Below are 209,513 nucleotides of genomic sequence, written 5' to 3'. Positions count from 1 at the left end.
AGTTCTACTACGGCAACAGAGTTGTGACTAACTTTCTGACTTCAAGGAGATAAAGGTTTCTTTGACCTACAAATCTAGGCAATTTGTGAGCCAGTCCAAGAAAACAGCAGGGTAATCAATCTGCAAACTCCAAGATGGAAACCAAACGAAGCAGATATATATGTGGAAAACTATATTTAATGGATACAAGTCAATAAAATTAGCAAGCCCGACATAGGCCGTGTTTCGCCCCACTGGGCTGCATCGGATCTAATAAATAGCTGTATGATCATATAGTCTCCACTTGAGTATCTATCTGTTGAACTCGCAATTTGACAGATGGCACTTCATGAAAACAAATCTTTCAGAAGCCGTGAACCGACATATGCCAATGGGATCATCATCATGTTGAAGAGTATTGGTGATAATGGTGATCCTTGAGGTACTCTGGAGGCTGCTTTCCACGGTGGTGATATGTTTGAGTTTGATTTTACTTGGTATGTTCTGGTGGTTAGAAAGCCCTTGATTCAATTAAGTACATTGCCATCAATCCCAAAGTGGCCAAGGAGTCTCAGTAGTATGTTGTGGTTTATCACGTCGAATGCCCTCGACATGTCAAATTGCAGCAGCACTTACCGACACCTATTTTGTAGGCAGTAATGGCTCCTCTGCTGACCCTGTGCTTATCAGTTAGCAGCAATGTGGTTGTGCTAACTGATTAGTGCTGGAATACCCACTCTCCATAGGTGCCCGGTATAAGAGGCTTGGGGAGGCTATGAGGCATATTTTCAAAGCACTTTGGGAGGCTAAGTTCCATAGGTTTCTATGGAACTTTGGGAGGCTAAGTGCTTTGAAAATGAGCATCCAAGCCTCCCCAGCCACAGCAGGATGGATCAGCTGCCTCTATAGAAATGCTAAATAGTATTAGTAGTAGTTCTTCTGCGAGTCCTGCTGCTCTGGGGGGTTTAAATAGCAGCAGCAGCTGCAGTGAAAGCTGTCTCTAGTCTTGTGTATAACCAGTTGTAATTTGATTATCTTACTGCTGGGAGAGCAGAGCAGGGGGGTTGGCTGGAGGTGTCCTGGGTTGCCAGGGAGATATTTAACTAGGATCATGAATTCCTGTACATGAGCAGTTCACACCAAAGAGACTTGCACTGACCCCTGAAATTTTAAAAGTGCTAAAAATAAGTTGTAAAAGTATTTGCATTAAATCTAATTGCAGAATTTAGGTGCTAGGAAGTGGGATTGGTATGCTAGAAGCCAATAAGTTGCAAGAAGCCAATAAGTTGCAAGATCCGAGACAACATGGTTTTACCAGAGGGAAATCGTGCCAAACGAATCTCATTGAATTCTTTGATTGGGTAACTGGAGAACTGAATCATCGACGTGCTATAGACGTAATCTACTTAGATTTTAGCAAAGCTTTTGACACGGTTCCCCACAGGAGGCTCTTAAATAAACTAGATGGGCTGAAGATAGGTCCCGAAGTGGTGAACTGGATTAGGAACTGGTTGACGGACAGACGACAGAGGGTGGTGGTAAATGGAGTTCGCTCGGAGGAGGGAAAGGTGAGTAGTGGAATGCCTCAGGGATCGGAGCTGGGGCCGATTCTGTTCAATATATTTGTGAGTGACATTGCAGAAGGGTTAGAAGGTAAAGTTTGCCTATTTGCGGATGATACTAAGATTTGCAACAGAGTGGACGCCCGGGAGGGAGTGGAAAGCATGAAAAGGGATCTGAGGAAGCTAGAAGAATGGTCTGAGGTTTGGCAATTAAAATTCAATGCGAAGAAATGCAAAGTGATGCATTTAGGGAGCAGAAACCCACGAGAGACTTATGTGTTAGGCGGGGAGAGTCTGATAGGTACTGAGGGGGAGAGGGATCTTGGAGTGATAGTATCCGAGGATCTGAAGGCGACGAAACAGTGTGACAAGGCGGTGGCCGTAGCGAGAAGGTTGCTAGGCTGTATAGAGAGAGGTGTGATCAGCAGAAGAAAGGAAGTGTTGATGCCCCTGTACAAGTCGTTGGTGAGGCCCCACCTGGAGTATTGTGTTCAGTTTTGGAGGCCGTACCTCGCAAAGGATGTTAAAAAAATGGAAGTGGTGCAAAGAAAAGCTACGAGAATGGTATTGGATTTGCGTTCCAAGACGTATGAGCAGAGACTTGCTGACCTGAACATGTATACCCTGGAGGAAAGGAGGAACAGGGGTGATATGATACAGACGTTCATATACTTGAAAGGTATTAATCCGCAAAAAAATCTTTTCCGGAGATGGGAAGGCAGTAGAATGAGAGGACATGAAATGAGATTGAAGGGGGGCAGACTCAAAAAAGATGTCAGGAAGTATTTTTTCACGGAGAGGGTGGTGGATGCTTGGAATGCCCTCCCACGGGAGGTGGTGGAGATGAAAACGGTAACGGAATTCAAACATGCGTGGGATGTGCATAAAGGAATCCTGTGCAGTAGGAATGGATCCTCAGAAGCTTAGCCAAAATTGGGTGGCGGAGCAGGTGGAGGAAGAGAGGTTGGTAGTTGGGAGGCGAGGATAGTGGAGGGCAGACTTATACGGTCTGTGCCAGAGCCGGAGATGGGAGGCGGGACTGGTGGTTGGGAGGTGGGAAATACTGCTGGGCAGACTTGTACGGTCTGTGCCCTGAAAAAGGCAGGTACAAATCAAGGTAAGGTATACACATATGAGTTTATCTTGTTGGGCAGACTGGATGGACCATGCAGGTCTTTTTCTGCCGTCATCTACTATGTTACTATGTTGCTATGTACTCAAATTTGCTCAAGCCATATGAAAATTAGTCCATTTTTGGGAGGTTCTCATTTGCATATTTATGGGTAAAAATTGTTGGAAATGTTTACAGCCTTAATGTTAGGGCATGGCTCTGATCAAAAATGTAAACTTTGATCCAAAAACGAAAGGGTTTAGCTAGTGTTTTTGACTAAAAATTCCCATTAGAATGTCTGTATGTTAATCTGCATTCAAATAGAGCTCTCTGATTGGATGAGCAGCTCCTGTTAGAAAATCTGCCCGGGAACAGAGAGGAGAGGACAGAATCAATGGGTGGGTGGGCGTGGATGGCTGGAGGGGGGGCAGGGGAGAGGAGAGAATCAATGGGTGGGTATGGATGGGGAGGGGGGGCAGGAGAGCGAGGACAAGAAATGAAGAAAGGCAGAAAGTAAAGAAATAAATGGAAAGAAAGCCCTGGAAACGGAGTTAAGAGGACAGATAGCAGCAGAATCGGAAACTGGGCCAGCATGATCAGAAAAACAAAGTCACCAGACAACAAAGGTAGAAAAGATAATTTTATTTTCATTATAGTGTTTGGAATATGTCCACTTTGAGAATCAGGTGCTCAACATTAAATGTTTATATTTATTTACTTATGTATGGTATTTTATCCCACATTAAACATGAATTAGGATGTTTTGTGGCTCTACGTGAGAATTGTGATATTATGATCCTTGTTTCATATTGTTGACGGTCTGCATTTTCCGTATGGGTGATATATTGGTGTATTAGGTTCTGCCCAGTGTAATATTTATGGTACAGTAAGGTTCTGAGTGTGTTTTTGCACAAAGTTGTGCATAGTGTTTTGTAGTTGAGCGATTGTGGTTAGTATATGCTTTGAGCAACCACTTTATTGTTTGACATATGATACATATCTAAATTTAATAAAAGGTATTAATTGTGACTTTTATTTTTATTTATTTTTTCTGTGTGTTATCAGACAATTATGGATTTAAGCTCCACCCCTGGCCCCACCCCTAACTACGCCCCCTTTAGCCTCCCCAAACAGTTGGGCCACCGACCGCCTATGCCACTCTCAGACCGCAGACACACCCCTCCATGCAGGTCACACCAATTAAGAACTTACCGCAGCTTAGTAAAAGGACCCATATGTTAACTACTTCATGGGCAGAAGCCAATGCGGGTGCTAGAGGCTATTAGCGCCATACTAGCACCTGTGTTTGCTATCGCCCCATGATCAGAGGCCCTGAGCGCATGAAACAATGCGCTCGCGGGCTCTGAACACAACTAGCATGCAAATGCATGCTAAACAGGGCTTTTAGTGCAAGTAGCATGCAAATGCATGCTAAACATATTCCTCCCCAATGGTGCACTGTCCGCAGCAAACCCTACACCAGCTCAGAGCTGGCATTAGGGTTTGCAGACCAATGGGGAGGAATGGTGAGCCCTGTCCAGCATACATTTGCATGATAGTAGGCTTCCCATTCCCTCCCAATGTAGTCCCCTAGCTGGAAAAGGAGCCCCAACCCCCCCCCCCCCCCCCCCCCCCCCCCCCGGGACTTCCAGCTCCCGTGTCGCTGGCTTGGGATGGGGGTACTAGGCCACCAGAGCCATGCTGTTCGGGGTCTGGTGGTGTCGCAGACCTCCAGCCCCTGTGTTTGACAGGTCTGGGATTTTGACAGCCCAGACCTGTCAAACAAGTGTGGGAGGATTGTACCTGAGAGCATACTCAGGCACAATCCTCCCACACTTTACCTATGAACAGAGATAATAGCATGCATAAATTTGCAGGCTATTATCTCTGATCATAGGGGTGGTAAAGCCCCGCACTTTTCCAGCGCTATTTTTAGAGCATTGTTTGGAACAGCACGGGGGTTTTTGATAATCTGGGCATCAGTGAATATGGTACTCGGTATTTGTATCTTTATTAAGCACAGGCCAGTGACCTTGAACTGTAGTCCTCCAGTGCCACCTACAGGCATGGATTAAATTTCCACTACAGCTATGCATGAGGTATATTTGCAAACATTAGATTCAAGAACAGGATTTATTTGTATAATTTGCTATCCTGAAACCAAGATCTATTGGTAGCCCTTGAGAATTGAGGACCCTTGATTATACCTTTGAGTAGTGATAGTAAGGAGTAAGCAGTACACTGTCTATTTTTCCAAACAGGCTTTCACTTGTGTGGTACATTCCATTTCTCTGTCAATCAATCGGGCCCTTGCAGAGAGGCGAGGTATCTTTCTATAGAATTTTCAACCAACTGCATTTAGCTTGTTTTCAGTTAATATATTTATTTGAGGGATGGGTTTGGAGTTATGTAGAAATATATGGTAGCATTTTGGAGATGCAGTTTCTGTGTGGTCATCTCTAATAAGAGTGGTGTCTAGGAAATTGATTTACACTGTAGTGGTGGAGTAATCAGAGCTGAGCTTTACGGTGGATGAGAACTGTTAAATTCCTTCCAGAATGAACTCACCAGTCAATATTTTAAAGCAACTATCTAGATAGCAGCATCTGCTACCCAGCTAAGCGCAGCCAGGGGCGTAGCTAGACCTTGGCGGGAGGGGGGTCCAGAGCCCCAGGTGGGGAGGCACAGTTTAGCCTGCCCACCAGCCACTTTGGACCCCCCCCCCCCCCCGCTGCCGACCCCCACCCGCCGCCACCAGGTACCTTTGCTGGCAGGGGTCCCCAACCCCCACCAGCTGAAGTCTTCGCTGATGATCTGTTTCTGACATCCTGACTTCTGCGTGCATGTCCTGTATGTAGCTCCATGCAGGACATGCACGCAGGAGTCAGAAACAGATACCAGCAAAGGCACCGGAGTCGACCGGCGCTGAAGAAGACTTCGGCTGGAGGGTGTTGTGGACCTCCGCCAGCAAAGGTACCTGGCGACGGCAACGGTATATATATATATATATATATATATATATATATATATACACACAAATGAATATGCTAATATGCCCCACCCCATCCTTTGCCCCCCCCCCCAAATGAAACAGTCAAACTACGCCTATGACCACCATGGCTGGTATTTTAAAAAGATATTGACCACAGTGGATGAATATTGACACTTCAGATTTTACCTGTTAGCTGCTTTGTGTACTGTGCTGTGAGGTCCCAGTACTATGAGGTACCCAGTATATGTCTGAATGCCCCATTGATATGGTTTGTAGGTGGGGTTTGCTTAAGCAGTTGCGCCTAATGGAGATGGTTCCTCTGTGTTTGTCTGTCTGTCTGTCTGTTAGTCTGCCTGTCTGTACACATCTGTTTGCATATCTGCAAACAAATAAATAAAGAAGGATGAATTGTCAGGAGGAAACAGCAAGTGACAGGGAGAGAATGCCCAAGCATCCAAACAAGAGGAGCAATGAAGAGAGAAGAATACAAAAAGTGGCCCAACCCCCACCAGCACAGGATGCGGCCCAGAGCCACTGCCATGGTAAAAAGAGTGCCAACAGGGACCCAACCCCCACCAGGACAGGTGAAAAGAGTGCTGACAACAGTGATCCTTATGCACTTCCTGATATCAGGTTCCATGAAATCCAGAATCAAAAGAGAATACTTTTTTTTGGAAGATCTTTGTGAAAATTTTAGGAACTCTGGCAAATTGATCTCTGTTTTGCGCCAATATCTTAAAGACAGGACTCCCCTTAAATTGGCCCACAGACTTAGATGGGAGCATGAATTTGGCACCCGATATGGGGAGCATCAATGGAAGACAATGGAGGCTGCTTTGCCTCGCTTATCCAGGGCAGTTCAATTCCAAGGAAAATGGAGTCAAAGTTATGTCTAGGTGGTACCCTACTTCTGTTTGATTACATCATATGTTTCCTGCTCTCCTTTCCCAGTGCTGGAGGATCTATGGGTCATATGTGGTGGACTTGACCTAGGGTGCAAGCGTATTGGAAAGCAGTGCAATATAGACTCCAAACTTAGCTAGGAGTCTCAATCTCATGGGTCCTGGGAATAATTTTGCTCAATAAGGCAGTCCCAGGTTTATTTCGGCACCAGAGGTGCTTAGTTCAACATTGCCTCAATGCTGCCTGGCTTACCTTGGCAACTGCCTGGAAATCAGCAGCTCTGCCTCTTGTTTATAAATGGCTTACTAAGCTCTAGTAAATTTCTAACATGGAAAAAATTACGGCTCTAAAAATGGCTAAGTCTTTGGATAAATGGTAATGTATATGGAGACCTTTTGTCAATGTATATGATTTTATAGGATGGACTTTTATTTCTTGTGTTCCACGACCTTCTTGCATTCACATTTTGCTGCAAATATATCTTGGGGGGAGGGTACGTGTAGGGTGTTATCAAAGTTTGGGGGACTTTATACAACCTTAAAGGCTTGGATTCATATTATATTCCTGTTTGAGTTTTTTGCATTTCATAATGATGTATAGATTATTTGATAACACATCTTTGGGACTGTTATTTTGTATTGCTTAGTTTGCATTTTGATTTATACAGAAAACTAGTCACAGTAATGGAAATAGAAACTGAAATGCAAGATATCAGAGATGTACGTTTCCTAAAGTTGACATATTACAATTAATACATTCAGAAACAATTGCCTGATCTTTGCTTTGGTCCCAAGGTCTCTTTTCTGCTTTTCTCTATTTTTTCTTAACTTTTATCCCAGGTCTCTTGTCCTTTTGACAACAGACCCTGGGATAAGAGTCTTAGGCAGGAGTGACGGGGTGGTCGCAGAGGGCCCTGTGCTCCTAGGGACCCCATGGCCCCAGCACATTTATCCCACTGTCTCGGAACCTCTCCCCCTCATACCCACACTCCATAACCACTGCATGCAAGTCAGGGCTGGTTCAACCCAGTTAGCGCAGTAAGCATGGTGGGGGACACCATCCTTTGGAGAGCAGCAGAAGTGGAAGGAGAGCACCAGCACCGACTGTTGTTCAGGTCCCCCTGCCACTGCCCGTCAGGCTTGGGCAGTGGACCGACCTCTCCTTCTGTCTGTTGCTGCCTTAATATGAGGCTATGTCTGCCGGTACCTCTGTGGGCCCGCCAGTGGTCGACCACAGCAGCACTCAAGTTATCAACACTTCTAGTCCCTGTGCTCTTAGCTCCTGAAGGCAAGGCCCTGCTCGTCCCGCCCTCCTAATAACTTGAGTGTTGCTGAGATCATCCACTGGCGGGCCCATGAAGATGAAACAGAGTAGAGACTGTCAGCAGTGGCAGCAGCAGTAACCTAAAATTAAGGGCTGCAGCGGTGGTAGTAACCGCAAAATTAAGGGCAGCAGGACTTCAGGATGAGAGGTTGGCCCAGGCTCTCGTTGGAGGAAAGCATGCGTCAAAGTGGGCGGGAGCCACGGGGCCAAGCAGGGCCTTTGGGAGCTAATAGTAAATGGGTTCCAAGGTGCTCCTGCTTCTTTTTTACTTTGATTTCTGTGGTGACTGGTGGATATGCAGGGGCATGAACATATGGCATCAACAGGAGAGGACCAAAATGAACAGTATATTTATGTTTGTGAGGGAAAAGTCTCAACTTTACGGCAACAACTTTAAACTATTATGTTGCACGTACAAAAAGTCATCATAGACTCAAAAACCCTCGTATAATATTTTGTAGTGATTTTTCAAAACTGTAGAAATTCATATATTGAAAAGTCAATTGAAAATAATATATAAATATATGTGAGCTGTAACTCTATCAATTCTCAATGACTCAATTGCACTTATCTTGCGACTCCAGCTTGCCAAATGATTCCAACGGTCCCGTTTCGTTCATCATCGTCAGGGAACCATGCAGCAAAAAGTTTTAAAATCGCTAGAGCAAAAATAGAAACAATGTTAAAGATAATATATTGTGCATCTGAATCCTTTACGCAAACATCATAAAATCATGTCCGTATATTGTTACCTAATTGCTGGAGAAAACTCAAACAAACATCACTGGCGTCACTGCATCTAATGTGATTTAAAGAAATTCCTTATCCAATCAGAAAGTGACACACCAAAAATGACGTAAGCCCGTCAACCGTCTCCATGATTGACAGGCACCTGTATCAGCTGATAATGACGTTCAAAAAAACGCCGCCCAATGTATAATAGAGTTTAAACCTCGAGGTTCCAGTGTATTCAATCTGTGGATCCATCTTTGTTCTGTTTGTAATAACATCTTACTGCGATCTCCTCCACGAATGTGCGCACTGACATGGTCTATGACCCAACATTTAAATTCAATGAAACTATGATTAAGGGCTCTACAATGAGCCACCAATGGTGCTCCTGGCTTCAATGACGTGATACAAGATTTGTGTTCACTTAATCTACGGAACTTCTGCTTTGGGAGTGGGCTCCCAAGAATGGGATGCCCTACTCATAAAATTTAAGACGGCCCTCAAATTAGAACTCAACAGTGCGGCACTAATCGAATATTGCAAGAATGAATGCATCCCTCGGGGGTTAAGAATGCAAAAAGCACCACAAGCATTTATGACTGATGAATGTTTTGTTAACAAATGGAACATGATCTTAAACAAATGTTCCTTGGATCTGATGGTCCTTATCATTGAAAAGAGTAAAGAAGTGTTAGAAAAAGAAAAGGCAGCCTTAGATGCTGATCTCTGTAAATTGAAAGAGAAGTGTCCTTTGACAGAATTTGACAAACAACACGATAAATTGAAAGAAAATTTGGGAGCCTTTTGGGAAAACATCAGAGCACTCAAACTTAAGAAATTTGAAAGGGATGCTAGAGACTATGCTGACAATAGAGTTTATGCCTGGATGTGGAAAGATGTTCAGTCAACTAACAGAGTGGATAATGCACGGGCAGAATCACTAGATAATGTCCTGAGTGATAGTACTTCATCTGGAAGTGATCGTGGCGATTTTTTTAGGCGGGCGCCAGTACAGAGGGAGAGGAAGAGGGGCCCGCAGAAGAAAAGCAGGAGGCAGTGATGCACCGCATCCACAAACCAGACCTCAGCGACAATTTCACCAATTTCCACAGTGGTAACCAATTTATCCAAATGAGAGTTATCGACCACAGAACTCAGTTTATTGGAAAAAGGTTTGTCTTTCATACCGATGAGGAAATTTGATTCCTTCCAGTTCCGTATTGATTTGGAAAGATTCATTAGACAATTACAGCTTAGAATACATTTTGCAGACAAAGACCAGCATCCAGACAATTCCAGGATAAATGTTAAATCCTCTTGGACCCCTCCTGAACCACTGGATCCGATTGTGAGGATTTTCAGAGATGTATTGCTGAGAGAAATTACTTTGGCAACTAGTTCACAGAGGTGGATGAATGACAACTTGTCTAAGGATGAAAGAAATGCGATTCGGAGTTTGACAGCTGATGAATCGATTATTATCAAAAAGGCTGACAAAGGGGGCGCCATTGTGGTGTTAGATAAAGAATCATATGTAGAAGAAGTAAGAACTCAGCTATCAGCTGCGGACGTCTATCTAAAGATAGACAGCAATCCGACTACTGAACTGCAAGATATCATAAAAGTGGTTACTATGGAAGGACTTGAACACACTCCTCTACTTAACGAAAAAAGAATTTTCATTTCTTAATATGAAACATCCTAGAACTCCGGTTCTTTATATCCTTCCCAAAATACACAAGAGTTTGGAACGACCTCCGGGACATCCGATCCTGTCTTTGAAAGGATCTTTATTGGAGCCCCTTTCCATTTTTGTCTATTATTTTTTGAAACCTTTTGTGATGTTAACCCCTTCTTTTCTCAAAGATACCACACATTTGCTCAACATTCTGGATGAGGTATCGCTAGAACCTGATATGAATATCCATATGGCAACTTTGGATGTGAAATCATTATACACGTCCATACCGCAAAATGAAGCTATACAAGTGATAAAATCTACTTTAGAATCACGCTCCAGACCGTTTGACATTCCTACTGACTTTTTGGTTGAAATTGCAGAATTGGCTTTAACAAAAAAAATTTTCTTATTCCAGCAAGATTATTTCCAACAAATTTCAGGAGTGGCAATGGGGGCATCATTTGCCCCCTCAGTGGCCAACCTATATATGGCCCGTTTTGAAGAAACTTGGCTTTCAGATCATCAGTGGAAAGATTCAGTGTTGTTATGGAAGCGTTTTATAGACGACGTGTTCTTATTATGGAAAGGTGACAGCATTTCATTAAGTCAGTTTGTGACATGGTTAAATGGTCTAAAACCAGCTTTGCAATTTACGAGCGAGAGTTCTACAACTTGCATACATTTTTTTGACGTGAACCTAGAACTTAAATCTGGCGTTTTTTCCACAACTGTTTTCAAAACACTGACTGACAGAAATACCATTTTACAATATGACAGTTGTCATCCTCGTTCATTAAGAAATAGTTTGCCATTTTCTCAGTTTTTACGTTATAGGAGGATATGCTCTAAAGTTGATCAGTTTAAACAACAGGCTAAATGTTTGGCTCATTCATTACATCAACGTGGGTATCCCACTACTGTGCTAAAAAGACCTTATACCAGAGCGAAATATAAAGATAGATCTCTTTTATTGTCCAATACTTCTGGGCTAGTCCAGGATAACAAAGATCGTAAAGAAACATTTGTAATCCGATACCAGCAGGGTGGGGAAGAGGTGGCTAACATTATCCGTAGGAATTGGGATATTCTTCAGGCGCACGAAGTATTTAAAGACTCTGATCTGCAAATTGCTTTTTCAAGAGAACGTAATTTGAAAGAACTACTTTGCCCTGCTGACATCTCAAGGGCAACAGTGACAGAAGGAATACATAAGAAATGTGGAGCATGCACATTCTGTGATATGATGATTGAGTGTGACAGCTACACTAAACCAGTGAACAGTAGAACGTACAAGCTCCGACATGTTACCACGTGTAAATCTGACCATGTGGGTTATGTACTTAAGTGCCCGTGTGATAAATTGTATGTTGGCAAAACTGATAGATTTCTGCACCGTAGATTAAGTGAACACAAATCTTGTATCACGTCATTGAAGCCAGGAGCACCATTGGTGGCTCATTGTAGAGCCCTTAATCATAGTTTCATTGAATTTAAATGTTGGGTCATAGACCATGTCAGTGCGCACATTCGTGGAGGAGATCGCAGTAAGATGTTATTACAAACAGAACAAAGATGGATCCACAGATTGAATACACTGGAACCTCGAGGTTTAAACTCTATTATACATTGGGCGGCGTTTTTTTTGAACGTCATTATCAGCTGATACAGGTGCCTGTTAATCATGGAGACGGTTGACGGGCTTACGTCATTTTTGGTGATTCACTTTCTGATTGGATAAGGAATTTCTTTAAATCACATTAGATGCAGTGACGCCAGTGATGTTTGTTTGAGTTTTCTACGGCAATTAGGTAACAATATACAGACATGATTTTATGATGTTTGCGTAAAGGATTCAAATGCACAATATATTATCTTTAACATTGTTTCTATTTTTGCTCTAGCGATTTTAAAACTTTTTGCTGCATGGTTCCCTGACGAAGATGAACGAAATGGGACCGTTGGAATCATTTGGCAAGCTGGAGTCGCAAGATAAGTGCAACTGAGTCATTGAGAATTGATAGAGTTACAGCTCACATATATTTATATATTATTTTCAATTGACTTTTCAATATATGAATTTCTACAGTTTTGAAAAATCACTACAAAATATTATATGAGGGTTTTTGAATCTATGATGACTTTTTGTACGTGCAACATAATAGTTTAAAGTTGTTGCCGTAAAGTTGAGACTTTTCCCTCGCAAACATAAATATACTGTTCATTTTGGTCTTTTTGAGATTATCAATTTTGGTGAACAGTATCGATCGTTGATTGGATTGCCATCAACAGGAGAGGAGCCAGGACCTTGACTAGAGTGGAGGATGCATGTTATGTAAAATCTTTTTTATTGAAAATTTCGCATAGACAGACCAATTAAAAATTGCCTGAAAACTGTATTATCACAGCATCTCATATATGAGAAACAGAAAGAACAGACATTTATAAGATTTTTTCCCCAAACAATTTCTTTTGTTATTTATTTTCTCTCCCTGTCCTTGACCAACCTGACATTGGCACATACAGTATTTATATTGCTTTTTCAACAATCAAGAATGTACTATCTTATGGCAAAAGTTGTTGGACTCATACTCCCCTACCCTCTAACTGACCTGCCCGACTGTCCCGCTAAGTCTAACCCAGTCACCGCCCTTCTATGAATCTTAAAGAGCAGAGGTATCTTAACCCTGCTTTCCAATCAATGCTAGTTTGATGGCCAGCACTAGGGTTTATCAGTGAAATATAAATTAACATATGCATCTAGTTTCTCCTATATAAGCACGCAAATATGGAACGAATTACCTAAATCAATAAAAACAACACACGACATAAATAATTTCTGTAAATTATTGAAAACTAACCTATTAAATAAAGCATACTACAATAATCCATCCTAAATACCAGTTAACAAAATTTACACCGAATATTCACAAAACGTAATTCTGTACTTCCCGATTGTCCATACTAATTTAACAAGATTGAAGTTTAATATTCCTGATTGTTCAAGTTAATCTATCACGATTGAAGTTAATCCAATACCTTTTATTTCTGATTACGAAAATGTACTTTCTTTATGTGTATACCTAATCCTTAGTCTCCTTCACCTTAAATATGTATTTCTCTTCCGGAATTGGTGATCACCATTACGGAAAAATGTAAGCCACATTGAGCCTGCAAATAAATAGGTGGGATACAAATGCTACAAATAGATAAATCAGTGTCATTATAAGAGGTGCACGAGGTAGGTTGATTTTTTGTTTCTGCTGCTTTTTAACATTCCTAATTAATCTGAATAATTTTCTGATTATTTTCATTGTTTAATACTAAGTTTCCTATGATAGCATTGTGCTTATATGAATTAGTTTTTCTGTACAAGTTTTGCTTGATTTGTATTAATTAATGCTGGCCACAACTGGCAAGATTTGCATAGGGGATCCTGTACATTCCTGCTTCCAGCACATCTTCTGAGAAGACATCTTCTGTTGCAGGAAGGATTGTGGAAGACAGGAGAGCTAGACTGAATCCTGAGATTGTTGATGACTTATTCATCCACAGATTAAAAATCATAACAGTGTTTATATGGCATATTTCTCCCCTGCTAGGACATACAGAACAGGTTGTATTTTGTACCCCTAGACATTTTAACAGGGTGGGTTAGGATTTCTAGGGGTAGTAGAAGTCAGCTATTGTTGGGGTTAGATGGGTAGAGAATGGTGGTGGTGGGGTTATTATAGCTGCTCGTTGTTATTATTGTTTTCTATTTGTGATTTATAAACAAGTTGCACAGCATATTGTTCCTTTTTAATAAAAAGATTTAAATATAAAATCATACGTGTTCAAGGCTTCTGCAGATAAGGACAGAGCCCACGGGGATGGGATGGGGATGGAGACAGAACCTGTGGAGTGGGGACAGAGAAAGAACCCACGGGGACGGAGTGGGGACAAACTTTGTCCCCGTGTCATTCTCTACTCCAGATGGGTATTCATCAATACCACTCTTGTACTTGCATGGTACTCCGTATACATGGATATGAATCTAAAAGACCATTAAGCTCTTTTACGAAATGGCTGCAAGAAATAAAGACAAAAAAAGACATGATTTCTGAACTTGGAATAAAATTCCCTGGAGTTTATGTAAAAAAAAATGAGAATATACAAATTCTGATGATCTTTAATCATACATCATAACCTTTATCACTTTTCCCTCTCAATGGGAGTCTTCCAACTTCATTGCTGTAAGTGTGTTTTCAATCACTAGGGACAGGCAGGTTCCCTGGAGTCCTAAAGAGCTTGCCTTTCCCTCACTATTGAACATGTGATAGTGAAACAGCACCACCCACTGGCAGGACTGTAGGTGGAGGACTTCCGCTCAGCTTAGAGGGAACAGTGGCCTACATTCTCAATATTTCCTCATCTCCAACGTCCTTAATAAAAATAAGACAACACAACATTGGCTACAAGATTATTTTAATGGCATCAATACATCCACAAAGCCACAATAAATTTGCTAGGGGCCACCTGCAATAAGTAGAGGCCATCTTCATTTCAGTTGTGTACCTTTCATTCAGCCTTCCTTTCACTCCAAAAACAAAACAAAACAAAAAAACATAATAATTGCACTGATCATTGTACATAAAAGTACAAAGTGTTCCCTTTCACATGTTCATGTATTCTGTTAATACACAAGGTAGACATTTGGATCTGGCTTACTGACACAGTCAGAGTTTTCCTTTTGGAATGTAGTTTTACAAAACATCATTAAGATTCTTTAAAAAAATTATGCTTCTAATACTTTTTTACAGAAATATTTTGGCTCACTATTGGCTTTATTCTTTTTAATTTACAGTAAGTCGAGCATATATTTAAGGAATGTGTAAGGCATTTATGTCAGTTGAGTATGGTAGTTCATTTCCCAAATTCATCAAACCGATGTTCCCTCTTTCATTCCATTATCTTCTCCCTGGAACAGAAAAGTACATTTAATTACATTAATTACTAATCACATTATCTTACTAACTACACTGGTGTTTCTGGTAACATAGATATACCATATAGAAGGTAGCTTAACATGTGAGTCTGGCAGCATGCACTATTCTATAAAGAGCGTACATACCCTTTACAGAATACTAGTAAAAGAGGCCTGTTTCAGAGCAAATGAAACGGGCGCTAGCAAGGTTTTCGTCGCCAACACCCCCTCCCTCCCTGGCCAACCCCTCCGTTGTTCTGCCATTGCTCCGCCCCCATCATGACGTTTGACGCGAGGGCGGGGCCCGGAGCGATTTCCCACCCCCTCCCGCCTCCCTCCCTGCCAACCCCTTCGTTGTTCTGCCATTGCTCCGCCCTCGAGGGCAGGGCCCAGAGCGATTTTGGTGGCTTCACCACCACGAACCTTCGAACCTTTTTGAAGGAAGTCAGGGCTTGGCTTCACTGACGTCAGTGTCCTCAGAACGTTGAGGGTGAGTTTTATTATAGTAGATTAGCTCTTATCACTGATCTTTTCCGGCACCCATTTTTCAGCCCCATTTATAGAATCCCCCCCCCCCCTCATGGGCCTTATTCTATAAAGGTTAAGCTCCTAAATTTATGAGCATTATTTATGCTCATAAATTTACGCTCATAAATTTAGGAGCATAATGTATGCTCCGAAATGTATGCTAAGCCTATAAGCATAACAGGCCCTACATTAGGAGCATAGATTACGCTTATAATTTAGAAGCGTAAATTTAGGAGTGCAACCTTTATAGAATAAGGCCCTATGGGACTTATTCTATAAAGGCTATGCTCCTAAATTTATTTTCCTAAATTTATGAGCGTAATTTATGCTCCTAAATTACAAGCATACTCTATGCTCCAAAATAGATTATGCTCGTAATTTAAGAGCATAATTTATGCTCATAAATTAGGAGCATACATTTTAGGAACGTAAATTTAGGAGCATAACCTTTATACAATAAGGCCCTATGTGTGTAAGTTCAATCTGCTGTCTGAGCAGGCACTCAAGGGTAGGGTTTAGGAAGAGTTGACACTTATGTGCATACTTCTGAATTTCTAAAAATGCACAGGCATTTTACTTCAGAAAAAATCTGCACTCCAAATATTAGATGCCTATAGTTTTCCTGGGATAATTTTCAAAGTGAAAGTGTACACATACTCTCACTCTGAAAATCCGACAGAGTATGCATACTGAAAACTATGCACATACTTGCCACTTTAGTGAAATTCCGGCATATGCATGCATAGATTTGCTCCATTTTTTCATATGGTGCATGTTTACAGAACATAGTAACATAGTAGATGACGGCAGAAAAAGACCTGCACAGTCCATCCAGTCTGCCCAAGATAAACTCATGTGTATACCTTACCTTGATTTGTACCTGTCTTTCTCAGGGCACAGACCGTATAAGTCTGCCCAGCAGTTTTTCCTGCCTCCCAACCACCTGTCCCGCCTTCCATCACCGGCTCTGGCACAGACCGTATAAAAGGTCTTTGTGAGTGTCTCCCACTAACTGGCATATGCAAATTGCCCCTAGCTCCTCAACAGTTTCCTCCTACTCTGAGCCACCACTTGACCTGTGATGAAGCAGAATCCAAAAGAACTTCCCACGTGATTCTCAACTGGCCAATCTGGTCCCTCCTACCCATCACCTCTCTAAAATCAGCACCTAGGATTACAAAGGGTCTTACATTCACTGGCAGGAGAGACACACAAAAGCCCTCCTGCTGACTGGCACTGACTACCAATATTTCAGTACTACACAAGTGCTAACGTGTTGGTAGGAGGTACCAGTCAGCAGCCAGGTTGGCAAAGCTCTTGCATACCCCCTGTTGGGGAACAGAGTAACACTCCAAAATGCTAAGGTGTCCTTTTACTAAGCTGCGGTATGCAGTAGCGCGTACTTACCACAGCTTAAAATGGTGTATAGCAGGGCATCCTGTGGTAATTTTTGAATGTGTGCATGCAAACTGTGCACTATAATATTTTAAAAATATTTTTGCAGAGGGGGTGTGTCTAGAGGCAGAGAGTGGACATGTCTATGCTAATCAGGTAGCACAGCTGTATTGCCGTGTGCTGATTAGCATGTGAGCTCTTACGTCATACAAAATAGGTGGCGGTAAGGGCTCACACATTAACCTTTTTTTTTTTATGGCCACACAGTAATGGCAAAATTAGCACATGGCCATTAATTCAAAAAATAGAAACTCAGCCATTTTCCAGTTGCAGTAAAAATGGCCTTAGCATGCGGGGAAAGAACTGCATAAGGGCTCGCTAAGGCCACTTTTTACCACAGCTTAGTAAAAGGACCCCTAAGATTGTATCTGAGATAATAGAGGGTTAATAGGCCCTTTTACAAAAGGACATTAAGCCCTTAAAGCATGGTTATCACATGTAAAGGATACCGCAAAAATGTGTTAAAGTGTTTTGTGATATTTTGCCTGGTTGTAAATACATGCTAATCTGCATGTTAGTGATTTTTAAAACATTTTTGGGGAGAAGGCATGTCAAGGGCAGAGAGTGGGCATGGAAGCATCAACCAGCTAGCGTGTTATACCTAACATGCATTAACTGGATAACGCAGAGTACCTAACGTACCTAAACAGGAGGCGGTTAAGTGCTCTCGTGTTAACTCTATGCAGGCTTCGCATGCTAATGACAACATTAGTGCAATAAAATATATTTTAAAAATCCCTTAAAGTACTACACTGAATCTAGGTTTAGCGTGTGTTAAAATCCCGCATTACCACACGTTAAGCCCACTAGGCTACTCCTCCACTCCACTTCCCATGTCATTTTAAATGAATGCATACCCCTCGTAAATACTGATTCCATAGAAAGGGTGGGCAAGGTTAACCTTCCCAGGCAATCATTTTGGCATTACTTAAAATTACAAGCTGGCTATCCAAAAAAGAAAAAAAAAAGAGGAAGAAAGAAAGAAAGAAAGCTTATGAATGGGCTGGATGCAGGCTTGCAACCTGGGAAACATCAGCTCAATTCGTTTTTTCTAGTCTACACTAACATTGCAAGGTCTAGGGTTGACAACTCTGAAAGAAACTCTCAGATGTCAAATACTGGACCATATGTCCCTCTATATGATATGGCTATTGACCTATCTTCAGGACTCTACTGGGTTGCAGTAAGACCCAGCAACTCCACAAAATGAGGGTCAATTAATTAAAGTTCTGAGCTTCCTAGATTTAAAAAAATTGTAAAGGATTAAAACATAGTGGAAATACCGTTTCTTGAAGTTGATTTTTCAAGGTCTTAACGGTTTCCCTCTCCTTAGCCAGCTGCTCTTGGGTCACCTTTAGAAGTTGCTGTAGTTTGGTTGCAGCATGACCCAAATCTCTCGTTAGCTTCTTTTCTTTTTCAAGCCTCTCCTTCAAAATAATACAAATAATTACCCTCAGGATTCACAATAAATTCACTTTTCGAAGAATGTCTACAAATCTGCATTTTGAAATCTGATTTCGGATTAAATACCAGGCAAATGTGCCAGGGGTTAATTCATAGACTAACCCAGGAGTGGGCAACCTCAGTCCTCCAGGGCTGCAACCCAGTTAGGTTTTCAGGATTTCCCCAATGAATATACATATTCACTATATATGATGACTGAATATTTCCAAATATTCCACACATTTTATTAAAGATTGATGTCAAGACTCTTGAGGCTTGTTAACTTAGTCTCAATATCTTGGAGTATAACCTTGGCACACCAGACACACCTGAAGTCTCTATTATTTTATGAAGTTTCTTTTATTGCATAAAGACAGGTAATTTACTCACAGTCAGATGTTCAGAAGTATCAGAGGACAGAACAATTGAATAACATATGAAATCTATCCCACATAACACATAACAAATATAAAAAGCACACAAATTACTTATCATGATCTATACTCTGCAGATTCACTCTGGTAATCAGCAGATGCCAAATATCAATGTTTCTATATCAGGTGATTATCTTCTCAATTGGAACAAGTTCTTTAACAATCTGAACGTGCATAAGTTCATTCTCCAAAAAGTTCCAAATATGAATTACTATTGTCCTTATTGAACTACAGATATCACCATAAATCATCATAACTTTTCTTGCAATCAACTTTACATCCAGAGATTGCTGCATGAGATCTATTTGCCTGCACTGCCTCCACTGTATGCAAATAGATCTCATGCATATTCATTGGGAAAATCCTGAAATCCTGACTGGGTTGTGGCCCTTGAAGACTGAGGTTGCCCACCCCTGAACTAACTCGATCTCAGGGCTGAATAGAAAGGAAGTGCAAAGACAACAGAGCAAGCAGCAAAAACATTTTTGGTTAACATATGTAGAAAATTGCATATTGGCCTTTGAACAACAGAAAAAGAACAGCAATAAGTGGAGTGTTTGAACTGATAACCTGGCCCAGTGCTTCACAGTGGGGTTCATAAAACCTACCAGAGGATATCTGATTGAAAAGTTTTTTTAAAAATTCTCCTCAACACACCAAACATCCTCTTCACTGAATTGTTATCTCTGATTCACCTGTATTTTCTGGCAGTGACATGTTTCCTATTCAGACCAGAAGAAGCTAATCAAGAAAGTGGCGAGTCAGTGGGCTCCTCCATTTTAATTCCCTGTGAGAACCTATTCTATAATGGCATCTGGTGCCTAGATGTTAGAAAATACTACTGTAACACGGTATTGGCATGCCTTACATTTAGGCATGTGCAGTCACACCAGCCACAGACCTGGCTAACATGCAATAAGGGTGTCTGTAGAGTACGAGACCGATATTCAGACCACGGGAGGTAGCCGGGTTGCCTTCCACGGTTGGCGCTGAGCCTGGATATTCGATGCTGGGCCATTTCCAGTGATCAGCATTGAACAGCTGGGTGTTTTTTGGCTGGTTTAACCAGCCAAGCCAATATTTAGCGCTGGCCAGTTACGTTTAAACTGGCCAAAGATCAGATATCCGCTAAACGCTAACCGGCAATATTCAGCGGGAAATAACCGGCGACCTTCCGCTGAATATTACCGGATAGCCAGTTAAGTGCCATTTAATTGGCCAGGAGCCATTCCTGGCCAGTTAAATGGTTTTAATTATTGTGTGGACTGTGTGTAACTTGGAGTCAGGCTCATCTCCTGCCCATGTCCCACCCATGTACCCGCCCCCTTGCAGTTGCGTGCTACTGCACACACGTGCCCTCCTAGAATAGCATTTAAGGTGCTTACAACATAAATTTTACTTTTCTTTGCAAAAGGGGCACATGCACATGTTATAGAATTGCCCTTGAAATGTATTAAGTTAGTCCAATAACGACTATTATCTTGCATTGTTTTGTTATTCATTGAACTTCACTGAGATATAGTCCATTGGACTAACATAGTTACCATACTACTTTGTCAATACTCAACCAAAACTTCAGTTTGGAAGTTGCAACTCATCACAAAATAGCAGGCGTGAACTCAGCAGGGGACAGCACTGGAAACCAGTCTTCCATTTACCCACAGAGACAGGATATATTTCCTCACATTGCCCTCTCCAAATGTTTCAGCCCTGTAGTTATAGTACATGGTTACATGTAACTGAAATAGGAGAATCCCAGTCTCATGTCTTTTCAATCCTTGTCTTTTAATGCAGACCCTTAAAAAGGATGCCCAATGTGACTCTCATTTTAGCAGTGTGGAAGCCATTAGAAACTGACTCAATGCCACCAATACCTGTCAACATAGGCCACAAAGCGGTCTTCAAGCAACAAAGCCCACAGGCTAGGGATATGCACAGGGCAAACATTTTCATTTTGCTTGGGCTTTTTACTAGATTTTTTGCTTTCTGTACGTTTGTTAGAATGTAAATTAATTGACTTAACATGCATTAAATTGCTTTAGCAAGTGCTAATTTTTTTTAAGGTGCCAACGAATCAAATGTGTACTAATGAATGCACAATCTTACCACAGGACACGACACTATTGGTCTGTGACACCCCAAGCAAAAGTTGAATATGGGGCCCGTGAAATAAGACAGCCAGACAAAGGGATATAAATGAAAACAAGTGTTTATTTAATTGAATCCTGAGGCCTGTTACATCACAGGACCAGGAACAAAAGATAGAACGCCTCTGTAGCTCAATAAGCAGTCTTAATCAGGTCTGTGGCTGGTAGGACGACCTTGCCCCAAACACAGCCTGTGAGTCTTTTTTGGTTTCTCTCCAGCCAGATCTCAGAGCAAGGCTTGTCAGTGTCAAATAAGAAGCAAAATGACACGTCTGTGGCCGTGACCACCCTCAGACTTACCTCATTTCTGGGGGCCAGCAGCTGTGCTGGCTTCTGCTTGTCTCTGTGTCTGTCTCTGTCTTAGTTTCTCTCTGGCTCTGTGTGCTGATTGCCTTACTGGACCTCACCTGTGTGGGCTATGCCTCTTCCAAGATGGCTGCCGCCTCCTCTACGCCAGTATCCAAGATGGCTCCTGCTTGTCCTTCCTGTGGGCTCACTTCCTCTGTGTGTCAAGCCTCTGTTTGGAGGCAAGGAACTTCCTGCTTCTGTCCTGCTGGTGGTGACTCATCAGTGAGCTCCTTTATAAGGAAGGCCTGTGCTTGCAGTCAGGGCCTTCGCATGGTGTCATTGTCTGGTGTCATGCCCAGAGGCCTACAGGTTAGTCAGTGTGTTGCTGCGCTGCTTCTAAGCCTGTCTTCTGTGTGGGCTTCTTGCTCTTCTGTTTTGTACCTGTGGGCTGCTTGCCCTTCTGTGTGGGCTTCTTGCTCTTCTGTTTAGTACCTGTGGGCTGCTTGCCCTTCTGTGTGGGCTGGTGCCCTTCTGTTCCCAGTACCTGGCTGCTAGCCCTTCTGCCTTTAGTCTGTGTTTGGAGCCTGCTGTTCAGCCCTGGTTTCCCCGTTTGTGTTTGCAGCCTGCCCTACTCCCTGCTTATATATTCTGTGTGCACATCCTGAACCTTGTATACCCTGTGTGCACATCCTGTACCTTGTATATCCTGTGTGCACATCCTGGTCCCTGCTTGTTCGTCCTGAGTCCTGGTTTTGGCTAGCTAGGGTTATCCGGCTTTCCGCTCTGCCTAGCTGCCATCTTCCCTGTGTGTACATCCCTTGTATATCCTGTGTGCACATCCTGGTCCTTGCTTGTTCATCCTGAGTCCTGGTTTTGGCTAGCTAGTGTTATCCGGCTTTCCGCTCTGCCTAGCTACCTTCTGTCCTGTGTGTCTACCTTGTACCTTGCTTGTATATCCTGTGTGCTTATCCGGATCCCTGCTTATGTATCCTGATTCCTGTATCTGTCTAGCTAGCGTGTATCTTCTGGGGGATTTATCCTGTTACCTGCCTCGACCTAGCTAGTGGGTTTGCCCTGTGGGTATTCCCTGTCTCCCCTTTTTCCCTGCTTGCATGTCTGCCCTAGTCCCTGCTCCTGATAAGCTTCTGTCTAGTCTGTCCAGTGTGTCTGGCTTAGCGGCTGCATGCAGCGCTTAGTGCAGTCTAGTATAGTTTGTTCCCTCGTGTTTCCTAGACCCGGGGCGGGTCCTCTGGATTCCAGTTCCACCTTGTCCTGCAAGCCCTGCCGGCCGCCTGCACGCTGGAGCTCAACTCCAGCGGAACGGTGGCTAAGTGCAGGTGAAGAGGTTCCAGTTGCCTGCTCCCAATCCAGAGGTCCAGTCCGGCCCTTCCGTGTGTTCCGCTCCAGGGTGGTCTTGCCTGCCTCTGCCGCTCCTCAGCAGGGGTCCAAGGACTCACTATTTCCAGTTCCACCTCGAAGACCTGACAGTATGCCAAGGCCCTCGAGAACATGACACAAAAGCAGCTTACCTCAGCCAGGTCACAATTCTTAACCATAGGTGATGGTGGCATACACTGGGGCTTCAATTCCTTCTTCTCTCTGGGCCTGCTTAACCTCAGTCAGGCCCTGTCTTATATACTTCCTGGATTAGGCTCCACCCATCCTCCTGGCTCACTTTCTCCCAGGTGGGACTAGTGCTTTTAAAGTGACTCAGGCTGTCTAAGGGAGTGTTCTTAAGAGTGAAGGGAAGGGAAGGGTTCTATAAACCTCACATGGTCTAAGCAAGTTCCAACAACAAACCTTAAATCTTTTGGGGAAATTTCTTTTACAAGCTGTGGCCATGCATTCAAGTGAACTCAAAAGTATGACTTTATCCAAGGTTCCAGATTCTGAATGAATTTTCACGCCAACAAGTATTCAGCCTGAATGTCTTTGCAACGAGAAGAGATAGGGTGGGCAGCCAGCAAAACTTTGTTTCATGTCATTTCCTGTACTGTTTATGGGTTTATTTGGGTTTTTGTGACCATTTTGCCATTACAGGAGCAATGTTGTTAAGAGCAGTCTGTCTTTCCCCCTAGTTCTGAAAACTTGAATGTCTGATTTTACACTTAGCACACAAAATTATATGCGCAAGTTATACAACAGTGTCTCAGCTGTGCACGTAACTTAAATAACTGACAATAACAACCAATTATTGGCTATAATTGATGTTGACACCCCCCCCCCCCGGGCGCATCACCTCCACCTCCCCAAGCGCACCGCTCTTACCTCCAGGGGGTGCAGTCACTCGGCTGTTGGTTCCGCCGGTTCCCTGCCCCGGAAACAAGAAGTAATGTTAGAGGGAGCAGGGAACCGGCAGAGCCGACAGTTGCGCGGCTGCTCCCTTCACCCCCCTTGCAGCGTGCACCCGGGGCGGACTGCCCCCACCTCCTGGCTCTTGGTACGCCAGTGGCACACACCACATCCTAACCAACAACTGCTCACTTAGCACAGATTTTCTTAGCACCTCCTAAATAGGAGGCGCTAAGGCTAGATTCTGTATATGGTGCCACAAAAAAAAAAATCAGCGCTGAAAAAAGCACTATTCTATAAGCCACACTTAAAGTTAGGTGCGGTTTACAGAATAGGGTTTATGCCTGGCAATCAGAACTAACTTTAGGAGAAAACCATTTGCACCAACTGAAACATGGTGCAAATGTATGCACCTACATTAGGTGTGTATCCCTGTTAATCTATAACAATGCATGTAAATTTTAGGGATGCCCCTGTTCCACCCATGACCCTCCCATTTCTGTGCCCCCTTTTCAAATCACATGTAAATTTTAGGCACCAGATCCCATGCCTAAATCTGAACATGCAAAGTTCAATTAAATTTAATTAGTGCCAATAATTGCATCTTAATTTGCTTGTTATCTAATTAAATTGGGAGCATGCCTAAGTTTGAGTGTGTAATTTTTGGTGACTTTTACAGAAATAGGGGGTAAGTGCATCCGTGTTAACCCCTGGATTCTATTTATCGTGCATAGTGTTCACTGTTGAAATCCAAGCATATCCTATAACAATGCGCATACTTAATTGGCTTAACAAGCTAATCAGCACTAATTGGCAATAATTAGAATTTAAGTGCACAACTCCCTAAGTGTATTGTGTAATGCAGAGTGCCTAAACTCTAATATGAGCAATCCAAAATTTACACTGGTATACAATATGGCCTTCTGCGTCTAAATCTATGTGCTGGTATTTTTTCATTGGTGTAAATGGATGTGTGTGGTTCTAGGCACTGAGATATCAACTAACCATACTCTATATACCACGTCTAAATCTAGGCGCTGCTTATAGAATACACTTAGGCGGAAATTTGTTCTGTGCTGATTTTTCAGGTGCCTTAATATAGAATCTGGCCCTAATTATGACCAAGGTACTGAACATTAACATGGAACCAGCAAAAGAAGTGCTGGGCACATTAAATTTGCACTTTCCATATATTAATTTATTGGGTTAATGCGTGGTAACTGCAAACTCTAATGTACTTTAGTAAAAGGGCCCCAAAACGTCATTTTAGCATTGCTCATTTTTGTTTCTTACTGACATATGTCCACACGGGGTATGCCGTTGACACTTCCCATGTTGCTGCAAACAACAGCCCATCCCTAGGAAGAGAAACTTATGAAAAAAGGCAAGCAAAACTCCCTTTGCCCATTCTTAGCTTCAGAATTACCTTAAGCTGTAAAGCCTCTTCTGTATCAGAACCAGCAGAGTCTCCTCCAGCTCTCAACTTCTCCAATTCAACTTGTAAACTGAATATCAATTTCTGGGACTTGTTTTAATTTTGTGTAAAATGGAGGAAAACAGAGATTTATTTTCAGGTACATGGACAACTTTCTTACAAGATTATGTCTAAGGTCAGTAAAGGACTTTTTTTTCCCTCTTCTTTTACAATTGTTTCAATCTTGTATGCTATTACTTTTTTTTTTTAGGACGCATCCCTGTGTCAGTAATAGCTAAACTAGCTTCAACATAATTTATACATTCTGGGCCCTGTTTACTAAGCTGCGCTGTAGGCAGGCACACTTTTTAGTGCACAGTATAAAGTGTGTGGACCTACAGCACCTAAACAGGGCCTGATTTCTTTTATATTTTCTTACAATAATTGTAATCCTCTTATTTATTTTTCAATACCAAATAGCATTGTTGGTTTTATCTACCAAGCAAACTGACAGGAAGTTAAACAATACAATTAAACTGGTACAGTTCTAAACAAATGTATAATCACCCAAAGAATTAGAATAAATTATGAACCAGATATTCAAAAAAAGCTGAACTCCTAAATTTGTGTTCTATGTCCAGCCAGACTTAGAAGCCTGATTTCAGCTGAAAATTCATCTCAATTTAGGAGCTTAAAAGTTATGCTCATAAATGAAGGCCTGCCATTCATTTGGCTATATTTACGAGTCTAATTTATGAGTTTAGGGCCTTATTCTATAAAATTTATGCTACTAAATTTATGCTCCTAAATTATGAGCGTAAATGGAGAAGCATAAATTATACTCATAAATTTAGAAGTATAAATTTAGGAGCAGCCCTTAGGGATCCTTTTACAAAGAAGCGCTAGCATTTTTAGCATGCATAAGTTTTAGCACGCGCTCAACGCTAGAGACACCCATACATTCCTATGGGTGTCCCTAGCATTTAGCGTGTGCTTATTTTTAGTGCGCACTAAAAATGGTAGTGCACCTTTGTAAAAGGATTGCATGGTAATGAAAAGGAGGGCAAGCTCTTAACTTCTTTTCCCTGCCCTGTTGCCACCCACTTTTTATGCTTCTAAACTTAGGGGTCCTTTTACTAAGCCACGCTACAAAGTGGCCAGTGCTTTTGTTAGCTCATGGGTTTCTGGCACACTGTGGCCACTTTTAGCATGGCTGTAAAATGGCCACAATTTTGTTTGTCAAGCCAGAAAAGGCGAGAAAGTACTTCCACAACGAAAAACACAAGCAGTCTGAAGAGTGGAAGAAAAGGTTTCCAGACCTGACAGAAGTCCAATATCTTCAACGTGAAAGTTTATTCTCCAAAAAAGTAACATACATCGTTCAGACCCAACACAGGCCGTGATTCGGCAGAGTGCCTTCTGCATTTGCTGACCTTCGTGGTTATCTGTTTACACTGTGGTTATTCTCCATAATATTTTTTGCATTCCATCAAGTTTATGACCCCTTCTACTAAGCTGTATAAGGTGCTAATGTGTGCCTAAAGCAGCAAAAATGTGTCCCTTTGCATATCTGTAGTCCACATAAAGAGGGGAGAATAAAAAAAGAAAGAGAAAAAAAAATAAACACAAGAAGGGGAAACTACTGCCTCACCCCCCCCCCCCCTCACTATTTTGGAGCCAATCACTTATTAACCGTACTCCCTACCTATTACTTCTTCTCATGGGTCAAAACAAATTTCTCCAGATGTGTCGTATCAACAACAACAACAAAACTTCTTATTCTGAAAGGACATCATACATCTACAAGGAAACCTAAAAAAAACAGGTAGCTCTCAAAGTCAAAACTTGAGTTTCAACAAAAAAATTGTTTCCTACACTCCTGAGTGGGGCCAGCCATATCCAGAAAAATGTGTATAGATATGATCACAAAACAGTTCTTTCTTAACTTTAAAGTATGCTTTCAAAATCAATATAACTTATATGGACAAACTTGAACGCAGAAATAGCAGAGAGAAAGATATACAGAAAAGTTGCTCACATATCTTTACCCATGTACATATAAAGTAGCTAAATAATTAGCCCATTATGAATCTACCAGACATTCAACAGGCTTTTTTCTAGCCTCTAGTCTTTGGAATTCCATACCTCATCCGGTGCATAGTTTGCTTACTTTTAAATCCTTTAAGAAAGCTTTCTATTTCAAACAGGGTGTCCTTCCCTCCTAATGCAGTAACCTGCAGTGGAATAGCAACTTGCCCCCCCCCCCTCCAATTTTTTCCCTTCTCTCCTCCCCTCCTCCCTAGTTTTGTTAGATATGAATGACTCTCTTATCCACGTCTTCTTTCCCATTACTCAATGGCGTTCCTTTCTACTCTATGTTTTTAGCCTGTGCACTGCCTTGACCTCATTGGAAAGACAGTATACAAAGATGTTAATAAACTATAAACTAAAAATATCTGCATAAAAGTATATGGATAACTTATATTTATTTATTTACATATGCATATCTTTATACATCACCAAATCACTGATATCAATCCACCTATCCTCTAGAAGAAATAAACGATAGGGGAGATACAAGGCAAACATCCAGATATCCAGGAGCTCTTAAAAATGCAATTCATCTAAACGGCAGCTGGAAAAGCCATACAGTTAAATGAACCCAGAAACATATAAAACAGGTTACCTCTTCAAATTCTTCTGCTAACTTCTGCCTCAATGCTTGCTCATCCTCCAGATTTGTTTCGGTTTGCACCAGCTGGGATTCCAACTGCATAAACATAAGCACATCAACAGTGTCATGACAGATGCCAAGTTGTAATCAGGTACCTAGAAATTCATCAGAGTGTAGAAAGCTCATAATGCACCAAAATAAAAACGTAATGTTTTAGAACTCTGCAGCCGACAGGAAATAAAAAGCAGGTGTTAAGAGCTTGAAAAAATGTTTTTCAGTATATCAGAATCTCTTGCAAAGAGAAGAGAGATGTTAGACCAAAACAGACACGTCACAAAATTCTTCAGCCAAAATCACAGCATCCTATCATTGGGCGGCTTTTGTTCTTTTGGGAAGGTAGAGAAAGGGGAGAGGTTGGCTCAGAGCTTTCCACCTGCCTTCTTTTATGCCTCCAGTTCTTGGGCTGCAGTGCCATGACCCATCATGTCTCACTGAATCTGGAATTTTCGCTCATTTTATATCCCTTCCTAACTCACTTACCCAATCAAGTTTCATGGTGTGTATTTTCACTGTGCGTAGGCCAGGGGTGGAGTACTGGCATATATGGGCATACCTGCAGAAAGTATGCGCGAACATTTACACCGGTCTTCGAGCTGGTGTAAATGCTAGTGCCTACATCTACTGGAATTCATTCACTTTGACTTTATAATATAAATGCGTAAAAATGTGCATTAATTAGGTACCTGGGTGCCAGGTAGACACCCACTTAGGCAATCTATGTATCTTTATAAAATACTAGTGGAAGCAGTAGAAATTGCACCTTGACTGCAGATGCTCTTGACAAGGTGAGCACACTTGTACATAAAACGGCCAATACTCAACGCTATTTAACCGGCCAGGAAAAGCTCCTGGCCGGCTAAATAGCACTTAGCTGGCTAAGCGCTAATATTGAGCATGGGTTAGCCAGTTATTTCTGCTGAATATTAGCATTTAACGCATAGGGCCCAATTCTATATATGGCGCCTAAGATTAACGCATGGTAGGTAATCATGCCTAAGTGTATTCTAAATACCGTGAGTAAATCTACACGCGGTATTTAGAATACACTTAGGTGTAGTTCATGCACGTAAATCTATGCGCATTCACTTATGCCAACGAAAAGCTGGCATAAATCCCTGCGCGTAGATTTACATGCACTGGCCCATATTTTATAACAATGCACATAGATTTTGGAACACCCACAAAATGCCTATTTCCAAGCACCTAAGTATGCCGCTTTTTGGCTGCACACGTCAGAATTTAGGTGCAGTACATTACAGAATATGCTTAGCAATGTACGCATGTGAATTCTAATTTTTGCCAATTAGTGCTCATTGTTTGTTAAGAGCTGTTCACAACGCTTAACAGCTTGTTAAAACAATTAATCTATGTGCGTAGTTATAGAATATGCCTAGATTTAAGCGCGGAACCGCATGTAACTCTAGGCACACTATTCAGAATCTGGGGGATAGTGGCTAACCGGGTGATAGTCGTGAATATTCAGCGCTTCGCCAGTTAAGCTTAGCAGCCAAATCGGACCACCTAAACAGCAGGCCTATCTTTGGCAACTATTAACGAAGGGGGTCTTTTACTAAGATGAGCTAGCGTTTTTAGCTAGCGCTAGAAACCAGCTGGTGCTAAATGCTGAGACATCCGTTATATTCCTATGGGCATTTCAGAGTTTAGCGCCAGCTAATTTCTAGCACAAGCGAAATGCGCACCTTAGTAAAAAAAAACCCTTAACCAGTCAGGGCTGAATATTGACTCGGCTGGTTAAGGGAGTCTTTTACTAAGGTGCGCGTTTAGCTTGTACATCCAGAACTCCATGTCTAGAACCATGCTGCTCAGCACCATAGACTAACAATAACCCCAGAAATCTGAATTAACCTTGGCTCACCTCTGACCTAAGAGTTTAAAATTCCAATAGTATGAGTTAAGCTTTCAGGGCCCTAACACACCTCCTTGTAATAAAAAGTAATAGAGCTGGTCCAACCATAAAATAAACCTAGACAGAATTGGGCACCAGAATGGAGGGGGGAGCAAAATGGCCAGGTGGAACAGTATGGCTGTTGAAAATCCCCATGCCCTACCAGCCAAAAAGGGAAGTGAATCTGCCAGTGGAATAGCAAGAGCTTGTTCTGTGGTTCCCCACCACTTTTCCTCCTCTTCCTAAAGACTGGCATCATTAGCATACTTAAAACATTAGTTGATGGCCCAGTACATGACTCCACAACCACATGATTAGAAACATGCTCACAGTACCAACCTTAAGGAGGAGGAGAATGAACAGGAAGTAAGTCTGTGTGGCAGTGGTCAGTATTCAACCCATTTAAATGGGATTTGCATGGAGATATGCCAGTTTTATACTCTTTGTGCAAGTTAAAAATCTTATTCAACTGTGACTAAATTCCTCTCACAACAAAAGCTGCTTAAAATACAACTAGAAAAGTGTGCTAAGCTTAGTGCTCTTTGGCTGTAAGACAGCAAATCATGCATTTTAAGCTCAAGTAGCCGGTTTTTGTAAAAGACATCCTCATAATTGCACAATCAACAAATGATGAGTATTAAAATTAATTTTCCTTTTGTCCAGTCTATTTTCATAAACTGTTACTTTAAATGTATCATTGACAGTCTGCTAAAAAAAAGATTTACCATTTATAGCATATATTATAGCCATTTCAACATAGGGTGCAATAATTAACATATATGAATACTACAAATGAAACACTGTCCCTTTAAAGAGCAATCTCCTTCCATGTCATGTCAATAAGTGCTTATGCAATTTTGGGAAGTCAGTTTGCTTGAGGGTTAGTATTTTCATTCTGCCGGTCTTGATTAAATAGGTTTGAAAGTTCAGCATGCACACACAGCACAAAACTGGTTAAAAGGGCACATCGTTAGATACAATGAGAAAGGACATCGCTGTGAGACAAAGAAAATGTGTTAAGGCATGTCCACATGCACAAATTGTCTCACCACCCTAAGCTTGCCCGGCTCTCTCTCAGTTCGGTCAGTCTGTGACCCAACTGCTTCTCCATCATGTACATGGTTCTTCATCTCACCCAACTGCTGCCTGACCTGAAACAGGGACCAGTAAGTCTTGCTCAATGTACAAAATGGTTTTGGGATATATCCAAATCTTCAGTGAAAGAGATGGTGTACAACATTTTACGCAGTGGTATCACAGAACAAGAGGTAAAGAAACAAAACATTCAGCAGTTCAGCTAATTATTAGAAACCACACAATTGCTTTCAGGTTTCTGTATAAGCTACAGCTCGGCATCACATCATGGGCTGGAGAGAACAGGCACAGAAACCCTTCTGTTCAAGGAAACACAGAAGATTGGTCACAGAAAATCAAATGTGACTTACATAATTAACAGAATTAGTTATATATGGTGTCTGTGATTTAAGTAGTCTGATCAGAAGTCCGCAGACAACCATAAAACAAATTAAAAAGTGAAAGTAAATAAATGAATTTTAGGTCCATATTCAAAATCACTTATGTGGTCAGTATTGATTACCAGCTCCCTAACCCCCCAAATTCTATATATGGCACCTTGAGTTGTGCGTGCTAATTTGGCCACATGGCCTAATTACATGCACAACTTGAGTAATGAGCCACAGTGCCGATAATTGGTACTTAACTAATTAGCAGCACTAATTGGCTTAAATTAGAATTTACACACACAACGTTCTAGATGTATTCTACAACACGGTGGGTATAAATTCTAATGCGCACAGTGGAAAGGGGGCGTGGCTATGGGTGGGTCGTGGGCATTTCAAAACCTTATGCACACTATTATAGAATACACGTGATCTGTGCCTAACTTAGTCACAGATATTTAGGCTTGGTTTTGGTGGCCTAAATGGGTGTGCCTACATTTTAGGCATAAGCATGGTGTGTGAGCATATTCTGTAAATTACACCTAACTTTAGCCATAGTTTATATAATCACGTTGTGTGGTTTTTCAGCAACGATCTTTAATTTGCCATTTATAGAATTTACCCCTAAGTGCATTCTTAAAAAATGTTCCCCTAGGAAACAGAAACATTCTGTCTGTATCAGATACTATGGGCCCAATATATTTTTTTAAAAACTGAGCTTCTAAATTTGTGCCCAATCTCATTCAAAGTTATAAGTCTAAGGACCCTGTTTGCTAAGCTTCACCAGCGTTTTAAGCGCATTATACTAAGAATGTTGGCTCCTCCTATATCCCAGTGACTTCATTTTGTGCGTTGTTCACTTGGACCTTTTTTTTTTTTTTTTCAAAAATAGACCAAAAAAAAAATAAACAAATAGAGGACAAAAACATCTAGCAAACAGTCATTAAAAAAAGAGAGACTTTTTCTGTTTTGAAAATGGTTATATTCCCAACTTGAATTTTGGACGTTTTTAACATGGCCCTTTTTGAAACAATGTGTATCTTGCAGTAACCTTAGGAAACAGTCTAAAAGATATGCAGATAAAGAGAGGTCACATAAACTTTTACTGCTTTCTGGGCAGGCTGCAGATTGGGGGTAAAACAGCGTGCATACATCTGAAAACCCAAATATATGCACACTCTGTACTCTTCCAACCTAGATAAGGCCAGGGAAACACTTCTGTTTAACCTGGCTACAAGCCTACATCTACAGTTAGCCACTGTTCCCTCACTCTTTAACATGGCACCAATATTTATGCGCAGATGTGTAAATTTATGGAATACTAGCACTTACATGGGTAGGCGTTAGGGTGTTTGAAGAGAGGATTTCTCACAATTCTTTCTTTATAATCTGCCAGTTTTGATTTGTTTTGGAAGTGGAAGAAAGCCCATGCAAGCCTGTAAGCACCAGTGCAAAGAAATAAATGTGCACGAGTCCGAGCAAACCTAAAAGTGAAAGCACACATTGGTGCCTGTTTGCTGCGCTTAAATATAAACCTTCTAAGTTAAAAAAATTTTTTGAACAGCTTATATTTAAAGGCACAGAAAACGGGTTTGCCTGGCGCATGCACATAAGAGCTGAGCTTACTGCAAAATTCTTCTGCACATGCGCCAAGCATATAATTTGAATAGCATTTCCTTTGAGTATTGAGAGCTTGTTTTCTGCACTGTTCCGGCAGTATGGTCTCTGCTCTGCTGTCTCTAGTGCAGGAATTCTGAGCATCGGCCTATCAGCACTATTCTATAAATGTGTGAAAATCGGTGCGTAAATGGAAGGGGATGTTTACAGGGGAGGAGCATGAGTGGTACCTGAGCAGGTCCACAATTTATGCACATAAAGAATACTGTAAGTTACACGCTAAACTGCCACATTTTGGTGCCCCCACTTATACCTGCTATTGACATGACACAAGTGAGAATGTAGGCATGTTGATGCCAACTTACGCTATTTTATAATGGAATCTTGGTGCTCAGATTCAGTTATAGAATTAGCCATCAGCGTGCGTCAAATAGGCATCTAAATTTTGGTGCCCAGTTATAGAACTACCCCCTATGGGCCAGATTCTATATATGGTGCCTAGATTATGTGCAGAAATACGCGTGTAACTTAATTGGTGTAACAAGGTAATCATAATTTTTAACAGCACTAAACAAGCAATAATGAGCATTCATTGGAAATTATCATAATTTATGTGAGGAGATCGCTAAGCATATTCTATAAAGAACTGTGCCTAAATTGCAAAGCGCGCAGTTCAAAATAAATGTCCGTATCTTAAAATGGGTGTGTTTATGAGTGTATATATGGGCATTTTGTGGGTGTTCCAAAATTTCAGTGCATAATTACAGAATACAGGTCAGTGTGCCTAAATCTACACTAATGGATTTATACCAGGTTTTCATTGGCGTAAATGGGCACACGTAGATTTAGGGGCTATGGTATCGACTAAGCATATTCTATACACCGCACCTAAATCTTATAGAATACGTTTAGTTCCATGCGGATTTTTTAGGTGCCATATGTAAAATCCAGGGATATGAGGGTAATTCTATAATGCTAACATTTACACACCAGTTAAATAAATGTTCAGAATATTAGCATATGTGCACATTTTTGTCTAGATTCTATATATGGTGCCTGAAAATTCGGCACAGAAAAAAAAATACACCTAGGCATATTCTCTAAAGTACACCTACATTTTATAGAAGAGGCTTAATTTTCAGTGTGGTATGTAGAATATTACAAACCACTACTGCCTCTCCACATGACCAAATTTAGTTGCGGCTATTTATGCCATGTGTTGCTTGGCGTAAAGCCTGATGCCTAAATTAGACACAGAGCAGGTGTATTCTTTAACAAAGTGCAAAGATTTTAGAAACGCCCATACCATGCACATGGCCACACCCCCTTTTCAACTATAAGACTTAGAATTTAAGCGTACCACATTCCAGAATATACTTAGTGAGTTGTGAGTGTAAATCTTAATTAATGCCAATTAGTGCTGATAATTGCTTGTTAACATCCAACTGACAGCACTGATTAGCTAGTTAACCAATTAAGTTACGCACACTGTTATAGAATATGCTTCGATTTCTGCGTGGAAATTAAGGTGAGATATATAGAATCTCCCAGGATTTGTGCATACATGCCAGACATGTGCCTTTGTACTATTCTGTAAATTTGTGCCCATCTGCGCTAGTTAGTATTTTACAGGTGGATGTGCACATGGGCAAATGCTGGCAGAGCTCGGGTGTGGCCCACATTTATGTTTAAATCATCTTTAAAAACATCAAAAAATAGTCAAACAACCAAGCCAGCGTCCAAGCGCTCAGCAGAAACCATGAAGAAACACTACATTCAATTTTGTGCTATTATTTGAGGAATCTCTCCCAAACCCTGTTCCTCTGCCCCCCTCCCCCCAAGAACTCCCCAAAAGAGCTTACTCTTTCCCTTCCTTTTGAACCTTCACCCAACCCCCTGAAACCTTGTAACAAAGAATACTATCTAGTCAATATTCAGCTGAATTAGACTACCACCCCAGGGGGGGCCTGCAGGGGGTTGGGATACTTAATGGGCATCTTGCTCCTTTGGGGGAAGGGGATCGGAATGGGGGGGGGGGTCAGAAAGAAGGAAGTTATGGATTCTGCGGGGTCAGTAGAGGGAGGGATGGAGGAGGCCCATTGATCTTCGGGGGGGGGGGGAGGGTTCTGGAGGGAAGGAAGACTATGGTTGCTTCAGGCAGGTACCCAGAAGTAAAGCAGGTACCGGCTGATATTCAGTGCTTGCACCTGAATAGCTATGTAGGCAAAGTGCTGTCCTATATGCCCACTTAGATAGGCAGGCATCAGCAATAGAATACTGTCAGCACCCACATAACTGCCAGCTCCTCTCCGACTCCACCCCCTTAACACTCCTGTGCAGCCCAGTTCCAAAATGGCCAGTTAGTGCCCATATTCAATGGCACTGCCCAGTTAAGTGACACTGAATATAGGAAGATTGCCGGCCCTGAGCAATTTAAGCAGGCGCGAGCCTCTCCTGCTGCTTAAATTGCTTTGAATATCGACCCCTATAAGTTACGTGGACACCAACGACACTTAGGCACACATATTTATGCCAGGCTGGCATAACTGTTCACACCCCAAAGCACATATGCGCATTTATACTCAGTTACACTAGTATTCTATACAGGAAAGTAGTGTTAGCAAATTATGCATTTGCCAACATCCAGTGAATACATACTTTCCTTATTAATATATTCTCAAAATATATACAGATAGCACTGGACCATTTAAATCACTAAGGGGGGAAGTTATCAACATGGTCTGCCGTCAAGATATGTTTTTTTTACTGTTAACCCCAGCTATCAGTAACTAGGTCTCTCTGCATAAAATGGGATCTGTGTTAAAATAGCACAAGTCAGTGGTAAAATAACATGTCTTAACCGTAGTCCACATTGATAAATATGCCCCTAAAGGGGGTAATTCTATAAAAAAAAAAAAAAGGGTGCTAACAGTTTCATGCCGACTGTGGGTGTAACTGATTAGAAAACTAGCATATACACATTTTCTGGAAATACACATACATGCACTGGACAAATGGGATTTCACATGGGCAGAGCCTGCATGGGATGGTCACTTATACGCATAGGGCTCAGTTCAGTGAATGGTACTCAAAATTTGGCGCCAAAAAAAAAAATCAACACGGAACGGTATTCTATAATGGGCATTCTGGGATCACCAGATCGGCGCCCTTTATAGAAAAACCGGGATCCATCCCCAGGAGGATTTCTGCCAACTGAAATCTGGTGTAAATCCTGGCACGTAAGGTAGGCGCGGATCCGCAGTATTCAGTAATACTACGTGCATCTAAAGTACATAAGTAATGCCACACTGGGAAAAGACCAAGGGTCCATCGAGCCCAGCATCCTGTCCATGACAGCGACCAGCCTGTGCCCCTTCTATGGCCATGAATTGCATGCTATAAGATCTTTATAGAATAGCATTTAGCCAGGTGTACGTGCAAATCAAAAATGATGCCAATTAACACCAATAATTGATTGTTAGCACCTAATTATTAGCGCAAATTGGCTTGTTAGCCAATTTAGTTGCATGTGCTTTTCAGGATAGCGTATAATTTTGCCCCCAGAAATTTGCATGTCATTTATAGGATCTGGCCTATAAGTTATAGAATACCATAAGCCGCACACATATCTCCAGCAATTAGATGCATGCATTTATACCAGCTGGAGTAAGTGCTTACACCTAACCTCAGAAGTATTTATATATATGTTTATTAAGATTTGCTTAATCACTTTGTGTTTTGGATGCACGCATGATCCAGTTTTCAGCGCACCTGTAAAAAATCCCTTTTTTTTAAAGAATTTTGGACAAAAATTGGCGCACATCCATTTTGGGTCTGACTCCTTACTGCCACCCATTGACTTAGCGTAAGGTCTCACGTGTTAACCGAGAGTAATGGTCTACGTGCATAGAATGCCTTTTACTGCCCGGTTAGTGCTGTGCGCTGAAAAATAAAAATTATTTTCTGGCGCGCGTAATGGACGTGCATAAAAACTGAAATTATCGCCCGGGCCACGCGGCAGCCGGGCGGTTATTCCACATTGACGCGCGTTGGGCAGTTTAGTAAAAGGGCCCCTTAAAAACGCAAAACAGGCAGACACTCAGAATAAGAACACCATTTGTATATATAGGAAAGTCAACAGTCATAACAAGAAATAATCACCCTATTAATTAAAAAGAGAGAATGCTATTACACTCTCCATCAGAAGGAAATCAGAGGCAAACTAGACAAAAGCTAAAGTTAAAAAAAATGGGTTTTAAGAAGTACTTTAAATTTCTTTAATGATGTTTCTGAATGGATATACAACAGAAGGTTATTCCACAAGAAGGGTGCTACAGAACAGAAGGCACTCTTCTGAATGGCCTCGTAGTAAGCCTGTTTAGAATTGGGTAAAATAAGTCAGATATACCTGATTATACCAGTATTTTATAAAGCAGGGGTTCTCAACCCAGTCCTCACGACACACCCAACAAGTCTTTTCTTCAAGATACCCACAATGAATATGACTGAGATAAATTTGAGTGTACTGCCTCCACTGAATGCAAATTTATTTCATGCATGATCATCTTTGGTAGCCTGAAAACCTGACTGGCTGGGTGTGTCCTGAGGACTGGGTTGAGAACTCCTACTATAAAGGAAAGTGGAAAGGAGTAGCCTAGTGGTTAGTGCCGTGGACTTTGATCCTGGGGAACTCAGTTTGATTCCCACTGCAGCTCCTTGTGACTCTGGGCAAGTCACTTAACCCTCCATTGCCCCTGGTACAAAATAAGTACCTTTGAATGTAGTTGCAAAAACCTCAGAAAGGCGGTATATCAAGTCCCATTTCCCTTTCCCTTTTATAGAATCTGCACCAATAAGGTGCCTTATTATTGAATTCCCTTCCATACAGTCAGATAATATCTATAAATCAAATTGGGAAACTGCAGAAGTGGAAGATTGTGATCCACTATGTAACAGAAAACAATACAAGGGAGTAGTGTGACCAGCAAGACACCATCAGAAACAACAGGAAGACGTCCGACACGGCACCATGTTTCGGCCAAGTGCCTGCCTCAGGGGCCTTTATGTAGGAAAAGTACCTTGCTCTCTAATGTAACTTCCTGGCGAAGAGAGGGCTGTGTTCTAGGAAAGGCCAAGGCTCCAAGACAGCCCTGTTTCATTTGCTGCGGTGCTGCTATGGAGGCAAAAAGAGTGATACGGAAAGAGGACCTCCGCTGATGAAGCGATAGTGAAATGGGCTCCCGTTGGGATTGTCCTAATATAAGATAAGTATCTCTCTACCCCACTCAGTGATTGAAATACAAGGGTTTTCAATTGGATCCGTTCAGGAAATGAAAGTTTTATGAAAGATTTTGAAGAAAAATAAAATTAACATGGACGTTTTTTATAGCCAATGATTGAATGCAGCTGAGCTGAGAGTGCCATAATATGAAGCTCCCATTAATGTTATTCAAGCTCTAGCAATAACTGAGGCTCTTTTCCTTCCGTTATATTAAAATGTAAAAAAACTTAGTGAGAGTTTTCTGAACAGATACTTTTAGGATTAATCACTATTTTTGAGACATTTAGCAGATAATATCTATAAAATTGTGATCTGGGATGGAGCGGAACAGATCCATTTAGTGTGATGCTTGGCCTGAATAGCAGGCCTTAACTAAATGGATAGTGCTGTCATAGACACTATTCTATATATATATGTTCAGCACCTCTACCTATACGGATAGTGGTACTGAATATATGTATTAAGTTAAGCCCTGGTGCCGGCACTGGACTTAGTATGGTCACCACGCCAGCTGAAAATTTGCCACATCTGGACATTCAAGAACTTAAAAAACACAAAAATAATAAAACAGAAGCAGATAAAAGATTACTTCAGAATAGGAATGCACCCATACCCTGTTTCAGTAAAAAAGCCTGCCTTAAGGGTCTGCTGATGTACAAAAGTGGAAACCCAATTCTTCTCTTATCACAGAGTAGAACCTAGAACCTTTTCCCATGCTATAGTCAAAAAAAAAAAGCGATGAGGTGATTTCATCTATTGGACCATTGATAGGTTCTATTCTGTAATAAGAGAAGAAATAGTTTTCCATTTTTGTACATTAGCAGACCCCTGAAGCAGACTTTTATGCAGAAACATGGTCTCACGTTGGGTCTTAGCTGCCTTATCAATTAAAATATCTTATGACTCCATCAGTGTACGAGTGTTTGTTGGAAGACCCATCTACAATCCTACTGTTCTTTGTTTCTCCTGTGACAATCCATTAGTCGTTGTGTGTTGTTCCTCCACCCTGGTGATGACTTTGCTGTGTACATTGTACAACCAATAATCATTCCAGCATGTACAGATAAAGTGAAAGTTACCAATGCAAGCTCTTTGCTTTGCTTCTGTGCCTCAGTTTTGGCTGCATCCAGCTGTTCTTGTGATTCTGATAAAAGCTGTCGCAACTTAAAAACAAAATATACAGATGGGTCAATTATGGGAATACACACATACTGCAAGCAACATGCTAAGAATGTAAAAATGTGCAGATTTAAACCTACTGATTTCAAATTCTCTCCCAATTTACATGAAAGAATGAAGGACCCATGCAATAGCCTTTAATGTGCAGATTAAAGGGGTCTGAAAAGATGTTAGCATAAGCATGCAAAAATGTGCATGTCCCCAATACAAAGGAGTGGTTACCAAGCTCACACTAAATATTGTGGTATGTTCACCTGCTGCATTATTTGACATGAATGCAATGTTATTTAATACCTGCTAGTTCTAGGGGTTACCTTTCTAATATGAGCATGTTTTTTTTAGCGAGGCAAGTCAAGTAGTGGTCTTTTCACTAAGCTGCGATAAGCACTTGTCACGTTTGTGACCGTTTCCTTGTCTGTGCTCACCTCGCCCTCTGGTGGCCAGAACCGGTGGCTGCTATAAACTGTCACCCGTTCCAGACTTCAGCCTAGTCCGGCCTGGATCTTCCGGGCTGCCAGACCTGCTTCTCTTGTTTGTGCCTGAACAGCACCCGTAGCTGCCTTGTGATTCCTGCAATGAACTTCAGCAGCTGATGGGCTTTATTAATCACCTGGAAACTTCTGTGTTTGCCTTTGCATCGTCTAAGGTCCCTGGTTTGTTGGTGCTTTGTTGCACTTCTGCCTAGTCTGGTTTCTTGTTTGAGTTTCTTGTCCGGTTCTAGTTAGTCTGTGTGTAGTTTAGCTTAGGTTTATTGCTTATTTCTTAGTCTTGTTTCTGGTCTAGTTTCTGTTTGTCTGTGTCTCTTGCTTAGTGGCTGCTCTGCAGCTTTCAGGCTTGACTCTTGTCTGTCAGTGTTTATACCCTGTTTCAGTGGCTTCCTGGCAGCTTTCAGTTCCTGTCCTTTAGATTGTCCATTTCCTGCCTTGTGTAGTATTGTCTGTCTGTGAGTCCTAGCCCAGTTTCCTGCCTTGCTGCCCATGTATATTCCTTTCCCCTCTGACCCTCAGTTCCTGTTCAGCCTAGTTGGTATCCAGTTCCTGCCCTGTTCGGTAAGTCCTGCCGGCCGCCTGCACCCAGGGGCTCAACTCCTGAGGAACGGCGGTCAAGTGCAGGTGAAGTCTAGCTGTTTCTGTCAGAGTTCTGCCTTGTCTCTGATGTGGGGTGGTTTTGCCTGCCACTGCCGCTCCTCGGCAGTGGTCCAAGGGCTCACGAACCTAGTTTCTGCCTTGAAAACCTAACAACACTAAAGCATGCTTCCTGCAGCTTAAAAGGCCTTACCGTGGAATGTGCTGAGGTGCACCATGGTAATTCTGCATGCACAAACCATGCGCTAAAAAATCATTTACATTTTTTCACAGAGGGGGGCATGTCTGGGGGGTGGAAAGTTGGAGTTTCTGTGCTAATCATTTAGCGCATCTGCATTGCCACACGCTAACACATGAGCCCTTACCACCTACAAAATAGGTGTTGGTAAGGGCTCATGAGCTAATTTTTTGTTAATGGTTCCGCGCTAATGGTAATATTAGCACAAAGAAAATGAAGGGAAAGTTTCCAAAACTAGGAACATCCAAAAATTACAAACACTTGGAAACTATAACACAGGTAAACTGTTATGCATTTGTAAATCTGAGGAAAAACCTCAAGAAGCTCCTTCCCCCCCCTAAATAAGCGGGTAAAAGGGCTAGGGCTTCTTCATCATCGGAAAAAACCTCCAAAACTTTAATTTCAAAAGCACAAATCACATTTTATATTTTTTTTCAGTATGTCTTTAAGCTTGCAGATGTTTGAAAAATATCTACTAAAAACTCGAGAAGGTACTTAGCTTCTCTTAGGCTCCTCCGTGATTAGAACTGTGGTTAACGTTGGCCTCCATTTCGCCACAGCTTTTTAATCTGGGAAGGAGATGATGATCTTCTTGACCAATTTAATATCTATTTAAATGGATGTCATCCTAACATCAAGTTCACGAAGAATTCGGACTGGCAAGAAATTACATATTTAGATGTCAAAGTGTTGAAGAGAGCCAATCAATTTCATACGTCAGTATTTAAAAAGGCGACTGATAGGAATACGCTTCTCCACTACTCAAGTTGTCATCCAAGAGCCTAAAAGATAACTTACCATTTTCCCAGTTTTTGCGATACCGTAGAATTTGCTCAGAAGATAGAGTGTTTCAAAATCAAGCAAAACAGTTGCAGTTAAGACTGGAGGAGAGAGGCTACCCTAAGCAAGTGGTTAAAAATGCCTCTAGAAGAGCTAGATATAATAATAGAGAGCTTCTCCTGCAGCCTCAAGCAAGGGTGAATATGGATGAGGGATTAGTGTTTATGTATGTGTTAAAATATACATCTCAATCCTCACTGGTCGCGAGAATTATCCGTAGGCACTGGAATATCATACAGACAATACCATTGTTCGCAGAATCGAAACTTCGATTTGCATATAGTAGGGGAGCTAACTTAAAAGAACTTCTATGCTCGACAAAGACTAGAGACAGATTGAATGAAGTCACAGCCTTTGAGGGACATAAGAGATGTGGTAGATGTTCAATGTGTCCCTTGATGAATGAAACAAAGGAATTTTGTAATCCCAGTACAGGATATAAATATACCTTATATATTAATACAACATGCAGATCGAGGGCGTAATTTATTGTATCATCTGCCCCTGCCAGAAGTTATATATCGCTCAAACCTCTAGGCAGTTATTTGTGAGGTTAACTGAGCATAAAAGTGTTATTACTACAAAGAAAGCTACATCTCTGCTGGCGGTGCATTGCACTGAATTAACACACACTTTTGCGTCTTTGAAAGTTGTAGTGTTACAACAGATTAATGATTTCTACAATGAAGAAGATTTGTGACGGAGATTACTAAGAAAAGAACAACAATGGATTTTCAGACTTAATACAATGTTTCCGGATTGAATGGCAAAATAGAGTGGATTCACTTTTTCTAAAAAGACTTTTTCTAAAAAGATTTTTCTAAAAAATACTTTTTTCAATGGACTGTTGTTGGTTACAGATTTGAATTTACGGGATTGTCCTTGGTTGATAGTTCTCCATATATATTTTTTCATACATTTTCTCCATATATATTTTTTCATACATGTTCTCCATGTATTTTTGGCAGAATCATTAGACCGAGGGTTCTGAAGCAGCTGTGGCGAAACGGAGGCCAATGTTAACCATGGTTCTAATCACTGAGGAGCCTAAGAGAAGCTAAGTACCTTCTTGAGTTTTTAGTAGATATTTTTCAAACATCTGCAAGCTTAAAGACATACTGAAAAAAAAATATAAAATGTGATTCGTGCTGGAAATTAAAGTTTTGGAGGTTTTTCCGACGATGAAGAAGCCCTAGCCCGTTCACCCGCTTATTTAGGGGGGAAGGAGCTTCTTGAGGTTTTTCCTCAGATTTACAAATGCATAACAGTTTACCTGTATTATAGTTTCCAAGTGTTTGTAATTTTTGAAGATTAGCACAAAACCATTAATTTGAAAAATAGAAAATTGGCCATTTTCCAGCTGCACTAATAATGATCTTAGCACGTGGGAAAGAACCATATAAGGGCGCGCAAAGGCCACTTTTTAGCACAGCTTCGTAAAAGGACATCGTCGTGTGATTGTTGAGCATGACCTTAAGAAGGCTCAACTGCCTAGAAGCAGAGGGATTCAAAGTGAAACCAGCATAGACTCTTAGGGAAACATCTAACCTTTTTTTGCCAAAAAACCGCAAACAACCCCCCCCCCCCCCCACACACACACACACACACATTCACACACACATAGAGCCAAAACGTTTGAACAAATTCTAACATATATACCCATATTCATACCACAAATAGAGGCTTTCTCAAAGAAAATAGAGACACACCAGAGTCTCTTCATGCATTAATTACTTCATACCTCACAGTATAAAAGGCACAGAGGATTCACACTGTGTTGAAACACACAGAGAAACTTCTTCCTTCTCTCCTGGGTCCACCTGGACACATCAGGAAATACACGAATCTTCTCTCCCAAAAAGTAACTGAGGCGGTTTGACATAAATATAATCTAAGTAAAGCTTCCTTATCTTGAAGAAATAGAAAAGAGAAGATTCGTATATATCCTGATGTTTCCAATCTAATCTGAAAGCAGCCTCGAGGCTGATGGTATGTGGTGTCTTAATCATGATTAATGTTAGCTAAGCGTTGAAAGTTAACTATACTCAGTCCATAGAACCACTTCCCAGGTCTCATTTTCAGGATTACCGTATTTTTCGGACTATAACATGCACTTTTCCCCCCGAATTTGTGAGGAAAATGTGGGTGCGTCTTATAGTCCAAATGTAGAGTACCTGTTCGCTGATGTAACTTCCTTTCCGTGAGGGCAGGACACGCTGAGAGGGAAGGGAAGCGACGAGGAGGCAAGCCAGCCTGCCTGCCTGCTGTTTTTACTTACTGCTGGTTCGCCGTGACTTCGGGTATGTTAATTAAAGATTTCAAGGCAGGGAGCACAGTTGCATGAATGGAAAGTCGGGGAGCTGAGGGCGGACAGGCAGGTGGGCGGGTAGGCGGGGGTTTGAACGAATCGCTGGACATGGGGAGGGGAGGAGAATTGCTGGACATGGATGGAGAGGGCAGGGGAGAGAGGAAAATTGTTGGACATGGATGGCAGGAGAGGACAAATTCCACTGCAGAGCCACACAGGTTGTGCAAAACTGCTGTCCCCATACAAGAGTGTTGCACAACCTGTGGTCCTCCAGCAGATCTCTGCCACACTTTTTGCCTCAATATTTTTTTCCTATTTTCCTCCTCTAAAACCTAGGTGCGTCTTATGGTCCGGTGCGTCTTATAGTCTGAAAAATACGGTAATCTAATGTATACAAATTAGCCTGGCTCCAAAAATAAATATATATGCAAGTCATGAATATTCTCCTTGGATATCCTGAAAACCAGTCCTAGCTCAAGATGCCAAGGACTGAGTTTTGGAAAATCTGGTTAAAGGACTTCCATTGCATTCAGCCCTCAGACAAAGCTCTACAATTTTTGTACATGCACAGCAACAGCACAGGCAGCAAGGTGGGTGAGGTTTCCAAGCTCCAACAACCAAAAACAAAGGAAGTACAGAATGGCAACAAACTAAGCAACTCCAAGATGGATATCCTGCTCCTTAAACTCCAGTGGAGTCCCCCTCCAGCTCTTGTGGTGACTTGAGAGTCCTATGTGGTCCTATCCTCACAGATAACAGATGTCATAGGTTTCCTAAGCACAATGTGGAGTAGTAGTCTTGTGGTTAGTGCAGCAAACTTTGATGCAGCGGAACTGGGATTGATTCCCACTGAAGCTCCTTGAGACTCTGGGCAAATCACTTAACCCTCCATTGCCCCAGGTAGAAATAAGTACCTGCATATACTATGTAAACTGCTTTGAATGTAGCTACAAAAACCACAGAAAGGCAGTACATCAAGTCCCATTCCCTTTTCCTTCCCTTTCACAATTCACATACACAGTGTCTGGAAAAAAAAAACAGGACCCCCAACATTTTCCCAAATTACCCAAAAACGTCCTACTGCAGCAGAAACTTCTGCCTGAAAGTCGAGACATTTCCGAGTTCTTTATTTTTCAACAGACTGGAGCTCCAGCAAGTCAAGCTCGCAAAACAGCTGAGCTCCTAATTAATGAAACCCCAGAACTGTTTGAGTCAACAGCTCAATGGCGTTGAAGACTTTGTGAATGTGTCAAGTTTGAAGGAGGTCATTTTGAACACAAATTATAGGAGGTCATTTTGAACACAAATTATAAACCTTGTGACTCTGGGCAAGTCACTTAACCCTCCATTGCCCCATGTAAGCCGCATTGAGCCTGCCATGAGTGGGAAAGCGCGGGGTACAAATGTAAAAAAAAAAAAAACTAAGAAAAAACCCATTACACTAAATGTTTAAGCAATTGCAAAGTATTTTGAAACTATGTAAGGGGTCCTGTTTTTTCTGGATACCGTGTAGATTTCTCTGTCAGTGACAGATGTGTTCATTACTAACTGTGAAAGAATAACATAACATATGTGCTCACACAATTTGCACACCACACTTACAATTTCAACCTCTTTGGAGTAATTCTGGCATTCAGAACTAGCAGAATTCATCTGAGTTTCCAGCTGGGCCTCCATAAGGGAAATGTATTCTTTAAACTAAAAACGGAAAAATGTCATTGTGCAACTGAAACAATACAGAAAAATTTTTCAGGCTGTTTATTTAAAAATCACTCCAAAACATGCCCTCACTGAATAACAAATGTAGTTTTATCCCAGAAATGGACTTTCATAAAACTGTCCATCCTATACATGTAATGCCATTTTGTATCATTCTTGGAGACTGGGTTGAGGCAGGGTCTGGAACTATTTACAAATGCGTGTGTAATTTTAGTCATAAAAAGTATGCATGAGCAACAGTACATATATACAGATAATTTTAATGGGAGAAAAGTGAAAGTATTCGTACACATAAAAACCTAGAAAATGACAACAGATATAGACTATCCCCCCCATATTCAAAACTATTTAACCAGCCAGGAGCTGTTTCTGGCCGGTTAAATAGTGTTTAAGCGCCTAACCATGGATATTCAGCAGGAGATAACTGGCTATCTCCCGCTGAATATCCCAGTTAGCAACTAGCTGCTAAACAGCTATATCGCACGACATAGCCGGCTGAGTGGTCAAAACAGGCCTCTTAAATAGTAGGCCTATCTTTGACCACTAAAAGTTAACTGGTTAGTGCTGAATATCGGCATAGCCGGCTAACCTTTTAGTGGCCAAAATAAACCTGGATATTTTTAATGCCAGTTGCCAAATACCGCCCAGCACTGAATATCTGGGTTTAACATCGGTGGCAGACAGCAAATGCGCTGCCTGCCACCGGCTGAATATTGGGCCCTATATGGATTATCAAGTCTGCCCATCCACACCAACTACTAAGCTCTACAATCTCTTCCTCTCCCTCAGAGATCCTTTGTGCTGGTCCCATGCTTTCTTGAATTCAGATACAGTTCTTATTTCCACTACCTCTGCTGAGAGGCTTTTCCATGCATCCATCACCCTGTCCATAAAGAAGTATTTGCTCAGGTCACTCCTAACCCTGCACTTTTTAGCATTAAATCTTAACCAAATTCTAGATCCATTCTCATGTTAGCCAAACCTTCCAAGGTGTCTACCCCTATTGCAGGTTTTGGTATCATCTACAAAGAGGCAAGCCTTTTCCAACAGCCCTTCTGCAATATCACTTACAAAAATGTTAAAAAGAGATGGACCGAGGCCCAATCCTTGTGGCACACCACTGGTAGCCACGTATAAAATTGCCCTCTCATATACATGCATGAAAGGAGGTGCTATGAAAGCAAAACACCTACTTTTATGCCATACATGTATAAGCATTCCCAGGGGCAGAGAATGGATGATACTGGTACGCGATGAACTTATGTGTGTACCTTTAAAAAATAAATAAAATGCACACATAAACACTGATTCTTATTGGCAAAAACTCAGAAAGATAGTCCTGTCTCAGAGCAGGAATAACTTTGTGCAGCAACTATTTCTACTTTGAAAGTCCTGCAAAGTCCATGGAGTGAAAAGTACATGCACACTTTCACCAGTATGAGCAGTTAAAAAATTATCTGCCACATACCCATGAGATCAAACAGCAATTTTAATTATGGCTATGTACATGGAAAGATTAAGTAGACATGCCTGTTCTGTGGTTTGGAGATCAGACTTTAACTTCTCAACTGTTTCTTCCAGAAATTTCACCTCCAGATGGGACTATGAAAATAAACATTGCAAGAGAAATCATTCAGCGAACGTGAAACCACTTTGAATCCAAAACACTCCCCATTTAAAAGACAGTATCAGAATCCTTTAGAGCTGGTGATAGCCTGTATATTCTTGGATCAATTAAAAGCCAGTTCCACATGGATGGTGAAATCCTACGTTATGGCTTCCTGAACAATTTCATGCACTAGAAACAGGTTTCCCTTCCAGGGATGGAAGAAGGGCTTTGAAATGCGATAGTAGCAATGAATGTAGAAAACACTAGGATGTTAACAAGGATATTTAACAAAATATGTGGGGAGGGGATCTTTTGGTATAACTATCAAAAAATGAGGGATTGGGACAGGTATGGTCAGCCTGGGAAAATGTAATTAGTTCTAATTATGGGAGGGGTTTGATTGTTAGAAGAATGGCCAAGGCAGCAAAAATTTAAGATGCCCTTTTAATAAAGGCCATTAAGCCCTTAACATGTAATTACCACACACAGGTAACCATAGAAATACATTAAAGCATTTTGCAGAATTTTGCTTGTTTGCACATGCTAACCTTATAAAAGATATTTTTAGGAGGGGGCGTATCACGGGCAGACAGTGGGCCTGGAAGTGTTAACCAGCTAGCGCATTATACTTTATGCGCACTAACTGGATACAGAGTTAAAGAAGGAGCACTCAGCACCTCCTAAACAGGAGGCATTAAGTGCTCTCGTGTTAACTCTATGCATGAACTGCGTGTTAATGATAACATTAGCACATGACATGCAATAAAATCTGGGCTTAGCAAAAGGTAAAATCCTTCATTAACATGCATTAAGCCCAGAGTCTAGTGCATTTTATTAAAATAGCCCCTAACTTTATAATTCTACAGATAGTTTTCTTGCTTGTAAATGGCAGATTTCAACTGCTTAACCGCATTGCTGTGCTTGATAGGGTAACATCGCTATGCCATTGAAACTGAGTTTGAAAAGTCGTATTGTTCCTGATTGTATTCTGTATTGTTCCATGATGCAACTGTACCTTCAGAACTGTGTGCAGTTTTGGTTGCTACATCTCAAAAAACAATATAGCTGAATTAGAAAAGGTACAGAGAAGGGCAACCAACATGGTAAATGGGATGAACACTTACGAGGAAAGGCTAAGAGGTTTGAGCTCCTTAGCTTGAAAACAGACAGCTGACCAGAGATATGATAGAGGTCTATAAAATGCTGAGAACAGTTGGATAGGTAAAGTGAATTGGTTGTTTAATCTTTCAAAAAGTACAAAGACTAAGGGACATGCTATGAAGTTACTAAGTATGCCACTTAAATTGGAAAAGAAATATTTTTTCCCTCAGTGCACAATTAAGTTCTGGAATTCATTGCTAGAGAATATGGTAAAAGCAATTAGTGCAGCCAGGTTTAAAAAAGGTTTGGACACGTTCCTGGAGGAAAGGTCCATAAACTGTTATTGACAAGAGAGATCTGGGGGAAGTCACTGCTAATCCCTGAGGGTAAGCAGCATGGAACCTATCTCTTGGGATATGTCAAGTATTTGTGACCTGAACTGGCCACTGTCAGAAACAGGATACTGGGTTTAATGGACCTTTGGTTTGACCCAGTATGGCAATTCTTATGTTCTTAGTTTTCTGGTCACTTCATAAAATGTGTTAAAATCATTCAATTGAGCATTTTAACTTATTTATTTTCATATTTGTATGCCATCCCTCCCAAGCAGCTACGGACTGGTGAACAATTAAAGCAACAAGTAATATGTGACCTACACAGATAATCACTAACTAAAAAGACACCAGTGAGTGACACCAACAAGCAATGACCTTGACATGGAAGCCCACATTTTGCCCGATAATGCACATTCTCAGATTTCATGCTGTGTGTATTTCAGAAGCAAAGCCAGAAGGCAAAGTTTTGATGAGCCCACAGGAAAATGGATGAGCATGAAATGTCCTCTCTGCCTTCCGCCCCCCCTCCTCCCACTCTCTATCCACTCCCTTCCCCTTTGGCCCCCAATCCCAACTCAGCCTCTGAACCAGCAGGGATTCCCATACCACGTCAGGTGAAGACCTCCTCCAATTGTGCCCAGCTCAGCTAGCCTAGCTCAGCTGTCAGTGGCGAAAATCCTGAGCTGATGACACTGGCACGCTGCACATGCTCAGTTTTTGTCTATATGTGAAAACTGAGCAAGTATGCCACAGTGTGAGGCATTAGCAGTTCAGGAACGTAGGACCAGGACAGGTAGCTGAGCTGGGCAACAGGGAGTTCTGGGCACCTTTGAAGGACAGCTGGCGTGGCATGGGAATCTCCACCAGCTACCACATTGGCCTAACCATGGCTATGCCACTGGTGCATTGTCTTACTGCACTCTTGATATTATATTAATTAACTTCATGCCTTGGACCACAATTTACACAAAGATGGCTAAATGTTCTTTCCCATACCTTCTGCAGTTCTTCCTCGGCTGTAGATAATTTAGAATTCCAAACTTGTTCCTCCTCCTCTACGCTCTTCTGGAGATCTTTTAGCATGCCTTCCTAAAATCCACAAAACAAAGTCATGTTAGTAACATAGTAACATAGTAGATGACGGCAGAGAAAGACCTGCACGGTCCATCCAGTCTGGCCAAGAAATGTGCCACTTTTTTGTGAATTCCTTACCTTGATTTATACCTGTCTTTTTCAGGGCACAGACCATACAAGTCTGCCCAGCACTATCCCTGCCTCCCACCATCGGCTCTGGCACAGACCGTATAAGTCTGCCCAGCACTATCCCCGCCTCCCAACCACCAGCCCTGCCTCCCACTACCGGCTCTGTTATCCAATCTCGGCTAGAGAGATCTAGATTCAAGAATTTTAAAATCCCATCATACAGGAATAGTTTACAGTCAGCTACTCTCAGGGGTGGATTAATCCTTTGGTAGGCCCCCACTGTAATACTGATACATTTTAAATTCCCACAAACAGGGCCCCATATGGTTCTGTCTGCACATGAAATCTGGCAGCAGAGAAAATGGTAAAAAATAAGTATAGCTTACCAAACTCCTGAAGATTTAGAGGACAATGAACAGGGAGTGGGGAAAACAGACAGACCCTTTATTCTTCCCCTCCCTCCCTCCCTCCCTCCCTCACACACAACTCCTCTTTCTGCCAGCAGCTGACTTAGCAATTAAAAAAAAAATCTGCCCACTTTCCTTTATAGAACAGATTCCTACAAGGTGCCTTCCGGCGGATGGGGGGAGGGTAATTCTCAAAAGACTGTCTAAAGGTAGACACAGGAATGCTGAGCATTGAACGCAGATCCTATAACGGCAATTGACACACACAACTGCTGTTTTAGCAAGTTTGCAGTTATGCACCTAATCCTAGGCATCAGCATTTATGCCGACCAAACGGTTGGCGTAACTTTAGATATGCTATAACCTGCACACATAAATGTCACACATGCCCCTGACCTCCCCATACCCCCCAAAACAAAGTGGAGGAACGATCAATCCCTAAGTGCATGAGCAACAGAGAAACCGGGGAGTAGGGTAGATTGGCTCTTCCAATGAACTGAGGGAGATGATGGTTCAAAAAGGTGATCTTTATTGGAACCAACTCAACACAGCTGCTGTGTTTTGGCGTCAAAACGCCTGCTTCAGGAGTTTCGTGATGTTTGTTGTTCAGAGAGAGGCAAATTTTGAGATCACATATAAATGAAGTAGATCCAAAGTCCATGGAAACAAATAAAAACTTCTGTCAGCTAAACGTCTCCCTCGGTTCATCTACCCTACCCTACTCCTCGGTTCCTCCCCATACCCCTCCCAGGTCCACGACCCCTTGTAGTTGCATGCTCTGGAATTTGCATCTCAATTTATAGAATACCAACCAGGGGCAGTTATGCTCCTAACTGCTAATGACTGCCAATTAACACCAATTATTGCCAATAATTGGTTGTTAATAACAATTAGCAGCTTGTTAGCTAATTACGTTATGTGCACACCTGCCCTTATTCTATAATTTGTGCATGCAAGTTTGTGTGCTAGTTGCAAATTTGGGCATGCAACTTTATAGAATTAGAGGCAGGTGCCTATTCTAGGCTTCCGGTTATAGAGTTGCCCTGCAAATGGAATTATGAACATACTTCTACCTGCATAGAGTCTGGACAACTTTTTTTAATGTGTAGAAATGACTTAAATTGATCCTCTAGTGGGGAACTTTTAAAAACATGCATGCACAGGGGTAGTTTGAACCGGGTCCGAACCAAGCTATAGCTGTGCCCTTTCTGGCTTGACCACTAATGCCCCAGCCTCACCCACTTCAGCACAACCAATGAGAGAAGATGGTGAGCTGGGATTAATTCTATATTTTTGCCCAGTGCAGCCAAGCTGCTCACACAGCCCTTGGTATGGCACTGGTTTTTACACACAGCCAGAACTGCAGGTATTTTGTACTTGGAAACACTGCACTACCTTTGCACCAGAAAGCAGCACTGTAAAAAAAGAACATGGATTTCAAAATAAAATTCCTATGAGTTGCTTGCTGGCCTCCCATCTTTGTGCTCTGAATAAATGCAGAGCCAAGTTTAAGGAGTGGAGGGGGAGGAGGGCCTTCAGGAATACTGGGAATCAGAGAGCTTATAATAGGTACCATTTTTGGACTTCTCATAAGCACCCCAGTGTAAAATTATTTCACATGCACATTTTTACCTGCTCAAAGTGTGGGCAGTTTCATAACAAGGCATTTCTGCACGTAAGCCATTGTTTTATGTGCACAAGTGGCTTTGAAAATTATCCCCTTAGCTTTTATGAGATTTTAAAATGTTAGGAGATTAACCTGGCTGAATAAAGGTTAAAAAAAAAAACTTCAGTAGCCAGAAAGCCAAAAATAAAACTGGCAGTGTTGAATCATTGCTTTAAGCTTCACATAAAAAAAAACAGTTACACTTTTCACATGGGAACTGCGTAATGTATGTTTAAGAAATAGTAAATAAACAGGATTGCATAAAACACAGATGATGGAAAATATTAAAAGGATGCATTTTGGATAAGAGTTTTAAAAGAAAAACAGTTGTGGAAGTCAACTGTTCTTACATGAGGAATTATCTCCACTGCAAGGACTATATTCTACATTCAACATTTGTCTGATGAGAGACTAGCATCTCTAAAATGTACTGAATAATGTGCAAATCCACAGTGAACACACCGTTTCAGCCAGAATGGTCCTGTACTGATCACATTCAGCTTGTAAAGTGCTCTGCACTTCCTCTGCTTCTTTTAGTCTTAATGACAAATCCTGCACAGATGAAACAAGCAGAAACCAGCATTAAACAATCGCAGGAAAAAATATCTGAGATATAATACACAGTTTGGAAAAGAAACTTTGTATGTGGAAGGTTATTCTCTTTCATTTCTTACTACAAAGTAAGGCTTAGCTTGTCTATCTATTCTCCTTCTCCTTATCTCTGGCTTTATCCTTGCTTCCCCGTCACTAAGGGTGCTTGTCCCGTGCTTCCCTGATTCCAGTTACCAAATTTTGTCCTCCTCAACATCCACTGGCAGGTTCTTCCATACATCCACTACCCAGTCTTATGGAATGGTTACTAGGAATGATTACTGCTTAAACAAATGACCGACTATCTAATGCTTGGACTACTGAAATCCTGACCTCGATGAATAAGTGAAGGATTCCCCCTGAAGCAGAGCAGCTGGCTCGAAACATGATCATGTCAGGTATTGAGAGAGTGGATCTTTGGATTGGAGATAAGTAACAAAAAAAATGAATATAGAGAAAGCTGTTCTGAAGAAGTTCTTTTGTTTATTTTATTTATTAGGATTTATTTACTGCCTTCTTGAAGGAATTCACTCAAGGCATTTTGTGGATGGACTTTGATTAATGGTGGCGTTCCTACTTTAGGAGCCCTTTTACTAAGCTGCAGTAAAATGGGGCCTGCGCTAGCATAGGTGCCTGTTTTTGACATGCGCTGAGGCCCCCTTTTACCGCAGCGGTTAAAAGGCTGTCCATTTTTTATGAAAAGAAATGGCTGTGCAGTAAGTGAACCACTTACTGCACAGCCATTTTGGTGGGGAGCCCTTACTGCCACCCACTGAGATGGCGGTAGGGGCTCCCACGCTAACTCGCTGGTTAAGTTCCAGTGCTACAAAAATTTTAAAAAATCCTGTAGTGTTGGAAATGGCGGGCTGGGGGTGGGAACCACCGCCGGGCTCCTGCAGTAGTTCAAGACTGGCATGTGGCAAACCTGTTGCTATGCACCAACCTTTGAGTAAAGGGTCCCCTTAGTTGCCAGCCAGGGCTTAGCAACCCCCTCCTCCAAACAACGGGGTGTGCAGAGCAAGCGCGCGGCTTTCAGCTCTGCCAGTCCCCTACCCCAGAACAGGAAGTTGATGTCAGAGAGGCAGGGAACCGGCAGAGCCGACAGCCGTGCACCTGCTATGCTTACACCCTTGCTGCCTGCACCCGGGGCGAACCGCCCCCTTCGCCCTGCCCTTGGTACGCTAGAGTTGATTAATGCATGCTCAATATGGAATATGAGTTTTGAGACTCGACCAATGATAAAAATACTAAAAAGGCAATTATATAAGCTGGAGTCTTAAATCTACGTTACAGAATGGTAGCACTTATGTGCATGATTGGTAGTAATAAGTGGAAGTTACAGGCGTTTTTCTGAAACTGACACATGTAAGTTGCTTAGGACTGGATTCAGTAAATGGTGCTGAAAATTTGGCACCCAAAAACGTGATTCTATAAAGGGTGTGCACAATTTATAGAATCATGCTTAGTACAGACTCTGTGCCAAACGTTTGCATTCCATGCCTGGTAAAACCAGGTGTAAATTCTTGCACCGAATTTGGGCACGCTCAGGCTGTATCCTGTAAATCCACACACAACTTTCTGGAACTCCCCCCTTTTCAGATACGCATCATAAACAATTACCGAGGTGGAAACAGCGAGCGATGCCCCCCCCCCCCAAAAAAAAAAAACAGATGCAAATAAGTTGCTCGCAAAATCAGCGAGCAGCTTGGTAGGAAGGAAGCCAATCAGTCAGCTGAACATGCACAGAATAGCAAATCACTCAGCGTGGCTGCTATGCACATGCTCAGAGCAGCATGTGCTACGTCGGCTTTCATACATGCATACAAGTTGTGTGTATGAAAGCAGTGTAGCTTTTTTTTTTCTCAAACTTACCAGCGGCACAAGTGCTTTTCACAGGAAGCTCTACAAAGCAATGATGGCAGCAAGCCTGATTTCTGGAGAGATGTGCTCTCCCCCTTCCCGGAAGCATGGAGCTGTCTCCTGTGCCCGAAACTGGTGCCCTTCCTCAGCAGGAATGAGCTGCCCAAGATAATCACAGATCTGCACCACGAGGAGTTGACTACACCGCAAAGAAGCGGCCGTCATGCAATGACGGCTCCTGACCACCCATAAAAATGTCATCCTAAAGATGGGTAGTCCTTTCTCTGCATCACTTGGAAAATGGCTGTGCATCATTCGGAATGCACATTTGAATAGTAATTAGCTCAGTAAAATAAATTAAAACAACTTTGCATACAATTCTCGCTGGCTGCTACTGTGACAGAAAAAAAGCCCGCAGAACCTCTCTGTGCATGTCTTGTTGAACTCTATGCTCGCTAAACCGGCTAGAACCAGTAAAAAAAGCACATTGCTGGCTCGGTAAGTTTTGCGCATCTGGGCCTTAAAGAATACTATTAGTTGTGTATGTTGCATGTTCCACTTAGCCCCGTCAACTTCTTGTTGTGCCTTCACTCCTTAAGGTCCGCTCACACATTGCAAGAACTGCTTCATTTTCAGTCGTTTCACCTACCCTAATGGAATGACATCCCTCTATACCTAAGCACTTAGCTTTCAAATTTAAGGCCATTCTCAAAGCCCACTTTTTTTCATAAGCATTGCCTTCTGCTCCCCAATGTTTATAATTCTCCTTTCCCCACGACCCCCTACAGCAACTGTTTTCTGCAAAATTATGTCTAGTCTCTGTTTTCACTCCCCCCCCCCCCACCTTATGTTCTTTCCACCCACTTTTTCATTTTAATTGACTCTTCTCTCTCTTGGGTTTTTATTAGCTCCCCCATATAATTTACATTTTTACCGTTTGTTTCTATTTCACATTTCTAATCCTTCACTGAATTCAATTTGGTGAACTGCTTAGATATTCTTCTTATTATTTGTGGTATATTAAATAAAGCTGAACTGTGAACTACAAACTACATTAGCCATTGTTGGCCCACTTAACTTTTAATATGTCAAAACAGCTTTGAACTAGTATTCTGTACTACTACTACTACAAATCATTTCTATACGGCTTAGGCATGCCCAGAGTCCTCTCCTGACCGCTTAAATCACTTTCAGCCACCTAAGTGGGGATATTCAGCAGCACTTAACCAGAGAGTGCAACTGAATATCCCCTGAGACCGCCCAACTAAAAAGTGAACAGGTGAGGGGCGGTGCTGGGGGTGGCACTAGGGAGAAGCCCCAAGTTATGCAGGTGCCACTTAGCTATGAGGGTGCCAGTTCTGAATATTGGGCCAGCACCCGCATAACTTTTTTTTTCTTTAACAAAAAAAAAAAGCCCAGAACCCCCTCCCCCAACAATGTCACCTCTTTTCCTCACCCCTCCACCCAAATCGCATCAAGATAACTCCCCCCCCCCCCCCCAGAACACACCCTGCACCCCAAGCCGTGCAGGTAGGCCCCCGAGCCTAACTGTACCCCTGGTAGTCCAGCGGGGTCATTGTGGGCAGAAATGCGGTCCCCTCACCCCTGCCCCTTGTGGCACCAGTCTAAAATGGCTGCCACGACCTCTCGCTGTACTTTATTAAGCGAAGTTTACAGAATAGCGTTAAGCACGTTTTTTTGGCAATATATATAGAATTCCCTCCTATATGTAGGTTTTGTGTGAAATTTGTTTTTGTGTTTTTGAATTTATAAGCACTTATTTTCACCTTTAGGAACTTTTTGGTAACCTTTACAAAATAGGAATTAAAAAGGTACACTAGCCACATTTTATTTAGGCACCCTGTTATACAATACAGTATTCCCCTTTGCAATCTCCCATACTAATCTGAAGGCAGGAAGATCAGTGGATGTCAGACTCGCCCAAAGGTCTTCCCAATTGGAGATCTGCCATTAAATGGAAGGAGCCAGAGAACCACAGCTGCTTCAGAACAGAAGCTTTTTCAGAAATTTGGGCAAAGGAAAATTATTGGCTATACACAGTGCATAATCTGTAGACAAAAAAGGAAACTGAACTGTGGAGCCGAGGGGGGGGGAGGGGGCAGGAGCAACAGGAGAAGAGGGCTGGATTAGAGAGTGGAGTGACTGTTCCCTGGTCCAATCCAAGCTCAACCCTTCCCCTCCTCTTCCCTATAGGCAAACAGGAAGGAAGGAAGGAAGGAAGGAAGGGAGGACCCCCCCCCCCCCCCCCCCCCCCGCTGCTCTGAAAGAAGTGGAAGAACTATTAAGCCCGAGGTTATACCAGATTAATGAATGTTGCTAATTGAACAGATTTGTTTTAATAAATGTGCTCATATCTAAAGGACAAGGGTAAATATAGGAAAAAATTCATAGAGGGAAACATGGAAAAAGTTTGTTAATACACTTTGCAAAGCCAAAAGTAAAATCTAAAGCTAACTGATTTGTCCGAGTGTCTCACAGTAATACAGTTTGACCAGCACACTGCACATAATGGGATCTATGAAACTGAGGTAGTGACCAGATTAAATTCTGGCTGTAGCAGTAAATCATATTCAGTGCTGTTTAGCAGCTGAATATTGCCATTATCTGGATAATCCTTAAACCCTCTCTCACATCACCTGCCGAAACCCGGAAGGCAAATATACGGATAGTACTGAGCCATTTACCAATTTAAACAGCCCAATATTATCACTATATTTTCTGAAAAGACAGAGTTTAAGGATTATGTGTTGGCCTCCTAACAGCTGACACATAATTCCCCATGAATATTGGCCCTCATGTTGTTGAATGTTACTTACAGAAGTCTCTGTTTTAGTGTTCTGCTGGTTTAGTGTTTTCAAGATCTTTTCTCCGAACTCCTGCAACCACTCACTGTATACCTGGGATTAAAACATGCAAATAAGCGCATTGTCATTAAAATTGCAGAGCTGACTATCGACAAATGAAAGGGCTTGAAATGCCAAGCAAGCCACGGCTCCCACAGGAAGGCCCAAAGACCAACCCACCAGTTTCCCATGGGTCAGAGCTAATAGATACACAGGATGAATGAATATCTTTCATGGTATCAAGATGCACTGCCCAGTGTTCAGTGCCCAGTAATTTAGCAGTGGTGATATTCAGACCACTAACCACTTAAGTAAGCGGCTAAAGTTAAGACAGCATAAAGGCTGTCCTAACTTTAGCTGTGGAGCTAACTGAGCCTGGTCTGAATACTGGCTGTGCTCAGTTAACTTCTAGGTAGCAGCAAGAGGGGCTTTGGGTGCCCCCCATCCTGATCCCCCTTCCTCCCCCCTGAAGATAATGATCAACCCGGCTCGATCCCCCTCCAAAAGGCAATAATCAGCTCATCATGATTCCCCTCCTTCTCCCCCCCCCCCAAAGGAAATAAGTTGCCCGGCCCGAACCTCCAACCCCACCAGTTCCCCAGGCGTACCTGAAATCTCCCTAGTGGTCTAGGAAGTCCCAAGAGCAGGAGTGATGGCACTTGCTCCTGCCCTTCGCAGGTCTGGGCTCAAAATGGACGCTGCAACCCCTAGCAGCATTCTTGCAGTACTACTGAACTGCCACTACAGGTCGCTGAAGCTATTTTGAAAGGGCAGCTGTGACGGGAAGGAGCGGGGGTGGGGACTCAGGTCAAGCTGATCATTGCCTTTGGGTGGAGGGGGGATCAGGATGAGCTGATCATTGCTTTGAGGGGAAGAAGAAGAATCGGTTCAAGTCAATCATTGCCTTCAGGAGGGAGTGGGATCGGAGGTGCTGAGGCACCTGATTATCCTTATGTGGGTTCCAGCCAATATTCAGCCAGGGAACTCATTAAGAGTCTTATGCAGATCCCAGCTGAATATTGGCCAGGACCCACATAAGATCAAGCAGCTAGCACCTGGGACGGCCCAACCATTTGGCCACCTGAGGTGGGGGCCTCAGGCGGCACTCTTCAAGAGCAGCACTCTTCAGGGGCGGCATTTCCCCACTCTTTGGGGAGCAACCATCCCATTTGCGGCATTTACCTGTTTCATTACATTCCAAACCCAGCAGCGATTCCCATACACTACCCTGCCACTGGCACCCACCTCTTCCCTTTACTGCAGCTGCCTCTCTGATGTAATTTCCTGTTTCGTGAGAGGCTCAGGCAGCCGCAGAGGCGGGTGCCGGTTGCAGAGCAGCGTATGGGAATCGCTGCCACTGCCGGGTTTGGAATGTGACAAAACAGGTAAGCGCATCTCAGCCCGGGGGATGCGCAATCTCAGCCTGGGGGGGGGGGCAGCATCTTAGCTCTACCTTAAGCGGCATCTTGCCTTAGGCAGGCACTGGCTAACACATTTAAAATTAGTCAGGATATTCAATGCTGGTGCCTGAAAATGGCCCAGCATTGAATACCTGCAGCAGTCAGTGTTTAAATAAAACAGACCGCTATGGACTGAGTACTGACTGGATGAACTCTAATATTGTCATGAAACAGCATGATGATGCGATGTATTCCACCAATTCTATATGAGAAATTATCCATTTGGTTAACAGAGACTAGGGCTGCTTCACACACACTTTGTGAAAAAGAGCTGTAATACATGATTTTTACTGTACCTCTTGTGGTATCACTGTGACCTGTGGAAAGAGAGACTGTAACATTTCCTTAGTTTGTGTCTCCACTGCATTCAACTGATGAGCTGCTTCTTCCTGCAGAAAGAAAAACGATTCAAAATCATGCTATTGTACCTTACAGTGTGTTGCTAGCAGTCAATATACGGCCTGATATGGATAAGTGCCCTATCCGAGCCTTATACATAACTTTTCAGATTGACTTGATACAATCTGGATAGCTCCGCCTAACTCTGCGGATAATTGGCAAAATTCATTTGCAATTCAGATAGCTATATGGATAAAGTTAGGTCAGAAAAAAGAGCATCCTAATTTAAACCACACAGCTATCCGGATAGCCGCTAAAGATGGCCACTGTTGCCCTCATTCTCTACAAGGTCACCTAAATTTGAACACCATCCCCTGGATTCCATAAACGGCGACTACAGTTCCATGCGCAAATTGGCACACATAGCCGATTTTTGCGTGGAACTGAATTGGGTAACCAGCCAATCAGTGCCGATAATTGGATCCTAACAAGTAATTATCGGTACCAATTGGCACTAATTAGTGTTTATGGGCATCGCTCAATAAGCATATTCTATAAAGCAATGTGCATAAATTGGACTGCATGGATCTCAAAAGGGGGCGTGGCCACAGGAGGGGCATGGGTGGATCATAGGCATTCCAAAAATTTATGCGCAGTTATAGACTATGCCCGATCCGTGCATAAATTATTCAAGTGCTTCTACACCAGGTTTCAGTTGGCGAAAATGGCCACTACTAAATTTAGTCGCAGGGAAGGGCGCTACGCATTTTCTATAAATGGCACCTAACTTTAGGCAAGGTTTATAGAATAGCACTGTGCATTTAGTTGTGACGCTGATTTTTTTAGGCACCATATATAAAATCTAGTCCCATATACATGCTTAAATTTAGAGAATACTGCCATTCTCACAGGTAAGAGTAGACGTATGCACATAAAAGGCAGTAGTGTGCCTAACCACTATTCTGTATTTATGCATTCAAATGGCTTAGCACGTAAATGTTGGGTAGATTTCTACGGTCTGTGCCCTCAAAAAGGCAAGAAGAGCTCAAAACTCAGTGTGGATATGTTGGGCAGACTGGATGGACCATGTAAGTCTTTGTCTGTCATTCTATATATGGCACCAAATGTTAGACATTAAGGGATCCTTTTACTAAGGTGCGGCAAAAAACGGCCTGCGGTAGTGTGGGCACATGTATTTGGCGTGCGCCGGGCCAGTTTTTACTGTGTCTGGGAAAAAGGGCTCTTTTTTCAATGGGCCAGGAAAAGGGCCTGCGATAAAACTGAAACCAGCGCACGCACCTATTTACAACCTGAGCCCTTTATGCCACCCATTGATCTAGCGTTAAGGGTTCATGTGCTACATGCGCGGTGACCCGTCGGCATGCACCACCTGCCAATTAATGCCGGAAACGCCACGCGCGGCAGGAAATAAAAATAATAATTTTAAAGGGAATGATGGTTTGAATATGAAAGAATGAACAGGATGAATGAATCACGTGTGAAATATTGGGAAAGCGAGCACGAGCACACCACACCCCAAAGGAAAGTATAACATGGAGTAGGTCATATGTATTTCGATTTTCTCTAGCACTTTCATCTTTAAGACTGAACCATATAAGATCAGCGCCTCAGTTATAGTGTGGTGTTTAACTTATTTGATATGCAGCCTGGGTAAGAACAAGTTACCTAATTAATTATACACATTTGATTGTAACATTTATGTATGAATATATGGTTAAATTACTTATTTGAAAGGGTTTAATAAGCCTGTCAATATTTAAAAAGGTCCAGGTTGACCTAGATGTATGTACATACACTATATAAAAAGGTGGAACATTTAATGTGCTATGATGGTTCCCTTGTGACACTACCGCATATTCCTTTTGGGATATAATGGTTGGAATGGGTATGGACTGAGCACATTAATACACAATTTAAAATTTTACTTTTCGGATCTCTGTATAGAGATGATAGTGATGATTTTTGTAAATTTATTTTGAGATTTATTAGTGAGTTAAAATTTAATGCCAAGAAGTTCAGAGTGATGCATTTGGGGTGTAGAAAACCAAAAGAGAGATACCGAATAGGAGGGGAGAGATTAGCAAGCTCGACTCAGGAGAGAGACCTTGGGGTGTTGGTGTCGGAGGATATGAAGGTGAAGAAACAATGTGACAAGGCAACGGCTGTGACTAGAAGGATGCTAGGCTGCACAGAGAGGGGTATAACCAGCAGAAGAAAGGAGGTGTTGATGCCCCCTCTACAAGTCATTGGTGAGGCCCCACTTGGAGTATTGTGTTCAGTTTTGGAGGCCGTATCTGGCTAAAGATGTAAAAAGACTGGAAGCAGTGCAAAGAAAAGCTACGAAAATGGTATGGGATTTGCGCTGCAAACCGTACGAGGAGAGACTTGCCGACCTGAACATGTATACCTTGGAGGAAAGGAGAAACAGGGGTGACATGATACAGACGTTCAAACATTTGAAAGTATCAATCCGCATACAAACCTTTTCTGGAGACAGGAAGGTGGTAGAACTAGAGAACATGAATTGAGGGTGCAGGGAGGCAGACTCAGGAGTAATGTCAGGAAGTATTTTTTCATGGAGAGGGTGGTGGATACGTGGAATGCCCTCCCGCGGGAGTTGGTGGAGATGAAAACGGTAATGGAATTCAAACATGCGTGGAATAACCACAAAGGAATCTTGTTTAGAAGGAATGGATCTATGGAATCTTAGCGGACATTGGGTGGCAACGCCAGTATTTGGAGAATTAAACCGGTGCAGGGCAGACTTCTACGGTCTGTGCCCTGAGAAAGGCAGGGGCAAAATCAAACTCGGATACACATACAAAGTATTACATACCATGTAAAATGAGTTTATCTTGTTGGGCAGACTGGATGGACCATTCAGGTCTTTATCTGCCATCATTTACTATGTTACTATGTTAGATCGTATTCTGTAACGATCCATGTGTAAATCTTAATGTGCGTAAATTTTGGGGGTGTGGTTAGGGGCATTCCGGGGGCGTTCCATTATAGAATTCAGCTGAACCACCCCTAATTTAGGCGCTGGCATTTACACCAGCTTTTAGCTGCACCCTTTATAGAATAGCGCTCAGCTCGTAAAGTTTTTGGTGCTGATTTTTAGGCACCACGTATAAAATTTACCCCTTTGTGCATACATGCCACATTTAAGAGCAACCATTTATACCAGCCACAGACCTGGAGTAAATGTGGGCCTGCATTTAAGCACCCCTTTACACCTGTATTCCTTAAGGATGCTTACATGCATAGAATAGGCTTGCAGCCCATGGAAATTTGGGGCCCCTTTTACCAAGCTGCTGCAAAAGGGGCCTGTGCTGGTGTCAGCACGTGTTTTTCACGTGCACCGAGGCTCCCTTTTACCATAGTGGGTAAAAGGGAAGTCTCTCTTTCTTGCAGGAAATGGCCATGCAGCAAGTAAAGCACTTGCCGCATTGCCATTTTGGGGGCGGAGCTCTTATCGCCACCCATTGAGGTGGCAGTAAGGGCTCTTGCATTAACCCAGCAGTAATCAGGCAGCGCGCGGCACTGCCCGATTACCGCCGGGTACACTCCAGCGCTACAGATATGACAGCACGCTAGGGGTGGGTAGTACCGCCAGGTTGCTGCGGTAGCCCAGCAGTACTTCCTGTTTAGCGAGCGGTAAGCCCGTGTTGGGCTTACTGACGCTTTGTAATAGGGGCCTTTGGTGCCTAAAGTTTGGCAACCTGTTACAGAATTGCCTCCTTACTGTAAAGTTCACCACTGAATATGTATACTCAGCACCTCTGCTTTTGCGGATAGCAGCACTGAAGATATCTGGACAATTTATATGCCTTGACTCAATACATTTTGCAGACATGAGTTTCACAAACAAAACAGCACACCTGAATTTTCGTGAAGGAAGTCAATTTCTCCTCACATGATTTCTCAGCTAAACGCAATGCCTCCATAGCTTGCCAATTTTTTTCACGAAGATCCTGTTGAAAATAAGGGATTTTCTTTTCATGAAAAACATAGGGATCATTGAGAAAATAAAGAAAGTGGCTGTCATCAGGGTATGTGTGAGTGTGTGTGTGAGTGTGAATGTGTGCAAGTGTAAGTGTATGAGTGTGTGCATGTGTGGTTGTTATCTACTAGGGCATATAGGAAGTAAATTGGACATCTATGTCGGGAGGTTAACAATTTTCTAGCTATTTCATAAAAGGCCTGCTGAAAGCGAATCCACTCCAAAAATGCTCCAATACATTTCTGTAAAAGAAACAGTTCCAACAGCTGTACCCTTCAGCCCCTGATTAACTGTAACATTGTAATTAAGGAACTGTATCTTTTAAACTGCCCTCCCCTCTTATTTCCTATCCCAACCACAAACACACAGAAAGCCAACATGGATACTGAAACACATATGCAAGCAAACACAAGTCGGGAGGGGGACCACAAAAGTAAGGTAGTGTGACACTAATGGTTTTTTGAGTATGTGGGTTTGTCACTAATTTTCTTTCACTTTTCTGCCACCCAAGGCATCTGCCTAATGTCTTATCCAGCCCTGGCTCTCCATCATGGTTAGGACAAGATATACTTGAGTACAACGAATGAGCTCTTGCACCTTATTGCATTTATGGCAGATTCCCCTTGAGATGTCATCTTGGACACTGAATGGAGTCCTGTACCTTGGTCACACCATTACTTCTTAAATTTTGCCCTTAGATGGAAATTTTTTCGGAACAGATGGACAAGGTCCGTTGATAGATTTGTTTTAGGGGAGAGTTGCGAGTTCTACCTTCTGGAGGGAGCAAACCCCTTTGCTAATCAGTCACCATATACAGAATCTGGGAGAATGTGACTTACAAGTGATTCCCTTTTGAGGAATCTTTGCCAAATCGATTAAATAAAGAGATAAGCTGGTAATATCTCCACGGGACAATTACACTGAAACTGCTGTTGCTGTGTAGAGAAGGATGGGAGAGTCTTGTTCAGCGACTGTGCAGTGGAAGCTTTCAGAGATTTAGCACAGACCTAGACATCTGCACAAAAGGACATTGCATACAGTCATGGTGAGTACTATGATGATGAGAAACGCTCTGCTGTCCATGCACAGGGCCACTGCAGTGAGAATACACAAGGTACGAGAAAGCTAACCATGCAGAAGTCATCATCTGATCGCATTCCACGCAAACTTGTGCAAGAGAAGCATCAACTGACTTGAGAATCTCCAGATCAGTGGAGCAAGTAGGAGTAAACTCCATATAATGCTCCTCTGTCTCCAGACCTCTCAGGCCTCTGCACAGGTGGGAGTTATTTGCTTGAGGCTGCACTCCGAGCTAAGTAGAAATGGATGAGATGCTCACTTGGTTTGGGTAGTCTGGTGTAGTACCTTAGCAACATGGGATAATTTTAGAAGACAAGGAATTTAAAGAAGAAAATATGGTTTGTTTGTTTTTTTAAATATAATTGCTTACATTGTTTTTAATCCTTTGCTGTTCAGTGGAATCTTTCAGGACCATCACTTCTTTTTCCAGTAAGGAGACCCGAGAGTCCTTCTCCTCCAACCTGAAAAGGATGAAGGTGCTACAGTGATTTCATCGCCATCTCCAGTGCAAAAGTTATTCCAGTTCTACCCCATCATTTGTCACCATCTGAAAACATCGGGCTACTTCTATTCATAAGTACAAAGCAATGTTTGCACTGCAGTGAATCTGTCCCATAATGTGTTGGAAAAGAAACCCAAAAACTGATCTCTCTGATACAACTCAATTGTTCCTCTCTACAGCCTTGGTTCTACTGAAAGAAATCATGGCTGTTATGTAAAGATATGTACAGGGAACGGACTTCACAAGTATTATTGGCACATTAAGGCAACAAGTCTATAACTGGGTGCTTCCATTTAGATACCTCAATGCCACATGGCGAGATCTGGTGCCCAGATTCCATTATAGAATACCAGTGTAACCCAATATCTGTACACCTTGCACTACCATGCCAGCCATAGACCTAGGGGCATCTAAACGCTGCAAGGGCACACATAACTTACAGAATTCTGTAAGTTACATTCATAAGTGGGAGCTATGCCTTGTCTATGTCCCGCCCATGCTCTGCTCATTTGTACACTATCTTTGCAAATACACACTATGGGCTAGACTGTATATATGGCACTGAAAAAAATACACCTAGGCGTATTCTATAAACTACACCTAAAGTCAGGAGAAGTTTCTAGAATAACACCTACTACTTGTCCACATAACTAAATTTAGCCATAGGCATTTACGCCAACTAAAACTTGGTGTAAATGTCCTCAACTAAGTTAGGTGCAGACCCCAGATTCTAAGTAGTGCACTTAGATTTATGCGCCAAAAGTGGCAGGGATTTTATAACACCACACGTAACTTAATTGGCTTAAATGAGCGTTGATAACAGCAATTAAGCAATAATGAGCACTAATTGGCACTGATTAGAATTTAGGCACACAACTCACTAAGTGTTTTCTGTAATGATGTGCGCCAAACTTCTAACGCACGCAGGCAAAAAGGGGCATGGTTATGGGTGTGGAAATGGGTGTTTTGTGGGAGTTCCAAAATTTAGGCGCCTAGTTATAGAATATGGTCCAGTGCGCCTAAATCTACGCACCGGGATTTACACCGTGTTTTAGTTGTTGTAAATGAGTGCGCGCAGATTTAGGCACTGAAATATCAACTAAGCTTATTTTATAATCGGCACCTAAATCTAGGTGCCAATTATAGAATACGCTTAGTTGGCACTGATTTCAGCGCCGATTTTTTAGGCACCATATACAGAATCTCCCCCAGAGCAGGTGTATTCTATAACAGCGCGTATAGTTTTTAGAAGCACCCATGATCCGGCCATGGCCACGCCCCCTTTTCAAATCTGCATCTTAGAATTTACGTGCATCACTTTACAGAATATGCTTAGTACACTGTGCACGTAAATTCTAATTAAAGCCAATTAATGTCAATAATTGTTTGTGAAGTGGCAATTATTGATGCTGACTGGCTTAAGATAATTAAGTTGCGTATGCAAATCAGAATATGACCCCTAATTCTATAAAAATAACCAAAAATTTGCACACACAATTTATTTGAACAACAAGCCAATTAGTGCCAATAACTGGCTTGTTAACAAGCAATTATTGGAACTAATTAAATTTGTTAGTTAAGTACATAACGCTATGTGTGGAATCCACACCTAAATTTTATGCGTGGCCCAAAAAATGGGGGTGCCAAAATGGGAGGGTCATAAGGTTTTGGGACAAAATGAAGATAGGGTTTTGAGTTATGCGCATAATTGGGGCACCGCACGTAAGAAGGCCTAACCCCCTGACCCAAATTAACTTTCTACTTCCTGCGACACAGCAAAACTATGGACTGTATTGGACTTTTATAACCACCCCCTCTTTATTTCTTTGTTGCTTTTATTTATGTTTCATATATGCCTACTACTATATTGTGTATTTGTATTTTACCGAACCAGAGCCTGCCTCTACGGTATTGTGTAAGCCACATTGAGACTGCAACTAAGTGGGAAAATGTGGGGTGTTAAATAAATAAATAAATAAAAATAATTGGGACTCCGCACGTAAGTTAGGCATGGGCATTTGCACCACTTTTCAATGGTGCAAATGGTGGCGCTTTAATTTTAAGCAGGACCCCAGTGCCTAAACGCTATTCTATACACTGTGCCTAACTTTAAGTGTGGATTATAGAATAGCGCTTTTTTTGGCACCATATATAGAATTTACCCCTATATCACTTACATGCACCCTTACAGAATAGCCACTTAGGTGCCCTGCTGGCACACTGGTGAGAAAGTGAACACTTATGCTCTTAAGTGTTAGCATTCTGTAAATTTACATGTGGAATGGATACATAAATGCAGGCACGCAGGTCTAGAATTCCCCTTTTCTTTTCTCAAACATTCAACCTAGATTGCCCAAACAGAGAGCACTGTCCATTCCCTGATTAATTTCATCCTTCTCACCTTGCGTGGAGCTGAGTAATTTCTGCTTCTTTTGCTTCTTTAGCTGCCTGAAATTGAAAAATCCAAATAAATATTTGTCCTGACAGTGTGACAAGCTACAATTCTTATGGTGTAATCAGTGAAATATCATGTTATGTGACAGTTTAAACAAGCAAACTGTCTAGTCAGGCCAGATCTATTGCCTGGCCACAGTGCTGGACTGTAATGCATGATTCAACATGGACCATTCCCTTCTTTTATATAAATTATATAAATTTATATAAATTCTTTTATATAAAGACAAGATTTAATTTACATAGACATCACATGAAAAATGCCAGTGCCAGCCAGGATTCCACTCCTGTGGGGCAGCACTTTACAAAACCAGAACACTGTACCAGTGATTTCATAGTAAGAATCCTGAAAGGTAACTTTAAAACAGTACAGGAATGAAGACCTTTGAAGTCAGAATGATTAAATATTTTGACACCCACCAGACAGGACTTAACAAAGATCTGGGTTTTCTAGCCCATTATAAAACATAAAGTTGTATTGCTCTGTTTGTCACCCTCCTCTCACCTATTCACCCCATCCTGTTAGACAGTCACTGAAATGCTTTGATGTTCCCATGCATATGTCCTGGTCTCCCCCCTATCCACCCCATCCTGTTAGACTGTCACTGAAATGCTTTGATGTCTCACTTATATATATATATACTGTCATCTACCAACACTTGCTTATTTCCGATCTGATGAAGATGGGCAACCTTCGAAAGCTAATCAAGAAATGTATTAAGTTATGTCCAATAAAAAAAGGTATCATCTTATTTTTTTTTCCATATTTTATTTTGTTTTATTTCTATTGATTACCTTTAAAAGTGGACTAACACGGCTACCACACCTCTCTATATAAGTTGGAGAATTTAGGGATCACAGGGATGGTACTGGATTGGTTCAGAGGCTTTTTGACTAGTAGATCGTATAGAGTACAATCACAGGTTGAATTGTCCACAAGTCGGAGTAACCCTTGTGGTGTTATGTAGGGTTCTCCACTTTCTCCTGTATTATTTAGCATCTTCATGTGATCTCTAAGCCTTTTATTAGAGAAACATGGCCTCATTCATTATATCTGTGCTGATGATATTTCAATACTAATTCCTATACAATCGATCTCTGATTTAGATAATACAAATAATCATATATGCATGAAACGGGTGGAAAGATGGATGCAGAATCATAAGCTAAAGCTTAATTCAGAGAAAACTAAAATTTTGTGTTTTAATTACCATCCAGATTTAAATCCTTTAACTACTATAATTAATAACACAGTTTTTACTCTTTCCCCATTCATTAAAAATTTGAGTGTTTATTTAGATTGTTCTATTTCATTAGAATTTCATATAAACTCAGTTATAAAAAATGTTTTTTATGATGAAAAAATTGTGTTTTATAAGGAAATTTTTTGATTTGGCTCAGTTTGAATGGTTGGTTCATTCATTGATACTTTCATCTCTTGATTATTGTAATGTAGTGTACTTGAGCAGTACCAAACATTGATTTAAAAAACTTCAGACTGTGCAGAATACAGTGGTCAGGTTGATATATGGTCTTTCCAGATATGACAGTGTTTCCTCTCTTTACAATAGATTACATTGGTTGCCTACAAAGGCTTGGGTAAATTTAAAATTTGCGTGCTTTCTTTATAAAACATTGTATGGTCAAATTCCTAGCTATTAACTCGTTTCTGTTTTGTCTCAATTCAAAGAGCCAGGAGAGGTGATATTAATGTGGTTTTTTTAAAAAACTTTTCCATCAACTAGAGGGATAAGGAGATTTTCAATTTTTGATAGACTGTTGGCTGTTCAAGCAGCACATCTATGGAAGGATCTTGTAGTACAACTTTCTTTTTCTCATTCGTATCTATCCTTTAGAAAAAGTCTAAAGACTATATTCTGTTTAGAAAATGTACTTCTTGATTATGATCTTTTGATAATAATATCCTAGGAGAATGTCCTAGCTCTCCTGTTATATGTAACCTGCTTAGAACAGCATCTTCATCGGTTGCAAAGCCCAAATCATGAAAAAACTCCAAACCGCCCAAAACACAGCAGCCAGACTCATTTTTGGCAAATCACGATTTGAAAGTGCAACACCACTACGTGAAAAACTTCACTGGCTCCCTATCAAGGAATGCATAAATTTCAAAGCCCACACAATGATACACAAGATCCTCCATGGCAAATCTCCAAGCTACATGACCGACTTGATTGATCTACCAGCCAGGAACGGGTCCAAATCTTCTCGAACATATCTCAATCTCCATCTTCCCAATTGCAAAGGCCTCAAATACAAAACCTACTACGCATCCAACTTCTCCGTTATAGGCAGCAAACTCTGGAACGCAATACCTCGACACATCCGAACAACCAACGAACATCTACCTTTTCGAAAGCTGCTGAAAACTTACCTCTTCAAACAAGCATACCCAAACAACCCAACTTAATTCTCAAACCTGATCCACACCACTAACACTACCCATACTCCTATCCTCTCCCCAACATCTCTTCCTATTGTCCTATTCTCTATAACTGGGTTATCTCCACGATACTTTGTACCATACTTTGTATTATCTCTGTGATACTTTGTACCATACCTTGTAAGCCGCACTGAACCTGCTATCGAGCGGGAAAGAGCGGGGTATAAATACTATAAATAAATAAATAAATATAAAACAGAGTGTAACGTAATGTAATGGTTCAAGTCTCCCATCACTCAAGACTACTGGAATTTATTTATTTTATTTATTAAAATTTATTTACCACCTTTTGAATGAATTCACTCAAGGTGGTGTACAGTAAGAATAAATGAAACATGAGCAATAGACAATTACAGCAGTAAAAATATTTAAATAACAATACAAAGTATGGCGTGGAGGGGCATAATCGAACGGGGCGCCCAAGTTTTCCTGAGGGCATCCTCGCAGGACATCCCCCGCGAAGGGGTTATCGAAACAAGATGGGTGGCCATCTTTCGTTTTGATAATACGGTCAGGGACGCCCAAATCTCAACATTTAGGTTGACCTTAGAGATGTTCATCCCTGGTTTTCAGCGACAATGGAAACCAAGGACGCCTAACTCAGAAACGACCAAATCCAAGTCATTTGGTTGTGGGAGGAGCCAACATTCGTAGCATGCACTGGTCCCCCCGACATGCCAGGACAACAACCGAACACCCTAGGGGGCACTGCAGTGGACTTCAGAAAAAGCTCCCAGGTGCATAGCTCCCTTACTTTGTGTGCTGAGCCCCCCCCCCCCAAAACCCATTCCCCCCAACTGTACACAACTACCATAGCCCTTAGAGATGAAGGGGGTACAGTGGGTTTCTGGTGGTTTTGGAGGGCTCACATTTACCACCACAAGTGTAACAGGTAGAGGGGAGATGGGCCTGGGTCCGCCTGCCTGAAGTGCACTGCACTACCCACTAAAACTGCTCCAGGGACCTGCATACTGCTGTCAAGGAGCTGTGTGTGAAATTTGAGGCTGGCATAGAGGCTGGCAAAAAATATTTTTAAAGACCACTGGGGGAGTAAGGCGAGGTCATCCCCGATTCACTCCGGTGGTCATCTGGTCAGTTCGGACACCGTTTTGAATCTTGGTCGTAAAAAAAAAAGGACCAAGTAAAGTCGCCCTAGTGTTCATCAGGGACGCCCTTTTTTTTCCATTATCGGCCAAGGAAGCCCATGTGTTAAGCACGCCCCAGTCCCGCCTTCGCTATGCTTCCAACATGCCTCCATGAACTTTGGTCGTCCCCACGACAGAAAGCAGCTGAGGACGCCCAAAATCGGCTTCCGATTATGCAGATTTGGGTGACCCTGAGAGAAGGACGCCCATCTCCCGATTTGTGTCGGAAGATGGGCGCCTTTCCCTTTCGAAAATAAGCCTGATAGTATACTACTTACAATGTCAACACAATACATAATAGAACACTTTAACAGACAGTGTAGAGTATAAGCAAAGATGGAACATATAGATAGGTAAGAGAGTAAGAGGAGTTAGAAAGTAAGGTGATTAATTGGAAGAAAGGTGCACGTGAGGCCAGAGAGATGGTTAAATAATTGGATCCATTTCAGAGGCAATGCATTCAAGATTTCAGAGACAAGGGGTGAGAGAAAGTAGCTGTTGTTATTATGGTGAAGGCCAACATTCAGTGGTTAGTTTTTGAAGGAGACTCATCCTTCAGGCTTTAGCCAATGAGCAAACCTAAGTCACTCAACCACCTTCTGCTGTAGGGGTATTAATTATAACAAAGCACACAATGTAATGTCATTAATATTCTCCACAAAAAAAAAAAACTAAACGGATATTTCTGTGTCCGATTTTAAAAAACTGTTTTTGTTTACAGTGCAGAAAGGGCTGGAAAGCAAAAAAACAAAACAAAACAAAACAAAAACCCCACAAAACTCAAACAACCTGAACAAAAAAATCTGGCATAATTCTACAACAGGATACCTCTATTTAGGTGCCTCAGTAATGTGGACTGAGAGCCCAAGGGTCCTGTTTACTGAGGTGTGTTAGTATTTTTAGCACGTGCTAAAAATTAGCGAAAGCTAACCATGCAGACGCCCATAGGAATATTCCCCTGGATTCTATATACTACGCCTAGAGTTTTCAGCACGGATTCTATAACAATGCATATAACAAGCGTTGATAAAAGCACTTAACAAGCAATAATGAGCACTAAATGGCACTGATTAGAATTTGTTGCTGTTATATCTGCACCCCGCGCTTTTCCACTCATGGCAGGCTCAATGCGGCTTACATATTCTATACAGGGAATTATTTGTATCTGGGGCAAAGGAGGGTTAAGTGACTTGCCCAGAGTCACAAGGAGCTGCCTGTGCCTGAAGTGGGAATTGAACTCAGTTCCTCAGTTCCCCAGGACCAAAGTCCACCACCCTAACCACTAGGCCACTCCTCCATTTATATGCACAACTTGCTAAACGTATTCTGTAATGAAGTGCAACAAACTATTAATGTGCGCAAGCAAAAAGTGGCATGTTATGGGTGGGGAAATGGGTGTATAATGGGTGTTCTGAAATTTGCGCACATAGTTATAAAATATGACCCAGTGCGCCTAAATCTACGCGCAGGGATTTGTCCTGTTTGTCTGTCCTAATTAGATTGTAAGCTCTGTCAAGCAGGGACTGTCTCTTCATGGTCAAGTGTACAGCGTACGTCTAGTAGCGCTATAGAAATGATAAGTAGTAGTAGTTTTCAATGGTGTAAATGGATTCGTGTAGATTTCGGCACCGATATATCAACTAAATATTCTATATACTGTGCCTAAATCTAGGCACCGATTATAGAATACGCTTAGTTCGCACCAATTTCAGCGCCGATTTTTTAGGTGCCCTATTTAGAATCTCCCCCATTATGGGCATCTACACGGTTAGCGCATGCTAACGCTTAGCACGCACTAAAAATGCTAACACGCCTCTAGCGTGGCTTAGTAAATCGGCTCCCTAGTTTCCTTATGGAATACCACTGTACATTTCAGCATTCAATGTTAGTGTACAGTTAGGTGTCCCTATTTACACCTGCAATAGAGCTGGTATAAGCGAGGGTGCCCTAAATGTAGCAGGCGAGTCTAAATATTTGCCCCGCTGATGGTCCACCCATGTCAACGCCCCTTACAAATACACGCTATGCCATTTGAGTGCCTCTTTGTAGAATACTACTTAAGCGCCCAAATGACATTTTCATGGGCACTCAGGTGCCTAAAATGTAAATGCCTTGTTACAGAATTGCCCTTATAGTGACTTTTCCTTATACCTTCATAAGTAAATAAATAAATAAACAATAATTTTTGTTTAATCTTCATCTGAATTACATAAATTTTTACCTGGAAAAGGGCAGCAATCTGGATAAAATAAATGTGATTCTAAAAGGAAGTGATCTATGTGGACGTTTTCTAGGAGTACTTCTTTAATTCTGGGCAGGGCTGGTTCAACCTTGGATCAGGTGGGGCACTGGCTCAGGGTGTTGGTGATAAAGGCACAAAAATCTAAATCCAGTTTACCTTCAAACTCTAGACTGATAGATGGTGCACTGGGAGTTTGGTGCCTTTTATCACCAGCCAGTGCCTCCTCTGGTCCAGAAGGGGGGGGGGAGGGGAATTGAGAAAGGGGGAAATACCAGATTATAAGTGGGCAGAGGATGACAGTAGAGTGGAGGAAAAGATACCAGATTGCAGGTGAGGGAGGGGGAGGGTTGCCAATGCAAAAGTTGACTCATGGGGCCACAGTCCCTTCAATCGACTCTGATTCTGGGGGACAGAGGTAGGATCAAGATCTACAAGTAAAAATATTAGAAGTACAAAAATAGAGTCAGAGTCAGTTATGAATTGCAATCCAAAAAGATGGAAAGGACCCATTTCCCTGCTCATTATAAGAACATAAGTGTTGCCAAACTGGGACAGACATCAAGCCCCATAACCTGTTTCCATGAGTGGACAATCTGGTTAATGCTGCTGAAAATGTCTGGTTAGCGCCTATCTCCAAACCAGGGATTTTTGAAGCGTTCCAGGGGCAGAGTTGACACTTGGCCAGTTAAGTGTCCATATTCAGCATAAATGGGACTGAATAACAGTCAGTCCTATCTTTATGTGGTGCCCCATAGACAGTTAAATGCTGAATATTGTACTTAACTAGCGATGCTTTAGCCAGCTCCGCAAACTCGGAAATTCAATGTTGAAGCCCAGACGTGGCCCAGCATTGATTTTCCAGGCATAACACTGGAGCGGGTAAGCAAAACAACCCCATAAATGTTAGCACCCACTTTATAAAATTACTTCTGAGGTAATGTATGTGTGTAATTTCAGCATTAAAAAAAATAGAAAGCACATTCAGTTAAGATATTTGAACATCTTAACTAGCTGCTTCTGTGGTTTATGTTTCTCTATTTCTGGCAACACAGTCCTAACAGTTTTATATCTGACCTGCAATTCTTCGGACTTTTCCACCTCTTTACCCTGGCCTGCTTCCAGAAGCACCTCAATTGATTTAATTCTCTCTGCAAGCTGTAGGTTTTCGGTATTTGCCTCTGCCAGCTTTTCTTTGACACTGGTCAGATCTTCAAACTTCTGCTTCACCTCGGCTTCAGAGGACATTAGTTTTGTCTGTAGATCTAATTGGAAAAGCAAAGCATTGAATTTTTTAAAAATTTATAAACCAGTTTTTAAAAATTCTTAAGTAGAGAGGTGTGGTAGCCGTGTTAGTCCACTTTTAAAGGTAATCAATAAAAGTAAAACAAAATAAAATTTGGAAAAGAAAATAAGATGATACCTTTTTTATTGGACATAACTTAATACATTTCTTGATTAGCTTTCGAAGGTTGCCCTTCTTCATCAGATCGGAAATAAGCAAATGTTGGTAGATGACATATATAAGTGAAACATCAAAGCATTTCAGTGACAGTCTAACAGGATGGGGGTGGATAGGTGAGAGAAAGGAAGAGTTGGGTGAATGAAGGACAGGGAGATATGCATGGAGATAGGAGGGTGACAAAACAGTACAATTTTATGGTTTATAATGGGCTAGAAAACCCAGATCTTTGTTTAGTCCTGTCTGGTAGGTGTCAAAATATTTAATCATTCTGACTTCAAAGATCTTACGTTCCTGTATTGTTTTAAAGTTCCCTTTCAGGATTCTTACCATGAAATCACTGGTACAGTGTTCTGGTTTTGTAAAGTGCTGCCCCACAGAGGTGACATCCTGACTGGTACTAGCATTTTTCATATGGTGTCTATGTAAATTAAATCTCTTCTTTAGCATCTGACTTGTTTCTCCAATGTAGCAGCCTTCGTTGCATTTTTTACACTGAATGATATATACCAAATTGGAAGATGAGCACGTGAAAGGTTCCTTAATGTTGAATATTTTTCCTTTGTGAATGACCGTGGGGTCCTGTGAAATGTTTTGGCATAGTTTGCAGCTGGATATATTGCAAGGATGTGTGCCGTTCTCTTCTTTTTGAGTCTGTGTTGGGAGCTTACTTCTTAATTAGCTTGTGTTTTAAGTTGGGTGGCTGTCGGAAGGCCAGCACTGGTGGGGATGGGAATATCTCTTTCAGTAATTCATCCTCCTGGAGTAGAGGCTATAGATCTTTTATGATTTTTCTTAATTTTTCCAGCTCTGCGTTGTATGTCACTATAAGGGGGATTCTGTCTGTGGCTTTTTTTTCTTTGTACTGTAGCAGATTTTCCCTGGGTGTTTTGAGGGAGGAGGCAATATTCTTGGAGATTATTTTGGGGTTGTAGCCTTTCTATTCGAAGGATGCAGTCAGGATTTCAAGGTGTCTGTCTCTGTCCCCTGGGTCAGAGCAGATACGGTTGTATCTTGTGGCTTGGCTGTAAATAATGGATCTTTTTGTATGTAGTAGTATGTGAAGGGTGGAAGCTGGAGTTGTGGAGGTAGCTGCATTTGTCTGTGGGTTTTTTGTATATGGATGTTTGTATATAGCCATCGCTGACTGAGACTGTGGTGTCCAAAAAATTGACTATTTTGGAGGAGTAGTCAATTTTGAATCTGATTGTAGGATGGTATGTATTGAAGGAATTGTAAAATTGTTTCAGAGTTTCTTCCCCCTCAGTCCAAATCATAAAAATGTCATCGATGTACCGGTAGTATTTTTGGGGTTTGGTCTGGTATGTATTCAGAAATGTCTCTTCCAGCTCAGCCATAAAGAGGTTGGCATATTGGGGTGCTGTCCTGGTGCCCATCGCAGTGGCCATTATTTGTAGATAGATATCATTGTTAAAGTGGAAATAGTTGTGAGTTAAAATAAATTTGATTAATTTTTTAATAGTTTCTGATGAGTATTGATGGTCCAGTGTGGATGTTTTTAGGAGCTTCTCACATGCAGCTATGCCATCCTCATGGGGAATGTTGCTGTATAGTGATTCTACATCCATCGTGACCAGAAGGGTACTCGGTGGTAATTGCTTGATATTTTTCAATTTATTCAGAAAGTCTGTGGTGTCTTGTATGAAGCTGTTTGTTTTGTGCACAAAAGGTTTCAGAATCCCCTCTAAGAGTCCAGATATTTCCTCCGTAAGTGTGCCAATACCCGATATGATTGGTCTGCCAGGGTTTCCAGGTTTGTGGATTTTGGGTAGCATGTAGAATGTGCCCACAGAAGGCTGGTTTGGTATGAGTTTCTTCAGATGTGGCTGTACTTGTTTAGGAAATGTTCTGATAAGGTCTTTCAGCTGCTTTGTATAATCCTGTGTGGGATCCTCAGTTAGTTTCCTGTAGTATGTATTGTCTGAGAGCTGTCTGTGCCCTTCTTCAATGTATTTTTGTGTGTCCATAATCACCACTGAGCCTCCTTTGTCTACGGGTTTGATGATAATGCATTGGTTAGTTTGTAGAGTTCTTATGGCCGCTCTTTCTGGTGGAGTAAGATTGTACAGAATTTTCTTTTGTTTGCTGGAAAGTTGTGATTTTATCCTATGCCTGAAGCTTTCTATGTAGTTGTCCAGTTGTAGTTGACATCATTCCTAAAGGACTGAGGATCAAAAATCCTTTGGCTACTACTTACAATTCTGACTATGCAGAGAAACTCTGCAAACGCACTAGTCAGAAACTAAGAAATGAACTTATACATCAGTTCTACAAGAAGAAGAAAATGCAAGGAAGTGTTGCAAATTTAACAAGATAAAGTATTTTTCTGTGAGTAGACTAAGTACATGGCACCACTACTGCTTCAACAAGTGTCACTTCAACCTCTACAATACGCTTTGTGTGTAGATAAACTCTCACCGACAATGATCTGCTGATCTCCTTTGGATTTCTCTGCTTCGGTCAGCAAAGTTTTGCAACTGGTTTGGGATTTACGGAGCTCTTCAGCCATTTCATCTAGTCTCTTCTTAAAGCTTTCCTCAGTTTCTTGTTGGGATACCTGCATGAGAAGAAAGAACCTGGATTCATTCAGTACTCTTCTTATATGCCAACGCACCAAATAGTTTTAAAATATTGAAAGAGAGGAAGAACATTAAGTTGTTTATGGAATGAACAAAGACTACAGTTGCATTATGGGCCAGCAAAGTGCATCAGGATGCAAAAGAAGTTAATAAAACACAGAGGCCGATATTCAATGGTGGTGTTCAAATTAATACATGTATTATTTGCCACTACACATAAAGGTCTTAATCCTATAAATAGCGCCAAAGAAAAAGCGCACTAATCACTTCTGTAAATGGCGCTCAAAGTTGGTCGCCATTTATAGAATAGCGCTTAGTGCTGGGATCCGCACACAATCTTGGCCGCAAGGATTTACACCAACTGAACCCTGCTGTAAATCCCCGAATTCTATAACTCTGCACACGGCTCCAGAGGAGGGGACTGGTAAGCCTTGCTTCATACAAAAGGTCTGGTGCAGCAATTATACAAACTCCGGGAAAAAAGCATAAGAAACCCCACCAGAATCTTGTCTGTGCAGCACCAGAGGTTCATTTGAAGGTGGATGTGTAGAAATTAAGGCACTCAAAACTGCAGTGCTTTCCACCAGCATGTTCCATTATGAAACCTGCTGGGGCAACTCTGCCAGGCCTGTCGGCACTTATGCAGTCATCCAAGCCGACTTCGGAGTGCTACCGGGAGTCACCTGCAACCCCGAGGCTGGCAGTGCTGACTCAGCGCAAATGTAGCAAAGGCTGCTATGTGCTGAAACCACATGTTGTGCTGAGTAAGAAACATAGCAGAGCAGTTTCTCCGAAGAAACCACCATCTTGGCTCAATGGTCCCTGTGGTGCCCAGCAGAAAGCTTCCCACCACTGAACAAAGGATACCCCCCCCCCCCCAAAATAAGAGCTAAGTCACAGGGGAAAGAAAATCCAACTCTGAAGACTCTGCCTGAGCACCATTGCAGTAAGAGTACAGTGCACTTACATCTCTCCAATTTTTTTGTTTATTTTTTTTGTTTTGGCGACTGTTTCCTTCTGCTCCCAGGATGAATTCAAGGAAGTCCTCCTAGTAATGGGGGAGGGGTCAAGGCATAGGACAACTCCCAGAGTAAGTCAGGTGGGGGAGGAAGGGACCCAAATAACGGAATATGCACCCCCAGGGCAGGAAAACCAGGCGTGGTTAAGCCCCTCAAAATAATAGCTTTCACCTGTTGTTTCTTTCTTTCTTTTACAAAATTACACCTCTACTTTTTTTTTTGTAACACAAATGGAGCCAAAAGGGCACACCCAAACCTGGTCAGACTCAATGAGGCCTGCACAGATACTCACCTACCATCTGCTGAGGAGACTGAGAAATACTGGCGGGCTCTGGGCTGCACAGGTGTTTATATTATGACATCATGCAACTATATAATCCCCTTCAGAAAATTACGACTCTATTTCAGCTTTTAATATTTAGCTGCAAACATCATACTCCTATCCAGCATGGAGAATTGAAAACATGGAGGAAAAAGCCTCAAAGGGGCAGCTCCTACTTGATGTGGCAACTAGCCTTCCATATCAAGGAGTACACATTCTCATCATAAGCAAAAAACCTCTATCCGCCCATCAACTGTTCATTATAACTCAATTTTAATTGCAAAACTTTTATCTGTACAAGTTGCTCAGCATTATAAATGCACACTGATAATGCTGAGCAACGTGTACAGATAAGTTTTGCTATTAAGAAATATATACGAATTAAAATTGAGTTATAATGAACAGTTACATGTTTTCATTTCTCCATGCTGGATAGGAGTATGATGTATGCAGCTAGATATTAAAAGCTGAAATAGAGTCATGATTTTCTAAAGGGGCTTATATAGTTGGATGATATAGGAGTATCCTCTCTAGCTCATATTATATGTGATATATTATGACATCACTCAGTAGTTCTCAGTTTCCCATCTGATGGTAGGAGGGCACATACCCACTGTCAGGAAAGGTCTGGAGAGATAAAGTATGCTCATCCCTACTAACTTAGCAGGATAGCAACTTATCCAATATTGCATTTCAGTTTTGATTTTTGCTCTGCCTGCTCTGCCTGGGAGGGAGGGACTGGAGTGGAATACCCCTGCTATTCTGAAATCTGAAAAGAAATGGCAGATCTGTGTTCCAGGACGATCCCCAGAAATTAAGTCCTGCAAATATGTATGTATGTATCAATTTAAACACAGATATAGATAATTGCATATGTTGCCTACATATATTATAAAGCACAAATCAAACCCCTTAATCTTTGCATTGCTGGTGTTGACACCACACCACTACAAATGTGTTCTTCGCATAGCAGTCGAAACATGGGAATGTGCTTCCATCCCACACTCCACTGATGCCAAAGAAACAAAAAGCTCTCATGAAACCAAGCAGTGGCTCCGTAAGAAAAAAAAATCCAGAAGAGATTTAGAGCTCCATTTACAAAGTCGAGCTAGCGATTCCGGCATGGCAAATGAGACGAAATCCAGAAGAATTGAATGGGCTTCGTCGCATTTGCCATGCTGGAATCACTAGAACAGCTTTGTAAAAAGGAGCCCTTAGGTTATTCATGCAAAGTGAGATTAGTAGCATGCAGATGGCGACTGGCAGCAGCCAGTAGACACTGGAGATGCCTGTCCTAACACAACAGCTATCGGATGGCCTCAGCGAGGAGGAGACGCAAGACCGGCCTGTGCAGATTTCTCCTGAGGGGGAACTAGACTCCTTGTGGACAATCTACATGCTAAACCGATAGCGGCTAGATCAGCTGCAGCGTGAGGAATGGGAAGAGCGACAGCAGCATGAGAAGTGTGAATGCCAGCTGTGGTGTGAAGAGCTGCAGCGTGAGGAGCAGGAGTTCCAGCTCCAGAAATTAAAGATGGAGAGGGAAATGGCTCACATCCAAAGCTCCAGCCCAACCCCTGCGCCAAGGCCCAAGGCAGGATCCGCATCCCGGATCAGGCCCAATTTGTTTTCACAGTTTGATGATACCAGAGGTGACATAGATGGATATTTAACTGCCTTTGAAAAAATTTGCTGCCTCAATGAGATTCCTCATAAAGACTGGGTGCACTATCTGGGAGGAAAATTCACTGGTAGAGCATTTGAGGCATTCCAAGGACTGTCCATGGAGACGTGCTCCCAGTTTGAGGAGGTGCGCAAAACTTTGTTGAACCGTTATGCCATTACCCCCGAGACCTACAGACTAAAGTTCTGGACTTTGCAAAAGTGGACAGATGATAGTCACAGCGACTTTGTGATTCAGTTAAGATACCAGCATCAGCGGTGGCTCAGTGACGCTGAAATTAAAACCCTGGAGGACTGCCAAAACCTACTTGTACTGGAGCAGTTTCTTCAGAGTTGTCGTCCAGAGGTGAGGAAACATGTTCAAGATCACCAGCTCCATACTCCAGAGAAGGTGGCTGAGTTGGCTAACATCTTTATGGCTAACCGTTCATATCCACAGCAGCCAGTACCTAAGGACAGCTAGAGCCCTAAACCAAATATCCCTGCAACCTCAGAGACTGTCCTCCAGTGTTCCCTAAAAACCTAAAGACTATTTTATTTTTTATTTATGTTACATTTGTACCCCGCGCTTTCCCACTCATGGCAGGCTCAATGCGGCTTACATATTGTATACAGGTACTTATTTGTACCTGGGGCAATGGAGGGTTAAGTGACTTGCCCAGAGTCACAAGGAGCTGCCTGTGCCTGAAGTGGGAATTGAACTCAGTTCCCCAGGACCAAAGTCCACCACCCTAACCACTAGGCCACTCCTCCACTATAGGCATTAATGTCCTTGTTTCCAGTGTGGGTGTACAGGACATTTCAAAGCGGATTGCCCAGATAATCCTAAACCTGTACTAAAGAGCATTCCAGTTCCTGAACCTAAGCTGGTGGCTTTCATGGGTGGCTCCAGTACCACGAAGGAGACCCACACAGTTGCCGCAGCACAAAATGTTGCTGGCCATTCATCAAGCAAGGAGGCAGATAGATTTCCACAACACTACAGCATTCCAGTAACTGTAAACCAGATCCAGGTGACTGGGTTTCTGGACACTGGCTCTAGCATGACTTTGTTACAACCAGAGCTAATGCTAGAAGATGCTATTCTTTTTTTTTTATAATTTCTTATTTATTAGTTTCATTTATATTAATAACAACATAAATGTATAGAAATATCAGCAATAAATACGGCATTACAGAATACCTCATATAACAAAAAGAAGAAAATGAAAATATACATTTTGTCCACAATAAGTTGAATCAAGAACTAAGAAATAAATCATTTGGAAGTAATACTTAAGGTTCAGCAGACGAGAAAGCAAAATATCCACAGCCAATTTACAGCACTCTCCTTAACTATTGGCCTATCTCTATTGGTGATACAGCCTTTTCTTTTGATTCAATAAATTCAAGTAATTTTTTAGGACTAAAGAAAAGATAATTCACTGATTGAAAAGAAATACAACATCGACAAGGAAATTTTAAATTAAAGGAACCACCCAAATTCAAAATTCTGGATTTATAAGTTAAGAATTCCTTCCTTTTCTTTTGAGTGGTTCGTGCTAAATCTGGAAACACTTGAATCTTTTGTCCCAAAAAAGTCTCATGTATGTGTCTGAAGTAAGACTTTAAGATACTGTTACGGTCACACTCAAGAGCAAATGTAACCAGCAATGTGGTCCGTTCCGTGATCAATTCCAGAGAAGACTCTAAAAATTCAGTCAAATTTAAGTCTTGAGGTGTAATTAGTTGCTTCTTATCTTGAGGCCCGCTAAGTATTCCCGTTATATATTGTGTCCGTGTGATAGGAGGGTAGGCCTCTTCTGGAATTTCCAGAACTTCCTTCAAATACTTTTTAAGCATATCTAAAGCATTGATCAGAGAAGATTTAGGGAAATTAAGAAATCTTAAGTTATTTCTACGAATATTGTTTTCCAAGTATTCTATCTTCCTTTCATAGACTTCACGTTCTTTGATCTGACGAGAGTCTATTTTCCCCGATTTGAAATGGGGAAAAGAAAAGGGAAAACGGCGATAACTACCACCAAAGTACCGCCGTCAACTCCTGTCCTTCGCCAGACAACATTGCAGGGTGCTTGGGCTGGAATCCCTGGAGCGCAGATGTCCACCTCGATTGGTTCGGCGCTATCCAGCGCCGAACACAGCACTGAGGGAGCGACGCTTAGCCCCCCGTCTCTCACTACACCTCCGCAACCCGGAAGCGATTTTTTAGTTACGGGAGATCAGCGTTTGGAGGCCTTGGAGCAGCCTAGAGCCTCAGCGCTGGTGAAAGGTGGTCCCATGACTACTTCAACCCCGGGCAAGGAGTCATCACTGCAGGAACCCCTTCGGGGAAGCGTGCAGACTGCCTTGGAGATCGGAACTGTGAGTACCGGAGGATTATTGAGACCAAGTGTAGTGACAATGGATTCACTATGGGAAGCTATCCAGAGTGTGAACAGCACATTGCTTTTGATAAATGTTTCCTTTAAAAATGAAATAACTGAACTAAAAAATATGGATCAGGTACTGAACGCTCAGATTCAGGAACAGAGTACTAAGAACTCGAAAACTCAAGAAGAAATTAAAAAATTAAATCATGTAACGGAAGCTTTGATCAAAGAAGATGCTATTCTACCAGGGCGCACTGCAGAGGTAGTGCTAGCCAATGGATCCTGACTGTACCCATTGCTTGAGTATTCCTGGATTGGGGTACCAAGCCTGGAAACAGAGAAGCAGGCATAATGAAAAACATGCCGGTGCCAATGCTGTGTGGGACCGACATGAGTTTAATGAACATTACCCTTGATAGCGGAGTCAGCATTTCCACTATGGTGACCCGTAATCAGGCCCAGGCGGCCCAACAAGCAGAAGCAGCAGAGATCACCTCTTCAGTTCCAGATCCTGAGCCAGTCCAGGTGGGACCAGCTGACCAAGCAACAGGAAGAGGCATTCCAGTGCTTCCAGCAGCACCAGTTCCTGAGGTGACTGGGGCTGTGAGTATGGAACAGCCTGACAACTGACACACCTATTGATCAGACTAATGACCCTGATTTGTCAAGAGTCACCAGCAGAGACTCTTCCAGATACGCATACTGATATAGGACAGAGACATGCTTTTCATGAAGCACAGCACTCTGACCCTGACCTGGAAGCCCTGAGGCAGAGGGCTGGTCAGCCAACCAATGAGACTGGTAAGATCGCATCCTATGGAAAGGGGGCTTGATGTACAGACAGACTGATCCTGTTGATCCTAATAGGCCCTGGACAGCAGGCAAGCAGCTTATAGTGGCCAGGGCATACAGAGAACAACTTCTACAGACTGCACATATATTCCACTATCAGGACATCAGGGGGTGACATGCACATGCACTAGATTGACACAGAACTTCTATTTGCTGGGAGTATCTCGAGCCGTAGCTGACTACTGCCGAACCTGTGATGCGTGCCAAAGAATGGGTAAGACCCAAGATCACCCTTGAGCTCCCCCAATACCTTTACCCATTATCAGTGAGCCCTTTGAGAGAATAGCTGTGATATAGTGGGGCCTCTAGCTGTCCCTAGTTGGGCGGGGAAAATATATATATTGACAGTGGTGGACTTTGCTACCAGATATCCTGAAGTGGTAGCCTTATCCTCCATAGAATCAGAGAAAATTGCCACTGCCCTGCTAGAAATATTTTCCTGGATAGGTTATCCACGAGAAATACTCTCAGACCAAGGGACACAGTTTATGTCTGAGTTGATCCAGAATCTGTGGGCACACTATGGAGTGAAATCTGTACGTACCACACCATATCACCCTGAAACTAATGGGTTGGTGGAGAAATTAAATGGTACATTAAAGCACATGTTAAAGACTTTCATAGAAACAGGAGACCATGACTGAGAGAAATACTTGCCCTAACTACTGTTTCCATACAGAGAAGTACCTCAGGAGTCTACAGGGTTCTACCCAATTGAGTTGCTTTATGGCCAGAGGGTGAAAGGGCCCCTTGACCCTGGCTGTTGTTTCAGTCTTAGCCCGGGAGAAGAGAGAGACAGATCTCTTTGCTAAGGTTCTGTAAACAGTTATACATCCTAATCTTCCCAGGTACTGTTGAGACAGTATACAAATATTTAGTTAATGTGATAATTGATCCATATTTCAGTTTCCTGTTATTGTTTGCTATTTGCACTATTTTGTTCCACTGTTCAATTTTTAAAAGACAACAAACAATATTTAGTTTATCACCTCTCTGTCCAGACTGAAAGAATCCTGGTGGTTTGTGTGTTGGGTCTGTGAGTGCTTCCTGGGAACTGTAGGACCACTGGGAGTGTGGCCCCAGTAACCTAGAAATCACTGGAGATAATTTGAGCAGGAGACTCGCCCAGAGACGGTTGTGACCCAGTCAGTGGGAGGAGGGTGCTATTGTAGAGCACAAGCGGCAGGTGCAGGTGAACCCGAGATGTGTTGGAGACAGACCCTCAAAGTGGCCGCGGGGTAATCCCAGGCAGGTGGTTAGGCATTTCGTGACAATACTAATGTCAATTTCTAACTGATATTAAGTGCAAAGCTTCTGCAATAATGTTTCAAGGAACAGTCAGTATTTGGGGCCAGTCAGCCACAATGTTAATAGGTGCAACAAACTGCTAATACATGTTGACTCCACAGCAGATAATGCAGGTGCAGTTAGTACACCTCTGTAAGTACAGTTATCCATTCTATGTTCTGCCAATTCTGAATTTAACATGTGTTAACTAAGACATGCAATCCCCCAGTGGCGTACCAAGGGGTGTGGCGTACCAAGGGGTGGGGCGGTGGGGGCGGTCTGCCCCGGGTGCACGCCGTTGGGGGGGTGCCGCGTGCCTGTTGGCCGAGTCCACTTGTTCCCTCCCTGCTGCTCCCTCTAAGCGGAACAGGTTACTTCCTGTTCCGTGGCAGAGGGAGCAGTAGGGAATGAGCGGACTCGGAGCCAACAGGCGCCCCCCCCCCCCCCCCAAGCAGGTAAAAATGCACCCAGGGGGCGCGTATCGGCGATCCGCCCCGGGTGTCAGCCAGCCTAGGAACGCCACTGTGCAATCCCCGCCACCTTTTTTCCACCTCCACCCCACACTATCATGAAATTCTATGTTAGGTGTTTAACGTGGAATTTGACATGCGTTAGCAGTTTGGCTAGTTCATTGGCCATTTTTTCAATATGCCCCTAAAACACATTAAGCAAACATCAACCCTTTAGTGAGTGGAAAATCTGGGTCTCTGAGTGTGTCTTGCTGACCTGAAGCTGATTAACCTGCTTTTCATAGGATGCAGTCTTTGCATCCAGGCTCTTTCTTGCCCATTCCTCCTGCTGCAGTGATTCAGATTTTTCGGCCAGTTCTTTGGTTAGTTTGCTGCACTCCTGTCGCAGTTTGGCCAGTTCCGCATTTTGCCTAGAAATCAATTGTTGCATTAGTGTTATAGCTGAATACACAACACAGAATAGTGGCACTCTCCACTCTGATTTCTTTCCTGGATGCCAGGATACATGAAGCGTGTTTCTTTCCAGGAAGTATACTGAATGATGTAACAACCAAAAAGAAAAAAAAAAACAACAACACATTGTCTACAAACTAATTTAAAATAAAAAAGGCACATGTATATCTATATAGCTATAGATATAAATCTAAAGCTATATAAATATGCATAGACAGATAAGTGTATACAGATACATATCTTTATACACATATATAGCTATGATACAGATATACTTAAATACATGTATGAATAGATACAGAAGACTATTTGCAAAAATGTGCTGACTCATGTTGCTTTATATTAATGCACATAGAGATTGATATTCAAAAGATATACTCCTAACTTTGAATTATCCTTCTAAATTGGCCTCTTTGAAAATTTACTAGGGCTGAGTGCCTACGTTTATACTCAAAATTTCACAAACTACTAAATTTAGGAGAATAAAAAGTGGGTAGCAACAGAGGCGGATTTAGGGCAGGGAATAAACTTAGGAGCTTAGAACTGATTTTCAGCACTCGACTCATATCTAAGCAAATAAAAGGCAGATTCTGACATCTCTTCATCTCTCCCTTCCCCACCGTGGCCCCACTGACCTAGCATTTGAGGACTTTCCTTTTTCCTGCCCTGGCTAGAAACAGGAAGTTCCATCAGAGTGGGCAGGATGGAACAAAGGGAAGGTGCTTCACATTTGGAGGCAAGCGTCTTGATTGCTGTCAGCCACAAATGCAAGATTGGGAGGCAGGTGGGGGGAGGGGGGAGGAAAGAGCAGAAACGTAGCCAGGTTTTGATGTCAGGGGGAGCAGACGTTTTGTAAAATAGGCGTCAATGTGAAGCTGAAGGGCTAATCTGCAAAAGAACCATTTTATTCAAAATCTGTATGGGGGAGCAGCACTCCCCTTGCACCCCACCTACCTATGCTTCTGGGAAAGAAATAGTGAGAGATTCCAAACCATGGTGATGATATTGAGAACATCTATGAGAATGGTGCCCCCCAGTCCAGAAAGAAGTATTAAAAGTTAAATGTTAGAATGGAGAATAGGATGGAAAATTGAACTGTTAGGCAAACAGTTTAAGCCTGTTTTATAATTAATGTCCTATCAGATGCTGCCTGAAAGTTGTCACTAAGGACAAGCATATCTAGCATGTCTTATGAGAGAACAGGGAACTGAGAATGATATACACCTTTAAACTACATATCCCCAGACCCCTGAACACGCAGATGTGTCCTGATAAAATGAGTGCTAGCTGCAAAGAGAGTTCCTTATTTAAAAATAGCCAGATTCTTTACTGTAATTGCTCATTGTTGTTGATCTTTGCTCTGAATCCCCATTGACCCACTGATGGTAGCAGAATATAACCTGAACCAACGATTATCCATAGCTTGTGTGATATGATTTATGATGTAAAACTATTGACCTGTTAACCTATGACTTAATGCTTTTCTAATAAAAAGGGCAAAGATGCCTGAGTGGGAGAGACCATCCTGATAAAGATCCACTTTGATTACATGGTATCTGTGACTCTCTCCCAAAGGCCTTTACTATATACTGATTATAACCTTCATTGCCTGTGAGTTCTCTTTCCCTTGACCTCTCCCAGAGAAGGGAGGAAAAAGCCATGTAGGTAATCTACCCAGGTGGGGGGTCTCAAGCAAACAGTTGTGAAGTGACTCAGATCCCTCTCTCTGAGTGCTGTCAACGGATTCTTTTCAGGTAAGACATGCTGAATGTGTTACTACAGCTTATGTGCTGAACTCTCTACTGCCCCGTGTTGATCAAGTACAGCTGGATAATAGAGGATTTTTTTTTTGCTTATCCCTATTAGTGTTGCCCCTGACACAGCCTTTGGGCGAAATGTGGCCATGTCGGGTCTTTCTTTAATAAAGTACTGTTGTTTGACCTTCATCTGTGATCTGCTCTTTGTGTACTAAACAAATATGAGGCAAGGGAGCTGAAAGTAAGCATGCATGTGAGGAGAGCTCTTATACGTGCGAGTATGAGGGGCTCAAATGCATGTGACTTATATCTGCGGTGATTTGTAGTGGCCTCATTTATAACATCATGACAACTTAAATGCAATGGGAATTCCTAACCCGGAGCTCAATCAGATATGTGAAAAAAAAAATTTCAATGAGTAATTCAATTTACTTTGACAAGCATGTTGAACAGTATTCTTAAGGTGCAATGATTGTAACCTGCATTTGTAGCCTTTGAGCTAAGTGAGCTGAGACCACGTTTGATTCTGAACGCCAATCACATATTTATAGTAAAACACAGCAGTGGAACTTTTTAGAATGTAAGGAAAAAAAGTCTCTTCACGTGTATTTATATCTGAACATTGGCATAAAACTTGCATTTAGCCCTTTCTGAGGCTCCCACATTCTTTTACAATTTATGTTAAATTTTGGGATATTTTAAGATTGAAATCCCATGTTTTTGCAATTAAATTAATGAATAAGGAGGATTGTTATGGCTTGTGATTGTTTGCTGTTACTATCCTCTTCGGTCGTTTTGACCAATTGCATTCTTTCACCATAACAGGTAGCTCACTATTGTTGTCAGTCTAGAAAAAATTGTGTCAGTTGTTTAATATAAATTAACAATGACTAACAAATAAGAGAAACCTATTTACTAAACTGTGTAAACATGCTAGCATGCATTAATGTATGTTAACGCACATTGATTTAAGTGGCCCCATTGAGAACAAAGGGGCTCGTCTTATTTAGAAGCAATTTTATAGCAGGATGCACAGGTTAATTAGGCAGGAAGGTGCCTATTTTATAAAGACACTCAGGCGTCCATGTGTCTTTATGAAATATTAGCATAAAATCATGCAGAAATCATGCCCACATTAAAGACACAAACATTTACACCTGCTCAGGAGCAGGAGTATATGTTAACGCATACCTCCGGATTCTATATACAGTGTCTCAAATTGCATGTCCAAGCTGTGAACGCAACTTAGTTGAGTAACAAGCAGTTAACTAGCATTAATTGGACAGTAACAATCAATTACTGCAGTTAACTGGCTCCAATTAGGATATGTACGCACATCTTGGTAGACACTATCCTATAAAGATCAGCGTGCAAATTTTATAGTGCACAACTCAAAAGGAGATGTGGTCATGGGAGGGGCACAGGCAGGTCAGGGGTGTTCACTAAAGATGCATGCAATATTACTGAATACCGGGGATCCACACCTTACTTATGCACCATGATTTACACTAGGTTTCAGATGGCATAAATCCTGACACCCAAAATTTGCGTGGAAATCCGTTCTAAGCGCCATTCTAAAAACACCATGCAATTCAGAGCGCTGTGTACAGAATAACACTCTGATTGGATTTTTTCAGCTCTCAGATTTAGGTGCCATTTACTGAATCCAGCCCATAATTTACATATGTACACACATGTTTTGTCAAATATACATGTAAACTATGACACCGCCCACCTTCCGCCCAAACTCATTCACTGAACACATCTACTCTACAAGTAAGTGCCTGCTTGTACATAGTTTTAGGAATGACCTAACATTATGAGATCTTTTATATGCATAATAAAAAAAGCATTTTACCTGCAAAGATTTTAAAATTACCTTCCTAATATGCCTTAAATTGCACTAAGATGAGTTGCATATTAATGCAGCTTAGAAATATAGCCCTCAGTTTGTCACCTAACAAATGAGTTATGTTGTGTTACAAAAAATAGTAAGATTAGTTTGTAAAGAGGACAAATTTTAAAACATTTCAGTTAGTAGAACAGATCTTTATGTGCAGACATGACCTTTGAGAAACTGCCTCTCTGACATGCATGTAGAAGCACATGCATACTGTCACCCATTGGGAAGGGTTTGCATTTACATGGATGCTCTTGGATTCTCAAAATTATGCATATAAATTTCCCCTAAAAAAAACCCTCTTGCCTTTGAAAATAGATATAAAGTAAGTGGGCAATGGCTCTCAAATCTATGCAGGCTGTTACAAGATTACCCCCAAACAGCTTGTAAAAAAGGTAAGGGTGGTCCCTGTACACAAGTACCAAGTTGTGAATGACTTCTGGGTCATCTTTACCCCCAGCTAAGGCCAGGTACTCATTTACCAACCAAAAGTGGATGGACGGATGAGTAGGCCAGAATCTGTCTACCTGACAGAAAACCCAGTGTGGGATTTGAACTCTGGTTATGGGCACAGTAGGCAAATGACCTATCAATTGAACCACAAGACCTTATAAACAGCTTACAGCATATCAATAATTTAGTATAGCTTCATGAAAAATCAATTGTGTTCCATTTTCTAGTTAAGATATTGGAAGTAAAATATTCTTGTCTTACTTGCTCTCCATCTGACTGGTGGCTTGGTTTAGTGCATCTCTTAGAATGGAATTCTCCTGCTGGAGGCGGGCGAGTTGGGCGTTTGGACCATTCTCAAGCTGTTCTTGCAGAGTTCGGATCTGAGAGAAAGAACAGGCAAGCACTCTCTAACCATATATATAGCAAAGTCATATCGTGGTTAAAGTGTCTACAGCGCAAACTGAATGTGTCTTGCTTTGATTGAGGAAATCATTTATACAGCTTTATGGAAAGAAGACTCACTCTTCACAGAACTGGTAGGAAACTGAAACATTCGGAGAGAAACTGAGCACAAATATTATGTAAACCTCTACAGGTGCTAAGTTTCAAAATAAGACTGCAAAGTTCCATAAATCTTGAAATCAGATGAGGTTAGAGTGGGGTGCCCAAAGGGTACTGAGTAGGAGCTTATTCTATAAAGGAACATAGGGGCCTCATATGTTCCTGCAGGTTTTCTTTGATGTAGTCTCCCCTTTTTGATTGACTCATCACCGTTAGTAATTCTCTGTGATTTTAACACTCACTTCTCTGATCACAATGACCAATAAACTTCAGATTTCCACATATTTCTCTCAGATTCTAATCTGGCTCCACATGTTAATTCCCCAACTCATTCTGCTGGGCACATTGTAGACCTCATTATTACCTTGTCTCTTACTGCTATATTACCAGTTTCTCATTTTATTATCCCAAGGTCTGACCACCATCTTCTTCTGTTCACATATCCCTCCCCAACTCTTATTTCCCAAATCACCCAATCCCACTACAAAGATGTTAAAAGGTTGAAAGATCTCACTCCAAATAAGTTTGTCTCCCAAGTGATCCTTTTTCTCCAGACTTTTGCTCCCTTTCCTTGGATGATCAAATTTTATTATGGAACACTATTTTATCTATTGCTTTTAATAAATCTGCCACCCACTGTAACAGAACAAATGTATTACCACCAGTCTCGCTCGTGGTACCACCGTGGCCTTAGACTTCTTAAAAACAGCTGCGGCACCATGAGCAATGCTGGTGTAAATCTCAGCTATCCTCCGATGTATCCACTTTTAGAGCCTCTGCTTTTCAGTATAGACAATCCATAAATGCTGCCAAGCACAAGTACTTATCTAATCTTCTTCACATAGACCTAATCCTTCCCATTTTTTAAAAATTCTATGACAAACTACAAACTCTTCACAGAGTCGATCAGTCTTGCTCTGGCTTCTCAACAAAGAACTCTGATATTCAGTCCTCTTTTACTCTCTCATATTCTGCTCATCCTTTCCACCAGAAGAATATATAATTTCTTTTGGTCCCCTTTTCAAATTTCAGTTACCATCTCGGTTTGAGATTTCTAAATTGGTTTCTTCTAACTCTTCAACAGCCCTTACAGATCCCAGTTCAACCTATTTTCTAAAGCAGATCGGTGACTAATAATACGTTTTCTATCTTCACACCAGGATAGTGACAAGTCAGCATGTGAATCCTTCAGATGGGGATAAATTGTGGCCAGCTTCCATTTCTCAGAGAAGAGGCCAGATTGAAGTCAATCTGGCCTCCTCTGAGAAATGGAAGCTGGCCACAATTTATCCTCATCTGAATGATTCACATGCTGACTCGTCTAATCCACTAAGTTATTGTCCAGTTTCTCAGTTCTCTTTCATATCCAAACTCGTGAAAGGATTGTTGCCCAACAGCTCTAGTCTTTCCTGGAAAAATCAAATGTGTTGCTTCCCTGTCAGATGGGTTCCATCAACATTTTTCTACTGAGCATGCTGTGGTAGCCCTCACTGACTATGTTCATAAAACCCTAGAAGGAGGTAAGGAAGTCCTCCTCCTTTTACTCGATCTTAGCACTGCTTTTGATCTGGTTGATCATACTATGCTTCTTAGCCATCTGTAAAATCATCAGCGGTACACTATTATCATAAATAAATGTGAAATATGGAATTGCCATACTGGTCATACCAAAGGTTCATCAAACCCAGTATCCTGCTTCCAACATTGTCCAATCCAGGTCACAAGTACCAGGCCGAATCCCAGAAAGTAGCAAGATTCCATGCTACTTACTCCCAGGGATAGGCAGCGGCTTTCCCCAGGTCTACCCTAATAACAGACAGGAACTTGTCCAAATCTTTTTTAAACTCACCAAACTGTGCTTTTACCACATCCTCCAGCAATGAGTTCCAGAGCCTAACTATGCACTGTTTCACGTATGTATTTTAAGCAAAAAAACAGCACAAAGGGCCTTTAAAAACAAAAGGGAACACAGTTCTTTTATTTAAAAATCCTTTAATAGTGAACTTTGATTGAAGTTCACTATTAAAGGATTTTTTAATGAAAGAACTGGGTTCCCTTTTGTTTTTAAAGGCCCTTTGTGCTGTTTTTTTTTTTGCTTGATCTTTTTCTGTACTTGGTTCCCTCTCTTTGTCACACGTATGTATTTTAAACATACTGCTGTGTAACTTCAGGGTCATCCTTCCTCGTGTCTGCATTTTTTTTTGGAAAGAGTAAACAACTGATATGCATTTAACAAATCCACTCCACTCAAGATTTTAAAGACCTGTATCCTATCTGCCCTCAGCCATCTCTTCAAGTTGAAGAACCCTAATCTCTTTTAGCCTTTCCTCATTCTATCCCCTGTACCTTTTATGATTCTACATATTGTATCATTTTTGTGATGTGGCAACCTCAGTTACATACAATCCATATAGATACAATATGATATTCTTTGTTTTATTCTCTAAACCTTTCCTAATAATTCCCAACATTTTGTTTGCATTTTTTGCCGCCACTGTGCACTGAGCAGAAGATTGCAAAGTATTGTCCACAATGACACTTAGATCCTTTTCCAGTCTAAGCTGGCTGTTCGCAATTTTTGAAACACAGGCCGCATCTGGTACAGAATGCAACTGTTAGGTTGATCTTTTCTGCATCTAACTATAAGGCACTTACACCGTTGTTTTTAGAATTATGTTGGCTCCTGATAAACGCTAAACTGTATTTTAAGATTTGTATCTTAACTCATAAGGTATTGAACAGTAATCTGCCTGAATATAGGTAGCAGGGCCGTGCCTAGGGTCTCTGGCGCCCCCCTGCAGACTATCAGTTGGCGCCCCCCCCCCCCCCCCAGTGAAAATGATCGCTCACCACTTGCCACACTGACAGGAATTGTCAGCAATATTCTTAGAAACAAATTGCTATACATTGCAAAATAAGATAGCAGATGTAAATTCTCAAAGTGGACATATTCCAAACGCTAAAATGAAAATAAAATGATTTTTTTTCTACCTTTGTTGTCTGGTGACTTTCTTTTTCCGATCATGCTGGCCCAGTGTCTGAGTCTGCTGCTATCTGTCCTCTTAACTCCATTTCCAGGGCTAATTTATTTCTTTACTTTCCTCCTTTCTTCTTCATTTCTTGCTCTATATCCATTTCCAGCAATTTCTTCTCTCTCCCTGGGTCCTGCCCTCCCATCCATGTCCATTCTTGTCCCTCTCTGCCCTTCCCTCCTCCATCCATAGCTAGCAATCCTCCTCTCTCCCCTCCCCTCCATTTCCAGCAATTTGTCCTCTCCCTGGGCCCCCATGTCCATCCTTGTCCCTCTCTGCCCTTCCCTCCTCCATCCATAGCCAGCAATCCTCCTCTCTCCCCTCCCCTCCATTTCCAGCAAATTGTCCTCTCCCTGGGCCCCCATGTCCATCCTTGTCCCTCTCTGCCCTTCCCTGCTGCATCCATAGCTAGCAATCCTCCTCTCTCCCCTCCACTTCCAGCAATTTGTCCTCTCCCTGGGCCCTGCTGCTGCCCTCCCATCCATGCCTGCCATAGGCGGTCGGTGGCCCAACTGTTTGGGGAGGCTAAAGGGGGCGGGGTTAGGGGTGGGCCAGGGGCGGAGCTTACCTCCATAAGTGTTTGACAACACACAGAAAAAAAATAAGTAAAAATAAAAGTCACAGTTAATACCTTTTATTAAATTTAGATATTAGATATGTATCATATGTCAAAGAATAAAGTGGTTGCTCAAAGCATATACTAAACACAATCGCTCAACTGCAAAACACTATGCACAACTTTGTGCAAAAACACACTCAGAACCTTACTGTACCATAAATATTACACTGGGAAGACCCTAATACACCAATATACCACCATACGGAACATGCAGACCGTCAACAATATGAAACAAGGGATCATAATATCATGATACGTGTAGAGCCAAAAAACACCCTTTTAGGGTGGATAGTGTTCACAATGAGCTCCTTTTATTAACGACCATATGTAGATCCTTCAAGAGGTAGTGTGTCATGATTTACGCTGTACACCCTTTCTGGTGTTTTGGTGCCAACTTAGTAAGGCCAACACACAATCTCTCCACTGCAAAACACTATATACAAACTTGTGCAAAACACACTCATAGCCTTACCAAACCATAACAGCACTAATTCCAAGGACAGGACGAGCTACAACCTTTATGTGTGGAAAGGCAGCACTATAATTACACCGGGCTCTAAAACACCAGTACACAACCTAGTGAAACCAAAATAAAACAAAAAGGGCTGCAAATACTTCACGCTAGCAGAATACTGCATCTTGATCACACATGAAAAACACATGGCTTAACAGATATGAAGGCAAAATACAAGAAGTTAGACTCAGCATGCAGCAATACTAGAAACATTGAAACTTACATGCAAAATATCACAGATGTACATTTCCAAAAGCTGACATATTCCAATTAATAAATTTTGAATAAAAAATGTTTTCTACCTTTGCTGTCAGAGCATTTAGTTTTTCTATTAGCTTTGGTCCCAGTGTCTTCTTTCCATTTGATATTTTTTTCTCTCATCATGTCCACCATCTTTCTGTGTCCTTATGCGTCCTGTCTACCACCCTATCCTTTCTCCAGTTTCAACATCTGCCCTCAAAGTGTTTGAGGGCAGATGTTGAAACTGGAGAAAGGATAGGGTGGTAAGTGTTCCAATCCAGCCTTTAAATTCAGCAATTTCCCCTCCATCCATATAAAGCATTTCTCCTCACTCCCCTCCATCCATGTGCATCTACAACCTTTGTCTTCTCTTCCCTCCATCCATGTCCAGCATTTCTCCTCTCTCCCTTCCACTCCATCCGTGTGCATCTCCTTCCTTTATCTTTCCTTCCCCCCATCCTTGTCCAACATTTCTCCTCTCTTCCCTGCCCTCCACTCCATCCATGTCCAGCATTTCTCCTCTCTTCCCTCCCCTCCATCCACGTGCATCTCCTTCCTGACGTCCCTCCCCTCCATCCATCCATGTCCAACAACTCTCCATTCTCCCCTTCCCTCTCCTCCATCCATCCACCCATATCCTGCAAATTTCCTCTCTCCCCTGTCCCCATTCATCCATCCATGTCCAGAATTCTCCTCTCTCCCTTGCCCTCCCCTCCATCCATCCATCCATGTCCAGGAACTCTCCGTTCTCCCCTGCCCTCTCCTCCATCCATCTCCAGAAAATTTCCTCTCTCCCCTGTCCCCATTCATCCATCCATAGTAACATAGTAGATGACGGCAGAAAAAGACCTGCATGGTCCATCTAGTCTGCCCAAGATATGAGTTTATCTTGAATTTGTACCTGTCTTTTTCAGGGCACAGACCGTATAAGTCTGCCCAGCAGTATTTCCCGCCTCCCAACCACCAGTCCCGTCTCCCATCACCGGCTCTGGTACAGACCGTATAAGTCTGCCCTCCCCTATCCTCGCCTCCCAACCACCAACCCCTCTTCCCCCCACCTGCTCCGCAACAAAAATTTCAGCTAAGCTTCTGAGGATCCATTCCTGCTGCACAGGATTCCTTTATGCATATCCCACGCATGTTTGAATTCCGTTACCGTTTTCATCTCCACCACCTCCCACGGGAGGGCATTCCAAGCGTCCACCACCCTCTCCGTGAAAAAATACTTCCTGACATCTTTTTTTTTTTTTTTTTAATTATTTTATTTATAAGTTTTAACAAATTATTACAAGAACACTTGGTTCCTGACATCTTTTTTGAGTCTGCCCCCCTTCAATCTCATTTCATGTCCTCTTGTTCTACCGCCTTCCCATCTCAGGATCCCATCTTCCCATCTCCCATCATCCATGTCCAGAATTCTCCTCTCCCTTGCCCTCCCCTCCATCCATCCATGTACAGGAACTCTCCGTTCTCCCCTGCCCTCTCCTCCATCTATCTCCAGATAATTTCCTCTCTCCCCTGTCCCCTCGATCTATGCCCAGCAATTCTCCTCTCTTCCCTGCCCTCCCCTCCATCCATCCATGTCAGCAATTCTCTCCCCTGCTCTGCCCTCTCCCCTCCTGTCCAGTGATTTCTTCTCTCTCCCTGCCCTGCATCCATACACGGCCAACAATTCTCCTCTCCCCTGCCCTCCCCCCTACATGTGGCAGGCTGCAGCGTTTTTGCGAGGCAGCTCTGGATCTCCCTCCTTCCTTACTTGGTTCCCGCTCTGGCTCCCCGATCGGCAGCCCCCCCCCCCCCCCCGCGTGTTTTAACCTTTACTCTCCGACGTGGGAGCGATGTCAATCAATGAAGAACGTAGAACAGACTCGCTTCCAGCTTCTCTCTTCACACAGTGTCCCGCCCTCGCGGGAACAGGAAGTGCATCATCGCTGACGCTGAAGGCGGGACACTGTGAAGAGAGAAGCTGGAAGCGAGTCTGTTCTACGTTCTTCATTGATTGACATCGCTGCCACGTCGGAGAGTAAAGGTTAAAACACGCGGGCGGTGGGGGGGGGGCTGCCGATCGGGGACAGGGAGCCAGAGCGGGAACCAAGTAAGGAAGAAGGGAGAGCCCGAGCTGCCTCACAAAAGCGCTACGCTTGTGAGGGCAGCAGGGAAGTCTGAAGTCCACGATTGGGCTGGGGCGCCGGGGCGAGGGTAAGCACCGCGGCGGCGCCCTCCAGAGGTGGGCGCCCCCCTGCGGCGCTTACCTCGCTTACCGCATCGGCACGGCCCTGATAGGTAGCCTTATTTTCAATGTTTGACTAGCAATGTAGTGCACTGTCTTAGGAATCAGTTGTTATTGACTTTTCCATCAGTTAGGCATCTGAAGTCTTAAAAAAACAAACAATTTAATGCAACTTTGTCATATCAGGCCATTCTGTTTTGGAATGCACTACCTTTGTCACTTAGATCTTCAGGAACTACTACCAGTTCAGGAGACAACTTAAGATGTTTTTATTTGTTAAACTTATAATTTGATTTGGGGTACGTATTTTTGCTTTTTTTTATTGTGCCTTCCTAAAGTATGCTCTAGTGCTCTTTTGTTACCTGTATTGAACTGTATAGGTACCATATATACTCAAATATAAACTGAGAAAACATTTTCCCCTAAAAAAAGGGAGGGGGGAATGTTAACTCAAATATAAACCGAGGGTTTATATTCCAGCATTCCTCCCCTTCCATACTTCCTTCTTTCCCCAGTGGTGTCCGGCATCCCCCACCTCCGTGATGTCCAGCATCTCCCTCCCTCCCACCTCTGTGGTATTCGGTATCCCCCTCCCTCCCAACCTCCCATCCCCATTGTGTCCGGCATCCCCCTCCCTTCTGGTAGTGTTTGTCATCCTCCACAAGCCCCCCCTGAACCAGCAGAGTTTCACCGACTCCCTCCCTCCCCCCAAACAGGCACAGATCGCACTTAGTTGTTCCCCTCCCCCGGACCCCCCCCCCCCCCCCTCTCTCAAAGGTAGCCCCCCATACCTCTGGTGGTCTAGTGGAATGCTGGGGCAAGAGCGATCCATACTCGCTCCTGCCTATGCCATCTTTGTGGTAAAAATGGCTGGCGAGACTGCTGCTGGAAGAGGGCATGGGCGCCCATAGTAATATTGTGGGTGCTTACAAAGTTAGAGTGCACTAATGATTAACTATTTATGCGACCCAATTTAAGCAGTCTACTTATTCGGTGAGTGGCTGAATATCAGCATAACTCCACTCCTGGATTGCCCAAGAGTTAACCGCTGTTGAATTCAGTACCTACCGGTCACTTTCAGCAGAGATAACTGGTTAAATGACCAGATAGCCACAAATAAGCAATTTAACCAGTTGGCAGCCATTTCCGGCCGGTTAAATCATTTTATTTATTTGTTGCATTTGTATCCCACATTTTCCCACCTGTTTGCAGGCTCAAAGTGGCTTACAGTTTTCTGTCATGGCATTCGCCAATCCAGAGTGAAAGATACAATTGGTATTACATAAAGAAACATTTTGAATATCGGCCAGGATGTTTCCCTGTAAAACTTGTGGATCTATGCCAAAACAGAAGTGAAAAAAAAAAAGATTTTTCACGTTGTTATGGATCCAGTCCAAAATGAAAATAATTTTTTTCTTGTTATTTTTAAAGCTATGTGACAGTACATTGTATCTTTTTGCTCTTGGCTTTGAGTTCATCGAGCAATCCAGACTTTGAAAATGTGAACATATTTTTAAAAGATGCCCTAGCAGTTCCAAAGTGTGAGAAGTGAATTCTCTTTCCATGCTGGTGAAAGTTTTATCCTTTATAAAAGCAAGGCTGCCAAAAGGTGGTAAGCTATGATACTTATCGTATTTCTGTTATATAATTGTTTTATAGTGCTGTTAAATGTTTAACTTTCTGATACTGTTTCATGTTAGTCCATATTACTAGGACTAAATTTACCATCTCAAAGTTTACCTCATTCATAGTATTTATCAGTGGCATAGCTACGTGGGGCCACGGGGGCCCTGGGCCCCCATAGATTTGGCCCTGGACCCCCCCCCCCCACCAACCCGTCATTGACATTGCCTACCTTTGCTGGCGGGGACCCCAACCCCTGCCAGCCGAGGTCCTCTTCTTCCGGCGTAAGCTTCGTTCTGTTTCTGTGAGTCTGATGTCCTGAACATACAACGTGCAGGACGTCAGACTCACAGAAACAGAACAAAGCTTTGCAGATCAGCCAGCGGCCACATTGCTGGCTGATCTGCACGGCTTTGTTCTGTTTCTGTGAGTCTGATGTCCTGCACGACAACATGCAGGACAGGACGTCAGACTTACAGAAACAGAACAAAGCCTTGCGCCGGAAGAAGAGGACCTCGGCTGGCGGGGGTTGGGGTCCCCGCCAGCAAAGGTAGGCGGTGGCAGGGGAGGGTTGGTGGCGGGAGGGTTTTTTTTGAGAGGGTTGTCGGCGGGGGGGGGGGGGGGGGTCAGCAGCAATGGGGGGGGGGGCTAAAATGTGCCCCTCACCTCAGGCTCTGGACCCCCCTCCCGCTGAAGTCTGGCTACGCCTCTGGCATTTATGCTTATATTTAGTCATTTACTATTGTTATGCTGTTACCAAAATTATAAGTTTTACATTAAACTGTACCTCCTGTACACAGCCTTAGGCAAATCTCTTCATAAAGACAAATAATAAAGCCCAATAAATAAATAAAAGCTCCCTTGACATGCATCAAACCACCATCCTCATTCACCTCCCCTGCATCAAAAACCCATTCCGTGTTCATTTAACACTAAACGTGAACAATACTGGAATCATCTGTGTACACATGTGCCAGGACTTCCCACTGCATGTTATCCCACAGACCCAACACATATGTACCCCTATGGAATGACTGCAAAGCATTAAATATAATTTCACACTTGGACTGCCAGATGGAGAGGCCTTGGAGTGAAAAAAAAAATCGTAAAAGCCGCCCCAATCTGTTCTTCTTAATGGGACCAAATTTCAGAAGCACGTTTTCAAGAGCCCAGTGGCGGACCCAGTAAACAGAAGTGTGGACTACACTACCTTTCCTTGCAGCTGCTGTACTTCGTTCACGTGGTCCTGGTAACTGGTTTGCATTCGCGTCTGCACAGCATTAATTTCCTGCTCTCGGGCCACGAGCTGCTCCTTCAGCTTAATTTCTACACCAGAAGCTCTCGATTTCTCAGTTGCAAGCTCCTGAAAACAAACAAAATTTCATTTTGCAGTTTTCAAACAGCACGTGTATCTAATTGAATAAAAACATTTCATACTTGCCTTCACAGTGGTTTATAATGTGTAAGTACCCTACGCATGTAAACAGGCATTTTAAAAAGCCACTATCTGCACAGGTAGATCCATAGCACACGGGGGCATAATGGGGATACAGAAAACTCTGAGTGAATTTCCATTTTTGCAATAGCAATACCTGCATACTGTACAAACAATATGGACATTGGCATTTTCACCTGCTCCCAGGCAGGCCTGTCAGATAACATTGAGACCTGAGGTTTACACCAATAACAGAGAAGACAATCCTTCTTACTTCTCTAGTGTTTATACTAGCCTGTGTTTAATCCATGGGGTTGTCAGCCTACTATAACAGATGCTTCCCCCCCACTTTGAGGATGGCACCGATTTGTTGATGGGTGAAACACAGGTGCATTTGTGGCACTGCCTCAAGAAAGGTGATAGATAGCTCTATGCTGGAGTTAGGTCAAGCCAAAACCTGAAATTTCACCTGGAATCCAGCCCAAGTCTATGCCTGCTTGGATGACTTATCATCATCTGAAATGGACCATGGCCAAGACTGAGCTTCTTATCTTTTTTCCCTGAACCCATCTCTCCTCTTCCCCTATTCTTTATTCCTATGGATAACACTCTCGTCCTCATTATCTTCTCAGTTTGTAACAATGGGGTCATATCTGACTCCTCTCTCTCTCTCTTTCACTGCACATATCCAACAGATTGTTAAAGCCTATCCTTTCTTTCTCTATAACATCACCAAAATCCATCCCTTCCTTTCTGAGCACACCACCAAATCCATTATCCACACTCACCACCTCTCACTTAGACATCTCTCTCCCCATCAATCTATTCAAAATTCTGCTCAATTACTTGTCTTCTGCCAGTGTTGCAACACTCACATAACCCCTCTCCTCAAGTCACTTCTTTGGTTCCCTATCCATTTCCATATACAGTTCAAACTTCTCTTACTGATTTACAAGTGCATTCATTCTGCAGCTCCTCGGCATTTCTCCTGTCTTAGCTCTCCCTACACCCCTCCCTGGGAACTCCATCTGGTATGTCACTCTTATTTGTACCCTTCTCCTCCACTGCCAACTCCAGACTCCATTCCTTCCATCCTTCTGCCCCATACACCTGGAATAGGCTTTCTTGAGTCAGTACATCATACTCCATCTCTGGCTCTATTCAAATCCAGGCTAACAGCCCACTTTTTTACCCCTTACTCACCTGTTTAATACTCATGTTGATTTAAATTAAATGCCTAACCTCTTATTTGTCCTGCTTCACTGTCTTGAATAGACTGTAAAGCTCTGTCGAGCAGGGATCATCTCATATACATTTGTGTACAGTGCTGCAAATGCCTTGCAGTGCTATAGAAATGATAAGCAGTAGTAGTAAGCACTGGGTTTTAGGATCAAGATGAGGGAGAGAAGTCTCAGACACTCACAACAGACAGGGAAAGGAATTGGGGCTCCTGAAAAATCAGGGAATGGGTGGTGACCTTCGGAGAGATGAATCAGTTACATAGATTCAGGTGACAATTATATTGGAGAGTATTTTTACTAAATTTTTAGAGGTCGATATTCAATATAAGTAAATAGACTGGAGAGGCTCCTGACTGTTTAAATCACTTGTCCAGGGCTAACTGGCCATATTCAGCAACAAATAGCTGGACACTGCCACTGAATACACTCAGCACCTAAGCTGAAACTTGCTATTTTGTGGGCGGTCCAGGGACAGAGGCAGCACTTATGCAGTTAAGTGCAAATATTCATTGCTTAACTGCATAAATAGGACCACATAAAACACAGGCCTATCCTTATGTGGTCAAGTGCTGAATATTGCAATTAATCGCATATGTGTTAGCCAGCCACACATGAGAGAGACTATGATAGAGGGAGTCCAAAGCACATCAAAAGAACACAAAAGTAAAAAAAGGGCCTTCAGGGATAGGGTGTCAACTCAGTGGTTTATTGATCAGACCCGACATTGTCCGTGTTTCAGCAGAACTGCCTGCGTCAAGGGTCCTACAAAGTAGAACTGGATCAAATCAAGCAACCAAAGAAAAACATCAGTTCTTAGGTCATCAAAAAATGCTGAAAACAGGCATGAAAGCCAGTGTGTATCACGTGTGAATTTTGTGCTTTCACGCCTTTTTTGATGACCTAAGATTTGACATTTTTCTTTGAATGGTTGCTTGAACTGAACTAGTTCTATTTTGTAAGACCCCTGAAGCAGGCGGCTTAGCCAAAACACTGACAGAGTCAGGTCTGAACAATAAACCACTGAGTTGACACCCTAACTCTGAAGGCCTTCTGTACTTTTGTGTTTGATAGCCAGCCACACATGCCCAGGATATTCAATGCCGCTGCCCAATCATGGCCCAGCATTGAATATCCGAGTATAAAGCCAGTATCAGCCAAAAAATGCTGACCACCCCCAGATGAATATCTACCCCTTAACTTTTTCTTAAATCTTGTAAAAAAGAAATGGTGCCCGATTATTGAACATAACAAGACTGTGCATCAAGTTATTTCTTCCTCCTCCCATATTCTATTGCTGTGTCACATCAATATCTTAAAAATACTGCAGGATTTTTGACATTCTGCCCTAAAATGTTACAAACCCTTGAGCTAAGTGACCTGGGATAGTTGTAAGGCACATTATGGCCACTGGGTGCCAGCGCTGCTCCAGATTAAGTCAGTTTTAAATCTAACAAGTTTGGAAGCATTAGTAAACTTCAGATATTAAAATAGGATGCTCTACCTCCCAGACCAGAGACCTGCAATTCTAGGGAGCAGTGAACTAGTTGATACATTTCAGTCTGCCCACTGCTTGAGGCTGAACTCTGTATAGAGCAAGAGACCTTTCTGAGACCAGCTCACAAGCACTGAAAAGGGTCTGCAGCAAGAACTATGATTCTGATGAATGAGCACAAGAAGTGGTGACTTTGCACCACCATTTCTTTGAATACAGGAGGGAAATTTAGAGAAAATAGTATGGTTTCATATAGAGTCAAATTTTTTTTTTTAACCCAAAAGTTTCCCCCTGCACTTTTGAATCAGAACTGGCCTCTACTGGATCATCATTCACAACTACCAGCACTTTTCCCCCCATGCTTTTTAAAATGCAACTGCCCCTTCCCATCTAGCCCAGTCATGGTAGTGACAGTCCTTGGCTCTGGGGCACAGACTGCTGCTTACTCAAGAACCTAGTAAGTATGTGCCTTGAGTGTGCCCAATAGAGGTCACTGCTATATGACGATTAAAGCTCTTTCCCCCAAGGTGGTTGTGAATACCACCTCTGCAGCACTTGCAGAAAATGTTGCAAAATAATTAGAAAGTTTCTATTCTACTTTATTGTTGGGGTTTCCATCTTTTAGGAAATTTTGTTATTAAAGAATCCAAACAATTCTTTTTTTTTTTCAGGCTAGTAAATTGTAGAATTCTATACTGTACAAGTTTGCATGATCTTCCGTTATTTACAATTCCGCAAAGGATTAAAAACTTATCTCTGATAAATATTTGAATGACTAATTTTTATAAGCTTTCCTAACTTTCCAATTTATGTTTTACTAGCCGTTAAGCCCGTAACAGGCTAGGTTTTTGTTTTCCTATGGCCTCCCCGGTCCACCAACCCTGCTCTCTCCCCTGCCCTCCCCCCAGCGTCTGTTTCCCTCAGTACCGCCCCCTCCTTCCCTCCTTGCTCCCTCCTCCTCCGATTTCCACGCCCATGTCCAAGCCCTCCTCCCTATTGGGCTGTACTGCTGGTGGAGGCGGGGCTTGGACTTCTACACTCTCAGAGTTCCGACTCTACTGCGCATTTGCAGGTGAGTCGGTCACTTGCCGTTTATACGTTTGATACTTATGTAACCCACTTAGACTATTTATTTTAGTGGGATATAAAAACCCTGAATAGAATAGAAACATGGAAAGCAGAAAAAGTAGCACCAAACCACAGAGATTACAATTTTTGTTCAACAAAGAACCCTTTAGTGTCCAATGTTCCCATAATAAACCATATGGGAACAGATTGATGGGAACATTGAACACTAAAGGAAAACACCCAAAGTGGCCACATTTTGCCAAACCCAGCTGCATTAGGGGTCAACACATGTTGTCAAGTTTTATTTCAATGATGCAAGATCTTGTGATAATTCCAATATATATTAGGTCAAACAAGTAGCTGCCAAACAGCTCAGTATGCAGGGACACATTCCCACTGTCACAGCAGAAGAATGACTGCCAAACCACTTACTGGTCACTTTAACAATGGCGGGTTTTTGTCCCTGCATATTAACCCCTTTATTCTATAACCTTAAAATGGAGATTTTCAACCCAGTGCACCGGGGTACACCAAGCTAGTCAGGGTTTTCAGGATTACCCCATTGAACTCAATGTTTACAGAAATTAGGAAAGCTGGCAAACTGAGCAATGGTATAATAATGGGTGATTTCAATTACCCCAATACTGACTGGATAAATGTTATATTGGGAAGCGTTAAAAAGCTAAAATTCTTAGACATAATAAATGACTGCTTCTTGAAGCAGCTGGACCAGGAACTGACAAGAAGGGGAGCTATTTTATATGCAGTACAAGAGGTAAAGCTGTTGGGTCCACTGGGAAACAGTGATCATAACATGATTAAATTTGAGCAAATGTCTGGAGTGAAATTACAAAGAAAATCTGCTGTAGCAGAATTTAATTTTCAAAAGGGCGACTGATAAAATGAGGAAAATTGTTAAAAACAGATAAAGTTCAAAAGAAGATAAAAGGATCAGCTGCAAAAGTTAGGACTTTAAATCAGGCATGGACGATGTTTAAAAATACTATCTTGGAAGCCCAGATCAGATGTATTCCACATATTTACAAAGGTGGAAAGAAGAGCAAACTGATTGCCAGCATAGTAAAAAGATGACATAAAAGAGGCTATTAGAGCCAAAAGAACATCCTTCAAAGAATGGAAAAAGGACCTGAATAAAGAAAATAAGAAGCAACATAAGCACTAGCAAGTTAGATGCAAAGCACTGATAAAGAAGGCTAAAAGAGAATATGAAGAAAATCTTGTGGCACAAGAAAAAAAAACTCAAAATAACTTTTTCAGGTACATCAGAAACAGAAAGCATGTGAGTGAATCCATGGGACTGTTATATCATGAAGAAGCAAAAAGGGGCCCTCGTGGATGGCACGGCCATAGTGGAGAGACTGAATTAATTCTTTGCTTCAGTCTTTACGGAAGATGTAAGAGATTCACCTGTATCAGAAATGGTTTTCAAGGGTAATGATGCGGATGAACTGAAAGAAATCTCAGTAAACTTGGAAGACATACTGAGAAAAATTGACAACTTAAAGAATAGTAAACCACTTGGACCAGATGGCATGCAACCTAAGGTACTGAAAGAACTCAATCATGAAATTGCTGAGCTGCTGTTAGTGATCTGTAACCTATCATTAAAATCACCCATAGTACCTGAAGATTGGAGGGTGGACAATGTAACACCAATTTTTTTTAAAGGGTTCCAGTGGTGATCCGGGAAATTACAGACCAGTAAGTCTTACTTCAGTGCCGGGCAAAACAGTGGAAGCTATTATAAAGAATAAAATTATGGAACACATAGACAAGCATGGTTTAATGGGACAGAGTCATCATGGTTTGAGCCAAGGGATGTCTTGCCCAACCAATTTGCTTCATTTCTTTGAAGGCATGAATACACATGTTGATGAAGGTGAGCCAGTTGATGTAGTGTATCTAGATCTTCGGAAAGCTTTTGACAAAATTCCTAGAGACACACCTGAGAAAAAGAGTAATGGGATAGGAAGCAATGTTCTGTTGTGGACTAGGAACTGGTTATTGGACAGAAGACAGAGTAGGGTTAAAGGGCCAATTTCTTAATGGAGGAGAGTGAATAGTGGAGTGCTGCAGGGATCTGTACAGGGAGTGGTGCTATTTAACATATTTATAAATGATCTGGAAATCAGAACAACAAGTGAGGTTATTACATTTGCAGATAACAAAACTATTCAATGTTGATAAAACACATGCAGACTGTGAAAAATTGCAGGAAGACCGTAGGAAATTGGAAGACTAAGCATCCAAATGGCAGATGAAATTTAATGTGGACAAATGCAAAGTGATGCACATTGGAAAGAATAATCCAAATCATAGTTACCTAATGCTAGGGTCCACAGTGAAGAGTCAGCACTCAAGAAAACGATCTCTACACTCGACAGAAACAGCACTCACTAAAGTCTGTAATGACCTGTTCATTGCCAAATCCAAAGATCACTACTCCATCCTCATCCTCCTTGACCTATCCGCCGCTTTTGACACTGTCAATCATAATTTACTTCTTGCCACACTGTCCTCATTTGGGTTCCAGGGCTCTGTCCTCTCCTGGTTCTCCTCTTATCTCTCCCACCATACCTTCAGAGTACATTCTCATGGGTCTTCCTCCGCCCCATCCCGCTCTCTGTTGGAGTTCCTCAGGGATCTGTCCTTGGACCCTTCTTTTTTTCAATCTACACCTCTTCCCTGGGCTCGCTGATCTCATCTCATGGTTTCCAATATCATCTCTATGCTGACGACACTCAGCTTTACCTCTCCACACCAGACATCACTGCGGAAATCCAGGCCAAAGTATCGGCCTGCTTGTCCGACACTGCTGCTTGGATGTCCAACCGCCACCTGAAACTGAACATGACCAAGACAGAGCTTATTGTCTTTCCACCCAAACCCACTTCTCCTCTCCCTCCACTCTCTATCTCAGTCGATGGCACCCTCATCCGCCCCGTCTCATCTGCCTGCAACCTCGGAGTCATCTTCGACTCCTCCCTCTCCTTCTCTGCGCATATCCAGCAGACAGCCAAGACCTGTTGCTTCTTTCTCTATAACATCAGCAAAATTCGCCCTTTCCTCTCTGAGCACACCACCCGAACTCTCGTCCACTCTCTCATCACCTCTCGCCTTGACTACTGCAACCTACTTCTCACTGGCCTCCCACTTAGCCATCTATCCCCCCTTCAATCCGTTCAGAACTCTGCTGCACGTCTTATCTTCCGCCTAGACCGATATGCTCCTATCACCCCTCTCCTCAAGTCACTTCACTGGCTTCCGATCAGGTACCGCATTCAGTTCAAGCTTCTCCTGCTAACCTACAAATACACTCAATCTGCAGCCCCTCATTACCTCTCTACCCTTATCTCCCCTTACACTCCTACCCGAAACCTCCGCTCACAGGACAAATCCCTCCTCTCTGTACCCTTCTCCACCACCGCCAATTCCAGGCTCCGCCCTTTCTGCCTCGCCTCTCCCTGTGCTTGGAATAAACTTCCTGAGCCCATAAGCCAAGCACCCTCCCTGCCCGTCTTCAAATCCTTGCTCAAAGCCCACCTCTTCAATGTCGCCTTCGGCACCTAACCATTCTACCCCTATTCAGGAAAACTCTAGACTGCCCCAATTTGATTGTCTGCACATTTTGTCCATTAGATTGTAAGCTCCTTTGAGCAGGGACTGTCCTCTTTGTTAAACTGTACAGCGCTGCGTAACCCTAGTAGCGCTTTAGAAGTGTTAAGTAGTAGTAGTAGGTGTAATTGTAGACAATACGCTGAAATCTTCTGCCCAGTGTGTGGTGATGGCCAAAAAGCAAACAGGATACTAGGGATTATTAGGAAAGAGAGGATATATATCACTCCATGGTGCGAACTCACCTTGAGTATTGCGTTCAATTCTCACCTTATCTCAAAAAAAGATATAGCAGAATTAGAAAAGATTCAAAGAAGAGCGATCATAATGATAAAGGGAATGGAACTCTTTGAAAATCTACAAAGACTAGGGGACACTTAATGAAGTTACAAGGAAATGGTAAAAGGGGCCCTGTAGTGGCGTTGGCACACGGGTTTGCCGCACGCCAAGGTCCCCTTTTACCGCCAGCTGGTAAAAGTTTTTTTTCTCTATAAAAAGGAAATGGTCATGCAGTTAACACTTGCCATGCAGCCATTTCCTGGGGAAACACTTACCGCCTCCTATTTAGACATAGCCCAGCATTGAGTTTCTGGGTTTAACACTGTCACTGGCAGTCAGCAAAACACTGATTGCCGCCAGCTGAATATCGAGCCCTTAACTTATAGAATAAGTTATACGTGTACCTCCAGAGCAAGGGCACGCACTTATGTCAACTCTATGGCTGGCATAAGTACGTACGTCTAAGTTTTGTTTATGTTTATTCAAGTGCTTGATATACTGCCATTTCTGCTAAACAGATCAAAGCAACTTACAAAGTTATAAGAAAGGTAAAGGATTAGCATAAAGAGATGAAAAGAATGCCAACAACAGGAGAGGGCTCAGCCTAATGGTTAGTGCAGTGGACCTTGAACTTGGCAAGTCACTTAACCCTCTGTTGCCCCAGGTACAAAAAAAAAGTTAGAATGTGAGCCCTCTGGAGACAGATATAGTACCTGCAAATGACATGTACAGCACTACATATGTCTAGTAGTGCTATAGAAATGATTAGTAGTAGTAACCAGTCAAAGAGGAAAAATAAGAGTTAAAACCTTGTAACAACTGTAACTGTGAGCAGGCAGCCCTGGTTCAACCCGATGGGGCACACAAATTCCAAAAGATAATTGGAAAAAATATATGTCTTAAGCAGAGAGTTAAATCTAATAAAGGAAAGTTCAGGCCGTAGGAATGGCAGCATGGTTTTGGAACTGGTAAAAAAGGCAGATTTTCTGTCGACTCATAGTGGGCTTTTTTTGGAGGAGGAAGGACAAGGCGGTTAGCATCGATGGGGTGTAGAGTGAGGTTTGGCGTATATGGACTTGTCAGTGAGGATAAAAGTATAAAGAACTACCTAGGTGCAAAGCTTTGTGGGTGATGCAGAGAATTTTAAACCAAATATGATAATGTACCTGCAGGCAATGTAATTTAATCAATAGTGTAGATGCAAGATCACGTTTCTTAGCTCTGCAGAGGAAATGGGCAGCGAAATTTTGCAGGGTCTGCCAATGACATAATTGAGATTTAGTAGTATTACCACAACAAACAGAATTACAGTAATCCAGGCGAGAAATTAGGAGTGCATGTATAAGAGTATGAAGTGACCAAAAATCTAGAATATTATGAATGAAACAGACAGGGAAGAGAAAGATAACCTAACTTATTTATTTGTTACATTTTTACCCCACATTTTCCCACCTTTTTACCCCACAGTTTCTCACCTATTTGCAGGCTCAATGTGGCTTACATAGTAGCGTAAAGGCGTTTGCCAATTCGGTTGATAACAAATACAAGGTTATATTGTGGTCAAATGAGGTAGGTGTGAATCAGGCGTCATGAGGGTCGAAGGGAATGAAGATTGTAAATTGTCCAGTACGATCATTGGTTATGCTGTGTTGCTGGGTGTGGGGATTTACGCTGGATCGGTGGGCTAGGCCTTTTTTAAGAGGTTGGTTTTTAGTAATTTCCTGAAGTTTAGGTGGTCATGGATTGTTTTCACAGCTTTTGGGAGTCCATTCCATAGTTGTGCGCTTATGTAGGAGAAGCTGGATGCGTAAGTTGTTTTGTATTTAAGTCCTGTTACACTAGTATTCTATAAAGGAAAGTAAGCTCTTGCCAGGTGCCTTCTGGGCGCCTATATATAGAAAAGCACGGTTATAGAATTATCCTCCACATGCTTTGGAGGTCACAGACCTTGTGCCACAAGTATTGAAAGAACATTGGCAGCTGCATAGATCCTAGATAGCAAGCAGTAGGAGAAGGCATCGGGGGGTACAATGGATGGGATCATAAGTGGTTGGGAGAGTATGAAAGAGGAATGGCTGGGGACAGTGTCACCAATCAGTTGGGCATGTTCAGAGTGCAAATTTCAAAGCGATGTAGGAAGGGAAGATGTTTTTTTTTTTACCCATGTTGACTGTCTCCCCGGGAAATACCCTCCCTTAACAACAACATCGACAGCCACATTGAGCAAAGGTGTTCCGAGGACACATTTAGAATGGGGGGGGGGGTGAAACAAAGGTTTGCACACAGCAGGCGTTACCAAATTTTCACATGCACTTGTTCAAAAAGGCATACCCTAACGATCCAACTTAAATGCCTAAATCCTGCAACACAATGATACTAATACTTGAACTGGACATAACTTAACACTTCCTCCTTTCTATTCCCTTATGTGTCTGTCACACATGCACCTTATTATACCATAATATCGCTCTGTATTTGTCATACCGGAAAGGCGATCTCCTTATGGTACTATGTAAGCCACATTGAGCCTGCAAATAGGTGGGAAAATGTGGGATACAAATGCAACAAATAAGTAAATAAATATACCCACAGAAAAAGCATGTACAAGTGATTGCGCACAGGGCTGGAAATAGGAATAGACAACTCAGGCACATGCCAAGCGAGCCAAATTCTGAAGATGTCTCTAAACAGGGGCTTGGAACCCCCACTTTTCAAACTCTGGGAGACTTCTCTCTCTACCAGCTCTCTGCCTATGAGTGCTGAAATCTTAAATCCTGCCCCCACCCATACATATTCTGTCCATGTGGTGTGTTTCAAAGGGAAGATATAAGTATGCTCTCTTTAAAAATTAACGCAAAGCCAGTAGGGGAAAACACAGGCGCAAACTCTGTCTCGAAGTGGATAGCTTGAACACCACTTCTTCAATGTATAATTGAGAGACTTAATTACTTCTTCTCTCCAAACTGCCTCATTACATCACATTTAGTCTGACTGGAATAAGAGAGAACGAACACTCTACTGAAAACGAAGGTGAGACTGAACTGTTTTAGTGTAAATTTTCTTTTCACTTACCTACTATTGACATATTCCTATAGCCACCTTTGCCTCCAACTGACTAGGTAGCTGGCTTTGACTGACCAGAGAGACAAACACTGCAGCAATCTCTACATTGCTGCTTTGCCATTTACAGCTGGCTCATATGGTTCAGTGGTGGCCACTGGTTTCAGGCCCCACTTTAGCTCAACTGTACTTGATGCAGGCCATACTGCCTGTTGAGGGCTCTGTGATCTGAACACCCTGTTCTGGCTCACACTTGAAATGCAATTAGTTTTCAGTATGCCTCATGCTTTGAGGTGACCTTTCAACAGGTCCTCTTAGTTCTGGCAGCTCTAACCTAACAAGTTTCTCTGCAAGTTGTTTTTAAGCTCTTAACAGCAACTAGGTACATATCAGGACATTTTGAATCTCAGTGTCCTTTAGGTTATACCTTTTTTTTTTTTTTTTTTTTTTTAGGACTGCCCTCTTTTTTCATTTTGGCTTGGCAACATTTCAAGGACAGTAAATATGTACTAATAGATAAGGCTTTTAAAATAACTTTAAACACACACTGCAAAATTCAGCAAGAAAGTGTATGAATCACCTTGGATCTCCTTCTCCATATGGTCTAATTTATTGCTATTATAACCAGGGCTGGAGTTAAACATGCTGGGGTCCCAGACAGGAACTTGGAAAGGAACCCCAAAGCCCACCAACAGGTTGCATCTCCTTCAGCTTTAAGCAGGCTTAGAGGGCTCCCTTTAGCATGGGAGCCCAGGGCAATTGTCCTGTTTGTATCGCCCTAACACCAGCCCTGCTCATCACATTCTCCTCATGACCTTCCTGCTCTTCTGGGTCTGTTATCCAAGCTCCTCTCTATGTGGCAAGTGAGTTCATGTGTTTTACAAAAAACTGTTTGCATGTTCGGGTCAAGCAGCTGTTTCTGCCAATAAAATCGACAGATCTGCTGTTCAGTGTGTTTGGCTGAACTTCATCCTGTTCCATTTATTACACAGATATTCTACAAACTGCATAACCACAGGAAGGGACATCTTGCCTGCTGCCATGCATTCCTCTCAATCTCACAGGAGACAGACAGCTTTCTGTACAACTGCACTCTGCCAGGGTACAGGATGATGCACAGAAAGCTTTGTAGGGTTAGATGTACTCTCCACAGAGATGGACTAATGCTGGATGTACAGTAGCATGCACAGAGAAACAGCCGAGCCATCAAAAGTTTGAAACTAAGGGAGTATGGCACCATAGCAATGTGAGCACATTCAAAAGCATGTAGTCAGGAGGCCAGCATGTCCTGATACTGATCTCGTTCATAAGTATCGCCATACTAGGACAGAACAAAGGTCTAACAAGTTCAATATCCTGTTTCCAATTAGAGGCCGACCAAAATCGCTTTTTTTCAGTTTCAGCCGAAACCGAAATTGTCTGAAAGCTTTCGGCTGAAACTGCAGCCAAAACTCATTGACCGGTTTCAGCTGAAACTGAAACCAGAAACTGAAGTTTGGTTGTGTGAATGTAAGCCAGTGAGGGCCGCTGAGGACTGTCAGAGCTTGCAGTCTGCATCCCTCTGCTAAACCTACAGTATTCATGCCAGAATATAATTTAAATAAGACCATATTTTCAGGGCTAGTGCAACCCGGTAAGCAAGGCAAGCGTGGCAGGGGGGCGCCAACCTCTGGAGGGTGCCACAAGCCATGCTTACCACTGCCGGGAGACTCACAGTTCCTGTAGGCAGCTCTCGGTCCTCACAGTCCTCATCTGCCCACCCTCAGCTTCCCACAACAGCCCTCTCTTCCTGCCGCCCTGCATTTAAAACTTTTATTTTACCTCAAGTCACGGCAGCGGTGGCGGCAGTGGCAGTGAAAGCAGGAGGCTCGCCTCCAGCATTCCCTTCTCTTCCCTTTCAGTGTCCCGCCCTCACAGAAAGAGGAAATTACATCAGAGGAGGGCGGGACACTGAGAGGGAAGAGAAGGGAATGCTGGAGGCGAGCCTCCTGCTTTCACTGCCACTGCCGCCACCGCTGCCGTGACTTGAGGTAAAATAAAAGTTTTAACTGAAGGGCAGAAGGAAAGGAGGGCTGTTGTGGGAGAAGAGGGTGGGCAGGTGAGGACTGGAGTTGAAACTGGAACTCGGAGGCTGAAAAGGGGGCAGGTGGGAACTGGGGTGAGTCACTGGACGTGGATGGGATGGGAAGGCAGAGGAGAAATCATTGACATGGATGGGAGGGGAGGGCATGGGAGAATCGCTGGACATGGATAAGAGGGTAGGGGAGAGAGGAGAAATCACTGGAGGGGAGGGCAGGGGAGAGAGAAGAATTGCTGGACATGGATGGATGGAGAGGAGGGCAGGGGAGAGAGGAGAGTTGCTGAACATGAATGGATGGAGGGCAGGGAAGAGAGGAGAAATGTTGGACAGGGATGGAGGGAAGGAAAGACAGAGAAAGGAGGTGCACACAGATGGAAGTGAAGGGAGATAGGAGAAATGCTGGATGGAGGGGAGAGAAGACAGAGGAAGTAGATGCACATGGATGGAGGAGAGAGGAGAAATGCTGGACATGGATGGAGGGGAGAGAAGACAGAGGAGGAGATGCACAAGGATGGAGGGGGGAGAGAGTACAAATTCTGGATATGGAGGGGAGGGAAGACAGAGGAAGGAGATGCACATGGATGGAGGGGAATAGAGAGAGGAGAAATGCTGTACATGGATGGAGGGGAGGGAAGACAAAGGAAGGAGATGCACATGGATGGAGGGGAGAAAGGAAAAATGCTGGACATGGATGGAGGAGAAGGAAGAAAGAGGAAGGAGATGCATACTGAACGGAGATCAAGGAAAGGGAAAAGAGGAGAAAAACTACAAATGGATGGAGAAAATAGGCAAAAGCTGGATCCACTCTAAACCTTCTCCAGTCAAGTCTGCAGAGGACCCAAGCTTTTACCTATGGATGTAGGGCAAGAAATGAAGAAGACAGGAGGAAAGTAAAGAAATAATTAGAAAGGAAGCCCTGGAAATGGAGTTAAGAGAACATATAAGAGCAGCAGAATCAGAGACTGGGAACAACATGATCAGAAAAACAAAGTCACCAGACAACAAAGTTGGAAAAAAATCATTTTATTTTCATTTTAGTGTTTGGAATATGTCCAATATGAGAATTTACATCTGCTGTCTTATTTTGCAATGTATAGCAATGTGTTTCTTTCTGTTTTTCTGGTATTGTGCTGCATGCAGAGTCTAGCTTCTTAGGATTTTAGATTAAAATTTGAAGAGGGGCTATCTCTATTCTGCATGTGTGACTGCAAAGACAAGTGTCTGAATAGGGATATGTTTGTTAGGTTCTGAGATTTTGATAACATACTATTTCAGGTTTGGCAAGACTGTTCTCCTAGTTCCTGGTCTGTATGCTAATTTGGTTTGTGTCATTTTGGGTATACTGGAGCTGTAACAGCTTACAGAAATTATTTATAATTTTAAAAAAAAGTTACTTTTCTTCTCCTATACTAGTATAATATTTTCAGTGATGCCTGTTTATATGCGCCATGGCTGGTAAAAGGGGTGTGGCTACAGTAGGGTGTGGCTACTGTGGAGTGCAGCCATAGTGTCCCCGCCCCTAGATGGGTAGGAGGCGCTGACTAATAGGTTACAGGAAGGCGCCAGAAACCCTAGCACCGGCCCTGCATATTTTACCTCCAAGCAAAATAACCTCCACATACTTGAAAACTGAAACTAAAAGCCATAGTTCTTTTACAGTGGATGACCTTGTGCCACACTCGGAGTGACAGCTAACATCATAAGTCCACAGAAAGGCTAATTTCTAAGGAGACTTAAATTTCCTGCTAAAATTTTGTATCAAAAGCATTTATTTAGAGCACTCTATTAACCATATAAACTATTATATATGATCATAACTGCATTACTTGCAATTGAAATTAAAAAAAAAAGTACAAAAGTAACCTTCCCCTCCCCTACAACACTACCTTGGTCTAGTGGTGTAGTCAGGGCAGGAGTGATGCACAGTCGTGGCAGCCATTTTGAGAGCAAAGCCAGAATGGGCAGGAGTAATTGGGAACCACTCCTGCCCCAATTACACTCCTAGGGATTGTAAAACAGGCTCAGGGGGGCCTATGGGTGGGGAGGAGAAGGAAGGCACTCAGGGGGGTCTGGAAGGAGGTGCAACTCCTGTTTGGCGGGGAAGGAGACAAATGGGACAAAGCACAAATTTTCAGCTTCCACCAAAATCACATGGTCATTTTCAGCCAAAACCGAAAACATGGCCAAAAATTAAAATATCCTTTTGGCCAAAACTGAAACCAGACAGAAAAGGGATTTGGGGGCTGGTTTTGGCACTATATCCAAAACTGAAACTGAAATTTGGTTGGCCTCTATTTCCAATAATGCCAATTTTGGTCACAAGTTTTTGGTGATCCCACAAGAATAAAATACCCCAGGAATAAGCAAGCTGTAGATGCCCCCAAGTCTATCTTAATAACAATTTACTGACTTTTCTTTTAAGGACTTGTCAAAACCTTTTTTAAACCCTGCTAAGCTATTTTTACCACATTCTCTGGCAATGGATTCCAGAGCTTAATTACACACTGAGCGAAAAAATATATTTTTCCAAATTTGTTCTAAGTGTATTACTTTGTAACTTCATTGTGTGCTCCCTAGCCTTTGTACTTTTGGAAAGAGTAAACAAGCGATTCACAACTACACAGTCCACTCATGATTTTATAGGCCACTATCATATTCCCCCTCAGCTGCCTCTTCTCCAAGCTATTATGAGTAAGTCAGGGTGGAGTCGGTACAGGAGGAAAAGTGAGGCGAGCATAAAGCTGAAGATTTTATCTAGGGTACCCAGTAACCTTACACCGGTACTGCTGTTATTATTTGCCGCTTTCAAATGCACCAATTCAGTTTTTGTGTGTGTTAATCATCAGCTTGGACTAGGCCTCTATTTTGGAACCTGATTTGTCTCTCGAGTTGATTCATATTCTGAGCTTATGTCGAGTTATTTGACGATGTGAATAAGCATGTGGCTAATGACGAACCACTCAGTATAGTATACTAGCTGTGTTACTCAGCATTGCTCGGGAAATCCAATATCTAATGGTTGACATATTAGAAAATAGCACTAAATGAGGAAAATATCTAAGCGTTCACAAAACAGTGGAGAAAAAAGGCCTCAGTGAAGCCACCTAGCCAACCAAAGTTTTAAGGTTTAAGCACGGCTCTCCATCATGGGTCTGAAAAAAACTCCACTCTATCAGAGTGCAAAGAATAGCCTTCAGAGTAAAAAAAGAAAAACACATATCCACGTCTATAGGTATATAAAACTTGAATTATAGTCACCGTTTAACAAATTGGTATCACATTTGTAATCCACTTATCTCATGTTATCTTCTTCTCAATTGTAGAAATATACCAACATGTCCAAGGATCCCCAATACCCAACAGGGATTCCCATTTCGCCGAAGCTGCGTCAGGGGTAGTAATCCTGTGTCATGACCACTGCTCCTAAATGTTAGACAGGTAATTGACAAAAAGACGCCAACCAGATTTTAAATAGATCCAGTGCCGCCTCCTATTATAGAGGACAACCAATAAGAAATCAGCATCACAAAAAAACGTCACAAAGGACCACCCTCATAAAAAGACGGACCATTCCTCCTGAACATTCAAACCTTCTAGTTCGACAGAATTAAAGAAAAAGATCAACTTCTGTTCTAATTGATGCAATAGACACCCAAAATCTCCTCTACGTTGGGATCGATTAAGTTGTTCCAAAACAATACACTGCAACATATCAAATTTGTAATTAAGGAACAATCAAGCGGTGGAATTTGTTGCCAAGCAATGTTGTCAAAGTATTTAGCATGGCTGGATTTTAACAGGGATTGGACAAGATCGTACAGGAAGAGTTCAATTATTAGCCAGATAGACTTGGGAAAGCCACCACTTCTCCCTGGGTGTGAGCAATAAGTACATAAGTACTGCCATACTGGGAAAGACCGAAGGTCGATCAATCCCAGCATCCTGTTTCCAACAGTGGCCAATCCAGGTCACAAGTACCTGGCAAGATCCAAAAACAGTACAATACATTTTATGCTGCTTATTCTAGAAATAAGCATTAGATTTTCTCCAAGTCCATTTTAATAATGGTCTATGGACTTTTCCTTTAGGAAGCCATCCAAACCTTTTTTTTAAGCCCCGCTAAGCTAACTGCTTTTACTATATTCTCTGGCAATGAATTCCAGAGTTTAATTACACGTTTCCACTAAGGAAACAACAAGTTTTAAAAACCAACAATTTTTGAGTGCCAGTATTAGTAATGCATTTCTGTATATAGCACACACAAAAACAATTTTGTGAATGACCATGTAAAATCTGTGAGTGATGCTCCTAAAATGTATGAGCAATTGCTCATGCGCTCCGCTTAAAGGGAACATTGGGTGTGAGTAGCAAGCAATGGATTTAAACTTTTTGGGATCTTCTGGGAACTTATTTATCTATTCTAAAATATTTAATATATGGCTATGAATCCATAGCGACAGCAAAGAAGTACAGTAATAAAAGAAAAAAACAAACTATTTAAAAAAAAAGCCTGTGTGAAAAGCCAATTCTTCAAGGAGCTTTCCCTCCTAATCTCACATTGTAATGGAGTGCCAGAGCTTCGGAGCCATATAGAAAAAGGCTGTACACCTAGTTCCCCCCCCCCCCCCCCCCCCCAGTCTGTTCTTGGAAGGACCCTAGCATCCAAGAGGGATTCTAAGGGGGGGGTGAAGTTATCAAGGTGGGCTACCGCTAAGAAGTATTGTAAACCCCAGTTATCAGTAACTAGGTCTCATTGCATAAAATAGGACAAGTTAGTGGTAAAATAGCACATCTTATTGGTAGCCCACATTAACAACTACACTCCTAAGCCACTGAAATTTCCGAGTGACCCAGAGTGGCCTCTGCTGGAGGCAGGATGCTGGCTCGTTGTACCTTTGGTCTGACAAAGCTTGACATATCCTATGTTCTTAAAAGCAAGTCAAACACTGATGACAGGGTGAAGGAGCAACATTTCACAAGGGGTGACACTGCCCTTTCTTGTACAGCTCACGTTCAGTAAAACACTATGTACAAGGCAGAGTGCCCCTGGTGCACGTAGCCGACTTTAGCATGGCACCATGCACCCAATGAGCCTGCGCCCTGGGATATATTTGGCAGGGTGCCTGGTGGGCAGTGGAAGTATCTACCCACTGTGGCCAGACTCCCTGCTGAGTGGGAGGGCCCGTAAAGTGGTTTTTAAAACCCCAGCAAACCCCTGGACACCCTCTTTAGCAGGGGCTCAGGAAGAGGTGCATCCCCACCCACCCCTCCCTCAATGTTAGACCATTCCTTTATTCTCAAATGTCGTAGCTTTTGTTGGGTGGGGGTACCCGAGCCTGGATGGGTAATGATGCTTGCAGCTGAGATAGCTGCACACTGAGTTGAACCTCCCTTGCTGGGTGGCAGGGGAGTTCTGGAGTTTTTGGAAGTTATCAGTCTAGCTTATGGCAGCGAACTGGAACACTTACAGTTGGGTTTGGTTACCTCAGTTTATTAATATTTGTTCCAGAATCATTGTTTAGAATAAAGCTGCAGCCAAGTTGTTGCCACTCTAATTTCAAGTGTCTGTGTGATTATTTATCAAGTTACATGCGTGACACCAGGGTGAGGTCACAGTGTCACGGTTGCCTACGTTGGGCCCCGCTGATCAATTCCTCACACTGTTCTGAAACAGCACCTTAAAAATGTGATTTGAAAGTGCAAATCCCCTTCGCGAAAAACTACATTGGCTCCCAATCAAAGAACACATTGCTTTCAAAATCTGCACTCTGGTTCACAAAATTATCTACGGTGAAGCTCCAGGATACATGACAGACTTGATCGACCTACCAACTTGAAACACATCCGAATCAATACAAACGTACCTATATCTGCACTACCCAAGCTGCAAAGGACTTAAATACAAATCAACCTACGCATCCAGTTTTTCCTACATAAGCACACAACTGTGGAACGCATTACCAAAAGCCTTGAAAACTAGGAACGACCACCTAAACTTCCGGAAAACACTAAAAACTAACCTGTTTAAAAAGGCATACCCTACCGATCCAACATAAATGCCTGATCTCTGCAACACAACAAAACTAAAGAACGTAATGGACATAACACAACTCTTCCGCTGTGCGATTCCCTAGTGTGGCTGTGCCACATGAACTTTATCTTTCCACAACATCACTTTGTATTTGTTTATACCGGAGTCTGTAACGCCTCTCCAGTACTATGTAAGCCACATTGAGCCTACAAATAGGTGGGAAAATGTGGGATATAAATGTAACAAATAAATAAAATAGCGCCGGAACAGTGCGGGGAATTAACTCCCCAAAGATCAACGCTAATAACATGCGAATTTAAGCATGTTATTAGTGTTGATCATCCTGGAAAAGTGTGGGAGGATTATGTCTCCTCCCACACTTGTTTGACGGGTTCGGGCTGTCAAAAGCCCAGACCTGTCAAACACAGGGGCTGGAGGTCCATGGGACCCCTGGACCCCCATCCCAAAGCAAGGCCTTGGTGGCCTAATGCCCCCTCCCCAAGCACCCACACCCTCTCCAAGGACAGTGACACAGGGCACAGGGGCTGGAGGTCTGGTGGATCTCCAGCCCCCCTAACCCCCTGCACTCAAAAAAATATACCTGGTGGCCCAAGTGGGCTGCTGATGCAACCCCTACCCTCCCTCCATCCCTGGTGGTCTAGCAGCAAACCTGCCCGTCCTCCCCTGTACCTCAGCATTGGACGAGGGAGTAGCACTACCTCCTCTTTCCAGTGCCGCCTACAAAATGGCAGCACCCCCTCTACCAGACCTCCAGCCCCCAGTATCACCGTCCCAGGGAGGGAGAGGTGTGGGTACGGGTACTTGGGGGGGGAGGGAGCACTAGGTCACCAGTGCCTTGCTTTGGGAGGTGGGTGCAGCAGCCTGAACTGCTTGACTCTGATGGGGGAGGGCAGGATCAGAGCCTTAACCTAACGCCAGCTCTGAGTTGGTGTAGGGTTAAGGCGCTATTCCACCCCTATGATCAGAACACTGTTCTCTAATCATACAATCTAATTGAAATGAGCTCTGAGCTATTGTATCGCTCGGGCGCTGTTTGCCTGATGATCACGGGGGTGCTGGTAAATGCGGTTGCTACTCCAGCGCTAGTGGCATTTACATTTGATCATCGGGCTGTTAATTTAAGAAACAAAGCAAACGCTTAAATCCCATTTTCTTTCTTCTGTTCTTTGTGCACTAAGTTCATAGTATACAGCCTAGGTAGTTTGGACCTTGGCTGATTACATGTGTCTTTCACTTTCCCAGCAGGTAAACTGCTGGTTAAATAAAAGAAAAAAAGAAAGTCAATAAACTTTTAGCTGTATCACCTTGAGCTCTTTATAAGCCGTCTGACACCATAGACTCCTGCTGCCAGGTCTGGTAACCTGAGATGTATCAGGATCTCGTCATCTGATAACGTAAACAGACACAGTCACAACCAGCACTACGGGGTTGCCAGCTCCACAGTTTTCCCATGGAATTGGGCAGCTTTAATAAGTTGCCTGCGGGCACTTTTGAACGGCCATGGGTTGCGAATTTTTGAGCTGTTTCCGGCTCTGTCTCCTATTGGTCAAATTTGGTGCTGGAATGAGGTTTAGTGCATATCAAGCCTCACTGTGGCTCCAAATTTGACCAACAGGAAGGTGAAGTGGGTGATGAGGTCCTCAGCCCTTTGAGAGGCAGCGGCGCCGGCGAGCAGTGACCACATGGGATTGGAGGAGCAGAAGGAGGAGAGCAAGCACGCCACACAGCAGCATAGCTTGTCGCAGCAGTGACCACAGGAGATCCAAACATACACGCTCCTCAGATAGCTTACTTAGGTTATTTTGGGCTCCTTTCGGTCACAGATTGGGCTGTGAGATTTTTTGCTCTCTGGCAACCCAAGGTTGCTGTAAAATAATGGGATGTCTTATAACTTGAACAATAACTTCAATTTAGTGCATTTTAAAGCAACAGTGACTTGTACGTACACAGAACTCAAACAAATGATAACACAGGCGCCAACATTTCCAAATGATTGGGGGTGTCAAACACAATGCAAAAGACCTCTTCCTGTTCACAATGAAGGAGCTTGCTCAATAAGGGCTGCTCAGCACCCAGTGGCACCCACAGAAATCACTCCTATGAATAAGACTAGGGTTACCATATTTGTGGAGACAAAAAAAAAAAAGAACACAAGAAATAAATGGCCGCCTCCAGCCCCGCCCCTACCAAACAGTCACCTTGACCCTCCAAGAAAGCCAGATTCTATAAGCAGTGAAAATATTGGTAGAAGTAACAGAAATGCATTTTTCCATTGTCTAAATACAAAATTAGAAAATATGTATATTTCCAAAAAAGCAAACATCCATGAACAGCATGGTCCCCCTTTTCTTTCCCCTGCCATCCATGAGCAGCTTGCCTCCTTCTCTCCCCCCCCCCCTCCCATCCACGAGCAGCTTGCCCTCTTCTCTCCATGAGCAACTTGTCCCATTCTCTCCATCCCCCCTCCTCTCACAGGCCTACCTTACAGCCCTGATGGTCCAGTGGCCTCTGCCTGCTGCTTCTTGAAAATGGCTGCTGACACTTCAAGCGGTAGCTTTGCAAGACTTCCGCAAAGTCTCGCAAGGCTGCTGCTTGAAGTCTCGGTGTCAGCAGGGACGTTAGCAACAGCGGACAGGAATGAGTGGGGTTCTTTCCTGCCCCAAAGAGGCCATTAGACCACCAGGGCAAGCTACGGTAGGTTCATGGGGGTGAAGGCCAGCCAGCCAGTCAGTCCACCCACCCACCAGCCTACCCGCCAGCCCAGACACCTGGACAAACAGGCTGGCTGGAAAATAACACCCGGACCCCTGACAGTCCCATGAAAAGAAAGACATGTCCGGGGAGATCTGGACGTTTGGTAACCCTAAATAAGACAGTTCTTGATGTATAGTGAGGCCCTTGCATAGACAAGCTTTTTTTTTTTCTAAAATAGTTCCAGTTTTGAATGAATCACCTCAGTTCCAGCAAAATAGTTAGCTGCCTTCACCCTCTCTCTACTTCTCTTCTGCTTGTCAAGAGGCTAATCAAAAGCTGGGTGCCACTTCAGGATATAAAGTTAACAGTCACTGACATGTAGATGGATGAGTGGGAAGTCCAGGGTCCTGACATCACTTTTCTTGATTCCCAATTACAGGAGATCTTCATCATCAAAATCTCAAGTAGCCTAAAACGTTTGAAAAGCTCTCTCTTATTGGTGGGAGCACCCATTTTGTACAAGTAGAAGAATAATGTCAGCAGGGTTGGCCTAACCTTTAGGCATGACTATGCAGTCACCTAGGGCATCAGCTTGTATAGGTTCTAACAGGCATATAAGAACCATCAGTAGTACCTGCAGGAAGGTAGGAAATTTTCAAATAGCACATTTATCTGGGTAGACGACATTTGGAAATAGCCCACATTATGATGGCCAATAGGGTTGTTGTGGGATAATCATGATTATTGAGTTTAGTTATCACAATCTTGTGGAGTTGATTGGTACAGGGTGGGGGGAAGTGCAAGGCTGAAAGTTCACCTACAGCACCCAATCCTCTTGCACCAGCTTTGGATATCAGAAAGCTCTCCTCCCACACCCCATTTCTGAAAATAAAGGGCTTTTTGACATCAATGATTACTCTGCTGCTGTAAAAAAATGGATGCTCTTGCCTCTTCATGGTTAGTTCACAGTTCAAGCATTGCAGAGGCACTGAAGGGGGATACATTCAATGGCTGAATGTTGATTTTTGAGCATGGCGTTTCCATTTAAATTCACTTATTTTATTGTCCAAGAACAGAAACTTTCTATAAAAAACAGCCTCAATTTACTTTTTCAGTCATGCCCTCCTGGAAAACTTGAATTCTGCCACAAGTTGAAGATATGGATGATCTAACCAGGTAGGTCACATGGTAAGGTACAGAAATTAGAAACTGCAAAATGTCACTGCATGCACTGTACTGTTCTGCTGCTCAACTGCAGAATGCAACTGAAAGAAATCAGCAGAGGCAGAGAAGAAGAGAATAATCCAGGCAGCCGAGGAGACTGGGAAATAGTAAGAACTCCTCTACAAACCTTTTGAAAAATCAAAATACATAAGTCTACCTTACTAAGTTCTCTTAATTTGTTTTTGGCAGCAGTGGCGTCCTCGTGCTCGGTGGCCAGTTGCTTTTCCTTCTCCTCCAGCTGGCGTTTGAGAATAGTCATTGGGTCACCTTTTTGAGTAGCCTAGACAGGAAAAAAAAAAACAGAAATTTTGTTAGACAGGCATGTATTTTATGCAAAGTCAGCCAAACTTCGTAAACATCAGAACTGGCTATGGTAAGTACAACCCGGCCGATGTTCAGCCAGCGGCGGTCAGCATTTTTATGTCTGCCGCCAGCTATATTCCCAGATATTCAATGCCAGGCCATGTCCAGACATCAGCATCAAATATTCAATTGTATATTGGCCTCTAAAACTTATATGGTTAAGTACAATATTCAGCCCTTATCCGCATAAGCTGAACCGCTTAAAGATAGAACTGCGTTTTATGCGGCCCAATTTAAGCAGTTATCTTATATGGTTCAGGGCTGAATATCATCACTTAACTGCATTAGTGCCAACTCTGTCCAGGAACGCACACAAGTTAGCCGGTTTCGTCTCAGGTGCTAATCTTGAATATTCAGCGGCTATGTGCCACTGAATATTCGTGGTTAGCCAAAGACAAGCAATTTAAATGGCCAGGCGCCTCTCCGGGCCGTTTAAATTGCTTTGAATATCAGGCGGAAAGTGGTAAAAGCAGTTAGCTTAGTGGGGTTTAAAAAAGGTTTGGATATCTTTCTAAAAGAAAAGTCCATAAGCTATTATTAAGATGGACTTGGGGAAAATCCACTGTTTTTTTCTAGGATAAGCAGCATAAAATGTATTGTACTGTTTTGGGATCTTGCCAGGTACTTGTAACCTGGATTAGCCATTGTTGGAAAACAGGATGCTGGGATTGATGGACCTTCGGTCTGATCCAGTATGGCAACACTTATGTATTTATATAAGTCTTTTTAGGGCAAAAACTGAAAAAGGCCACGACTCCAAGGCAAATGGCACTTAGGCCCTATGTCATATTATCTGTGTATTTAAAGGCTCAAAGAGATGAGTATGTGCACTGTCAAAGCAGCAATGCTTCCCAATACAAGAAATGAATTGCATTCCATGGCACTTGATCAGCACTGGGGAAACAGCACAAAGGAATGAATGTAAAAAAAAATTGTAGAGGTAAAATTTCAAATATGCACAGGGTAATTTTGGAACTGATCACCTAGGTTGGATGTCCAAGTAGGCTCCTATTAGACACATACATATGCATATTTATAAGAACATAAGAATAACTATACCAGGTCAGACCAGTGGTCCATCTAGCTCTAGCCCAGTATCCTGTTTCCAACAGTGGCCAATCCAGGTTAAAAGTACCAGGCAGAAACCCAAATAGTAGCAACATTCCATGCTACCAATCCCAGAGCAAGCAGCAGCTTTCACATGTCCGTCTCAATGGCAGACCATGGACTTTTCCTCCAGGAACCCGCCCAAACCTCTCTCAAACCCAGATATGCCAACTGCTGTTACCACATCCTCTGGCAAAGAGAACCACAGCCTAACCATCCGCTGAGTGAAAAAAATATTTCCTCCCATTTGTTCCAAAGTATTTCCATGTAACTTCCTTGAGTGTCCCCCCAGTCCTTGTACTCTTATTCGTGGGTGACTTACATATAATCTATGGGCCAGATTCTATAAATGGCGCCCCCCAAAAAATAAGTGCTGAGTACTATTCTATAAACAGCGCTCCAAGTTGGGCGTTGTTTATAAAATAGCGCATAGCGCCAGAATCCATGCCCAACTTTTGGCACAATGATTTAAACCAACTGAAACCTGGTGTAAATCCTTGCACGTACATTAAGCACAAATCCCCCAAATTCTATAATACTGCGCACATGTTTAGTGAACGCCCCTGATCCACTCATGCTCATCCAAGGCCATGCCCCCTTTTCAATTGAATACGAAGAAATTTACGCACGCATATTTATAGAATAGCACATAGCAAGATGCATGTGTAAATACAAATTGTTGCCAATTAACATCAATAATCAATTTTTAGCATCCAATTGTTGGCGCTAATTGGCTCATTACTCAATTAGATTGCACAGGTAAAGTGGGCCCACACCCAAATTTGTGCATACAATTTTGAGCACCATATATAGAATCCGAGGGTATTTATGTAAATTGTGATTCTACCTAGTTTACCACACGCCCAGCTTTACACAGACACGTAATCTTATTTTAGGACACCGTGGGACATCCAGGTGGGTTTTGCCATCCTGCTCATATGTCCAGGTTTGCAGGCAGGTTGACTTGTAGGTGCGCGAGCGATCGAGTGAGCGAGCCTCAGGGTGTCCTCCCCTCCTCTCCCCTCCTGTGCCTTATCATTGTGCCCTGGTGGTCTAGTGGCCTCTTCGGGGAAGGAAAAAGCCCCCTCTTTCCTGCCCAGTGCTGCCGCAGATTTCTTGCTCCCAGCACCACTTCAGACTGACTGCCCATAGTGCCGAGAGTTCATGCGGCGACCTCGCGGGATTTCCGCAGAAGTCTTGCGAGGTCACCGCTTGAACTTTCGGCAGCCATTTTGAAGCAGCCCCGGGAGTGAGAGGTCTGCGATAGTGCTGGGCAGGAAAGAAGGGGCTCCTTCCTACCCTGAAGAGACCACTAGACCACCAGGCACGATAAGATACAGGACGGGAGGGGATGTAGATGGAGTGAGCTATAAAAAAAGGTGGGTGGAAGGAGGCTGGAAAAAAGATTGGGGAGGGGACATACACGGGGCGAGAGGGAAGGAATCTGGTTTACTTGGGGGGGGGGGGTCAAGGTGACACTGCGGTGCAGGGGGTGTGGCAGGGGTGTGACGGGTTTTCTTTTTATCATGGCAAATATGATAACCCTAATTCTATTCACATTCCACTCAAAGTCCTCCTTCAAACATACCTACATGTGGATCAGGTACAAATATGCGCCTTCCTGTCACCATGTATGCTCTTACAAGCATAGCCACTGAGATAAAAGCCCTTTTATGTGTGTAAAACAGGGTTTACGCATGAAAATCCTTTATAAAAATAACCCCCATCAAGATTAGAAGGAAATCTAAAATGCATCGTACAAAGCAAAAATGAAGAATGATTTTTATTCCTCTGGAATGTAGATATTTCCTGCACCTTCCATATGGCAGTACAGCTGAGAGGGCACCAGAGAGATATGAATCCCTGAATGTAGTTTGGGAGGAACCCTGAGGACAGTTTTTATGCACACCCTGCAGTAAAATGTGGTTAAATGCAATAAAACCTGGAGACCCAACATTCTAAACAGCAGGAAGAGTATGCAAGTATCTCAGTGCTTAATATCTAAACCAGAACCGCCAGGATCCTCCACCACATACAAATTACAGAGCCCTAAGACAGGCAACAGAAGTCAAAGGAAGTGCATTCAAACAGTCCAACATGTTTATTTAAACAGGACACAGCTAGTTTAAAACAGGGCTCTTTTGACTCAAATTAAATGAGGCCTTGACAAAGTTTCTCATGATCTAGGAGCTAGTCCAAAAATCTTGAAAGACCAGAATTATTTATTTATGCACATTTATAAATTGCACATTCAGAGATATACAGCACACTATTTATTACAGAAGCAGGTAAGGAGTGAATAAGATGCTACTGCAGTTTTCCATTAACCACCCATCTGCAGCATATGTGGTAATGGAAAAAGGCTTTAGAATGCGGTTGCTGAGGCAATGGGATAGAGGCTAGAGCCTCTATCCCATTACTCATCAACCCGCTCCCAGCAGCCACAGACTGAAGTTTCTCTTCATCACATACCCAGCCACCCCAGAAGTACCCTTGGTATCATATTCCTGCCCCCAACAGTAGCCTGTCTATATTTCTCTTCCCCCACAAGCAGTAGCCTCTCTCAATCCCTCTTGCTCCCCCCATACCCAAGCTGGAACTTCACAATCCCTCCTCCTTCCACAGTAACCTCTTTAACTCTTCCCTTTCCCTCCTCCGCCCCTTCCCAAATAAAAGAACCAGACTTTAAAATGTTAAATTGATCCTACCAACAACACATATCCCCCATGGCTCTCTCTGCCTCCCCCAGCACGCACGTACACACACCTCTCTCTCTCTCTCTCAAACCCTCCTCCACATACCCTCACAGCTCTCACTCAACCACCCCCCCAAACCCTTCCCATAGCACATACCCCCATAGCTTTCTCTCGGTGACCACCCCATATATCTCTCCAGTTTTTCCTCTCCTCCATCTGCACATATCTCTTCAGCTCCTGCACCCGAGCACATTCAGCTTTCTTCCTTCCAGGTGCATCCCCCCCCCCCAAATTCTGCAGCACACAAGCACCTGCTTATTTGTCCATCTAGTAAATGTCAGCCCCAGCCTTGGTCCCATAAATCAGTAAGTTTGGTGTGTACTCAATTCCCACTCCACAGGGGAAAGCATTAGGCATCCGCTTATGCAGCGCACTTGAACCAGGGGTTTCACTTCTAAGGTGATAAAGTAGTCTGCAAGGTTCTGGCTTTCAAAGGTAGTCAAGAAATGTATTAGTAGTCCAACAGAAAAGGTATCATCTTATTTTCTTTACTTCTGTTTATGACTTTTATTGCAATGTGATGTCTGCATGCTATCTGCAGTCACACAGGAAATTAAAATAACCAGGTAAAAATTTGGGGGTGTGACTTGACAGATCTTTTTACTTTTCAGCCACAAACTTATCTAACAAAGGAAGAATGTTTAACTGGAACAGTTAAAGGACAAATCCTGCGGATCCAACAGATTTTTTTTCTACCCTGTTTAACTTGCATTTTCTTGGTCTGTCCCAAGATCTTTATGCCAACAGAACTAAACTTGGGTTTATATCAAAGCACTGTAATGAAATGAGTGATCAAGCTTAGCGTTCTTGCCTTTCATTCACTGTTGCCCAAAGGAAAATACGGCTTTAATTCTTATGAAAAACAATTTTCATGGAGGGGCATTTTCAAAAAAGCATCCAAGTCAGAATTGGGACGTTTAGCTCATTACGGCCAAAAAAAAAAAAAAGACATCCAATTTCGAAAAGGAAAAACGTCTGGGTTTTCCTTTCAAAAATGACTCTAAGATGGATGTTTTTGCACAGAAGACGTCTACACAGATGAACCATTTTCAAAAGTGAGCGTCTAAATTATAAATGCCAAAAAACTAGGCACTAGAACATCTGTCTGGCATCATTTTAAGAGAAATGGCCACACAGATGTCACTACAGATCAGAGGGACTGCCTAGTGATCAGTACAGTAGACTTTAGAAAATGGCACCCCATTACAATTCCCACCAAAACTCCTTTATTTTGTATTTTGAGCCCTCCAGAAACATAATAAAACCTACTGTACCCAACTGTACACCATTATAATCACAACCTTCCAACCTGTAGGTTTTTTTTTTTTTAATTTTTTGAAGTCTTTATTAATAGATAATACAAAACATCTGAAACATAGTACAATATGCAAGCCATAGTACATGTCATTTATGTAGGCCAAAGTATTCTCAAAAGTTCACGTTTATACAATACAAGTCAAAGTGATTATTGCTCTATGTACCAAAAAGTAAGTAGTTCTTATTGCATTGGAGTGTCAAATAAATTAGTCAGATTTATGGTTCCAAAACTTCACATTTTCAGAGTTTTCATTTATAATATTCTATTATTTACCCATCCCTCCCTCCCTGCCCCTCCCACCCACCCTTCCTGCACAACTTTAACAGAAACCTTAAATCAAATTATACATGAAGAAGAAAAGAATCCCAGGTCTGATGCCATCTGCCTAATTGGTTATGCCTCTCTGCTAGAAGTCTTTCCATCTCGCAGGTGTATCTCAGTTTTTGGACCCATCTAGTGATAGGCGGAGTCATGGGCTGCTTCCAACATGCAGCAATTATAACTCTTGCGGCAGTTATGGCCTGTCCCACAAATATATGTTGGTTCCTGGAAAGGTTCACTGCTCCCCCAAAAAATAGAAAGAACATTGGGCTCCATGGCATTGGGCTGCCCGTCCATCCTTGTAACCTACTATGAATCGATCTCCAATAGGCCCTAACTTTCTTACAGGTCCATCATAGGTGGCCAGCTGTGCCACGTACCCCACAACCCCTCCAGCACAGCCCCGTCAATGTGGGGTAAATACGCTGAAGACGCTCAGGTGTCAAGTACCAACGATACAGCACCTTCACCGCATTCTCCCGGAAGGGCACATGAGACGACACCCTCACCACTGCCCGCTCCAACCTCTCCCATGTAGCTTCCTCCAGTTCCATACCCAGCTCCCTCTGCCAACTCTTCCTATGAAGTGTATAGCTCGGGGATTGTCTATTAATAATGTGATACAGGCGAGAGACCAGCCCAGTAGTCGTAGGAGGACCTTCACAGATAAGCTCTATCGCTGTTTGTTCTCTGGCCATAACCTCCCGAACTGCCCTTGTCTTAAGAAAGGATGCCAATTGAAAATAGGCGTATCGATCAGATCCCACTATCGGGAATTTCTCAAGAGCTGCAGAGTAGGACAACAAATTCTCGCCATCAAATAAATGGCCCCATTGTCGTAGTCCCTCAGTGTACCATCTTGTGAATATTCCCCTTGTCGTACCTGGGTAAAACAAAGGATTATAGGCTATGGGTGACAGACGAGATAGTGTTGTGCGCCGGAGTGTGAACATGCTATCCCAGTTTGAAAGGGTAACATATATTGAAGGACATAATCCTGTTTCCAGGGACCTAAGTGAGCCCGGTATCCACATAAGGGCCCCCAAGGACCTATCACCTAGGGTATATTGTTCAAGCTGCACCCATTGCCTATCTGGGTAGTCCTGGAACCACTCCACTGCTGCGCGTGCCTGAACTGCTCTATAATACCAGGCCAAATTGGGTACTCCCAGCCCTCCCCTCGCCCTATCCTGATACAGAATCGTACGTGCTAAGCGTGGGCGTTTCCCTCCCCAGATAAAGCGCATTATACGATCTTGTAGCATTGATAGAAATCTACGTGGCATGTTGATTGGAAGGGCCTGAAACAAGTAGAGCAGGCGCGGTAAGACATTCATCTTTACTGCTGCTATTTGGCCAAACCACGAGAGGGTGATATCCCCCCATCTACCCAGATCCTCTGTAATTGCCTCTCCCAAACCTTTATAATTAGCCGAAAAGAGATCTGATAGATCTGCTGTCAAATTAATCCCCAGGTAGCGAATGCTCTTAGCCGCCCATCTAAATGCGTAGGAAGTCCTCAATGACTCCATAAGCTCCGTCGGAAGGGTTATGTTTAAGACTTCAGATTTGGACATATTAACTTTAAATCCCGACACATTCGAATATTCCTCTATTTCCCGCAGGAGCCCAGGGAAAGTGGTCAGGGGGTTAGTAACAAATAACAGAACGTCATCTGCAAAAAGGGCTAATTTATGTGTTCTCCCACCCATGGTGAGTCCCGATATATTGGGGTCAGCTCTCAACCTGGTTGCAAACGGCTCCATTACCATTGCAAATAATAAAGGAGACAAAGGGCAGCCCTGTCTAGTGCCTCTATGTAAGGGTATCATCCCTGAGTTACCCCCATTGACACGAACACAGGCTTTAGGGGAGCTATAGAATGCTTGTATCCATCCACAAAACTGTGGTCCTATCCCAAAGGTCTCCATCACCTTATACATAAATGGCCAATGCACCCTATCAAAAGCCTTTTCGGCATCTAAGCTTAAGAGACAAAGGGGTTTCTTCATTCTCTTAGCCAAGTATATTAAATCGACCACTCGCCTAGTGTTATCAGTTGCTTTTCTATAAGGGACAAATCCCACCTGATCAGGATGAATAACAGCTGGGAGCAAAGGTGCTAGACGGTTGGCCAGGACTTTAGCTAGAATTTTGACGTCAGCATTTAAGACAGATATAGGGCGAAAGGATCCACAATCCTTATGATCTTTATTCGGTTTGGGCAGTACTGCAATCCATGCTTCCAACATGGAAGTGGGCAAAGACTCCCCTTTCCCAATCAAATTAAATAAATCAGCCAACAGGGGGGCCAATTCAGGGGCATATTTCTTGTAAAATTCATTCGGGAAGCCATCTAAGCCTGGTGATTTACAGGAAGGTAAATGTTGAATGGCTTTTTGGACCTCAACCGGAGTTACCGGTGCATCTAGGGCTGCCCTCTGCTGGCTGGTTATAGAGGTCAGTTCACTCTCTGCCAAATAATCCAGGATAGCATTTTCAGGTGGATTGGTCTCCTGCGCATATAGTTTCTGATAAAATTCACTAAAGCGTTTCCTTATGGTCTCAGAGGTGTTCAACAACTCTCCTTTCGAGTCCCTAATGTGAGGGACCGTGCGGTCCACTCTTTGCCTACGCAGCTTTATTGCCAGGAGTCTACCTGCCTTATTAGTAAACTCGTAGGATCGGACTTTGTTTCTGGATTGTAACCAACTTAGCTGGTCAGAATAAATTGTATCCAGCTGGAGCCTCTGTCCACGCAGCTCCTCCAGAACAGAGGGGGAACCACCTGATTTATGCTGTGCCTCTAGGATCCTAATCCTGTCCAAGCACTGTGCCAGCTGGGCCCTCCGAACCCTCGCTTGCCTACTAGCTAACTGTATGAAGTACCCTCTTGAGACTGCCTTCATAGCATCCCATACCACGCTAAGGGGGGGGCCCGATTCCATGTTGAACTCCAAATACTCCTTCAGGACCTTCCTACACCCCTCTACAGCCTCCCCCTCCAGCAATAGGTCTGTGTTAAGTGTCCATCTTTGATCTTTGGCCTCAGCTCTGATACTCGACAAGGTTACCCAAACTGGGGCATGGTCTGAAAATGTAATGTTGCCAATTTCAGCTTTCGGGCCCCTCTCTGCTAGTGTAACGTCGAGGAAGATATGATCGATCCGGGAGTATGAGTTGTGTACAGGAGAAAAAAAGGTGTAGTCTTTGGTCGTCATATGAGTTAATCTCCATACATCCAGGGTGCCCAGTGAACGGACCAAAGAGCCCAGTGCCACCGAGTCCCTAGACGTTGGATGTTGAGAGTTCCCAGATCTATCCAACCCGGGGTCCATAACCTCGTTGAAATCACCCCCCATAATCAAAGAACCCCGAATAAATGCAGCCAGAGTGTTTTTCACCTTAGTGTAAAAGGACCCCTGATGTTCATTAGGGGCGTAAATCGAAGCAAGCGTGAGATCCACCTGGTCCAGGACAATTTGCAAAAGTAAAAAACGCCCTCCCGGGTCCCGCCTAATTTTCTTTACTTGGACTGATATTGTTTTGTGGAACAGAATTGCCACCCCACGTTTTTTGGAGTCATCAGCAGAGGAAGCGAAGAAGGAGCATGGGTATTCTGGATGAGCTAACAGCCTCTCATGTGCCCTACGGAGATGGGTCTCCTGCAACAGTACAATGTGCGGCCTAAACATCTGCATCTCTTTGAAAAACTTCTGTCTTTTCTGAGGCATATTCAGCCCCTTGACATTATATGATAAGATTTTTAAATCTGTATTCATACCTGGGATATTACATCAGCTTTCTCTCCCTCCAAGAGGGATCCATCCACTTCATGTCTTTGTTCTATCCAATACCAGTTGTGCTCCCTTCCCTCCCTAACCCTCCCTCCCCCTAGTGATGACCCTCCCCCTACCCATGTCCCCCCCATCCCCCCATGTCTAGCACCAACTAACGGGATCAAGTCCCAGTAGTGGGAAGCGAGGAAGTAACCCACCAGCATTCAGGCAACCCAGCCCCCCCCCCCCCCCCCCCAAATACCTATGTCATCACCAATTTTATGGACCCAGATTGAGCAACCTTAATTACCCATCTTCATGATTGGTCCCTGCCCATTGTTCATAACCTTAAATTTCCCCTCCTCTTAATATCTTGTAACTTATGCAACTTCATTCACAAGGAGCCTCACATCCTTAATTACCATTTCCTCCATTAACTATAATATTAAAGTTCACTTTTGCTAAAGGTAGCATTAATAAACAAGAAACAAAACATATTCAAACTTGAGACAAAGAGTAACACCAATAACTCTTTGCAACATTACCAGCCAGGATATCAATTTCAGCCATTTTTCTTCTAGTAATGTTCAGGTTTCATCCACAGCCACTTTTCTTTTTGGAATATTTCTTTTAGGAGTGGCAGGAATCCTTTGCCACTTTTGAAGCTTTGTCTTCGTGGCTGGGGCCAAAGCGCCAGGCGGTTTATTAGTCTGTACCAGGCCTGCTCCATGCAGGGATTTCCAAGCTTCCATCATCGACGTCACTCTCATCTTGACCCCCTGAAGTGAGTACATCAAGGAAAAGGGGAAGCCCCATCTATATGTTATCTGTTCCTTGGCCAAAATGTCCAGAACTGGCTTCATGAGTCGTCTTTGCTGCAGAGTGAACTGTGATAAGTCTTGATAGACAGACACAGTGGCCCCACCAAATTCCAAGTTAGACTTTTTCCTGGCGCAGTTAAGCAATTGTTCCTTTGTTTCATACCTATGGAATCGGGTGATAATGTCCCGCGCTCTGTTTTCCTGCCGCTGACCCAGGGATCTATGTGCTCTGTCGATCTCAATCTTTACCCCTTCAGCGTCGGCCCCCAGCAAGCTGGCACACAGTGTCTGTACAATTTGAATAACATCCTCTGTTTCTCCACCCTCAGGAACTCCACGGAATCTCAGATTATTTCTCCTTCCCCTGTTTTCAAGATCGTCAAGCTTATATGTTAGATCTATTTGTTTTTGATCTAAAGCTTGGAGATTGGTTTCGACTGAGTGTATGGATTCAGAGTGCTCATCCACCTTGGCTTCTACCTCCTCAACTCTGTTCCCCAGCTCACGGAAGTCAGAGCTCAACGACTCCATTCTTTCCAAAATCTCATCCCTCGATATATTTATATCAGCTTGTATACCGCTTAGGATCTGGCGAAGTTCGCCTGAGATTCCTTTTTTAATATGCGGTTTCCGCGACTCCGCTAGTGAAAGCGCTGAGTCAGAGTCAGAAGGAGAGACCGGCGCCATTACCTCGTGGCGCTTCGCGGTTTTGGCCGGCCCGCCGTCAGCTGCCTTCTCCTGCACTTTAGCTCGCGCCGAAGTCGCTTTACTCATCTTAAATTCAATGAGGAGCAGCGGAGAACACTGCAGGCCGATCCAAACAGGTTGGTGATAGCTTTTTATAGCTTTTGTAGTTGTCGAGGAACGGGAGCTAGAACGCTAGGCAGCCATCAGCTTCGGTGACGTCACTTCCTCCCAACCTGTAGGTTTTTGCTATATTTAGATACAATAGGTAATTTGGTGGTTTTTGAAAGTCTCACAATTTCCACCACAAATATACTAGGGGGAGTGGAATATGGACCTGGATTCCCTTATTCACAGTCCACTGCACTGACCACTAGGCTACCCCTGGGAGCTGCTTGCTGCTCTGTTGGATATGCCCATAATACCTGATGCTGTCATATCACCTGGAATCCCCTTTCAGTTTCAGTTCTTAGAGGGGGTGGGAGGGGGTCAGTATCTACTGAGAGATTAAGGATAGGTCAAGCTTTAATCCATCCACTGGTCATTCAGAGTATTTTTTTTAACTCGTACGTGATTGAAACAGGTTTAGATAAAAACATACATCATTTAGAGTTAGACAAGTCTTCCTGTTCCATTATCGCTGAAAGGCGTCCCTATTTTGAGGCTGCTCTAGTCCTGCCCAAAACATGCCCCCTTGCTATTAGGACTAACTGAATGGAAAACATCCAAATTCTGCCTGTTTGAAAATCGCAATTTAGAAGTTTGGGGCAGATGGATATGTTTTTGGCCATTTTGAAACACCAATCTACATCAAAATGAACGCCATGGTCTCTACCTGGCCACTAGTAGCTGTCTGTCCACATCATATATCCACCATGCCCTCCAATTCATAATCTCTATTTAGATAACTCATTACTGGAATTTAAAAAATGTAAAAGTATGGTCAAGTTTAAGATAATTTGCCAGATGTGTGTGGGAAAATCAAAAAATTAGAAAAAATTACAAACCGGGTGAACCATTTGAGCAAAAGCATAAAAGTATTCACTGTTACCTACTCTACAGCAGGAAAAGTGACCAGGGAAGTGATTTTCAACCCAGTCCTCAGGACACTCCCAGCCAGTCAGCTTTTCAGGATATCTGCAATGACAACGCAGGAAAGAGATTTGCATACCAAGGAGGCACTGCAAGTGCATCTCTCTGATACATATTCATTGTGGATATGCTGAAAAACTGACTGGATGGGAGATCCTAAGGACTGAGTTGAGAACCCCTGAACCAGAGGAGTCCACAGGGATCAGTGCTAAATCCAGTTCTCCGCAACATCTCTAAGTGATGCCCATGAAAGGGTACAGAAAAGATGAAAGAAACTTAAAAACTGGAATAATGGTCAAGAAATTAGCAACCTGGCTTTAATTCGGGACTGTCTTTTCATGTTAATTTGTACAGCGCTGCGTAAGTCTAGTAGCACTATAGAAATGTTTAATAGTAGTAGTAGTAGTAGTAGTAGTAGTAGTAATTCACACTATGCAAAAACATGTGTTTGGGGCAAGGTGTATCCACAGGTGGGTCTGGGCAGGCCCTGGGCCCTTCCACTTTTGCCTAGGCCCACCCAGCAGTCAAACTCACCATTCAGAAACTGATGAGGATCCCCAAGTCCTGCCAGCTGAAGAAATCAGCTAAAGTGTGGCTGTCAAGGGCTCAAAATTCTGCTGCTTACACCAACACCATGACAAGAATCACACATCAAACACCACAAAGCAAACCACGGAAACACCTCTGCAGGATATCACTTTGCAAGACAAGAGCACTGGTCAGAATACTAAGACAAAACTTCAAAACAATGCAGGAACATAAGACATTTGAAGTTACAATGATTAAATATTTTGATGCCAACAAAAGAGGTCTTAACAGAGATCTGTTTCTTATTTCATTATAAACCATAAAATATGCTGCTTTATCACATTCTAACCACCCATTCATCTCTCCTGTTTCTCATCTCACCTCCCACCCCTACCTTTCTCTGAAATTGTTATTGGAGAGCTTCAATATTTCACTTATATTCTGATATTTGTCATCTTTTGCTCATTTCTAACCTGAAGAAGGCTCTGCCTTTGAAAGTTAATCAATAACCCCCAGATTCTGTATAGGTAACCCAAATATGGGCAATTTATATGAAGAGCTGAGAGATGCCAGCGCCGATTAAAGCACGGGGTGTTCCTTGAAACAGCTCCAGGGCGAAACATAGTCTATGTTGGATTAAGTAATCCCCTAACTGATCATTATGGTCTTCATCTGGAGATGAGCATTTTCGTTAAATTAATCTTACTGAAGTGTTAAATAAGAAAGTACATTTATCCATACATACAAAAGAAGTTGAAAAAGTCTTAGAAAAATTTAATACGAAAGCTGAAAATGATTCTACTGTTAGATCGATGAGGAGGTGGGTGTGTATATCTTACTGATTGAAAAATCTAAGGTCAGTAAGTGGCACTGTTGAGGTCTATGGAAAATTCCACATGTATGGGAGGTAGTTTGTATATGAAATGCTAATATTAGTGCACAGCTACTAATGAAACAAATAGAAAAAAGTCCTTTTTAATGGACGGACTGGAAATGGGCTTATCGCATGGGAAAGGCCCCACATAAGGACCTGCTATACCCATTTCATAGCGCAGCTTAGTACAAGGGCCCCTTTGTGAATGATTACACTGAGTTTTTTTTCCCTTTGCCTACACTACCAAATACCAATCAAAGTGACCTCACCGTTTCTAGACTTGAGTGCAAATATGGCCTTCAGTTTTGCTAACTTGAGCTTATACTGACAGCTGCTAACCCCAACATTCTATATACTGTGTGAGATTTCCGCGCAGAAATAGATGCGTAATCCATAACAATGCGTGTAATTAAGGGCCTCTTACTCATTTTTAGCATGCGCTAATATTTAGGGCGCACTAAACGTTAGTATGGACGTCACTAACGTTTAGCGTGCCCTAAATATTAGCGCACACTAAAAACACTAGTGCACCTTAGTAAAAGACCCCCTTAATTAGTTAAGCTAATCAGTGCTGATAATTGGATGTTAACAAGCAATTATCAGAACTAATTGACACTAATTAGAATTTACACACGCTACCTGCTAAGCGTGCTCTGTAACGTGGTGCACAAAAATTCTAAGTCACATGGAGGGGCATAATCGAACGGCGCCAGCCATCTATATGGGCGGCCATCTATATGGCCAGCGCCGCAAACAGCAGTCCCGAACCGTATTATCGAAAAAGATGGCCGGCCATCTTTCGTTTCGATAATACGGTTGGGGCCGGCCAAATGTCAGAGATGGCTGGGTTTGAGATGGCCAGCATCGGTTTTCGCTGATAATGGAAACTAATGCCAGCAATCTCAAATTCGGCCAAATCCAAGGCATTTGGTCGTGGGAGGAGCCAGCATTTGTAGTGCACTGCTCCCCCTCACATGCCAGGACACCAACCGGGCACCCTAGGGGGCACTTCTAAAAATTAAAAAAAAAAATACAAATAGCTTCCAGGTACATAGCTCCCTTACCTTGGGTGCTGAGCCCCCCAAATCCCCCCAAAACCCACTCCCCACAACTCTACACCATTACCATAGCCCTTATGGGTGAAGGGGGGCACCTACATGTGGGTACACTGGATTTTTTTTTGGGGGGGGGGTTGGAGGGCTCCCATTTACCACCACAAGTGTAACAGGTAGGGGGAGGATGGGCCTGGGTTCACCTGCCTGAAGTGTACTGCACCCACTAAAAACTGCTCCAGGGACCTGCATACTGCTGTCAGGGAGCTGGGTATGACATTTCAGGCTGGCATAGAGGCTGGCAAAAAGGTTTTATTTTTTTGTTGTTGCTTTGGGTGGGAGGGGGTTGGTGACCACTGGGGGAGTAAGGGGAGGTGATCCCCGATTCCCTCTGGTGGTCATCTGGTCAATTGGGGCACTTTTTTAAGACTTGGTCCTAAAAAAAAAAATGGACCAAGTGAAGCCGGCGAAATGCTCCTCAGAGCCGGCCTTCTTTTTCCATTATCAGCTGAACCCGGCCATGTCTTAATAATGGCCCCGTCCCGCCTCCCATACCCTTCCGAAACGCCCCCTTTAACTTTGGCCAGCTCTGCGACGGAAAGCAGTTGGAGCCGGCCAAAATCGGCTTTCCATTATACCAATTTCGCCGGCTTCAGGAGATGGCTGGCCATCTCCCGATTTGTGTCGGAAGATGGCCAGCCATCTCCTTCGAAAATAAGCTGGATAGTTAAAAAGTGGACATGGTTAGGAGCGTGGAATGGGCATTTCTAAAATCTATGTGCATCATTATAGAATACACCCACTCCGCGCCTAATTTAGGCGTTGGGATTTACATCAGGTTTTACTTGGTGTAACTGACCGCAACTAAATTTAGTCTCGTGGACCAGTGCTCGGCATATTCTATAAAGTACACTTAAATTAAACAGTATTTTAAAGAATACACTTCGATTTCTGAAGGGAAATCTCGGTGCAATATATAGAATCTAGCCTTAAATGTACCTATTTAGTATTATTTCTTTATTTCCAAAACTTTATATACCGTGCTAGCTGACTAGCAGAGCAGAGCGGTGTACAGGCTATAAACAAAGTCGCAATAAAAATTGGCCTGCGTTAGTATGGGTGCATCTTTTAGGCACATTGGGCCATTTTTTACCATGGCTGGGAAAAATGCTATTCTTTAATGGGCCAGGAAATGGGCCTGCGCTAATATTAAAACTTGCACATGCGACGGTCACGTGATGGCAGGGACCTGAACGGACGACTCGAGGCTGCTCTCCTCTCCCGGGCTTGATAAAACAGCTTTTTACAGCGGCACTAGCGGATTTAGACCCGCGGTAATTGAAGAATAATAAAGCGCAGTACTCACTGACCCGACGTGGAGCAGGAGGAGATCCCCTGGGTGTGGAAACACAGGTATGCCGCCGAAGACTCCGCGGACACAAAAAAGAAGCGGAGCGAACACTGTGGACAAGATGGCGTCCGGGAAAGAGCAGGCTGCAGAATCCAATAGCCAAACCCCGCCAGTGATCGCGCTGCAGGAGGCGGCGATCAAAGAGATTATGAAGCACATGGCAGCGGTATTGGATGATAAGCTCTCTACCCTGCATGCCTTTATGGACGAACTCAAAGAGAATCTGGCAATGCAGGGGAACCGCATACAACAGGCAGAGGAACGGATCTCTCAGCAGGAGGACCTCGCGACTGGAATGTCTACTCAGTTAATCGCGCTGGACAAAAGGTGCAAAGTGCTGGAAGACAGAGTTGAAGATCAAGAAAATAGGAGCAGACGCAATAACATCAGGTTGGTGGGGGTCCCAGAAAATGTAAAAGAAAAAGATTTATGGGACTTGGTTGAAACATGGCTACCTAAAGAGCTGGGCCTCGTGGTGGAGGGGCAGCGCCTAAAGGCAGAAAGAGTGCACCGCGTGGGAGTGCTGAAAGAACAACATAGCAGGCCGCGCCCTGTAATTGCACGCATTTTTAACTATGCGGACAAGGCCCAGCTGATGGAGAAATATCGCCAGCGCAGGAGTTTGGTCTATAATGGAACCAACTTACTGATGTTTCAAGATTTTTCACCTAGAGTGTCGGAGCTCCGCCGGCGTCTGTCTCCTTATTGCTCTCAGCTCTTTAATAAGGGAATCAAGTTTTCACTGCAGTACCCAGCCCGGGTGAGAGTGCTGCATGAGGGTCGCGTTTTATTCATGGAAAAACCTGAGGAGCTCCAATCATTCATGGAGCAATTGAAGTGAGAGGCAACTTAAGAAAGCAGCACCACAGTGGTCGACCAGTGGGAGATACAGATCTGGATTACTTGAGAGCTTATTCATGGACACTGAACGTTTGGCCAGAAGAAGGTACTCTCCAGTAGGGAACTCTGGCTTCTTGTCGACTGACTACAGCAATGGAGCGTTGGTGAGAGGAATGCTTACTTTTGGCGCCAGAATCAAGTAGGAATAGTGGACCTTATTGGGAGACTCGAGAACATCGCCTCTTGCTGATCAGACATGTCTTTTAATCTCTCTTCAGTGGCAGACATACGGGACTCCTTCGCAACTGTTCATTGCAATAGTAAAGGGGCAGCGAACAATCAGCCTATACAGGCCTGTATACAACACATGGGGGAGGGGGGGTGTTATGAAGACTGTGGTGGATGCTTCTGCTAAGGGGGGGTGATTCAAGTTGTTATAGTTAGCCTGTTTTATGTTAACCTTAGAAGTTGGTGCCTTATAAGGGGCGCATCGGGGAGAGGAGCAGCTTTCTTGATTAGGGTTGTAGCACTGGTTGTTCTAGGAGGGAGGAGGGGGGATAGCGGGGAGGGAGTTCTACGGAAATGGAAGGGGAGGGAAGGGGAACTTAGGGGGTGCAATGTTTGGGATCTGAATGTGGGAAGTGAGCAGTCTGATGAGAGTGGTTGTGGGGAAGCAATGTTGTGGGATAGGGTTGGAGGAGGGGAGGGGGAGGGAGAGGGAGGGGAGATGGGAAGGGAGGGGGTGGGGGGGATGCTCCTGGAGAAACGGGGACCCAACCGAAAAAAAAATCCTGGATTTGGCAGAATGTATTCCAGGGGAATAGAAGGGGGGTGGTGAGCTGGGACATCACCCCAAGATATTGTAAGGGCTGCTTGAACCCTAGAGTGATGCTGACTAATGAGTAAACTAAGATTTGGGTCTTTGAATGTTGATGGGATCCATTCTCCTGTCAAACGTTCCAAGATTCTGTCTTACTGCGCTAAGATGCATATTGATGTTTTATTTCTGCAGGAGATTCATCTCTCTCAGATTGAACACCAAAAGTTGAAACGGGGATGGGTAGGGGAGGTGGTCTCGTCCTCATACAACAGTAGACAAAGGGGCGTGGTTATATTATTCCATAAAAAACTCCATGTAAGCATGCATAAATTAGTTCAAGACCCGGAGGGCCGCTTTATTTTGTGGTTGGGGGAGGTAGCGGGACAGAAGGTCGCCCTTTGCTCTGTGTATGCACCCAATGTGTATTCTCACTCCTTCTTCTCCAACCTGTTGGCGCAGCTGGTCTCGATCGCTGGATATCAGATGATATTAGGCGGAGATTTTAATATCACGGCGGACCCCTCGATTGACTGCAAGCCAGCAAAAGCTAGAACATCTGCTTGGGAAGGCAGGGGGGTGCAATTTTTGATGCGTGAATTAGGGCTGTTAGATATTTGGAGAGTATTACACCCGGAATCCTATGAATATACTTTTTTCTCACAGGTCCACGGAGTCTACTCCAGACTGGATTACTTGCTTCTGGACCCATCATTTTTATCAAGCGTGGGAGGAGCAGATATAGTAGATGGAGCTGTCTCAGATCACTGTCTGGTATGGGTTGAGATACACTGGCGTCAGGGGGAGGAGATGCGACAGTGGCGAATGAACCCAACCCTTTATTTAGATCTTGACTTTAGAGCGTTCCTGTTGCAAAAGTGGGATAACTACCTAAAAGAGAACGACCCTGAGTCGGTGGGCCCCATAACATACTGGGAAGCCGGGAAAGCAGTGATGCGAGGTCATATTCTGGCCTACACAGTGAAACTAAATAGGGAGAGGAATAGACAATTGATCACATTAACTAATCAATTGCAGCAGCTGAGAGGGCAGCATATCCGCACCAGGGAGGAGGGAGTAAGGCGGGAGTACTGGGCGGTGAGGAGGCAGATAAATGATATTTTAAATGCCAGGGCAGCTCACGACATTAATATGTATAAATATAATCTTTTCCGATGGGGAAATAAGGCAGGGAAGTTGTTGGCTGCGTTGGTGCGGCAGCGAGGGGCAAAGAAGATTATCAGCAAGGTTAGATCGGCCGACCGGGGAGTGGTGACATCGATAGAGGACATACAGGAGGAATTTGTCAAATTTTATAAAACATTATACAACAAAGGAGAGATAGATAGAGAGCAGAGGGAGTCCTTTTTCCGGGATCTTGCCCTCCCTCAGTTGACGCAGGCACAGCGAGATGTACTAAATGCCCCGGTGGTCGGAACGGAGGTTTGCCAGGCAATTAAGAGATTAAAGCTGGCAAAGGCCCCTGGGCCCGATGGGTTGGGTCCAGAGTGGTACAAAATTCTGGGAGAAAGGTTGTGCCCTCCGTTTCAGGAGTTGTGCCATCACTTGTGCACTGCGGGAGGGGATGGTGGTGGAGGATTGACTCATGCACATATCGTGGTGCTCCCAAAACCGGGAAGAGACATGGAATTGTTGGGATCGTATCGCCCGATTTCACTCCTGAACCAGGATATAAAGCTCTTTGCGAATATCATGGCGCATAGGCTGGGAACAATCTTACCAGCATTAATACATACGGATCAAGCAGGCTTTGTGCCGGGGCGATACGCGTCATCCAACGTTCTTAGGGCCTTGTCGGTGTTGCAGAAATGGGGGACCATGCCGGGAGATGCCATTATCACCAGTTTAGACGCGGAGAAAGCCTTTGACAAGATCCTGTGGGATTACTTGTTCTGGGTGCTTCCTCAATTTGGCATCATGGGAGAGTTTCTAGGGGGCATACGAGCATTGTATAGTAACCCTACTGCCCAGATCTTAATCAATGGCACGTTGTCCCAGTCCTTCTCTCTGGAAAGGGGCACACGGCAGGGGTGCCCGTTGTCGCCAATGCTGTTTGTGCTCTCGCTTGAACCCTTTGCTATTAAAATTCGGCAGTCCAGGGAGATTACAGGAATCAAGATGGGTGTCCAGGAACTTAAAATAAATATGTTTGCGGACGACATGCTCATATATTTGGATAATGCCACCGAAACTGTACCCAGACTAATAACGTTGCTTTTGCAGTTTGGCTCCTTTTCTGGGCTGCGTATAAATTTCGACAAGTCAGAGGCCCTACCGGTATCATCGCCCTGTAAGTGCCAGCAGTTGCATCCTTTTCCCCTTGCATGGTCCACGGGCACTCTAAAATATCTAGGAGTGTATCTACACAGGGACTTGAGAGTAATATACCGCAAAAATGTCCAGGACAAATTGGACAGTCTACGGAAGTTGTGTCATCAGTGGCGCGACCTCCCTCTTTCTTTACTAGGAAGGGCAGCATTGGTTAAAATGGTCATGCTGCCAAAGATATTGTACGCTATACAGATGTTACCTTTATGGATCACGAGGAAGGATGAATCCTACTACAAAGGGTTCATTGGAACCTTTCTATGGGCAGGGCGACGGGCGCGGATAGGTTTTGCCAAATTAACACTGGATAGAGCAAAGGGAGGGATAAATTTGCCAGATTTGCGCTTATACAACGTGGCGGCTATGCTGCGCTGGATTCATGAATTGCATTCGGGGAATTCCAAATTTGCGCCGCAGGCTATATGGCAGGACAAGCAGCTTCAGCAGTCGGCATTCAATCTTTTGCAAGGGGGGAGGAGCATGAAAGGGGGTATTGGGTTTTTGCTCCACCCTTTGAGTCGGGCTTGGGCTTGGTGGAGAAGGGTATTGGGGGGAGCGATGGGTGCGTCACCCTTCCTTGCAGCAGTTGATAACCCTCAATTTCCGGCAGGACAAGGAGGGTCGCGTTTCAAAATCTGGGCCCGACATGGATGCCGATATGTGGGGGATTTTACAGCACTGGGGGGCGGGCTTTTCCCTACATTCGAGCAGGCAAGAGTACAATGGAATTTGTCCCAAGCAGATGTTCTGCCCTTCTAGCAGTGGAGGCATTACTGTGCGTCCCTATCTCCGGTTCGGTCCCAGGGGCCGACCTTCTCCATGCTAGACAAGATATTCCGTCAATTGCCAGAAACGGCCAATAAACTGGCAGTGTGGTATGCGGTGGGGAGGGAACAGAAAGCAGCGCCCTTTTTTGCTGGCTTAGCACGATGGTGGAGTGAACAATTAGGGGAGGAAATTACTATGGGAATGCTGTCCAATTGCTTTCAGGGGGCGTTCAGGATAACCTCCAGTGCAAATCTACAAGAAATGCAGTTTAGGCTGCTCCATGGTGTTTTTATAACGAGGGAGAAGGGTAAACGAATGGGATTATGGGAAGACGACACATGTGTGCGGTGTAAACAAAGTGGGGTCCCTTGTTCACACCTTCCTGGAGTGCTCGAAGTTGGGCAACTTCTGGACGGGGGTGCTGGAGACACTGGGGCGTTTGCTGACAACGCAGATGGAGTGGTACTATAGGGTGGTGCTGCTGGGAGATGACGGCACTTTGAAAGAGCAGGGGCTATCCCCATCACAAGTGCGCTTTGCCTGTGTGGCGCTAATGCTGGCCAGGAAATCAATACTGGCGAATTGGGTCATTGAAGCACCCCCAACTGTACAGCAGTGGAGAGGTAGGATGACGCAGATGGCGCAATGGGAGGAGGAACGCACTAAATCCTCCGGCCAGAGGGGTCAAGCATATAGAGATATGTGGCGGCTTTACGTGGCTTCGAATCCAGGTTCGCAAAGTTCTCCGGGAGCGGGCGGGGGGTTGGAGGGGGGACGGGAGTAGCGGGGAAGGGCTGTTACTGTGGGACGGAGGGAGATAATGATAAAACCGGGTGAATGGAACACTGACTGACTGATCATTGGCACATGCAGGGGAAGCTTAATGGAGAAGTAGGTAACAGCATACTGAACTGCTCTATGCACAAAACAAACCTTTTTGTTTTTGCTAGTATGGTTACCCTTGCTTTGAAATTATTTATTTGCGTTGTAATGTAATGCTGTTGGTGTTCTGGTACCTTAATAAAAATTATTTATAAAAAAAAAAAAAAAAACTTGCACATGCCTACTTAAGGCCTGAGCCCTAGCGGTAAGAGCTCATGCGCTACCGAAGCAGTAACCATGCAGCGAACTGCAGGTTACTGCCGGTAACACCCCCACAGTAGAAAATAAAAAATTATTTTCTACTGCAGGATTCAGTGCATGCCAAACTTGGAATTGCTGCTGGGAGCATGCGCTACCACGGTGGTACTGCCGATTGGACACACCCTACCCAAGCATTAGCCCTCCAACGCCTTTGAAAAAGGGCCCCAAAGAAAGGAAAGGAACGGCATTAAAATATAGGAAAGCAATACACACACACCAGAGGGTTTAGAGAAAGAACTCAAATAGAACATAGAGGAGATAATAAAATCCTTAAAAACGAGGCAATTATGAAAGAAGGAGTAGAGATGGGCATAGAAGGGCAGACAAAAGTAGTGAAGATGGTGTCACTGGTGATTATCAAGTTAGCTACTCTCTCCGAGAGCTTGTGCCAGGTTTTAAATTCCATTTTAAAACTCTTAAAAGCGCTGTTGCTGTGTAAAGAGAGGGGTAAATTGTTTCAAGTGAGTGGGAAGAGAAAGAAAAATGTCCTACCCCGTGTAGATTCTAGGTAAGCTAATCATGACCTAGGGAATACCAACCTACGGTCATTTATTGAACAGAGGGACAAAGTGGGACAGTAAGGAATAGTAAGGCAAGAAAGCTAGTCAGGAACACCAGTATGAAAAGTCTTGAAAGTAAGCAATGCAATGCAACCTGACATGACTCATATTTTGCAGTTCATCAATCACAAACTGGATGAAAGCAATGTACATTACCGTGTGCCAGGTATCCTGGATAATTCCTGCTTTTTCAGTCAAGATCTCAGCTAACCTTTGGGCCTCTCCTTCACTGAACACCGTGCTGCTTATGGTAGAAACCAAGGTCTTGTAAGAAAGGTAGAGTGGGCCATCCGAATCTGTAACAACTGAAGAACAACAATGCACTTATAGCCCATTGTGCAATGAAATCAAGGTACCACAGCTGCAGTACTTAAAAGAGGGCCAGAAACCACCTAAAGGCTGATGACTAAAATGAGGAATATTTTCACAAATAGAGGCAACGTACAAAAAAATATATATAATTAAAAAAAAAAAACAACATGCAAACATGCCAACAACAGAAAAAAAGTCAACGTTTTTGTCATTTTATTGTTTTTGTCATGCACTGCTTCCTTTCCAAAAAGAATCTGCAAATTTTGGCCCTTCTCTGTAGCAAGTGTTCATGTATATTTGGTTATGCACGTAAGTTTATTTAAATTCACAAGTCATGAGCTGCTCTGAAGAAAAAGCTGTTAATGCAGTCCATTAATTATGAAATTGGCAAAGAAAGGCAGGGCAAAAAAGGCTTTGTAGGCCTGTTTTTGCAAGACAAGTACCTATATCTCAGTGAGGTGCAGCAATTTTCCTATGGCAGGTTAATTCATTTGCTAAACAAATATACTTGAGTCATCTTGATGTACTCTTGTGCAGAACTGTTTGTATGACTCTGAATATCACCAAATGGAACATTAAGAGTCTCACAACCAGTGGTTTTGCAATACTTTCCATTCTGTGTTTCCACTGTTCCAATGGGCTGTTTACTACTCAGCAAAATCATACCATTCAGTCAAGTCTAACAAAACCTACTGGGACCGATATTCACATGCATTTCTGCGGTCACCACCTGTATAGACCACATAAATACACTTTTTAAAAATCTGTAATGCTCCTATATACACATTTAGCCATTATGGGGGAGATTCTATATAGGGCACCTAAAAAACTGGCTCTAAAATCAGTGCCGACCAGGGGCGTAGCCAGACACAGATTTTGGGTGGGCCTAGGCAAGAAGTGGGTGGGCATCAAGTGTTCTCCCCCTCCCCACCACCCAAACCACCACCAAAAAAATATCTCAGCTAGCGGGAAAACGCTTCTTTCCACCTTGACAGTCTGCAGCAGGTATGCGCTGAAAAATGAGCATGCTCAGGTGCCAGTATCATGGAGTAGCATTTTCGTTACCATCAGGGAGAAGTCTTTATCTGGCCGAGCTTGGGATCCCCCACCAGCTACCACTAAACGTGTGCTACTGTCTGGTGGGCCTGAGCCCTAAATGGGTGGGCCCTGGCCCACCTGTGGCTACGCCACTGGTGCCGACTAAGTGCATTCTATAATCTGCCTATATTTAGGCACCAATTATAGAATATGCTTAGTTGATATTTGAGCATCTAAATCTACATGCATCCATTTACACCAAAGAAAATGTGGTGTAAATCCCAGGGCGCAGATTTAGGCGCACTGGGCCATATTCTATAACTAGGGGTGGAAATTTCAGAACGCCCACGAAACAGCCATGTCCCCCCCATAACCACACCCCTTTTTGCCTGCGTGCGTTAGAAGTTCAGCGCACATCGTTATAGAATACGCTTAGCGAATTGTACGCCTAAATTATAATCAGTGCCAATTAGTGCACATTATTCTTGTTAAGTGTACTGTTATCAGCGCTCATTAGCTTGTTAAATTGCATGCATTGTTCTTGGCGCGGACCTTTAGACACACTGAATAGAATCCGGGGGGTTTATGTGTACAGGTGATAATTTTCAGTGGGATTAGGCTACTAACATTTGCTAAACTGAGCTTCTACGTTGGCCTTTTCTATGTTCTAAGCCCATTTCTAGCATGCAGGGCTGCGGAGAGACTGAGCCAGGCCCAGGACAGGGCTGCCGCTACTGCCCCCCCCCCCCCCCCCCCACTGGATCAAAACTACGAGGGGAAAAGCAGCCGCATGGTAGGCAATGTGGCAGAATGAAGAACAGCGCTGGAGGAAGGCTTCTTCTGCTGGCAGAGCCTGGGGGCCCCCATCAGCCAAACCAGAGGCTTCCAAAGCCCTGTGTCTGCTCCTCCCCAGCCTCTAAGGGGGGCCCGGTGCCAGAGTTCTCTCTCTCCTGCTCCTGTCAGGACACGATCACCCTGGTACGATCAGGAGCAGGACAGAGAGAGAGACCCCAGTGCAGAGCAGGAGGCCAGGCCCGGGGGAATCTTGCACCCCCTGACTCCCCCCCCATGGGCGTAGACTGGGGGAGCGAGGGGGGCAATGCCCCCCAAACGACGATGACTGGCGCCAGTAATAAAAGAAACAAGCAGGCACGCTCGTCTCCGTCCGCTTCGCTTCCCTGCCCTCTCTGTCTGCGTCCTGCCCGAAAGGAAATGACATCAGAGGAAGGCAGGACGCAGACAGAGAGGGCAGGGAAGCGAAGCGGACGGAGATGAGAGTGTCTGTCTACCCCCTCTCTTCCTCCCTCCCTCCGGGCTCCGGCGCAGCAGTCTTCAGCCTTTCTGTGCTCCTGGCAGCGGTAGCGACGTATACACGCTGCCTTCGGCTCTGCCCTGAAGCCTTCTCTTCAAGTTCCTGTTCCCGCATAGGTGGGAACAGGAACTAGAAGAGAAGGCTTCCGGGGCAGAGCCGAAGGCAGCGTGTATACGTCGCTACCGCTGCCAGGAGCACAAAAAGGCTGAAGACTGCTGCGCCGGAGCCCAGAGGGAGGAAGCGAGGGGGTAAACGGAGTCAAGATCGCCGTTTGGGGGGGGCTTGCACGATCCTGGACCTCGCGGGGGGTGGGGGGCAGCAGAGGGAAGATGGATGGGACCAGGAGGGGTGGGAAGCAGAGGGAAGGAGCAGGAGGATGAATGGGACTGGAAGGGTGGGGAGCAGAGGGAAGGAGCAGGAGATGGATGGGACTGGGAGGGGTGGGGAGCAGAAGCAGAAGATGGATGGGACTGGGAGGGTAGGGAGCAGAGGGAAGGAGCAGGAGATGGATGGGACTGGGAGAGGAGGTGAGCAGAGGGAAGGAGCAGGAGATGGATGGGACTGGGAGAGGAGGTGAGCAGAGGGAAGGAGCAGAAGATGGATGGGACTGTGAGGGTGGGGAGCAGAGGGAAGCCTACTGGAAAGAAGACACTGCATAAAACAGAAGACACTGGGACCAAAGCAAATAGAAAAACTAAATGATCAGACAACAAAGGTAGAAAAAAGTATTTTATTCAGAATTTATTAATTGGAATATATCAGCTTTTTGAAATGTGCATCTGTGATATTTTGCATGTAAATTTCAATTTTTCTGGTATTGCTGCATGTGGAGTCTGACTTCTTGAGTTAACTTTCCAGTTCAGTATTTTGCCTTCATATTTTTTTATTTCTAGTTCCTTGTGTCATATCTGTTGTGTCATGTGTTTTTCATGTGTGATCAAGGTGCAGTATTCTGCTAGTGTGTAGTATTTGCAGCCCTTTTTGTTCTGTTTTTTTTCACTAGGTAGTGTATTGGTGTTTTAGAGCCTGGTGTAATTACAGTTCTGCCTTTTCACGCATAAGGTTGTAGCTCATCCTGTCCTTGGAATTAGTGCTGTTATGGTTTAGTAAGGATATGAGTGTGTTTTTGCACAAGTTTGTGTATAACGTTTTGCAGTGGAGAGATTGTGTGTTGGCCTTACTGAGGTGGCACCAAAACATCAGAAAGGGCGTAGAGCCTAAATCATGACACACTACCTCTTGAAGGATCTATATATAGAGCCTATGCATTTCTAAGGTCAACAGTGTTATGGTATGGGTATGGTGGGGAATTACTACTGGAGATGAAGAGGGAGTGCTGGGTAAGGAGGAAAGAAGGAAAGAAGGGAGAAAGAGCTGGCTTGATATCTGATACATATTCATTATGGTTATTCCCCAAAAAAGCCAGCTCTTTTTCCCTTCCTTCCTCCATATTAGCATATTAATTTGCATATATATATATATATATATGCAAATTAATATGCTAATATGCTCCGCCCCATCCTTTGCCCCCCCCAAATGAAACAGTCAAACTACGCCCATGCCCCCCCCCCTCGGCAGCCCTGCTAGTATGGATGTCAAAAAGGGCTTCTATTTCTTTTGTTTGTAGCTGTACGCTAATGTTAGCATTAGCCCATGGTCATTTTAAAAAATTGCTGCGGTAACATTTATTGCCTCCTATTTAGGAGGCGCTAAGGGCTCCCACATCACAGGTCTGCTAACCAGTTAGGGCTAGATTATATATATGATGCCTGAAAAATCCAGGCGGAATGAATTTCCGCCTAAGCCTATTCTATAAGCAGTGCCTAGATTTAGGCACGGTAAATAGAATATACTTAGTTGATATCCCAGCACCTACAACTCTGCGCATCCATTTACATCAAGGGAAATGTGACATAAATACCGGCGTGTAGATTTAGGCAAGAAGGTGCATGTTCTATAACAGTGTGTACATTTTGGAATGCCCACGAAATGCCCATTTTGCCGCCCATAACCACGCCCCTTTTTGGCTCCATGCATTAGAATTTAGGCGCTGTGCATTACAGAACATGCTTAGCAAGTTATGTGCGTAAATTCTAATTATTGCCAATTAGTGCTCATTATTGCTTGTTAAGTGCTGTTAAAAAAACACTGACTGGCTTGTTGAGCCAATTAAGTTACGCACGCTGTTATGGAATATGCTTGGATTTTGGCACGAAACGCTAGGTGCGATATATAGAATCCGGCGGTTAGCACTGCAGTAATGTCAACATGCTAGCTGATTAGTGTGAATCTACACCCATTTTCCCCGATATGCCCCCTCAAAAACAATAAGAAAAGGTAAATACCACACAACTGGCGTGTGCAGACAACAAAACTACTTTAGCATGTCCCGTGTTAGGTGCACATTAGCACCTAGCGTAGCTTAATAAAAGGGCCCCTTTGAGATGTAGGTTCCTAAACTGGCCTCACTTAAATTTTACTACAACTAAGTTCCTAAATTTATACTCAGAATTTCACTAAACCCCTAAAAAGTGCAAGGGGGTAGATTTAGGTAGAGAGAAAAGAAAGCTAGAGGTTAGTGACCGTGTTGTTTAAACTAAATATGAATGTAAAGTGTTTACTGAATTTTTGGCAAGTACAAATTGCAGAATTTGGGAATACCATTTCTTTCCATAACTTATAATGCATAAAGCAGAGGATGTTTCCTTGAGTGTCACCAGAGTTTGTGATGAAACATTTGTTCCACTTTGAGTTTATATGTCATGTCAGTTTGAAATAAAGAGCTTTATACTGACACTTTCTCATTCTCAAGGCTCCAAGGGTTGTCAAGGTGCCCCGAGATTTTAATGCAAAAATTATGGTATGCTCTGCATGGTCATTATTTAACAGACTTTCCATTCCTTCTCCCCGCCCCATCCCCACCCCCCATGGCCAGTTCCGTCAAAAGCCGTGTTGGCAACAAGCCTGCACCAGTATACACAATTGATCCCATATGGAGCACATTCAATAAATCTTCTTCTGTTGATGGTATGCCAAAGACTCTTCTAGTTCAATGCATGCCAAACAATTTTGCTGACAAAATCTACTCTCCTAATGCTAGAATTTATATTTGTCTGGGAACATTTAATCTACAGATGCTCTTCAGAACTGGTCAATGCTAAAGCACTGACAACAGTCTCAGTCATACGGATGGAAAAAGCTCTGTCTGGGATTTAGTTCTCTGACCCACTTCCCACTTTTTTTATTCTTCACCAAGAGATGAAAAATCTTCAGAAAGTACAGTAAAACCATAGGCAACTGAAACTTACTTAGAATCGAGCTGAGAGGAGTTAAGGATAGCTTAGATTGTAATATACAGTGCCAGCAGGGAGGAGTAGCGTAATGGTTAGTGCAGTGGGCTCAGAACCTGGGATACTGGGTTCAGTTCCCACTGCAGCTTCTTGTGACCCTGGGGAAGTCAATGAACCCTCCATTGCCCCACGTACAAAAGCTTAGATTGTGAGCCCAGTGGGGACAGAGAAAGTGCCTGCACTGAATATGTAAACTGCTTTGATTTAGGGTGGTAGATACGTGAAATGCCCTCCCGCAGGAGGTGGTGGAGATGAAAACACTAATGGAATTCAAACATGCGTGGGATAAACACAAAGGAATCTTGTTTAGAAGGAATGGATCTACGGAATCTTAGCGGAGATAGGGTGGCAACGCCGGTAACTGGGAAGGAAAAAACAGTGCTGGGAAGACTTCTACGGTCTATGCCCTGATCATAACTAAATAGATATGGAAAGTTCAAGAACAATGCTGGGCAGACTTTTACGGTCTGTACCCTGAGAAAGACAAGGAAAAAACCAAACTCGGGTATACATATAAAGTATCACATACCATGTAAAATGAGTTTATCTTGTTGGGCAGACTAGATGGACCGTACAAGTCTTTATCTGTCGTCATTTACTATGTTATGTTACTGTGTACCACAGAAAGGTGGCATATCAAATCCATGACCCAAAAACCAACTGAAAAGCTGGCCAACACTAGAAAAGCTTTCAACTTATTGTGCTCTAAGTCATCTGTAAATCATTCTTTTCAACTATGAAAAAGTAAACATTTGAACTGCAAGCAAACAGGGAGTGTGAATTACAATCCTGCTCGCAAACAATTCCAAATCCGGCACACTTTGAAGCAGAAATATAATTCTGAAACCACCAGGTTACGATTTGGGCCAATCCAGTCCAAGCAAGGTCAGTATTAAAATTAAGTCATAAGTGATTTATCGCAACCTATCAAAGAAACACAGGGCCCCATAATCCAAAAAAGCTGAGTCTACATCAGTGCTTCTCAACCCAGTCCTTGAGTCACACCTAGTTCCATCAGGTTTTCAGGATATCCACAATGATTCAAATGAAGTATTGGATCAATTTCAATTTGGTTTTCGTTATAAATATAATACTAAGATACTTTTAATTTCTGTGTCGGATTGTATTCGATGTGGTTTTGATAAGGGTATAGATTATTTGATGGCGGCTTTAGATATCTCGTCTGCCATCGACACAGTGAATCATCAGTTGTTGTTACTGAGATTGCAAGCTCGTGGGATATCAGGGTTGGTCTTAGACTGGTTTAGGTCCTTTTTACATGACAGACAGTTTCAAATTTCTGTGAAGTCTGAAGTTTCCTTGTGGACCGATATTGGATCAGGGGTGGCACAGGCGTCTTCACTTTCTGCATTATTGTTTAATATCTACATTGTTCCCCTTTGCAAGGTTCTTGATGGTTTGGGGGTGCATTATAGATTGAATGCTGACTATAGAATGACACAGGGACAAAGTCTGTCCCCTTCTTCCCCGTGAGCTCTGTTTCCGTCCTCACCCTCATCCTGTCCCCGCAGGTTCTGTCTCCATTCCCATGAGCTCTCTCCTCATCTGAACAAGCCTCGAACACTTATGATTTTATATTTAAATCTTTTTATTAAAGTATAAAAAAAGAATAATATACTGTACAAATGTTGTCTATCAATCACAAATAGAAAATAATAATAACAAAGAGCAACTGAAACAACCTCCCCCCTCCCACCACCCTCTACCCTTCAAACCCCAATAGCTGACTTCTACTACCCCAAGGAACCCTAATCTACCCTGTTAAAATGTCCAGGGGTACAAAATACAACCCGCTCTGTATGCTCTAGAGGGGGAGAATATGCCCTATAAAACACTATTATAATTTTTAATCTATGGATGAATAATAAGTCATCAACAATCTCAGGATTCAGTCTAGCTCTCCTGTCTTCCATAGTCCTTCCCACAATAGAAAATGTCTCTCAGAAGATGAGCTGGTAGAAGGAATGCACAGGAGCCTCCATGCAAGTTTTCCCAGTTTTGGCCAGCACTTTTGCTTGTTCTGCCAAAAAATCAAAACACTGTTGTTTGTATTAGAGAATGACACGGGGACAGGGATAAGGTTTGTCCCCATCCCTGCAGGCTCTGTCTCCGTCCCTGCCCCACCCCATGTCATTCTCTAATGCTTAGTACATAAGTACACCCTGGGACAGACCGAAGGTCCATCAAGCCCAGCATCCTGTTTCTAACAGTGGTCAATCCAGGTCACAAGTACCTGGCAAGATCCCAAAAACGTACAGTACATTTTATGCTGCTTATCCTAGAGATAAGCAGTGAATTTTCCCCAAGTCCATTTTAATAACGGTCTATGGACTTTTCCTTTAGGAAGCCATCCAAACTTTTTTAAAACCCCACTAAGCTATCTGCTTTTACTACATTCTCTGGCAACAAAATTCCAGAGTTTAATTACACATTGAGTGAAGAAAAATTTCCTCCAATTTGTTTTAAATTTACTACTTTGTAGCTTCATCGCGTGCTCCCTAGTCCTAGTATTTTTGGAAAGAGTAAACAAGCGATTCACGTCTACCCATTCCACTCCACTCATTATTTTATAGACCTCTATCATATCTCCCCTCTGCCGTCTCTTCTCCAAGTTGAAGAGCCCTAGACACTTTAGCCTTTCCTCACAGGGAAGTCGTCCCATCTCCTTTATCATTTTTGTTGCCCTTCTCTTTACCTTTTCTAATTCCACTATATCTTTTTTTAGATGTGGTCACACCATGGAGCGATACAAAGGCATAATAGAAAGGGACGCCCAAGTTTTTCTGAGGACGTCCTCGCAGGACATCCCTGTGAAGGGGCGGGGAAACCCATATTATCAAAACAAGATGGATGCCCATCTTTCGTTTTGATAATACAGTTGGGGATGGCCAAATCTGGAAATTTAGGTCGACCTTAGAGATGGTCGTCCTTAGACTTGGTCGTTTCTGATTTTCGGCGATAATGGAAATTGAGGACGCCCATCTCAGAAATGACCAAATGCAAGCCATTTGGTCATGGGAGGAGCCAGCATTCGTAGTGCACTGGTCCCCCTGACATGCCAGGAAACCAACCGGGCACCCTAGGGGACACTACAGTGGACTTCATAAAATGCTCCCCGGTACATAGCTCCCTTACCTTGTGTGCTGAGCCCCCCAAAACCCACTACCCACAAATGTACACCACTACCATAGCCCTTATGGGTGAAGGGGGGGCACCTACATGTGGGTACAGTAGGTTTCTGGTGGGGTTTTCAGGGCTCACATTTACCACCCCAAGTGTAACAGGTAGGGGGGAAATGGGCTTGGGTTCGCCTGTCTGAAGTGCACTGCACCCACTAAAACTGCTCCAGGGACCTGCATACTGCTGCGATGGACCTGAGTATGACATTTGAGGCTGGCAAAGAATATTTTTAAAGAATTTTCTTGAGGGTGGGAGGGGGTTAGTGACCACTGATTCCCTCCGGTGGTCATTTTCATGGCTTGGTCGTAACAAACAAAGGACCAAGTAAAGTCATCCAAGTGCTCGTCAGGGACGCTCTTCCTTTTTCAATTATGGGTCGAGGCCGCCCATGTGTTAAGCACACCCCACTCCCGCCTTCGCTACGCTTCCAACACGCCCCTGGGAACTTTGGTCGTCCCTGCAACAGAAAGCAGTTGGGGACACCCACAATCGGCTTTCGATTATACAGATGGGCCAATGACAACTGTTGAAAGATAGGGGGAATTCCAGCATGAACAGCCCTATGCATCAGTGTAATTATTTTGTTTTAGATCCTGTAGAAAATCAGGAGTCAGCAGTGCTGCTGGGGAAGGGGAGAAATATGATTGTACCATGAGAATGACAAAGGAAGTGTATGGCTGTATTCTGGACTGACTGAAGCTTCTTCATAAAAGGGAAGACCAGAATAGATAATGTTACAGTAGTCTAATTTTAAGGAAACAAAAATATAAAGACGTGCTACAGAAAAGTTGTTGTCCAAGTAAGGCCGGAGAGAACTAATAGCTTGTAGACAGAAAAGGTAGGATTTAACAACCACAGAGATTTGACAGCTGAAAGTGAGGTTGGTATCAAGGGTTAAAGGCAGGTAATGGAGCAAAGGGGAAATGGAAGAGTAATTAGAGGTACCTGTAATGCAAAGGAGAGCCAATTTAGATGGATTGAGTACCAAATGATTAACAGTAAGCCAATGGTCAACAGCATGAAGACAAAATTGAAGTGTAGAGAGATCAGGAGCATAGGGGTCTTGAGTTGAAACTAGAAGAATGTTATCCACATATATGTAGAACCTAATATTGAAATCCTAAATTAGTGTAGCTAATGGGCCCAGAAAGATAAGAGTAGGAGGGAAATACTGAGCTTTGGGGGACACCACAAGAAATGAAAAAGAACTAAGTTCAGAGAAAAGGGTAAGTACCTTACAGGTATGCTCAGACAGAAAAGGAGTGAATCAACAAATGACAGTATCTGAAATTCCTAGAGATGAGAGTCTGGAAAGAAGAAGAGTGTGATAACGAGATCAAAGGCTGCAGAGAGGTCAAAGGAGACCAAAGGAGCAGCATCACCATTATCAAAACTTGAGTGGATATCATTTAGAATGAAAGTAAGGACTGTCTCAGTGGAGTATCAGGGCGAAAACCAGATTGGTAGAGATGCAAGAAATTAGAGGACTGAGTATGCTGAAGTAGCTGTGAGAAGACAATTCGTTCAGTATGCTTGGTCAGGAAGGGGATAGCAATGGCAGAAGAGTCAAGGGAGGAGTTCTTTAAAACTGGGTGAATAACAGCAGTTTTCCAGGAAGAGGGAAGTCTCAGTGAAAGGGAATTGGTTACCATGTTGACAGCTAGAAGAAATACCAATCAGGAGAAAGGAACAGGGTTAAGTACACAAGCGGTTTTTCTGGAAAAAGAGAAAACTTTAGTAAAAAACAGGACTTTTTTGTGCCGGTATGCGCTGGTACAGTGTACCAGCAATTTTTATTCTTTGCCCGCTCATCCCCTAATCTCCTGCCTCTCTCCCACGGCCTCTGCTGCTTCTCCTAATGAGCAGCAGCAGCTAGCAAAGCAAGGAAAAGCAGGTACTGGGCCACAGTGCTCAGGCGTGAACTGCCGGCTCTGCCGGTCTCCTGCCCCGGAACAGGAAGTTGATGTCAGAGGGGAAGATGCTGAGAGCATGCACCTGAGTACTGCGGCCACAGCTTGCTTCTCCTTGCTTTGCCCCTGCTGCTGCTCATTGGGCGAAACAGCAGCAGACATGGGAGAGGGGGAAAACGCTGGATGGAAGGATGGGGAGAGAGGGGGGGAAGATGCTGGATGGATGGAAGGATGGAGAGAGAGAGAGGGAGATGCTGGATGGAAGGATGAAGAGAGAGAGAAAGAGAGAGGGGGAGATGTTGGATGCAATGATGGAGAGAGAGGGGGAGATGCTGGAGAGAGAGGGAGGTGCTGGATGAAAGGATGGAGAGAGAGAGGGGGAGATACTGGATAGAAGGATAGAGAGGGGGGAGATACTGGATGGAAGGATAGAGAGAGAAAGGAGGAGATACTATATGGAAGCTTGGAGGAGAGAGGGGACAAATGCTGGATGGAAGTGGGGAGGAAAGAGGAGAAATGCTGAATGGAAGATGGGAGGAGAGGGGGCCAGCTGTAGGTAGGGAAACTGAAGATTGGATAGTAAGAAAAATTAAATGTGGACAGAGGCAGAAAATAAACTGAAGAAAGCTGAAAGTAAAAGGAGAAGAGAAAAATGACAAACAGGAAATTTTGGCAATAGAGTTAAGAGAAGATGAGGAAAGTAGAAACCAAAGACTGGGATCAATACAACTGAAGAAAAGTATGTGGCCACACAACAAATGTAGAAGAAATCATTTTATTTTTAGTTTACGATATCTACCCAATGATAAAGTAGTGTGATAGCTGTGTTAATTTTTTGTTTTATTTGTAGTTGTTAATTTGCAATGTAGTGAATAGAATATGTCAGTTTTTTGATATTTACGTCTGCTATCTTTATAGCAGTACAAGGGGAAATATTTTTGTTTTTCTGGTGTTGTTCTGTATACCAGAGTCTGTTTTTTGGGGGTTTCAGCTGAATTATTGTCTACATATTTTATTAACTGTTGATCACCCTTAGGGGTTCTTGTGTTAAACCTAGGGACTGGTGTACTATTTTCAATTAAGCTTTTTTATATTTTCCATGGCTGGTAAAATAGGTGTGGCTACTGTGGGGGGTATGGCTATGTAGGGGAGGAGCCATAGTGACCCCACCCTTAAGGTTGGCTACTGGTACCTTTTTTTCTACAAAAAAAGCACTGGTAAAAACTGTCAAGGAGAAGAGGGTGAACTCTGACCATAGGATTCCCAGAGAAGGAGGAGGAGGTCAGGAAAGGTCAGAAGATGAAGAGAATGGGGAGGGAGGGAATTCATGGGAGAGTAAGTTGCTGAGGGGAGACCAGTTAATTAAGGGGAGAAAGCTCTGCAACACTGTGACTTTTGTCATTAAAAAATAAGCAAACCTGCCTTGTGTGCCCAAATTTGAGCGACCTATATAGAATCCAGAGGATAGTGGCTATTCAAGGTACCAGCATACTGTTTCCTATTATCAATCACAGTGTACTTTTCCTACTACTACTACTTAACATTTCTAGAGCGCTACTAGGGTTACGCAGCGCTGTACTGACCAAGGACTCTTGTTGTGATGACTGAATTAGATGGGAAGGAACTGTTATATTATGGGGAAAATCCTCACCAGCTGCAACAAATTTGCATCTGCTATTTGTGTGAGTATTTTTCACATGTAAACTTTCTGCATAGCTTTGATATGACAAAAGTAGGTACACAAGTGCCATTCACGCACAGGGACACCTTCTCTCTGGGCACATAAGCTTAGATTTTTGCTCACACCTTTTTCAGTAGTAGCTCAAGGTGAGTTACATTCAGGCACATGGGGTATTTCTCTGTCCCTGGAGGGCTCACAATCTAATTTTGTACCTAAGGCAATGGAGGGTTAAGCGACTTGCCCAAGGTCACAAGGAACAGCAATGGCATTTGAACCGGCCACCTCTGAATGTTGAGACTGGTGCTCTAATCGCTAGGCTACTCCCTCCACTCTTGGCTACCCCTTCCATTCCCTCCACTTAGACAAATGTTGGCAATTTTCAAAAGGGCCTTTTCTGTACATAAACCCTTGTTATATTCATGGAAATTCCTTAGAAAATTGCCATTATAATATTTGAAAATGTATTGGGATGGTGGGAATGTCAATAATGTGCAAGCTTTGTGCCAACATTCAATGCAGCATAGGCACACACAAATGCTTTCAGTAGCATAACAAGACATTGTTCAAAGACAGCCTACATAGAGGGGCATAATCGAATGGGGGCGCCCATCTATAAGGGAGGCCATCTTTAAGGCCAGCCCAGTAAAGCAGCATCTCCAACCGTATTATCGAAACAAGATGGCCGGCCATCTTTCGTTTCGATAATATGGTCGGGGCCGGCCTTAGAGATGGCCAACATTGGTTTTCACCGATAATGGAAACTAATGGCAGCCATCTCAAACTCGACCAAATCCAAGCCATATGGTCGTGGGAGGAGCCAGCATTTGTAGCACACTGGTCCCCCTCACATGCCAGGACACCAACCGGGCACCCTAGGGGGCACATCTAAAAATAAAAAAAATAAAAATAGCTCCCAGGTGCATAGCTCCCTTACCTTGCGTGCTGAGCCCCCCACCCCCCCCCCAAAAAAAAACACTCCCCACAACTGTACACCACTAACATAGCCCTTAAAGGGGGTAATGGGGGGGGCACCTAGATGTGGGTACAGTGGGTTTTGGGTGGATTTTGAAGGGCTCACATTTACCACCACAAGTGTAACAGGTAGGGGGGGTGGGCCTGGGTCCACCTGCCTGAAGTGCACTGCAGTACCCACTAAAAACTGCTCCATGGACCTGCATAGCGCTGTGATGGAGCTTGGTATGACATTTGAGGCTGGCAAAAAAATATTTTTTATTTTTTTTTGGGTGGGAGAGGGTTGGTGACCACTGGGGAAGTAAGGGGAGGTCATCCCCAATTCCCTCTGGTGGTCATCTGGTCAGTTCAGGCACTTTTTCACGGCTTGGTCGTGAACAAAAAGGGACCAAGTTGGCCAAATGCTCGTCAGGCCCGGCTTTCTTTTTTCCATTATCGGCCGAGGCCGGCCATCTCTTAACCATGCCCCCGTCCCACCTTCGGTACACTGCCGACACGCCCCCTTGAACTTTGGCCAGCCCTGCGACGGAAAGCAGTTGAAGCCGGCCAAAATCAGCTTTCAATTATACCGATTTGGCCGGCTTTAGGAGAAGGCCGGCCATCTCCCGATTTGTGTCAGAAGATGGCTGCCCTTCTCTTTCGAAAATAAGCAGGATGGTTACCTTGTGTTTTGAAAGCAGCTTGATTTGGGTGGGCTGTACAGTATCCCCCAAATTCTGCATAGGTCTCCCAAAGTCAGGCATGCACTTTTGGGTGTGGATCACAGATACGCACATAAAGTAACTGGCTAAATTGGTGATATCAATAATTGGCCGTAACAAGCATTAATTGGCACTAATTACTAACTATGCACATATCTGCTCTGCGCCCTTATCATATAACCTGTACTGATTCATCTCGCATGCAACTCCAAAGGAGGCATGGCCAAGGAAGAATCAAAGGCAAGGTGATTTAATTGACAGGACACGGCGGGAGCATGCTTGGCCCAATATTTTGGCCCCTGATTCCAGTAGGTGGAGCATGCCACCATATTGAGTGACTCAAAACAATAGCAAATGCTCATTAGAAATAAGGACCGCCTATGTGTAGCTTGGCGTGGCCCAATAGTTTGCATTGGTTTGAGTGTATCAAGATGGCTCCTGTCAATTAAACCTCCTTGTTCATAGGCATTCCCAGGATTTAGGCGTGGAGTTTTAGAATACTTCAATTTCCATGCCTAAGTGACAGTAGGATTTATACCAGTCTTTGTCATGACTTAAGCTAGTATTCAAGAAAGACAGTTCTGCACGGAACTGCCCTTATAGAATTCGCGCTTAGCATGCATCATCCCACCACCTAAATGTGGGCACCCAATACAGAATCTATCCCTATGGGCAAACTTTCAAATTTTGGTGCCCTACTGGAAGCTGACAGTTGGGGTTGGTGTTTGAATAAATGATTATTTTTGGTAGATATCAGAAAAACACACAAAAGCCTTCAATCCCTTCAAGGATGGATTGTCAGGTCAAACAGAAATTATGCCTGGTGTAAGACTCCCTTTGATCAGTGGCCACTGCATTGTTCTTTCCTCACATGAACGAACAGTAACTGAAATGAAAACTACCAGTCCCCAGCTGTTGTCCAATCTGCTAAAGTGTGAAATAACAATCCTGCATTTTCCAAGTACTACAATGACTTTCTCTGATTTTTTATAAAGCTTTTCAGCATCAAGTTTTATCACAAAGATGCAGTAAATACCTAATTCTATTGGAGCTTTCCCAAAAGACGTTTCTGCTCACTCATTTATACCTTTGTTGGCATACACATCTCATTTGAATTTTTAGATAAATGCTTTTTTCTTTCTTTTTGATTACCGTAAGTGCCATGAACTGGGTTAAAATGTTAATCTTTGAATTTTATCAGCAGTCTTTTCTGTACAGCACTGCACACAAAAATCAATTCCCTGATGAGGCTGACAAGCTTATTTTGACAACAGAGCTGGCTGAATCATTATTCAGACTGGCTGGAAAAAGTTAGGACAGACTTTTTGCTGTCTGAAATCACCACTAACTGGCTTTACACAGACCAGGGGCGTATCTGCGTGGGGCCACAGGGGCCTGGGCCCCCCGCAGATTTCGCCCTGGCCCCCCTCCCGCCGCCAACCCTCCCCCACTAATGTTGTTTACCTTTGCTGGCGGGGGACCCCAACCCCCGCCAGCCGAGGTCCGCTTCCGCCTGCTTTTAAAAATAATTCTTCAGCTGGCGGGGGACCCCAACCCCCGCCAGCCGCCAAAGTCTTCAAAGTTCTTGTTTGTCGTCCTCCGTGGCCATGCTGTACCCTGTTGATTCGGAGTCTGTCTGACGTCGCACCACGTTGTACGCGCGTACAACGTGGTGCGACGTCAGACAGACTCCGAATCAGCAGCGTATAGCATGGCCACGGAGGAGGACGACGAACAAGAACTTTGAAGACCTCGGCAGCTGGCGGGGGTTGGGGTTCCCCGCCAGCTGAAGAATTATTTTTAAAAGCAGGCGGAAGCGGACCTCGGCTGGCGGGGGTTGGGGTCCCCGCCAGCAAAGGTAAACAACATCAGCGGGGGAGGGTTGGCGGCGGGAGAGGAGGTGGAGAGAGTCGTTGGTGGCGGGGGGGGGCTCTGGCAATGGCGGGGGGGGGGTCGGTGGTGCCGGGGGGGGGGGGGCTAAATGTGCCCCCTCCCTCTGGCCCTGGCCCCTCCTACTGCCAGAGTCCAGATACGCCCCTGACACAGACTGTGCCCCAAGACTGGCCTGGCATTAACCAGATAGTGAAGTTATGGCCTCTCTGGATTTTCAGCAGCATCGGCTATTTATGTGCCACAGAAAATCCAGGGATCACCCACTCAGTGTGTTTTAACCAGACATGCTGGGGCAGTAATGATTAACATGGCATGCGGTAACAATTACCATGCATTAATTCACACACTAATCCCCTAATTCTATATTTGGAACTACAAATTGCATAATAAGCCAATTAGTGTAGATAATTCAGCACTAACAATAGTTGGCAATATTTAAAATTTATGTGCGTATCTTTTAGTCGCTATTCTATAAAGATGTATGTGTAAATTTTTACGCATGAATCTAAAAAGGGGCATGGTCATTGGAGGGGGCATGGGTGGGTCAGGGGCGTTCCTGCAATTTGCATGCAGTGTTACAGAATTAGGCATATCCACACCTAATTAAGGCACAAGGATTCACAGCAGATTTCAGTTGGGGTAAATCCTTGTGTCCAATTTTGGGCACAGCTCGTAGCGCCAAACTGTATTCTACAAATGGCACCCAACTTGGAACGCCATTTACAGAATAGCACTTTGCGCTCATTTAGTGCAAATTGCTTAGCATACTTTAGTAAAAGAGCCCCTGAGGGCTAGATTTACTCAAGTGTGACAACGCACACAAACATGCATTAGCTTGTGTAAAGTACCTGCAATAATAGCACACAAGAAAAAAATCTAGTCCAAAAAGGTCAGTGAAGAAAACTAGAAATGCTTACTTGGCTCAGACTTTTTCTTTGCTACATTCTTTTTCTTAGCAGCCACCTCGTGCTTCAGTTCATCCACATTTGGGATAACTTCTACTTTCTTCATAGGCACCGAATTCATTTCTACTTTCTTCATTGGCACCGAATTTGCTTCTACTTTCTTCATTGGCACCAAATTCGCTTCTACTTTCTTCATAGGCACCGAATTTGCTACTGGTGTACTTGGCTGCACTCCAACTGGGGAGGCAGAAATGACTGGCACTTCCTTGGCTATGACCTCCAAAACAGGCAGAGGTTTTGAGACAATGGTCTGTGACAATGTTGCTGCTGGGGAAGGAGCTGGTTCAGCTTTGGCAACTTTCTTCTCCTTCTTTTTCTTGTCTTTAGGGGACAAGGCAGCCTTCTCGGGAGCTGGTGCGGAAATTGCCACAATGGTGGGTTCAGTAACAAGCGATTCTGCAACCAAAGCAACTTCAGGTTCCACATCCTTTGATGTGTCGATCACGTCTTGAGCTGGTTCCTGTTCTGGTATTTTCCCATTAGGTTTGTCCTCTTTTTTCTTGGCTTTTCCTTTCTTCTCAATGGGTTTCTCTTTCTTTTTCTTCTCAACTTTTTGCTGTTGGCTCTTCTCAAGCTCCTTCCGTTGCTTTGCCAGGGCTTCTTCATAAGATGTCTCCTTCATCGAGAAAGTAGACACCAAGAAGATACCAATGGCAGAGATGACCACAAAGCCACCAAAGACCATAACGCCCACTGTCTGAGGATCATACAAATCCATTGTTTCTTACTGTTCTACCTGCAAAACACATACAAGCAATTATGCCAAACCATGCCACTTCAAAGTAAATTTTTTTTTACAGTTCAGAAAAAAAATAGTGTTTCTTTGGTTACTAAAACTGAATAATGTCAGGTTACAGGAAAGGTAATTGCTTGACAGTTTTGATGCAAAGTTGCTGAGGAAAATTCTACTATCATTTAAACAGAGCTGTGCTCCAGTAAGATAAAATGAGAATGTAATAAACCAAACAGTGCCCTCTTGCCCCTAAAATCAATTACAGCTCGTTAATAAAACAATATAATATACATTGGAGTTTAAACACAGCAGTAGAGTAAACAGCAGATAAGAATCAAGTGGCCGTGGAATATGCTCAGTTGTCTTCCTGCCACTTTCATTAGAGTAACAAATTCTCATGAACCTTGGTGCTACACTTATTACTCACTCAGGGTTAACCCCCTGGACTCTTGGACCTATACCGATGCATGCAAATCTCTCTCATGCATATTCATTCGGGATAGCCTGAAAAACAGATCAGCTAGAAGGCAGTCCAGAAACAGCTTGAAAAACACTGGCTTAGGCAACCAGATATGGCCAATACCACATTCAGCCCGACACAGTTTGCAACTACAAGACCACATTGTGCATCCATTTCACAGCTTTGTTTGTCTCCAAGTCCTCTCAGAAATCACCACTACCAAGCTGGTCGGACAGCTCGGTGACAATGTTACATACTGCCATATAGTGAACCTGGGTTGGATTTCATTTCCCAAGTTATAGTTGGGGAGGCTGCAGCATTCAGAGCCCCTGAAGGTGAAGTATTCTCAATCGTGACACTTTTTGGCCAGATATACAATGTAGATAGCTCTAAAGGGAGCTGTAGTCTATAGCTCCTGACAAGGACTGTCACTATGACTAGTCAAGGTGAAAGGTTATAAAACAGACAAAAATCTAACTCACCTTGAGCTATTAAGAACATGAGTTACCCTACTGGGTCAGACTGATGGTCTATCTAACCCAGTATCATGTTTTCAACAGTGGCCCATCCAGGCTACAAGTACCTGGTAGAGTCCCAAAAAGTGGCAAGATTCCATGCTACTTAATCCCAAGAACAAGCAGTGGCTTCCCCAGGTCTCTTAATAACAATTTATGGACTTTTCTCCAAAAAAAGATGTGACCTAAGTCCAAATAAATAAACAAACACTGGGTACTTGCAAAGAATTCCATGAACCATGCTCTGCATGTTTTCCCCACTTGTTTAGCCATTAAAACTAACCTAAAAGACAGCAAATGCATTCTCTCCTAAACTGAAGCTAAATACAGGGGCACTCATTTTCCAAAAATATCCTTCAACTATCAAAAATGTAGCACAAGTTACATTAATCATGTACTTGGAAAATAAAATAAACAATCAGAATTTAAAAAATGCTTTTCTGATGTACTGAAATGCAGGTGTTACTTGAATGATTTAGATCTCAAAGACAAGTTTCACTTGAAGGCAATCAACTAGCAAGCATGCACCCACACAATTAGTAAAAACCTTGGCCAACTTTAAGCAAATTAGCATGTCAAGTTTTCTACACTGAATGGTTGTTGAACACAGGTGTGGATGAAAGATCATGCAGAACTACAGTTTTAAATTTCAGGAGACTTGACTGATAAGGCCCATCGTCACTGCAGCGAGCATACGAGGAAACAGAGGAGCTACCAAAGTGAAATCAGAATCTCTAGGACACAACCCATTAAACTATAAAAAAAAAAAAAAACATGTTTGGGTTGTACAATAGAGTCTATTTTCAAAAAATTCTTAACATGCAATACAATTTTAATCACTCAAATTCTCATGGAGTCTGGAAACCAGTTTCAGTCAGATTCAAACCACAGAATGATTTGATTTGTTGAATGTGTCAAGGGTGGGGTATTTAAAACTGATACAAAACCACTATATGGGAACTCAGAATTCCCTTACACATAGGTGGATGAGAGTGATCCCTTTACTGTACATGTCAGCTTTCAAATACACTGAGAGTAAACACCATCCATTTTAAGCAAACCTATCTACTAAAGTCAGTGATCATTAGGAATTTATCATAAAAAATAATTCCAAAGATATTCTAGCTGATATTCAGCCTGCGAGAGGCAGGCTGGCTAAATGCAGCAATCAGCACTGAGCTCGGATATGAGGTGCAGGACCATTTCCAGTGACCGGCACTGAATATCCATTTTTTTGTGGCCGGTTTAAACTTAACTGGCCAAGTTAATGTTCAGCGCTGGCCAATTAAGTTTATAGCAGCCACAGATAGGCCTGATATTTACGCAGTCCTACTTGGCCGCTAAATTTCGCTGGCGAAGAGCTGAATATTCACAGCTAGCCAGTTATATCACGCTATAAAAGTCGACAAAAGTTTGAACACGTTTAACTTGTGCATATAATTTAATGAGCCAATAATTGACTTTTTAACAAACAATTATTGGCGTAAACTGAAATCAGTTAACATGTAACCTTCTGCTTAGTGTGTGGTGGCAGCTTTGAAAGCAAATTGAATGTTAGGTATCATTAGGAAAGAACGTAAAACAAAAATGAGGATGTTATAATGCCTTTTTATCGCTCTATGATGCGACCGCACCTCAAATATTGTGTGCAATTCTGGTCACCACATCTCAAAAAAAGATATAGTGGAACTAGAAAGGGTACAGAGAAGGGTGACAAAAATGATAAAGGGGATGGGACGACTTCTCTACGACATAAGCCTAAAGCGGCTACGGCTCTTCAGCTTGGAGAAAAGATGGCTGAATATTGGCTGAACCTGCATTCATTCCAGATAGCCAGGGCGGCCAAAATTGTCCCCAATATTCAGTGCCAGTGCCTGGACAAGGCCTGGCACTGAACATCAGGATAATCTAGTCGGAGACGATCAGCGTTTTAAAAACTGCTGATCGCCACCGGTTGAATATCCAGGGAAGGGGGCAAATCTTTGAACTGTTCCATACAGCATGGAATAGAGGAGCATTTTCGAAAGAAATGTCTAAATTGGAATTTGGACGTCTTTGTAAAACGTCCAAATTTGGAGGCGGGGAAAAGGTCATTTTTGAAAAAAGATGGATGTCCATCTTTGTGTTCGAAAATACCATGGACATCCTTGGATTTGGATGTCTTTGATTTTCAGCCATTTTCGAAAACAAAAACATCCAAGTCTAATACATCCAAATTCAAGCTATTTGGACGTGGGAGGAGCCAACATTTTTAGTACACTGGTCCTCCTGATATGCCAGGACAGCAATCAGGCACCCTAGGGGGCATTGCAGTGGACTTCATAAAATGCTCCCAGGTACACAGGTCCCTTACCTTTTGTGCTGAGCCCCCCCCCCCCAAAAAAAAAAAAACCCCAAAACCCACTATCCCCAACTGTACACAACTACCATAGCCCTTACAGGTGAAGTGGGGCACCTATATGTGGGTACAGAGGGTTTCTGGTGAGTTTTGGAGGGCTCGCTGTTTCCTCCACAAATGTAACAGGTGGGGGGGGGGGGGGGTATGGGCCTGGGTCCACCTGTCTGAAGTGCACTGCGCCTAGTACTAAAGTACTCCAGGGACCTGCATGCGCTATCATGGACCTGAGTATGACATCTGAGGCTGGCAAGTAATATTTTTAAGCATGTTTTTTGGAGCGTGGGAGGGGGTTAGTGACCACTGGGGGAGTAAGGGGAGGTCATCCCAGTTTCCCTCCAGTGGTCATCTAGTCATTTCAGGCACCTTTTTGTGCCTTATTCGTAATAAAAACAGGTCTAGGTGAAAGTGTCCAAGTTTTAGTCCTGGGTGTCTTTGCTTTGTTCCATTATGGCTCAAAGATGTCCAAGTCTTAGGAACGCCCAAGTCCCGCCTCAAACACGCTTCCGATACACCCCCTTGAGATTTGGATGTTCTTGCGATGGAAACAGTTTCGATTATACTGATTTGGACATCTCTGTAAGAAGGACGTCCACGTGCCCATTTATGTCACTTTTTGGACGACCATCCACTGACCCACATTTGGGGCAATTAGGGGATGAAGCAACTCCAGCTCTAAATGCCTGTTTATATGAAAAATAAGCTCTTGTCAAAGTGTAGAAATTACATTCTCGCATACCAGCGAGATGGAATCTGCCCAAGCAACTGTATAAATTCTTTATTTGTTAACCTAATACCCAACTTACAGGCCCAAAATATAAGCATTCCTGTATAATTCTTTGGTAAAAGAATATTGCAAAAGTTGTTTATGCAGCATCGGGATGGTCAAAGTTTGTGGGGCGTCAGCTTGGAAAAAGTCATCCAGTTGTTTAGCTAAGCCATGTGCAAAGTTGTGCTCCCATAGTGATGCCACATAATGTGATAATTACCTATGTACAAAAATTGTATTCCAGCTTCCTACAGCCCCTCCCAGAAGGTCTGTAACATATGTATTACATAGGTGTTATGTATCCGTCCTCTCGTATAACCCGGTGCAAGAATTGTATACCTTCCTGAGCCCACCTACAAACAATTACATTGTCCATCCCCGGTTTGAAATCTGCACTACCTACAATAGGGAGAAGATCACTGGAAAAAGAACTACGCCCCCCCATGTTACAGGATCCTCTTCTAAGTTTCTCATATGGGGTGGACAAGGACACTTTGAAGTAAATGAAGGGGAAGCATGTGATGATAAGAATGCAACAGATACATTCAATGAAGTGGTATTGCCAATGCCCATTCCATATCTACTGGAATATATGTATCTGTATTTAAAACCCAGTTCCATAAGTGGCACAAGACGCATGCCTGGATATACCATTTAAGACCCTAGTTCTCCCTGTCTATATGGACTGTACAGTCTGTCTGCCTTTAATATTATTTTTTATTCCCCCAGCAAAATCTTACAGTCTATTAATCACCCTTAACTCCTTATGCAGGAGAAAGATGGGAAGATTTTGGAGCACATAAAGCCATTTTGGGAAAATAGTCATATGAACTAAATTAATTCTCCCACTGAGCAATAGGGGGCGTGTCCCACATGCCTCCAGGCACTGTCTAATGAGTTTCTGCCAGGTACTTGTGACCTGGCTTGGCCACTGTTTGGAAAACAGGATACTGGGCTAGATGGACCATTGGTCTGATCCAGTATGGCTACTCTTATGTTCTTATGAATAAGTTCTGGTATATTATGCTGATATAAATTTTCATGGGTTGACCGAAAGCTGGACTCTCAGATAGCAGAAAGAGTCTGTAGCCCAACAAAGAGGAAAAGTTTCTCCCCAAATCCTTGGGAGTGTGGCCTCAATGGCCAAAGCCTCCAACTTGTGTTGATTTAGTTTGAACTCTGAGAAGTCACCAAATTTTTCTATACTCTCCAAGAGAGAAGGGAGAGAATGCACAGGTGTGCTAATAAATCGCCTGCAAATACAGCAATTTTGAACTCTCTAAACCCCGTGCACTCCCCACACCTCTGGATTGGACAGGATCACTCGGATTAGAGGATCCAAAACCAGCACAAAAAGCATTGGTGATAAGGGGCATCCCTGTCTAGTCCCACAATGAATGGGGAAGAAATCACTACACGTTCCATTCATCGCCATAAAAGTCAAAGATCCATAAAGCGTCTTAATTGCAGTTCCTGAAATGTCATACCTCTTGAGAACTCCATACATCTTCAGGATACCTGATTGAACGCCTTCTCTGCAATAAAGCTTACTAACAGCGAAGGTGTTGAGCAGCAGCAAACATCCTCCAATGTAGCCAAGATGGCTCTAATATTTTTAACCTTTCCTATCTCTCCACACTCATACTTTCCTACACCCCTTCCCGTGCACTCCGCTCCATGGATAAATCCTTCTTATCTGTTCCCTTCTCCACTACTGCCAACTCCAGACTTCACGCCTTCTGTCTCGCTGCACCCTACACCTGGAATAAACTTCCTGAGCCCCTACGTCTTGCCCCATCCTTGGCCACCTTTAAATCTAGACTGAAAGCCCACCTATTTAACATTGCTTTTGACTCGTAACCACTTGTAACCACTCACCTCCACCTACCCTCCTCTCCTGCTTCCTGTACATATTAATTGATTTGATTTGCTTACTTTTTTTTTTGGTCTATTAGATTGTAAGCTCTTTGAGCAGGGACTGTCTTTATTCTATGTTTGTACAGCGCTGCGTACGCCTTGTAGCGCTATAGAAATGCTAAATAGTAGTAGTAGTAGTAGTTGACCTATGAAGATGTTATGATGTTGACGTTGCCATAAAAAACAATTGTTTGTTGGCAACAAACATCACTGAGGTCATTCAAAAGAACAGAGAATGAATGAAATGTGATTGGATGAATATAAAGAATCTCTTGTGGGTTAAAGAAGTAGTGTATCTAAGCAAGTGATATGAGTATATTTTAATTGCGTGTAAAGTTAGGAACGATTACCACATGTTTCATATGTGCATGCAAATTAACAAGTTAATGTCAATAATTGATTGTTGACACCTCATTAACCGGCACTAATTTGGATTTGTATGCGCATCTGTCTGCGCACTATTCTATAACACTGAGCACCTAAATTGTCTCACACACAATCCAAAAGGGGGCCTAGCAATGGGAAGGGCATAGGCAGGTCAGGGTCATTCCCAAACCTTAGATGCAATGTTATAGAATAAAGGAGCTATGCATCCAACTTGCGTGCCGGGATTTATACTAAGTTTCGGCTAGCTTAGGTTCTCTCGCTCAAAGTTGGGCATGGGGATCTGCGCTAAGGGGGGATTCTATATATGGCTCCTAAACAATCTGCGCAGGAAACATTTTGTCTAAGCTTATTCTACAAGCGGCACCTACATTTCAGCACAGTATATAGAATATGCATTGTTGACACCCTTGCAACTAAAAGTCTGAGCATCCATTTACACCAATGAAAAAACATGGCGTAAATCCTGGCATGTAGATTTAGGCGCATTGGGCCATATTTTATAACTATGCACGTAATTTTTGGAATGCCTATTTCCTTGTCCATAACTATGCCCCTTTTTGGATTCGCATGTTAGAAGTTATGCGCACTGCATTATAGAAAACGCTTAGCGAGTTGGCACGTAAATTCTAATTATTGCCAATTAGTGCTTAAGTGCTGTTATCAACGCTGATTGACTCATTAAGCCAATTAAGTTATGCATGTTGTTACAGAATACGTTTGGATTTCAGCACGGATCTCTAGGCGTGCTATATAGAATCCTGGAGTAAGTGCTATTCCTTAAAGGACACTCAGCATGGCGCTCCATTTACAGACTAGCGCTTAGCATAGATTCTTCCTGGTGCCTAGGCACCACTTATTGAATCCAGCCCTAACTGCTTAGCATGCTTCAGGCTAAATGGCCCCAAGTTTAGAATAGGAGGTTGTAAGGCATATAAGAGATGCTGGCAGAAAAGCAATTTTGTTAAAAATGAGAACTGCTAAACTGGCCTAGGAAAACAGCAATGGGTCTTTAAAACATCTTATCAATTCCAAATATTTAGCATTCCACCTCCTTATCCAAAAGGTTCTATGAGGCTCTATGGGATTCCCATGAAAAGGATCATTCCAGAAGTTAAGAAATCTCTCAGAAAGTACTTCTTCTCTCATTGTCTGGGAGTATGTTTTTTGTTGAAATAACTCCTTTTTCCAAAATTTTTATCCCCCCTATAAATGCTAGCTTAAAAAGATCTTTTAAAAAAAAAGTACATTTCTAAATCTCTGCAGCTTTTAAATATTGTGGAGGAGGCAAGCCAAGCTAAAATCAGCAGTGGGAATGGTTGTATAGCTTTCCCAGACTTTTTAATATAGCTTGGCTTGTCAGCTGAGATACACATCTGACTGGATATCAAAACAAATTGAACTTAATCCTAATGGAACAAAAACAAAAAAAAAACAGTGTTGAACTCTTTGGAACAATTTGATTGCATGCCACATGGAATCTGCTGGTTAAAGCCAATAATTTTAGTATGGAACAGGATTAGGAATCAACTGGGTCTCAGTTCATTCTTGACACCATTTCTGTCACTGGTGGACAATAGAAGGTTGGACCTGTTTCGACTGATCTTTTTGCAAAATGATATGGGGCCCTTTTACTAAAGTACTGTAGTTTTAGTACTTTCAGGTTTAATGCAAAAAACACCACCTTGAGTGAATTCCTTCAAAAAGGCAGTAAATAAATCCTAATAAATAAATAAATATGCAGTAAGCGCAAAGATTGTGCGGTAAATGCAGAAGGCATGGGCCCAGGAAATAAACATAAAAATGTACCATTGCCACTGTGGTATTCCCCTCCCACCCTGGGTCTATTCCCTCCTACCACATATCCAGTCCTTCATCCGGCACCTGAACACCTCAGCCAAAAGCCCAGATCCTTCACCTAGCACCCAAAGACATAAGCCTACAGCCCCAATCTCCCACTCAGTACTTGAACACCTCTCCAACAGCCAACAACACCCATGTTACAAGGCTGTCCGAATCCCCCTCATAATTCCGTACTTTAAAAGCAGATCCTTGGGGATCCAAGATGGCCGCCGAGTGAAACGGATGTGTGTGTGAGCTCCTGCATTTAACCATTAACTTTTGAGATGCCGAAAAGGAGAGGCCGGGCCGCTGCCGTTACCCCTCAGCGGCAGAACCCTACGGTTCGTCCCAGGTCCATTCTTTCTTATATGCAGAGAACTTCGGATTTAGAATTGTCAGTGAGCGGCCCGCTTGTTCCGTCCGGGGCAAATGGAGGTCATGAGCAGAACCATGGGCTGGAAGTCACATTAAGCCCTGACATTAGAGTTCCTCCCCCGCAGCAGTGAGGAAGCAGCTCCCCAATGACGGCGTCTTCAATCCTGGATGTTACAGTAACAGAAAGACGGGAGGTACAATACGATCAACTTGGGGATATGAGGAGTTTGCAAACTCCTCTCTACCTGCAGAGACAGCATCAACGGGAGAGTTTCGAGCTCCGAACTGAGAAACAGAAACTATCCTCCAACATTCTGAGGTACTGACCACTCAATTTACATCTCTACTTAATAAACCTACTGAAGTGACTTTAGATAATCTTTGGACTCTTATAGCTGACTTAGGAAAAGTATTATGCCCCCAGGTTAAAAAAAATAACAGAAGAAATAGTAATTTTAAAGGGGAATTTAAAAGAAACAGAAAGTGGATTGAAAATTTTGAACCACTAGGTTCAAAATCAAGAAAAGGATATTCAGCAAATTCAACTTATGCAAAACAACATGGTTAAAGACTTGATGACTCTTAGAAGACTCAAATATTTGAAAATTACTCTAGAAGTAATAATTTACATTTTACTAATTTTCCTCAACAAAAATCAGTCTCTCCTCAAGAAATGTTAAAAAACTACCTTAAAGATGTTTTGGCGGTAGGGAATGATAATATTCCTCCATTTTCACAGGTTTATTACCTCCCCATTAAAGGCGATGAAAATCAACAACTCTAGAATAATCAGGCCTTAGATGTTTTAGCGTTGTTGCAAACATCTGACTTACAGCAAGTAACATCTACCACCTTGGTGGCTACAGTCACCTTAACTCCAGATAAAATTTGGATTCTAAGACTATTTTTTCAAAACAAAGAAAAGACTTTTAAAGGCCTTAAAGTTCGAATTTATCCGGATGTTTCAAGGGTTACACAAAAAAAGATGTCAGCAATTTCTTCAAATGAAATCAGAAGTACTTCAACTAGGAGCAACTTTCTTCCTTAAATATCCATGTAAATGTGTGATCAGATACCAGTCGTAGAAATTTGCCTACTATGAACCTTCTCAACTCGCAGCCTTTATAACATCTAGCCGAGATGCTGGAAGTAGTAATACCTAGCATTTACTCTTATTAATAATTATAATCCTGTACACCCGCTAAGTTTTTTTTCTTACTTATTTCCTTAAATTCCATTTTATTAGGAATCTTGGACCCATATTGTGGACTTATGTGAAGTTAAAAGTATATATTTTCTTCTTTTTATATATTACTTTGTATTAATAGTCAAAGTTAACCGAACTTTTCTGTACAAGTATTTTTGCTTGTTTAATAATGCAAATTAATAAAAATTAAAATTAAAAAAAAAACAGATCCTCTATTGGAGAAATTGTGGAGGTGCTGGTACCCTTATCAATATATGGTGGGTCTGCCCACCAGTGGTTATTTGTTGGGCTCTTGTTGAAACAGAAATGGGAAAAATTCTAGGTCCTACTATACAGTTAGACAGGATGATATGCCTTTTGAACTTCAATTGATGCATCACTACGTAGGATTCAGAGCTGCTGCATTTATGCTACCCAACTTGTGGTTGCTGCTGAATAGAAATTTGTGAATCCAATTTCAATCACTAAGTGGCACCATAGTCTGAAATACTGTACACCACCTTGGGTGAATCTCTTCATAAAGGTGTTCAATAAATCCCAATAAATAAAATAAAATAGTCTGAAATATGTCGCTTTAATGTCACAGCTCTCAAGGAGAATAGACTAGATCCTTCTGAGAACACATGGGGGTTCTTACAATGTTATGCTGATCAGTTACCGTGAGTATTGGGTTGAAGTACAGGGGAAAGGGGAGGAATGGATGGGGGTGACTGTTTTGGCATTAAGGGTGGGCAAACAGAGCAATTGTCCTGGGCCTCTATGTTACTGGGAACCCCAAAACCTGCCCCAAAGAGGGACAGTATGAAAGCAAGCTTTGGAAGTCCCCTCCCTAGCAGCTGCCCTGAGCCCCATCATGGCTGGCACTGGCCCTGAAGTGGGTTTTATTAACGTTGAAGAAGCAACAAGTAGAAAAGGTAGGCTCTTCTAAAAACCGGAGGAGACATCTATAAAGAAACAATTCTTTATTGCAAGCGAAGTGACAACGACTCAACATAGCTGTGTTTCAGCGCTAGCTCGTGCCTTCTTCAGGAGTCTTATGATGTATGGCTGATTGTGTAAAGTCGATAGTTTGTTACAAAAAAACCCTTTCATATAAAAGGTATAAACTTCCACTGTCAGAAAAGAGAAGAGCACCGTAGTGTAGCAATAGCTACACAATCAGCCATACATCATAAGACTCCTGAAGAAGGAGATGGAGGGGATAACTGGGAAGAAAGAGGACAGGACACTGGGAATCGAAAGAGAGAGAAGCATCTGTATTTGCTTCTTTGTCTAACTGCTTATTATACTCCCTTTTCACTATTTTCTCCAAACTTACCTTCCTATCTTTCTCCCCCTACACCTATTCCATCCGTTTCTTTCCTCTTACTCTTGTGTCTAACTTCTCCTGTTGTCAGCTGCGTGAGTTCTTGTGCCACGCAGAGTGCTGCCGGGTGCGAAGGGTTCGGACCCGGGTTCTGCTTGGTGGCCGAGCAACACTGAGGTTCACCCGTGGTGACCGCCATTCACCAGGAGTTGAGCCCCCAGCTGCAGGCGGCCGACAGGACTTACACTGAGAGGCAGGAAGCGGGGTGCCTCAGATACCAAATTAGATTGTGAGCTTTCCAGGGTCAAGGAAATGCCTAGTGTACCTGAATATAACTCACCTTGAGCTACTACTAAAAAAGGCCCGAGTTAAATCCAAATCCGCCATCTCCTTCTCCTGCCGCTACCATCCACAGTCATCAGTGAGTTAAAAGTTATGGCTAAGGGAGCTTTGTGTTCAGGAGTCACCATTTCTATACAACAGTGACCTGTCCTCTACAGCTCTCATCACCGGGAGAACCAACAGTATTGTCACTATTGTGAGCCAGTAAAGAATTCCCTCATTTCCACTGTATGGTCTTCTCTTCCTGGAGCACCATCTTCTGGCAGGAAGACCACACTACCCTGAAATGGAGGACAAATAAGATCTACACAATGCACAAGAGCAAACAGCACACCACCAGAAGTGAAACACCAGTGCAATAAACCGTTCACAGCAAATCGGTTTGGGGACAGAATGTGCAGCTAACAACACTGCTTTAAAAAGTGATTTTGGATCCATTGTCCCCTGATGCAGATGCCACCAAAAAGTGGCCACATCGGGTTTTTATGTCTGTAATTGAATTGAAATAAAGTGGCTGTGAACTGTTTTATTGCACTGGTGTTTCACTTCTGGTGGTGGTCTGCTTCACTACCCGGAAAAGGGACATTTTAATTGTATTCATTCATTCCTTCCAATATTTATTTTCCGTTCTATTTTCAGGGCAGTATCCTCTTCCTACCAAAAGATAGTGCATGAAGAATAAAAGCTGTACAGCAATTATGGTGTGGTATCAGAAAAGCCAAAAATTTGTCTCTCAAAGATCAATTTCTCTGTATCACTAGTTACAGGACACTCTAACCATGCTTTAGTGAATAGTCTTGTTTTTACATTTAGCAGCATAAATCTGAGCTGGAGACACAGAACAATGGTAAGTTTTCAGACAGCATCAGGTGGCGTTAAGCGTGGCTTGGCCTTCTTGCAACTGTGCAGCTGTTTAAACTGAAAAAAAGCCCAAAGAGCCATCAAGCCCAATTTTTTCCAATTGCTTAACAACTCTTTCTACATGATGACTCAGAAGAAGGCAAAGAAACACAAACACATATACAATTTCCCTCTAAAATCCAATGTGCAACAAACAAACAAAATTCCCCTGACCTTAAATACACCAATTAGGTTAAGTTTAACTACAGCATCATTTCTACCGATCTCCTTCCTACAAAAAAATGCCCAAGACACTATTGTTCTTCCCCCCACCCCCTCACCACTGTACCAATCAATACTATTAGCAGCTAAGTGTATGCGGACTTAACTTACAGCTCCTGGCAGCTCAGAGTAATTTCTCCCTCCCTCTTTCCCAAGCACAATAACAAGAAATAGTGCACTGCCAGTGTGATGCAGTACACTGCAGTGGTGGCTTTGTGCATACTTGCTGCCTTAATTTTGCAGTGTAGTGGGACATTGCAATAGCTTTCTGGCAATATTGATATCTATGGAAGCAGAAGAATATCGTTAAGAGCTAACCAGCATGCCTCGGTGTGAGAATGCCTGAATGGGCAGACTGTTGAATAAAGAGTTCCCATAGTCAAATCCACTTAAAATCAATGCATGAACTAATTTGTGCACTGATGCCAAACTGATCTAATCAGGTACTCCTGCTTCATCTGCTGGACTCTTTTGGCACAGGAGAGCCTGTCTTGCATTGGTTCAAGGGCTTTTTGACTACCAGATCCTACCAGGTCATAGTGAACTCCACTACTTCTGATCCGTGGAAGGCCTCCTGTGGGGTCCCACAGGGCTGTCCCCTTTCACCTACCTTATTTAATATTATGATGATGCCTTTAGCCTCAGCTCTCGCAAAATTGGACCTCAACCCTTTCATCTATGCTGATGATATTACAGTCTACATCCCCTTTCACACCACTGTATCTGAAATTGCTAACCTCATTGATGCCTGCTTCTCCGTCTTAGAGCATTGGGCTCAGGTGTTCCGCTTCAAATTAAATAAGGACAAAACACAGTGTCTCATACTCTCGTCCACCCACACCCAAGTATCTGACACAATGCTTCCAGTGATGGGCTCTGCCCTTCCGATTGCCAATAGCCTGCAGCTTTTAGGAGTGCACTTGGACTCACATCTCCAGTTGGCCAATCACGTGCACTTGGTCTCCAGAAAAATGTTTCACGCTATGTGGAGGCTCCGGCGCATAAGATACCTCCTTACTAGAGATTTGTTCCGTACACTTGTCCACTGGCTCGTCCTCTCCCATCTGGATTACTGCAGCGGAATTTATGCAGGCTGCCAGGTCTCATTGTTGAAAAAGTTCCTAACAGTTCAGAACACTGCTGCGAGACTCATCCTAAGAGAACGGCGCTTTGCGCACGCCGAACCCTTGCGCTTCAAACTCCATTGGCTGCCTATACAGGAGCCTGTACAGGAGCGCATTACCTTTAAGCTTTGCTCCCTAACCCATAAAATCATCTATGGGGTTGCCCCGGATTACATGCTCCCCTTGATCGACCTTCTGCCTAGGAATACCAATCCTGCTGCTCAGTCTTATCTCCACCTCCACTTCCCGAATTGCAAGGGTGTCAAGTACAAGAAGATCTTCACCTCGTCCTTCCGCTACTGGAGTCCTAAACACTGGAATGCTCTCCCGTGACACCTTAAAACTCAAGCGAACCATACCCTCTTCAGGAAGTTGTTAAAGACCTACTTCTTTGCTAAGACTTACTCCCCACTTTACACCACTGATTGATGCACCCTCCTTGACCCTTACCCTGCCTAGTTTCGCACTGTTAGATACTGTTCCCCCTGTTTGCTTCTTGTATACTTTCCTAAGTTTCCAACTTTGTAATTTTTACTTAACTTTCTATAAGCCACATTGTGCCTGCATGAGTGGGAAAATGTGGGATATAAGCGAACCATAAATAAATAAATAAATAAATAAATAAATAAATAAATAAAAGACCTGATAACAGAAGACAATAACAATAACATGGAAAAAGAAATGAAAATTAGCATTAATAAAGCAACATCAGTCAGGAACAGATTGGGTAAGATCTGGGACAATAAGAAGCTAGTAACTCAAATGAAGATGTATGTGTGTCATAAGCAGAGGAATGGATGGACCACAAAGGCTACACCCCACCAATTTTTTGTCCAGCATAGTATCAGTAACTAGAGAGCTTGGAGAGGGGCTGGAAATTGGTTTGTTTGCCCTTCCAACCAAAAAGATGTTCTGCTGTCCTTGACATGTCTAACAGTACTGCGATAGCCCACTCTGTTATACAGTGTAGAAACCTGGCCAGTAATGAAAAGTCTCTAAAACAGACTAGACGGTTTTGATTCACGCAGCTTAAGAAGAATCCTATATGTCAAGAGGAAAACAAGTTTAAAGCCGAAGCAACAGAAAGACAACTAAAGAGCTTTTAGTTAGTAAGATACTACAGCAACAGTGATTGAGATGGTTCAACTATCTACAAAGAATGGATGTACATACAGCATATACCAAGGCAAACCACAAACTGGAAACCAGAAGGAAAAAGAGGTCCAGAAAGATCAAGACAGATAAGGTATCAAACAGTTGAAAAGGACCTCACTTAGTTAGATATCAATTGGTCAGAAGCAGTTGATAAAACACAAGACCAAGAAGTGGGGAAGTTGTCTATCTTATGTGTCAACAGACTAAAGAACACATAATAATAATATAGGGGTTGATATGCAAAAGGGTTTAATGAGGCAGTGCCGCTAAATATCCCCTCTGATCTCCAAAGCACAAACCAGCTAAATAAGGGGAAGTCTGGGGGGGGTGGGGGGGGGGGGAAGCATGGGCTGAATTAACCAGGCACCAGTCTCAATATCAGCTGGTCTCCAGCTAACACTCAGGTTGCTACACTAAACTGGATATTCAATACCAAAGGCAGAAAATGCCCTGGCACTGAATATCAAGGTTAACTCAGCAATTACGGGGTCAATGTTCAGTCCACAGGAGTAAACGGCTCTGAGCAACTTACAAACCGCTTACTCATGTGGACTGAACATTGACCCTATAATTGCTGCTGCTAATTATCAGTCCTAAAAAAACAAATTGATTTTAAATAAGTCCTCCATAAATAATTTTAAATATTTTTCATACATTTTAAATGCATCCTTTTTACAGTAGTCAGATGCCTTTTATTATTGCTGTTGTATACAAAAAACTGTGAAAAGGACATAATGGGTACAATTTCCAAAAGTCATTCATCCAGATAAATGGGCTATTTGAACCCTCCTCCCCCCCTACACACAAACATGTACATGCTGATGGTTCTTCAAGTTTGTGTGGATATCAAGACCTATTGCTTTGACTGCTGCTGCTTTTTGCTGTTCCCTAGGAGCTTCCACCCTAGGCAACCACCAAGTCTTGCCTAATGGTTGAGAAAACCCCAATTGAAGGATGGGATGTGGCTGATCTTGTTACTTGCAGCGCTCAGTTAACATGCTTCTTTATTTTTCTCTTTTTTTAATAGGAGCCCTAAGCTTTAAGTTGCATGCCTGCCAGCTTTCTCTCTCTGCACAGGCACACACAATAGCCTCAGCTTTCCACAGATGAGCTTCATTTTGGCTCGTCTCCCACAAAAACAGGTCACCTGCCTCCAGACAAGAAAGCAATTCCCTGAATGAGCAATTGTCAGTGACAATGCTCTGCTGCCATCCTTCTGAAGATATTTCTCATGCCAAAATAACATCACTACCTGGGAGAAAGCACCGATTAATAAGGACTGTCAAAAAAACAAAACAAATGCCGCTTCTACAATTTGTGCCATATCATCATATTTAGCTTCAAGCAGTTCTCTGAGTTGCAGTAGTTAAGAATCTCTCTCCCTAAATATCAGGGAAAGTTCTGAAGGGAATTGGTTACTGGTAACAGTAGCATCTTTTATCCAAACCCCTTTACACTAATGAATCTTAAACATGCAGTCACCTCCTGGGTGAATGGCCTAGCATCCGATTTCACTGCCTGGAACCTGGACAAATCTCTGAAGGAGGAAAAGAGGAAATATTACTATCACCTAATGACAGAGAAGTAAACTGAGCTACAAGTGTCTAGCACTCACACATAATCTTTGAGAGCTTGATTCACACAACATCTTCTTGTACTCTACAGAGTGAATAATGAGAAATATTTGAGCTCTCTTGAAAATCAACTGTAGTGAAAAAAAAGACATATTTGAATAGGTCAAAATTGGTCCGAGTAACCAGTGAACATATGATTGCCTTAGACATGGATATTCAGCCATTATACATATAGTATCGTGCTCAAAGTTCAACTGCATGGCCCAATATCTCTCTATATAAAAGGCAACACCAACGTTCTTTGAAGCCTCCAGCCGGAAGTGTGAAGGGGGAGAGATATCCGGTTTCCCCATGAGTGTCTGCCCCGCCCTCTCTGTAACACAAACAGTCAGTGAAGGAAAACAGCAGAGCACGAAATCAAATCGCTGGCTCTGTAACAGTGAAGGACTCAGAGGGGGGAGGGGAGAGAGGGCAGAGGGCAGGGACACACACACTCCCACATGCACACAGAAGAAAACCTTGCTAGCCCCCGTTTCATTTGCATCAGAAACGGGGCTTTTTTTACTAGTTATCTATAATAAATGAGCAGGGAGAGAGTGGAGGAGTGGCCTAGTGGTTAGGGTGGTGGACTTCGGTCCTGAAGAACTAAGTTTGATTCCCACTTCAGGCACAGGCAGCTCCTTGCGACTCTGGGCAAGTCACTTAACCCTCCATTGCCCCATGTAAGCCACATTGAGCCTGCCATGAGTGGGAAAACGCGGGGTACAAATGTAATAAAAAATCATGTAGCAAATCCCACCCATTGCTGTCTACACATGTCCTGAGTCTGAATGATGAGACTGGAGTATTAACATTAACCAACACCTCGGCCCTTCATAGCAAACTCTTCATTTAACATACCAAGTATTCCCCATCTACAGAAAATTCTTAGAACTTCCATAACCGCAACTGCTCCACATGACCCCTTGCAGTCACATCTTCTAACACAATATGATATATTATTCCTGCTATACTTACACAATCTTATTACAACCTCCTTTGAGACCCGAGTGGCTCCTCATAGTTGGAAAATTGCGCATATATATATATATATATATATATATATATATATATATATATATGCCTGAAAACAAAGAACCAAAAACTCCCTATATGCGATGATCCAAATTTTCATCCTATTTCAAACTTACTATTTATATCAAAATTAAAGAACAGGTTGTTACTTTCTGAAAGACACTAACTCTACTGTTTAAATGGGCTCATTTAAAAAGAGTGAATAGAGACTGCCCTATTAGACATCATGTTGTATATCAACACATCTAGACCAACACAAAATGGTGATTCTTGGGGCTCATTAAGCACTTAGACTTACAAAGTCACATAGGGGCTCATTTTTGAAAGAGAAAAACATCTAAAAAGTGTTATATTTCTTCTCAAAACGTCCAAATTGGTACTTTCAAAACCTATTTTGCAGACGTGTATCTATGCAATTCGTCTACAATGCATCCAAATCACTTTGTTGTTGGCATTTCAGGGGCAGGCTTAGGGTGTTCCTAACACTTGGACGTTTATAGCCATAATGGAACAAAACGAAAATGTCTAGGGCTAAGACTTCAACATCTGATCTAGACCTGTTTTTAGAACGAACAGGTGCCCTAAATGACCTGATGACTACTGGAGGGAATCAAGGATAACACCCTTATTCTCCCAGTGGTCACTGAACCCCTCACACCCCCCTCCCCAAAGTTATGAATAAAAATAGTACTTACCAGCCTTTATAAAAGTTTCAGATGTTATAACCAGTTCTATTAGAGCAGCAAGCAGGTCCTTGGGAGCAGTGTAGTGATTGGTGCCATGGACTGTAGAGAAGAGGAACCAGACCCACTCTCACTCTACCTGACACACTTGTGGTGGAAAGTGTGAGCCCTCCAAAACTCACCAAAAACCTACTGTACCCACATATAGGTGATCCCTTCACCCATAAGGGCTATTGTAGTGCTGTACAGTTGGGGGCAGAAAAGATAAGGGGGTAACGGTGAGATGTATACCTGGGAGTTTTTCTATGAAGTCCACAGCAGTGCCCCCTAGGGTGCCCCACTGCTCTCCTGGGATGTCCGTGTGGCCACTCCACTAAGAATGCTGGCTTGTGCATTTTGCACTTGAACTTTTTTTTTTAATGGACCAAAAAGATCACAAAGAGCACAAAACCATCTAGTATGTGGCCATTTTTGTAAAAAAAATGATCCCTCTGATGCACAAGATATTCTCTAAATAAATTTTAAGCCAAGCATAATTTTCAGTTGGCTTGTTAAACACAGATTTATGTGACACTCCCCCCCCCCAAAGAAAAATGGGCTCTAGCAGAGGGCAGAAGGTGGGAGGATTTTCTGGGGTCACTAATGCTGATCAGAAGCCCTATGCTGTTCCAAACAGTGCTCTAAGAATGGCGCCAGAACAGCACAGGGCTATACTACCCCTATGATCAGAGCTAATAGCATGCAAATATAGGCACACTATTAGCTCTATCATAGGGGGAAAGTATGGGAGGATTGTGCCTGAGAATGTGCTCAAGCACAATCCTCCCACACTAGTTTGACAGGTCCGGGCTGTCAAAAGCCCAGACCTGTCAAATGAGATGGAGGTCCATGGGACCCCCCCAGAACTCCACCACCCATTGCCTAGTGCCACCCCAAGCCCCCCCCCCCCCCCAGACAGTGACACGGGGCTGGAGGTCCGGTAGCTCTCCAGCCACCCTATCCCCCCAACACCCAAAAAAGAATCCCTGGTGGCCCAAGTGGGCTGCCACCCCAACCCCCATCCTCCATGGTAGTCTATCGAAGCCTTCTCCCCTCCCTGTACCTCTCCAATGGAGGAGGAAGTAGCACCCTCACTCCTAATCCAGCACAGTCTTCAAAATGCTGGTGATCTGCCCTGCTCAGTGCATCCTGGGAAGCGCTGGGTGGGGTTTCTCTACCATATAAGGGAGTTTCTCCCTTATATATATATATATTATAGGAAAGTCCTACCCAATGCATTTTTGAAGGCGGAGTTGAATGAAGAGGGAGTATGCTACTCCCTCCTCCATCAGACAAGTATGAGGATAGGGCTCTGCTAGACCACCAGGGAGGATAGGGGTTGGGGTGGCAGCCCATTTAGGTCACCAGGAATTTGGAATTTGGAGGAAGAATAATGTCCCTGTTTAGCATGCATTTGCATGCTATTAGCATTCAGAGCCAGCAAACATGTTGTTACACGCACTTGCCAGCTTTGATCCTGAGATGCAAGCAAATGTGGGCACTAGTCGGGCACTAATGGCCTCTAGCACCCGTGTTTACTTTTGTTCATCTGAGCATAAGACTTGCAATCGCATCTTCTAAAACAATGTAATATATTATTCCTGCTATGAGCTGGTATTGACAGCTTGGTGAGAGAATCAGAGTAAAGCCCAGTCATAGTGGGCAGGACAAAGAAGTTAATAAAACAGACTGCTTGCAGAAAATTCTGGTCTTTGGTAGCCCACCCCCACCGAGACCCATAACACCGAGAGGGAAGTCCTGGGAACCAAAGCAGGAGAAGTTTGCAGTGTGTGGTGATTGGAAGCGTCTGCTACACAGCAGCAGCTGCCAGTAGGGAGTTTCTGAAATGGGGCCGAGAAGGAATGCTTGGGGGACAATACACCCCAGGTATGAGAACTGGGAGCAGGCGTGCCTCAATTCTGACACTTCTGCATGTATGAATGACCCCTGTTCCAGGATAGGGCAGACAGTAACTGAAGAGATTATGTGAACATGATTGAGGACGGCCAAGAATCTGTGTGGAGATTACCACATGCTGATACTCTGACTGCAAATAGAAGAGATTGATACTTTGTTCTGGTCTGCAAGTAGAGGAGACCTAAGATAGAACTGAACTGTGAGTTCGAATGCCCTGATATCATATGAAGACTATGTTTTGCGCTTTGCTGACGATCTAAGGAAAAACACTCTGAATTGTACGGACCAAGATGACAAGTTTATGAACTGCTTTTCAAGTTACTGTTAACAAAGCAAGATTAATTTTTTGCAACTGACTGCTGACTGTTTTTTTGAGTGAAAATGTCCAGAGAAAGATAGAGTGCCCTCAGCCTACCACATTTATTCCGGCCCCAGCCTGTGCCAGCTCGAGTGACCTAGCCAGTGGGAGTTGTGTTTGTGTAACCCTGGTCCCAAGTGGTGTGAGCAAAATCCCAGAGTGCAGCTAAGCCAGAGGTGTGCCCTGGGGGTTACACTTATATTGAATCCTGCCAAGACCAAATCTATTTGGTTATCTGATAATGTAGAACCCAACATAGTTAGACCTCTCTGAACAGCAGAGAAAACAAGGGAACTTGCAGAATCCCTGAAAATCTTAAGGATCACTTTGGATTGCAAACTGTCAGAAATCCAAATAAAATCCTTACACTAATTCATCAAATACATTGCTCTAGATTTCCATTATTTCTGTCATAATAATTGATTCTTTGTGTTCTGTCAATCAGCATCGGTTGACTGGATGCAAAGATGGAACAATCTGCTGCATGCATATACCAGTTCTTTGTTCGGTGTTATTGGTTCTGCCACTTCATCTGGGTCTAGAATCCTCATTTGTGAAATTTCAGACATGCTTGGAAAAACTTACCTCTTTGAAAAAAACATATTATATTGCCCCATGGTTAAGGATGACCTGGGACACTTCCCCTAACTCTCTCTTTTATTCTTTACTTAATATGAATTGTAAGCTTCTTCTATTCCACCTTTCCTTTTATTTTCTTTCACTTAAATTTATTGCTATAAACCGCTATGTTGATAGCTGGTATACCAGCTTGGAGAAAAGGCGGCTGAGGGGAGATATGATAGAGGTTTATAAAATAATGAGTACAGTTGAACGGGCAGATGTGAAGCGTCTGTTCATTCTTTCCAAAAATACTAGGACTAAGGGGCATGCGATGAAGCTACAATGTAGTAAATTTAAAACGAATCGGAGAACATTTTTCTTCACTCAACGTGTAATTAAACTCTGGAATTCATTGCCAGAGAATGTGGTAAAGGCGGTTAGCTTAGCGGAGTTTTAAAAAGGTTTGGACGGCTTCCTAAAGGAAAGGTCCATGGACCGTTATTAAATGGACTTGGGGAAAATCCACTATTTCTGGGATAAGCAGTATAAAATGTTTTGTACATTTTTGGGATCTTGCCGGGTATTTCTGACCTGGATTGGCCACTGTTGGAAACAGGATGCTGGGCTCGATGGACCTTTGGTCTTTCCCAGTATGGCAATATTTATGTACTTATGATCTTGAGCTTCAAAAGCAATGGCAAAACAAAAAATATGCAATTTTCAGCCACTATCCAGATGAGTTATATGTTGAGACCCTTATTTTAGGAGCCCTATTTGTGATGTACATGGTTCAATACTGGCATTTACATACATAGATTACATACATGTGTAAAACCCAATTACTGTATATTAATTAAACTGCAAGAGGATGTGGTTTGCGTGAGGGCAGGGTCTGCGTAGGACAAGAATCTATATATGTATTGTCTATTTCACAAAGGGAATTTACGTGTATATAGGACAATCCACACATTGGTATTCACACTTGCACTTTCACATGTATTGCAACAGTGCACATATTGGCTGGCCCTGTACAGGCTGGATTAAAGGAGGAATCCTCGGTAATCCTCTTCTGCAGTGGTTTTCTCTAATTTTTAAGTCGGGGCCACTTTGGGTCTAAAAGAGCTGAAGGAGCGTCATCAAATACCTTCTCATGCAAGACTGGCATTTAAACTTAATATGGTCGCTGGGTTGGCTGAAAACTGACTTGTATTTTGCTTCTGTGAAAAATTCATTTGATTTTGGTCTCAGATTTGTTAAAAAAGTGAAAGAAACATACAGAACTTGTTTTTCATTGTCAAAACAGTTTAAACTATGCCTTCTGCATATTTTCCTTTGCATTTTCTCTTTTTGTTATGTATATTATAACATATTCCAAATTTATTTAAATAAAAAAAAAAACTATGGCTTCCATTCTCTGTTAGCAACATAGAAGGCAAAAGCATGGAAACAAATAGCCTGCTATTAGAATTAGCACACATTGTACCTCATTATGAATACATGTGTAGCCCAGCACAGAAACACACTGTCTTCTACCACCTATTTAAAGAAATGTGCATGAAATACACAATCATTTCAAACTTTGAAGAGTCACATAAACCAGACAGCCCAGGCAGGGACTGCTGACTTCAGGGAGCTGGCGTAAGGGGATAGGGATGAAGAAAATTTGTATGACCAGGCGCCTCTCCACTCCACCCACTCCTGAGCAAACCTATGCCAAAACCATTATTTGCTAAAGAAACAGGAAGAGCAGGGCCACGTCACTTATTACACAAACTTATTTTCTAAATGATAGAACATACAATTTTAAAACGTATTTCAGAAGTCACAAGATATGGTTTAATGTGAAATTTTTTAAAAAAATCTCCTGCACTGTCTTTTTCTTCCATCTCTCCCACCTTCACCTGTCTGCCATTTCTCTCTTCCCTGCCTCCATTACCACCTTTCTCAAACTATGGGCCATGTTTACTAAGGCGTGTTAGCGTTTTTGACGTGCCTACAATTAGCGCATAAGATAACCATGTAGGCGCCTATAGGGATATTGTAGGTACATACATGGTTAATGCGCGTTAAAAATGCTAACGCACCTATAACGCGGCTTAGTAAACAGGGCCCTATGTCTTCCAGCATGAGCTGCTCTTGAGAAAGATGTGAGCTAACTCCAAATTCATAATGAACATCTATCAGCCTGTCCCATCTTTGCTTCTCCTTTTTATTTTCTTATGGCCCAGGAGTTTCCTCCAGTTTCTCTAGACTGAAAGTCAACTGGAATCAGTCCTGGGATTCTGGTGCCATGAACCTACATTTACAACTACCCAGAGATTTTTCCGCCGTTATAATTTCTCTCCAAAATGCATGTAGTCCGATTGTCATACTGGTATCTAGGGACTGGAATCATTGTGCCATGAGCCTTCATATGTAGCTGCTCAGAGTTTTTCCCCATGTTGAACCTTCTTCAGTCTCCCATTTTGCCCGGCCATTACAATAATGACCAAAGAGGCTACAGACTGCAGTTCCTTCCTGAATCCAGCACGTATGCAACCTGAGACACTAATGCAATCGGCTGTGATATTTTTTTTAACAAAAAATATTTGGTGCATTAAAAAAAAAACACCACAAGAAAGCGCAAAGTCTAGTTTGCGATAAAATATCACAAAGGACGACAGCTTTCTAGTCACACGTTGTCCACTGTGCAAGAAATTTTATTTAAAATTTTACATTAATGAGTTGCTGCAAAGCAACTTCATGCAAACAAACTCATTAATGGGAAACTGTGTAAAAGGACACGCAAAAAAGGCATTCAACACTTTCTGTAAATAAATAAACACACAAATTATACTTCTCCAAGGCACCCCAGAGTAGAACTTTAGGATTTCAAAGCATTGCTCCTCCCCCTCCCCCAAGGGGCCTCACCTCCCACCCGCACCTGTCAGGTTCCTGGCTGGGATACATGCACCTACTGGGATGGGGGTCCCCTTGGGGAGTAACAGAAGAATGCAAAATACAATACATAAGTTACCGCAACTCTTTGGTCTTTGAAGTGGAAAAAACATTGATTTTTAAATATTTCAAGCAACGTTAAATTTGTTTTGGGGGCAGAGAGTTGTAAATTTATACATATATTTGAAAAGCCAAAAGTACACACAAGTCTAAACGCCACCCCAGCTTTTACCCACATACGACTAGATTCTATATACGGCACCAAGAAAATCGGCACAAAAAGAAAAAAAAACGCACTAAGCACTATTCTATAAACCTTGTCCAAAGTTAGGTCTACAAAATCCTGAGTGGTGTAGAACGAGTAGAAGTAAATCGATTTTTAACTCGTTCTAAAAGTACAAAGACTAGGGGACACTCGAGGAAGTTACCTGGAAATACTTTTAAAACAAATAGGAGGAAATATTTTTTCACTCAATGAATAGTTATGCTCTGGAACTCTTTGCCAGAGGAGGTGGTAATAGCGGTTAGTGTTTCTGGGTTTAAAAAAGGTTTGGACAAACTCCTGGAGGAAAACTCCATAGTCTGCTATTGAGACAGACATGGGAAGCAACTTCTTGCCCTGGGATTTGTAGCAGTGGCATAGCCACTGGTGGGCCTGGGTGGGCTAGGGCCCACCCACTTAGAGCTCAGGCCCACCCAACAGTAGCACATGTTTAGTGGTAGTTAGTGGGGATCCCAAGCTTCGTCAGCTGAAGACTTCCCCTTGATGGTAACGAAAATGCTACTGTCCATGATACTGACACCTGTGCATGCTCAGTTTTCAGGCCTGCCTGCTGCAGACTGCCAAGGTCGAAAGAAGCATTTTCCTGCCAGCTGAGATATATTTTTGGTGGTGGTGGTGGGGAAAGAACACATGGTGCCCGCCCTTTTCTTGCCTAGGCCCACCCAAAATCTGTTGTCTGGCTACACCCCTGATTTGTAGCATGGAATGTTGCTACTCTGAGATTCTGCATGGAATCTTGTCACTCTATAGGATTCCAAAATCTTGCTTTTGTTTGGGGTTTTACATGGAATGTTGCTACTCTTTGAAATTCTGCATGGAATCTTGTCACTCTTTAGGATTCCAGAATCTTGCTATTCTTTGGGGTTCTACATGGAATGTTTGCCACAATTTGGGTTTCTGTCAGGTACTTGTGACCTGGCTTGGCCACTGTTTGGAAAACAGAATACTGGGCTAGATGGACCACTGGTCTGACCCAGTATGGCTACTCTTATGTTCTTATGAGTTTGGTGTTTCCTGTTTTGTGACCTATGCGAGCACATTTTGCAGTTTTCAAGATTTCTTCTTACATTTTCCATCGAAGTGTTTAGTGAAAATTGGAAATGAACATTAGATTTCAGCAAAGCTTTTGACACGGTTCCTCACAGGAGGCTCTTGAATAAACTAGACAGGCTAAAGTTAGGACCCGAAGTGGTGAACTGGATTAGGAACTGGTTAACGGGCAGACGCCAGAGGGTGGTGGTAAATGGAGTTCGCTCGGAGGAGGGAAAGGTGAGTAGTGGAGTGCCTCAGGGATCGGTGCTGGGGCCGATTCTATTCAATATATTTGTGAGTGACATTGCCAAAGGGTTACAAGGTAAAGTTTGCCTTTTTGCGGATGACACCAAGATTTGCAACAGAGTGGACACCCCGGAGGGAGTGGAAAACATGAAAAAAGATCTGCGGAAGCTAGAAGAGTGGTCTAATGTTTGGCGATTAAAATTCAATGCGAAGAAATGCAAAGTGATGCATTTAGGGAGTAGAAATCCAAGGGAGACGTATGTGTTAGGCGGGGAGAGTCTGATAGGTACGGACGGGGAGAGGGATCTTGGGGTGATAGTATCTGAGGACCTGAAGGCGACGAAACAGTGTGACAAAGCGGTGGCTTGTAGCCAGAAGATTGTAGGCTGTATAGAGAGAGGTGTGACCAGCAGAAGAAAAGAGGTTTTAATACACTGTATAAGACATTGGTGAGGCCCCACCTGGAGTACTGTGTTCAGTTTTGGAGGCCGTATCTGTGAAGGATGTTAAAAAAATGGAAGCAGTGCAAAGAAAAGCTATGAGAATGGTATGGGATTTGCGTTACAAGACATATGAGGAGAGACTTGTTGACCTGAACATGTATACCCTGGAGGAAAGGAGAAACAGGGGTGATATGATACAGACGTTCAAATATTTGAAAGGTATTAATCCGCAAATGAACCTTTTCCGGAGAGGGGAAGGCGGGTAGAACTAGAGGGCATGAAATGAGATTGAAGGGGGGCAGACTCAAGAACAATGTCAGGAAGTATTTCTTCACGGAGAGAGTGGTGGATGCTTGGAATGCCCTCCCGCGGGAGGTGGTGGAAATGAAAACGGTAACAGAATTCAAACATGCGTGGGATAAACATAGAGGAATCCTGTTCAGAAGGAATGGATCCTCAGGAGCTTAGCCGAGATTGGGTGGCAGAGCCAGTGGTGGGAGGCGGGGCTGGTGGTTGGGAGGCGGGGATAGTGCTGGGCAGACTTATACGGTCTGTGCCCTAAAGAGGACAGGTACAAATCAAGGTAGGGTATACACAAAAAGTAGCACATATGAGTATCTTGTTGGGCAGACTGGATGGACCATGCGGGTCTTTTTCTGCCGTCATCTACTATGATACTATGTTACTATGACCCTAATCAGCTGAAGATATTTCTTGATACTAACTTTCCTACCAGGAGACAGATTCCCCACACTGTTCCGAAACAGCACCTTAAAAATACCGCTGGAACAGCGTGAGGAATTAACTCCCCAATGATCAACGCTAATAACATGCACATTTAGGCACATTATTGGCGCTGATCATCGGGGGATTTCTGCGGGAGGAATGTGTATGCGTATGCGTTCAACACACAATCTTCCCGCAGAGGAGGTTTGACATGTCGGGGCTGTCAAAAAAAAAGCTCGGACCTGTCAAACCTAAAGCCCAAGCCCCCGAACACAAGGACCTTGAGGTCTGGTGGCCCCGAGACCCCTCACCCCCAGCACATAACCCCCCCTCCCGCCCCCGCCAAACACAAGATCTGGCGGTCCGGTAGATCTCCAGGCCCCTCCCCCTCACACATAACTCCCTCCTAACACCAAAGATACCCTGGTGGTCCAGTGGGACCCTCGACAACCCCCCTCCTATGCTAACCCTGGTGGTCAAGCGGTGGGGTCCCCCCAACCAAACTCCGTCCCCTCATACCTTAAGGAGGGAGGGACTAGAACTCCCTCCCTCCTCTGGGTATCACATCAAGGGTGGGGGGTTGTCGAGGGTCCCACTGGACCACCTGGGTATTTTCAGTGTGGGAGGGGCTTTGTATTCGGGGGGGGTGAGGGACCTGAACTTCCAATTGACCTCCAGGCCTTGTGTTTGGCGGGGGGGGGGGGTTATGTATTGGGAAGGAAGGGGTCTGGTGATCCACTGGACCTCCAGGCCCTTACATGTATGGGAGTTTGGGGGGGGATCACTGGGGTCCACTGGACCACCAGGGTTATGTCTGCCGGTCTCCCCATTCTTCCCAACTGCTCGGCAAACCCTAAGGCTAGCTCCATGCTGGCATAGCATTGCCGTGGGAGAAGTGCCCTTGTTTGGCACACTGCCTGCTGATCACCTGGGAAGTATATGGGACACCCTTTTTGTATGCATTTGCATGCAATTAGCGGTCAGAGCCGGCAAGTTCATTGTTTTACGTGCTCGCCGGCTCTGATCTTGGGGCAGGGGCAAACGCGGGCGCTAGTCCAGCACTAATGGCCTCAAGCACCCGCGTTTGCTTCTGATCATTTGCCTGCCGGTGATTATGACTACTGTGTTAAGGTTGAGCAGCCCTCCCTCTTACACCTGTCCATAAACAGGAATCCAAAACCAGAGAACAAGGCAAAGAATACAGAAACACAATGTGCGCGACAAGGTTGGATACACAACGTGCAGCATGACATGGAGCAAGATGTAAAAAGAATGTTGGTGCAACAGCAATGACCCAGCAAAGGAGCAGCCCTGAGGCAGGGGGGGATATACTTGTGTCCCCAAGCAGGCTTCTAGAAGCCAATCATGAAACCCAAGGCACAAGCTCAGCTACAACCAGCCAAATTCAGACTAACTGGATGTCCTGCTAAATACCAGCTTCCTGCTGATACTGACCACTACCCTGGCCTTGCACTGGACATGCAGGCACTAACACAGCCAACCCTGGGAAGCCCACGTCTCTTAAAGGCACAAAGGTGCCTTAATCCCCCCAGTGGTCATTTGGAGCACCTTTTTTGTGACATAGTCATGATTGAAACAACCAAACAACACACAGAAGAACAGGTCTCCACAATGTACACAACGCAAACCCAACACAGTGGAGAAAATGATATGAAAGATGTTAAACAATACTTTATGGGAAGACGAAACAACTCTTTATTGGAGACTGAATCAACTCATCATGGGCCCATGTTTTGGTATAATGCCTGCATCAGGAATCTGAAGGTAAAAAGACATCTCAAAAAGTAGAAGTCTGCACATAAATAGGATTAGAATTCAATCTTCAGCAATATGTTTGCTTAAAAACACAAATCAATTCTCATCACAATATGTCCGTGCCAATGTAGCGCTGTTATTGCCAAAAAATCACAACAACGCTTCCAGCAAGAACACCTCCACTCTCATGACTGAAACAGATCTAGACCAAAATGTCTAACTTTAGCTCCAGATGTTTTTTACTTTTACATTATGGCAGAAAAAAATGTCCCAAGTATTGGGAATGCCCAAATCCCACCCCCAATGCACCTCGCACACGTACTGCCTAGAAAACCTTAAAAATGGGTTTTTGAAATAGCAATTTGGATGTTGTGCCCAAAAATAAAAGGTCCATCTGCCACGTTCAGCTGCTTTGTGGACATTTTTCTGTTTTGAAAATGCGCCCCAAAGTCTCTCAATATTACTGTCAACAGATTTCAAAAGGATGGATTTTTATAGTTTAATCATATGGTCCACTGTCTCAAGATGTCAAGTCCCCTACCTCAACGCAAGCGGCGTCCTCGGGCTGCACAGGGTCCCGTCGACACGCACACGTGACTGGCACAGCCCTGAGGCATGTGTGTGTAGTTCTTCTCTGGCTGCAGGCTCCTTGATTGCTCTTTGCTTCCATGCACCTGGGTCTGCTCTCTCTCTGCCTGGCTCCCTTGCTTATCTCCTATTGGTTTTCCGGTTCCTCCTTCCCTGCTCTGTCCTGTGGCTGTGCTCCTCTCCCTGCCGGTCCCTGCTCCTGTCAGACTCCATGCTTCCACTTCTACTTTGGTAGATGTTACTTGCTCAGTTGTTTGCTTCTGCTCTACTTTGGCCCTCGTTGCTGACTTTGCCTGTACCTGGACTACTCTCTTGCTTGCTGATTGCCTATTGACTTTACCTGTGCCTGGATTACTTTCTCTTGCCTGCTGCGTGCCTATTGACTTTACCTATGCCTGAATTACTCTCTCTTGCCTGCTGCCTGCCTACTGACCTTGCCAGTACCTGGATTACTCTCTCAACCTGCTGCCTGCATGGCCAATACGTTCACCACCCCGCTTCCAGCTCCGTCTCGTAAGTCTGCAGGCAGCCCGCACCTAAGGGCTCAACCTCTGGGGAACGGCAATCAGCGCAGGTGAAACCGGGTAGTCCGGCTGCCAATCAGAACCTGGTCCGAGTACCGGGCTCAGCTCTACTTGGTACAAGGACTCACAAGTCTGACTCAAGATAACCAGTTATTCCCATGCTCTCTCACCTCTAGGAGGCTGTACATATTAGCAACCAGTAGCAAACTACATGGTTCAGTCACTAGGCATCGCTGTACAACATGCCATTAAGAACGCTGTAACAATTCAGATGCTAGGTTTCAAAGTAAAATTACAACAAATAAAATGAAGCACATATCTGAATCTCTAAAAGCAAGAACAGGAGGGGAAAAGGCAAGGCAGCACTTGGGGAATGGAAGGTACTTAAGACTAGATTCTATATATCACACCTAAAAAAAACATGCCTAGGCGTATTCTATAAACTGCTCCTACCGTTAGGCACACTTTATAGAATACGCCTAAATTTAGCCATTGTTTATAGCAGTGTTTCCCAAGTCCAGTCCTGGAGTACCCCTTGCCAAGGAGAAATTAGACCTTACCTGCTAATTTGCTTTCCTTTAGTCCCTCCGGACCGGCCCAGGATTGGACTGATGGTTTTCCTACATCAGGTTTTCAGGATATCCACAATGAATATGCATGAAGATTTGCATATAATGGAGGCAGTGTATGCAGATCAAGTTCTGCATACACTGCATATTCATTGTGGATATCCTGAAAACCTGCCTGGCAAGAGATACTCCAGGAGTGGACTTGAGAAACACTAGTTTATAGAATATGCCCAACACCCATTTTCTGCAACTATATGAAAACCTGGTGTAGGTGCCCGATGCCTAAAATATGCATGGAACGGGCACAGTCTATAACAGTGTGTGTAAATTCTAGGCATGCTCATGACCCACCCATTCCATGCCTGTGGACATGCCCCTTTTTAGATTTGCATCTTAGAATTTATGTGCATCACATTATAGAATACCTTAGGCATTTGTGAACGTAAATTCTAATTAGTATAAATAACTGATTGTTGAGTTAAATTATTTCCACCGATTAGCTTGTTATGCTATGAAATTGCTCGTGCAAATCCAGAATACGACCGGATTTACGAATGCAACTAAAGCTGCACAATATAGAATCAGGGGGTTAATGGGGCAAGGATGAGGACTCGTGAAATGATTTCTAATCCATGAGATCACATGCCTCATACCCCTTTTTAGGAGTGAGATTCATTACTGTCATGGTATATGCAAAAATTAAACCCAGTTGGAGTCACTGTATGTGTCTGTGTATATGTTTCATTTGTGAGAGTTTGTGCATATGTTTGTATGTCTGTGTTTTGTGCATTTTGTCTGTGTCTCGTGTTTGTGTGCTTGTGGGTGTGTGTTTGTTATGCATGTGTTAGAGGTATAGTGGGTGGTGTGGGTGTATGCATCTACGTGTCTGATATTACATGTATGTGTATATCTATGTTTTGTTTATACAACTGTGTGTGTTTGTATTTTGTCTGTACATGTGTGTTTGTGTGGTGGGTGTCTTTGTGTGTCTGTGTAAAAGGTGCATGTGCATGTCTGTGAATACAGCTTGATCTGTGGGAATCTCTTTGCAGGTGGGTGGGTGTACCTCTGTGAATCCGTGTGGGTCTGCAACTAGAGACTAGACAGTTTGAAAAGGAGCAATTTCCTAACCGATATTTTCGGCTTTTGAAAATGCCCAGGCTCTGCAGCATGGAAGCTGCTTCTCCCATAGAAATGAACTGGGCTGTTTCTTGGGGGGGGGGGGGGGGGGGGAAGGGGGCTTTAATTCTCCAGAACCACCAGTCCGAACTGACCCATTTTCAGGACTCAGCGTGTCTCTTCACTGGTTTTAATTCCTCACCAAATTCAGTGCTATGCTCTTAAATTTTCAGAGTTAGTTTGCTCCCAGACAGACATCCTGGACCCTGTATATATAATAACATCTGCTGGGTTAAAAGAATAAAAAGGAAAAAGACACGGCCTGAAAAGCAAATATTTGCATTCATAGCAGATGGAGGAAGTACAAATGGCATTCTGTTAACTTCCCACTCTGGCCACATACTGGTCTACAACCCTGATCTGCCCACAGAGCTTTTGTTCACCTTTGCCAGCCCTCAACCTTAATATATTTTCTCCTGCTTGAGGCTGGCAAAAGTCCAGGATACTATAGTGCAGCTGCCAGGCAGATCCTGTTAATTCCCCTGGGAAACCTTCATGCATGTTTCAAATTTAAATATACCAGTACAAAAATAGGAAGCTAGCTTTAATCAAACTCTCTTCTTTCCTTTTTCAGGTAACACCTGTAACAAACCTTTAAAAAACGTGTCTCCTTTTAAAACACGCCAAGCACTGGGTGGAAGAAAACAAGTCCAAGTGACCAGCCAGAACACAGGAATAAGAGCTCTAAACAAAGTTTATTGGCCCCGACACAGTCCGTGTTTCAGCAACAAGCCTTCTTTTTTTTTTTTGCTGTTTTTTTCTTCCTTCTTCTTTTTCCTATTTTACCAGTATGCATCCTTGCCCATGGCCACAAGTTTTATGTTTATTATTCTATTTAATTTTATTCTTTATTATTTTCTTTTGGCCGGTTTTCTTTTTGGACACTGTTTCTCCCGTTATGTCCCGTGACGTTAGGTCACGTTGCCACGTCAGCATTGGTTCCTTTATTTCCCGTGGTTTTTGGCTTTTGCTTTGATCAGCTTCATTTGGATGTGTCCTCTTTGGCGTTTTAAAGTATGTTTTTTTCCACTTTTTCGTACCTCTCTACCCCTTGGTATAGTCTGGGTTGACGTTTAAGCAGGCAATGGACAATACTTGTCCAACTTCTCAAACTGTGTTTTTCTTGGTATTTCAACGCGATTTTCAATCTCCGGTTCAGAGTTCACATCAGGGGCTTTGTCTCTTTGATTATATCCCCTTCACTACTATCAATGCGGTTTTCAGTCTCTCATCCGGGTCTCTGTTCTCTTGTGGTTTTAAGGCCTTTTTGATTTTAAAATTTTTATATTTTATCTTTAGTATTACTGTACTTGTGCTTTCCTAGCACTCACAGCTGACTTCACGTCCAATAGGAGGATCAATTGGTATGTCTCATTGCTATTTATCTTTTTTAGTTTGTTCATTTTTTCTGTTTATTATATTACTAGTAAAACATGCCCGTTTCTTGCGGCAATGAAACGGGCGCTAGCACGGTTTTCCTTCCGGACCCCCCCTCCCTACTCACCCCGTCCGCGTTCGTCCGCCATTGTTGCGGACCTCGGCATGCCACCTTCAATCTGCTGACATGCTCCGCCCTCGACGTCATCACATTTGACACGATGGGCGGGGCCCCAACACAGTGTTTTCGGTGGCTTCACCACCACGAAGGCTTCCAACCAGAAGGAAGTGCCCGGAGGACCTGACAGTGACGTCAGTGTCCTCAGAACGTTGAGGGTGAGTTTTATTATATAGGATGATTTTACATTTCTCCGTTTAAAAATTTTCAAAATCATTATTATACTTTAAACATATATTTTTTATAATGGTTTTTGTATCATAAATGTGTGTGGTTTATATCTTTACTAGTAAAAAGGCCCATTTCCGAAACAGATAAAACGGGTGCTAGCAAGGTAATCCCCCACCACCACCACCCTCCCTCCCTCTTGAGTTCCAGACCCCCCCCTCAGCGCATCACTAAAGCTCCTCCCCCCGGCGCATCACCCAAGCCCCTACCCCCCCCCCCTTGGGCACATAAACCCCCCTCGCCACCCGCAGCCGCCAATACTAACGCTGTCCGGCCGCTGCTGCTTCTCCCTTGTGTGATGCAGCCAGGGGGAGGGGCTTGGGTGATGCGCCAAGGGGGGGCACTGAGAGCTGTTTCGTAGGCAGGGAGAGGAGTAGGGAAACATGCTTTGCCTGGCCGGAGTGGTTGATGTTTGTCGGGTGGGGGGGGGTAGTTTGGTGATGTGGCCGAGCGGGGGGTGTCTGTGTTGACCCGCTCCCTGCCACTTGCTCCGAAGTGGTAGGGAGCAGCGCACTGACAGCTGCTTCTTCCCTCCCTTGAAATCAGCTGTCACTGACGTCAGTGCGTCTAGCCTGCCTAGCAGACCACCTCCGAGGGAAGCCACGATCCCAGGCAGATTAGAACGTTGCAGGTGTGTATATTATATAGGACTAGTAAAAAAGGCCGTTCCGAAACCAATGAAACGGGCGCTAGCATGTGGCTTTTTTTGTGTGTGTGTGTGTGTATATGTGTCACAGAGTTATTTTGTGTGTGTGTGTGTGTGTGTGTGTGTGTGTGTGTGTGAGTGTGTGAGGGTGCGGTGTGTGTGCAGGTTGTTGATGTGTGTCTTTTTTTGTTTTGTTTTTTGCTGGGGGTTGGGGGATGTGCTGTGCTGTCCTTGGTCGCTTTTTGCTGCTGGCTGGGTCGCGGGTAATCCTTCCAGCTGGGCCGCAGCTTGTCCTGTTCGCCCACGTCCCAGATGGTGACGGGCACATTGTTTTCTGGCTCCTCTGACTCCATGTCAAGCGATCCCAATATAGTCTGTGCTATAGGCCCTCTGGCACTCTTCAGTACTGGCATTAGGCATTTAAAAATTCCCCCCCCCCCCCCCCCCGGTCTATTTTTTGCACATACCCACAGCAGGAATATTCTTCTCCCCGTTCCAGCGGTGGTTCTGTGCTCGCCGTGCTGCACAGATAATGAGCCATTCTGCTGGGGAATGCTCCTCCCTTATTGTCACGTAGTTTCCTCTAATTGGTCCGTCTTACGTTGCCTAGTGTTGCCTGGGAACGGTGTTGTGATGGTCCTTTGTGTTTCAGAATGTTGAGGGTGTTTTTTCTGATTGGTCCGTCATGCGAGGGCGGGGCAGAGAGATATGGTCAATGTTGTGGCTTCACCACCATGAATCCATGAACCCCTTCAGGGAGTGACTGAGTGACTTCAGAACGTTGTCTTCAGAACGTTGAGGGTGAGTTTTATTATAGTAGATATATATTTTAACATGTCCCATATAGATATACTCTTATATCTATCAATATTGTATGATTATCTATGTGTTTACGCTTATCATTTTTATATTCATAGTTTTATATTTTTAAATTTGTGTGTTTTTTAGACCCCTGAAGAAGGCTTGTTGCCGAAACACGGACCGTGTAGGGTCCCAATAAACTTTGTTTGGAGTTCTTATTCCTGTGTTCTGGCTGGTCACTTACACTTGTTCTCTTCCACCCTGTGGTTGGCTTGCTTGCGTTTTTTGTGGAAGGAGTGGACCCTCTTTTCTCCTTTGTTTCCTTTTTAAAACACTACATATAATTTTTCATGCAATGGTGGCTTCTGAAGGACCAGAGCTACCCTTTTTCAACAGGGAGGCTACTTTTTAAAATCACTTTATCCTACCTAAGTTTGTACTGAGGTTTACACTGAAGTTTGTAACACAACATGCGGGTATACCCAAAAAGAGGAATCCAAGCTGGGGACATCTACAATTTACTTCCTATCTTAGAAGAGGCAGGCTGAATGCAAAGCCTTTTATAAGACACATAAAAAGACATGAGTGAAACACATGCATTTCGTGACAGTATCCCCCCTAATTCTAAATATAGCGCTCAAAATTGTGAGTGCAACTTGGCCATGCACCCCAAATTGTGTACACAATTTAATTGTTTAATGAGCCAATTAGCAAAAGATAATTGCTAGCAATTTTTTGGCGCTAATTGAAAATAATTGGAATTACGCGCATCTTTATAGTCGCTAATCTATATAAAGATGTGCACGTACATTTTTCCACCAAATCCGAAAAAGGGATGTGGCCATGGGAGGAGTGTTTCTGGGATTTATACACATGTTATAGAATTTTTTTTACCTGGGGCAATAAAGGGTTAAGTGTCTTTACCCAAGATCACAAGGCACTGCCAGTGGGAATTAAATCCAGGTTGCCAGGCTAAAAAGCCCGTTGCACTAACAATTAGGCTACTCCTCAGACCATCCTAGCTGCCTTCCTTTCTCTTATCCTCACCCACCAATTTTCCCTTCTCTCTTTCGTTCCCAACCAAAACCCCTCCTTCCACTTCTTCCTATGTACTGTGCAAGGACTGGTTCAAAACGCTATAAGGCCACATTGATGGCTGCACAAAATGCATTGGTGGCCATAAATAATGATACAATCCCTCTCAAATCACACATGCTACTCATATATAACCCCATACCACCCTTCACTATGAGGACTGTATGTATGGATGAATGCTTATTTGGCACATTAAAGGTTATTAGGCACCCTAGGTAGACCTCCAATCTTACACCCCAACAATTAACTTTTAAGGCCCCTAGTCCAATTGCCCCCCCCCCCACCACCACCACCAACAAGACTTTGATCATTAAGCTCAACAATCATGACAATGCCAACAGCAGCCCTCAGAAACGTTTTGTAAAAATGCCTAACTGTACATCATATATTCAAATATTAAACTTTGCTTTGCCAATATATGAATATTAGGGATGAACTGACATTTGCAACCACCTCTCTCTCTTTTCTTAACTTAATTTTAAACCTAGAAATGGATGGCTACTTCTTACATGTGAGCTCCGGTATGCCCTACTTGTAAAATGTTACTTGTCGTTATGTTGTGAGCTCTTGCTTATATTTGTATCAAAATCAATAAAAGAAATTAAACTGAAACAAAAAACGAACAGAAAAAAAAAAACACATTTTCTGATTCGTTGTGTGCTGACACTAGTGTGAAAATTCTTGTACACAATGCAAGAAAAGGCTCGAAATGAAAATTTCCCAGTGCCCATCCACAACGGCTGGAGCTCGATAGTGAGCCGGCTTTTGCTAACTGTCACCAGCGTTAACACCAAAGTTCAATGCCGGGACATGTCCAGCCACCAGCATTGAATTTCCAGGTTTGCGGAGCCAGCAAAAGATTGCTGGTTAAGTCTGATATTCAGTAATTAGCCGGCTAGGGGTTACACCACTAAAGACAGGACGACTTTCATGTGGTGCTATTTATACGGTTAAGTGCTGAATATGGGCACTCCGCCCCGGAACACACTAAAAATCGTCGGTTTTCAATTTGGCGCTAAATGGTTATTTTCAAGCGGCACTAACCCAGTTAAGCAGGGGGTAGCCAGACTTCGGCGGGAGGGGGGTCCAGAGCCCAGGTGAGGGGGCACATTTAGCCCCCCCGGCGCTGCCGACCCCCTCCCCCGCCGCCACAACCACCTTGAACCCCCCCTGCCGACGCCCCTCTCGATCCCCCCTCCCGCCGCCAAACCCTTCCCCGCTGTTACGTCGCCTACCTTTGCTGGAAGGGGACCCCAACCCCCACTAGCCGAGGTCCTCTTCTTCCCTTTGTTCTGTTTCTAAGTAGACGTCCTGCACATTGTACGTTGTACATGCAGGACGTCAGACTCAGAAACAGAACGAAGGAAGAAGAGGACCTCAGCTGGTGGGAGTGGGGTCCCCCGCCAGCAAACGTAGGCGACGGTGGGTTGGGAGGGGGGTCAAGAGGGTCGTCAGCAGGGGGGGTCCAGGGCAACTCTACGGGAGCCCAGGCCCTCTTGGGACAGAGAACTATCCAGTGTACCTGAAAGCAAACTCACCTGACCTACTACTGAAAAAAGTGTGAGCAAAATTCAAATAAATAAACTGTACAGAGGAAACTTTTTCCTTTTTGGATTGTCCATTTCTTGTATCCGCTCGTATTACTTGCATTGTACTGTAGTAATGTTTCCTGTTTACCACACTGAATCAGAACTTGTTTGGGATAATGTGGATTATAAATGCCTCAAATAAATAAATAAAGCCAATATAAACTCAAATTTATCCTATATGGGTACTATGTACCTTTGCAAGTCTATGTGCTTTGAAACGAGCCTCATAATTCTCTGTTATTTATGTATGAGCCTGGGGCGAAATAGGATGTTGAATATTATAATAAACTTTTTTTTTAAAGGATTGAGGGTTCTGCCCTTTTACGAAACTATGTTGTTTTTTTTTGTTTGTTTTTTTTTGTATCCCGCACTTTCCCACTCATGGCAGGCTCAATGTGGCTTACATGAGGCAATGGAGAGTTAAGTGACTTGCCCAGAGTCACAAGGAGCTGCCTGTGCCTGAAGGGGGAATTGAACTCAGTTCCACAGTTTCCCAGGGACCAAAGTCCACCAACCCTAACCACTAGGCCACTCCTCCACTGTGTGAATTAGCACAGTATGACATTAGTATGTGTTAAATCGCAAGTTAACTGCATGAACTGGATGAGCTATGGATAAAGAATGGACATACTGCACAGTTTTACTGTGCGCTGTCACTGGGCAATTAGAATGGGTGCACTTAACCCTAGATTCTATATTTATTTATTTATTTATTTAGATATTGCTCACATCTTTTTCAGTAGTAGCTCAAGGTGAGTTACATTCAGGTACACTGGATATTTCTCTGTCCCAGGAGGGCTCACAATCTAAGTTTGTACCTGAGGCAATGGAGGGTTAAGTGACTTTGCCCAAGATCACAAGGAGCAGCAGCAGGATTTAAACTGGCCACCTCTGGATTGCAAGGAACCGGTGCTCTAACCACTAGGCCACTCCTCCACTCCCAAGGTCACCCAAGTTTGGGTGTGCAGGGCAGAACAAGCTATTAATGATCAATATTGGTGCCTAATTGGCACTAATTTGGATTAGTAGACACAAAAAATCTCCCCAATCAATACAAAGAAAGTGTCCAAATTTATTAATGTTCTTTCCACAACTTGTAGATAGACAAATGCAAAAGAGTTCAACTTTTTCTTCCATAACGTCGGGCGCTAGATGTAAGTTGTCTTTGCCATACGTACAGCAACTGCAAAATTGGTGTCTGTACTGCTTAAGACCCTGATGAAGCCGTGTTTGTCAGTGAAACGGGTCATGTTGGCTTTTTATATAGCAGACATTTTTTGTGGACGCTGTTAAACTTATTTACATCAGAGGCGCTTTAAAACTGATTTGGATTGATGAATGTCTAAGCGATACGGAAGAAAAAGTTGAACTCCTTTTGCATTTGTCTATCTACAAGTTTGTGGAAGATTTGTGGTGGTCTCCCATTTCTCCTGTTTTTGCTACTAATTTGGATTGACACATGATCTGCCCAAATGCGATTCTAGAATGCTGCGTACCCAAAGTCTCTTGTCTGCAAACCATGTGGCCATGGGAGGGGTGTGGGTGGGTCAGGGGAGTTCAGAAATTTAGGCACAGTGTTACAGAATTTGTGGCTTGTCCCCCGAATTCTATATGGCGCGCCTAGAGTTCCACGCCAAAATCCCAAGTGTATTCTATAACAACGCATGGAACTTAATTGGCTTAACAAGCTAATTAGCATTGATAACACTTAAGCAATAATGAGCACTAATTAACAATAATTAGAATTTATGCGTACAGCTCACTAACAGGCTTATTTTCAAAAGAGAAGGGCGCCCATCTTCCGACACAAATCGGGAGATGGGCATCTTCTCTCAGGGTCGCCCCAAATCAGCATAATCGAAAGCCGATTTTGGGCACCCTCAACTGCTTTCTGTCGCGGGACGCCAAAGTTCACAGTGGCATGTCGGCAGCGTAGCGAAGGTGGGACTGGGCATCCCTGACGAGCACTTGGGCCACTTGGTCCATTTTTTCTTGCAATCAAGCCTCAAAAGGTGCCCGAAGTGACCAGATGCCACGAAGGGAATTGGGGATGGTCATCAACGCCCTCCCACCCTAAAAAAAAAAAAAACTTAAAAAGAAATTTTTTACCAGCCTTTATGCCAGCCTCAAATGTCATTTCCAGCTCCATGACAGCAGTATGACAGGCAGTATGCAGGTCCCTGGAGCAGTTTTAGTGAGTGCAGTGCACTTCAGGCAGGCGGACCCAGGCCCATCCTCCCCCTACCTGTTACACTTGTGCTGGTAAATGTGAGCCCTTCAAAACCCATCAGAAACCCACTGTACCCACATGTAGGTGTCCCCCTTCACCCATAAGGGCTATGGTAGTGGTGTACAGTTGTGGGGAGTGGGTTTTGGGGGGCTCAGCAACGCAAGGGAGCTATGCACCTGGGAACAATTTCTGAAGTCCACTGCAGTGCACCCTAGGGTGCCCGGTTGGTGTTCTGGTATGTCAGGGGGACCAGTGCACTACGAATGCTGGCTCCTCCCAAGACCAAATGGCTTGGATTTGGTCGTTTCTGAGATAGGCGTCCTCGGTTTCCATTATCGCCAAAAACCTGAGATTACCATCTCTAAGGTCGACCTAAATGTTGAGATTTGGGCGTCCCCGACCGTATTATTGAAACGAAAGATGGATGCCCATCTTGTTTCGATAATACGGCTTTCCCCGCCCCTTCACGGAGCCATCCTGCGAGGATGGCCCCAGGAAAACCTGGGCGCCCCGTTCGATTATGCCCCTCTAAGTGTATTCTGTAACACAGTGCGCCTAACTTCTAACATGCACTGACAAAAGGGGGCATGGTTACGGGCAGGGAAATGGGCATTTCGTGGGTGTTCCAAAATTTACACGCACTGTTATAGAATATGGCCCTCTGCACCTAAATCTACGCACCAGGATTTACGCCATGTTTTAATTGGTGTAAACATATTCTATATATCACAACTAAATCTAGGCACGGCTTATAGAATAGGCTTAGGCAGAAATGTTTTCCATGCGGATTTTTTAGGCACTATATATAGAATCCCCCTTTGCGCCCAACTTGCACATCAGGATTTACATCAGGTTTCAGCAGGCGTAAATCCTCGGGCCCAAAGTGGGGAACGGGAACCAGCACTAATTGCTATTCTATAAAGAGCGCCCTTTATAGAATACAAGTTTACCCTGGATTCTATACATCGCGCCTAGATTTCTGCACGGAAATTCAAGCATATTTCATAACAGTGCATATAACCTAATTGGTTAGCAAGCCAATCAGCCACTGGTAATTGGCTGTTAAGAAATTATCAGCACAAATAGGCATTAATTAGAAGTTACATGCAGAACTCGCTAACAGCATTCTATAATGTGGTACATGTAAATTATAATGTGCGTTGTCAAAAAGGGCGTTGTGGCACGGGCGAGTCATAGGCGTTCTGAAAATTTTACATTGCAGGGTATAGAATATACCTGCTCTGCGCCTAACTTAGGCGCCAGTATTTTACACCAGGTTTTACTTGGCATAATTCCTCATGACTAAATATAGTTGTGCGGACGGGCAATAAGCGTATTCTACAAACATGCAGAAATGTTTTCTGCGTGAATTTTCCAGGCGCCATATATAAATCTAGCCCTTAGATGGATCTTTCTGGCACCTAATTAGGATGCCGTTTACTAAATCGAGCCCTTTGCTGCCTCCTCGCCCATGCAAACTGCAAATAAATTTAACGTGCGGTAATGAATCTTTCTGTATGGTAGCTCAAGAGGCATGCTGGCGTGCCCCAAACTGTGCATTAAGTTTTGCTGTACGGGCCCTTTTACTAAGCTGCGTTAGAAAATGGGCTTAGTACGTTTTAATGCGGGACTTCATCACACGCTAAACCCTTTTCTAACGTGGACAGTATTGTAGGCATTTTCCAATTATTTTATTTTTCAGCTAGTGCTCAGTGCACATGATCTGAACAAAAAAAAAAAAAGGTTCTTGCAGAAGCATTTCCCACCTCTTATTTCGGAGGTGCTAAGTGCTCCCACATTAACTCGGATTAACCAGTTAGCATGCACAGGTGCAAACGTATTAGATGGATAATGCTTCCACATCCATGACATGCCCTCTGATGAAAAATTACACAAAAAAAAAACCACCATGTGATTAGTGCATGCTGACTGGCAAATTACTGCAAACGCTTTCATGGATTTAGGGGTAAGCCTTTTTTCCCCGTTAAGCACTCATTAGCACTTTGCGTGATTTAGTATAACGATCCCAAAACGTACTAAGTGCAAATACCTACCACTCTTTAGTAAAAGGGCTCCTTGGTGGCTAGGACTTAAGGGACCGTGACTGCAGGATTCAGAAGGCATCGTGCTGCATGGCCGTGACCAAAGACTGTTGCTAAAAGGAATTAGGACAGCGGTTCCCAAACTGTGTGCCGCGACACCCTGGTGAACCGCAGCAAACTCTGTGGTGTGCAGTGGACAATCCCGATTTCCGTCCCGCCACCACCCGAACCACTACTGCAGACAGCAGCGGCGGCGGCAGCAAAAAAAAAAAAAACAAGTGCAGGGCTGCAGCAGCCTTCAAGCATATGCAGTAGTGCTGCTGGTCCTCTGCCCCCAGAACTTCAGCGGGGGTAGAGACAGTGCATGCCTGAAGGCTGCTGCGGCCCAGAACTTGCTTTTTTTTTTAATGTTGCGGCCACTGGGGACACAGAGCAGACCGCCCTTCGGGACTCGCTTTTGCTGCCAAGGAGGTTTGGATGAAAACAGGAGACTGGATGAAGTCAAAAAGCTGAAGCCAATAGGTCAGTCTCTGTTTCCCCCTTCCCATTTCAAAAACAAAGCAAGCAAACCTATGAGCTCCTGAATCCACATTGTCATTCTTTATTATTGGTTTCTTTATTTAATCTCACTTATATTTTCAAAACTGCTGCTTGTGCAGCATACAGATGTATAAAGAGGAAGTATACTAACGGAATAACTTTTCATAGGTAGAGTAGTAATTTGTTAACAAATTGTAATCAATGTGTCGTTTGGAGGGGCTGATTATAGGGACATCCTAGCACTGTTAAACTTGGGCAGAGAAAAAGGTGGAGACCTCTGTGTGGTGGGGGGGGCAGAGACCTGGGTGGCCGGGGGGGGGGGGGGGGGAGGGTTGCGCGAAAGATTGCTCACACAGGAAGGGTGCCATGAACCAAAAAAGTTTGAGAACCACTGAATTAGGATGAAGAAACAACTCTTTGGGTAGGTGTGAATGAAGACTGAGGCACACATCCCACCCACCCTCATTTTGACTGAGCAGGAGGAACTGCCAGGTTAAGCAAACACCCAAGAGTACAAGTTTTCTGATGCAATGTAGGTTATGTGTATAGACAAATAACGTTTTTGCAACTCTTTACAAAAGCAATAACAGATTCTGCTCACTTTCACCACTGGTCAGGTAAGATCCTGGACGTCATTTATCATTCCTGACTACAAAATCAATCCCCAGTAACAACCAGAAAGAACTTCATGCTTTTAGCATCTGTACAGCACAGATCTCATTAACTGACAAAAGTTTCCGATAATGGTTTATCTTCTTGTGTCATCACAGTAGGACTCACAGGATGCTCCAGCACCCGGGCAACGTTTACACACAGCATTCTTCAATCCCCTGGATGAAACACATTTGAGAGTTTATTTAGTTCAGCTTTCCTTTGACATTTAGAAGCACTGACTGATCCTGGGTGCTTTTAATACTCAAATCACCCCCAATTTCGCATCGGTCAATATGCCAGAGTCCCAGAGAGAGGACTTTGAAAGTGCCCTTCTATAATCACTGACGAGGAAAAAGCATAAAGAACAGAATTGCTTATGAAAATCGTCTTTCCTTAGTTAGGAGACCTCCCACGGCCATTTTATTATTCCATGCTGTCATAACCCCAGCACAGCCTGCAAACGAAACCAGATCACCATCGCCTCTGGCATTTTTTTTTTTTGTTTGCTATCTTGTACACATTAATGTATAAAGTAGTGCTCAATGTATTCGGCTTTCGGCATCAGTTTCTAAAATGAATCGCTCCCCGGTGCAGTACACAGCCTTTCCCTCAGTCCCGCTGCAAAGGTTTGAGAATTCGGATCTGGGACCCGGCGTAGCGGTTTCTCGGCTCTTGGCAGAGGCAGATCCGTATTGGGTAGGGAGCGGTCTCTCCGAAATCAAGCCAGCAAATCAGATGGTTTTCAGCGCACAGCCCCGTTATTATTAGGCTGGGAAATGTGAACACGTAGCCATTCCTGGAATCTCTGGAAGGGGGGGGGGTTATTGGCACTAAAAGTCCCCCATTCATTGGAAAACCCTGCACGTGTCATTTTCACCATCTTTTCAAAACTCTTTTATTAATATGTATCTCGCTTCCTAAATAACATCACTAGTCTCATATAGAATTTTCCTCACGATCGCCAATTAAAAAGAAAAAGGTTTTTTTTAACTGTCTTCAACACAGGAAAAACAAATCTCATATTTGGTTTGCCTTTTAGTGCTGGACATGCCATATGTCCGGCTTGTATGTGCTTTAAGCAATGAGAAGCTAGTGCTACTTAGAACCAACGCCTGAACTAGTCTACATACCTATAGGAAACAGCTGAAAGAGCAGATCAAGAAACTTGATAGAGTTTGACACAAGGAAACGCATAGTACATGCAAATCTACTATACTAGAAAGAGTTTCAGCCGAACAACGTCATCTGTCTCATATGATTAACCCTTTACTTTCTCTGCCCGGAGTTAACTGTAGAGAGGCAATATCAATGCTACTTTTTTCGGTCAATAAACTGAATAATTGTCATAGGATCGGCTCATTAATAACGTCAACACGCAAGGGAAAAAAATTTAATGCGTTGGAAATGTTGAGCACCATCAACCGAGCGATTCCTACGACCGAAACCTTAAAAAGAAAAAAGTCTGCTTGATCATGACACGCTTATTCAGTTCAAGTCACTTTTCTACCTTTTGACCCAGCGATCTTACTGAACAGGCGTTGCTGAAAACCCTTCCTCAAAGCAATTAAGACCTGCCTGTACAGCCGCCGTGCAACAAGAAGTAGCTAATCTTTTGGAGCATGGAAGTTCTGCCCTTAGGAATGGCTGCAAGCATAGGAGCCAACTTTTCCAAATTATTTGGGCTGCTAAGGCCAGTGGAAATAACCCTTCCTTGGACACATACACGGAATTTTCTCAATATTGGGGGGTGCTCAAGCACCCCAAGAGTCAGCTCCTATGGCTGCAGGAGTTCCAGGTCAGACCCTCTCGCCAATCTGCAGCCACGTTAAAGCACTTGCTACACAGCAAAGACTTCCAGCAAAACATGATCTGCCCGGTTCACGCTTCCTTCTTACCTGCAGGGACACGATCCAGCAAACCTGCAATGGATGGGGAGCAGCCGATGCTAAGGAACCAAAGTTTGAAGCACAACACTGGCAGCTGCAGCCTGCTGATCCCCCTGCTCTGCGCTGTCTCCGCCTCGTTCTGTGGAGTCGTGGCACTTAGCTCTTTTTTTTTCCACCCCCCATTTTGCTTCAAGCTTTATTGAGTCACTCGCGACAGACAAGAACACAGTACACAGAGGAAGCTTGCCAGAGGCAAATCTCTGCTGCATTGTCTGGAAAGTGAGTTCAGGAGTTGATTGTTTTTTAACCCTGATCTGAAAGGAAGAGGATTTTCTGAGGGTCTCCGTCATTTTATAGTGGCTGGATGAAAGGACAAGGGTCACTGCCAGCCTGCAAAGCTGGGGACTCGCCTACAGGAGTTTGCTGGTTATATAGCGTTTTGCTCTCACGGTCTTCTGCACGCATTCCAAGCGTATGATTCACTACTGGAGGTCGATTTGCTTCTTTTCAGACTCCAGTATGGAATTTCACATCCCTGTGGCCTGTAGGGTCTGTTGCAACAGAAACTGACATTTCCAGCATTAACGCCCGAGAAATCTTCTCCTCTCTTTCAATTTAGTTTAAAGGAGTGCAGTGCTAGGCTTCATTCCTGAAAACAATCTGCTTGTCCCATTCGTGGCTGTATTGCTTTGCTTCATATTTGACTCTCATTTATTACTGTTGTTTTTCTCTTTTCTATAATATACCATCATTCTGTCACTAAGCAGGGTAAAGGACCGCCCTTGAGATGTTTTGGGGGCATTAGCAGCCACCTCACTGTCATATATTTAACCCCACCACCACCACCTTGAGACTAGACAGAAAGTGAGTGAACTAGTGATTAATGGAATGTGCATCTTGGCAAGTCACTTTATCTGCTTCCTCTTCAAATGCCCACTTACGACCCCTCCCCCCCCAAAAAAACAAATGTATATTCTAATGCACATTTTAGTGCTTAGGGCATAAAATTATGCCTGGAGGTTATAGAATAGTGCGAGTTACAGATTTAAGTTAATTGTCAAATTAAGCACAACCAACAATCTGCAATAGTAGGTGTTAATTGACGCCAACCGATAGACTGGTGTCTGGTTAATTCAGTGATAGAAGTTAGTTCAGCCTTTTTGCAATCCTAAATTTAAGCGCTTTTAAAGAGCAGCAGTAAAGCTGCTGCCACTTTGTCCCATGCCAAATCGGGACTACCTCTCGGGCTACCACAGGAGCCCAGAGGGTTGTTCCCACCCCCAGCGCGACAAAACTATTTTTTATTTTTGTAGTGCCTAGGCTTATCCGGCAGTAATCAGGCAGTGCCGCGCACTGTCTGGTTACCACAAGGTTAGTGTGTGAGCCCCTATTGAAACCTAAACAGGTTGTGGTAAGGCCTCCCCCTGGAAATAGCCATGCACCAATCCCTGTGATTAGCACAGGCCCATTCTTTTTTGGGGGGGGCCAAAAACAGCCTTTTACCCGCAGC

At 43.3% G+C, this 209,513-nt stretch overlaps 1 protein-coding gene across 2 annotated transcripts; it reads right to left on the bottom strand.

The window, feature by feature from the left end:
• Window positions 1-14,730: 14,730 nt before the first annotated feature.
• RRBP1 (ribosome binding protein 1) lies at window positions 14,731-208,387 on the bottom strand. 2 transcript variants are annotated; one of them, XM_030196259.1, is made up of 24 exons: window positions 208,013-208,386; window positions 162,535-163,318; window positions 145,404-145,552; window positions 122,822-122,944; window positions 99,614-99,766; window positions 89,846-89,964; window positions 85,278-85,431; window positions 76,856-76,994; window positions 74,032-74,219; window positions 67,057-67,103; window positions 64,524-64,614; window positions 62,952-63,044; window positions 59,007-59,099; window positions 57,224-57,304; window positions 52,398-52,487; window positions 49,656-49,748; window positions 47,145-47,216; window positions 45,498-45,593; window positions 39,325-39,408; window positions 30,937-31,038; window positions 27,934-28,017; window positions 25,260-25,358; window positions 18,513-18,656; window positions 14,731-15,240 (listed from the first exon to the last, which is right to left on the bottom strand). In XM_030196259.1, the coding sequence occupies exons 2-24, from the start codon at window positions 163,298-163,300 to the stop codon at window positions 15,202-15,204; spliced, it is 3,099 nt and encodes a 1,032-aa protein (XP_030052119.1). In that variant the 5' UTR covers window positions 163,301-163,318; window positions 208,013-208,386; the 3' UTR covers window positions 14,731-15,201. The 2 variants fall into 2 exon arrangements, with proteins under 2 accessions (XP_030052119.1, XP_030052120.1); XM_030196260.1 differs by lacking the exon at window positions 30,937-31,038 and having other exon boundaries at window positions 208,013-208,387.
• Window positions 208,388-209,513: the final 1,126 nt, after the last annotated feature.

The sequence above is a fragment of the Microcaecilia unicolor genome, chromosome 3 (genome assembly GCF_901765095.1).
Source record: "Microcaecilia unicolor chromosome 3, aMicUni1.1, whole genome shotgun sequence".
Taxonomy (NCBI): Eukaryota; Metazoa; Chordata; class Amphibia; order Gymnophiona; family Siphonopidae; genus Microcaecilia; species Microcaecilia unicolor.
The sequence above is the reverse complement of the archived record's forward strand: the minus strand, read 5'-3'. Positions and strand labels throughout refer to the sequence as shown.

Coding starts and splice junctions, on each gene's coding strand:
- RRBP1 (XM_030196259.1), bottom strand. CDS start 163,300: ATGGATTTGTATGATCCTCAGACAGTGGGCGTTATGGTCTTTGGTGGC. Junction 57,305..59,006: donor TCACAGTGATACCACAAGAG/GTACAGTAAAAA, acceptor TTTTAATCCCAG/GTATACAGTGAGTGGTTGCA. Junction 52,488..57,223: donor ACACTAAAACAGAGACTTCT/GTAAGTAACATT, acceptor TCATCTGTGCAG/GATTTGTCATTAAGACTAAA.